This window comes from Salmo salar, chromosome 19, assembly GCF_965601325.2.
Source record: "Salmo salar chromosome 19, fSalSal1, whole genome shotgun sequence".
Taxonomy (NCBI): Eukaryota; Metazoa; Chordata; class Actinopteri; order Salmoniformes; family Salmonidae; genus Salmo; species Salmo salar.
Window position 1 is genome coordinate 15204264 of NC_138309.1, and position 266498 is coordinate 15470761.

The 266498-nt window shown below is 42.2% G+C and overlaps 3 protein-coding genes across 7 annotated transcripts; 2 read left to right on the plus strand and 1 right to left on the minus strand.

Moving 5' to 3' along the window:
• The first annotated feature begins 452 nt into the window (after nucleotides 1-452).
• Nucleotides 453-47291, plus strand: snx7 (sorting nexin 7). Of its 2 annotated transcripts, XM_014157379.3 has the most exons (10): nucleotides 453-684; nucleotides 12334-12522; nucleotides 12669-12779; nucleotides 12889-13053; nucleotides 16275-16473; nucleotides 17064-17263; nucleotides 17569-17655; nucleotides 19012-19113; nucleotides 25875-26027; nucleotides 46730-47291. In XM_014157379.3, the coding sequence occupies exons 1-10, from the start codon at nucleotides 568-570 to the stop codon at nucleotides 46808-46810; spliced, it is 1404 nt and encodes a 467-aa protein (XP_014012854.2). In that variant the 5' UTR covers nucleotides 453-567; the 3' UTR covers nucleotides 46811-47291. The 2 variants fall into 2 exon arrangements, with proteins under 2 accessions (XP_014012854.2, XP_014012855.2); XM_014157380.3 differs by lacking the exon at nucleotides 19012-19113 and having other exon boundaries at nucleotides 454-684.
• A 22413-nt stretch (nucleotides 47292-69704) lies between these two features.
• Nucleotides 69705-187962, minus strand: plppr5b (phospholipid phosphatase related 5b). Of its 4 annotated transcripts, XM_014157383.3 has the most exons (9): nucleotides 187723-187962; nucleotides 181905-182001; nucleotides 147708-147896; nucleotides 130038-130170; nucleotides 109362-109612; nucleotides 86413-86589; nucleotides 76609-76743; nucleotides 73774-73825; nucleotides 69705-72782 (listed from the first exon to the last, which is right to left on the minus strand). In XM_014157383.3, the coding sequence occupies exons 2-9, from the start codon at nucleotides 181971-181973 to the stop codon at nucleotides 72763-72765; spliced, it is 1026 nt and encodes a 341-aa protein (XP_014012858.1). In that variant the 5' UTR covers nucleotides 181974-182001; nucleotides 187723-187962; the 3' UTR covers nucleotides 69705-72762. The 4 variants fall into 4 exon arrangements, with proteins under 4 accessions (XP_014012858.1, XP_045558076.1, XP_014012861.1 ...); XM_045702120.2 differs by lacking the exon at nucleotides 73774-73825; XM_014157386.3 differs by lacking the exons at nucleotides 181905-182001; nucleotides 187723-187962 and having other exon boundaries at nucleotides 147708-148406.
• A 2927-nt stretch (nucleotides 187963-190889) lies between these two features.
• plppr4b (phospholipid phosphatase related 4b) lies at nucleotides 190890-233494 on the plus strand. Its single transcript, XM_014157389.3, has 9 exons — nucleotides 190890-191318; nucleotides 201218-201403; nucleotides 211894-212023; nucleotides 212219-212414; nucleotides 222683-222740; nucleotides 228153-228326; nucleotides 228534-228830; nucleotides 229005-229178; nucleotides 229350-233494. The coding sequence occupies exons 1-9, from the start codon at nucleotides 191241-191243 to the stop codon at nucleotides 230457-230459; spliced, it is 2403 nt and encodes an 800-aa protein (XP_014012864.1). The 5' UTR covers nucleotides 190890-191240; the 3' UTR covers nucleotides 230460-233494.
• The last annotated feature ends 33004 nt before the right edge of the window (nucleotides 233495-266498 follow it).

Here is a 266498-nt window from a genome sequence, read left to right on the forward strand (position 1 = left end):
GAGTTTTGGGGTTATAATTTAAAGTTAGGGTTAGGTATAAGGTTAGCAGTGGGGTTAAGGTTAGGGTTAAAGACACATTTTAAGAAAATACATTATAGAAATAGATGGGGTTCATGACTTTGTGGCTGTGGTAACTAGTCTCGCCCACGAAAAAACCTGCCATGAAAGACTATAGAAGTAAATCCATGGCTATTCAAATGAAGGCTAGTCCTTCATCCTTCACACAGGTCACAGTCATCACATGTAGGCCTACTCTCCTACCATGGACATCAAAGGCTACATATTGTTGCTTCTTCTATTCATAACAGTGACACGTAGCTATGTCCTTTCGCATATAACATTGATGTCATATACTTTTACAGATATAATCTGAGATGTCAGATATCCATATCCTGACCTATCCAATTCAACTCATCCGTGGCCAACCCTTTTCTTTTTCCAGTTGTACTTCCGTTTCTGCGCAGTAAATTGAATTCACTCAAATTGTGAAATTATACTGAGTTTCAGCAGCAGCGACTGCTGATGATATCCCCGTAGCCCACATTGTCGGTGTAAATCTGGGCAGCTATGAGTAGAACTATCGACGCTGTTGTGTCTCCCACCCAAACAAATACAATACCTGCCGACATCTCCGGACAGATGTTAGATCTAGACGAGGACGACGATTTAGAAGTTTTCAGCAAGGTAAAAATAACACTAGCCTACTAATGTGGAACGTACAGGGAAGTTTAGAAACTGAGTTGGCGCAGGGGGTTGAATGCGATATTTCTGTGCTACGTGGATAGCCTACATTTGACACTCAGTGGTGAGTTAATCGTTCAGGGATGGTTGCATTGCTTTTGTAAATCCAATGAAGTTCAGGCAGGAAAGTGCATTGTTAGGTTGCTTTCCACTTGGATAGTCTAAAATGTATCACTTACCAGTTTAAATCACTGTATTTTACGTAGTCTACATCAATGCACCCCGACTGCATCTTAAAAGTATATTTTATATCAGACATTGGCTCTAAACAGTCTTTATGTATCACCCTTTTGAATTCTCTGCTGATGTTAGTTATGTTTTTGTCAGTTTCAAAGGTCACTCGATCAGGCGCTGTCATGCAAACATCATTAGGACTAATGCCGCGTTCAAAAAAACTAAGCACTAAGGAAAAATACGAGGTCAAATCATGACGTGTGATCTTTAGCTCGGAAAGTCGGAGTTCTAGAAAGAGGCCCGAGTTGGATCACCGTTTTCCCAGGCGGAATTTGTTCCCCCCAGTTCCCAGTTGTTTTCAACGCAATGAAGTCGGAAGTCAGATTTCCGAGTTCCAAGCTCCCACTTTTGAACACTGCATACTTTATCTTGTTGCCATATACAGAGGCGTCATGCACATAGGGGGAACGTGCCCCCTTAGATTAGTCCTGCACATTTTTACATATTTTGTTGTTTCTCTGATACTACTAGCCACCTAGCAATTTTATGAAGTTGGCTTTAGCTAGCCCAGATAGGTTCACAATCTCCCAAAGTTGTAACTAGCTACCATTTCAGGCAATCATTGAAGTTAGAGTAGCTAGGTTTTCTATCTTAGATAGCATGCCAATTACTAAATGTTAGTGCTGAACGATTATCTGAAATGTTGGTTATTTACATTTTTTTAAACCACTAATTGACCAAAGTTCAATTATTTAGAATTTCATTTACTTTAGTTTTTTTGTGAACTCAATTTGCACATTGCACTGCAGTTTCTCTATACCTAAATCAGACCTAGCCAAACTGTCCGATCTTGAAGGATGTTGTCGTTTTCAACTGGCCGAAGTTATAATATAGTTTAGAGTAGAGAATCTAGTAATTAACTACAAAGACCATAATCCATGCGCGCCTATTTGTCCTGTCTATTTATTTTACACCTATGTAAAAGACTGAAGAATGCGTGATCAAGAAGTATAGAAAGTGGTTGCTTCGCGAGGTATCGCTACCTGAAAATACATGATTGAAGTGATAAATTGTATTCAGCAGTCCTAAAAGTATGCCTTATTTACTTTGAAGAACTAATAAAATAGTGATTTTTATCAGACAGCATAGGCAGCAGCTCTATAGAGATGAGATGATGACTTGGAATTAAATAATATTCATTTAAAAAAAATAGTAATATACACAACCTGAAATATTTAATTAAAGTAATGTCAATAAATGATGGTTTTAAGTGATACACAGTAATGGGCAGTCACTACCATCATGGGACTTTTGTTAATTGTTTTATTCTGTGTTACAGCATTCAACCGTCATAATGCATAGTGCATTTAATGTTAAAAAAAATGATAAGTTATTATTTTGTAATAATAGAACCGAAACCGAACCAACCTTTTGGGCTCCCGAGTGGCGCAGCGGTCTAAGGCACTGCATCTCTTTGCTAGAGGCGTCACTACAGACCCTGGTTCGATTCCAGGCTGTCTCAAATAAATAATGAAACATGTTCAATTTGGTTTAAGTAATGCAAAAACAAAGTGTTGGAGAAGAAAGTAACAGTGCAATATGTGCCATGTAAAAAAGCTAACGTTTAAGTTCCTTGCTCAGAACATGAGAACATATGAAAGCTGGTGGTTCCTTTTAACATGAGTCTTCAATATTCCCAGGTAAGAAGGTTTAGGTTGTAGTTATTATAGGACTGTTTCTCTCTATACCATTTGTATTTCATATACCTTAGAACATCCAATAGTCAAATAGGTACTTTAGTATTGCCAGCCTAATCTCGGGAGTTGATGGGCTTGAAGTCATAAACAGCGCAATGCTTGAAGCACAGCGAAGAGCTGCTGGCAAATACACGAAAGTGCTGTTGGAATGAATGCTTACGAGCCTGCTGCTGCCTACCACTGCTCAGACTGCTCTATCAAATCATAGACTTAATTATAATAACCCACAGAAATACGAGCCTTAGGTCATTAATATGGTCAAATCCGGAAACTATCATTTTGAAAACAAAACGTTTATTCTTTCAGTGAAATACGGAACCGTTCCGTATTTTATCTAACGGGTGGCATCCTTAAGTCTAAATATTGCTGTTACATTGCACAACCTTCAATGTTATGCCATAATTATGTAAAATTCTGGCAAATTAATTACGGTCTTTGTTAGGAAGAAATGGTCTTCACACAGTTCGCAACGAGCCAGGCGGCCTAAACTGCTGCATATACCCTGACTCTGCTTGCACAGAACGCAAGAAAAGTGACACAATTTCCCTAGTTAAAAGAAATTCATGTTAGCAGGCAATATTAACTAAATATGCAGGTTTAAAAATATATACTTGTGTATTCATTTTAAGAAAGGCATTGATGTTTATGGTTAGGTACACATTGGTGCAACGACAATGCTTTTTTCGCGAATGTGTTTGTTAAATCACCCGTTTGGCGAAGTAGGCTGTGATTCAATAACAGATTAACAGGCACCGCATCGATTATATGCAATGCAGGACAAGCTAGATAAACTAGTAATATCATCAACTATGTGAAGTTTGATTGTTTTTTATAAGATAAGTTTAATGCTAGCTAGCACCTTACCTTGGCTCCTTGCTGCATTCGCATAACAGGTAGTCAGCCTACCACGCAGTCTCCTCGTGGAGCGCAATGTAATCGGCCATAATCGGTGTACAAAAATACCGATTGTTATGAAAACCTGAAATCGGCCCTAATTAATTGGCCATTCCGATTAATCGGTCGACCTCTAGCCTAGACCCCCTCCGGATCACCCCCCCCAGCTATCCTCACTTTTGTGCCCCCTCAGATTGTTGGGGTGCATGATGCCCCTGTTGCCTAATGTAGCAATATTTTTGATACTCTTGTCACATTTTGTTGCCAAATCTGATTGTTGCATGATCATTGCTGGATGAAAGTTATGGCCGCCAAGATCACACAACTAAGTTAACAGGGTTTTTGAAGTTCATCTGTCAGACTAGCAGAAGAATCAGACACATTTTGCAATGAACTTTCTGGCTTTCAGCAAGAAAGCCACTCATGGTGCCAACTAAGAAATTCCATGAGGTGACAGGGAATCAAATGAAGTGCATATTTGATCTAAATCGAATTTTTGCAACATCACAGAGAAAGCAGTTAAGAATTACATCGTTGTTGTTTCAGCTTGTGCTCTCCCCATTGTTTTGCAGTGCGCATCGCAGCCAGGGGAGTAGCCTAGGCAGCAGGCTATGCATTCTGCTGACTACAGTAGCCTCTCAGTTCAGTGTTATTACAGGAAGCGTCATGAAAGGACAATGATAAAAGCGTGTCGTGCTGCTGCCTGTGAACAATGGCACATCAGTTCAAGTACGCTGGAACGTTTGCATGTTGTACATGGCCTGTCCATGATTTGAATATGACAGCGACATTACCACTGGTTGTTGACCTCGGATTGTGGAAAGACAAATCATTGGCAAATGGTGCCATATTTCTTGATAAATTTCAGGGACCATTAAATAAAACTGACAGTTGAAAGTTCCTTATCAGACATCACAAACAAACTCAGTAGGATAGTCTACAGGTAGGTAGGCCTGTTAGCCATTTTATAGGATCTGAGGACATCAGATGATAAATGCATTAAACTTACCTGACCCATCAAATGTGATGAATGCACAAATTGTCACAAATGATGTGTTACCTTGTCCCAGACCTGTTGTTTTGACCCCCTCTCTCTCTCTTCCGCTCTCTGACCTGCTGTCTCGACCTGTGAATTGTCGGCTATGAAAAGCCAACTGACATTTACTCCTGAGGTGCTGACCTGTTGCACCCTCTATAACCACTGTGATTATTATTTGACCCTGCTGGTCATCTATGAATGTTTGAACATCTTGAGGAACGATCTGGCCTAAATGGTCATGTAAGCTTATAATCTCCACCCAGCACAGCCAGAAGAGGACTGGCCACCCCTCAGAGCCTAGCTCCTGTCTAGGTTTCTCCCTAGGTTCCTGCCTTTCTAGGGAGTTTTTCCTAGCCACTGTGCTTCTACATCTGCATTGCTTACTCTTTGGGGTTTTAGGCCGGGTATCTGTATAAGCACTTCGTGACAATATTGATGTGAAAAGGGCTTTATAAAATCCATTGAGAATGGTTGACCAAGCAGGCTATGAGAGAACTGAGTAGGGTGACAAGGGTTTTATTTTCTACTGAGTAAGAGAAATCAAAAAACCATAGTGCATAAAAAGGGTACTTAAAGGTCTATAAATGAATTAAAGTAAACTGTTCGAACACCCCAAATCAAAGTTTATTTGTCACGTGCGCCAAATACAACAGGTGTAGACCTTACAGTGAAATGCTTACTTACAGGCTCTAACCAATAGTGCATAAAAAGGTATTAGGTGAACAATGAGTAAAGAAGTAAAAAAACAGTAGCAAGGCTATATACAGTAGTGAGGCTACATACAGATACCGGTTAGTCAGGCTGACATGTAGATATGGTTAAAGTGACTATGCGTATATGATGAACAGAGGGTAGCAGTAGCGTAAAGAGGGGTTGCGGGACACAATGCAGATAGCCCGGTTAGCCAATGTGTGGGAGCACTGGTTGGTCGGGCCAATTGAGGTAGTCTGTACATATGTACATGAATGTATAGTTAAAGTGACTATGCATATATGATAAACAGAGTAGCAGCTGCGTGTCTTTGACAATTTTTCGGGCCTTCCTCTGACCCCGCCTGGTGTAGAGGTCCTGGATGGCAGGCAGCTTAGCCCCAGTGATGTACTGGGCCGTACGCACTACCCTCTGTAGTGCCTTGCGGTCGGAGGCCGAGCAGTTGCCGTGCCAGGCAGTGATGCAACCAGTCAGAATGGTCTCGATGTTGCAGCTGGATAAAATCATTTATATGTTTAAAGGTAATGATTAAATAATTCTACCCTGAAACCTAACTATTAGTGATATAGTCTATGTATAATGAATAATTGGTGTTAAACAAATGTCTAACAAGGTTGGACTAGGACGAGAGGGTGTGTGTGTGTGTGTAAGTAAACACCAAGAACCGTTAAACTGTGGTTGACCTGACCTAGCTTGAACTCTGATGGTTTAAGATATGAGAGGGAGTACCCCTCAAGGTTTCCCTAATCTCAGAGGAATGAAACTGTCGGCTGGGTAATGATCTACAGTGTTGAGAGTTCTGGGGAAGAAGATAGATACAGTGCCTTGCGAAAGTATTCGGCCCCCTTGAACTTTTCGACCTTTTGCCACATTTCAGGCTTCAAACATAAAGATATAAAACTGTATTTTTTTGTGAAGAATCAACAATAAGTGGGACACAATCATGAAGTGGAACGAAATTTATTGGATATTTCAAACTTTTTTAACAAATAAAAAACTGAAATTGGGCGTGCAAAATTATTCAGCCCCCTTAAGTTAATACTTTGTAGCGCCACCTTTTGCTGCGATTACAGCTGTAAGTCGCTTGGGGTATGTCTCTATCAGTTTTGCACATCGAGAGACTGAAATTTTTGCCCATTCCTCCTTGCAAAACAGCTCGAGCTCAGTGAGGTTGGATGGAGAGCGTTTGTGAACAGCAGTTTTCAGTTCTTTCCACAGATTCTCGATTGGATTCAGGTCTGGACTTTGACTTGGCCATTCTAACGCCTGGATATGTTTATTTGTGAACCATTCCATTGTAGATTTTGCTTTATATTTTGGATCATTGTCTTGTTGGAAGACAAATCTCTGTCCAGTCTCAGGTCTTTTGCAGACTCCATCAGGTTTTCTTCCAGAATGGCCCTGTATTTGGCTCCATCCATCTTCCCATCAATTTTAACCATCTTCCCTGCCCCTGCTGAAGAAAAGCAGGCCCAAACCATGATGCTGCCACCACCATGTTTGACAGTGGGGATGATGTGTTCAGGGTGATGAGCTGTGTTGCTTTTACGCCAAACATAACGTTTTGCATTGTTGCCAAAAAGTTCGATTTTGGTTTCATCTGACCAGAGCACCTTCTTCCACATGTTTGGTGTGTCTCCCAGGTGGCTAGTGGCAAACTTTAAACGACACTTTTTATGGATATCTTTAAGAAATGGCTTTCATCTTGCCACTCTTCCATAAAGGCCAGATTTGTGCAGTATACGACTGATTGTTGTCCTATGGACAGAGTCTCCCACCTCAGCTGTAGATCTCTGCAGTTCATCCAGAGTGATCATGGGCCTCTTGGCTGCATCTCTGATCAGTCTTCTCCTTGTATGAGCTGAAAGTTTAGAGGGACGGCCGGGTCTTCGTAGATTTGCAGTGGTCTGATACTCCTTCCATTTCAATATTATCGCTTGCACAGTGCTACTTTGGATGTTTAAAGTTTGGGAAATCTTTTTGTATCCAAATCCGGCTTTAAACTTCTCCACAACAGTATCTCGGACCTGCCTGGTGTGTTCCTTGCATGCAAGGATCGGACAGTGTGGTTAGATTAACGAGAGTCTTGTCTTTAAAATGGTGTAAAATAGTCATATGTTCGAGAAATTGAAGTAATAGCATTTCTAAGGTATTTGAAAATCGCGCCACGGGATTACACTGGCTGTTGCGTAGGTGGGACGATTTCGTCCCGCCGACCCTAGAGAGGTTAATCTAACCACACTGTCCGATTTCAAAAAGGCTTTACAACGAAAGCAAAACATTAGATTATGTCAGCAGAGTACCCAGCCAGAAATAATCAGACACCCATTTTTCAAGCTAGCATATAATGTCACATAAACCCAAACCAGAGCTAAATGCAGCACTAACCTTTGATCTTCATCAGATGACAACCCTAGGACATTATGTTATACAATACATGCATGTTTTGTTCAATCAAGTTCATATTTATATCAAAAACCAGCTTTTTACATTAGCATGTGACTAGCATTCCCACCGAACACTGCCGGTGAATTTACTAAATTACTCACGATAAACGTTCACAAAAAACATAAATTATTTTAAGAATTATAGATACAGAACTCCTCTATGCACTCTATGTCCGATTTTAAAATAGCTTTTCGGTGAAAGCACATTTTGCAATATTCTAAGTAGATAGCCCGGCATCACAGGGCTAGCTATTTAGACACCCAGCAAGTTTAGCACTCACCAAAGTCAGATTTACTATAAGAAAAATGTTATTACCTTTGCTGTTCTTCGTCAGAATGCACTCCCAGGACTTCTACTTCAATAACAAATGTTGGTTTGGTCCCAAATAATCCATTGTTATATCCAAATAGCGGCGTTTTGTTCGTGCATTCAAGACACTATCCGAAAGGGTGAAGAAGGGTTACGAGCACGGCGCATTTCGTGACAAAAAAATTCTAAATATTCCATTACCGTACTTCGAAGCATGTCAACCGCTGTTTAAAATCAATTTTTATGCCATTTTTCTCGTAAAAAAGCGATAATATTCCGACCGGGAAGTCGTTTTTTATTACAAAGAGAGTGAAAGTAAAAGCATGCTATCCCCTCATGCACGAGCCTCAGTCTAATGGCCCTCTGATAGAGCACTTGCCAAACGCGCTAATGTGTTTCAGCCTGGGGATGGAATTACATCGTTCAGCTTTTTCCCGCCTTCTGAGAGCCCATGGGAGCCGTAGGAAGTGTCACGTCATGCCAGAGATCCCCTGTTTTTATTAGAGATGATCAAGGAGGGCAAGAAATGGTCAGACAGGCCACTTCCTGTAAGGAATCTTCTCAGGTTTTGGCCTGCCAAATGAGTTCTGTTATACACAGACACCATTCAAACAGTTTTAGAAACTTTAGGGTGTTTTCTATCCAAAGCCAATAATTATATGCATATTCTAGTTACTGGGCAGGAGTAGTAACCAGATTAAATCGGGTACGTTTTTTTATCCGGCCGTGCAAATACTGCCCCCTAGCCCCAACAGGTTAACACAGCTGTAGAACCTTTCGAGGATCTCAGGACCCATGCCAAATCTTTTCAGTTTCCTGAGAGGGAATAGGCTTTGTTGTGCCCTCTTTGGACCATTCCAGTTTGATGTGGACACCAAGGAACTTGAAGCTCTCAACCTGCTCCACTACAGCCCCACCGATGAGAATGGGGGCGTGCTCGGTCCTCCTTTTCCTGTAGTCCACAATCATCTCCTTAGTCTTGGTTACATTGAGGGATAGGTTGTTATTCTGGCACCACCCGGCGAGGTCTCTGACCTCCTCCCTATAGGCTGTCTCGTCGTTGGTTGGTGATCAGGCCTATCACTGTTGTGTCGTCTGCAAACTTAATGATGGTGTTGTAGTCATGCCTGGCCATGCAGTCGTGGGTGAACAGGGAGTACAGGAGGGGACTGAGCACGCACCCCTGGGGGGCTCCAGTGTTGACGATCAGCACAGCAGATGTGTTGCTACCTACCCTCACCACCTGGGGGCGGCCCGTCAGGAATTCCAGGATCCAGTTGCAGAGGGAGGTCTTTAGTCCCAGGATCCTTAGCTTAGTGATGAGCTTTGAGGGTACTATGGTGTTGAACGCTGAGCTGTAGTCAATGAATAGCATTATCACATAAGTGTTCCTTTTGTCCAGGTAGGAAAGGGCAGTGTGGAGTGCAATAGAGATTGCATCATCTGTGGATCTGTTTGGGCGGTATGCAAATTGGAGTTGGTCCCAACCCCTTCTGGTTGGGGTATGTACGTACAGTCACTGTGGGGACGACGTCCTCGATGCACTTATTGAGAAAGCCAGTGACTGATGTGGTGTACTCCTCAATGCCATTGGAAGAATCCCGGAACATGTTCCAGTCTGTGATAGCAAAACAGTCCTGTAGTTTAGCATCTGGTTTCTGGGATAATGGTGTTGATGTGAGCCATGACCAGCCTTTCAAAGCACTTCATGGCTACGGACGTGAGTGCTACGGGTCTGTAGTCATTTAGGCAGGTTGCCTTGTTGGTATTACAGACTCAATCAGGGACATGTTGAAAATGTCAGTGAAGACACCTGCCAGTTGGTCAGCACATGCCTGGAGCACACGTCCTGGTAATCCGTCTGGCCCCGCAGCCTTGTGTATGTTGACCTGTTTAAAGGTCTTACTCACGTCGGCTACGGAGAGCGTGATCACACAGTCGTCCGGAACAGCTGATGATCTCATGCATGCCTCAGTGTTGCTTTCCTCGACACGAGCATAGAAGTGATTTAGCTCGTCTGGTAGGCTCGAGTCACTGGGCAGCTCACGGCTGTGCTTCCCTTTTGTAGTCTGTAATAGTTTGCAAACCCTGCCACATAAGATGAGTGTCGGAGCCGGTGTAGTATGATTCAATCTTAGCCCTGTATTGATGCTTTGCCTGTTTGATGGTTCGTCACAGGGCATAGCAGGATTTTTTGTAAGCTTCCGGGTTAGAGTCCCGCACCTGGAATGCGGCAGCTCTACCCTTTAGCTCAGTGCGAATGTTGCCTGTAATCCATGGCTTCTGGTTGGGGTATGTACGTACAGTCACTGTGGGGACGACGTCCTCGATGCACTTATTGAGAAAGCCAGTGACTGATGTGGTGTACTCCTCAATGCCATTGGAAGAATCCCGGAACATGTTCCAGTCTGTGATAGCAAAACAGTCCTGTAGTTTAGCATCTGCTTCATCTGACCATTTTTTTTATTGACAGTCACTGGTGCTTCCTGCTTTAATTTTTGCTTGTAAGCAGGAATCAGGAGGATAGAGTTGTGGTCAGATTTACCAAATGGAGGGCGAGGGAGAGCTTTGTACGCGTCTCTGTGTGTGGAGTACAGGTGATCTAGAATTTTTTTTCCCTCAAGTTGCACATTTAACATGTTGATAGAAATTTGGTAGAACTGATTTAAGTTTCCCTGCATTAAAGTCTCTGGTTACTAGGAGCGCCGCCTCTTGGTGAGTGGTTTCCTGTTTGCTTATTTCCTTATACAGCTGACTGAGTGTGGTCTTAGTGCCAGCATCTGTCTGTGGTGGTAAATAAACAGCCACGAAAAGTATAGCTGAAAACTCTAGGCAAGTAGTGTGGCCTGCAATTTATCACAATATACTCTACTACAGGCGAGCAAAATCTAGAGACTTCCTTAGATTTCGTGCACCAGCTGTTGTTTACAAATATGCACAGACCACCCCCCCTCGTCTTACCGGAGTGTGCTGTTCTATCTTGCTGGTGCAGCGTATATCCCGCTAGCTGAATATCCATGTCGTCATTCAGCCACGATTCCGTGAAACATAGGATATTACAGTTTTTGATGTCCCGTTGGTAGGATATTCGTGATCGTACCTCGTCTAATTTATTGTCCAATGATTGCACGTTGGCGAGTAATATTGACGGTAACGGCAGCTTTCCCACTCGCCTTCTGCGGGTCCTCACGAGGCATGCCGCTCTGTGCCCTCTGTACCTACGTTTCTTTCTCTTGCAAAGGGGATGTTGGCCCTGTCGGGTGTTTGGAGAATGTCCTGTGCTTCTTGCTTGTTGAAGAAAGAAATCTTTGTCTAATCCGAGGTGAGTGATCGCTGTCCTGATATTCAAGCACTTTTTTTGCCATAAGATACGGTTGCAGAAACATTATGTACAAAATAAGTTACAAATAATGCGAAAAAACCCACATAATAGCACAATTGGTTGTGCACAACTGCTGCCATTTCTTCCGGCGCCATTTTATCTCAAACATAGATAAATGTGTAAGTGAGGTCTGCATAGCAGAACAGGGTTAACTCAAGCCATAATGTCAGAGCACAGAATATAAAGGGATGGCCAGTTCCAAATATCTGAAGCAGGTAGGCTACAAAGATGCAAATAAATGATCAAGGATCTGTTCTTAAATGTTTTAGCATAAACATGATTTTAAGCATACTTATTTATTATTATGATACGTTTTAAATATATGCATTTTGAATAGAAAATTCTAGCATAACGTTTTTAACTGGGGAACTCCATTTCCCCTATGCTGGACGGAGGTGGTATCACCTAACACACCCCTCCATTTCAGGATAATAGGACGTGCCAATTAGCGGCATGCTCTCTAACAAGTGCACCTGGCCTCTGTGCGGCAGACAAGGCACCAGAAAAGGGCTGCAAAAACTCAAATGGTAAAACTTAGAAATAATTGTTAGAATTAATATATGCAGCAATTCAATAAAGGTATGTCTTTTGATATTTGAAATGGAAACCACATGTTGGGTCATTATTTGATGGGACACTAAATGTTTGGTGCAAGTTAATGTTAACGTGCAAAGGAAAGGGCTTTTTAGCTGTGAAGCTACATGTGGTATTCGCATCACAAGATGGTGTTGTGTAACAGTCTCTTACACGATGTACTGTATGGTATTTACTGTAGTCTGTTGTGACAAAGTAACTGGCCAGCGCACGTGCGTTTTGGTTCTGGGTTTCTCCTCCAGATTATTTAAATCAGTTCTGCCCTTCATGATTTGTTTTTCTAGGATTCGACTCTTGCAGAGGGGAGTATGTTCAACGCCTCAATGCAGACATCCCCAGGCTCCATGGTCAACCAGTGTAAGTTTGAGGAGGATGAGGAGGGTGACTCTAAAGACATCTTCATTACTGTGGACAACCCAGAGAGTCATGTGACTGCCATTGAGACCTTCATCACCTACAGAGTTCTGACCAAGGTGAGGGGGGGTGTGTAATGTACTGTATGTCCTCTAGAATTTGAATTGCATCAATTGTACAGTATATACTAGACTGTGTATTTGCCAAAAGAATTAAGTTAATCTGGTCTTTACTGTGTTTCTCTCTCTCTCTCTGCCTGCCTCAGACCACACGGAGTGAGTTTGACAACTCTGAGTACGAAGTCCGCAGGCGCTACCAAGACTTCCTCTGGCTCAAAGGGAAACTGGAGGAGGCCCACTCTACTCTCATTGTTCATGTATGTAGTGTCTGACCTGTGAAGGAATTGAGAATTTGGTTCAACTCCATACTATCGATCCACTGTACATATTTCTGAGCTCCGTTTTAATCCTCTTCCCTGTCCTTAGCCTCTGCCGGAGAAGTTTGTGGTGAAGGGGATGGTGGAGAGGTTCAATGGTGATTTCATCGAGACACGGAGGAAAGCTCTCCACAAGTTCCTTAATCGTATCGCTGATCACCCCATTCTGTCCTGCAGCGAAGACTTCAAAGTCTTCCTTAGTGCTCAGGCCTGGGTAAGCAAGCATATACCAAACGCAAAAAATAAACGTACACCAAACACATAATCCATAAAAGCTTTCAGAGTGCACAAAAGACAGATGTTACGCAGTCAGACTACACACACACACACACACCTGCTACGTCAAGCTAGTCTAACTCGCACATGGTATAGTCACGCTGCCCTACCACTAAACCTGATTAGCCTACTAATTTAATGCCTAGACTTTAACTCTGAATGAATGCCTCCCTTGTGTCCCAGTGTCTGTAACATGTTATCAGTTTACGGTTTAGTTTATACATTTTGTTGTACCATTAAAAAAAAAAAAAAACAAGCACACAAAACTTGAAAAAGACATAAATGCACATGAGTAAAACATGAAGGATAACACACAATAAAGTCTGGGACTTACTCCCATTGTTAAATCATGGAGTATAACACACAATAAAGTCTGGGACTTACTCCCATTGTTAAATCATGGAGTATAACACACAATAAAGTCTGGGACTTACTCCCATTGTTAAATCATGGAGTATAACACACAATAAAGTCTGGGACTTACTCCCATTGTTAAATCATGGAGTATAACACACAATAAAGTCTGGGACTTACTCCCATTGTTAAATCATGGAGTATAACACACAATAAAGTCTGGGACTTACTCCCATTGTTAAATCATGGAGTATAACACACAATAAAGTCTGGGACTTACTCCCATTGTTAAATCATGGAGTATAACACACAATAAAGTCTGGGACTTACTCCCATTGTTAAATCATGGAGTATAACACACAATAAAGTCTGGGACTTACTCCCATTGTTAAATCATGGAGTATAACACACAATAAAGTCTGGGACTTACTCCCATTGTTAAATCATGGAGTATAACACACAATAAAGTCTGGGACTTACTCCCATTGTTAAATCATGGACTATAACACACAATAAATTCTGGGACTTACTCCCATTGTTAAATCATGGAGTATAACACACAATAAAGTCTGGGACTTATTTCCATTGTTAAATCATGGAGTATAACACACAATAAAGTCTGGGACTTACTCCCATTGTTAAATCATGGAGTATAACACACAATAAAGTCTGGGACTTACTCCCATTGTTAAATCATGGAGTATAACACACAATAAAGTCTGGGACTTACTCCCATTGTTAAATCATGGAGTATAACACACAATAAAGTCTGGGACTTATTTCCATTGTTAAATCATGGAGTATAACACACAATAAAGTCTGGGACTTACTCCCATTGTTAAATCATGGAGTATAACACACAATAAAGTCTGGGACTTACTCCCATTGTTAAATCATGGAGTATAACACACAATAAAGTCTGGGACTTACTCCCATTGTTAAATCATGGAGTATAACACACAATAAAGTCTGGGACTTATTTCCATTGTTAAATCATGGAGTATAACACACAATAAAGTCTGGGACTTATTTCCATTGTTAAATCATGGAGTATAACACACAATAAAGTCTGGGACTTACTCCCATTGTTAAATCATGGACTATAACACACAATAAAGTCTGGGACTTACTCCCATTGTTAAATCATGGACTATAACACACAATAAAGTCTGGGACTTACTCCATGATTTAACAATGGGAGTATAACACACAATAAAGTCTGGGACTTACTCCATGATTTAACAATGGGAGTATAACACACAATAAAGTCTGGGACTTACTCCATGATTTAACAATGGGAGTATAACACACAATAAAGTCTGGGACTTACTCCCATTGTTAAATCATGGACTATAACACACAATAAATTCTGGGACTTACTCCCATTGTTAAATCATGGACTATAACACACAATAAATTCTGGGACTTACTCCCATTGTTAAATCATGGACTATAACACACAATAAAGTCTGGGACTTACTCCATGATTTAACAATGGGAGTATAACACACAATAAAGTCTGGGACTTACTCCCATTGTTAAATCATGGAGTATAACACACAATAAAGTCTGGGACTTACTCCCATTGTTAAATCATGGAGTATAACACACAATAAAGTCTGGGACTTACTCCCATTGTTAAATCATGGAGTATAACACACAATAAAGTCTGGGACTTATTTCCATTGTTAAATCATGGAGTATAACACACAATAAAGTCTGGGACTTATTTCCATTGTTAAATCATGGAGTATAACACACAATAAAGTCTGGGACTTACTCCCATTGTTAAATCATGGACTATAACACACAATAAAGTCTGGGACTTACTCCCATTGTTAAATCATGGACTATAACACACAATAAATTCTGGGACTTACTCCCATTGTTAAATCATGGACTATAACACACAATAAAGTCTGGGACTTACTCCATGATTTAACAATGGGAGTATAACACACAATAAAGTCTGGGACTTACTGCCATTGTGGTCTTCTTGTAACATGATGGCTAGGCAAGATGGTTGGCTAGGCAACACGGTTGGATCTCATTGCAATAACATCGTAGGATCATTCATATGGGCACAGAAGACATCAAACAGTTTTTTTTCAACTTTATTTTCAAAGCTTCCCAGAGAGGATGTTGTTTTCATGGGCAGAGGCAACTCATTCCACTCCGAGGCTCCAGTATACAAGAAAGTAGCTTTCTAAGCACACCTGATCTGGTGCTGTGATTGTGTGAACCCCTAACACGGGGAAAGTAATCAGTTAGATGTCTGGGCGTTGTTCTTAAGACGATCAAGTTTAGCCAACGCGTATTATAGTCTTGTGTCAGGCCATAATGTTAGGCCTTGGCCTCAATGAGAACAGGGCTACCACCACTGGATTGTAGTTTAGGCTGAAGGGGATTCTTCTCATCTGATCAGGTGCTTGGTGTGGTGTTTGAGTCTGTAGAACATAACATTTCATTCAAGGTCAATGTGACATGAAAGCCATTTCTGTAACTTGATGACAGTGGAATGTTCTAGTCTAGAGCACATTCATTGTTAGAATGAAAGGATAGGATGCAGTATCTGTCTCTGACATTAATTTATGTCTATCAATATTATGTCTCAATATTAATGTAAATCTCACTCCTTCCAATGTAAAGCATAAGTAAAATCAAGGAATATAATTTGCTGCAATCTGCCACACTACAGGATGGGACTTTGTCGTTGATCATTGTTTGTTCTAAAGCCTTTACTTGACCCCTGTTTGTGTTGGTGTGTGCATGCTTGCGCGTCTCTCCATCCGTCTGTCCCTGTAGGAGCTGACAACCTATAAGAAGCAAGGACCGGGGTTCCTGAGCAGGATGGGGGAAACGGTGCGAGCCGTGGCTAACTCAGTCAGAGGGGTGAAGAACCGGCCAGAGGAGTTCAACGCCATCCAGGAGTACGTAGAGGATTTCAGCAACAAGATCAGCTCCCTGGACAAAGTCACCCAGAGGATCGTCAAAGAACAGAAAGGTAAGACCACAGAGTTAAATATTACTCTATAAACATACCAACAAACTAGTTAATACTATTTTGGGTACGCTCACTGAATTACATGTGAATGTAGTCTTTTCAATCAGGCTTGTAAATTGCTCCATTTCAAACATGGAGAATGATAGAGGACTCTTGTTCTTTGTATCTGTCCCATTATGGTGTCTGTGAGCGCACGTGCAGTGACATTGAGGCAACCTCTATTTTGAAGTTGTACATTTTCTTCTACTTCTGTGAGTTGGTAAAAAACTGAAATGGTGCATACTGCCACCTGGAGTGTGTGTGAACAGGTATAAAGCCAAGCTTGGCTATTTACAGCCGCCTCCATTTATGGAATATTTTCTCATGAGGATAATTAATTGACTGATGACCCCGATCAAATTGTCATCCTTCATTAGCCCATAGGAAGTTCCACCCAGTTGACTACTTCAAAATGTTGAAAGTCCTCAATGCCGCTGCCCATGCTAAAACAGAGTCCTCTATCTCTATGGTCTCAAAGGACCTGGAGGAGCTGAAGGGTAGTGCGTTGTGGGCAGGGTAGTTGACAGTACATATCCCTGTTTGTGTCTCAGAGTACCTGGAGGAGCTAAAGGAGTACGGGCCCACCTACACCCTGTGGTCGGGCTCGGAGGAGGAGCTAGCAGAGCAGTTAAAAGGTGTAGCCGGCTGCATAGAGAGGTGCTGTAGAGAGACAGAGGAACAGGTCGGCCATCTCTCAGACACCCTGGTGCCTGTTTTACACGAGTATGTCCTTTGTGCTGAGACACTCAAGGTAAGTCAGCTCCTCTGGCGTAGACAGTAATGGAAGTCGTTTAACCGGCTGTTAAGTGCCGTTTAGATGTCGTTAGTAGGCCAAATGACAGCCCAGCACTGTGCAGTACTTGCTAAACCTGTAATGTTGATGAAACATGAAAGGCTTTGACTTAACTTGCCCCCATCACCCACACACATTTACCTTGCCTACGTACACAAACATACCTACTGTGTACATAATATCAAGTCTAATGCAACTTTTTGTTGGATTTTCAGGAATAAGCAATGATCACCCCTAGATCATTTTATTTTCCTTTTTTCTAGGCAGTATTGAGACGGCGGGATAACATTCAGGCGGAATTTGAGGCCAAGAATGAAGCTCTGGCCACCAAGAAAGTTGACCGAGATACAGTAAGTGCAATATTGACTTTTATAAATGTGAATAATTTAGCGGACGTTCTTATCCAGAGCAACTTTGTTAGTTATCTTAAGATGTCTACACTAAGTGGGACAACCACATCTCAGTCATAGTAAGTCTGTTTTCCCTCACAGTAGCTATTAGCAAATCAGTGCTGGGGGGGGGATTCGAGTGTTAGTTTAGGAAAGGTACGTTTTTATTCTATAATATCTTATATGTACCTTCTATAAGCCATCAGGCGGCCTACTTGATGCTTCAGTGCAATTTCCCAGAGATTAGGAGCAATAAAGCTTTGCAGCATGAACTGCCTCCTCGTCACCTCTCATTTTAAATCAAGCTGTCTTAAGCCAGAGGAGGAGCTTTGGCGATATTGGAAAAGGCCTCCTCTGAGGATTATCTAAATATCTCCGGATAGTTCAGGATGTCCCTCTTGAGCTCCTGGCACACTTCAGGAAACTGGGTGGTAAATATTGTCTAATAAAGCCTTGATAATCGTTGCGTAATGAAAACTCCCACATCTATCGACGTCTTACATCGAAATGCCACTGACTGGTGGTAAGATCTGAGATGGATGGAGAATAAAGAACAGAAAGGTGTAGAGTGGACAGAACTGTTAAGGATTATTGCTGTCCAAATCCTGTGGGTGTCCCTGGTTCCCTCCTAGCTTAGCAGTGACCTTTTTACCCTGAGGTTTTAATTAGAGAGCTGGCTAAGAAATCACCTATGGATTTCCAACAACGCAATGTAATAGTGTGTGTGAAACAATGGGATCTAGAGTTCTAGAACAATGAAGGACTGTGAGGATAAGGTTTACTGTACTTTGTGAATGAGTCAGAATGTCAAACTTACTGTATGCTTTTGTTGCAGGTCCCAGTGTTTCACCTAATAAACACAATAACTGAGTAAGAGCTCTATCATGTAGTTTCACCTGAAAAGGCTATATGAAAAATAAGATTAGGCTACATTCGTGACAGTCTGACGTAGTATGCCACCCATAGTATGTCATATAAACAACTAGGCATATACAACATATGTTGACAACTTGAACATTTTCTGTCATTATGTATAAGATAGTCGTAACTTCTCTGTCAAAATGAGACGGGGTCTATTAGTGTGGTCATCACCTTGTACTATACTGTTCTTATGCCACTGCTTATTAGCAGATCTGGGATCAGCTTCCCCAATCCTAACCTTAACATTTTAGCTGAGAAAATGACAAAACTGATCCAAGATCAGCATCTAAGGGCAACTTCACCATGCGGACATGAGCATTCATTCCTGTTCCTGTTGTTGTGGCTTTTGCCCTCTGACCTCTGTGACATCCTGAACTTCCTGTGATGTGACTGGAGGAGTCTAGTGATCTAGGTTTTGTGTGGGGGAGCCTGCTGGGTAAAAACCCTGAAGAAGCCAGACATCAGAGGCAGGAGAGACTTGATGGGGAGATTGAAGAGGTACAGCGGACTGTAGGGCATGCCAACATGCAACTGTACTACACATTATGAGCTCACCAGCTTCTGCTTAACTTGGCTTTGTGTGGAGCTTTTAGCTTTCCCTTTGCTGAATGGATATGGTTGAGAGTGTTAGCTATTTCAAAATGAGCAAAAATATGATACTAAAGTCAAATAAGCTAATTATTAACACAATTAATTATTAACACAATTTAATTATTACACAACTTAAAATGCTACCAACTATCGACTTGTCCATTCAAGCAAGCAGTGGTTGAGCAAGTCTCACCTTTTTCTAACAGCTTGTTTGTGCTGTACATAGTTCCCTGGACAGTAGTTCTAGGTTATCCTGACCCTAACCTCTAACACTTTGGCTGGGTTCGTTGGATGCTGTTTCTGGCCTAACTCATAGATGGTGCATTTAACACTGACTGGCTGTGGTTTGAAGCAGGATGCCATATTTCCATTTCCCAGCACAACAGGTCTGGAGAGAGGATGTATCGGGCTTTTCTCAAAGCCTTGCCAAGGTGCATGAAACGGGGAAACGGCTGGACATAAAATTGTAATCTATTTGAACCAGTAGATGGCAGTGATGCTTCAGTCAAGAAACAATGAAATGTCTTCTGTCAATTGTTGACTTTCCACCCAACTTTTCATGATTTGAGAAGGGAAATCTGTTGGATTGTAATTATGGAAAAGGTTAACATAAGCGTGTGTGTGTGCGCGACTGTGTGTGTGTGTGTGTGTGTGCGCGACTGTGTGTGTGTGTGTGTGTGTGCGCGACTGTGTGTGTGTGTGTGCGTGACTGTGTGTGCACGACTGTGTGTGCGCGACTGTGTGTGCGCGACTGTGTGTGTGTGTGTGTGCGCGACTGTGTGTGTGTGTGTGTGTGTGCGCGACTGTGTGTGTGTGCGCGACTGTGTGTGCGCGACTGTGTGTGCTATGCGACCCTGTGTGTGTGTGCGACCCTGTGTGTGTGTGCGCGACTGTGTGTGTGTGCGCGACTGTGTGTGTGTGTGCGACTGTGTGTGCGCGACTGTGTGTGTGTGTGTGTGTGTGTGCTATGCGACCCTGTGTGTGTGTGTGCTATGCGACCCTGTGTGTGTGTGTTATGCGACCCTGTGTGTGTGTGTGTGTGTGTGTGTGTGTGTGTGTGTGCTATGCGACCCTGTGTGTGTGTGCTATGCGACCCTGTGTGTGTGTGTGTGTGTGCTATGCGACCCTGTGTGTGTGTGTGTGTGTGCTATGCGACCCTGTGTGTGTGTGTGTGTGCTATGCGACCCTGTGTGTGTGTGTGTGTGCTATGCGACCCTGTGTGTGTGTGTGTGTGTGTGTGTGTGTGTGTGTGTGTGTGTGTGTGTGTGTGTGTGTGTGTGCTATGCGACCCTGTGTGTGTGCTATGCGACCCTGTGTGTGTGCTATGCGACCCTGTGTGTGTGCTATGCGACCCTGTGTGTGTGCTATGCGACCCTGTGTGTGTGCTATGCGACCCTGTGTGTGTGTGTGTGCTATGCGACCCTGTGTGTGTGTGTGTGTGTGTGCTATGCGACCCTGTGTGTGTGTGTGTGTGTGTGTGTGTGTGCTATGCGACCCTGTGTGTGTGTGTGTGTGTGTGTGTGTGTGTGTGTGTGTGTGTGTGTGTGTGTGTGTGTGTGTGTGTGTGTGTGTGTGTGTGTGTGTGTGTGTGTGTGTGTGTGTGTGTGTGTGTGTGTGCTATGCGACCCTGTGTGTGTGTGCTATGCGACCCTGTGTGTGTGTGCTATGCGACCCTGTGTGTGTGTGTGTGCTATGCGACCCTGTGTGTGTGTGTGTGCTATGCGACCCTGTGTGTGTGTGTGTGTGCTATGCGACCCTGTGTGTGTGTGTGTGTGCTATGCGACCCTGTGTGTGTGTGTGCGCTATGCGACCCTGTGTGTGTGTGTGCGCTATGCGACCCTGTGTGTGTGTGTGCGCTATGCGACCCTGTGTGTGTGTGTGCGCTATGCGACCCTGTGTGTGTGTGTGCGCTATGCGACCCTGTGTGTGTGTGCGCTATGCGACCCTGTGTGTGTGTGCGCTATGCGACCCTGTGTGTGTGTGCGCTATGCGACCCTGTGTGTGTGTGCGCTATGCGACCCTGTGTGTGTGTGCGCTATGCGACCCTGTGTGTGTGTGCGCTATGCGACCCTGTGTGTGTGTGCGCTATGCGACCCTGTGTGTGTGTGCGCTATGCGACCCTGTGTGTGTGTGCGCTATGCGACCCTGTGTGTGTGTGCGCTATGCGACCCTGTGTGTGTGTGCGCTATGCGACCCTGTGTGTGTGTGCGCTATGCGACCCTGTGTGTGTGTGCGCTATGCGACCCTGTGTGTGTGTGCGCTATGCGACCCTGTGTGTGTGTGCGCTATGCGACCCTGTGTGTGTGTGCGCTATGCGACCCTGTGTGTGTGTGCGCTATGCGACCCTGTGTGTGTGTGCGCTATGCGACCCTGTGTGTGTGTGCGCTATGCGACCCTGTGTGTGTGTGCGCTATGCGACCCTGTGTGTGTGTGCGCTATGCGACCCTGTGTGTGTGCGCTATGCGACCCTGTGTGTGTGTGCGCTATGCGACCCTGTGTGTGTGTGCGCTATGCGACCCTGTGTGTGTGTGCGCTATGCGACCCTGTGTGTGTGCGCTATGCGACCCTGTGTGTGTGCGCTATGCGACCCTGTGTGTGCGCTATGCGACCGTGTGTGTGCGCGCTATGCGACCGTGTGTGTGCGCGCTATGCGACCGTGTGTGTGCGCGCTATGCGACCGTGTGTGTGCGCGCTATGCGACCGTGTGTGTGCGCGCTATGCGACCGTGTGTGTGCGCGCTATGCGACCGTGTGTGTGCGCGCTATGCGACCGTGTGTGTGCGCGCTATGCGACCGTGTGTGCGCGCTATGCGACCGTGTGTGTGTGCGCTATGCGACCGTGTGTGTGTGCGCTATGCGACCGTGTGTGTGTGCGCTATGCGACCGTGTGTGTGTGCGCTATGCGACCGTGTGTGTGCGCTATGCGACCGTGTGTGTGCGCTATGCGACCGTGTGTGTGCGCTATGCGACCGTGTGTGTGCGCGCTATGCGACCCTGTGTGTGTGCGCGCTATGCGACCGTGTGTGTGCGCGCTATGCGACCGTGTGTGTGCGCGCTATGCGACCGTGTGTGTGCGCGCTATGCGACCGTGTGTGTGCGCGCTATGCGACCGTGTGTGTGCGCGCTATGCGACCGTGTGTGTGCGCGCTATGCGACCCTGTGTGTGTGCGCGCTATGCGACCCTGTGTGTGCGCGCTATGCGACCCTGTGTGTGCGCGCTATGCGACCCTGTGTGTGCGCGCTATGCGACCCTGTGTGTGTGCGCTATGCGACCCTGTGTGTGTGCGCTATGCGACCCTGTGTGTGTGCGCTATGCGACCCTGTGTGTGTGCGCTATGCGACCCTGTGTGTGTGCGCTATGCGACCCTGTGTGTGTGCGCGCTATGCGACCCTGTGTGTGTGCGCGCTATGCGACCCTGTGTGTGTGCGCGCTATGCGACCCTGTGTGTGTGCGCGCTATGCGACCCTGTGTGTGTGCGCGCTATGCGACCCTGTGTGTGTGCGCGCTATGCGACCCTGTGTGTGTGCGCGCTATGCGACCCTGTGTGTGTGCGCGCTATGCGACCCTGTGTGTGTGCGCGCTATGCGACCCTGTGTGTGTGCGCGCTATGCGACCCTGTGTGTGTGCGCGCTATGCGACCCTGTGTGTGTGCGCGCTATGCGACCCTGTGTGTGTGCGCGCTATGCGACCCTGTGTGTGTGCGCGCTATGCGACCCTGTGTGTGTGCGCGCTATGCGACCCTGTGTGTGTGCGCGCTATGCGACCCTGTGTGTGTGCGCGCTATGCGACCCTGTGTGTGTGCGCGCTATGCGACCCTGTGTGTGTGCGCGCTATGCGACCCTGTGCGCGCTATGCGACCCTGTGCGCGCTATGCGACCCTGTGTGTGCTATGCGACCCTGTGTGTGCTATGCGACCCTGTGTGTGTGTGCGCTATGCGACCCTGTGTGTGTGCGCTATGCGACCCTGTGTGTGTGCGCTATGCGACCCTGTGTGTGTGCGCTATGCGACCCTGTGTGTGTGCGCTATGCGACCCTGTGTGTGTGCTATGCGACCCTGTGTGTGTTGCTATGCGACCCTGTGTGTGTGGTGTGTGTGTGTGTGTGTGTGTGTGCGCTATGCGACCCGTGTGTGTGTGTGCGCTATGCGACCCGGTGTGTGTGTGTGCGCTATGCGACCCTGTGTGTGTGTGTGTGTGTGTGTGTGTGTGTGTGTGTGTGTGTGTGTGTGTGTGTGTGTGCTATGCGACCCTGTGTGTGTGCGCTATGCGACCCTGTGTATGTGTGGTGTGTGCGCTGTGCGACCCTGTGTGTGCGCTGTGCGACCCTGTGTGTGCGCTGTGCGACCCTGTGCGCGCTATGCGACCCTGTGTGTGTGACCCTGTTCCTAATGATGTGTCCACATTGCCACTTGGGAGATAAATGCTGGTCCAGACATAGACTGAGACCGGGGTTAAAGGCTTAGCTGCCATCTCCCCATTCTCCCTCGTTACACCTGACAAGCTCTCCTAATCCACACACACACACACACCCCGTCAAGTCTCGCATCGATCCCCTCTTAACAGGAGCAGAGCAGGAGTGCCAACTCCGCACAACCCTTATCAGCTCCACCCGTCAATTAACACCTGGTCTCAAATGGAGCCATGCATATCTCAGCACTGCTAATTTGACACCGAGGTCTTCTCCCTGTGTATCTGATTCATTATTCAATCATTTCCTGTGTGTGTGTTTTCTGATAGACAGTCGTATGTTTCAGGGCTACAGACTGAGACTGTTGTACTCTAGAGGAAGTGCTTGTTTAGAGGAGAGACTGAGGCATTGGGCTGGTTAGGTAGGACCAGGATATAGCTGATGAATCAATAACACTGCAGTAAACAGGAGCATTGAGAGAGCTGGTTCTCCAGAGAGGTGTATGTATCACAAAGTAGCAGGAGCAGCAAAGTTGGCCAGCTAACTTTGATAAACATTTACTTGATCACAAAGCATTATCAGCTAACGTGGATAAAACATTGATGTATAGTCTACTTTTTGATATGTTTTAAATGTCAACTGTCCAAACTGGATTAGTACGTTAGCCAGCAAACTTTTGATAAACATTCGCAAGTTTTGATCATTAGGCTATATCACATGTGCGCACACAACCATAGGATATGCCAAATAATAAACCAATAGCTTAATGGTTTTCGTTTTTTATGTCAATGAAATGACAAGACAAATTTATTATCATTGGAAAGCCTGATTTGGGAGCTATCCAAGGAGGAAATAATCTCAATTAGCCTTGCCTATGAATCAGATTATAACACAATGTTACATTTACTACTACTGCCTCTGCGTGGTGAGACTATTTAATGCTGCCATCAGACCAGAAGCTATTCATCAGCAGTTTTCAGGGGCACGTTGGCTGTGTCCGAATACCCATACTAGCGTACTACATACTTAAACTGCATACTACACTGAAAAATATAAATGCAACATGGAACAATTTCAAAAGATTTGACTGAGTTACAGTTCATGTAAGGAAATCAGGTAATTGAAATAAATTCATTAGGCCCTAGTCTATGGATTTCACGACTGGGAATACAGATATGAATCCCTTGGTCACAGATACCTTAAAGGTAGGGCCTTTGATCAGAAAACCAGTCAGTATCTGGCGTGACCACCATTTGCCTCATGCAGCGCAACACAACTCCTTCGCATAGAGTTGATCAGGTGGGTTTTTTTTTTTCCCTCTCTGGCCTGTGGTGTGTTGTCCTACTCCTCTTCAGTGGCTGTGCGAAGTTGCTGGATATTGGTGGGAACTGGAGCACGCTGTCGTACACGGCGATCCAGAGCATCCCAAACATGCACCTGTGCAATGATCATGGTGTTTATTCAGCTCCGTGATATGCCACACCTATCAGGTGGATGGGTTATCTGGCAAAGGAGAAATCCTCATTAACAGGGATGTAAACAAATTTGTGCACAACATTTGAGAAAAATAACCTTTTTGTTATTTTAAACTATACTGTTCAAAAATATAAACACATTTAATGTGATGGTCCCATGTTTCATGAGCTGAAATAAAAGAAATCGTACATTTTCCATACGCACAAAAAGCTTATTTCTCTCATTTGTTGCACAAATTTGTAGTGAGCATTTCTCCTTTGCCAAGATAATCCATCCACCTGACAGGTGTGGCATATCAAGAAGCGGGATCGTCTCAATGGGGGTGGGGGGGTGTTGAGTACTTCTGTCGGTAATAAAGCCATTTTGTGGGGGGAAAATTATTCCGATTGGCTGGGCCTGGCTTCCCCGAGGGTGGGCCTATGCCCTCCAAGGCCCACCTATGGCTGCACCCCTGCTCATTCATGTGAAATCCAAAGTTTAGTGCCTAATGAATATATTTCAATTGACTGATATCCTTATATGAACTGTTACTCATTAAAAATCTTTTGACATTGTTGCGTTTTTATTTTTGTTCAGTATATTTTGGACGCAGGTATGGCTATTCGGACATGGCCACTGTCTTAAATAAAACTGTCCCTGTCACGTGAGGTCTTTGGGTGAAGGTCTTCTTGCTTTAAGTGTTCTGTATGTCCAGGTTGTTGATGTGGTTGATGTGAAGGGATATTGCACTGTAATATGTGATGTTGGTAGGGAGGATGATGATGATGATTGTGTGTGTGTGTTAGCTGAAGGAGGAGATTGATAAACTGGAGGACCGTGTGGAATGGGCCAACAACGCTCTGAAGGGGGACTGGGGCCGATGGCAGAGGAGCATGAGAGGAGACCTCAAATCAGCCTTCCTCTCCACCGCAGAGAAGAACGTAGACTACTACGAGAAGGTGAGATACAAGATACTCTGACTGGTTAGCGGGAGGGATAGATGGAGGGAGGGAGGGAGGGAAAGTTGGATTGAGACACTACTGATATGGAAGAAAGAGTTGGCTAGATGAGTCGAAATAGAAAGAGAAGTGGGGTTGGGGGTGTGACTGGTAAAAGCAGAGTTGGGGGCGATGGAAGAGAATAAGAAAAAGGTCAATTAGAGAAACAGAAAAGCACTTGGAGAGAATGTGAGAAAGACTAAATCAGTTAACTCCCCTGACTGATTCATTTTGGGGAAATGAGAGACAAATCTACACAACTAAAATTGTTAGTGGTAATTTACAATGTATCTTATAGATATTTTTGGGATGGATGTTTACTGTAAATCATTCAATGCAATTTCAGCAGAAATGTGGTTCTCTGTGCTGTGCATTTCTAGTCAGTCTGGACAGCTGCCAGTAGAGGGTGGTAGTACTTCATTTTTATTCACACTCACAAATTACTGTCAGTTCATAGAGGTTGTCAATGCAGATAATTCCAGAATAAATTGATGCTTCATCTTATGGATATCGTAAATAATATGTGGACATCAGTGGCGGTCAGTGACGTTTAAAATGAGGGAGGACAATCATTTTATTTTATGAGCATGGCCTTATTTCTATTAAAGCATATTGGATGACTAATATTCATATTTCATTCACCCAGCTCTGTAACATTGATAGGTTTAGGCTACTACGTGATACTCAAATTTTCCTTATACCCATCATGAGGTTGCTACAACCTAGCCTATGAATGAAAGTTTACGACGTAGGTGCACAGGTCGAGAGAGATTTGAGTAATCAAGGTGACACATTCAATACCGCCTTGCACAATCTTGCCTGCATCTGGCTGATCTAAGGTGTAATCATTAGTCCTACAGTTGTAAACGTGGACAAATTCAGGAATGTTAATCCCCGTTTCGTTCCATTTGCTTCTGTTTAAAAACGTTTTTCAACAGAATTGGCGGAAAGAATACACCCCTGATCACACAAAAAAAAAAACAGGTCACTTTCATAGCAGCCACATACAAACAGCATGATCCCTTTGATCGTTGGATAATTCCTTCTCGCATCTACGCGCTCTCCTCTCACCGTTTCCCTTCGGTTGTGGACTTCAGTGCACATTACAACAGCTGTCTGTGACAAGGCAATAAAACCTTTCCAAACATATCATAAGCGCTAACCACTACACACAGCCTACATTGTTGTCACCATATTAGCTAACGTCAAGTCAACATAGCTACTAGAATTAACGCGTTAGTAAACCCGCTACAATCATGCAGTACAGTTGACAAGCAGTTTAACAGTTACACAATGGCGGGCCCCGGTGGCAATACATTTATTAAACCAGAAGCTTACCTTGGCATGGAAGAGGTCTAGCGTTGGATAGCCATAACCAGCTGGCTAACATAACATCCCTCTCTGTTTGAGCCAGGTGTTTGAGTAGATTAAACTAGCTAGCTGCATTGGCTAGCTAAGTGAAAAAATATATATAATAATATAGCTAGCTCTCCTTCTCTTGCGTCTCCTTAATTTTTCAGAAATGAATTTGTTCAAAACTGTTCAACTATAGTCTTTCTCTTTGAATCAACTACTCACCACATTTTATGACCTGCAGTGCTAACTAGCTGTAGCTTATGCTTTCAGTACTACATTAATTCACTGATCCTTTGATTGGGTGTACAACATGTCAGTTCATGCTGCAAGAGCTCTGATAGGTTGGAGGACATCCTCCGGAAGTTGTCATAATTACTGTGTAAGTCTATGGAAAGGGGTGAGAACCATGAGCCCTCTCGGTTTTGTATTGAAGTCAATGTACCCAGAGGAGGACGGAAATTAGCTGTCATCCAGCTACACCATGGTGCTACCCTACAGAGTGCTGTTGTAGACCATCATTGCAACAGTGTGGTTTAATCAATTGTTTGGTGATGTGAATATATTTAGTATAGTTTTATCTGAAAAGTATCACTTTTTTAATGTTTCACTATTTTTTTTTAAATGAAATTCACTGAGGAGGATGGTCCTCCACTGGTGGACATTGGTTAGTCGGCAACCCAAGATTTGAACTACCGTAACTTCCGGACTATAAGGCGCAACTTTTTTCCCACGCTTTGAACCTCGCGGCTTAAACAATGACGCGGCTAGTATATGGATTTTTCACGCTTTCAATTTTTTTTTTCCAAAAAAACACATTCTGTGACGTGCTCAGTTTTTTGGCGGCATGAAGCTTTCATTAGACCAATGTAATTTCCGAACGGATTAAGGTCAAACAACTTTTTTGTTTACTGTTTAGATTAAATCGAGCGCTCTCAAACTTCCCATCATTCTGATTACGGTAGTCATTTTGTCACCCTCATCATGGCAAAAACACGGAGAAATGCATATGATGCAGCTTTCAAGTTGAAGGCGATTGATCTGGCTGTTGGAAAAGGAAATAGAGCTGCTGCATGGGAGCTCGGTCTTAATGAGTCGATGATAAGACGTTGGAAACAGCAGCGTGAGGAATTGGCTCAGTGCAAAAAGACAACTAAAGCTTACTGCAAATTTTTTGTTTTGTTACAAGCCGTGTTTCATTAAAGCCTGTGTAAAGTTCATTTGTTTCAATGTACCGGTAGGCACCTGCGGCTTATAGACGTGCGGCTTATTTATGTTAAAAAAAATATATAAAAAATAAATTCAGTGGGTGCGGCTTATATTCAGGTGCGCTCAATAGTCCGGAAATTACGGTATCTAAAACAAAGCTAAATGTCAATGATGGTAAGGTTTAGGAATGTTTATTTGATCTAGCTAAAAGCTGAATTGCCGTATACAAAAAAATATATAATAATTATTTAGAGGAAAATAGTGATGGATGAACAGTTGATTGAAGCAGTTTGGGATGGAGTGGAGGGAGGGAGGGACGTCAATATTATCAGTGGAGGGAGTGTCACGGTAGCAGGCAGGGGATTCAGATGATCAGTCAGACACGGACAAGTCCAGGAGCCTCAGCTACGAATCTCGCAGCCACCGACGTAATGCCTTTCCATGTATAGCCACTTGGCTCAGTTGATATGTAGCTTATCCTCCAATACCTCCGGTGGGTATTCAGTACGGAGTCGCTGCCGTTTCGCTACGACGAGACATCGCAGTCCTCTCATCTCCTCAACCTGGAGCCGTTTTCATGGCAATGTCCCAAACAGTCCCATTCACAGCTAAAACAAACTGGTTTCGCCATCAAGATGATCGGATTGTAATCTAAATGTGGTGTTAAACAGTGGATGAGGGGAAAAAAGTACAATCCTAAAAAAAACTCAATGTTCAACATTTCCCCGAATGATCAGCTTCTGGCTGTCGTTACTGCAACTTTGTGATAAAAACAAAGAGACGTGACGCAAGTAAAATGTGTAACTATCCTTTTTTTAAATCACATTTTATATATGTATTTAAAGCAGAATGTACACCGGGTACATATACAACAGAATGTTCTGTCATTTTAAGGGTCATTTAAATATATTATTAGATTGTTACATGCATACAATAATGTAACATATCTAGTTGGACCACAGTTGGAGCCTATTCAACCACCACTCCACTCCCCTGGGCCTGTTGACCAGTGGACAAACTCCACATAGCCCTGGCCTCTAAAGAAATCAAATGGTAACAAAAACAGCTTAAACCTCTCATTGATAACCAATGCAACTCCATAAGATAGGGGCTTACAGTAGCTATTATAATTACTGTGTGAACACTTTCTCACAGAGTTATTTTGACTACATTGCCTGACTATCTCTTTAATGGGGCTGATGCTGCCTGTGAGATCTCAACACACTTGTCATTCATGTTATTTTGTTCCCCTTAAATCCAATTTGCAGTTCTAAATGGTGTGTTGTCAACACACACCCAGGTTCCCTTGTTTTAATGATGTAAATCCAGACATTCTTCTTAATTCCATCATGGATGAATATCCGTCTTCTCTGCTGTTTATGATTACAAGGTTAGCACCCATTGCTATGCATTCCGCTTGACCAACCCCACCTGTGTTCTTCTTGGAGGAGACATAACAGCTGGTGCCAATCTTCCACCATCTGTCCAGACAGGGATTCTCGCAGAACCTAAGTCTGATCTGTAGCTGGTGTCTCTCCGTAGTCGTGGCATTTAGACTATTCCTGAACTGATCTTTCTCGGTGGTCATCATTTTCTGTAGCTGGTCTTTGTCTTTAGGTTGTTGTAACTGGTCTGTAGCTGGTCTCTGTAGAGTAATGACCAATGACGCCATAGTAGACACATTGGCCTGTGATCCCAACCAGCAGAAGAACACACTGCAGCATCTCCAAATGGTCTCTTCCACCACCGAAATTGTTCTGAATGTTGAGCAACAACTCATTTTCTTGGAATGGGCATGAAGGCTCTTACATTGTCATGCATTTGGCCATGAATGTCTGTATACTTTATTGCAGTAGGTCTTTTCAATCATTCCCTCTGACATCTTTACAAGCTTGTGCTCAACTACAGAAACTTGTACTGTTACTTCAGCTCTACTGTAGGTCTGTACATGAATGTCATCTCCCTGCCATGCTTCTGTGACTTACTGGAAGTGACACTGTTTTAACTTTCAACCACAGGACTGTGGCCACCATGTGACTCCCATTGGCCTTAGCTTCTAATATAAACATGTTTGTTTCCCATAGTGCACATTTATTTTTAAACTATTATGCCGAAACTGAGACTCAGTGATATGATGTTGCCACAAGCAGCGCCGCAGACATTGAGATGAGCGCAATGCAAAACTTTTCTCTCGCATAGTCGCACAAAGTATCTGTGGGATAGCTACGGGACCAAAACAAGTGGAGAAGTTTAGCCTTGCCCTTCAGTGGCAGGGCTCAGACTGCGACCATTAATTTGCGGCCCTTTGACTTGGCTGTGCGAGTAAAAAAAATGTATTGGTCTCATTGGTGCGAGATGCACGTTCATTCACCTCACTCAAAACGTCCTATTTATTAGGAGGCTAAAACCATGATTTGGTCAAACGGTAAAGTACATCTCTCAATTTTGAGCTCAATGGCAGCTAGACTGAGCAAAATGTGCATTGGCCATTGCGAGTGCATAGGTGTGTTTTGAGTTTCCCCTTACTCAGGTGGTGAATTAGCCCCAAGTAAATTGGCAGGCAAATTAACCTTTATTGAATAAATATATACAATAAAGATGATGAAACTAATTTCTTCAATACCATCTCAGCATAATGGCCTATAAAAATAATATTATATTTTTGAATTACTCATCAGCAGAGGAAAATACTCCTCACCACCCCTACCACTCTGAATTTGAGTGGTTACATTTCTCCAGCCCCATCCCTCAGCTTTTTACTGAAAAAGCGGCAGGGAGAACACTTTTTTTGTTTAAACTTCTGATTGCAGCTTTAAGCATTGAAGTGATATTTTAGCAGATAGAACAAAATGGGACCCGGTGAATTTCTACATGCGTCATATTGCAGTTTAGAAGCTAAGCCACTGTGGTTGGCACTGTTGGTATGTTTTGATACCCTCAGCCTTCAAACAGGAGTCACATTTCAACTTCCCCTTTCTGACATGCTGCTGATGGCCATATAGGAGTATAACTCTGTGAAGAGTTATGTACAGGTGTGTGGTAATGTACAATACCAGTCAAAAGTTTGGACAACCTACTCATTTAAGGGTTTTTCTTTATTTTTTTACTATGTTTTACATTGTAGACTAATAGTGAAGACCTCAACACTATGAAAGAACTCATGGAATCATGTAGTAATCAAAAAAACTGTTAAACAAATCAAATATTTTAGATTTTTCAAAGTAGCCTTGCCTCGATGACATCTTTGCACTCTTGAATTAGGTGTCCAAATGTTTGACTGGTACTGCATGTCTGCATTTTTCTCAGAGGTTCTTCACACCATGTGAAACCATCTGGCAACTTTGTGTAAAGGGGAACTTAAGGGGATTTTTGTTGTTGTTGTGAATGCTGGCATGACATGCTTCAGATGGATATGGACACTTTTTAGGTGAAATGGTTTGGTATTGAAAGAAGTTCCGCAGCAGCCCATGTTAGTGTTTGATGCTCATTCATTATGTTAACTATGTAGCACTATGTAGCCTACAATTTAACCTTAAATACATTACACTTATGCACTCTTGTCTGAAACTCATCATATTGTTTGAGTCGCCCCAAGGCTGGGCGCAACAAACACAACCCACTTAAGCATAGGGAGAGGGAGGTGGGGGAGAGGGCAGAGAGATTTGAGAGAAAGTGAGCGAGGGACAGGTGGAGGATGTAAGTGTGTTCTGTCTTAATCAGGCCTGTGAGGTCAACCCTGAGTGTACAGTCAGACTATCTGTTCCAGGTCATTCTGATAGGAAGAGAACACGTGTTCTAATACACCTCAATCCCATGAAAGAAGAAATGATGGGGGAGGAGTGTACTGTATCATGTGATTCACAATGTAGCATCATTTATGAAGGACAATTCTACAAGTATTTTTGTTGTTGATGCGACAACATTTTGGAAACGAAAACAGCCATTACCTTGCTCTCTAACCAAGGTGCATATATTGAGGCGCAACTGAATTGAAGAGGAGACGACGGTCACACTTTATTTAGCTGGTCCGATATAAATGATCTACAGATGGCATGTATTTAACGTCTACTGAACATCTACAAACCGTCTACTTGGGACTATTCAAATAGTCTTACAGAGATGACGATTTGAAAGTAGTTTTTTTCTTGGCGGCACATCAGAAGTTTGCTGGAGGCTGGTGTTGTATTTAGTTTTGTGTACTTGTAGGAATACAAGGCAGCATGCTAATTGATCTAAATCCTCTAGACTGAATATGAGCATGGCTTCAAGTAACTCATCCATTAATACCAGGGGCGCAACTTTGGTTTTAGTGAGGGGGATTATTATAAAAAAATATATAATGATTATCCAGTCGGATAAATACTCCAAACAGCCTACCCGGTCGCTCGGAGATGTCCGCAAGGTCCGTTGCCTTGTTTTGTATCACATTCCAATTATAAAACTGGGGGGGGGGGACAAAAATGCAATTTCAAAATGTGTAGGGTACATGTCCCCAGTGAAAGTTGCACCCCTGATTATTACCCTGCAAGAAAGGAGTCTTGTCTAGGCAAGATCCATATCCGATAAGCCCATCGCTCATATGTTTTCTTGTATGGCCTGAAGGTAGCATCATTTGTTTAATGCAATATAGTGTGGGAAAAACCTCTTCAGTTGTGGGATACTTTGAGACAGAGTCCTCAGCTGCTATGGCTTTGTTGTGTAGCAGAAACAGAGGTCATTTGTCTTGATTGGTTCTTGCTGGCGAATTGGTGCACCAAGTAAAGACTTTGCATCCCAAATTGCCCTCTATTATACTTACAGTGCACTACTTTTGACGAGGATCAATAGGACTCTGATTAAAAGTAATGCCAGTTGGGACACGTCCTTTGTCAGGGATTGAAGTGGTGGGACTTTGAATAAATTTGGAAACAGCATATTCCGAGGCTGCATTCGTTGTAGCTGGGAATTTTAACAAAGGAAATGTAAGGAGAATTCTCCCGAAATTCCACCAACACATCTCTTGCCCAACTCATGGGAGAAATACATTGGCCCATTTGTTATTCTCCATTCTGAGACAGATACAAAGTGGACTGGTTGATTGAAATAGGGTAATGTGTTCCCAAAACGAGTTGCGGTTTTTGGATGTTGTCTATCTATTTGTTTTGCTGAATGTATGAATAACATGTTATTTCCATGTCAAAGTGCCAGTTGGCAACCCATCTCTTATGGGATTAATTGACACATTAACAAACATTACAGTAATTCTCTGTGATAATTTAGCAATTATTCCGGTGTTCTGTGCATTGCACACCGCATAAATCAATGCATAATAGTAAATAAGGTTATCCAAGCAATAATTATAACCCTAGAGCAGTAAAAATACAGACTTGTTTTTGTATTTATCTGACACAAAGAGATGGTTCAAGTGTGAGACAGGCCTACACACAATCTATAAACTGTATAAACGTGCCATTTGCATATTTCTATAAATTAATTATAGGTCTCCCATTCTTTTATTCCAGGCTTTATCGTAGAATTCCGCAAATGGAAATACACAATGCACAAACTATTTCAGTTTCTCCTCATGGCTCAGCCACATAATGCCAGGCTATATCTGTTGGGCTTTCTGGAATAAGAGCAAGCGTATATCGTGGTAGAAAGGGCAATACAGGATAACATTTATTTCATTTTCTATTTCTTCGAGGTCACAATAGTTACATAGTCTTCACCATTATACCAACCTGTTTTGGAGTCAGGCCTAAACTCCCAACATCTGTGCCTGACCTCACTAATGCTCTTGTAGCTGAATAAACAAATCCCCGCAGCAATGTTCCAACTAGAGGTTGGCCGATTTAATTATGGCCGATTTTTCAAGTTTTCATAACAATCAGATTTTTAATCGGTATCGGCTTTTTTTTGGACCACCAATAATCCATATCGGCGTTGGAAAATCATAATCGTTCGACCTCGAGTTCCAACATCTAGTGGAAAGCCTTCCCAGAAGAGTGGAGGCTGTTATAGCAGCAAATGAGGGACCAACTCCATATTAATGCCCATGATTTTGGAATGAAATGTTTGCGCTTTTGGCCATGTAGTGTATCTCTTGCACACATTCACCCTTAATCAAACAAAAGGTTCTCAATTTGGGTTGATGATTAATCTCCAACACCCATTTATTTTCATATTGCATCATCAGTTTTTTTAATGGCACCTATGTCTCCCTTAATTTGGTTTTCGTACAACTGTTCAGTCACTGTTGGAAAAGGTCAGACATTTCAGTGGCCCAGGCTCCCCCAATAAATAGATCCCATTAAAAACTTAGCTGGCTATTCTGGCAATTGGAATATCCAACAGTCTATTTCAAAGTCTCACCATATGCCTTCCATCATGGCTCACAGGGTTCCCGGCCCATGTCCCCAATTATTACCAGTAAAGGTGCAAACTTGTCGATACCTAAAAAATAACAAACTGCTCTGTTTATAGATGTTTTTTTTTTTAGATACCTCTTAGCACCCCACATTCCTGCTGAAAAGTCCAGAACAGGTACATGCATGTCTGCTACAGTTTGGAATACGTGGCATAATCATTGTCTTTTCATGTGTTTTTGTTGTTCCTACAACTCCCCCCCAAGAGCTCTACTTGCTGAGTCGGCCTGCTCACATATAGAAAGGTCATATGTTCAACAAAATAAAGACCTAAATATTTATAATTGCTAGTAAACTCAAGAATTTCTTCACCAAAACCAAACCGAAAAGCACTTATCTTAGTACCTGGGTTTCTAAAATGCAATTTCTGTGTGGCTTTTCTGGTTGATCATAAGCCTCTATCTTTTCAACCAATTGACTGTACATAATTCAGTATTTCTGCAGGTCATGTTCAGTTTCTGCCATCAAAATAATGTAATTAGCATATAAGAGGATACTTAGTATTTCATCATATCTTACTCCAATATTTAACTGTTTAATTTATTTTGCCAAATAATTCATTAGCATAGCAAACAGAGGCGTCTCCTTGTTTTACACCTCAGTGTGGGAAACCAAATCTGTATCTCCTCTAGATGTAATAACTGCCCTCTCTATCTGTTTGAATAGGCAGTCTTTTATCAAACACATGCTGTTTTTCTTAACTCATCATTCCAATGAGACTTGTAAACGTTCCTGGACTTGGGTGTATTCTTTATTCAATTTTTTTTCTCATTTCAGAATATATATGACAATGTTTCATACCACACGTCTAAATCTAATTTTGTTGACATCTTTGCGGAGTTTCAATGTTCTCACAGAGCTCTGCATTTTACAGAACATAAAGTAGTTTGGCGCATACATTTTCTTACATTTAGGCCTATGTGGGGTATGTATCGTTTGCCCCAAGTGATGCACAGTGGCTGAGAAAGTTCATGGCCAACAGAAAAGATCATAAATAAAATGGATTGATCAGGAAGTATTTTTCTCCAATTAAGTCAAAACATCTGCATTCTTCAACCATCTGTGTAGTGGGTAAAACGTTAAATTCAAACAAGTTTCTAGACAGTCGTGGAGGTTAACTACAATATAAACGCAACATGCAACAATTTCATAGAAGGAAATCAGGCAATTGATTTCCTTATATGGAATTGTGTACAGATCGTTGCGACATGGGACCGTGCATTATGCCGAAACATGAGGTAATGGCGGCGGATGAATGGCATTACAATGGGCCTCAGACACGGTATCTCTGTGCGTTCGAATTGCCATCAATAAAATGCCATTGTTTTCGTTGTCCGTAGCTTATTCCTGCCAATACCATAACCCCAATGCCACAATGGGGCACTCTGCTCACAGCTTTGACATCAGCAAACTGCTCGCCCACATGACTCCATACACACTATCTGCCCGGTACAGTTGAAACTGGGATTCATCCTTGAAGTGTACACTTCTCTAGTGTGCCAGTGGCCATCGAAGGTGAGCATTTGCACACTGAAGTCGGTTACGATTCCGAACTGCAGTCAGGTCAAGACCCTGGTGAGGATAACAAGCACGCAGATGAGCTTCCCTGAGATGGTTTCTGACAGATTGTGCAGAAATGTTTTGGCTGTCTGGGTGGCTGGTCTCGGACGATCCCGCAGATGAAGAAGCGGGATGTGTGAGGCCAGTTGGATGTACTGCCAAAAACTCTAAAATGACCATTGGAGGCAGTTTATGGTAGAGAAATTAACATTCAAATCTCTGGCAACAGCTCTGGTGGACATTCCTGCAGTCGGCATGACAATTTAGAGTGGTCTTTTATTGTTCCCAGCACAAGGTGCACCTGTGTAATGATCATGGTGTTTAATGAGCTTCTTGACACGCCACACCTTTCAGGTGGCTGGATTATCTTGGAAAAGGAGAACTGCTCTCTAATGGGTGTAAACAAATTTGAGAGAAATAAGCTTTTTGAGGGGAAGGATCAATTCTGGGATCTTTTATTTCCTCATGAAAAGTAGGACCAACACTTTACATGTTGCGTTTATATTTGTGGTCTCTGTGTGTGTGTGTGTGTGTGTGTGTGTGTGTGTGCGCGCGCGCAGTTGAAGTCGGAAGTTTACATACACCTTAGCCGAATACATTTAAACTGTTTTTTTTCTGAGGTCTTAGCTGATTTATTTTGATTTTCCCAAATGTGTCAAGCAAAGAGGCACTAAGTTTGAAGGTAGGCCTTGAAATGCATCCACAGGTACACCTCCAATTGACTCAAATGATGTCAGTTAGCCTATCAGAAGCTTCTAAAGCCATGACATCATTTTCTGGAATTTTCCAAGCTGTTTAAAGGCACAGTCAACTTAGTGTATGTAAACTTCTGACCCACTGGAATTGTGATACAGTGAATTATAAGTGAAGTCTGTAAACAATTATTGGAAAAATTACTTGTCATGCACAAAGTAGATGTCCTAACCGACTTGCCAAAACTATAGTTTGTTAGCAAGTAATTTGTGGAGTGGTTGAAAAACGAGTTTTAATGACTGACCTTAATGACTGACCTTAGTGTATGTAAACTTTCAACTGTGTGTGTGTGTGTGTGTGTGTGTGTGTGTGTGTGTGTATACACACTCACACACACTACATGGCCAAAAGAATGTGGAGACATGCTCGTCGAACATCTCATTCCAAAATCATGGGCATTAATATGGAGTTGGTCCCCCTTTTGTTGCTATGACAGCCTCCACTCCCCTGGGAAGGCTTTCCACTAGATGTTGGAAAGTTGCTGCGGGGACTTGCTTCCATTCAGCCACACGAGCATTAACTTGTCACTAAGCTCAGGGTCTTGGGTCAGAACCCCAGGTGGTGAGGGTAGGTAACAACACCTCCGTGACGCTGATCCTCAAAACGGTGTTCCCCCTCCTGTACTCCCGTGGCTGCTATTGCGCCTCTACAACCTTAGGCAGCTGAAGAAATTCAGTAAGACCCTCACAAACTATTACACATACACCATTCAGAGAATTCTGTCAGACTGCATCACCGCCTGGTATGGAAACTGCACCTCCCTCAACCGCAGGGCTCTCCAGAGGGTGGTGTGGTCAGCCCAACGTATCATCTGGGGCCCGCTGCTTGCCCTCCAGGACATTTACAGTGCTCTGTGTCAAAAGAAGGCCAAGAAGACCATTAAGGACCTCATTCACCCGAGCCATGGACTGTTTACTTGGCAACCGTCTAGCAGACGGAGTCAGTACAGGTGCATCAGTGCCAAGACCGAGACTAAGAAACAGCTTCTATTACCAGGCCATCAGACTGTTGACCAGCAATCACTAGCAGTCTACCAGGTGACGCACACTCACACAACACACGTACGCACTATCTTACACACACACACCCACATCCTTGCTATGGCACCGATAGACATTGCACCTCTGCTTCTCGCTCCTAAACAATTTTGCAGTTTTTTTTTTTTCTTAGATTATTAGCCCAGAAAGTTTTTTCTGTTATTACATACAGCCGGAAATTACTTTTTACAAGCATTTCGCTACACGCGCAATAACATCTGCTGAATATGTGTATGCGACCAATACAATTAAATTTGATTTAACACCTCAGTCACAAACACACACACTCACAAATACTGCTTTCCCGATGTGGCTCATTGTAATATTTCTATTACTGTAGTTTGTATTTAGTTACACTGTTTCTACACACCGCATATTTATCTACTTGATTCTTGACATAGCTCACTAATATATATATCTACTGCTGTATGTATCATTGTTAGTATGTCTTGTGGAAATTATTTTCGGTGTACATACAGTGCTTTATGGAAGTATTCCCACCCCTTGACTTTTTCTTACTGCCTGAATTGCAAATGGATTAAATTGAGATTACACAATACCCCATAATGTCAAAATGAAATTGTTTATGGAAATGTTTCCAAATTTAAAAATCAAAAGCTGAATATTCTTGAGTCAAGTATTCAACCCCTTTGTTATGACATGCTTAAATCCGTTCAGGAGTAAAAATGTGCTTAACAAGTCACATCAGTTGCATGGACTCACTCTGTGTGCAATAACTGTGTTTAACAGTGATTTTTCAAGCACAGATTCAACAACACAGACCAGGCAGGTTTTCCAATTCCTCACAAAGAAGGGCACCTATTGGTAGATGGGTGGGGGGAAAAAAGCTTAATTACACCCAGTCACTACAAAGATACAGGAGTCTTTCCTAACCGCTCAGGGATTTCACCATGAGGCCAATGGTGGCTTTAAAACAATTTGTCTGTGGTATGAGAATTGAGGATGGATCAACAACATTGTAGTTTCTCCAGAATACTAACCTAAATGACAGGGAACAGAATGAAGCCTGAGAGGTATATGATTGGGCCGTGATTGGGAGTCCCATACGGCGGCGCACAATTGGCCCAACATCGTCCGGGGTAGGCCGTCATTGTAAATAAGAATTTGTTCTTAACTGACTTGCCTAGTTAAATAAAGATTCAATAAAAAAATAACCTGAACCAGGTTTTTTTTTTTTTATCAGTCAACCTATCAGGGTAGTTACAAACAGCACAGGAATGAAATCAACATGTATTGATCACATCTTTACTAATGTTGCAGAAATTAGCTTGAAAGCAGTATCCAGATCCATCGGATGTAGTGATCACAGTATAGTAGCCATATCTAGGAAAACCAAAGGCTGGGCCTAATATAGTGTATGAGGTCATTCAATAAGTTTTGTAGTGATTCCTATGTTATTGATGTAAAGAATATCTGTTGGTCCGTGGTGTGTAATGAGGAGCAAACAGACACTGCACTTGACACATTTATGAAATTGCTTATTCCAGTTGCTAATAAGCATGCACCCATTAAAAAAATTATTATAACTGTTAAATCCCAGTGGATTGATGAGGAATTGAAAAAGTGTGTGGTTGAGAGGGATGAGACACAAGGAATGGCAAATAAGTCTGGCTGCACAGCCGATTGGCAAACTTATTGCAAATTGAGAAATCATGTGACTAAACTGAATAAAAATAAGCAGAAACTACACTATGAAACTAAGATAAATAAAGAATGATAGTAAAAAGCTTTGGAGCACCTTAAATTAAATTCTGGGAAATAAGGCAAACTCGGCTACATCATTCATTGAAACAGATGGCTCACTCATCCCAAAACCAACTGATATTGCCAACTACTTTAATGATTTTTTTTCATTGGCAAGATTAGCAAATTTAGGCATGACATGCCAGCAACAAATGCTGACACTACACATCCAAGTATATCTGACCAAATGGTGAAAGACAAGCATTGTCATTTTAAATTCCCAAAACTTAGTGTGGAAGAGGTGAACAAAAATATTGTCTATCAACAATGACAAGCCACCGGGTTCTGACAACTTGGATGGAAAATTACTGAGGATAATAGTGGAAGATATTACCACTCCTGTTCGCCACCTCTTCAATTTAAGCCTACTAGAAAGTGTGTGCCCTCAGGCTTGGAGGGAAGCAAGTCATTTCGCTACCTAAGAATAGTAAAGCCCCCTTTATTGGATGAAATAGCCGACCAATCAGCCTGTTACCAACCCTTAATAAACTTTGGGAAAAAATTGTTTGACCAGATACAATGCTATTTTACAGTAAACAAACTGACAAACTTTCAGCATGCTTATAGAGAAGGACATTCAACAAGCACAGCACTTACACAAATGACCGGCTGAGAGAAATTGATGATATAAAGATTGGGGGGGCTGTTTTGTTAGACTTCAGTGCGGCCTTTGACATTATCGATCATAGTCTGCTGCTGGCAAAACGTATGTATTATAGCTTTACACCCCCTGCCATATTGTGTATAAAGAGTTACCTGTCTAACAGAACACAGACGGTGTTCTTTAATGGAAGCCTCTCCAACATAATCTAGGTGGAAATAGGAATTCCCCAGGGCAGCTGTCTAGGCCCATTTACTTTACTCAATCTTTACTAATGAATTGCCACTGGCTTTGAGGAAAACCAGAGTGTCTATGTATGCGGATGACTCAACACATGACTGCAAAAGTTAACAAATAGTTGCAGTTAGTTTTAGAGTGGGTGGCAAGGAATAAGGTAGCCCTAAATATTTCTAAAACTAAAAGCATTGTATTTGGGACAAATCATTCACTAAATCCTAAATCTTGTAAAAAATAATGTGGAAATTGTGCAAGTTGAGGTGACTAAACTGCTTGGGGTTATGTTGTATTGTAAATGGTCAAAGCATATTGATACAACAGTAGCTAAGATGGGGAGAAGTATGTTCATAAGGCGCTGCTCTACCTTCTTGACAGCACTGTCAACAAGGCAGGTCCGACAGGCCCTAGTTTGGTTTCACCTGGACTATTGTTCAGTCATGTGGTCAAGTGCCACACATTTCTTTTTAATTGGGGCAGCACAGGTAGCCCTTGGATGTACACAGAGAGCTAATAATAATAATAATAATATGCATGTCAATCTCTCCTGGCTCAAAGTGGAGGAGAGATTGACTTCATCATTGCTTGTATTTCTGAGAGTTATTGACATGTTGAATGCACCGAGCTGTCTGTTTTGAACTACTGGCGCACAGCTCGGACACCCATGCATACCCCACAAGACATGCCACGAGGTCTCTTTACAGTCCCCAAGTCCAGAACAGATTATGGAAGGCACACAGTACTAAATAGAGCCATGACTACATGGAACTCTATTCCACATCAAGTAACTCATGCAAACAGTAAAATTAGATGGAGAAAAACCAGATGAAAAAAAACACACGTTATGGAACAGTGGGGTCTGTGAAGCAACACAAACATAGACACATGCATGCACACACACACAATAGCATACACACGATAGCATACGCACTATACACATGTATACATGGATTGTTGTACTGTGTATATGTGGTAATTGTGGAGTAGGGGCCTGAGGGCACACAGTCTGTGAATGTAATGTTTTTAAAATTGCATAAACTGCCTTAATTTTGCTGGACCCCAGGAAGAGTATGGGGATCCATAATAAATACAAACAAGGCACTAAAGTAAAACTGCAAAACATGTAACAAAAAATGAACTTGATGTCCTGAATACAAAGTGATATGTTTGGGGGCAGATCTAACACAACACATTTCTGTGTACCACTTCATATTTTCAAGCATGGTGGTGGCTGCATCGTTATGGGTATGCTTTTCATCGGCCAGGACTAGGGAGTTTTTGGGGGATAAAAAGAAACTGAATAGAGCTAAGCACAGGCAATATCCTAGAGGAAAACAACCTGGTTGTCTGCTTTCTAATAGACACTGGGAGATATTCACATTTCAGCAGGACAATAACCTAAAACACGAGGCCAAATATACATGAGATGCTTACCAAGAGGACATTAAATGTTCCTGAGTGGCCTAGTTAGTTTTGACTTAAATCTGAGAATCTATGGCAAGACCTTGAAATTGGCTGTCTAGTAATGGTCAACAACCAAATTGACAGAGCTTGAGTAGTTTTTAGAAGAATAACGTGTAAATATTGTACAATCTATGTGTGCAAAGCTCTTAGAGACTTACCCAGAAATATTTACAGCTGTAATCGCTGCCAAAGGTGATTCTAAAATCTATTGACTCAAGGATGTGAATACTTATGTAAATTAGGTTTCTGTATTTAATTTTCAATACATTTCCTAACATTTGTAGAAACATTTTCTCTGTCATTATGGGGTGTTGTGTGTTCAATTAAATTTTGAATTTACGCAAAAACATAATGTGGAAATTCAAGGGGTATGAATACTTTCAAAAGGCACTATGTATAAGTTGCATTTTGATTACTGTTAGTGCCATTTGGGATGAATCCAATTTAACCCAACTTTCTTGATTTCTAGTTGTTTGTTTTTTTTTGTGCTTGTTTTTACTTGTTAATTATTTGTGTACTTGCTTGACTTTTTACTGCATACTTAGGAGCTAGGAACATAAGCATTTCGCTGCACCCGCTATAACATCTGCTAAACTGTGTGCGCGACCAAAAAACTTTGAGTTGATTTTATTCAGGTGTTGAAGGCGGCTGGATGATGAGTGTGCCGTGGGCTTTGTGAATGATTCATGTAAGACCTTTAATAAGAGAAGAGTCTAGGAGGTCCGCACTCGACACAGAATCCGGTATGAGAGGTGGCAGCAGTAAGCCTGGGAGGGAATGCTCTGTGCCCCTCATCTACCTCGCTCCACCACCCTACTGCGTTCTTCACCCTGTGGTACCGCCAATGCAATAACCTGGCCCTACTGGCGAGACGGAAAAGGAGAGGAGGAGAGCAGGGATGGATGCGTGACACAGAGGGGTAGATAAAGGGAGGAGTTAGGAGGAACTGGGGGAAGGAAGAGGGGATGAAAGGAGTAAGATGAATGGAGGTTCGGACTGGGAAAGTTGAAGAGACGGGGGAAAGGGTTGTACTCGGAGGACAGTGAGGTGTTTGCTCTTCCTGAGATGGAATATTAACATCAATTATGGGCTTGGGTAAATCTCAGGGTGCATGCTTGTCTGAATCATCAGTTTGCCTGGGGGTTATAGACCCATTTTCCATACTTTATTCCATACCTGTCACATTCAATCTTCTTATGACTGTAACCATACTGAGATACCCAGAGCTGCAATGCTAGGTCAAACAGAGGTCATAGTTCAGTTCTCTGATTATTACTGTACTGTAATATAGACATATTATTAATAGAATGTGAAAAGCCCCTCAGACCAGAGATTATATTTCTATGACTGTAAGCACCTTGTACCTTTTAGTTCCAAACCAATGCCCGCTCAAATTGTTTGTAAACAGGATTTATTATTTCCTACAGATGTCGTGTCTCTGCATAAACGCTGACGGAGAGTAATATAGGAATATTTTAGATATCCTTCTATTCTAATCGTAATGGTCCTAAGTTGGTGTACTATGAATTCTATTTGCATTAGATTTAGAATCTGCCTTTTCATCACTGTACCCTCTCTGCATACAGCACAGCAACTGTGCATCATTCTGTCAGGTTGCAACATCAGAGGAACGCCATGGTTACTCCATAGCAACTACTGTTTCTTCAATGATATTGTTTCTTCAACTAGACATGGGTTTTACTAACAAGGTGGTGTTCTAGATGTGCAACAATGATCTACCTTGTTGTTGTCACCTCTACCATGGCATTGACAGTCAACTCTTCTGAGTATCTGAATATTGACGTGAAGGAAGTCTATGCTGAGCTCAAGTTCATAACTTTCTTCTCGGCTAGTGCTGCCGCTCTTGTGCATAAAGGTGTGTGTGTGTGTGTGTGTGTGTGTGTGTGTGTGTGTGTGTGTGTGTGTGTGTGTGTGTGTGTGTGCGCGCGTTTGCTTGTGCATGCATTTTTCCATCCACTGGTGTTCATATATAATGCTGCCTGATTATCTCAGTTTACCTGTCTTCCGGCTAAACCACTGGAGCCTAGAGGGAGAAAAGGAGGAAAGCTAATGATGTTAACGAGGCTAGCGGTCTCTTCCCCCCTTAACAATCTCCTTAATTAGCGCGCTAGTCACACTGCTACACAGGACCCATTACCTCAGCTGGAGCTGTCACAGGCCGTGTCAGGAACACAGCACTGATGGAGCTCCTCCACCAGATAAAAACACACACACACACATAGGCACTCCCCTGTCGGCGGCAGAGTGTGTATTGACATTTGCCTCTTTGGTAATGCACCGATAGCCACCCCTGATTGGATGGCGACTTATCACCCCTGTGGAGCTCTGCGTCAGTGCACACGTCAGTCCAGACGTGCTGGGACCAAGGACAGATTATACCCTTCAATTTTGGGTCCAATTATTCACTTCGTTATAGTTCGGGTACATGTTGGTCATGTCATACTAAAGATGCACCGGGCATTATGTGTGAAGGCAGAAGTTATGAAACGAGACACCATAATGAACATCGGTCGTGCACAGGAGGATCACCTGCCGGGTGTCGACGAACAGTGGTCGATTCAACATGATCGCCGACGTTCTGTGGTCAGAGGCGATGGGATGGCCAAGTGCTCATTATGGTGTCTTGTCCTTTACAGTGCTCAGGTGTGAAGTTCCTCTCTCTGCCTCCCACTGTGCTGCCATGGGCTTTTTAGTGTTGCTTCAATCAGACAGTCATCCTCACAGCTCCACTGCAAAGTATGAACTTAAAGGGCTTTGTATCTCCGGGAAGAATGCAGCGTTGGCGCAGGGTTGTAGTTCTCTCCCAGTCGGGTCTTTAAATGGATTTAGCTGTCACCTGATTTCCCCTGAATGTTTTATTCAACAGTCTGTTGTCTTATCTGTATTTGAGGGCTTAAACACTCCGTCTGGAAGGAAGGATAAGTTGCACTAACTATGTATCGCTTTCTTCAACCACAATAATCCTTAAACGCATGTAGTCTTATCTTGATAAGTACTATTCAAACCTGTTGATTGATCCCACAACATACTGTATCATTAAGTATAAACGTTGAAGTTTGGATAAACTCAACTCCAAGGAGTTAGCTGTGGAAGTAAAAAAAAAAACATTTTTTATTTTTTTGTCAGCAAATGTTGTTTCACCTCTTTCCTCTGTGTCTTGGTCTTTCCTGTGATCAGCTCTGTGTGTCTGCTCCCATTTAGTATTCTAGCCAGCTGCTGAGTCAGACAGACAAATCTGCTATTCGCAATGTTTTCCCTCTGCTCGTGTGCTCTGTGTACCTCGTGTAGCTCACACCAGCTCTGTCCCTGTGCTCTGTAAAGCTTGTGGCCCCTGGTCTAGTCTATGGTAACTCTTCCCGCCCCCTTGTTTTTTGCCCCTCTCCCTGTGCTGTACTTAGCACTGCTCTGCTCTCTGTCCTTGTATAACCCATGGCCTCTAGTGTACAGCAACTCTGTCCCGGTTCTCTAGTTAGCTCTGTCCCTGTATAACCTATTGTGTAAACCAGCTTTGTCCACACACTGGTTAGCCCTGCGCTCTGTCCCTGTATAACCTATTGTGTAAAGCAGCTATGTCCAAACTATGGTTAGCTCTGCCTTCTCTGGGCCCTGTCAGTGAGGCTGATGAGTAAAGGTCAGACTGAGTCTGTGTCCTATGGTGAAGGTGTCATCATGATTAAGCACTAGTGACATGGCAGTCAGCTGGCTACCCACGAGAGCCTCCTGCCACTGTCATGTTGGCTAAGTTTGGAAGAGGAGAGAAGGATGGAGAGTGGAGTGAAGGGTTGGGTGGGTGTGGAAGATTGGGATGAGGGAAGAGGAGGCATGGTGAGTGGCGAGCGGGAAGGGGATGTTTAGAGGTTGGCTGGAGGGGGGAGGATGTAGACAGAGGGAATAGGGCTGTTTGGGTGGGTGCTTGGCTCTGTTTGGGTCAGAACATTAATCACAACCTTGTCAAGTGACAAATCGATGAGACAGAAGTCCAGGGAGCAGCCGGAGCCTGTGAATGAAATTGGCTGCTGAATTGAGGCATGCCATGTGTATCTGACTTACGGCGGCCATTAAACAGACAGCTATTACTTTGGAAGTTTAGATGACAGAGCGGAAGGTTTTATTGATGTGTGGAAACATACTGACTGGCTCGAAAGTTCACAGACCTGCCGTTTCAACTGAATGATTGTGTGTGTGTGTGTGTGTGTGTGTGTGTGTGTGTGTCTGTCTTACCGGTCTGTCATAACCTGATGATGTGGGTGTTCTCTCCTCCAGTGTCTGGCAGTGTGGGAGACCTTCCTTCTCTCCCAGAGAACAGAACCCAGCGAGGAGACTGACAGAGACAACACCCCCTAACCCCCACGATGCACTTCTTCTCTATTACACAACCCTCTGCCCACCACCCCCTACCCAGGGGGCACAGCCAAAGACATCTTCCAGCACAACCCGGAGGACTCCTGGAATTGAACCCTAATCATTCCAATGAAGCTTCACTTTAAAGTCACTTTAGCACAGACTGTGATAAATCTGAGAGATCTTTAAATATGCATGATCAGCCAGCCGCTGCCTTAGGGCTTCTGTCTGTACAGCCCTGGATCTGAGGGTAGATATACTGAATACACTATGATGGATCCACCATGATTTTCACAGCAATACGATGACATACTTTACTTGTTTACCTGTTTTACAATGACTCACTATGGTATTTTGATAACAGAAAATAAACTAAAGAGTGACACTTTTTTTTTTTTTTTATACCATACACGTATTTTTCTCTCTGTAAAGCTTTAAATTGGGTTTTTAAGATGTTGGCATAATAAAATGGATTGCTACATTGCGTTTTCTCAGTGCATGGTGTTTTATGGAGCCTAAGCTATTGGCTTGTAGTTAGTCTTAACAGCAAGAAGCAGCAGCCTCTAGGACTTCTCTTTGGACATCAACGTTATCATCATGTAGGTGCTTTTCAAGATATTACGATCTGCGACGCTTATGATGAACACCACCGTCTGAAAAGAAAACCATGCTAAACTCTTCAGAAAAATGCTCTTTTCCATTGATCATAAAATATAATGCATAATACATTTTCACATCAGTGTCTCGTTACATCAAACCAGAATCGCTCTACTATAAACGTCATAGTGCAAATTGTAATCGAAAGTAGTATTTTTTTTTTTTTTTTTTTTTTTTGTGGCATACATTTTGTTTTGCTTTGTCAGTTGGGGGGATTTTCATGCTGTACGTGTGTGAGAACGGACAGTAGAGTGGGTAACCTAGTTAAGCAGGGAACGTGCATCTCTAAAGGCCTAATCACATTAAACATTAAAGAACCCTCAAAATAACAGTGCCCTGAAATTAGGCCCTTTTATCTGCACTTTATTGAATGTGGAACGAGCAACAAGAGGAAAGAAAAACACATGCTTGTTAAACCAAGAGCTGAGCTATAACCAGAGATACTTCCCAAATGGCACCCTATGCACTACTTCTGACAGGGCTCTGGTCAAAAGTCGTGAACTATAAAGGGAATATGGTGCCATTTGGGACACATCAGAACTGGCCTTAATACAGTGTTACAAAGCATCCCGTTAGAATATAATATTAGATTGCATGTGTGTGTTCATCAAGTTTAAACTATGGACCATGTTTGGTTCCTCACGGACTCCTTTACCACCTCCAACAGTTCCAACTGGTTCCTTTTGATCAAGCCGTTCTGAATAACTAATGGTATACCACTGGGGTGAGGAGGACACATCATTTATCACCTCAACAGACAACCTGCACCTGAAATGGCACCCTATTCTGTATTTCGTGCACTACTTTTCACCAGGACCCATAGGGCTCTCGTCAAAAGTAGTGCGCTACATAGGGGATAGGGTGCTATTTAGGACACACTTAAACCAGATTTCTTTCTCTGGCTATGCTGTAGTGAACGCTGGCCCTGCCATGTGGGTATGAATATTCCAGTAGCTCAGATGAACTTCCATGCAATGCGAGGTTGTGAGCAGCCAAGCCAAGCATGGCAGTATGGCAGGGCTTTCCAAGATGCCCGCCTGCCTGTCCCACTGCCGGGTCAAAGAGGAGGGGTGCAGGGGGAGTCTTCCTCCATTCGCCATCTGATTCAACATTAATCAAGATGGAGACACAGGAAGCTGATGAATGAATGGAGAGGTTTAGCTCTTTTAGTATGCATCCGTAATGGCAACCTATTCCTTTTATAGTGCCCTACTTTTTACCAGGGCCCGTAGGGATCTGGTTTCATGTAGGGAACTATAAAGGGAATCTGCTGCCATTTGGGACACAAATGTAGACTGCTAATGACTATCTGAGGGATGGATGTGTTCAAGTTTCTTTGCCATGTTTAATGGATGCATTGAAAATCTTACTCATTCAATGCTCACATAACAACCGTACGAAATATAGGCTATAAATATAACAGTGCAACAACCAGCAATGAAATCAGTAATAAAACCAACTACAATAAAGCTGATATAAATCAAACAATGCATTGACTGGAGGGCTTTCTCACAGAGACGGTGTTCAATAAACAATACTTTATCTTTTTGACATATACGCCTCTCAGAAGACATCATCTGTGTTTTTGTAATACAAACATTGCCATTTTTGCTTTGGGGAGAGCAAAGATGGGCACACGAACACACTGTTTTAGACAGTTGGTGCCCAAAACAGTCACGTATTTACTCCTAGTGAAAACATTTGCATTTGATTTATACAAGAGGGCTATAATGGCAACAGGAGTGCCTATCATCACCAGCATCAGGTGTGCTACAGTGTAGGCTGCTGAGGGGAGGATGGCTCAAACAGTAATAACGCCTGCAATGAAGAGAATGGAACGCATCAAATCATGTGCTTGATGTATTTGATACCATTCCACCTATTGTGCTCCAGCCATTACCATAAGCCCGTCCTCCCAAATGAAGGTGCCACCAACCTGTGGTGTGCACAGTTCCAGAGATGGATAGTTAACACATTTAGAGTGATACAGCCCAGTTGGCGCAGTGTCACTCACACAGTCATTGGAATGTGTGCTTGCCTCTACATCTAGCACTTCAAATAGCTTAGAGCTTTCACTGGTGGTGAGGTAAAAAGAGAGGGAGGTATAGCTTTACCAAACACTACTGAATGGATTTTGAAGCTCTCTATTGCGGTGCTCATGAAAAAAGAGTCTTAGGAGAGTGGGGAAGGCGGTGGGAGGAAAAGAGAGAGAGAAAACAGAGAGAAAAAATTGATAGAGAAGGAACTTGTACTGTTCCATTTCATTTTTTGTCTTATTAAAATACCTGCACCAGCTCCTCTCCTCTCTCTCTCTCTCTGATCCCTCTGGCTCGGAGCGTCAAGCCAACTGTAACTGTGGCTAACTTCCTGGTTTCTGTTGTGTGTTGCGGTAATTAGAGTGGTGGGTGTGAAATTGATGCGTGGCGGTGGCAGGCGCTGGCAGGCATCGTGGTCATGTCAAATCCCTGGAACGCTCCAATGTGCAGACAGCAGGAGAATGTTATGACAGAGAGACAGAGATGGGCTCTGGCAAAGGACAGCCTAAAGGGGGGGAAAGGTAGAAGCTTATATTTTCTTATTATTTATTTGTCTATTTTGGTCTCTGGATGTGATTTTTTCAATATGTCAAAATATGCCTCTGTACAACATGAGGAAGCAATGTAACATTTCACTTCTTGGAACTAAACAGTTAGTAATTTATCTTATCTAGTCATGCTATCGAAATAAATCATAAAATACATTTTGTGTGCTTATCATTCAGTGCTGACGTGGAAAAGTATAGCAGATGTTCTAATGTGATCAGAATATGAAATATTGGTCAGCGTACAGAGTTTGTCCTAAAGGCAGAAGACCAGACTCCGTCTGACGTAATAGGACATAATGAACTGGACCCGCTAGGCACATGATGAAGTCCTTCTGTATTTCCACTGTGATTGGTGTCGCTCTGATCTTCTTCAATGAGCTTCTATTAGACAGCGGCTGCGTCCCAAATGGAACCCTATTCTCTATCGTGACATTTGGGACAAGCCCACTGAGTCTGGGTAACCCTGCCTTCTACAATCTGATATCATCGCAGATTGCCGGGCTTCTCTCACCATTTCGTACAAATAACAACCCCAGGAGAAAACTATTGGTAGGCTGGTTAGCATTATAAACAGCTTTTTGCTGTTTGTAACTAACTTCCTTAGAATGGCAGTCAGCCAGTTAGACAAGGTTTAGACCAGAGAAGCGGTTACCAACACAACAGTACAACCCTACACCCGTGGTAGCCATTGTGAGGACAATGGAGAAAGTTTGGCATGTATCTGCTATACATCTACTGTTCACATTCAAGTTCAAATTCATACAGCCTGTTGAGGAGCTGTATACAATGAATGAGCAAGGACTGACAAGGGATAAAGATAGTATTTTCTCACATTCTGAAAATAAGCTTCTGAGTGTTCTATTTTTGAGGTGTTTCCTGATAGGCATTAGAATGTTTTCATAGCGCTATTTACAACAGCACCATCTTGTGTAAAACCCTATGTTGTTCACGTGACATACTTAAAGACTTAACTGCTGGGATGTTTTGAAACCTAATTGACAAGGATTTTCAGAATGCATTTTGATTGTGACGCCTCCTTATCTTTCTCCATATCCCTCTTCTCAGAAAAGATGAAAAGAGAGAAGGAGAATCCTCTGTGTAGCGCTTGGGAGGGTTCCGAGCCAGATAATGGACCCAGCGGTAAGTAATCAGACTTTTTCACTCAGTCACCATCATTCAGTCTCAGAGCATAACAAACCTCAAAATCCTGATTCCAGCCTTTGCCTTTCCTGGAAGCGAAGCTGAACATTGGCAAAGCTCCATAAAACCAGAATAAAAGGAAAACACATCATCGTGTTCAGTAAATGTAACATGAATGGCTCATAAAGGTAGTCAACAGATGCCGACAGATGTCCCCATGTTTTTTTTGTATCTTGTTTGTGTGTGTGCCCGCGGATGTGTGTGCATGCTCGTGCGTGTTTGCGTGTATGTTTTTTGACTGACTGACGTCCCTATGGCACTCTTATTTAATATGGCTCTGTGTATGAACAGTGGGAGAGAGTGCAATAGCCAATACAGTGTGTGTGTGTGTGTGTGTGTGTGTGTGTGTGTGTGTGTGTGTGTGTGTGTGTGTGTGTGTGTGTGTGTGTGTGTGTGTGTGTGTGTGTGTGTGTGTGTGTGTGTGTGTGTATGTGTGTGTGTGTGTGTGTGTGTGTGTGTGTGTGTGTGTGTGTGTGTGTGTTGGGTGGCTAGGCCCAACTGCAGAGTGACACTGTAACTACAATGTGGGTTGGTTCACCTGCTGGGATAAATGATACTGTGGAACCAGGAAGCAGCTATTATGAACAGAAACACACATATTGCTGTGCCTGTACATGTATCTACGTTCAGAAACACACATATTGCTGTGCCTGTACATGTATCTACATTCAGAAACACACATATTGCTGTGCCTGTACATGTATCTATGTTCAGAAACACACATATTGCTGTGCCTGTACATGTATCAATGTTCAGAAACACACATATTGCTGTGCCTGTACATGTATCAATGTTCAGAAACACACATATTGCTGTGCCTGTACATGTATCTATGTTCAGAAACACACATATTGCTGTGCCTGTACATGTATCAATGTTCAGAAACACACATATTGCTGTGCCTGTACATGTATCTACGTTCAGAAACACACATATTGCTGTGCCTGTACATGTATCTACATTCAGAAACACACATATTGCTGTGCCTGTACATGTATCTACATTCAGAAACACACATATTGCTGTGCCTGTACATGTATCTACGTTCAGAAACACACATATTGCTGTGCCTGTACATGTATCTACATTCAGAAACACACATATTGCTGTGCCTGTACATGTATCTACATTCAGAAACACACATATTGCTGTACATGTATCTATGTTCAGAAACACACATATTGCTGTGCCTGTACATGTATCAATGTTCAGAAACACACATATTGCTGTGCCTGTACATGTATCAATGTTCAGAAACACACATATTGCTGTGCCTGTACATGTATCTACGTTCAGAAACACACATATTGCTGTGCCTGTACATGTATCTATGTTCAGAAACACACATATTGCTGTGCCTGTACATGTATCAATGTTCAGAAACACACATATTGCTGTGCCTGTACATGTATCTACGTTCAGAAACACACATATTGCTGTGCCTGTACATGTATCTACATTCAGAAACACACATATTGCTGTGCCTGTACATGTATCTATGTTCAGAAACACACATATTGCTGTGCCTGTACATGTATCAATGTTCAGAAACACACATATTGCTGTGCCTGTACATGTATCAATGTTCAGAAACACACATATTGCTGTGCCTGTACATGTATCTACGTTCAGAAACACACATATTGCTGTGCCTGTACATGTATCTATGTTCAGAAACACACATATTGCTGTGCCTGTACATGTATCAATGTTCAGAAACACACATATTGCTGTGCCTGTACATGTATCTACGTTCAGAAACACACATATTGCTGTGCCTGTACATGTATCTACATTCAGAAACACACATATTGCTGTGCCTGTACATGTATCTACATTCAGAAACACACATATTGCTGTGCCTGTACATGTATCTACGTTCAGAAACACACATATTGCTGTGCCTGTACATGTATCTACATTCAGAAACACACATATTGCTGTGCCTGTACATGTATCTACATTCAGAAACACACATATTGCTGTACATGTATCTATGTTCAGAAACACACATATTGCTGTGCCTGTACATGTATCAATGTTCAGAAACACACATATTGCTGTGCCTGTACATGTATCAATGTTCAGAAACACACATATTGCTGTGCCTGTACATGTATCTACGTTCAGAAACACACATATTGCTGTGCCTGTACATGTATCTATGTTCAGAAACACACATATTGCTGTGCCTGTACATGTATCAATGTTCAGAAACACACATATTGCTGTGCCTGTACATGTATCTACGTTCAGAAACACACATATTGCTGTGCCTGTACATGTATCTACATTCAGAAACACACATATTGCTGTGCCTGTACATGTATCTACATTCAGAAACACACATATTGCTGTGCCTGTACATGTATCTACGTTCAGAAACACACATATTGCTGTGCCTGTACATGTATCTACATTCAGAAACACACATATTGCTGTGCCTGTACATGTATCTACATTCAGAAACACACATATTGCTGTGCCTGTACATGTATCTATGTTCAGAAACACACATATTGCTGTGCCTGTACATGTATCTATGTTCAGAAACACACATATTGCTGTGCCTGTACATGTATCAATGTTCAGAAACACACATATTGCTGTGCCTGTACATGTATCAATGTTCAGAAACACACATATTGCTGTGCCTGTACATGTATCTACGTTCAGAAACACACATATTGCTGTGCCTGTACATGTATCTATGTTCAGAAACACACATATTGCTGTGCCTGTACATGTATCAATGTTCAGAAACACACATATTGCTGTGCCTGTACATGTATCTACGTTCAGAAACACACATATTGCTGTGCCTGTACATGTATCTATGTTCAGAAACACACATATTGCTGTGCCTGTACATGTAGCAACATTCAGAAACACACATATTGCTGTGCCTGTACATGTAGCAACATTCAGAAATACCAATATAAGAGATGCTGCTTCAGCCACCCTGCAAAACTCATCTTGACCTTCCAGAATAAAACAAACACGTTTTCTACTGCCAAGGAGGTTCAAGACTTCTTCTATAAGCACATCAAGCCCAACAGACAAAGGGAAGAGCCGACAGATCTAGGCTAACCCCAATTTGGCTGGCTCAATATTCAGGTATGCTATCCACACACAATCACCCAGCCTAGCTTATGGCTGTGATGCAGCCCTCAGCATAAGACAATGATGAGGACAACCCCTCAATGGGGTAAAAGGAACACTATTATTATTGTTGTTGCTGAAGATTGTACTTCGTTATTATTATATTGTCTATGTTCCAGGGCATTTAGACAATGATGACTCCACGCCAAATTAATGAACAATGGACAACATATTGAAGTGCCATACAGACTGGGGTTGCTTCCTTGTGGGGCCACAGCACATTGCATCCCTATAGGCTAAACTGTTTAGGATAGATTGTCAGTCCCCTATGGGCTTCCACACTCCTTTATTACATTTTTCTGTTTAACTTAATTTAGACCATATTGCTAATAATAATGAGGATATTTGTGACCCACCACCTGGATTCAGTCCTATGAAGCAAAATTTGAAATTGTGTTTTTTACATTGGATAAAAGTAGAGACACAGGGTTAGAAAATGGTATATCATACACTGCAGTTGAGAAACAATGGGAAAGTTATTCTGCTTTAAAAATGGATAAATCTTGTAACCCCACTTTTGAGAAAATGGCCCATGAATGTTCTGGTACACTTACTGGAGAGCTCTGTGCCTACACGCATTCAGCATCGATCACACCTTCTTAAGCTGTCACGTCCTGGCCAGTATAAGGGTTAATTGGTATTGTAGTTTGGTCAGGACGTGGCAGAGGGTATTTGTTTTATGTGGTTAGGGGCAGTGTTTTTCTAAAAAGGGCATTTGATTTAAGTATTCCGGGGTTTTTGGGCACTGTTCCTTGTTTACGTATTTCTATGTTGAATCTAGTTAGTTGTATGTCTATGTTTGGTTAATTGGGGTGGACTTCCAACTGAAGGCAGCTGTGTGGTGTTGCCTTTGATTGGAAGTCCTATATTAGTTGGGTGTGTTTGTCTGTTTAATTGTGGGAGATTGTTCTGAGTTTAGCCTTGTGCCTTGCCAGACTGTTTTGTTGTTCGTGAGTTCGTTTTTGTTATTTTTGGTGTTCATTTTGGAATTTATTAAAAGTCAAGATGAGCATACATATACCTGCGGCATTTTGGTCCTCCTTAAACAACGACAACCGTGACATAAGCCTTAGCCCCACCCATCTCTTTAAGAATTCACATGTGAGGCCATGTGCTAAACAGAGTGAATACGGTAGTGTAGCAAACAGCCAAAGATTTCAAGACTAAAAATTGTGAAAGTAGTAGCAAAAAGTAGTAGCAAAAAATAACTTTATCTAGTCCTTGGCCTATATCCTAATCTGACTTTGGTGCAGGTCATGTTGTTCTTCACATTACTGTCTCTGGTAAACACACACTACATAAAATAAAATCTACGTTTATTGGTCACATGCACAGGATGCAGAAGGTATAAACGGTATAGTGAAATAGTTACTTGCATAGTGGAGTTTTTAGCTAACAACAACTCATACTACCATGCACCGTGCACGAATCTGCAGATAGCAAAAGCTAACCAACTATACTGAACAAAAGTATAAATACAACATCCAACAATTTCAAAGAGTTTACTGAGTTACAGTTCATATAAAGAAATCAGTCAATCTAAATAAATTCCTTAGGCCCTATTCTTTGGTCACAGATACCTAAAAAACGGTGCGACACATCTCCTTAAGATAGAGTTGATCAGGCTGTTGATTTTGACCTGTGTAATGTTGTCCCAATCCTCTTCAATGGCTGTGTGAAGTTGCTGGATATTGGCTGAAACTGGAACATGCTGTTGTACATGTCGATTCAGAGCATCCCAAACATGCTCAATCGGTGACATGTATGGTGAGTATGCAGGCCATGGAAGAACTGGGATATTTTCAGCTTAAAGGAATTATGTACAGATCCTTGCATGCTGAAACATGAGGTGATGTCGATGATGAATGGCACGACAATGGGCCTCAGGATCTCGTCACGGTATCTCTGTGCATTCAAATTGCAACTGATAAAATGCAATTATGTTTGTTGTCGGTAGTTTATGCCTGCCCATACCATAACCCCACCGCCACCATGGGGCACTGTGTTCACAAAATGACATCAGCATCATTCTGCCATCTGCCCGCTACAGTTGAATCCGGGATTAATCCGTGAAGAGCACACTTCCCCAGCGTGCCAGTGCCCACTCAAATCAGTTACGATGCCAAACTGCAGTCAGGTCAAGACCATGGTGAGGATGACAAGCACACAGATGAGCTTCCCTGAGACGGTTTCTGACAGTTTTGCAGAAATTCTTTGGTTGTGCAAACCCACAGTTTCATCAGCTGTCTGAGTGGTTGGTGTCAGACGATCCCGCAGGTGAAGAAGTCAGATGTGGAGGTCCTGGGTTGGCGTGGTTATACGTTGTCTGCGGTTGTGAGGCCGGTTGGACGTAAACCAATTTATGATGGAGCGAAATGCTAGTGCCTGGAAATACAATTTAAAGTTTGGTACGGATAGTCCTTCTACATCTTTCCCACTTTCTACATTTTATCCGGGATCGTTTACCTTGGCATATACAACCGCATTATGAATTTTATCTCAATAGCCAGAAGGGGGAGTCATGGGAAATATTGAACTATATGAAATTCAGCCATGGCAATATATTCATTTTGACAATAGATATTCTGCCGGTTAAAGCAACTGGGATATTTTTCCATCTACTGAGGTCGGATTGAATTGATTTGAGTGTTCTGCTAAAGTTGCTGGCAATGGTTTTATCTCAAAGGGGAATTATATCTAATTCCAAATATTTAAAATGGGAAACGATTGGGATTCCATAAGTAGAGATGGAGTCCTCCATCGGGGTATTGAGAGGCAGTAGGGCTGATTTGGTAAGATTCATTTTATAACTTGAGATATAGATAAATATATCTCTGAGTTTCAGAGCGATTGAGATACATTGTTTTAAAAATTTTACATTTAGCAGACGCTCTTATCCAGAGCAACTTACAGTAGTGAATGCATACATTTCACTAATGTTTTAATATTTTTTTTTGTACTGGCCCCCCGTGGGAATCGAACCCACAACCCTGGCGTTGCACACACCATGCTGGCTTTGCAAACACCATGCTCTACCAACTGAGCCACAGGGAAGACATTGTCTAGATATATAAAAATATCACTCTGCGTATAATGAGATGAAGTCATCAGTATATTTTTGAGAAATTTGTGTTATTTTCATCGATTGACGAATTGCATGGGCCAGGGGTTCCATGGATAATAAGAATAGCAGAGGCAAAATTGGATCGCCTTGTCTGCTGCTAGTGATTCTGAACGGAGCAGAGCAGATATTGACTGTTGGCTGAGGGATTAGCATATAGTATTTTAATTATATTAATGAAATTGGAGCCAATTCCCATATGTTCCAAGACAGACCAGAAATATGACCAATTTAGGTTTGTCAAAAGCTTTTTCTGTATCGAGAGAGAGCTGTTGTTTCTAATTAACCATCTAATGGAGGTTATATTTATCCGAGGATAAATGCTTTTGAACAAATCTGCTTTGGTCGGTGTGGATCAATTTGGGTAAGTATGTCTCGAGACAGGACGACAACATTTTGGAAAACAGTTGAATATCTATGTTTATCGAAGATAGGGGGCGATTGTGAGAACACTGGGTGGCATACTTACCTATTTTTAATAAAAGAAACATTTGTAATCACATCTTTCCCAAATGAACCTTTGTGGATGGCTGTATTTTTCATTTCGAGCAATAGTGTACCTAATTGATTCCAACAGTTTAAATAGACAGGAGGAATACCGTCCAATCGAGGTGATTTGCCTTTATTCATTCATTCACTGTAACTCAGTAAAATCTTTGAAATATTGCATGTTGCATTTATATTTTTGTTCAGTATATGTAACTGAGAATCAAAATGACATGCCCATACTCCAATACGTCACAATAATGCCTTGTTATCTGAAGGGTGGTCATTTGCATCCCCCCAATGGTCCAAATGTGGAATCTGTACCCTTGCCGATATCATAGACAGTAATGGTTTTAAAACATTCCAAGATGTGATAGATGCATACACATTAGCAGGCAACTATTTTTTTCTATATATTTACAATTTAGGCCAGCTATGCTATGGAGTCCCTTGGGAAACCCAACTACCGAAACATCCAATGATGGGATTTATCAAAAGGACTGATCTCTATAATATATAAACAACTTTTGGAAAGCTCATATTCCGAGCTAGCCATGCAAAAACTATGGTCCATAGATCTAATTGATTCTGAACCACCCTTTAACTGGCACAGAACATGGAAAAATATGACCTTGGCATCCCATAATCTGAACCACCAATTTATACAGTTTACAGACTGTATTTAACACCAAGGCCCCAACTCCCAACTGTTCACTGTGTCCCCTAATCAAGTTGGCACATTCCTTCATATGATGTGGATAAATGCAAGTCATATGCAGTTAAATGCTTCAGAGGCAAAGTTATAAAATTCATTTAGAATTGAATACATTTTAAAGTGGAACAGACAGCGTTTTAACTACTTTGCATATATGAAACAAACATGCAATCATAATATCAGTCAAACAAAATATGCAACAAAAACCAACTTTATAAGAGGTTTTAAAAATAGGTTATATTCGGCACAAAATTCCATGACGTACAGTAAGGCAGAATTGTTGGCAGAATATATGGATGCAGTTCAATGCATGATTAATATAATTCACCAATATATTTCTTGGAACATTAGTTAAAAAAAAAATATTGCTATCAGATTGTAAATCACAGCTGGCCTGGTACATTGTTTGCTGCCTCCACCCATTTGGAATGCACTGTTTTAGTGTCAATGACTCAATATTTTTGATGTAAACGGACAAATGTAACTAAGGCTGGGAATGTCAATACAATCAAACTAACAAGGGCAATGATCCCAAGTCAATCATAATGTGGCTAATAGGCTATCGTATCTATTTATGTAGCTATTTATTTAGCAAGCTAAAAACATGGAGCCTGACGTTAGCTAGCTAGCCAGCTGGGAAGATGTCATGTTACCTTTTCCTCTCATATAATTTTTTGGTGGCTACAGCTAGAAATGCAGGTGTCATTTGTTTAGCTAGCAAGAAATGTGCATCGCTTTGCTAGCTATGCTGAACTTAAATGACTGTTATCCAGTTAGCATATCTCTTGCGTTCATAAATTCACTCTGACTTCAGAGCACACATCTGAGTGTGCCAGAGCGCAATATAACTGATTACAAACACGCAACACCCGCTGAATATGACTGGCAAAAAAAGTTATTAAATTGTTGACAGCAGCACACTTAGTCACTCACGCTCTAGGAACATAAAAACAGCCTAACCAGTTCTGCTATGCCGAGTAAAATGGTCAGAGTAAGCTGTTCTCTCATTTGAGAGTGAGGCGTTCTCTCACTGGAAATAGCTAGCAAGCTATCCAACTTTAGCCAGTTAGCTTGAGTGCTTGACTGCCAACATTGTGAGGAACGCTTGGATCAACCCTACTCCTCGGCCAGAGAGTCCAGTGTCAATAGTGCAGTGTGCACCTGAACGCTCGGAGAGCGGAAAGCTCTGAATTTAAGAACAGACATCTGACAGTTCTCGGAATTAGTAACGACCTATTGCGCACTCTGACACACTTGAACAACTTAATTGTCAATCAAATGTATTTGGCATCGATCAAATGAGTGGGCAGGCAAGCAAGTTCCCATTCATTGACAGCGGAAGTCGTGACAGGTCCTGCACAAGACAGATGTTTTTATTAGGTTTTATTTACTACAGTGTCTATCAGTTGTCCGATCGCACGGTCGCTTTCCCACTCTATATTGCTATAGAATTTTCACAAATGCCTTACTCTATGTGATTCCGAAACAGTCTATGAATTTATGAAAACCAGAAAATCTAAGTGCTCGCTTGTAAGAAAATGACAAAAAGATGTCATATTCTCCCTGGGGATGTATATGAACTGATTTTAATAAGATTTCACGTTGCTGAAACACTGTCAGTTCCACTTTAAATATTCAATGCTTTCCATCTATTTTGTTAACGATGATAGCCCCTTGAATCTCTTAATCAATCAGAGAAGATTACTGCTGGCAGGCAGCACTGCTGCGATAAAAAGCATGGTTTCCGGGTGGGGAGGGAGGATGCGGGTGGGTGGATGGGGACTGAGGGGTTAACTTTGGTTTGGGTTAACTTTGAATGTATTTATTTGATTGGTTCTGTACATGTAACCCCCCTCTGAAAACGAAAAATGACAAAACTGAATAAAAAGTTGTTACTGTCCCAATACCTTTGTACCTAAAAGTACTGTCCCAATATTACACCTTTGTACCTAAAAGTACTGTCCCCATATTACACCGTTGTACCAAAAAGTACTGTCCCTATAGTATCCTAACACTAACACTCACCTGCACTGCAGCAGGTGAGGGGTTAAATGGAGTGTGCCCTTGTCTATAAAACACTCCTAATTTATTATCCTGTGGTGGGATGGGAGCTTTAAGAGATGTCTTGTCCAGAGCCTTCTGTGGTGGACCAACCAGGCTACTGTTCCGGAAGACAGCCTTTGGCTTGAGTAAGTCATCGATCACTGTTTGGGCCTGTGTGGACACAGGACTGTAATTATAGTCAGCGCTCAGTGATTCATCATGACTGCAACAGGACCAGGTTGTCTCAGCCATTCAAATGGGGCTCTCTCAATCTGTAACTGGATCCAGTCAGTGGGGGAGGAAATATGGTTATGGGAAAAGACCCAATGCTCTCTACTGATGAGGATTATAATGGAATAGAATAAAAACGAAGAGAGCAATAATTAGGGGAAATTATTTAGATCAAGGTTGCAAGCCCTTATGGAAAAAACACATGATTTCCCATGTAAAATGTTAATGTTTTGAGATTTTCTTGTGATCATATAACCTTTCATATGTGAAATCATGTGAAACCATGTGGTTTTGGAACACTTCACATGCGATGATATTTCACTTGAAATTTCACATTTGGATTTTTTCACATGAGATTTCACAGGTGATGCCCAGCAAATAAAAAATGAGTCGTTAAGATGTCCCCCGGAACATCACTGAGTCAAATTGTTTTCAAATTACATACACTATACAGTGCCTTTGGAAAGTATTCAAACCCCTTGACTTTTTCCACATTTTGTTACGTTACAGCCTTATTCTAAAATGTATTGAATAAAAAAATCTCAGCAATCTACACACAATACCCCATAATGACAAAGTGAAAACGTTTTTTTTTAAATGTTAGCAAATAGATACTGCTCAAAAAAATAAAGGGAACACTTAAACAACACATCCTAGATCTGAATGAAAGAAATAATCTTATTAAATACTTTTTTCTTTACATAGTTGAATGTGCTGACAACAAAATCACACAAAAATAATCAATGGAAATCCAATTTATCAACCCATGGAGGTCTGGATTTGGAGTCACACTCAAAATTAAAGTGGAAAACCACCCTACAGGCTGATCCAACTTTGATGTAATGTCCTTAAAACAAGTCAAAATGAGGCTTAGTAGTGTGTGTGGCCTCCACGTGCCTGTATGACCTCCCTACAACGCCTGGGCATGCTCCTGATGAGGTGGCGGATGGTCTCCTGAGGGATCTCCTCCCAGACCTGGACTAAAGCATCCACCAACTCCTGGACAGTCTGTGGTGCAACGTGGCGTTGGTGGATGGAGCGAGACATGATGTCCCAGATGTGCTCAATTGGATTCAGGTCTGGGGAACGGGCGGGCCAGTCCATAGCATCAATGCCTTCCTCTTGCAGGAACTGCTGACACACTCCAGCCACATGAGGTCTAGCATTGTCTTGCATTAGGAGGAACCCAGGGCCAACCGCACCAGCATATGGTCTCACAAGGGGTCTGAGGATCTCATCTCGGTACCTAATGGCAGTCAGGCTACCTCTGGCGAGCACATGGAGGGCTGTGCGGCCCCCCAAAGAAATGCCACCCCACACCATGACTGACCCACCGCCAAACCAGTCATGCTGGAGGATGTTGCAGGCAGCAGAACGTTCTCCATGGCGTCTCCAGACTCTGTCACGTCTGTCACGTGCTCAGTGTGAACCTGCACAGGGCGCCAGTGGCGAATTTGCCAATCTTGGTGTTCTCTGGCAAATGCCAAACGTCCTGCACGGTGTTGGGCTGTAAGCACAACCCCCACCTGTGGACATCGGGCCCTCATACCACCCTCATGGAGTCTGTTTCTGACCGTTTGAGCAGACATATGCACATTTGTGGCCTGCTTGAGGTCATTTTGCAGGGCTCTGGCAGTGCTTCTCCTGCTCCTCCTTGCACAAAGGCAGAGGTAGCGGTCCTGCTGCTGGGTTGTTGCCCTCCTACGGCCTCCTCCACGTCTCCTGATGTACTGGCCTGTCTCCTGGTAGCGCCTCCCTGCTCTGGACACTACGCTGACAGACACAGCAAACCTTCTTTCCACAGCTCGCATTGATGTGCCATCCTGGATGAGCTGCACTACCTGAGCCACTTGTGTGGGTTGTAGACTCCGTCTCATGCTACCACTAGAGTGAAAGCACTGCCAGCATTCAAAAGTGACCAAAACATCAGCCAGGAAGCATAGGAACTGAGAAGTGGTCTGTGGTCCCCACCTGCAGAACCACTGCTTTATTGGGGGTGTCTTGCTAATTGCCTATAATTTCCACCTGTTGTCTATTCCATTTGCACAACAGCATGTGAAATGTATTGTCAATCAGTGTTGCTTCCTACGTGGACAGTTTGATTTCACAGAAGTGTGATTGACTTGGAGTTACATTGTGTTGTTTAAGTGTTCCCTTTATTTTTTTGAGCAGTGTATTAAATGTTTCCATTGATCTTCCTTGAGATGTTTCTATAACTTGATTGGAGTCGTACTGTGGTAAATTAAAATGATTGGACATGATTTGGAAAGGCACACATCTGGCTATATAAGGACCCACACTTGACAGTGTATGTCAGATCAAAAACCAAACCATGAGGTCGAAGGAATTGTCCGTAGAGCTCTGAGACAGGATTGAGTCGAGGCACAGATCTGGGGAAGGGTACCAAAACATTTCTGAAGTTCCCCCAAGAACCCAGTGGCCTCCATCATTCTTAAATGGAAGAAGTTTGGGACCACCAAGACTTTCTACAGCTGGCTGCCCGGCCAACCTGAGCAATCGGGGGAGAAGGGCCTTGGTCAGGGAGGTGACCAAGAACCCGATGGTCACTCTGACAGAGCTCTAGAGTTCCTCTGTGGAGATGGGAGAAACTTCCAGAAGGACAACCATCTCTGCAGCACTCCACCAATCAGGCCTTTATGGTAGTGGCCAGACGGAAGCCACTCCTCAGTAAAAGGCACGACAGCCTGCTTGGAGTTTGCCAAAAGGCACCTAAAGACTCCCAGACCATGAGAAACAAGATTCTCTTTGGCCTGAATGCCAAGCGTCACGTCTGGAGGAAACCTGGCACCATCCCTACGGTGAAGCATGGTGGTGGCAGTATCATGTTGTGGGGATGTATTTCAGCGGCAGGGACTGGGAGACTAGTCAGGATCGAGGCAAATACTGTATGAACGGAGCAAAGTACAGAGATCCTTGATGAAAACCTGCTCCAGAGTGCTCAGGATCTCAGACTGTGGCGAAGGTTTACCTTCCAACAGGACAACAACACTGAGCACACAGCCAATACAACACGAGAGGCTTCGGGATAAGTCTCTGAATGTCCTTGAGTGGCCCAGTCAGAGCTCGGACTTGAACCCGATCAAACATCTCAGGAGAGACCTGAAAAAGCTGTGCAGCAACGCTCCCCATCCAACCTGAAGGAGCTTGAGAGGATCTGCAGAGCAGAATGGGAGAAACTCCCCAAATACATGTGTGCCAAGCTTGTAGCGTCATACCCAAGAAGACTCCAGCTGTTTTTTATCATAGTGATAGACAACTATACAGAAAACACTCAAATTGCTGAAATAAGTACATGAAATCAATGATGAGAGAATAGTCAGATTAACTGATTTGTAAAATAGCAGTGGAGATGGCACTCTTTTGCTTAGAGATGAGGTATAGGTAATGAATCTGTAGGTGACTCCTGAGAATGCTACAGAGTTTGTGGCGCAGGAGAAAGATCAGCATACTCTGATTCCAGAGGTTGCGAGTTCAAATCCCAGGTGGGGTCATATTGAAAGGTCAGCACTAAGTGATCATGTCAAATGTAATCATATTGATTAAAGATGTTTACACTATTTTAGCTGAACAGCGTACCACCTACCTTAAACCCCCCATACCATTTTATTATATTTTCATGTTTTCACCTCACGTGAATCTCACATGTGAATTGCAGATTTACATGTGACATTTGCAGTTTCACATTTGAAAAACTTTCACATGTGAAAATGTTCAAATGTTGGTGAAGTTTTGCATCTCCATGTTGTCACATTTATTTCACATGAGATCTTGTTTTCAAATGTAGCTTCATGTTATCACATTAACTTCACATGAGATCACGTGAAATTCATGTGGTTTTTCCGTAAGGGCTTTTGGGTCTGTTTGCTTGAGGGAATTTTTTTTCCCCATGCCATTTTTATGTTATTTTTTTCTAAAGAATGTGTGTGATCTAAACACAGCGAAAAATCTGAGGGTAAACATCACTGACATTGGTGTCAAGGTTCTGTAGTATGGCTGAGAACAAACATGCCTATCCTGTTTTATCATTAAATCCTGAACGATGGCATTTTCTCCATGTAAATTATTCACTTTGTCTTCTATCACTTTTGCATTTGTAATGAACTGATTTCAATGCCTTGGTTCGAGGGCTCGTGCTGTAGTCTAACACACTCCCACAGCTGAGTAGTGTGACAAGATTAGAGCTGTAAACATGAACATTCTCCCGTAATTTCTTTCCCCCCCCAGATGAGAATGAATTTCACGGACGCCAGAGGGTTAGAAGAGAGTTAAATCTGAACTGCAGATGTTTGGATGTGAGGAATATTGTAGTGTCGTCCCATTTGATTACTGGGCCATGGTCCTATGCAGTAGAAGAAGTGGGGGATGGGATGGAGATAGAGGAGAAGCTCACTGCCAATCTTGTTCCTCTCCCAGTGAAATCTCCCAGACAGCTCCAAAACTTCCCCTGCTGGGAGAAATTTAACACGACCAATTCCAACTGTGCTCAGACGCATTCCCAAACGGGCGTTGACGATCCTCCGCCTCAGAAGAATAGAAAAGTTGCTCAAAGAAAAAACTGTTCTTCACCACAATCTGAACAAACAAACATCAAACAACAGAGACTGAAGCAGCGACTGCTGCCACTGACCAGGTCCCATTGGGGCCCAGCCTCTTCATGTGTCTCATTGACCAGGTCCCATTGGGACCCAGCCTCTTCATGTGTCTCATTGACCAGGTCCCATTGGGGCCCAGCCTCTTCATGTGTTTCGTGTGTAGAGCAGTCTGCAGAGGAACTAGCAGTGCCATGGCGGTGTAGGGCGATGGTGACACAGAACCCTGAACCATCTCGGCTCCCTTCCAGAATTCTGCCAAACCTCCAAAACACAATTAGAGCATCTGGCTGTGAGATACTGGAGCTGTGCCGACGTATGTCCTCTAGGATGAACTGTGTGAACCATGTGAGCCCGACCACATCTGGAACTGGAACCAGACCGGTGGGTTGGAGGTTGCTTGGGAAGCCCGTCGGGGACAGGGGAGCACAGGTGTGGGTCGATCAACCAGAACACCACTCCTGGAAAGTGAGAAAGTCCTCTGGGGCATCAGTTGACAGCCACAGTCTCACCAGCCTTCTGCATAATAGTGATTGTGGTTCTGGTGTATCCAGGGTCAGCCAGACCCAGACACATCTTCCAGATACTGGGCTCTCTGGCTGTGCTAAAGACAGAAAAGGAGCCAGCCAACAGCATGGACAGAAGGTCGGCGGCTCCAGGAGGGCCCAGAGAGGTAGAGGTGGGGTTGGAAAAGGGAGACAGATGCCCAGAGAAGAATCCTTGCGGTGGGGTGAAGGATCGACATGGCCTTGGGTGAGTATTTCCACAGCTCTATGGCGACTCTCTCTGTCACTCCACTCAGAGCGTACACATCCTGACAGACTGGCAGGTCAGCTCAGTACTGCCAGTTAAGTGCTGCCACCATCATTTACTAGTTGCATATGCATAACAGAAGCTGCCCATCTGTCAACCACTCATGTATTCTTCACCTCCAAATAAAATTGGAACGCAATTATCGCTGGAACATCTAAATTCTAAATTAAGACCACATTGAAACCTTTTTAATTTCTCTCGTCTATGTAAATGGCTGTGAATGGAAACATAATGACACCCTGCTTTACTGTAATACTACTACTATTCTTCCGGCTTTCTCGTCAAACATTAAATATTCTCAGCAGCACCCTATACAAAACGTTTCAGTCTCAATTGAAACAGGTGCTTTCAGCGCGCAACAAAGATCACAAGGACATTGTTATATTTAGAATTGCTTCAAGTGAACACGATTCAAGACCAGAATATGAATCTCTTTCTTTATGTAGTACATTCTAATAGGTTTGTAATAACTCTATAGGTTCTTTAGAAACGCCAGGATCCATTTGGTCCAATACATCATTAATTTCCATGGCAACACAAAGTGGATCAAGTGGATCAAACGGCACATATGCTTGGAAAGTCTTTGAAGATTTGAAGTTCACATATGGATGAATGTTCGCATCGAGATTGAATGGGTGTGATTTTGTCAATTGAAGACATTGTATTCAGAACGACAGGGACACTTCAAAGTCATGCAGAGAAGTCCTTCAAATTCATTATTCCTCATTCAGAGTGGATATTGTATGGCGACAGTAATAGTAAGTCCGATAGACTCTGTTTTCTTTTCTCTATGAAATGTACTGTATTCGTCACATCATCACATACAGTGGGGGAAAAAAGTATTTGATCCCCTGCTGATTTTGTACGTTTGCCCACTGACAAAGAAAGGATCAGTCTATAATTTTAATGGTAGGTTTATTTGAACAGTGAGAGACAGAATAACAACCAAAAAATCCAGAAAAACGCATGTCAAAAATGTTATACATTGATTTGCATTTTAATGAGGGAAATAAGTATTTGACCCCCTCTCAATCAAAAAGATTTCTGGCTCCCAGGTATATTTTATGCAGGTAACGAGCTGAGATTAGGAGCACACTCTTAAAGGGAGTGCTCCTAACCGCAGCTTGTTACCTGTAAAAAAGACACCTGTCCACAGAAGCAATCAATCAATCAGATTCCAAACTCTCCACCATAGCCAAGACCAAAGAGCTCTCCAAGGATGTCAGGGACAAGATTGTAGACCTACACAAGGCTGGAATGGGCTACAAGGCCATCGCCAAGCAGCTTGGTGAGAAGGTGACAACATTTGGTGCGATTATTCGCAAATGGAAGAAACACAAAAGAACTGTCAATCTCCCTCGGCCTGGGGCTCCATGCAAGATCTCACCTCGTGGAGTTGCAATGATCATGAGAACGGTGAGGAATCAGCCCAGAACTACACGGGAGGATCTTGTCAATGATCTCAAGGCAGCTGGGACCATAGTCACCAAGAAAACAATTGGTAACACACTACACTGTGAAGGACTGAAATCCTGCAGCGCCCGCAAGGTCCCCCTGCTCAAGAATACATATACATGCCCGTCTGAAGTTTGCCAATGAACATCTGAATGACTCAGAGGACAACTGGTGAAAGTGTTGTGGTCAGATGAGACCAAAATGGAGCTCTTTGGCATCATCTCAACTCGCCGTGTTTGGAGGAGGAGGAATGCTGCCTATGACCCCAAGAACACCATCTCCACCGTCAAACATGGAGGTGGAAACATTATGCTTTGGGGGTGTTTTTCTGCTAAGGGGACAGGACAACTTCACCACATCAAAGGAATGATGGACAGGGCCATGTACCGTCAAATCTTGGGTGAGAACCTCCTTCCCTCAGCCAGGGCATTGAAAATGGGTCGTGGATGGGTATTCCAGCATGACAATGACCCAAAACACACGGCCAAGGCAACAAAGGAGTGGCTCAAAAAGAAGCACATTAAGGTCCTGCAGTGGCCTAGCCAGTCTCCAGACCTTAATCCCATAGAAAATCTGTGGAGGGAGCTGAAGGTTCGAGTTGCCAAATGTCAGCCTCGAACCCTTAATGACTTGGAGAAGATCTGCAAAGAGGAGTGGGACAAAATCCCTCCTGAGATGTGTGCAAACCTGGTGGCCAACTACAAGAAACGTCTGACCTCTGTGATTGCCAATAAGGATTTTGCCACCAAGTACTAAGTCATGTTTTTCACAGGGGTCAAATACTTATTTCCCTCATTAAAATGCAAATCAATTTATAACATTTTTGACATGCATTTTTCTGGATTTTTCTGTTGTTTTTCTGTCTTGCACTGTTCAAATAACCCTACCATTAAAATTATAGATTGATCATTTCTTTGTAATTGGGGAAACAAAATCAGCAGGGGATCAAATACATTTTTCCCTCACTGTATCATATATATTTTTTTCTGGTATGTTCCTTCAAATAAGTGCTACTATAGCACTTTAAGTATTTCCGACAGACTAAGTTAGCAAACCAATTCCTTTCCCATGTGTTTTTTTTTAACCAGAGGTGGGAATGCTGTTGTAAGTCACAGAGAGAGAAACCCCCTCATAAGTGGCCTCTGTGCACCTGTAGATGTCGGGCTGTATGTATCAAATGTCTCAGAGTAGGAGTGCTGATCTAGGATCAGATCCCCACGTCTATGTAGTGTTATTAAAAGGTGATCTAACAGGCTAAACTGATCATAAATCAGCACTCCTCTGAGACATTTGATACATCCCACAGGTGACAGATAAGACAGATCAGTGTGCCAGGAGATTCTATAGAATGAGGGAAAACTGTGTCACAAATGTCACCCTATATCCTATATACTTTTGACCAAATCCCCTAAGGGTTTTGGTGCCGTTTGGGAGGCAGACAACAGCTTCAGAAATGCTCTGTTCTACAGCATGTATTTCTACTCTGGTGACTGACTGTTATAAATGGCTCTCTGCCGCTTGTTCCCTCTTGTGATGGATGGTTTGTTTGTTTGTTTTCTTGTCTGTCTTCCGTAGGACCCCGAGAGTCAGTCAAGGAACCAGCGGCAGAACGAGTCCCCAACAGACTGTGATGTCACCCTACTGCACATTGTGCATCTTTTACAGTGTAGGTCAGTCAATCTGTCTCAGGTCAGGGAAGAAGGACACTTTGGAGATGATTTTCAACATATCCTTCACAACACACAAACTTGACTCAAGCAAATAACAAGATATTTAGTATTCAGAGTAGGTTAGTGAATGGATAGGAGGAGCGAGCAATCTTGATATAATTATTTTTTTATTCCAAGACTGTAAATTGAATTTTGTCTACAGTGTAAAAGGTCATGATAAAAAGACAAAGGAATGAAATAGAAGTTTGGTAAAACAACTGGGTGACCAGAATATCAACAACATCCATACAAAATGATTCACTATGCTAAATAATGACAATGTAACAGTCTGACTTCAAACCAGGGAAGAACAAGAAGAAAAACCTGTCATTTAAAAAAAAGATCAGTAGCTAGGTTTCATGAAAGTCTTGTCTATGGACCAAAGGTTTAACAAAAAGGTATGAATGTGTAGATTAACAAAAATGTATGAATGTGTAGTTTAACAAAACGGTATGAGTATGTGGTTTAATCAAATGTATGAGTATGTGGTTTAACCAAATGTATGAGTATGTAGTGTAACCAAATGTATGAGTATGTAGTGTAACCAAATGTATGAATATGTAGTTTAACCAAATGTATGAGTATGTAGTTTAACCAAATGTATGAGTATGTAGTGTAACCAAATGTATAAGTATGTAGTGTAACCAAATGTATGAGTATGTAGTTTAACCAAATGTATGAGTATGTAGTGTAACCAAATGTATGAGTATGTAGTGTAACCAAATGTATAAGTATGTAGTGTAACCAAATGTATGAGTATGTAGTTTAACCAAATGTATGAGTATGTAGTGTAACCAAATGTATAAGTATGTAGTGTAACCAAATGTATGAGTATGTAGTTTAACCAAATGTATGAGTATGTAGTGTAACCAAACGTATGAGTATGTAGTGTAACAAAAAGGTATGAGTATGCAGTAGAGGTTGTAATACAACATACATAGAGGAAATATTAAAGTCAGAGTATAAAAAAATCGGAACATAGTCATGTGTACTTGTATAACATGGTATAGCTATGTTAAAGTAATACTAGTCCATTAACACATGTACTGTACTTTTTGTGAACAAACACACACATACATACAGTGCACAACCATAAGAAAATAGACAGCCATAATGTCTGACAGAAGGATATTGACCTACAGTATGTATACATTTTATACAGTTCACTTTTTCCATCATTTTAATATAATAACACTAACCGTTAGGTCTTGCAATGCACATATTAGCAGATTTTACAAATCCTGAATGTTCTAGACATAATTACGTATATTTTCCAAGCAGCAGCGGTATGGGCGGCCATCTTGCCTGCGTTTTTGAGTCAAGCTTGATTTTAAAGTGCTGCTGTTATCATGTTCCTGTGTTGTTGTGTCCTTTATGATAGTTAAGTGCTTTAGTGATCATTACAAAAATATAGATTTCAGGGGCAACATAATGGGGACATCAATATTATGCTCTGCTCTTCTCTACTCATGGGCAAAACGGTCACAAAATGAATGTTATTGCTCCTCTTAAAGCTATTTTCGCATTGACTGGGGTTGGTCGATCGAATTGCAGCTTGCATCCCAGAGTGCAGTTTTGTTTCTGAATACTCTGAGGTGCCTTAGGTCGAAAGACCCTTTTCAGATTTCACCAGTGACAGATGTGGGATTGTTAAACCTCAGTTACATACATTAATATCTGAGTGAATCATAGTAAGACAATGACATTTGACAATAACACAACAAATCTCAATATTGGCCTGTGAGACAGTGACACAGTTCCGTCACATGCGTTCATATGTATCAACAATAGACTTAAAGTAATTACTAAACGATTAGCGACATTGTGCTCCTTTCACTGTATCCCTTCCACACCAGAGAAAGAGTTGAATAAAGAGAGAGTGAGTGAGATCGAGAGAGAGAGAGAGAGAGAGAGTGTGAGAGAGCGAGAGAGAGAGAGAGAGAGAGAGAGCGAGAGAGAGTGTGTGAGTGAGTGAGTGAGTGAGTGAGTGAGTGAGTGAGTGAGTGAGTGAGTGAGTGAGTGAGTGAGAGAGAGAGAGAGTGTGAGTAAGTGAGTGAGTGAGTGAGTGAGAGAGAGAGCGAGGAGAGAGAGAGTGTGTGAGTGAGTGAGTGAGTGAGTGAGTGAGTGTGAGTGAGAGAGAGAGAGAGTGTGAGAGAGCGAGAGAGAGAGAGAGAGAGAGAGCGAGAGAGAGTGTGTGAGTGAGTGAGTGAGTGAGTGAGAGAGAGAGAGAGTGTGAGTGAGTGAGTGAGTGAGTGAGAGAGAGAGAGAGAGAGAGAGAGAGAGAGAGAGAGAGAGAGAGAGAGAGAGAAAGAGAGAAAGAGGAGACACACGCACACACAAACACGCTGACACACAGATGATAACCAACCCCTTTTCGAGCTCCAAGTGATGGCGTATCAGCTTTAGGAACTGCCACATGAAGCAACATGAATAAAAGTGAAGCAACATGAATAAAAATGAAGCAACATGAATCAAAGTCTAACCAACATCATTGGTTTGCATTTCTCATAATCTGGGGTTTAAATACATGTCCCTGTATGTGGCAACAGGGCCATTTTTGAATCTACAAATCTACAAATTCCACAGAACATACAGTAGGCTACCTTTGAGAAAAATAATGCTCCCTATCTTCCCATTATTTAGGATACTGATAATGTAACAATGCTTAGTGTACACAAAATAGAGTCCAATGATGAAATAGAATTTACATGAAGCGATGGCAGAATGAATAAGAACATATCCGACCAACATTGTGGAAAAATGGATCAGTCACTTCCATGATGAAGTCCTCTCTTCTACAGTATAAAGTGGCATCTGGGTCACAGCGTGTCAGCATTTCTGCTTATAATGACAAGTCGAGTTAATTCAAGTTGAATCAGGTCAATTTTCCTCATTTAGGGATTAAGTCCAAAAATAGATTAAATAAATGCAGTAAACACATGGAGAAACACAGCAAAGAGCTTCCCATCAAGCTATTGAGGAGTTTTTACATGACTGCGGCATAGGATAGGATACAGGGACCGACAAGACAACAACACAGACAGACCTTATACAGTAGCCGTACATAATGAGTTAGCGTTGCACCCCGTCTATTACATTTTTGATTGGACGGTGAAGAGCGTTGATGTCCAATGGGTTTGCAAAACGGCCGATTCAACGTCATGTGACTTCAGCGAAGGTGATGTGATTCTAAAAGGAGGAAAGAAAGAAAACAATTACGTGAGACAAGTTACACAAAAATGATTTATTTATCTCAGAAGAAATGAAAGCTTTTGAAATGAGGCAGGGTTAAGTAAGTCGTTAAGAAGCTGAACGATTCTAGATTCTAGTTGCTCTAGATTCTAGTTGCTCTAGATTCTAGTTGCTCTATTCTAGTTGCTCTAGATTCTAGTTGCTCTAGATTCTAGTTGCTCTATTCTAGTTGCTCTAGATTCTAGTTGCTCTAGATTCTAGTTGCTCTATTCTAGTTGCTCTAGATTCTAGTTGCTCTAGATTCTAGTTGCTCTATTCTAGTTGCTCTAGATTCTAGTTGCTCTAGATTCTAGTTGCTCTATTCTAGTTGCTCTAGATTCTAGTTGCTCTATTCTAGTTGCTCTAGATTCTAGTTGCTCTAGATTCTAGTTGCTCTATTCTAGTTGCTCTATTCTAGTTGCTCTAGATTCTAGTTGCTCTAGATTCTAGTTGCTCTATTCTAGTTGCTCTAGATTCTAGTTGTTCTAGATTGTAGTTGCTCTATTCTAGTACTATCAAGCCCATGTTTTCCCCCATGCGGATATGGGAAACAACATGTCCGTTTATTTCCTGGTTCTTTCATAAAACTTTAATGCATTATGATAGATACTGCGTCTGCTGCTTTCATCAATGAAGACTAGGGATGCTGTACTGTATGCCTATGAGCAGGGAGGGAGTCATCTTCAGGCAGCTTTTCTCAAAACAGCTCTGGCAGGAAAGCAAGGGAGAGGGGGATTCCGAGTGTATTTTAGTGGTCATACAGTACGCTTCCAAAAGTAGCCAAAAGTGGCACTTCAAGATTAATGTGAGAGCCTTAGAACGACCCATAATAACACAAGAGGGTGGGATGGCGGGGAGTGGGGGGGGGGGGGGGGGGGGCATGCAGCAACAGGGGGGGCAGCTGTGGGTGAATAGGGGGGTGCAGGGATGTACTGTAGCTAGGTGCTACCTTGATAATGTGGTTCAACTGCCATATAACCCCTGTCCGCTCCTGCCCAGATCTGAAACCAACCAAACGAGCCGTGTCAGATGCAGTGGTCTCATTTTAAGCAAACTACAACTGGTAGAGGCTTCATATGGCATTCATAAAGTCTTCATAAGCACCTTATAGAAGTTTTATGAAGGGTTCATTATGCCTTAAAAGTTGTGGTTTGTTTAAAATGGGACTGATGCAGTTATTTGTCAGTGTTGCTGGGTAAAGAGATGGTGGAAGAGTTACCCCACCACAGTCTGACTGCTGTAGTTGAACAGGCTGCTAATACGTCACATCACATTATCCATAGCGCTACTCACTAGCTAGTCACTAGAATTTGCAGATGTTATTTTCTTCCAAATAGGTTTCTTTAGCATACATCTGTGCATGCTGAGTTTGTTGTCAGATGTCTTGGGGCTATGTTTAGAACAGGTCATTTTCCTGCTGAAGGTGTCATTGGCAATGATGAAACATTGCTAGCCTTTTTTATGGCATAACAAATTGAAGATGTGGATTCAATCAACACCCATAAACAGTGTTAATGTTGACTTCTGTGTGTTAAGTCTTCAAGTACAATATCCTGCTGATTGAATATACACTACATGGCCAAAAGTATGTGGACAAAACTTCAAATTAGTGGATTCAACTATTTCAGCCACACCCGTTGCTAACAGGTGTTTAAAATTGAGCACACAGCCATGCAATCTCCATAGAGAAACATCGGCAGTAGAATGGCCCATACTTTCAACGTGGCAACGTCATAGGATTCCACCTTTCCAACAAGTCAGTTCGTCAAATTTCTGCCCTGCTAGAGCTGCCTTGGTCAACTGTAAGTGCTGTTATTGTGAAGTGGAAACATCTATGAGAACAACGGCTCCGATGGACGAATCTGGGTTTGGCGGAAGCCAGGAGAACGCAACTTGCCCGAATGAATAGTGCCAACTGTAAAGTTTTGTGGAGGAGAAATATGGGTCTGTTTTTCATGGTTCCGCCTAGGATCCTTAGTTCCAGTGCAGGGAAATCGTAACAGCATACAATAACAAAGCTACAACAATGATATTGTAGACTATTCTGTGCTTCCAACTTTGTGGCAACAGATTGTGGAAGGCACAAAGCAAGGTTCATACAGAAATGATTTGTCGAGATCGGTGTGGAAGAACTTGACTGGCCTATACAGAGCCCTGACCTCAACCCCATCAAACAACTTTGAGATTAATTGGAAAACCGACTGCGAGCCAGGCCTAATCACCCAACAATAGTGCCCGACCTCACTAACACTCTTGTGGCTGAATGGAAGCAAGTTCCCGCAGCAATGTTCCAACATCTAGTGGAAAGCCTTCCCAGAAGAGTGGAGGCTGTTATAGCAGCATTATTTTGGAATGAGATGTTAAATGAGCAGGTCTCCACATACTTTTGGCCGTGTAGTTTATATCAACAGAAACTCATCAGAAAGGAAAAGAGAAAGAAGGAAAAGAAAGCACTTCAACCAGGAGTTGCCAAATACTATGGACACTGAATAGTCAAATTCATCTTGGCCTGATTGGAATCTCCTTTGGCCCATTGGCTGCCTGTCTAACAGGCCCAGTTGGTCAGATGGTCAGGTTGTCTGTCTGTGTAGTGTCTGCGTCCCAAATGGCCAACTATTTTCTACATAGAGCACTACTTTTGAACAGACTTTTGACTAAGTAGTGCACTAGAAAGAGAATAGGGTGCCATTTGGGATGCAGCCAATGTGTTCCAGAGAGTTGGCAGGCAGGCTTGGAGCCCTCACACAAATGGGTGCATACGTTTATTGCCTTGTGTTCTGCAGGTGCTCGAAGTGCCCAAAGCGGCCTCTGATCCAGCGAAAGAACCCCAGAATGCGCTCTTTGAACGATTGAGGAGGCTCATCCTCATCGTCTGTCTCCTACAGGAGTTTAGTGGTATGGATATGCATAGAATGTTTAAGTTACACTGAGTGTACAAAACATTAGGAACACCGCTTTTTCCACGACAGACTGATCAGGTGAAAGCTATGATTCCTTATTAAATCCACTTCAATCAGTGTAGATGAAGGGGAGGAGACAGGTTAAAGAAGGATTTGTAAGCCTTGAGACAATTGAGACATGGATTGTGCATGTGTGCCATGGACAAGACTAAATATTTAAGTGCCTTTGAACGGGGTATGGTCGTCGAGTATTCTTAAAATCCACTCCACACAGCTTAATTGTCAGTAGCCTAATCAATGACATGTTTACATAAACCAGTCTGTTAATAATTCAAATGGACAGCTAGTATGACCCATATCACTGATTTCAAAATGTTATCTAATAATAACCTTGTTAAGAGTTTAATAGTATAGCAATCCTAGAGTATATTCATAGCGTACATAGGGTGAAGGGTAGTGGTACTCAACTCTTACCCTACGAGCCTGCTGGTTGTCTGTTCTACCTGATAACACCCACCCATTGTCCCAGGTCTAAATCAGTCCCTGATTAGAGAGTGAAGAAATGTAGTGGAACTGGCTTCAAGGTCCAGAGTTGAGTTTGAGGGGTGTAGGGGATAGGGTATGCCCACAGAGTGTAGGGCAGGGATGGGCAACTCCAGTCCTCGGTGGCCTGATTGGTGTCACCCTTTTTGCCCCAGCCCCAGCTAACAAACCTTACTCCAATAATCAACACATTTTCGGTTTAGAATGCAATTAGTTTAATCAGCTGTGTTTGCTAAGGATGGGGAAAAGTGTGACACCAATCAGCCCCACGAGGCCTGGAGTTGCCCATCCCTGGTGTAGGGTGTAGTAGGGAATAGTGTATAGGTCATGGGGTTGAGTACCTGCGAGGCGATGTACTTCTCCAGTGGGCTCTCCACTCTGGACATGTTCATCATGGGAGCATTAGGCATGTTGTCCTGCGGGGGGTCTTCACTGAGCAACAGCTTGCCTTTGAAGTTATGCACCACACACACCACCTAGAACACACACAGCAGGGGGAGACAGGGCACGCACGCACGCACACACACACACACACACACACACAGAGAGAGTGGAAGGGAGATACAAAAGTCTCTATCAACATAACCATTCTCACACAGACAGGAGAGGAGACCTACATATAGAATCATATAGGATTCTGCCCTCCATGATTCCTTAATGAGACGTTTCAATCTGCAATGGCTTTAAGCCAGAAGAAATTGCTGTAAAAATGTGTGTGAGCACATGCATGTGCACTCATGCCCAATATGTGTGTATGCGTGTCTGATGTGTGAGAGTTGGCCTCTTTAAGCTTGATATGCATGCCTATCCTGAAGCGAGTTAGCTCTCACAATGGATGGTGTATGACACACTCCAGTAAAGGCCAAAACCAGGCTTTAAGCATCAAAATGAGGTGATCAATCTTACAGTTGGCGTTAACAAAACAGTGTGTGTGTGTGTGTGTGTGTGTGTGTGTGTGTGTGTGTGTGTGTGTGTGTGTGTGTGTGTGTGTGTGTGTGTGTGTGTGTGTGTGTGTGTGTGTGTGTGTGTGTGTGTGTGTGTGTGCCATTCCCTCCCGTTCTCATTCTTCTATACTGGATGCGTTTCGCCCTGCGGTGATAGGGGGAGAATAGAATACATATCTGAGCCCTTTGTTGCTCTAAATTAGTTGCTTTCTTTCCTTTCTCCTCTTTCGTTTCCCCAAGCCAAGCCATTCCTTTATGCAACACACCATTCCAAAGCCTTTCAAAAGCCTAAAGCGTATTGCTCCCAATAAATGATCTAGCTCCTACTGAGCAGGAAGGTGTTGATAATTGGTACAATAAAAAGCACAAAGCAAAGAGTCGGGTAATGTATACTATTTTTTTGGGACCATTTATTCATCAATAACAATTGTTTTTCAGCATTGTTTTTGTTGGATGGCGTTGACTGTGATAGTAGTGGTATTAGAGTGATTGGAGGGATCTAATGTGTTTGGCTCGCACCAAGTTTGATCAATTAGAATCATTTAGGAAAGGTGGTACTTTATAGCATTGAACAGTGAGCACTAATATCGCTCAACAGTCTGGTAGGTTCAGCTTTAATGAAGAGGTCTTTCTTTAGAGTAAACAGCATACTCTCCTAGTGCTAGAGAGAGAGCGAGAGATAGAGAGAGAGCGAGAGATAGAAAGAGAGAGAGAGAGCGAGAGAGGCGGCGAGAAGAGGAGGAGAGGCGGTTTGATCTTATTTCTCTGGATCCCCTATCTCTTTCATCCGCTGACATGCCTTATCTGAGCGGAGCGCTGATTACTGGAACTCTCAAACGCGTCTCACAGTCACATGCATGCAGCACAGACCGTGCACAGAGAGTGTTAGAAACAACACACCTGCACATACAGTGCCTTCGAAAAGTATTCCGAACCCTGGACTTTTTCCTCAATTTCTTACGTTACAGCCTTATTCTAAAATGGATGTTTTTTAAACATCTCAACATTCTACATATAAGGTCCCACAGTTGACAGTGCATGTCAGAGCAAAAACCAAGCTATGAGGTCGAAGGAATTGTCCGTAGAGCTCTGAGACAGCATTGTGTTGAGGCACAGATCAGGGGAAGGGTACCAAAAAAAGTCTGCAGCATTGAAGGTCCCCAAGAACACAGTGGCCTCCATCGTTCTTAAATGGAAGAAGTTTGGAACCACTAAGAATCTTTCTAGAGCTGGCCGCCCGGCCAAACTGAGCAATTAGGAGAGAAGGACCTTGGTCAGGGAGGTGACCAAGAACCCGATGGTCACTCTGACAAAGAACCCGATGGTCACTCTGACAGAGCTCTAGAGTTCCTCTGTGGAGATAGGAGAACCTTCCAGAAGGACAACCATCTCTGAAGCACTCCACCAATCAGGCCTTTATGGTAGAGTGGCCAGACGGAAGCCACTCCTCAGTAAAAGGCACATGACAGCCCGCTTGGAGTTTGCCAAAAGGCACCTAAAGACTCTCAGACCATGAGAAACAAGATTCTCTTTTGTGATGAAACCAAGATTGAATTCTTTGGCCTGAATGCCATGTGTCTCGTCTGGAGGAAACCATTCCTACGGTGAAGCATGGTGGTGGCAGCAGCATCATGCTGTGGGGATGTTTTTCAGCGGCAGGGACTGGGAGGCTAGTCAGGATCGAGGCAAAGATGAACAGAGCAAAGCACAGAGAGATCCTTATATAACACCTGCTCCAGAGCACTAAGGTCTTCAGACTGGGGCAAAGGTTCACTTTCCAACAGGACAAGCATAAAAGCAAATATACTGTTCAAAAAAATAAAGGGAACACTTAATCAACACAATGTAACTCCAAGTCAATCACACTTCTGTGAAATCAAACTGTCCACTTAGGAAGCAACACTGATTGACAATACATTTCACATGCTGTTGTACAAATGGAATAGACAACAGGTGGAAATTATAGGCAATAAGCAAGACACCCCCAATAAAGGAGTGGTTCTGCAGGTGGTGACCACAGACCACTTCTCAGTTCCTATGCTTCCTGGCTGATGTTTTGGTCACTTTTGAATGCTGGCGGTGCTTTCACTCTAGTGGTAGCATGAGACTGAGTCTACAACCCACACAAGTGGCTCAGGTAGTGCAGCTCATCCAGGATGGCACATCAATGCGAGCTGTGGCAAGAAGGTTTGCTGTGTCTGTCAGCGTAGTGTCCAGAGCATGGAGGCGCTACCAGGAGACAGGCCAGTACATCAGGAGACGTGGAGGAGGCCATAGGAGGGCAACAACCCAGCAGCAGGACCGCTACCTCCGCCTTTGTGCAAGGAGGAGCAGGAGGAGCACTGCCAGAGCCCTGCAAAATGGCCTCCAGCAGGCCACAAATGTGCATGTGTCTGCTCAAACGGTCAGAAACAGACTCCATGAGGGTGGTATGAGGGCCCGACGTCCACAGGTGGGGGTTGTGCTTACAGCCCAACACCGTGCAGGACGTTTGGCATTTGCCAGAGAACACCAAGATTGGCAAATTCGCCACTGGCGCCCTGTGCTCTTCACAGATGAAAGCAGGTTCACACTGAGCACATGACAGACGTGACAGAGTCTGGAGACGCCGTGGAGAACGTTCTGCTGCCTGCAACATCCTCCAGCATGACCGGTTTGGCGGTGGGTCAGTGATGGTGTGGGGTGGCATTTCTTTGGGGGGCCGCACAGCCCTCCATGTGCTCGCCAGAGGTAGCCTGACTGCCATTAGGTACCGAGATGAGATCCCCAGACCCCTTGTGAGACCATATGCTGGTGCGGTTGGCCCTGGGTTCCTCCTAATGCAAGACAATGCTAGACCTCATGTGGCTGGAGTGTGTCAGCAGTTCCTGCAAGAGGAAGGCATTGATGCTATGGACTGGCCCGCCCGTTCCCCAGACCTGAATCCAATTGAGCACATCTGGGACATCATGTCTCGCTCCATCCACCAACGCCATGCTGCACCACAGACTGTCCAGGAGTTGGCGGATGCTTTAGTCCAGGTCTGGGAGGAGATCCCTCAGGAGACCATCCGCCACCTCATCAGGAGCATGCCCAGGTGTTGTAGGGAGGTCATACAGGCACGTGGAGGCCACACACACTACTGAGCCTCATTTTGACTTGTTTTAAGGACATTACATCAAAGTTGGATCAGCCTGTAGTGTGGTTTTCCACTTTAATTTTGAGTGTGACTCCAAATCCAGACCTCCATGGGTTGATAAATTGGATTTCCATTGATTATTTTTGTGTGATTTTGTTGTCAGCACATTCAACTATGTAAAGAAAAAAGTATTTAATAAGATTATTTCTTTCATTCAGATTTAGGATGTGTTGTTTAAGTGTTCCCTTTATTTTTTTGAGCAGTGTATAAAACGACATGTACATATAAAAGCATACGAAGAAGATCTAAACTTAAGCAGAATAACAGAGGAATGTTATGACAATGGCAGGATCTTATGGAGTTTAACTTAAAGGAATGGGAGTGATATGGGAATGGTGTGGCTGCTAATATCCACATTATGTTTCTCCTGTTCTGGGTACAGTACAGATATAGATAGTAAGGCCAATGACTGGTCCAGACATCTGGGATCCCTAGGGAGATGTGTTCACACTTCAACCCCAGCCTCATGGGCCTCCATTGGACTACCGAGCCAGAAACAGACCCATGGCCCAGTCACCTCCAGAGTGGACCAGGAGAACTAGGTGAAGGGAAGATTGCGACAAATGTTCAGTGACAGCAGAAGTACAAACACACAACCACTGTCATTACTGTTCACTGTAAAATCCTTTGTGAGTGTTTGTGCATAAGCGTGCACATGCCTACACGCGTGTCTATATCTCAATTGTGCCTCTGCAATCCTTTATCATCCTCGCCACATTTCAATCTGCGTTAAGCCAACTCCTATTTGAAATCATTGCTCCACTTCACTCCATGCTTGGCTTCCCTCTCTGGCCATGATGGATCGCCAGTGCCCAGTGGGGGAACGTTACTATGTGAAAGGGAAAGTCCATTTCTATGTGGAGCAACAGTACAGAGGAACTGCAGTGCAGCACAATGGGCTTTGCAGGGGTTCCAGCTCCAGTGGATCAGGGGAAAGGCTCTTAGACTCCATAGGAGGGCCCTTGGCGAGGAGGGACAGGTGGGAGAGGACCAGAGGAATTAAGTGGGGCAACTGCCAGTTTGCAGGGTTGGTCAAATCAAATGAAATGTTATTGGTCGCATACACATATTTAGCAGATGTTATTGTGGGTGAAGCAAAATGCTTGTGTTTGTAGCTCCAACAGGGCAGTAATATCTAACAATACACAACAATACACACAAATCTAAAAGTAAAAGAATGAGAAATATAGAAATATTAGGACGAGCAATGTCGGAGTATGGAGTATATATATATATATATATATATATATATATATATATATATGTGCTCGCCAGAGGTAGCCTGACTGCCATTAGGTACCGAGATGAGATCTCCTTAGACGATAACCAATGGAAACCTTAGAAGTAGAAGGATATACATACAGTACGAGTCAAAAGTTTCCGTTCACCTACTCGGCGTCTCACAAAAATCTCACATTTTGACTCATCAGACCAAAGGGCAGATTTCCACCAGTCTAATGTCCATTGCTCGTGTTTCAAGCAAGTCTCTTCTTATTATTGGTGTCCTTTAATATCTTCTGTATACCACCCCTCCCTTGTCACAACACAACTGACTGGCTCAAAGGCATTAAGAAAGAAAGAAATTCCACAAATTAACTTTTAACTGTTTAACTGTTAATTGAAATGGATTCCAGGTGACTACCTCATGAAGCTTTTTTATTTATTTGTATTTTATTTCACCTTTATTTAACCAGGTAGGCAAGTTGAGAACAAGTTCTCATTTACAACTGCGACCTGGCCAAGATAAAGCAAAGCAGTTCGACACATAACAACACAGAGTTACACATGGAGTAAAACAAACATACAGTCAATAATACAGTAGAAAAATAAGTCTATATACAATGTGAGCCAATGAGGTGAGATAAGGGAGGTAAAGGCAATAAACAGGCCATGGTGGCGAAGTAAATACAATATAGCAATTAAAACAATGGAATGGTAGATTTGACAGTAGATGAGTGTGCAAAGTAGAAATACTGGGGCGCAAAGGCGCAAAATAAATAAATAAATAAATAAATAAATACAGTAGGGGAAGAGGTAGTTGTTTGGACTATTTATAGATGGGCTATGTACAGGTGCAGTGATCTGTGAGCTGCTCTAACAGCTGGTGCTTAAAGCTAGTGGGGGAGATAAGTGTTTCCAGTTTCAGAGATTTTTGTAGTTCATTCCAGTCATTGGCAGCAGAGAACTGGAAGGAGAGGCGGCCAAAGGAGGAATTGGCTTTGGGGTTGACAAGTGAGATATACCTGCTGGAACGCGTGCTACGGGTGGGTGCAGCTATGGTGACCAGCGAGCAGAGATAAGGCGGGACTTTACCTAGCAGGGTCTTGTAGATGACCTGGAGCCAGTGGGTTTGGCGACGAGTTTGAAGCGAGGGTCAGCCAACGAGAGCGTACAGGTTGCAGTGGTGGGTAGTATATGGGGCTTTGGTGACAAAACGGATGGCACTGTGATAGACTGCATCCAATTTGTTGAGTAGGGTGTTGGAGGCTATTTTGTAAATGAGATCGCCAAAGTCGAGGATTGGTAAGATGGTCAGTTTTACGAGGGTATGTTTGGCAGCATGAGTGAAGGATGCTTTGTTGCGAAATAGGAAGCCAATTCTAGATTTAACTTTGGATTGGAGATGTTTTATGTGAGTCTGGAAGGAGAGTTTACAGTCTAACCAGACACCTAGCTATTGTCCACATATTCTAAGTCAGAACCGTCCAGAGTAGTGATGCTGGACGGGCGGGCAGGTGCATGTAGCGATCGGTTGAAGAGCATGCATTTAGTTTTACTATTTAAGAGCAGTTGGAGGCCACGGAAGGAGAGTTGTATGGCATTGAAGCTCGTCTGGAGGGTTGTTAACACAGTGTCCAAAGAAGGGCCAGAAGTATACAAAATGGTGTCGTCTGCATAGAGGTGGATCAGAGACTCACCAGCAGCAAGAGCGACATCATTGATATATACAGAGAAGAGAGTCGGCCCAAGAATTGAACCCTGTGGCACCCCCATAGAGACTGCCAGAGGCCCGGACAACAGGCCCTCAGATTTGACACACTGAACTCTGTCGGAGAAGTAGCTGGTGAACCAGTGGAGGCAATCATTTGAGAAACCAAGGCTGTTGAGTCTGTCGATGAGGATGTGGTGATTGACAGAGTCAAAAGCCTTGGCCAGGTCAATGAATACGGCTGCACAGTACTGTTTCTTATCGGTGCGGTTAAGATATTGTTTAGGACCTTGAGCGTGGCTGAGGTGCACCCATGACCAGCTCTGAAACCGGATTGCAGAGCAGAGAAGGTACGGTGGGATTCAAAATGGTCGGTGATCTGTTTGTTAACTTGGCTTTCAAAGACCTTAGAAAGGCAGGGTAGGATAGATATAGGTCTGTAGCAGTTTGGGTCAAGAGTGTCCCCCCCTTTGAAGAGGGGGATGACCGCAGCTGCTTTCCAATCTTTTGGAATCTCAGTCGACATGAAAGAGAGGTTGAACAGGCTAGTAATAGGGGTTGCAACAATTTTGGCAGATCATTTTAGAAAGAAAGGGTCCAGATTGTCTAGCCCGGCTGATTTGTGGGGGTCCAGAAATGGGGAAGGCTTGGGTGAGTTGCTGTGGGGGGTGCAATGCTGTTGACCGGGGTAGGGGTGGCCAGGTGGAAAGCATGGCCAGCTGTAGAAAAATGCTTATTGAAATTCTTAATTATAGTGGATTTATCGGTGGTGACAGAGTTTCCTATCCTCAGTGCAGTGGGCAGCTGGGAGGAGGTGCTCTTATTCTCCATGGACTTTACAATGTCCCAGAACTTTTTTGAGTTTGTGTTGCAGGAAGCAAATTTCTGCTTGAAAAAGCTAGCCTTGGCTTTTCTAACTGCCTGTGTATATTGGCTTCTAACTTCCCTAAAAAGTTGCATTTCTCGGGGGCTGTTCAATGCCAATGCAGAACGGCACAGGAGGTTTTTGTGTTGGTTAAGGGTAGTCAGGTCTGGAGAGAACCAAGGGCTATATCTGTTCCTGGTTCTAAATTTCTTGAATGGGGCATGCTTATTTAAGATGGTGAGGAAGGCATTTAAAAAAAATAACAACCAGGCATCCTCTACTGACAGGATGAGGTCGATATCCTTCCAGGATACCCGGGCCAGGTCGATTAGAAAGGCCTGCTCGCTGAAGTGTTTCAGGGAGCGTTTGATAGTGATGAGTGGAGGTCGTTTGACCGCTGACCCATTACGGATGCAGGCAATGAGGCAGTGATCGCTGAGATCTTGGTTGAAAACAGCAGAGGTGTATTTAGAGGGCAAGTTGGTTAGGATGATATCTATGAGGGTGCCCGTGTTTACGGCATTGGGGTTGTACCTGGTAGGTTCATTGATAATTTGTGTGCGATTGAGGGCATCAAGCTTAGATTGTAGGATGGCCGGGGTGTTCAGTATGTCACAGTTTTGGTCACCTAGCAGCACGAGCTCTGAAGATAGATGGGGGGGCAATCAGTTCACATATGGTATCCAGAGCACAGCTGGGGGCAGAGGGTGGTCTATAGCAGGCGACAATGGTGAGAGACTTGTTTTTAGAGAGGTGGATTTTTAAAAGTAGAAGTTCAAATTGTTTGGGTGCAGACCTGGATAGTAGGACAGAAATATGCAGGCTATCTCTGCAGTAGATTGCAACACCGCCCGCTTTGGCTGTTCTATCTTGTCTGAAAATGTTGTAGTTAGGGATGGAGATTTCAGAGTTATTGGTGGTCTTCCTAAGCCAGGATTCAGACACGGCTAAGACATCCGGGTTGGCAGAGTGTGCTAAAGCAGTGAATAAAACAAACTTAGGGAGGAGGCTTCGAATGTTAACATGCATGAAACCAAGGCTTTTACGATTACAGAAGTCATCACAAGAGAGCGCCTGGGGAATAGGAGTGGAGCTAGACACTGCAGGGCCTGGATTCACCTCTACATTGCCAGAGGAACAGAGGAGGAGTAGGATAAGGGTACGGCTAAAAGCCATGAGAATTGGACGTCTAGGACGTCTGGAACAGAGAGTAAAAGGAGCAGGTTTCTGGGGGCGATAAAATAGATTCAAGGTATAGTGTACAGACAAAGGTATGGTAGGATGTGAATACAGTGGAGGTAAACCTAGGCATTGAGTGATGATGAAAGAGATATTGTCTCTAGAAACATAATTGAAACCAGGTGATGTCATCGCATGTGTGGGTGGTGGAACTGAAGGGTTGGATAAGATATAATGAGCAGGGCTAGAGGCTCTACAGTGAAATAAGTCAATAAACACTAACCAGAACAGCAATGGACAAGGCATATTGACATTAAGGAGAGGCATGCTTAGCCGAGTGATCATAAGGGTCCAGTGAGTAGTGAGGTTAGTTGGGGTCACGGCGATTTGTACAGTTAGCCGAGCCATGGGTAGCAAGCTAGCAGAAGATGGAGGTCTGTTTTTAGCCACCCCGTGCGTTTCCGTCGATAGATTAGTGGGTTCTGTGTGGTAGAAGGGACCAATCCAATTGCCAAAATAGTTATAGTTATAGTGGCCCAAGAAGATTGTTCGATAGACCTGTTCAAGATAGCAGCCGATATGCTCAAGACAGCTATCGATTAGCGGGCCGCAGTTAGCAGATGGGCGTTCAGGTTACGTCGCGATGGAGGGGCCAGTTGAATAACTCCCTCGGGCAAGCTGGTTGAGAGAATGCCAATAGTGGGCAAAGCTGTCATCGAGGCAAAGGGTGGATATTTTGAAGAATCTCAAATATAAAATATATTTTAATTTATTTAACACTTTTTTGGTTACTACATGATTCCATATGTGTTATTGCATAGTGTTGATGTCTTCACTATTATTCTGGTATACCATGGTATAAAGTAGTGCACTAGATAGGGAATAGGGTACCATGTGGGACACAACCATACTGATGCTGATCCAGGTTCTACAACCCAGTGGTATGGTGTCGAATTTACTTCTAGTCCCAAGAAGTTGGTGTTGATGCTGTCCTAATATGCACACCAGACATTGTGACAATTTTGATGCTGCTGCAGGACAGGTTCTTACCAGGAAGGTAGCGATGGCCACTCCTATGACGAAGCCAGCGATGACATCAGACCAGTGGTTCCGATACTCAGCCACTCTGTTGAGTCCTGTGAGGAAGGCCAGACACATCAGACCCAGGGACAGCACAGGCTTGGCTAGCCGCGTCCCTTTGGCTTTCACCGTGCACGTGATGTAACTCTGGTGAGAGGGAAGAAGATGGGAATGGTTCAATGAACTTCACTGTTATTCCCTCACATTTTATAGACAACTAGATGCTTTCTACTAGGGAAAAAAGACATCAATAAACATAAAATGTACATATATTTATATTTCTTTACAAAGAAGTAGACATCCTCCCACCCTCACCTGCTGCACATAGCGAAATCAGTGCTTAATCTTCTTTGTACTCAGAAGTAACGGCATTGGTGTCATATCTCAAACAGAGCGAATGGGACCGCATACAACATATAGGAACCATAGATATCTTGAGAATGTCAATACTATATTAATTCAGCAACAACAGAGTGCATCAATGCATGCTACAGTATATATGTGTCCTCAGTGTGAATAGGGCTGTATAGAGCTGGGTCTCTATTCAAGTAAATGGTCTCTCATCTAAAGTACAGTATATCCGAGGTGGGTATAGGGCTGTTGGTGAATGTGTTGTTTCTAACTAACTGTCACCTCTTTGCCCCCCTGCTCTACCTGAGAGGGAAAGACAGATAGACACAGATTGAGAGAGCGTAGTGTAGCGGTGGAAAAAGAGAGAGACAGACAGAAAGAAAGAAAAAGAGGGTGGGGGATGTGGGAGTGACAGACAGACAGACAGACAGACAGACAGACAGACAGACAGACAGACAGACAGACAGACAGACAGACAGACAGACAGACAGACAGACAGACAGACAGACAGACAGACAGACAGACAGACAGACAGACAGACAGACAGACAGACAGACAGACAGACAGACAGACAGAGAGTGAGATACACAGAGTACACAGCTGCCCCTGTCTCAGTGCTAAATTAGGAAGCCTGTGAGTCAAGCAGAGAGAAAGTGCCCAGAGCGGTGCCTCCCTAACCCAGCTGGGACACAGATGATAGAGGGGGACTAAACAGGCCCTGTCACTCCTCTTAATTGTTTTAATCATTCTGATATGACATGGCGTGGTGACAGTGGGTCTCAGAATTGTCGAAAGTAACTTAAAAGTGACTGCAACATTAATTTAAAGATGTTGAAAATTAACTTAAAAGGCAATTGAATGGCCCTTAAAACGCAACTAAACGAACGGAGAGAAAACAAATGCCCATTGTCGTTACATGGCTGGAGAAGTAGAGAGGAAACATGATTAAGAGTTTTGTTTTCCCTTGTTGTAGTCCTCTGAAGTGAAGCCACATGCTTTATAACGAATCCCTCATGTCAGAGCGGCAGATGAGTAATTGTATTTTTCATTAGTGCAAACTCTACGCTCTGAGGGCACATTACACATTGTTATCTCTCTCTCTCTCTATGGACTCAAAGGTTGCATGCACCCTGACCCATTTTCATTCCTTCTCTTCTCTGGGGGATAGAAAGAGATACACAACATTAGATGTTTTTCTCTATCTCGCTCTGCGTTAGTTTATGACATCTGTACATGACATGAGTTGACGTCAAGTAAAAGAAAATGATGCACTGTTCCAAAGGCAGAAAATGCACTATGAAAGTTTGCCATTTTAAATCAGAGCTTTTGTATTGATTTCCGCTGGGTTAATGATAGCAGTGATATAGCATGATGATCATTGTCATGGTTGATGAACCACTGTTTTACGAGACAGTCGTTCCTTCCTGCGGGATAACAAACTATGATGAATACCATCACCACCTCCTTCACCATATCTCCCCATGCAGAAAGAACCTGATTAAAAACAGTTAAACCCAATGATAAGCTCTTCTGTGTGTAAAATGAAATCCCAGTAAATCCCCAAAAAAGGCGATAGTGGTTCAGTCTTACTGCTGATTGACCTTAACATTTGGAATGGTCCGGACCATTATGTGGTGATTCACTATATCCCCAGAGCTTTCATTAAAACAGTGACTGTACTGTGGTCAGGGTAGTGGTGGTGTGTGTGTGAAGGGAAACTTTCTCCCACTCAGGTCAAGGGCATGGCTCACAGTCCTTCCCAGTGGCCATGGGTTGTAAGTTGTTAAAAACTTATACATTTCACACATGACCACACTCTTACTATGTCCCTCCAAAAATGTCCTCCGAGGCAGTAATCCAATCTACCCAATGGGTGAGGTCAACTTGATTTCAACCATCTAATAGCCTTACAGAATGCTTTACACAGGGGTTGAAGCTCCGACCTACATTTTCAATTTAATATCACATATTAAGTGACATTTGTACTGTCACTAATCAAGGCTTGTCAGTTAAATGGGATTGTGACACTATAAATATATTCTGAAGAGATGAAGAAGAGTGACAATGTCCTTTAGTGACAACCTTTCAAAGATCAATCTCTCCCACAGAGTTAGCATGCTGTCATACTCTACTGACTGACTGGATATACTGTCAAACCCATCCTGTATAGAGGTCTTAAGGTTTTAAAACCACAATCTTGCACATAAAGTGTAAGTCAAATTACTTAATTCATTATATTTGGTTGTGCATACCATCAAAGAGTGGACTGCCATTGAATGTCTTTGGACTGCCTTTCAATGGGAACATACCATTCTCAGCCATAAGAAACTAGGTAAGCCTATAATACAGTACAGTATACAATGATCACATTGTCTCATTCAGAATATCCCATACAACAGATTCTAGATGATGTCCACAAGCCAAGCATTTGATCCTGCATTGTTCCACAGTCTTTTCTAATCTCTGCCTCTTATAAAGAAACTGTCTGAGAAATGTGTGACTGTGAAGACAGAACTCTGCAGGGGAGTGTAAGAGTGGAATAACTAGTCAGACATTCCACTATAAATCAACTTGGACATTTACTGCTAAGCTTTTAGATAACACTAAAAGTGTTGTTTATATAGCTCTGTAGGCATGGTTTTTGGTCTCATGAGTAGAAGGTAACTGCCCCTCATCACTGTCAAACGCTCCCTAAAACACTTCTGCGAGCAGGCCTTTCCAATCGACCTGGCTCGGGTATCCTGGAAGGATATTGACCTCATCCCGTCAGTCGAGGATGCCTGGTCATTCTTTAAAAGTAATTTCCTCACCATCTTAGATCAGCATGCCCCGTTCAAAAAATGCAGAACTAAGAACAGATATATATCCCTTGGTTCACTCCAGACCTGACTGCCCTTGACCAGCACAAAAACATCCTGTGGCGGACTGCAATAGCATCAAAAAGTCCCCGTGATATGCAACTGTTCAGGGAAGTCAGGAACCAATACACGCAGTCAGTCAGGAAAGCAAAGGCTAGATTTTTCAAGCAGAAATTTGCATCCTGTAGCTCTAACTCCAAAAAGTTTTGGGACACTGTAAAGTCCATGGAGAACAAGAGCACCTCCTCCCAGCTGCCCACTGCACTGAGGCTAGGTAACACGGTCACCACCGATAAATCCATGATAATCGAAAATTTCAATAAGCATTTCTCAGCGGCTGGCCATGCCTTCCTCCTGGCTACTCCAACCCCGGCCAACAGCTCCGCCCCACCCCCCGCAGCTACTCGCCCAAGCCTTCCCAGCTTCTCCTTCACCCAAATCCAGATAGCAGATGTTCTGAAAGAGCTGCAAAACCTGGACCCGTACAAATCAGCTGGGCTAGACAATCTGGACCCTCTCTTTCTAAAACTATCCGCCGCCATTGTTGCAACACCTATTACCAGCCTGTTCAACCTCTCTTTTGTATCGTCCGAGATCCCTAAAGATCGGAAAGCTTCCGCGGTCATCCCCCCCTCAAAGGGGGTGACACCCTAGACCCAAACTGTTACAGACCTATTTCCATCCTGCCCTGCCTATCTAAAGTCTTCGAAAGCCAAGTTAATAAACAGATCACTGACCATTTCGAATCCCACCGTACCTTCTCCGCTATGCAATCCAGTTTCCGAGCTGGTCACGGGTGCACCTCAGCCACGCTCAAGGTACTAAACAATATCATAACCGCCATCAATAAAAGACAGTACTGTGCAGACGTCTTCATCAACCTGGCCAAGGCTTTCGACTCTGTCAATGACCGTATTCCTATCGGCAGACTCAATAGCCTTGGTTTTTCTAATGACTGCCTCGCCTAGTTCACCAACTACTTTGCAGACAGAGTTCAGATTCCCTGATCCACCTCTACGCAGATGACACCATTCTGTATACTTCTGGCCCTTCCTTGGACACTGTGCTAACAAACCTCCAAACGAGCCTCAATGCCATACAACACTCCAACTGCTCTTAAACACTAGTAAAACCAAATGCATGCTTTTCAACCGTTTGCTGCCCGCACCTGCCCGCCCGGCTAGCATCACCACCCTGGACGGTTCCGACCTAGAATATGTGGACAACTATAAATACCTAGGTGTCTGGTTAGACTGTAAACTCTCCTTCCAGACTCATATTAAACATCTCCAATCCAAAATCAAATCTAGAATCGGATTTCTATTTTGCAACAAAGCCTCCTTCACTCACGCCGCCAAACTTACCCTAGTAAAACTGAATATCCTACCCATCCTCGACTTCGGCGATGTCATCTACAAAATAGCTTCCATTACTCTACTCAGCAAACTGGATGCAGTCTATCACAGTGCCATCCGTTTTGTTACCAAATCACCTTATACCACCCACCACTGCGACCTGGATGCTCTAGTCGGCTGGCCTTCGTTACATATTTGTCGCCAGACCCACTGGCTCCAGGTCATCTATAAGTCTATGCTAGGTAAAGCTCCGCCTTATCTCAGTTCACTGGTCACGATAACAACACCCACCCGTAGCACACAGTCCAGCAGGTATATCTCACTGATCATCCCCAAAGCCAACACCTCACTTGGCCGCCTTTCCTTCCAGTTCTCTGCTGCCAGTGACAGTACCCCCCCCCCCCCCCCGGGCTCCCGACCGCAAACCTGAACCTATAGTGGAGGGTCCGGGTGGGCATCTGTACTTGGCGGTGGCTCTGGTTCGGGGCGTAGCACCCCCACCGCCTGCTGATCCCCCCGCTTCTGTGTGTCCGGAGGAACCAGACCATGGATCATCGCCGGAGGCTTTGGACCGCCAACCGCCGCTGAAGACTCCGGGCTGCGGACCGCCGCTGAAGGCTCCGGGCTGCGGACCGCCGCTGAAGGCTCCGGGCTGCGGACCGTCGCTGGAGGCTCCGGACTGGGGAGCGTCGCTGGAGGCTCCGGACTGGGAAACTTGCTGGAGGCTCCAAACTGAGGAGCGTCGCTGGAGGCTCTGGACTGAGGACTGTCGCGGGAGGCGCCGGACTGAGGAGCGTCGCCGGAGGCTCCGGACTGAGGAGCGTCGCCGGAGGCTCCGGACTGGGGCTCGTCATTATCGGTTCCGGACTAGTGACCGCTGCTGCTGGCTCCATGCCATGGATCATCTCTACAGGTTCCGCGCCATGGATCATCACAGGAGGCTTCATACCATGGATGATCTCTACAGGTGCCGGTCCATGGATTATTCCTACAGGCTTCATGCCAGGATTTATCCCTACAGGCTCCGGACCATGGATTACCTCTCGAGGCTTCGTGCCATGGAACATCCCTACAGGCTCCGGGCCATGGATCATCACTAGAGGCCTTGTGCCATGGATCATATCTATAGGCTTCGGACCATCGCTTATCACTGGAGGCTTAGATCGTGGAGCTGAAACAGGTCTCACCGGACTAGGAAGACGCACTGAGGACCGAGTGCTCAAAGCAGGCACCGGCCGTACTGGGCTATGGAGGCGAACTGGAGGGAGAGTGCGAGGAGCAGGCACAGGACGTACTGGATTATGGAGGCGCACTGGAGGGAGAACGCGTGAGGCAGGCACATGCTCACCACAATAAGCACGGGGAGTTGGCTCAGGTCTCAGTCCTCATTTTTTGGGGGGCTGCCTCTCTTTCTTCCCCGGTAGGCTCCGATACCTCTCTATTACTTGGCCCCAAGTCTAGTTTCTCCTTTCCGTCCACTCCTTGTGTGACCAGGTGTCCATTTCTGCCTGGGCACGCCGCTTTATGCAATCATGGTGGGTAGTTTTGTAACATGGGTCGTATAAAGGGGACCAAGGCGCGGCGTGTAGAGTGCTCATCATTTTCTTTAATAATGACACTAAACAGAAAACAACAAAAACGACAGCCAACAGTTCCGTCAGGGAATACCTACAAAACGGAAAACAACTACCCACAAAACCCCACAGAAAAACCCCAACTTAAATATGATCTCCAATTAAAGACAACGCAAACCAGCTGCCTCTAATTGGAGATCATCCCAAAACTCTAACATAGAACTAGAAAAACAAGAACAAAACATATAAACAAAAAACATAGAATGCCCACCCCTATCACACCCTGACCTAACTAAACAGAGAAAAAACAACTCTCTTAGGTCAGAGCGTGACAAATATAGATACTTTTGTACCTGTTTCCTCCAGCATCTTCACAAGGTCCTTTGCTGTTGTTCTGGGATTGATTTGTACTTTTTGCACCAAAGTATGTTCATCTCTAGGAGACAGAATGCTTCTCCTTCCTGAGAGGTATGACGGCTGCGTGGTGTTTATACGTGCGTACTATTCCTTCCAGTTCTCTGTTTAGTTAGAATACCCACCCCTATCACACCCTGACCTATGTTTTTTGTTTCTATGTTTTGTTCTTGTTTTTCTAGTTCTATGTTAGAGTTTTGGGATGATCTCCAATTAGAGGCAGCTGGTTTGCGTTGTCTCTAATTGGAGATCATATTTAAGTTGGTGTTTTTCCTACCAAATACTAATTGAGTGTATGTAAACTTCTGACCCACTGGGAATGTGATGAAAGAAATAAAAGCTGAAATAAATCATTCTCGCTACTATTATTCTAACATTTCACAATCTTAAAATAAAGTGGTGATTCTAACTTTTTACTAGGATTAAAGGAATTGTGAAAAACTGAGTTTAAATGTATTTGGTTAAGGTGTATGTAAACTTCCGACTTCAACTGTACCTTTAGGCAACTAGTCAGACACTGGAACCAGTAAAAGGGATATTTGCTACGTGGGATATACAGTGCCTTCAGAAAGTATTCACACCGCTTGACTTTTTCCACATTTGTGAACGACCTGCTCGATTCGGTGTTATGTAGCAAAATTTGAAATTGTGTTTTTTACATTGGATAAAAGTAGAGACTTAGAGCTAGAAAATGGTATATCATACACTACATTTGAGGAAGAATGGGAAAATAATTCTGCTTTGAAAGTTGATATACCCGCTTTTGAAAAAATGGCCCTTGAATGTTTTGGTACACCTACTGGAGAGGTTCTCTTTGTCTACCTCCATTCAGCATCGTTTACACACTCTTACGCCTTAGCCCCACCCCTCTCTTCAAGGATTCACATGTGAGGCCATGTGCTACACAGAGTGAGTACGGTAGTGTACTAAACAACCGAAGATTTCAAGAATAAGGCTGGTTTATACTATATATATCAACATGTCTGTAGACAGTTGTCACAGTGACATCATGAACATTCTATTGTTGTCTGAAATTAAACTTTTAGTTTGTTGTTATGAAAAAGTATAAACACAAAAACGACAGGCTGCATGACATCAGCAGCCTTATTTTAACACCAATAAACCCATCCGTTTAAAAATGTATTTAGTATACAGTGGCTAGAAAAAGTATGTGAACCCTTTGGAATTACCTGTATTTCTGCATAAATGTAACATTAAATTTGATCTGATCTTCATCTAAGTCACAACAATAGACAAACAAACTGTGATTAAACTAATAACCCTCAAATTATTGTATTTTTCTTGTCTATATTGAATACATCATTTAAACTTTCACAGTGTAGGCAGGAAAAAGTATGTGAACCCCTAGGCTAATGACTTCTCCAAAAGCTAATTGGAGTCAGGAGTCAACTAACCTGGAGTCGAATCAATGAGACAAGATTGGAGATTTTGGTTAGAGCTGCCCTGTCCCATAAAAAAAACACTCACAAAATTTGAGTTTGCTATTCACAAGAAGCATCGCAACATATTTTCGTCGCCAGACCCACTGGCTCCAGGTCAACTATAAGTCTTTGCTAGGTAAAGCTCCACCTTATCTCAGCTCACTGGTCACCATAACAACACCCACCCGTAGCACGCGCTCCAGCAGGTATATCTCACTGGTCATCCCCAAAGCCAACACCTCCTTTGGCCGCCTTTCCTTCCAGTTCTCTGCGCCAATGACTGGAACGAATTGCAAAAATTACTGAAGTTGGAGACTTATATCGCCCTCACTAACTTTAAGCATTAGCTATCTGAGCAGCTTACCGATCGCTGCAGCTGTATACAGCCCATCTGTAAATAGCCCATCCAATCTACCTACCTCATCCCCATATTTCTTTTATTATTATTTTTTGCTCTTTTGCACACCAGTATTTCTACTTGCACATCATCATCTGTACATCCATCACTCCAGTGTTAATTTGCTGAATTGTAATTACTTTGCTACTAAACACCATTTGCACACACTGTATATAGACTTTTTCTATTGTATTATTGACTGTATGTTTGTTTATTCCATGTGTAACTCTGTGTTGTTGTTTGTGTCGCTTTGCTTCATCTTGGCCAGGTCGCAGTTGTAAATGAGAACTTGTTCTCAACTGGCCTATCTGGTTAAATAAAGGTGAAATAAAAAAAATGTGAACCATGCCTCGAACAAAAGACATAAGATTAAGAAATTGTTGACTTGCATAAAGCTGGAAAGGGTTACAAAAGTATCTCTAAAAGTCAGTCCATGGTAAGACAAATAGTCAATAAATGGAGAAAGTTCAGCACTGTTGCTACTCTCCCTAGGAGTGGCCGTCCTGCAATGATGACTGCAAGAGCATAGCGCAGAATGCTCAATGAGGTTAAGAAGAATCCTAGAGTGTCAGCTAAAGACTTACAGAAACCTCTGCTAACATCTCTGTTGACGAGACCACAATACATAAAACACTAAACAAGAATTGTGTTCATGGGAGGACACCATAGAAGAAGCCACTGCTGTCCAAAAAAAAACATTGCTGCACGTCTGAAGTTCGCAAAAGAGCACATGGATGTTCCACAGCGCTACTGGCAAAATATTCTGTGGACAGATGAAACTAAAGTTGTGTTGTTTGGAAAGAACACACGACACTATGTGTGGAGAAAAAAAGGCATAGCACACCAACATCACAACCTCATCCAAACTGTAAACTATGGTGGAGGGAGCATCATGGTTTGGGGCTGCCTTGCTGCCTCAGGGCCTGGACAGCTTGCTATCATCGACAAGTTTATCAAGACATTTTGCAGGAGAATGTAAGGTTATCTGTCTGCCAATTGAAGCTCAACTTAAGTTAGGTGATGCAACAGCACAACAACCCAAAAGAACAGAATGGCTTGAACAGAAGAAAATACGCCTTCTGGAGTGGCAGAGTCCTGACCTCAACCCGATTGAGATGCTGTGGCATGACCTCAAGAGAACAGTTCACACCAGACATCCCAAGAATATTGTGTAACTGAAACAGTTTCGTAAAGAGGAATGATCCAAAATTCCTCCTGACCGTTGTGCAGGTCTGAACTACAGGAAACATTTGGTTGAGGTTATTGCTGACAATGGAGGGTCAACCTATTATTAAATTCAAGGGTTCACATACTTTTTCCAACCTGCACTGTGAATGTTTATACGGTGTGTTCAATAAAGACATGAACAATTATAATTGTTTGTGTGTTATTAGTTTAAGCAGACTGTGTTTGTCAATTGTTGTGACTTACATGTAGATGAAGATCAGATAACATTTTAGGACCAACTTATGCAGAAATCCAGGTAATTATAAAGGGTTCACATACTTTTTTTTCAATCTAGCAAACCAGGCATCTAAAAGAAACTAAATAATGTTTTGGTTAATTTCTTGTTAGCTAGATAGCCAGTTCAAATAATGACCATATCATATACAGTGAGGGAAAAGGGTATTTGATCCCCTGCTGATTTTGTACGTTTGCCCACTGACAAAGAAATGATCAGTCTATAATTTTAATGGTAGGTTTATTTGAACAGTGAGAGACAGAATAACAATAACAAAAAATCCAGAAAAACGCATGTCAAAAATTTTAGAACTTGATTTGCATTTTAATGGAGGGAAATAACTATTTGACCCCCTCTCAATCAGAAAGATTTCTGGCTCCCAGGTGTATTTTATACAGGTAACAAGCTGAGATTAGGAGCACACTCTTTAAGGGAGTGCTCCTAATCTCAGTTTGTTACCTGTATAAAAGACACCTGTCCACAGAAGCAATCAATCAATCAGATTCCAAACTCTCCACCATGGCCAACACCAAAGAGCTCTCCAAGAATGTCAGGGACAAGATTGTAGACCTACACAAGGCTGGAATGGGCTACAAGACCATCGCCAAACAGATTGGTGAGAAGGTGACAACAGTTGGTGCGATTATTCGCAAATGGAAGAAACACAAAAGAACTGTCAATCTCCCTTGGCCTGGGGCTCCGTGCAAGATCTCACCTCGTGGAGTTGCAATGATCATGAGAATGGTGAGGAATCAGCCCAGAACTACACGGGAGGATCTTGTCAATGATCTCAAGGCAGCTGGGACCATAGTCACCAAGAAAACAATTGGTAACACACTATGCCGTGAAGGACTGAAATCCTGCAGCGCCCGCAAGGTCCCCCTGCTCAAGAAAGCACATATACATGCCCGTCTGAAGTTTGCCAATGAACATCTGAAAGATTCAGAGGAAAACTGGGTGAAAGTGTTGTGGTCAGATGAGACCAAAATGGAGCTCTTTGGCATCATCTCAACTCGCCGTGTTTGGAGGAGGAGGAATGCTGCCTATGACCCCAAGAACACCATCCCCACTGTCAAACATGGAGGTGGAAACATTATGCTTTCTGGGTGTTTTTCTGTTAAGGGGACAGGGCAACTTCACTGCATCAAAGGGACGATGGACGGGGCCATGTACCGTCAAATCTTGGGTGAGAACCTCCTTCCCTCAGCCAGGGCATTGAAAATGGGTCGTGGATGGATATTCCAGCATGACAATGACCCAAAACACACAGCCAAGGCAACAAAGGAGTAGCTCAAGAAGAAGCACATTAAGGTCCTGGAGTGTCCTAGCCAGTCTCCAGACCTTAATCCCATAGAAAATCTGTTGAGGGAGCTGAAGGTTCGAGTTGCCAAACATCAGCCTCGAAACCTTAATGACTTGGAGAAGATCTGCAAAGAGGAGTGGGACAAAATCCCTCCTGAGATGTGTGCAAACCTGGTGGCCAACTACAAGAAACGTCTGACCTCTTTGATTGCCAACAAGGGTTTTGCCACCAAGTACTAAGTCATGTTTTGCAGAGGGGTCAAATACTTATTTCCCTCATTAAAATGCAAATCATTTTATAACATTTTAGACATGCGTTTTTCTGTATTTTTTGTTGTTGTTATTCTGTCTCTCACTGTTGAAATAAACCTACCAATAAAATTATAGACTGATCATTTCTTTGTCAGTGGGCAAACGTACAAAATCAGCAGGGGATCAAATACTTTTTTCCCTCACTGTAGCTGACAACGTCATTATTTACAAGTTAATGGCAAGTTAATTACAGAAAATATCTTATGGTTGTGAGTGTGACAAAATAAAAGCAGGGCATTCTAACTGAGAATTTTGTAACTTGGACACTGTCTCGTTGGCCTGACGTTATATCCTAATTTGACTTTGGTGCAGGTCATGTTGTTCTTCACAATACCGTCTCTGCTAAGCACACGCTAAGCACAATCAACATTTATTTGTCACATGCACAGGATACAGAAGGTGTAAACAGTACAGTGAAATGGTTACTTGCATAGTCTTTTGTTTAGACATATAGCTAGCTAGCTAAACATTATACAATGGGTGGGTCTAATCCTGAATGCTGATTGGTTAAAACTGCATTCCAGCCTGTGTGTATTCCACAAGTTACCACTGGCTAAAGCTATGATGTTGAAATGCATATTTACTCTGTTCCATCTCACTGCCTCATCAGCCCAGCCAGGCAATTTATGAGCTTCATCGCCACTATAAAAAGCATCTATATATTATCTCCCATTTCTTTTAGACTAGCATTTGGTTTTTAATAGCTGAGATTTGTATAAACCTTGCTGTCTGTTTCTTCGACATTTGCAACATTGTTTCAATATTGAAATTCGATCTCCAGCTGTCCCATAGTAATGAACGTGTTGGGAGTCGGGATGAGAGAGACAGGCAGACAGCTTTTCTCAGCCAGTCAAAATCATGAATCAGCTGGCATCATTTTTATGGATCTATACAAGGAAATATCAATGTGTGTTTGCTGTGTTGTTGGCTAGCTCCTCCGAACAACAGTGTCCTGACGAGAGAGCATAATTGCACATCATTAGCTCATTGTTATGGATGTATCCAAATAAAACAGCTTAAACAAACACAAATGCAGCTACTTTGCTGTTATTCTGGCTTCATTGTGACTGTAAGTTAGCCGTAGTTGGCTAGCTAGCAAGGGATAAGATCGTTGCCAGCCAGAACATTTAGAATGAACGACTGGGTCGCGTCCATACATACAGAACAAAAAAACCTAATGACTGGGTTGCGTCTCTGGCAACGGAACCGATAGAACGAACGACCAGCCGGCTTGGGTAGCATCCTTTGATTTGTGTCGGGACTATACATTTACATTTACATTTAAGTCATTTAGCAGACGCTCTTATCCAGAGCGACTTACAAATTTTATAGTTTGTGGAAGGATGAAATAGTATTAATAAATTCATCCAAATAATATTTTTATAAAAATATGACAATCATTATTTGAACATGTTGGTAACCCGTTGTATAAAAGTGAAATTGCCCTCGAAGCTGGTGTTTGGAGGATATATTGGCACGGGTGTTGTTAGGCCTGACATAATCCCAACTCATAATGTTACTACCCTGCATGCATCTGCTGGTAGCTAAAGCTAACCAACTAGCTAGGTTCATTAGGCTATAACTAGCAATGCAAATGGCTGCCGTTAGTTTGAAGATGTAATCCGGAGACAGGTGTTTTATACAACAGCCTTTTTCTGTGTGTTCTTTTTTAGACTCCCTCCGCATTATTTGCAATCAAACGCCAGAATTTTCTCAATTTCCTTTGCTATCATACTCTTCTTCCACCGGGCAGTCCGCTGATTTCAAAACTCGGGTCCTCCAGAAAGTGGAGAGCATTAGCAACACTTATGCAATTCTTCTAAATATCTTTCAAAATAGCCATGGCAGACCAATCCGAACTCATCTCTTGGCATGTCCAGCCCATTCATTATCTCAGCCAATCATGGCTAGCTGGAAAGTTCCTGTCTTTTTCCATGGCTAAACCAACTAGGCTTGTAATTTAACAATTTTATTCATATTTACAAATGGCATACACGTTTGCTATTAAGGCCCATGATAGCTGAATTGTTCCAGAAAGCATTTCTACAAAAAAAGGCATTTTAACAAAAATACACATTTAAAAGTAGTCACAAGTAGTGATGCACACATACGCCTAGTTTTTCCTGAAACAAGTCACATTTTGTTGTTTTACAGCCTGAATTTAAAAATGATTACATGTAGGTTTTTTTTGTCACTGGCCTACACAAAATACCCCAAAACTTGAAAGTGGAATTATGTTTTTATAACTGTTTACAAATTAATATAAAATTAGTCAATACGTTTTCAACCCTTTTTGTTATGGCAAGCCTAAATAAGTTCAGGAGTAAAAATGTGCTTAACAAGTCGCATAATAGGTTGCATTGACTCACTCTGTGTGCAACAAGTGTTTAACATGATTTTTAAATGACTACCCCATCTCTGTAACCGACACATACAATTATCTGCAAGGTCCCTCAGTCGAGCTGTGAAATCCAAGCACTGATTCAACCACAAAGACCAGGGAGGTTTTCAAATGGTTCGCAAAGAAAGGCACCTATTGGTAGATGGCTAAAAAAAGAAGCAGACAAGAATATTCCTTTGAGCATGGTACAGTTATTAATTACACTTTGGATGGTGTATCAATACGCCCAATCACAACAAATATACAGTTGCCCTTCCTAAGTCAGTTTCCGGAGAGGAAGGAAACCGCTCAGGGATTTCCCCAATGATGCCAATAGTGACTTTAAAACAGGTAAAGAGTTTAAGGGGTGTGACAGGAGAACACTGAGGATAGATTAACAATATTGTAGTTAGTCCACAATACTAACATACAGTGGTTCCTCCTTTAAAAGTTGCAGCGTACTGCGGCGCAGCTTGCATAGTGCCGCAGAATTCTATGGCACGTTATTTAAGTTAGTGCTAGTTTGACCACCAGATGGCATCTTTGAGAAGCATTTGTAAGCCTTCAATAATGCCTTTACTAGAGAATGTGGGCACGTGGGAGACCGGGATTCAATTCCCTGACAGGGGGAAGGAGTAGGTTGTCCCTTTAAATAAGAATTTGTTCTTAACTGATTTCATATGTGTTTTTTCATAGTTGGGATGTCTTCACTATTATTCTACAATGTAGAAAATAGTAAAAAATAAAGAACAACCCTGGAATGAGTAGGTGTGTCCAAACTTTTATTGGTACTTGCTTAATTAATTAGATTAATATTATGGTGTTTCTATTCCAAGAAAAACGAAAAACCCTCTGGGTTTCCGTCAGGATGGTACGGAAAATATTGGCGCTGTACAGTACAACGTTACGGTCGGGAGTACAGTACTGGGCTATTTAGCTAAAGAATCCCTGTGTTGTGCGGGCATGTGGGAGACCGGGGTTCAATTCCCCGACAGGGAGGAAGGAGTAGGCTGTCCTTGTAAATAAGAATTTGTTCTTAACTGACTTGCCTAGTTAAATAAAGGTTACATAAGAGTATAGCATTTCTACACCCTACACCTGTCGGAGGTGGAGTTCCAGAGCTCACATGTGTTACTGGCATGGATTGTGACTCCATCTTGTTCCTCACCCTCTTCAACACATCATTCTCCGCCTGACTCTCCACCAATGACGCCTGGCTCTGGACCAATGCATCAGCTGTTGCCTGTATCTCTGCCCTCCAATAATGTTTCTCTTTCTGCTGGTCTGGCTTCAATTACTTGATCTCGGCCTTCAAAGTTTGAATCTGATCCATGTACCGCCTTGAGCCCACATCGATAACTTGGCCTATGATAGAAACGGTAGATCAATTAAGAATTAAAAGTGACTCCAACACACAAATGCTGCGTACACATTTCAAGAATCTAGCAAAACTAACTGCTTTCTTGGCAACCATGTGTTTTTCCAGTGCGGCCCGTTGTCCAGCCCTTTGACCTCTGATCTCCATGGATGGTTGTCGGCATGTTTGTATGCTCTGCAAAAACACATTCATGTTTTTAGCGCACAATATTTTTTATTTAACTAGGCAAGTCATTTAATAACAAATTCTTATTTACAAGGACAGCCTACTCCTTCCTCCCCATCGGGGAATTGAACCCCAGTCTCCCGCATGCCTGCACGACACAGGGATTCTTTAGCTAAATAGCCCAGTACTGTACTCCCGACAGTCACGTTCTACAGCGCCATATTTTCTGTTCCATCCTTACAGAAACCCAGAGGGTTTTTCGTTTTTCTTAGAATAGAAACACTGTAATATTAATCAAATTAAACCCAAACTCTAAAAGTAATTGGAAAGGTAGGTACAAATTATTTGTGACATTGTTATAATAAAGAATGAAAACAAGATGCTGTTTTTATTTACAGTAGTGATGAACAGCAGGTGGCATTTTGAAAACAGGTTTTCAAACACTTGTAGCCTGATTAGCAGGACAAAATACTCTTTATAGCCCGGCTGCTGTAGGTGTGAACATCCTCCAACCTGCAATGTATTCGATGTTTAAGTACTCTGAAGTGTTACATTTCTAAATGGACAGAAAGAATGTTGCAAGGGTTAGGACCACCACGAGAGGAGTTGAAAATGAGCCGGAGCTGAGAGGATCACTAAAACTAAAGGTATTTTGGTTTAAGTGCATTTTCTTTAAAAAATTAATTGTATAGCCTATCAATGTATAGGCATACTGTGTAATACAATCGCTTATTAAATAAAGGTTACACTAAGAGCATAACATTTCTACACCCTCATTTTCTAAATCTAGTCTAACCAATACCCAAACGGAGATTCAGTGAAAAATAAAAAATCTCATTGATTTATCGAGACCAGTTCCCATGCTTGTCTCAGAGCAGCGTAAAACGGTGCTAAAATAGTTGTAGGCTATTGCTTATAACTTCAATATGCTCTTTAAATAAATAAGACCTACACCACTTTTTAACAGCACATTACTCAACACTAGTGAGACTCATGTCGCCTACGGTAGACCTACAGTATATCGAAAAATATGACGTGACTATCCGCCAACAATTACATATAGAGGATTGGAGGATATGTCTGTAAATCAGTGACATTTATTCCCACAATAATTCGTTATGGATCCATAACTAAATAAACATTTAAGGCATTTTGAAATAGTATTTTTATCATTATTTTATTAACGAAAGCATAAAGATGCCATTAAAAAAAAATATATATATATTAGTTAGACTGTTTTAGTTTGAACGTGCAGACTGGCACTAATAACAGAACAGCGTGAATGTTTCCCTTGTCAGCACCATTATTAGTGCAATGCCCCTTAAAGTGTTGCCAGTGTGGCGGGGTGGCTAGGTCAGTCTTCTGTGCGTGGCTCGGCGGCCCATCCCGTGCCCCCTGCCCTCGTGCCTTGAACCTTGCGCTCTTTCAGTGGATACAGCTGGAGAGCTGCAAGGCAATCCCATTGTGCGCCACTCGGGAGCCATGACCAATATGACCAATATATATTGTCCTGCTAATAACAGGGTTAATAATATATCTGTGAGAATATCCAACGGGCTTTTATATCATTCTAAATTAATAATAATAATCACTTTGTTTAAAAAATAACAATATTTTGGAGATGATTTCTTTTTCAAATAACATAAAATGAGCGAGAAAATGACCATTCTTGAACATGGGGTGAGACATTGTTACTAATTTGTAAATAAAGAGGGAGACAAACCAAAAACCTACAATCATCTCATAGGTCTCCCAGTTGAGGCCGGCACGGGTATTGAACCAGGATCTGTAGCAACACAGCATCTTAGACCATTGCGCCACTTAGGCGCTGTATAACGTGACCGGTCGGGAGTGGCCTACACTACTACAGTAAGCCCAAAATAATCCAAACTAAATAAAATAATAAAAACCTTAGTGTAATAACAGTTTAGTAAGTAATACTGAAGTCGTGCACAATTATCAGTTTCTATTTAGGTTTATGTCCCCCATTCATTGTCAGTTAGAGACAGAGCAGGACCCAAAAGCATAATCAGTGCTCTAACTCCCCCTTGCGCTGGTCTGGAGCAATGAAGTGGTACCGTACTGAATCACAAATTACCTCTAAGTCCCACAGTGTAAGCTCGCAACTTTTAAAGGAGGAACCACTGTAAATGACAGAGTGAAAAGAAGGAAACCTGTACAGAATACAAATATTCCAAAACATGCATCCTGTTTCCAATAAGGCACTAAAGTAATACTGCAGAAAATACAAAGCGTTATGTTTGGGGCAAATACAACACATCACTGAGCACCACTTTTCATATTTTCAAGCATGGTGGTGGCTGCATCATGTTATGGGTAAGATTGTCATTGACAAGGACTAAGGAGTTTTTTTAGGATAAAAATAAATGGAATAGAGCTAAGCACAGCACAATCCTAGAGTTCAGTATGCTTTCCGACAGACACTGGGAGACAAATTCACCTTTCAGCAGGACTACCTAAAACACAAGGCCAAACACAAGGCCAAATACACACTGGAGCTTCTTACAAAGACGCCATTGAATGTTCCTCAGTGGCCTAGTTACAGTTTTGACATAAATCGTCTTGATAATCTATGGCAAGACTCAAAAATGGCTGTCTAGCATTGATCAACAACCAACTTGACACATCTTGAAGAATAAAAAAAAAGATAATGATATATGTGTGTTTTATTTTGTATAAAAAAAATATATGTTTGACTTTTTATTCCACTTTGACATTACACAGTATTTTGTGTAATGGATTTCATTTTCATTTTTTTGTCAATGACAAATAAATGAAAATTAAATCAATCCCATTTTGTAACGTTCTGAAGGTACTGTATGCCTTAAGATGATCTAACCCATCACAGATAAGAAAATCTGACAGAGTTTGATCTGGGAAGTGTATTCAAATCAAATCAAATTTATTTTTATATAGCCCTTCGTACATCAGCTGATATTCTCAAAGTGCTGTACAGAAACCCAGCCTAAAACCCCAAACAATATTCCCCTGTAGCTGCAGTCTGCAGTGACGTTAGGGTTCCCTATGAAAGACACTGCCATCAGACTGTGGTCCTCTGAACAGGACTCATATTTACATGTTGTCTCAGGATCAGTTTTCCCTTTAAAGTCCTACTCCAGTCTTTCTCATAGCCAAATAATTCATATCCAAGATTTCTTTTTTTATACATCAATATGTTTGTCATGATCTTCTGTCATGTTATATATATATTAACCATCCCACATTAAATACTACAGTTTACTATAGAATACTACAGTACTTACTATAGTATTCTGTAGTAAACTTTAATATACTGAAGAATACTATACTACACACTGAAGTATTCCTTGATCATGTGTAGTTGTTACTATAGAATGTTGTAGTATACTGTAGAATACTATAGTAAATACTACAGTAATGTCCACAAAAACACTACAGTATGCAAAAACATTACACTTTTTTAGCTATAGTAAATACTACAGTATTTAATGTGCATATACTCTGTCCATTCCCCTATCCCATATCCCAATTTGTGCCACCTATAAGTGAGCAACTTATATGCCATGTATAGACCATATATTGTGTTCCCTACAGGGAATAGATTTGCAGACTGAAGCTGTTTCTGAAAAGGCACCTTATTCCCAATATAGTACACTACTTTTTACCAGGGAATTCCTGTGCTTATTACTGTAATTCACCCTCAAATCATTCAACTAGCAGCACTTTCCAGAGTGAGTAGGGGGAATCAGCAGGATCATCTTTAAATAAAATAACAGGCTTTGTCTGCTAGCATTCAGTGAAGGATATTCTTTTAAGCGGAATTTGATCAACCAGCCAAACAGTGTCCAAATCCGATATTCGTCGCAAAGATTTTTTAAGAAATCCAAGAATCAGTCAACACTGTTTCAGTGTGTTTGTGCATGTTATAGAGTGTGTGTGTGCACGTGTTTGCGTGTGGACGAGTGCTTTCTGCTTTCTGGCTTTTGTGTGTGGGCTTATTGGAGCTGATGAACAGAATCTGTTTCTCTGCAGCATGCTGTGTCTGCCTTCCTGCACATCTGCATTCCAAATGCAGGTAGTCAAGGGTGATGATGTCACTACTACTGCAGGCTAGTCAGGTGAGTATACAGTCACCTCCAAAATGATTGGCACCCTTGATAAAGATTAACAAAAAAGACTGTATAAAATAAATAATACAAATAATTTGCTATATTGTAAGCTCAAAAATATTGAGAAATAATATTATTTTATACTTATACAATTGCTCAGAAAAATATATTTTGTTTAACAAGTAATAAATACAAATCTCAAAAAGATAGGTGTCAAAATTACAATGCTTTGTGGACCCTCCCCTTGCGAGGATAACGGCACTCAGCCTTTTTCTATAACGTTTTATGAGATTGGAGAACACATTGGGAAGGAACTTAGACCATTCCTGATGCTATGTATTGGCCATTGAGAGGCTTTGAAGTCACCGGTCGGCCATTTTGGCACTCTCCAATAGCAGCAGTCCTCTATGGGAATGAATGGAATGTTACAGTATTTCAATTAATTGTTTCAATGACAAAATGACATGTATTCAAGTATTTTGTTATTGTAGTGTGGACAATAACATACGTACTCTCTAAAAACAATATATGGAGAAAACGTTTTTATGCATTTTTTCTTTTTATGTTGCGCTAACGCAATATCATTTTATGTATGTATTAAGGTGTGTGTAATAGAATAAATGTGTCAAAAACGAATATAGACATTAATAAATGCATTTCTATAGCTTCCAAGATCTTTTTTACAATACAGGAGGAAAATAAATACAATCAAATTGTATTTGTCACATGCTTCGTAAACAACAGGTATAGACTAATAGTGAAATGCTTACTTACGGGTCCTTTTTCAACAATGCTGAGTTAAAGATAACTGCCAGGTCACTGAACTCCTCCATATAGGCTGTCTCGTTGTCGGTTGTCGGTGATCAGGCCTACCACCATCATGTCATCAGCAAAGTTGATGATGATGTTAGAGTTGTGCGTGGCCAGTACAGGAGGGGGCTAGCACAAACCCCTGAGGGGTCCCCGTGTTGATGGTCAGCGTGGTGGGTGTGTTGTTGCCTGCCTTCACCGCATGGGGGCGGCCCCATGCGGTGGATCCAAGCCCAGGATCCAGTTGCAAAGGGAGGTCTTCAGTCCCAGGGTTATGAGCTGAGTCGTCGTAATAGTTTCGGACGCTACAGACATTTGTGTGAGAAGACCGATTTTTGGGATGTCTCGTAGTCTGACAAGCACCACTCTAGCTCTGCCACCGTTCACCACAGATGCAGAAGGGCATTATCAGTGGATGCCGTGGATTGAGATGCAGCCCATGCTAAAAAACATATCACTAGTGTAAACAGACAGATTTTGATAAGGATCCTTGTATTATGTTAACTAGATTTCTGTGGGGGTGTGACCATTGTAGGCTATGGGTTAATGGGCCATCAGTAGGACAATAGAATCTCTGAGAGCATGTGAGAAGTCATGATGGTGTGCTAAACGACAGCAGTGCTGACAAAGTTTTATCAAACGTCCTCTTTTTAGTTGATAAAGTAATCCCAAATGTAATCAGCTGTTTTTAAGAATGTCACTGTAATCCCCCGCCCACAAAAAATGGTAATCCAGGCTGATTACAGTTACTTCATTTTTGTAATCGGATCACACCAATCCAAAATCAAATCTAGAATCGGCTTTGTATTTCGCAACAAAGCCTCCTTCACTCACGCCGCCAAACTTACCCTAGTAAAACTGACTATCCTACCGATCCTCGGCTTCCGCGATGTCATCAACCCAATATAGCTTCCAATACTCTACTCAGAAAACCTGATGCAGTCTATCACAGTGCCATCCGTTTTGTTACCAAAGCCCCTTATACCACCCACCACTGCAACCTGTATGCTCTAGTCGGCTGGCCCTCGCTACATATTTGTCGCCAGACCCACTGGCTCCAGGTCAACTATAAGTCTTTGCTAGGTAAAGCTCCGCCTTATCTCAGCTCACTGGTCACGATAACAACACCCACACGTAGCATGCGCTCCAGCAGGTATATCTCACTGGTCATCCCCAAAGCCAACACCTCCTTTGGCTGCCTTTCCTTCCAGTTCTCTGCTGCCAATGACTGGAACGAATTGCAAAAATCGCTGAAGCTGGAGAGTTATATTTCCCTCACTAACTTTAAACATCAGCTATCTGAGCAGCTAACCAATCGCTGCAGCTGTACATAGTCCATCTGTAAACAGCCCACCCAATCTACCTACCTCATCCCCATATTGTTTTTATTTACTTTTCTGCTCTTTTGCACACCAGTATCTCTACTTGCACATCATCATCTGCTCATTTACCACTCCAGTGTTAATCTGCTAAATTGTAATTACTTCGCTACTATGGCCTATTTATTGCCTACCTCCTTACTCCATTTGAACACACCGTATAAAGACAATTTTTTTCTACTGTTTTATTGAGTGTACGCATGTTTATTCCATGTGTAACTCTGTGTTGTTGTTTGTGTCGCACTGCTTTGCTTTATCTTGGCCAGGTCGCAGTTGTAAATGAGAACTTGTTCTCAACTGGCCTACCTGGTTAAATAAAGGTGAAATATATATATATATATTTTTTTTTAAATAAAAAAACATGATCCCTGTTAAATGTAATCCATTACTACCCAACCCTGAGCATATAATATAGCTCGGTATTAGTTTTATTTATTTTATATAGTCTTTTTTGCTCATCTTTATCAAGGGTGGCAATCATTTTGGAGGTGAATGTACATACTCCTCCAGCAGAAAAACTCAGAGACTTGGAGAAATCCATCTATACGCATATCAGCAGCCAGACAAAAAATACAGAACTGTTCAGAGACTTGGAGATGTCAATTTTTATGCAAATCTACCAGCCAGATAAAAAGCAAAGCTTCAGACCAAAACAATATAGAGAAAGTTGATCAACATACTGTGTGGGTGATGGAACAAATTTGATTGAAAAAGGTGAAATATCAAATGTGAAATCTTCAAACAATTGCATCTTACCAGCAGACACTCTTTGACCAATGAAATGCTGCGACACGAAACCAGCGTCCAAAACGAAAACAACATTTTGAGACATGACAGCCTAGGCCAATCTGACAAGAATTGATGAACAGTTTATACAGGTTTAGAGACTACCAGGATATATTTTGCAGTGCTCTTCGCATCTAGTATGACTCATAGCCATCAAAGAACACCAGCCCATCCAAGACCGGCATCTACTGGGCCTACTCACTAAATCCACTTCAATCATTAAGATGTTCAAAAGCCTGTCCCTCACAGAACCTTGGACTTACCCTTTCACGCCTAGATGTCCCAGCAATGTCTGTACAGTTCCGAAAGCCTACTTTGTATTCCTAGTACTACTATATAATCCTAATATGTATTCCATAGTTATTACATTTAATTAGTGAGCAGTTGTAACAGGGACTCACTCACTCTCTCAACATGTATCTTCGGTACAAAGGTTCCTACTCACCGCGAGATAGAGAGCTGCGTAGATGCTGAGAGCAGCCTCTTTGGAGGGGAAGGTTTTACGTGCACGCAGGATATCCTCCTGGTTCCCGGTGCAGGCCTCTTGGTGGCTGATGTAGCGCAGGGCATGCTGGCAGCCCAGGGCCGTGAAGTTGGGCTTACACACTGTCAGGAAGTGGGGGGACAGGTTGCCCGTCACCACCTGGCCCGCGTTTACAAAGATGTCCACAGTGAACAGCCCGAACGTGTACACTCCTGGAGACAGAGCGAGATATACCTGTTAGAGTCTGAACGTGTACACTGCTGGAGAGAGAGAGATACCTGTTAGAGGCTGAAAATGTACACTCTTGGAGAGAGGGAGACACCTGTTAGATGCTTAACGTGTACACTCCTGGAGAGAGGGGGTGATGGATTTGGCCTAGATTCTGGTTATCAGTTATCATACTGTATGGATAGATTGATAAAGTCTGCACAAGAAAGGAGGTCTAAATGGACACTCATCACACATTATTGAAGGCACACTGAAAGGCAGAAAGATATACACTACCCTTCAAAAGTTTGGGGTCACTTAGAAATGTCCTTGTTATTGAAAGAAAAGCACATTTTTTTGTGGAGTTTTAATGGAGTCGCCTCCTCACTGTTGACAATGAGACTAGTGTTGTACGAGATCTTCAGTTTCTTGGCAATTTCTCACATTGAAAAGCCTTCATTTCTCAGAACAAGAATAGACTGGCGAGTTTCAGAAGAAAGTCCTTTGTTTCTGGCCATTTTGAGCCTGTAATCGAACCCACAAATGCTGATGCTCCAGATACTCAACTAGTTTAAAGAAGGCCAGTTTTATTGCGTCTTTAATCAGCACAACAGTTTTCAGCTGTGCTACCATAATTGCAAAAGGTTTTTCTAATGATCAATTATCCTTTTAAAATTATAAACTTGGATTAGCTAACACAACGTGCCATTGGAACACAGGAGTGATGGTTGCTGATAATGGGCCTCTGTATGCCTATGTAGATATTCCATAACAAATCTGCCGTTTCCAGCTACAATAGTCATTTACAACATTAATAATGTTTACACTGTATTTCAGATCAATTTGATGTTATTTTAATGGACAAAACAATGGGCTTTTCTTTCAAGAACAAGGACATTTCTAAGTGACCCCAAACTTTTGAAGGGTAATGTATATATATATATATATATATATATATATATATATATATATATATATATATATATATATATATATATATATATGAGAGAGCGAGAGAGCAATAACAATGGGTAATGTGCCCTCAGAGTGTAGAGTTTGTACTAATGGAAAATACAAGTACTCATCTGAGAGACAGAGACAACAAGAGAGAGACAGAGAGACAGATAGGGCAAGATGTATCTTCAAACAGAGGGGGGGGGGGAGTGAGGAAGAGTGAGAAATAGCTTTCCCCACACTCAATCAGTAATGAAACACTGTTTTACCTGTGGAGAGAGATATTTAAATAAAAGGAGACACAGAGATTGTTATATAACATGCTGTAATGAAAGTGACCTTTCTTATATTTTGAGAATCCCCCTGCATGATTCAAAATGCTGTAAATACCACATTATGTCTGAAAGAAGGAGTAGAAATCACTAGTCTCTTCTCACAGATGCAAATTCCTAGCACGCTAGCAACAACCCTGTGTGCCAAACATAAGCAAAACGACATTCTCCTCACAACAGAGCTTTGTTTCCTAGAATTGTGTGAGGACGCATAAAGCAGTGTGATGCTCAAACACACAGGAGTAATATCAGATCCCTTAATAAAACGATGTCCTCAAAGCACATCTCCCAGCTGGACCTACCAACACACACACACAAACACACAACGGAAATGTGTCACAGAGCCAAAAGACATGTGGAGACACCACTGCCCATGACTATTGCTCTTAAACCAACACAGGCAGAGTCAGTGTGTCATAGGGCTCTCCAAAGGAGAGGAGAGCCTTATAGCTCTGTCTTTCACTCTAAATCTCCACAAACAAGCCCTCGCTAGACACACAGCCAGAGACAAAGCCAGCAGGAGGACGCATTATTTGTTGCAGCAACAATGGGGAGCTTTTGCAATCACTGTCAAGACTCTGTGTTTCTGCATCTTAATGTGTCTTTCAGTTTTGAAACCCACTTAGCTGGAAGAGCAGAGAGGCAAGTCTTCGTTATTGTTGAGAGTGTCATTCTGTTTTTTTCTCTGTCATATTCCAGTCACCGCAGTCTCTTCTTCTTTACTCTTTCTTAAAGGGAACGAGGGAGCTGAGATGAGAGGAGGGGGTGACAGAAGATGCTGACAGACACATTTTTACTTCTGTCAGATGTATTGTTACAACAGTGACTCAATAGATGAGCATTTGGCAGAGGATTTTAGAAGACATTAGCCTGACGTTTCCCACTTAGCAGCAAAATATAAGCAGGGTTGACTGTCCATCGAAATGGCTACGTTTGGAGTTTGGTTTAATGACAGAAATACGTAGCTAGCGAAACTAATTCCTTAGCTGGCACCGTAGACGGGGCGGAAATCGTACTCTTATTAAGCAGATAAATGAAATTCAATTTGCACGGTTCAATAAAAAAGCAAAACCGTCAAAGGCTTTATCTTTTCAGTGTCATTGATCCCATTTCTTGTCATCAGCGTGCGTGTGGTGGGTAAAGGCTGTGTAGCCTTGAAAACTTTCATGCTGATTGAGGTTTCACTGCATCAGACTGCAGCAAAAGGACAGGCTCTGGAATTAGATCAAAGGTGCAGGTGCAATGGCTCACTGACTGTCTCACACGGCGCACGCACGCACGCACGCGCTCACACACACAAACACACACAATTGTTCAAAAGCTTGGGGTCACTTAGAAATATCCTTGTTTTTGAAAGAAAAGCACATTCTTTTCTCCATTAAAATAACATCAAATTGATCTGAAATACAGTGTAGACATTGTTAATGTTGTAAATTACTTTTGTAGCTGGAAACGGCAGATTTTTTATGGTATATCTACATAGGCATACAGAGGCCCATTATCAGTTACCATCACTCCTGTGTTCCAATGGCATGTTGTGTTAGCTAATCCAAGTTTATCATTTTAAAAGGCTAATTGTTCATTAGAAAACCATTTTGCAATTATGTTAGCACAGCTGAAAACTGTTGTACTGATTAAAGAAGCAATAAAACTGGCCAACTTTAGACTAGTTGAGTATTTGGAGCATCAGCATGTGTGGGTTCGATTACACGCTCAAAATGGCCAGAAACAAAGGACTTTCTTCTGAAACTTGTCAGTCTATACTTGTTCTGAGAAATGAAGGCTATTCCATGCGAGAAATTGCCAAGAAACTGAAGATCTCGTACAACACCGTGTACTACTCTCTTCACAGAACAGCGCAAACTGGCTCTAACCAGAATAGAAAGAGTGGGAGGCCCCGGTGCATACCTGAGCAAGAGGACAAGTACATTAGGGGCGGCAGGTAGCCTAGTGGTTAGAGCGTTGGACTAGTAACCGAAAGGTTGCAAGATCGAATCCCTGAGCCGACAAGGTAAAAATCTGTTGTTCTGCCCCTGAACAAGGCAGTTAACCCACTGTTCCTAGGCCGTCATTGAAAATAAGAATTTGTTCTTAACTGACTTGCCTAGTAAAATGGAAAACAAATTACATTTTGTAATTTGAGAAACAGACACCTCACAAGAACTCAACTGGCAGCTTCTTTAAATAGTACACGCAAAACACCAGTCTCAACGTCAACAGTGAAGAGGCGACTCCAGGATGCTGGCCTTCTAGAATGAGTTGCAAAGAAAAAGCCATATCTCAGACTGGCCAATAAAAAGAAAAGATTAAGATGGGCAAAAGAACACAGACACTAGGCAGAGGAACTCCGCCTAAAAGGCCAGCATTCCGGAGTCGCCTCTTCACTGTTGACATTGAGACTGGTGTTTTGCGGGTACTATTTAATGAAGCTGACAGTTGAGGACTTGTTAGGAATTATTCATAGTCTGACTGTTTAAAGATTATTATATAGAGCTCGGCTGTGATATAAACCTGCACAGGCTCTGAAGACCAGTATTGCCTACCCCTGTAGACCATTAGTAGTATAGTAATATTTATTGGGATCCACAAGGCAGCGGCTACTCTCCCTGGGGTCCAAACAGGAAACAAAACAACAAATAAAACACATAATATGCCGTTTTTTTTATCACTTTGGTACTATTTTCACGAGTTTGTGGTAAAATGTCACAACTCTTAATACAAAACTCAAAACAGATCAAAAAGACTGTTTTTCAAAAAAAATTGCACATTTTCAATTGACTAAGTGCAACACACAAAATCACACTTTTTCACTAAACCTATTCAGTATTTCATCTAGAAATAACTTTCATATAAAGTAGTTGCCTTTCACTGATTCTCTTCTCATTAAATACATTTGACCATCACTTAATCCAACTGCGCTTAATGGTTAATCACTTAACCGTTTGGTAAACCTACAGATTTTAAACTGGTTTGTCTACTATATATGGATGATTTTGAGAACTAAAGAAATAAAAGGTGTGCTTTTAAAGTATAAACATCTAAATTACATGTATGATACATGATAACCGTACATAATGAATACTAATTTTTGCTAACTGATTTCACATAGTAGTAACCATAATTGGTCACCATATGGAAGGGGGTGTGTGAACACCTGCCATTTCTTTCAACACAGAGAAGGATAGACAGCAAGGGAGAGGAAGAAATCAAAGAACTCGAGGACAAGGGGCCTGTCACAGAGGTGGGCATGGGCCCTGTCAAAGAGGTGGGCATGGTCCCCGTCAAAGAGGTGGGCATGGTCCCCGTCAAAGAGGTGGGCATGGTCCCCGTCAAAGAGGTGGGCATGGGCCCCGTCAAAGAGGTGGGCATGGGCCCCGTCAAAGAGGTGGGCTTGGGTGCCGTCAAACAGGTGGACATCAGAGAGAGGGAGGCAGATGGCAGGGAACTGTTGTATCTAATGAAGTCTGGGCCATCGTCGTTGACCATGTGGTAAACAGAGGCCTTACCATGGCAGAGGCTGCCAGATCACCCCAATCTGAAAAGATCAACTGTCAATTCGATCATGAGAAAATTTCACCAAGAAATTATCTATTAACGGTATACTCTGTTCTACCCTCAGAATTGACAGAAGACCACATGGTGATGGCCGACCAGCAGGAGTAGGCAGTGGTGCAATGGTGAGGGCCAGGAATGACATATGGCTGTCCAAAATAAAGCAGGCCATTGAGGCCAACGATGACATCTTTGCCAATGTGGCATCCATCAGCCTACCAACAATCGCCCGTCTTTTGAAGAGACACCTGGTGCCTTTTCACTTGCCTCTTCCATTTTTGCGGTAATGCTGCAATTAGTTGGTTGCAATTTTGAGTAGAGCAGACATTTCCATATTTGTATTAGCTGCAAGTGTGACATAACTCCACCAGTCCTATTTATGATATAATTTACAAAAATGTAACTTTTTTTTTTAAATAAATATTTTTTTATGTTTGAGTTTAACCACAATATTTGTTGTATTATTTATTCTGTCTTTTCTGGTGGATTAAACTGAAATTGCAACCAACTTTCTATGGCTTCTTTAAAAATAACAATATTTTGGAGATAATTTAATTTTCGAATAACCGAAAGTGAGCGATTGTAATCTGAATAAAAGGAAAATTCTTGAACATGACATTCTTACTAATTTGCTAGAGAACCAGTTCGGATTTAAGTATAACCTTTGTATGACTGACGCCTTTAATGAGAGGTCTAATGCTTAAATATGTAATAATTTCTGCCATCCAAATTCATATTCATTATATAAATAGGCCCTTTTTATTTTGTCTGGCTTGCCATTCCAAATAAAATGGAATATTTTTTGCTCATGTAATTAAAAAAACAGGTCGCTAGGTATAGGCAAAATCCTAAGCAAATAGGTAAACTGTCATATGACTAAAGAGTTAACCAGAGTGTTTTTTCTACAAATAGAGAGGTATTTACCGTTCCATGTTAGCAAGATCTTATAAATGTTTGCTAACTTTCTATTAAAATGTATTGGAGTGAGATCATTTCTTTCTTTCGGGATATGTATACCGAGTATGTCCACATCCCCGTCAGATCATTTTATTGGTAAACTACATGGTAATGTAAAAGCTGTATTTTTTTGTGATCCAACACATATCTTATCATAATTTGGTTTTAATACAGAGAGGTTAGAAAAAGTATCTAGATCCTCTATGAGGCTGTGGAGGGATTCTAATTGTGGTTTTAAAAGAAAACATCAATCATCAGCGCACAATGACACCTTTGTTTTTAAGCCATGGATTTCTAATCCCTTAATATTATTATTGGATCTGATTTTAACAGCTAACATTTTGATGGCAATAATAAATAGATATGCTGATAGTGGACAACCTTGTTTTACTCCTCTTGACAGTTTAAAACTTTCTGAGATGTAGCCATTATTTACTATTTTACACCTAGGGTTATTATACATAACTTTAACCAGTTTTATAAGAGATTCTCCGAAATGGAAATATTCCAGGCATTTTATATAAACTCCAGTCGTACTTCATCAAAGGCCTTTTCAAAGTCAGATTTGAATACCAGGCCTGGTTTCCCAGAAATGTAGTGTTCTATTGTTTACACTTGTCTTATATTATGTCCAATGTACATTATGTCCATGTAAAAACCTGTCTGATTAGGATGAATAATATCCGACAATAACTTTTTAATTCTATCCGCGAATCATTTAGCTAGACTTTTTGCATCACAACACTGAAGTGTAAGACGCCTCCAATTCTTTTTATGGACTGGATCTTTATATTTACCACTTGGATCCTGTTTCAGTAATAATAAAATCAGATCTTCTTGTTGAGTGTCCGATAATCTACCATTTATATAGGAGTGGTTAAAACATGCTAATAACAGTCCTCTGAGTATATCAAAACAAGTTTGGTATACCTCCACTGGTATGCAATACAGCCCTGGAGTTTTCCCTGACTTAAAGGCTTTAATTGCATCAAGAAGTTCCTCCTGTGTAATTTGGCCTTCACATGTGTCTTTCTGTACAGATGTTAATTTTACATTATTAATAAGGAAAAAATCCATACAATCAGCTACGGTTAGTGGAGATAGAGGAGACTGAAACTAAAACATATGCTTAAAGTACTTTACTTCCTCTTTCAACATATCGTTTTGTGAATCATGGGTGACTTCATGATTTATAACAAGTTTCAGTAAATTATTTTTGGTAGCATTTCTATGTTGAAGATTAAAAAAGAATGTGGTGCATTTTTCCCCATATTCCATCCAGTTCACTTAATTTTTTTTATAATACACGGCTCAAAAAAATAAAGGGAACACTTAAACAACACAATGTAACTTCAAGTCAATCACACTTCTGTGAAATCAAACTGTCCACTTAGGAAGCAACACTGATTGACAATAAATTTCACGTGCTGTTGTGCAAATGGAATAGACAACAGGTGGAAATTATAGGCAATTAGCAAGACACCCCCAATAAAGGAGTGGTTCTGCAGGTGGGGACCACAGATCACTTCTCAGTTCCTATGCTTCCTGGCTGATGTTTTGGTCACTTTTGAATGCTGCCGGTGCTTTCACTCTAGTGGTAGCATGAGACAGAGTCTACAACCCACACAAGTGGCTCAGGTAGTGCAGCTCATCCTGGATGGCACATCAATGCGAGCTGTGGCAAGAAGGTTTACTGTGTCTGTCAGCGTAGTGTCCAGAGCATGGAGGCGCTACCAGGAGACAGGCCAGTACATCAGGAGACGTGGAGGAGGCCGTAGGAGGACAACAACCCAGCAGCAGGACCGCTACCTCCGCCTTTGTGCAAGGAGGAGCAGGAGAAGCACTGCCAGAGCCCTGCAAAATGACCTCCAGCAGGCCACAAATGTGCATGTGTCTGCTCAAACGGTCAGAAACAGACACCATGAGGGTGGTATGAGGGCCCGACGTCCACAGGTGGGGGTTGTGCTTACAGCCCAACACCGTGCAGGACGTTTGGCATTTGCCAGAGAACACCAAGATTGGTAAATTCGCCACTGGCGCCGCGCCCTGTGCTCTTCACAGATGAAAGCAGGTTCACACTGAGCACGTGACAGACGGGACAGAGTCTGGAGACACCGTGGAGAACGTTCTGCTGCCTGCAACATCCTCCAGCATGACCGGTTTGGCGGTGGGTCAGTCAATGTGTGTTGTGGCATTTCTTTGGGGGGGCTGCACAGCCCTCCATGTGCTCGCCAGAGGTAGCCTGACTGCCATTAGGTACCGAGATGAGATCCTCAGACCCCTTGTGAGACCATATGCTGGTGCGGTTGGCCCTGGGTTCCTCCTAATGCAAGACAATGCTAGACCTCATGTGGCTGGAGTGTGTCAGCAGTTCCTGCAAGAGGAAGGCATTGATGCTATGGACTGGCCCGCCCGTTCCCCAGACCTGAATCCAATTGAGCACATCTGGGACATCATGTCTCGCTCCATCCACCAACGCCACGTTGCACCACAGACTGTCCAGGAGTTGGCGGATGCTTTAGTCCAGGTCTGGGAGGAGATCCCTCAGGAGACCATCCGCCACCTCATCAGGAGCATGCCCAGGTGTTGTAGGGAGGTCACAGGCACGTGGAGGCCACACACACTACTGAGCCTCATTTTGACTTGTTTTAAGGACATTACATCAAAGTTGGATCAGCCTGTAGTGTGGTTTTCCACTTTAATTTTGAGTGTGACTCCAAATCCAGACCTCCATGGGTTGATAAATTGGATTTCCATTGATTATTTTTGTGTGATTTTGTTGTCAGCACATCCAACTATGTAAAGAAAAAAGTATTTAATAAGATTATTTATTTCATTCAGATCTAGGATGTGTTGTTTAAGTGTTCCCTTTATTTTTTTGAGCAGTATATATTACACTGGATCTTTCTTGAATAAGTTCCTCCATTTCTTTTAGTTTTTCCTCTTACTTACTCTGAGCCTCTATGGTAGTTTTTATTGCCATCTATCTGTACTGTTAGTCCTTGCATTTCCTTTGTTAATATGGACTCTTTTGACCTAAATTGCTTTTGTTTTATAGATGAGCACTGATTGTATGGCCTCTAAAGGCACATTTAAACATGTGCCATACAATAATGGGATCTGCTGTACCTATGTCATGTCGGAAAAAGTCAGTTATAAATTCTTCTGTCCTAGTTAAAAACAACTTATCATCCAGTAGGCTTTGATTAAATTTCCAATATCCTTGCCCACGTGGAAATTCTGTAAGAGTAATATGTATGCAAATTATGTGACGGTCTGACCGCATTCTGTCCCCTATCAACATTATTTTTAAAACTTTTGGTGCCAGAGAGAATGACATAAGAAAGTAATCAAGCTTGATTGAGCCTCCACAATGTATATCTCACTAGGTCAGGGTATTTAAGCCTCCATATATTAACTAATTCCAATATATCCATGACATTCATGATTCCCTTAAGTGCATGAGGGTGATAGTTTGTTGTGTGATTGCCTTTATGGTCCATAGCGGTATTTAAAACCATATTATAATCTCCCACCATAATATGGTCTTGTATTGCTTGTAGGGTTGATAAATAATTGTATATATTTTCAAAGAAGCATGGATCATCATTATTTGGACCGTATAGGTTAATAAGCCATATCTGTTTATGGTCCAATAATATATTTAAAATCATCTATCTACCTTGAGGATCTGTTTGGACAATTGGCACATTTGGATCAAAATTACTGTTAATTAATATCATCACACTTTTTGAATTTCTGTTCCCATGGGAGAAACATATTTCGCCCCCCAGTTTTCTACACAACTTCATCTAAAATGAGATACCTATAAACAATAGATATTATATTCCTTCTCTTTTAGCCAGGTAAATACTGACCGTCTTTTCTTATTATCTACTAAGCCATTACAATTATAACTGGCTATACCTATTTCACCATAATGAATTACAAGTTTAAAATCCATTTATCATGATAACATGCTATTTGCATTGCTACTAAGTAAACCTCCTCATCCCAGTGACCGGCAGACCACCCCCGACCCCCTGGATCCCATGGACCCCGAGAGACCGGGACCCATCCTTTTGAAAAGAGCACACAGTGCCACCCACAGAACAGAAGCAGATCAGCTTTTCCATCACCCTCACCTCGATTTGTATTTTATAAAGCTATTAATATATATATATATATATATATATATATATATATATATATAAACTGCTTATCTTAACTTCCATAAGTAACAACAAATATTTGTAATAGTGTAATTAGTTTTGTTACCTCTTACCAGTATTGCCATTACAAAAATTACATTTTGGCAAGCAATTATTATTTTAGCAAACAATTATTGTGATTCATCCTATATTATCCTTAACATCTTTACTCCCTAGCAACAGTTATGACACACACACACACACACACACACACACACACACACACACACACACACACACACACACACACACACACACACACACACACACACACACACACACACAATCCCTTTCCCCCACAAACAACCATAAACTCAGATGCTCAACAGTTGTTCTATCCCAGAGCCCAAATCAAGAAAGGCCTTGATTTACGAACGCATACACAGTTGCAGCTGTATGAGAAGGCATGCAAAATTGAGCAAAAATGGGGAGATTTTATTAAAATTGTCAGGTCCCCTGAAACACCCACACGTGATCCCCCATTGTGACCATATTCCCAAGCATCTCTGTGCAGTCAGACCTTTGATGATTTTGTGCCACGAGGGCCACAATAACATGCCCCCTCTCAGAATGTCAGAGTGTGACCCCCTCCCCATGGGTTACTGCAGCAAGTGTTGCCAGCACTGCCTGGGTGGGGGCACCCCACCAGAATCCCCACCGGCTAGGTACAAGGTCGTCAAGGTTCTCATTGGCAGCTTTGAGAATTTCCTTGTATATTACAGTGAGGGAAAAAAGTAGTTGATCCCCTGCTGATAAATACTTATTTCCCTCATTAAAATGCAAATCATTTTATTAACATTTTTGACATGCGTTTTTCATGATTTTTTTGTTGTTATTCTGTCTCTCACTGTTCAAATAAACCTACCATCAAAATTATAGACTGATCATTTCTTTGTCAGTGGGAAAACGTACAAAATCAGCAGGGGATCAAATACTTTTTTCCCTCACTGTATGCTCTCCCATCAGGAGGCTTTGGCTTTGCAGGACCAACCCTGCCAGGCAGGCTCAGAATCTTGATGGGGCGGTGCTGCTTTAGTTGGTCTCTGACCACATTCATCTTTCTCATTTGGCTGCGTATAGGCTACTTAAAGTAGGCCCATAAGACAGATAAGGAATTCTCCTTAGTTTATGGGACTCTCATGTGGGTGTCCAGGGTACTGTATAGGGTTGGGGACCATTCCATCATGATAGGACAGTAAATAAATAGATATTAATAATTTATTTTAAAATGTATATCCCGTATCTGCACAAAACTGAAAGCTCTCTCTCATAACCCCTGCTCACAAACACACATGTAGTCTGGGATTTGCAACCACTATCATTTTTCACTCACTTAACTCCACACTTTTCCAAACACAAAAACACACACACCCCACCTTCCATCACAATACATGCGCACATAGCCACATACTGTGCCTTCTATGTCCTCTGTGTTTTATCTCTTCCATGTTGATTGAGTACTTTTGTGTTCCAGTTCCTTATATTTGAAGATGTATTATTTAGTTAATTATCCTTTCTAGTAATGCTGTCTTATCAATTTATAAAATAGTATAAATGGAAAGTCTAAAACAAATTATTTTCCAACATTCCCTATCTAGAATGGTATAGTGTAGTTGTAGTTTATTTCCTTAAACATTGTTTTATTTTACTGCTTTTCTATATATATTTTTTATTACAATCCCTACCATGGATAGTATTGGGTGTTCATTATTTGACTCCTCCATGGGAACTTTGTAATATTTAGAATAGCCATGGAGTAGTCTTTGTGTCTCTGAACATTTGGTTATCAATATATAGTTTATCGACTACGAGAGCTACACGTTTCCCTTTTAATCTATTTTCCTTGAAGATTGGATACAGAACTTTACGCCGTTCTGCAATTTCCTTCGGGAACTGATCATTCATGCCTATTTTCATGCAAGTCTTTTACCCAGGTTTTTAACCATTATTTTATCTTTAAAGAAAGCAAATTTGCCAACGATTGGGCGTTCATATCTCTGCCCGAAATGGTGTACACGTTCGAGTTTGATTTTGTCGACAGCTTCGCGTGGGATCTGAAGCGCTGTAAGGAGGAACTCCCTAACTACACCCTCAGAAACTTCTCCTTCTTTCTCTTGGATACAAGTAAGTACCAGTTTTTCTCTCATGGATCTAGTCTTTATGTCAAGTAAGGCTTTTCTCAGAAAGATGTTCTCCTTTTTAAGTTCATTAACACCGGTTTCAATCTTATTGACTGTCCCTTTTACTGTAGCTTGTTTGTATCTTTCTCCAATGTCGCAGCTTTTTCATCACTCATCTCGAGGCTTGACTTCAACTCCTTTATATCCTTACTGACTAATTCAAGCATGCCCAGTTTGTCATTTGTCGATTTTAACAGTGTCGAAGAGTTGCGTTTTCTTTTCGGGATTGGTTCTCTTTTTTTAGTCTCCGTCATGTTTGGGTGTTGCTTGTTTTCGTAATATTTGTCGATACGCTTCTCTAGCGTTATGATTTGTTTTGTTATCCAGATTGAAGTTTATAACCCATCAGTTTGTGAAGTGCTAATATTTAGTCTAACTTACCGATATTGAATATTACGTTTTTATCTTGAGGTGATCTACACTGCTGTGTTCAGTCCGCCATCTTTTCCCCCCCAAACATTATTTGCTTCTTCTTGCATTGTTTGCTATTGGATTAACTGGTAGTTAAAACGACTAAATTGAAAATATATAATTATATTGTTTGGTGATTAAACCAATGTTCTCATTACATTTCACAATAAACGTATATTTTGAATCAACGGTTGTGTGGTGAGAGATGTTTACGATCCAAATGAATGCACAATGACAGGTTTTGAAGGAAAGTGTGACCAGTTTGGAGTTCTGTACTAAGAGTTGTGAAAATGTACCACATACTTGTGAAAATAGCACCAAAGAAACAAACTGTAAAATACATAATATACATACTGTAACACTACATAATACTACATCATCTCCTGCCTCTGCCTCATGCTTTTGAAACAGAAGATGGCTCCTACCCTATGAGCTGTTCCTGCTCGCACAAGCCAAGGCTCGTGCAAGGCCACCCACCTACATGATACAACACATAATATAGTGTAAATTACAATACAAAATATATCAAAATGGCTGTCTCTTCACAGTCCCTTTGTGCTGTTAGGTGTTTTTTGAATCAGGTTTTTAGCTTGGGTTACCTGGGGTGGCAGAGAGTTCCATATATTCATGGCTCTATTTAAAACTGTTCTGGACCTGGGGCCTGTGAAGAGACCACTGGCTGCATGTCTTGTGTGGTACCAATGAGTGTCTGCACTGTGTGCCAACTGCTTGAACATCAACACCTCACACAAAGACCAATAGTGACGCAGTGAGAAATTATACGTTGGATTTCTCCAAACAGAAGTGGCTTATTTGTGAAGTTATTATATGCACTACAAAGTCTTCCATTGTATAACAGTATGTCTTAAGGAGTTCTCTAACAAGTGCACATCAACGCTCCGCTTTGAACCTTGAAAACCTGGTGAGACAACAACAGCAGTGTCTCTCCAGGGTGCCTTTCATCTCGCTGGGCATTTATACTCCTAACACCCCTCCATCTAGCTTCCAATAGAGGGGTGCACTCTAAATAGCTTATCCTTTCACAATCAAGGTTCATGAGAGGGTGGAGAAATGCAAAGACTTCAAATCAGGTGGAAAAGTAAGATTAAGAGTTAAGAGCGAGCTTGTTGTCATGACCTTCGGGCATGTTCAAAATGGATTTTCCCACAGAGCATTGCAAAGTGAGTCATTATCATTGGAACTCTAAATAAAACAGAGAGATGGGATGGAAGACGACAGGTCGTGAGATGACTCGCACACACACATACACACACACACACACACCCACACACACACACACACACACACACACCTGTGTTTCTCGCATCTCTATAATATGAACTGACTAAACAAATCATGGACAGGGTAGAGATGAGAAATGAGACAGAATCTAAGAGCAGTCAATCAGAAAGTAATCTTCCACAGCACGATAGCTATAGTACATGAGATAAAACAATGTTATATTTCTGTGATACAAAATACAGATACAGATACCTCTATCTTACATTTGTAAGTACATGCAATCTCTTTGTAAAACATGTACTGGGCTGGAGAAGTGCACCACCATGCTCTGCAGACAGGTGTCTTTGACCTGTGTTGAAATTATCACCTTCCCACTGCAGTCTGTCAGGGAGGCTTAGATAAAAGTAGTATCCCTATCTGATCCCAAATGATAATGTCTTTAAAAAATCTGACACGAATCCCTTGCTCTAGGTACCGCAGTCATCCATACCTCTACAGCAGGTGGCTGTGGTAGCTACTGCTGGCTACTGGGGCAGACATAATGTGCAGAACTAATTGTAACGCCAACATAACACCAATTGGCTACTGTCGGACAGTCTAACAAAAGCAAAGTTGGCCGGTTAGACTGAGTTATCCATTTAACATCCTATATGATATTTACAGTTGAAGTCGGAAGTTTACATACACCTTAGCCAAATACATTCACAATTCCTGACATTTAATCCTAGTAAAAAGCACTGTCTTAGGTCAGTTAGGATCACCACTTTATTTTAAGAATGTGAAATGTCAGAATAATAGTGGAGAGAATGATGTATTTCAGCTTTTATTTCTTTCATCACATTCCCAGTGGGTCAGAAGTTTACATAAACTCAATTAGTATTTGATAGCTTTGCCTATAAATTATTTAACTTGGGTCAAATGTTTTGGGTAGCCTTCCACAAGCTTCCCACAATAAGTTGGGTGAATTTTGGCCCATTCCTCCTGACAGAGCTGGTGTAACTGGTTTGTAGGATTCCTTGCTCGCACATGCTTTTTCAGTTCTGCCCACAAATGTTCTATAGGATTGAGATCAGGGCTTTGTGATGGCCACTCCAGTACCTTGACTTTGTTGTCCTTAAGCAATTTTGCTACAACTTTGGAAGTATGCTTGGAGTCATTGTCCATTTGGAAGACCCATCTGCAACCAAGCTTTAACTTCCTGACTGATGTCTTGAGATGTTACTTCAATATATCCACATAATTTTCCTTCATCGTGATGTCATCTATTTTGTGAAGTGCACCAGTCCCTCCTGCAGCAAAGCACCTCCACAACATGATGCTGCCACCCCCATGCTTCACGGTTGGGATGGTGTTCTTCGGCTTGCAAGCATCCCCCTTTTTCCTCCAAACATAACGATGGTCATTATGGCCAAACAGTTCTATTTTTGTTTCAGCAGACCAGAGGACATTTCTCCAAAAAGTACGATCTTTGTCCCCATGTGCAGTTGCAAACCGTAGTCTGGCTTTTTTTTATGGTGGTTTTGGAGCAGTGGCTTCTTTCAGGCTATGTCGAAATATATAGGACTCGTTTTACTATGGATATATATACTTTGTACAGGTTCCTCCAGCATCTTCACAATGTCCTTTGCTGTTGTTCTGGGATTGATTTGCACTTTTCGCACCAAAGTACGTTCATCTCTAGGGGACAGAACGCATCTCCTTCCTGAGCAGTATGACGGCTGCATGGTCCCATGGTGTTTATACTTGCATACTATTGCTTGTACAGATGAACTTGGTACCTTCAGGCGTTTGGAAATTGCTCCCAAGGATGAATCAGACTTGTGGAGGTCTACAATTTTTTTTCTGAGGTCTTGGCTGATTTATTTTCACTTTCCCATGATGTCAAGGCCTTGAAATACATCCACAGGTACACCTCCAATTGACTTAAATGATGTCAATTAGCCTATCAGAAACTTCTAAAGCCATGACATCATTTTCTGGAATTTCCCAAGCTGTTTAAAGGCACAGTCAACTCAGTGTATGTAAACTTTTGACCCACTGGAATTGTGATACAGTGAATGATAAGCGAAATGATCTGTCTGTAAACAATTGTTGGAAAAATGACTTGTGTCATGCACAAAGTAGATGTCCTAACCAACTTGCCAAAACTATAGTTTGTTAACAAGAAATTTGTGGAGTGGTTGAAAAACGAGTTTTAATGACACCAACCTAATTGTATGTAAACTTCCGACTTCAACTGTAGATGTAATTTAGAGCAACATTAATTCATACATATTGTGTATAGTGAGTAAAGGGAGGTTGAGCTGCGACTGAAAGCTCCTAACATTAAGGAATTGTTACAGTGAGAGAAATTGTGGTGTAAATTGAAGAGTTAACTTCTCTAGGGTAGGGGGCAGTATTTTCACGTCCGGATGAAAAGTGTGCCCGTAGTAAACTGCCTGCTACCCAGACACAGAATGTAGGATATGCATATTATTAGTAGATTTGGATAGAAAACACTCTGAAGTGTATGTCTGTGAGTATAACTGAACTCATATGGCAGGCAAAAACCTGAGAAAAATCCAACCAGGAAGTGGGAAATCTGAGGCTTGTAGTTTTTTCAAGTGATTGCCTATCTAACACACAGTGACTTAGGGTTCATTTTGCACTTCCTACGGCTTCCACTAGATGCCAACAGTCTTTAGAAAGTTGTTTGAGGCTTCTATGGTGAACAGAGAGCGAACAAAGGAAGTTGGAAGTTGTTGACTCAGGAAAGGACATGAGTTCATTGGAGCGCATTCACGTGAGAGGTAGCTGTGTTCCATTACATTTTTCAAGACATTGGAATCGTCCGGTTGGAATATTATTGAAGTTTTATGTTAAAAAGGACCTAAAGATTGATGCTATACATCGTTTGACATGTTTCTATGAACATAAATAGAACTTCTTTTGACTTTTCGTCGTGAAATTTTCGGCGTGCTTCCTACATTTGGAGTAGCTTACTGAACGCGCTAACAACAAGGAGGTATTTGGACATAAATTATGGACTTTATCGAACAAAACAACATTTATTGTGGACCTGGGATTCCTGGGAGTGCATTCTGATGAAGATCATCAAAGGTAAGTGAATATTTATAATGCTATTTATGATTTTAGATGACTCCAAAATGGCGGGTATCTGTATTGCCTGCTGTTGTTTTCTGAGCGCCGTACTCAGATTATTGCAAAGTGTGTGTCACGCCCTGACCAGGTGAACTCGGGTATATTGGGTCAGGGTGTGTCATGTTAGGTATTTTTTCATTGGTTTGTGTTTGGTTTACGTTTTAGCCTTGTGTAGGCTCTAGGTGGGTTATTTCTATGTTGGGTTCTGTCGATTCCCAATCAGAGACAGCTGTCGCTAATTGTCTCTGATTGGGATCACATTTAAGTTGCTGTTTTCCCCACGCTGTTTGTGGGGTGTTGTCTCTTTGTTTGAGCACGTAACGTATCTGCATTTTTCTTGATTTTTGTGTACATGTTTAATTCCAGTGTGTTGAATAAACATGTGTTCGCTCCCAGCTGCGTTTTGGTCCGCTTCCTCGTCACCAGGCGACGAACGTTACAGAACACCCCACCGAACCAGGACACAAGCAGCGGGAGGAAAAGGAGCGCGAGAGATGGGCTCGCGAGGGGAAGGAGTTCTGGACCTGGGAGGAGATAATGTCGGGGAAAGGACCCTGGCGGAAGGATTCCCAGGTCGAGGAGGTAAAGCCAGCCGGTAGACGGAGTCGCAGGCGGCGGTCGAGGAGGCCCGGAAAACACCCCCAAGAACATTTTTTGGGGGGGCTAATGGGGTGGTCCGGAAGGGCAGAGGAAGAGCCCAGACCACTGCTCTCGTGGGGGATGACGGAGGAGGAAGAGACGAAGATGATGAGGCAGTTGATTGAGGACCTGCAGAGGGAAGATCTGGAGGAGGAACCATGGTATGCGGAGTTGCGCGCTGTGTCGCCAGTGCGCCCGCACAGCCCGGTGCGTCCGGTGGACATGCCCAGCACATGCCGTGCTAGGATGGGCATCCAGCCAGGACGAGTGGCTAAACCGGCTCCACGCTTCAGGTCACAAGTACGTGTTCACAGTCCTGTCTGGCCCGTCCTTGCTCCCCGCACCAGGCTAGTGGTGCGTGTCCACAGTCCTGCCCGCACCAAGCCATGGTATGCGGAGTTGCGCGCTGTGTCGCCAGTGCGCCCGCACAGCCCGGTGCGTCCGGTGGACATGCCCAGCACATGCCGTGCTAGGATGGGCATCCAGCCAGGACGAGTGGCTAAACCGGCTCCACGCTTCAGGTCACCAGTACGTGTTCACAGTCCTGTCTGGCCCGTCCCTGCTCCCCGCACCAGGTTGGTGGTGCGTGTCCCCAGTCCTGTCCGGCCCGTCCCTGCTCCCCGCACCAAGTCAGTGGTGCGTGTCCCCAGTCCTGTCCGGCCCGTCCCTGCTCCCCGCACCAGGTTAGTGGTGCGTGTCCCCAGTCCTGTCCGGCCCGTTCCTGCTCCCCGCACCAGGTTAGTGGTGCGTGTCCCCAGTCCTGTCCGGCCCGTCCCTGCTCCCCGCACCAGGTTAGTGGTGCGTGTCCCCAGTCCTGTCCGGCCCGTCCCTGCACCAAGTCAGTGGTGCGTGTCCCCAGACCTGTCCGGCCCGTCCCTGCTCCCCGCACCAGGTTAGTGGTGCGTGTCCCCAGTCCTGTCCGGCCCGTTCCTGCTCCCCGCACCAGGTTAGTGGTGCGTGTCCCCAGTCCTGTCTGGCCCGTCCCTGCTCTCCGCACCAGGTTAGTGGTGCGTGTCCCCAGTCCTGTCCGGCCCGTCCCTGTTCCCCGCACCAGGTTGGTGGTGCGTGTCCCCAGTCCGGCCCGGCCCGTTCCTGCTCCCCGCACCAAGTCAGTGGTGCGTGTCCCCAGTCCTGTCCGGCCCGTCCCTGCTCCCCGCACCAAGTCAGTGGTGGGTGTCCCCTGTCCTGTCCGGCCCGTCCCTACTCCCCGCACCAGGTTAGTGGTGCGTGTCCCCAATCCTGTTCCGGTCGACGGCTCCGCTCCGGAGCCTGAGCATGCCGCTCCACAGTGGTCCAGTCCGGGCCAGAGGGGTAGGGTTAAGGTGAAGGCGGGGGAGAGAACACGCCCGGGGCCAGAGCCTCCACCGAGGGTGAGGCGCCCACCCGGGTCCCCCCCCCCCCTAATAGACTTAAGTTTGGTGCGCCGGGAGTACGCACCGTTGGGGGGGGGGGGGGTTCTGTCACGCCCTGACCAGGTGAACTCGGGTATATTGGGTCAGGGTGTGTCATGTTAGGTATTTTTCATTGGTTTGTGTTTGGTTTACGTTTTAGCCTTGTGTAGGCTCTAGGTGGGTTATTTCTATGTTGGGTTCTGTCGATTCCCAATCAGAGACAGCTGTCGCTAATTGTCTCTGATTGGGATCACATTTAAGTTGCTGTTTTCCCCACGCTGTTTGTGGGGTGTTGTCTCTTTGTTTGAGCACGTAACGTATCTGCATTTTTCTTGATTTTTGTGTTCATGTTTAATTCCAGTGTGTTGAATAAACATGTGTTCGCTCCCAGCTGCGTTTTGGTCCGCTTCCTCGTCACCAGGCGACGAACGTTACAGTGTGCTTTCCCCGTGAAGCTTTTTTGAAATCTGTCACAGCGGAGATGTTAAGGAGATGTTTATCTATAATTCTTTGAATAACAGTTTAATATTTTATCAACGTTTATGATGAATATTTCTATAAATTGATGTGTTCATTCGGAAGTTTTTGAAGGAAAAACATTTCTGAACATTACGGGCCAATGTAAAAATGGGGTTTTTGGAAATAAATATGAACTTTATCGAGCAAAACATACATGTATTGTGTAACATGAAGTCCTATGAGTGCCATCTGATGAAGATCATCAAAGGTTAGTGCTTAATTTTAGCTGTATTTCTGGTTTTTGTGACGCTTCTCCTTGGTTGGAAAATGGCTGTGTGGCTTTTCTTTTTTTAGGCGCTGTCCTAACATAATCTAATGTTTTGCTTTCGCCGTAAAGCCTTTTTGAAATCGGAAAATGTGGTTGGATTAACGAGAGTCTTATCTATAAAATGGTGTATAATACTTGTATGTGTGAGACATTTGAATTATGAGATTTTTGTCGTTTTGAATTTGGCGTCCTGCTATTTCACTGGCTGTTGAATAGTGTGTCCCGCAGCATCCCACATACCCAAGAGAGGTTAACAGGAAAGAGTGAGAGAGGGAGGGAGGAGTATTCCCTCAGGGATCAGGGTGATAATCCTCTTGGTTTCTGTAGTCTTATCTAAAACAGGAACGTTTGCGTGAGAGCATAGGCGAGGAGACTACATACAGTACTGTACCATTCCTTTCCAAAGGATCCCATTCTTTCCCCTCAGGGCACGTGACAGTGTGCGTTTCTGTACGAGGAGACACTGGACATAAGGAGCTAGTTTTCAAGGACAAGACAGAGAGTATTTAATATATGCAATATGTGTCAATAAGCAGAGGCTTTTATCCGAAGTACAACCTTGTCATTGCACAATTGCCAATTGAGCCACAAAGTTGACTAATGTTTCGATAATATTTAGTCTGTATGACGTACCCAGAAAGCGAAAGGTCCTGCGCACCAGAGGGTTGAGGTAGCAGCAGTCTCCTGTCAGCATGGTCTTCTCCTGACTGTCCAGCTCTTTGGACGAGTATTGTATCAAGAACAGGACGGTCTCTGAGATCATGATCTAGAAAAGAAAGGGGAACAGAAAAGACAAATGGATGATAAACAAATGAGTATATTCTTCTAAGTGTTGAATCATGAATCAAATATGGTTTAGTCGGTAAATTCATACATACTGTAACTCCCAACACACACACACACAGACGCACATACAAACACAAAAACACAACAAAACAGCATCATAATCTCTCTGAGAGACTATGTACACTTCTCAATGGCTGACATCTGCAAGGCACCAGCGGTATTAACGGAAAACATATCGAAGGAGAGGAGGGCTCTACTTAAGGCACTTCTCGTTACTGAGAGATGAGAACACACTTGTTTGTGTGCGTCTGTGTATGTGCGTGGGCGTGCATGTGAGTGTGTGTGGTCATTGGGGTTAAAAGGTGAGCAGAAGGTGAATTCCTATTTAAAGCCAGAGCTTGACACAGTACACTTGATTATCAACAGAATTACAACCCAGTGTGTGTTGTCAGTTATACAAAATACCCCTAATTCAACACTGATGATCTAGAGTGGGTGTAATAATATGATTCCAACACTGTTAAAAACAAAAACAAATGATAGCATGTATGTTTCATTGGTGGAATTTACAGTATAGCTTAAAGGCATAAAGATAATTCCTGTCGATGCCTGGTTCTTCAATCCATGGGTTGGGATGAGAGGTTATTCTAAAAAAGTGATATCCTTGAGCTGTTAACATTTACAGAGGAGTAAAACTGTATAATTATAATCACATTTGCAGTTGCCATTGGTGACAGATGGTGAGGAGTGAGAGAGGTAGAGAGCAGAAGAGAGAGAAGAGGAAGAGAGAGTGAGAGAGAGAAGAGGAAGAGAGAGAGAAGAGGAAGAAATAGAGAGAGAAGAGGAAGCCAGAGAGAGCGAGAGAGAGAAGAGGAAGAGAGAGTGAGAGAGGGAGAGAAGAGGAAGCCAGAGAGAGAGAGAGAGAGAGAGAGAGAGGGAAGAGGAAGAGAGAGAAAGAAGGGAGAGAGAAGGGAAGCTAGAGAGAGAGAGAAGAGGAAGCTAGAGAGAGAGAGAAGAGGAAGCTAGAGAGAGAAGAGGAACAGAGAGAAAGAGAGAAGAGGAAGAGAGAAAGAGGGAAGAGGAAGCTAGAGAGAGAGAGAGAGAGAGAGAGAGAGAGAGAGAGAGATCTAAACTCATTAAATACTGTAGATGGTAGGGATATGCATCTTTCCCTTTCAAGATGATTTGATAGGTATCTAAGTGCATGGGCTCCAATAGGATAGAGGAAAGATACGTTTTAGTTTGAAACTATTTGGTGCAATTCGGTTTGATTAGAGAGCAAATCGATACGATTTGGTTCAATGCGATAGGATACTATTTGAGGCATTAACGTTTGTTGCATAAACACATACATTTTTCATTCTAAATTAAAATCTTCTACTGATGGAGCTCATGAGCTGGGTCTCTCTGAGCTGGATCTGATGTATGATGTATGTCTATGGTATAATTAGGCACCTGAGCTGAGCCATAAGAGAAAATGGGCATCTACCACCCCATTATCTGATGTGGGGGGGCAATGCTTGCTTTTTGTCCACCCACTTTTAATCTGAAATCCCCCACTAATACATTTCACATTTTTGCAGATTAAAACTGTTTGAGCTAGTACTCTACCAATATTTGTCAATGACATTGCTAATGAATATCTAGCACAACTTTGGATTTCACCCCAATCTCAAAATTTAGAGTACAGTCGTGGCCAAAATTTTGAGAATGACACAAATATACATTTTCACAAAGTCTGCTGCCTCAGTTTGTATGATGGCAATTTGCATATACTCCAGAATGTTATGAAGAGTGATCGGATGAATTGCAATTAATTGCAAAGTCCCTCTTTGCCATGCAAATGAACTGAATCCCAAAAAATCATTTCCACTGCATTTCAGCCCTGCCACAAAAGGACCAGCAGACATCATGTCAGTTGTTCTCCCGTTAACACAGGTCTGAGTGTTGACGAGGACAAGGCTGGAGAACACTCTGTCATGATGATTGTGTTCGAATAACAGACTGGAAGCTTCAAAATGAGGGTGGTGCTTGGAATCATTGTTCTTCCTTTGTCAACCATGGTTACCTGCAAGGAAACACGTGCCGTCATCATTGCTTTGGACAAAAAGGGCTTCACAGGCAAGGATATTGCTGCCAGTAAGATTGCACCTAAATCAACCATTTATCAGATGATCAAGCATGTCAAGGAGAGAGGTTCAATTGTTGTGAAAAAGGCTTCATGGCACCCAAGAAAGTCCAGCAAGCGCCAGGACCGTCTCCTAAAGTTGATTCAGCTGCGGGATCGGGGCACCACCAGTACAGAGCTTGCTCAGGAATGGCAGCAGGCAGGTGTGAGTGCATCTGCACGCACAGTGAGGTGAAGACTTTTTGGAGGATGGCCTGGTGTCAAGAAGGGCAGCAAAGAAGCCACTTCTCTCCAGGAAAAAACATCAGGGACAGACTGATATTCTGCAAAAGGTACAGGGATTGGACTGCTGAGGACTGGGGTAAAGTCATTTTCTTTGATGAATCCCCTTTCCGATTGTTTGGGGCATCTGGAAAAAGCTTGTCAGGAGAAGACAAGGTGAGCACTACCATCAGTCCTGTGTCATGCCAACAGTAAAGCATCCTGAGATCATTCATGTGTGGGGTTGCTTCTCAGCCAAGGGAGTGGGCTCACTCACAATTTTGTCTAAGAACACAGCCATGAATAAAGAATGGTACCAACACATCCTCCGAGAGCAACTTCTCCCAACCATCCAGGAACAGTTTGGTGACGAACAATGCCTTTTCCAGCATGATGGAGCACCTTGCCATAAGGCAAAAGTGATAACTAAGTGGCTCGGGGAACAAAACATCGATATTTTGGGTCCATGGCCAGGAAACTCCCCAGACCCTAATCCCTTTGAGAATTTGTGGTCAGTCCTCAAGAGGCGGGTGGACAAACAAAAACCCACAAATTCTGACAAACTCCAAGCATTGATTATGCAAGAATGGGCTGCCATCAGTCAGGATGTGGCCCAGAAGTTAATTGATAGCATGCTAGGGCGGATTGCAGCGGTCTTGAAAAAGAAGGGTCAACACTGCAAATATTGACTCTTTGCAAAAGAAATCCTTTGACACTTATGAAATGCTTGTAATTATACTTCAGTATTCCATAGTAACATTTGACAAAAATATCTAAAGACACTGAGGCAGCAAACTTTGTGAAAATTAATATTTGTGTCATTCTCAAAACTTTAGGCCACGACTGTAGATGTTTGGAAGTCTTTAGGAGTGAGCTTCTCTCCTCCACTTCGGCCATGCAGTGCGGGTAGCAAAAGAGATGACTGTTCTTGTTATGAAATTATCACCTTTAGTCTGTATATCTAAAATCTAACGACAGTAAACCCCAATCAGCAGATATAGCCAGATTAGATTTGTGTCTTGCAGGTATCTTTGGCTACTTAAAGCACAATTTTCAACAGTACATCTGATATTCATAACCTAGCAAATTACATTGGTTGTCAATCAACTGCAAGATCAGGTATAGGCCTACCTCTCGTTGGTCAGCGCACAAAGTTGCGCACAGCGTGCAGTTTGAATAAGCTCAGCATGCAAAATGACTTGTAGATCAAAGATTGTCAACACAGTTACATAATATGAGCGAAACATTTTAGTGAACTGGCGATTCGTAACATTTGAATCGATTTTCTGACATATGCATGCTACATTTGGATATATTTTGGGTTCCGCAGACACACAAATCTTAAACATTTGAACAGGGGATAATGCATATCAGTGAACTGATAGATCCCTAGTAGATGGGTTTGCAGTATTTGGTTTGCTATCATTGTAGTCCTATTTAAAATGTATCAATTGGGCACACCACTTTTTAAATAGATATAAATACATTTCCAGTCTGTTTCGGTAGACTTCCAGCCACTGCGCTACTGCTAATTAGCAATGGACCGCAAAACTACACTACCTTCAAACTGCACACAGAGACATAACAATGGTATCCATGAATTCATCTGACTCTAGGTAAGTAGAACAAGTGCTCGATTTCAAAAATCTCGCACTGTCCCTTTAAACCTGCAACCTTGTGGCTTCAAAGACCATACACACGTACGCACGCAGACACGCGCACAGGTTCCCAGGTTGCTGTTTCCGCTTCACTGGCCACACAGATGCAGCAGGACCTGTCAGGGAGTTCAGTACTGAATGGGCCGCCAGGGAGTGAAAGGGTTCAACACCGGAGCTTAGGGTTGTACTGTTTCCCCCCTAGCACAGGTGCTGCTGCCATGAGTGATTTATTTAACACTACTCTGGTGGGGAGAGAGAGAGAGAGAGAGAGAGAGAGAGAGAGAGAGAAGAATGAGTGAGTGAGTGAGTGAGTGAGAGAAGAATGAGAGAGAGAGAGAGAGAGAGAGAGAGAGAGAGAGAGAGAGAGAGAGAGAGAGAGAGAGAGAGAGAGAGAGAGAGAGAGAGAGAGAGAGAGAGAGAAAGAAAGAAAGAAAGAAAGAAAGAAAGAAAGAAAGAAAGAAAGAAAGAAAGAAAGAAAGAAAGAAAGAAAGAAAGAAAGAAAGAAAGAAAGAAAGAAAGAAAGAAAGAAAAAGCTAAGGTCTGCTGTATTAGGTCCCAGTTGAGGATACAGTGATAAAGAGCCTTCATCCTCCTCCTCCTGCTCCTCCTCCTCCTCTCAGGGGAACAGAACAGCCCAGGGCATTACTGAGGCCTAGCACTACCAGAATCGGTTACATCTAGGTTACACACATTGTACTACTCTCGAGGCCAACTACGCCACTTCATCAACATTCTCTATGTGCTTCACTGTCTCAAGTTTCTTTTGTTTACTTCAAAATATCTCTTTAAGGGTATATAGTAAAGAATATGATTAATGAGGATATAAAATACTATGCTACAGCAGCATAGCTATTTCATTGACTATACTACACAGTATTATTACTACACTGTGATCCTTGTGACCTGAACTGGTATCAACCAGACCTGGGTTCAAATACATGTATTTGTTATTTAAATGCTTTTTTTCTGTGTATTTCAGTCTTTTGAAATTCAAGGCCCAAAACAAGTACTTTAACTTGAGTATTTGAATGTTTGTTTTGTAAAAATAAAAAAAATAGTCAACCAAAATTGTATTTCAAATTATTTTTCAAATACTATTTTCAAATACATGGGTTAAATGCATTGGAGTGTATTTGAGTCATTGTATTTGAGTATTTTCAAATACTTTCCAATTTTATTTCCAAATGCATTTTACTATTTAACTACTTGTTTTTTTTTAAATAAAGGTTGTCTGAATACTTGTTTTGAAATGTATTGAAAAGTAATTGCAATACCTGAAATAGTATTTCAACCCTGGTCTGATATTAATCACCTTTGGACAGTGGGATAATTCTATCCAATGGTATTGAATCATTGCTATCTGTTATCTACTTTACAATCTGTCATCATCAAGGCAATAACATCCATTGCCTACAACAGGCATTAAAAGCACACATGAAGTAAAAATTGTCACATCTTTGAAATAATGTAGAGTTTGGTTTGATCCTAGCATTTATTCTATTTATTCAGTCGTGGCCAAAAATATTGGCACCCTTGCACTTTTTTCAAATAATGCAACATTTCTTACAGAAAACTGTTGAAATTAAAACATATTATGGTATCCATGTACGTATGTCTTTGGTTTGCAGTTTAACAAGACAAACAAATCTGAATATTCTACTAAATGTTAGCTTAATCCTTGTTCGAATGGTGGCCACACAGATTCAAGTTGACCTTCAGACGCAAAGTACGACAGTTTCAACTCGCACCGTCTGTCCTCAACTCAATGAAAGGGGGTTATACGGTAGGAGACCCTTGGGGGACTGCAATTTGCAAAAACACACCGGAACATGAGAAAATCCTTCTGGGAGAATGTCCTGTGGACAGACGAGAACAAATTAGAGCTTTTTGGTAAAGCACACTATCTCTATGTTTACAAAAAACTAAATGAAGCCTTCAAAGAAAATGACACCTTCCCTACAGTCAAACATGGAGGAGGTTCAGTGATGTTTTGGGGTTACTTTGCTGCCTCTGACACTGGGTGCCTTGAACGTGTGCATGGCATCATGAAATCAGGAGAATACCAAAGCATTTTGAAGCGCAATGTCAGACCCAGTGTCAGAAATCTGGGTCTCCGTTGAAGGTCATGGGTCTTCCAGCAGGACAATGACCCCAAACAAACTTCAAAAAGCACCCAGGAATGATTCAAGATAAAACGCTGGACTGTTCTGAAGTGGCCAGCAATGAGTCTAGATTTAAATCCCATTGAAAACTTGTGGAGAGATCTGAAAACAGCAGTTGGGAGAAGGCACCCTTCAAATATGGGAGAACTGGAGCAGTTCGCATAAGAAGTGTGGGCCAAACTGCCAGTACAGAGGTGCAGGAAGCTCATCGATGGCTATAGGAAGTGCTTGATTACAGTTATTTTGACAAAAGGCTGCACTACCAAATATTAAGTCTAGGCTGTCAATAATTTTGTGAATGCCATTTCTGTTTATTTTCTGATTAAATGGATATATTATGTTCTGAATTAAAAACAAAGGTTCTGTAATATTAACAGTGAAATAAAGAATTGTGGAGATGAAATACTTTGATCAATTTCAACTTATTTTTGGGGAAAATTGTGAGTTACTTGAAAAAATATTTTTGGCCATGACTGTACTTACTGTCCTGTACTTATGGCTGTTACGGTGACCGTATTACCGCCATGCGGGCGGTCACGAGTCATGACGGCAGGCGAATTCCACGTGATCGTTTAGTCACGGTAAATAGGCTTTTCCATGCTCTGATGCTGCTGATGGTCATTGGTAGCCTACCAAACTTGCTAACTGCCTGGTACTCCGGACTCTACTGTCCCTCTAATCACTCTGACATCACTGCAAATGTAATCGAAAATCTAATCAAACACTTCATGAGAGCCTATGAGCTCATGTTGCGCAACATTTCTATAGGTTATGCAATTGCATGAGAAAACAGAGTGATGGCCTCTATTAAAAAGAGCAGGATCTTATAAGATTTCTATAGGCTAGGCCTACTATATTCATTTCTCAACTTTCCTAATATTAAGCACATTGCTTCTCTTTACAACAGGAGTATAGCCTATCTGTTTGGCATGAAAATGAACCATGTGAAAAGCATCCTCTGTTCACTATTTAAGGGCATAGAAGACATGTATTTTTTTCCGCGGCCCCTGTTTCGAGACAGGTGCATGATAACGGTCAATTCTAAATCAAAACAAATCTCACACATATATTATTTAGTATATGTAAATACAAGATTAAATCAAGAATAGTGTGAGGCGTGAATGATACCCAAATCATAGTCGCACACATCATGTAGCCTAGCCCATAAACCTATATGCTTTGATAAGGTTTGTGAAGAGGCCAAATAACTTCTTAACTCTTAAGGATGCACCCCTTTTTTTAAATGTTTGCCTAAAATGACATACCCAAATCTAACTGCCTGTAGCTCAGGAACTGAAGCAAGGGTATGCATATTATTTATACCAACTGAAAGGAAACACTTTGAAGTTTGTGGAAATGTTACATTAATGTAGGAGAATATAACACATTACATCTGGTAAAAGATAATACTAAGAAAAAACATGTGTTTAAAAAAAATAATTGTACTTTGAAATGCAAGGGAAAGGCCATAATGTATTATTCCAGAACAGTTGCAATTTAGATTCTGGCCACTAGATGGCAGCAGTGTATGTGCAAAGTTGTATACTGATCCAATGAACCATTGCATTTCTGTAAAAATGTTTGTCTCAAGACTGCCAGAATGTGCCTAATTGGTTTATTAATACATTTTCAAGTTCATAACTGTGCACCCACCGACACTGTAGAGGTTAAAATCAAGCACATTAATCTGCTTTACAACGGTCGTAGAGCCTAAGTGGCATACATACACAGCTCGTGAGTTTGAAGTTTGGGGAAGATCATTTTCACCATAACAATGCACCTTTATAATAAAAGCAATACATGCATAATCGCATTTGTGGTCACTTTTGACAATGGTGTTTTCCTGCTAATGGAATATTGTTGCTTATAGCCTACTACCGTGTGCGCATTGGTGTGCTTATAATGGGAAGAAATAGTTCATCAACATTTTAAGCTAAACCTTCTAATCTGTGGTGTCAGGCTCATTGCTTAAAACAGTTTTTTTGATGCTAGTGGTTGAATTAATTTGGGATCTATCGCATCCCACATCTGTCTGAGACAATCTCACACAGAATAGAATAGGTCAACTTTTGTACTATGGGGAATAGTAGATTGACATTGGCTAGTGCTTTTGCTGTTCGGTAGGCCTACTCATCTTGTTGGCTAATGAAAAGTAAATGTGGACAGTTCTTCAATATGCACGTCGGAATTGGATAAGGACACGTGCAGTTTCGTCCCCGATGTGTCTGTCTTCATTTGTAGCCTGTAAAAAAGACCCGCTCACGTGACAGTTAGCCATGTGAGTGAGAGGTGTTTCGGCACGCAGCCGGGAGAAGGGAATTATAATTATTATATTCAGTCAAGGGCACAACGGCCACTGTCCGCTAAAGGCATAGAGTTTTTTAGGAGGCATTACGGCCACACGAAGGGGATGCAGCCGGGAAATTTGAGTCATTATCAAGTCCTTGTCAAATTGTGAATGAGAGACTGATGAAGTGTGTACAGCAGGCGCAAAAAACAAAGCAGAGCTCATGCCTTTCATGCGACTTTTTTCAAATCATTAGTCGCATGAACACAGAAATAGGTTTTTAGAACAGCACATAAATTGAACACAGAAATTAGAAAAGCACAAACATAAAAATTCTCATTACATATCCTTTCTATTTTATTCATATATGTTCAATTGTATTTTTCATACTATAAAATAATGCTGTAGCTGTTTACTTACCCCCACAAACCGATGCTGGCACTAAGACTGCACTCAACGAGCTGTATAGGGCCATAAGCAAACAAGACAATGCTCATCCAGAGGCGGTGCTCCTAGTGGCCGGGGATTTTAATGCAGAAAAACTGAAATCTGTCTTAACTCATTTCTACCAGCATGTCACCTGTGCAACTAGAGGCGAAAAAAAACTCTAGATCACCTTTACTCCACACACAGAGATGCATACAAAACTCAAACAGGAAGTACCAGCGACGCGCTCAATACAGAAGTGGTTCGATGAAGCGAATGCAAAGCTACAGGACTGTTTTGCTGGCACAGACTGGAATATGTTCCAGAATTAATCCGATTGCATTGAGGAGTTTACCACATTAGTCACCGGCATCATTAATAAGTGCATTGACGACGTCATCCCCACAGTGACCGTACGTACATATCCCAACCAGAAGCCATGGATTACAGGCAACATCCGCACTGAGCTAAAGGCTAGATCTGCCAATTTCAAGGAGCGGGACACTAATCCAGAAGCTTATAAGAAACCCCGCTACTCCCTCCGATGGAACATCAAACAGGCAACGCGTCAATACAGGACTAAGATTGAATCCCACAACACCAGCTCTGACGCTCATCTGATGTGGCAGGGCTTGCAAACTATCATGGATTACGAAGGAAAACCCAGCTCTCAGCTGCTCAGTTGATCCTACCAGTCAAGCTAAATGCCTTCTATGCACACTTTGATGCTAGCAACACCGAACCATGCATAAGAGCACCAGCTGTTCTGGACGACTGTGTGATTACGCTCTCCGTAGCCGATGTGAGTAAGACCTTTAAACAGGTTAACATTCACAAGTCCGCAGGGCCAAACAGATAACCAGGACGCATACTCAGTGCATGAGCTGACCAGCTGGCAAGTATCTTCACTGATATTTTCAACCTCTCCCTGACCCAGTCTGTAATACCTACATGCTTCAAGTAGACCACCATAGTCCCTGTGCCCAAGAACGCCAAGGTAACCTGTCTAAAAACATGTCCAAATCTCCCCATAGCATTCACATATGTATGCTTTGAAAGGCTGGTTATGGCTCACATCAACTCCATTATCCCAGACATCCTGGAACAACTCCAATTCACACACCGCCTCAACAGATCCACAGATGACGCAATCTATATTGCACTCCATACTGCCCTTTCCCACCTGGACAAAAGGAACACCTAAGTAAGAATGCTGTTCATTGACTACAGCTCTGCATTCAACACTATAGTACCCACCAAGCTCATCACTAAGCTAAGAACCCTGGGACTGAACACCTCCCTCTGCAACTGGATCCTGGACTTCCTGACTGCACGGCTGCGCATGACTAACACCATCATTAAGTTTGCAGACGACACGACAGTGGTAGGCCTGATCACAGACGACAATGAGACAGCCTATAGGGAGGAGGTCAGAGATCTGGCAGTGTGGTGCGATGACAACAACTTCTCCCTCAACGTCAGCAAGACAAAGGAGCTAATTGTGGACTACAGGAAACTGAGGGCCGAGCACACCCCCATTCACATCAACAGGGCTGTAGTGTAGTGGGTCGAGAGCTTCCCGGTGTCCACATCAGTTCCCCGATGTCTACATCAGTTCCCCGATGTCTACATCAGTCATGAAGAGGGCACGACAACACCTCTTCTTCCTCAGGAAGCTGAAAAGATTTAGCATGGGCCCTCAGATCCTCAAAAAGTTTTACAACTGCACCATTGAGAGCATCTTGACTGGCTGCATCACCGCTTGGTATGGCAACTGTTTGGCACTCGACCATAAGACACTGCAGAGGGTAATGCGTACGGCCCAGCACATCACTAGGGATGAGCGCCCTGCCATCCAGAACCTCTATACCAGGCAGGGTCAGAGGAAGGCCCATTGTCAAAGACTCCAGTCACCCAAGTCATAGACTGTTCTCTCTGCTACTGAAATGGAAAGTGGTACCAAAGGGCCAAGTCTGGGACCAAAAGGCTCCCGAACAGCTTCAACCCCCAAGCCATAATACTGCTTATTAACAGTTAATCAAGTGGCTAGCCTGACTATTTGCATTGACCACCTTTTTACTTGCACTGGCTGTCTTTCACCGGCTCTATGAACACTCACTGGACTCACACTATAACATATACTACACTGACACTCCAACACACACACATACACTACATGCACCGCTCACACACACAAAACACACATGCATATTGACGCCACACACGCACTCACACATAGACACACTTTCACAATCTTTCGCACTCTTCACATACACTGCTGCTACTCTGTTTATTATCTATCCTGATTGCCTAGTCACTTTTACCCCTACCTACATGTATATATTACCTCAATTACCTCAACTACCTCGTACCCCTGCACATTGACTCGGAACTGGTACTCCTTGCATATAATCTCGTTATTGTTATTTTATGGTGTTACTATTTCCTTTAAAAAAATTGCAAATGTTTCTTAATTTTTAACTCTAAATTGTTGTGAAAGGGCTTGTAAGTAAGCATTTCACAGTAAAGTCTACACCTGTTGTATTCGGCGCATGTGACAAATAAAATGTTATTTGACTTGATTTCTTTGCTAAGCATTGGAAGCCTGGCCTGAAAACATCCCTGGTCTTTGTGGGTGAATCTGTGCTTGAAATTCACTGCTCGAAGAAGGGACCTTACAGATAATTGTATGTGTGGTGTACAGAGATCGGGAAGTCATTATAAAATGAATGTGGAAAAAGTCAAGGGGTGTGAATACTTTCTGAAGGCACTGCACATAGCACTTATAACTTATTGGGGACTTAGTATGTAGTACATATACCTGGCTGGTAGAACTGAAACCTGATATTATGTTGTAGAGCAGCTTATCTTCATTTACTGATAATTCTCTGAGTTAAATTGGCTTCATGCTAAGATATGACACAAACTGCATTGCTCACCCTGTCACAATCATAATACCACTTCTTATTCCATAACCACAGTGCCTATAGCTTAAATTACAGTCAAAAGCAATTCCAGTATGTTACAGTCTCTCAGTAATATGAGGACAGCAGTTAAACTAGTTAATGTGGCTGTCTGTGTCTGCTTAGACTGACATTACTAGGCTGTTTTACGGCGTTTTGCTCAGCTGGCGTTCTACGTTTTGCTGATGTGATGTGAATGTAGTTATTTCCTGGTTGGTGTTCGGCCTGGCCCGGCCCTGAATCGATACTGTCTTTAACACTATCAAACTGAAATGTGTGTGTGTGTGTGTGTGTGTGTGTGTGTGTGTGTGTGTGTGTGTGTGTGTGCCACCATTGATGTGGAATCCAATACTAACATTGCCCCATGCTGATGCAGAGGTGTATGTAGTTTAACACACACACACACACACACAGCTGTGAGCTGAGATGCAGATGGGTAACGGTCACTTTGCTACCCAGTAACATCACTAAGCATCGCATAACGTTGACGTGGGAGCGCGACCGCCACGGCCTAACAGGCCACCCACGTCTCCATCCAGACGTCCTTCGCAGCGCTAACACACACACACAAACAAACACACACACACACACACACACACACACACACACATAGAGGAACCGCTAAATGCCAACTACTGTTCCCTTAGCGACTTAGGCCATTTGTCCCAGTTTCCCTGTGACTTCTAAACCCTGTCAGGTCCAGGGTGAAAGGAGAACAAAATGGTGTTTGTTTAACCAGCCCTCTCTCTGATGGCTTAAGTATGACTCAATATGTCTTCATGTAGACCTGAAGTAGTACACCCGGTCTGACCAATTTGTCCATTGTATCCTAATACGTTTGGCACTGAGAGGCTAAGTCACTGGCTGGACGAAGGATATTTGAAGTTGTCCATGCAGTCAGTCAGGCTTCAAGGCAGCCATCAGTCCAATGAGCCAGATCCATCACATTGGAGGTTATTAGTGAGGGTTATTGAAGTGTTTCATATGAGGAAGGATATATATACTCTGAATATTAATCCTTTGAAAGTTAGCTAGCTAGCTGTGGGTGTTGTTGCGCCTTTCTCTTGGGCTAAGTCTCTCTCTCTCTCTCTCTCTCTCTCTCTCTCTCTCTCTCTCTCTCATTACTTTTTAAGCACATCACCACCACACAATGATATCTCATAGCCCTAAGCTAAACTATTGTGTGCCCTGAAATGCTAATCACATGTTCTTCAACGAAGATGGAGATTTGCATATTGGTCATAAATAAAAGATGGCGGTTGAAATTGAGCGTAAGTTTTTTTTTAAACAACAACCAAACCCCAGGGGTTGATAGGACTTGCAGCAGAACAGAATCACTGATCGGTTTGGAAGAAAAATGAGAATGATTTATTTATTTTCAGTAGCCAACAGCCAACCATGATACTCATCAATCCACCATCAAACTGAAATTATGAGCTATGAAGAAGGAGATACCATTGCCCTACATACCAAATATGCTGAATTCAAAGCATTCAATGTGGGCTAAATCAACAACTAGAACAGTAGTACTCTCTTTGAATGAATGACATCATAAAGAAATCGGTGAGAGTTTGAGAAAACTTGTATTTTTCACCCAAAAAGTTCAAACCCATTTAGAAGAAATTGCAGAATGTTTCAATCAGACAATAGGAATAAGCACAAGGCAGACTGCACTGTATCTCTACCTTACATTACTCATGTTGTCTCGTTAAGTGGTGTGTCAAAAGCGAGCACTGTTTTAAAGACATTCACCACCACTCAGCTATGCTCTGCTAAAAAACCTCACTAGAAATTTCACCACTTCTATTCAAGTGGTGAGAAGTTCTGAGTAAACTGTGTCTGAGATCAAACTTTTGCAGTGTAGGGAGAATGCAGTATTTATCAGTGGCTGTGCTGTCGTGTCTGTAGAAATACAGTATCTTACACTGTGTTGCACCTCTGGATAAGTAAGTAGAATAACAAGTACAAGTTGAATTAAAACTTAACTGCAACAGGTCTAGTGTTGCAGACATTTGTTTAATACCATGTGTACTATGCACCATGATGTAGTGTTCCAGGCTAAAGCATGACTGGATTTAAACTTACCCCAGACTTCAATCGCCAATACGCAGTGTTGGCTAAAATGCAATCAATCTCATTTCTCATCAGTTTATCCGCTGAATGTCATTAAATTAGGCACTAACAATGGCAGTGTGTGTGTGTATGTGTGTGTGTGCACATGCATGTGTTGTTTTATTTTGTTTAGAATCGACCACAATGTTCGTGGTCATGTGTTTTTTTGTCTAATTCAAAAGCGCAAACATTCTCTAATCCCATGTAAAGACATTAATCAAACATTAATTATAAACTCTTAATAGTCACATTCCAATATATGATCCACACACCATACTTATAAATACTTATAACCTGATACTTCTAATCTAAACGATAAGAGTATTTACATCTTAATGTGGTTTAAATGTCTGGCGATTATCAAACAAATTGATCATTTTAAAACATTAATATTTCTGGGGGGTTTTGATAATGTCAAATGGCAGTGGACCAATTTCTTAATTCAAAAGATCAATGTAAAGGGATATTGTATGTAGTATTATGCATGGTAGATGTAACAACTATAGGGCACTGCAACTGCCCTGCTCAATCTATGCTGTGTCCCAAAAGGCAACCTAATCCCTTTGTAGTGCACTGTTTTTTATCCCAAATGGTCCCTGGTCAAAACTAGTGCACTGCATAGGGAATAAGGTGGCAAGAAAGTCTGCAGCATATACAGTTTCAGTGTCTACCTGCTGTACATACCAATTACAATATATAGGCAACCCCACGTCTATTAAACTTCAGTACACCTTCTGCCGACCAATCAGAATCCTCTGGTTTTACTTCCACTGTAAATCCAATAAGACATTTCTGAGCAGCACATTTTAAGGAGGCAGTATCTTCTCTGCCAACACTACTTTGTAATAGATCCCCCCCGCACGCACGCACGCACACACGCACACACAATGTGGCAGCAAGAGGTTTTCATCCAGCCTGGGATGGTACTGAATGTGTGATTCTGCTTAGGTCATCATCCGTCTTACAGACACTTTCAGTCAGTTGGCTTAGTGTGTGTGTGTGTGCATCATGTGTACGTGTGTGTACCTGTTACCACAAAATCCCATATTCGGTCAGTGCTATCTCAAATAACGACTAGATTTTCAACATAGAAAATATCAAAGAACGTTTTTAGTATAATACAATTGTATATTTTAGATAACCTCAACATAAGTGAAACTGTAAGCACTTAATGTTGTTCATGAGCATAACAGTTACACTACAACACTGACATAATCATATGTCTCAACACCATCCTACACTTAACAAAGAGTAAAAAAACGTCAGACAAATGGAGAAATGGCGGATGGGATCTGAAATATTTAAATGAAAGCACAATGCATCTGAATGCATTGGAGACTGGAGACGCCCCAAGTCATAACATGAAAGAAGAGTCACTTACAACCACACTCAGTCCAACAGGGAATCCTGACAAGCAGCAACCTCTGAAATATGCCTGTGAGTCTCCAAAGTGATAACCTCTTTCAGGAATAGGGAACAAACACAGCATTGTAGGCTAGAGAGAATGTCCCCTATGAGCATCCTGTCAATCAAATACTTGTCATCTGCAGAGGCATGAATGTCATCATGCATGGAGAACAGTGGCCAGAAACCATATTGGGTTTGGCTTGCAGAAAGAACCATCCTTCTTCATTTTCAACACTTTTCAAATATGAAACTTGACACCCAACACCTTATCATCAAGACTTGAGGCGATGCTCTAAAGCATTATTAAACCTTGTTATTAAATAGATTACAAATTGTGATCATTAGCCTGAGACACAATCCTTCATCAAATATCTGGGGTGGTAAGAGTCAAGCATAGGGTGCCATACTTGGGGTGGCAGGTAGCCTAGTGGTTAGAGTGTTGGGCCAGTAACCGAAAGGTTGCAAGATCGAATCCCTGAGCTGACAAGGCAAGAATCTGTCGTTCCGCCCGTGAACAAGGCAGTTAACCCACTGTTCCTAGGCCGTCATTGTAAATAAGAATTTGTTCTTAACTGACTTGCCTACTTAAATAAAGGTTACACTTAAAAAGAAATAAGTATAGCCTACAGAATTATCATAGTTATACCTGATGTATTAGCCTGCATTCTACAGTGCTTTGAAGGAGAGGGTTTCTGTCATAGAGCCTGCTATATTATCTATGGTTTCTATATTAGGTTCCTGGCTGTTCTGGAAGTGTGTGGGATGCAGCATGTGGGTGTTGTTATTTGTCTATGCAAGAAAAGTCAGGTATAGGTGTCAAAAAAGGAAGAACTCTGTGTACAGTCAGTACCAAGCATGCATATACTGTATAAAAATAACTGGACTATAGCCATAACCTGACCTGTTACTGGAAAATATACCGTCAGTGGTGTTTTTTAAGAAAATCTTTACATTTTACATTTTAGTCATTTAGCAGACACTCTTATCCAGAGCGACTTACATTTCATAAATTTTTTTCCCGTACTGGTCCCCCATGGGAATTGAACCCACAACCCTGGCGTTGCAAACACCATGCTCTACCAACTGAGCCACACGGGACCGGAAGAAGAAAGTATCACTAGAACTACATCACCTATTGACTAGAACACTGAAACTCAACTCTGGACCTAGAAGCCAGTTCCACTGTGTTTTTTCATTGTTCCCCTCTAATCAGGGACTGATTTAGACCTGGGACACCAGATGGTGGCAATTAACTATCAGGTAGAACAGAACCAACAGGCTCCGGCCTTTGTAAGAGTTGAATACTCCTGGACTAGAACACCCTTGCCATAGACCACAGACCTATGCAGGGTCTAAAATGGCACCCTATTCCTGTGCACTACTTTACACTTCAGCCCTCTGGTCAAAACAAAAGCAGTGCACTATATAGGGAATGGGGTGACATTTGGGGCGCACAATACTGTCTGCAAAAGTGCAGAAGCTCCATGTTGACAGCTTGAATGGAATGAGGACATAATCTAGTTAATGAAACCATAAAATAGAGCAGGACATTGCAATAAAGCCTGTCTGGCATCAAAGACGGCATGGCCCCCAAGGTGGTATAATTGAGCCTAGGGAAAATCACATAAATCTGTTTTAAGAGTATTATTGCCCCTATACATGTGGGTTGTGCCACCACTGATGTAAGACTTCTAGCCTTGTGCTGACGTTATAACTAATTTGCATGTTTGATCTAGGCCTTTATGTATCTATGAATTAATTGATCCTGATTTAAAGATACAGAGTACAGTTTCTTGAGGGCCAGTAACATGAAATACCAGTCTGAAGCAACTTGTATAAGCTACAGTAATTGCTTGCTATGGCAACTCGAGACAAGAATCAATTGCTGTCTTCAAGTGTTGTGATTTAAATTCTAAGCACAGTCTATTTTCATCGATTGCATTATGCAAGTTAATAATTTCCAATCGACAAGCAAATTAAACAATTGTAACTGAAATTAGCCAATCGAACGTTAACCTCAGATAAAGAAAATCTGAAAAATGCTAACAGTATAAATCTGGAGCCTATTCAAATATACCCACATCATAGAAATAGTGAATATAGACAAACTCACCACAAGTGTTGGGACCCCTGCCACGAGCGCATATAGTAGAGCGGGAGGGATCGCGCTGGACTCCTCCGGTCCGAGGTACGGCTTCGCGTAGGCATTGTCATAGCAGAAGAACCCTTGGACGTGCACGTTAAACGTGTCTGTGTACTCGAAGTAGTATGCCAGCATGACCGTCCCCGCCATGATCACCAGCTGAAAATAAAGCATGTTCGTCAAAGGAAGAGAAAGGAACATTTAACAATCCACTTCACTGAGGAGAGAAAGCCCCGCCACCTCGGTTTTCATTCCGCCTTCTTCGCCCCTAGCCTAGCGCAGCAGCTTGACCATAGCTCCTGTCAGCCCCACATTTCTCCTACTGCCACTAATGCTCGTTATAAGGCATTGCTGAATGGTGATGTTCACAGAGCCGTGTTCTATCAACCCCGGTTGGTCACTGGAACCGGAATGAACGAGATAGAGATGAAAACGTGTGGATTGGAGGGAGCCTACGCGTGGGTCTGTGTGTTTGTGCGCAGCAGCAGCCGCGCCGCTATTCACCGTGGGCAGCAAATGATGGAAAGAGGAGTGACAACGCACGCACGTTGCTGCTTTTCATCTCTCCTTTCAGCACCCGCAGTGAATGACTCTGAGCAACTTGTTAGAGCTTTAGATTCGCCTCCAAGTCATCTTCACCGCAGTCAGAGTCGTGCGTCAGCATTAGTGCCCTTTGGAGAGATACGCACCATTCCTATTCATTTTCATTATGCGAACGCCCGCATGTGTCCTAAAGACTCCAACAACAGAACACAGTAATCAAAGCTGACGTCAACCACATCAGCCTACTCTACACTCTTGTCCATGCAGTCCAGATATCTATATTATTGTAATTTTGTTGGAGGCATTTGGAGAGATATGCATTTTGTTGGAGGCATTTGGAGAGATATGCATGCATATTCAATTCGATTTTATGCACGTGTTTTCCAAAGACTCCATCAAATGATTAATCAAAGCTGATGTCAACGACTGTTCTGTCGTTGGAGTTTTTAGGTTCGCATAATGAAAATGAATAGGAATTGGCCAGTGTTGATTTTTCATTGTTACAATTCTAGTGTTGATTCAGGAGTTAAATTCACTCTGTAAGATTGAAATTAAGACTCAGTGGTGTAAAAGAACCCCCAGTGTTGGTGTTAATAACCCGATTTATTCCTTTACATTGTGGATCATAAAACAGTCCCATCAAATCCAAGCCAAGTCTCCTTTACCAATCTTGATAGTCATTCTGAATGCGGGTTGCGGGATAATAAAAATGCCAAAGTTTGGATACCCTAACACTATCTGGATTCCAATAGGAATTACACATCACATCACTTTGCAACCCAGCATAAAGTGATATGCAGACCTGATGTGGCCTTTAAACCAAGAGTTTCCTAACACCACTGAGTTAGGATAAAACTAGGACATCAAAGTCCTTATTGTCACGTCCTGACCAGTAAAGGGGTTATTTGTTATATTAGTTTGGTCAGGACGTGGCAGGGGATATTTGTTTAGAGTGTTTCGGGGTTTGTTGGGCTATGTGTTTTGTAGAGGGGTGTTTGTTTAGAGTGTTCTGGGGTTTTGGTTTATGTTCTATGTTAGTATATTTCTATGTTCTAGTCTAGTCTTTCTATTTCTATGTTTAGTTTATTGATTTGGCCTTCAATTGGAGGCAGCTGTTCCTCGATGCCTCTGATTGAAGGTCCTATGTATAGGGGTGTTTTGGTAATGGGAATTGTGGGTAGTTATTTCCTGTTTAGTGTATGTAGCACCTGACGGGACTGTTTAGTGTCGTTCGTTCGTTTTTGTATACGTGTTTCTTTTGGTTTTTCCTTCTTTTATAATAAATAATAAGATGAGTATACATTTTCCCACTGTCATGTCCTGACCAGCAGAGGGTGTTGTTGTGTAGTTTTGGTCAGGACGTGGCAGAGTATGTATGTTCTGGGTGTTGTATTTCTATGTGGGTCTGTGTGGCTCCCGATCAGGGACAGCTGGTGATCGTTGTTCCTGATTGGGAGTCATATAATTAGGAGTATGTTTGTCACTTGGGTTTGTGGGTGGTTGTGCTAACACTGCTAGTTTTGGTATGTACGTAGCATATTAGCCTGTTGTTTTTGTTTATTGTTTTTCCTGTGGATACTTTGCTCTTATACATTAAAAAGATGAGTATCTACATATCACCTGCTGCAGTTTGGTCTCTTCAACACGGCTGCAATTATGACACCCGCTGCACCTTGGTCTACTCAATACGACGGCCGTTACACTTATGATATACAGTATGTAATGTATAGTGTATTGTCATAGTTTAATTTTAATTATAACATTTACCTAGGACCTTTAAAGGAAAGTTTTTAACAACCATATCTGTGCCACTAACAAATACAGCCATGGGTGGTAACGCCACAATTCACAAAAAAAAAGGTATCCTGGGAAATATGCACATTTGGCTTTACTGCATACGCCATTCCATTATATTTCACTCCAGAGTAGAGTGAAATACTAATTTGTTCACTCCAGTGTATTGTGAATTTCACACAGCCAGTGTACAGTTTCTATTCTGTATAGGGTTACAGAAACACTGTCTAAATCTTAACATTTTTGAAAGCGTGAAATTCACTATGTTGAGAGTGGATGCATATACGCACTGCAAAAGTGTTAAAATTAACACTACAGCGAGTTAGTTTAACAGCGAGTTAGTTTAACACTTCCGATTTTCCTGTGTAGTCAAGGCAACATTTTAACTAGTATCGTAATGCCGTGGGATGCCGAGAAATCTATCTCTTCTGTCTATTCTATTCTACAGTCATGGTATATGAGTCAATGAGGACAAACACTTAGACACTCCATCCATGGTTCTAATGGTACCATTCAGTTTTGGTGTAATTACGGAAAGATCTAACTATTAAAAGGTACACAGAGGAGATGGAGAGATGTCAATCTCAGGACTATGACAGATCTGTTCTCTAGCCGTCTGTATTGTCTGGATCAGGGGAGGGAAAGGCTGTGTGCCATGGTGATTATAGTGCCAAGGCTAATTTATATCCTTTACCATTAATGCCAGCCTAACGCAGATTTTACAGTCTCAAAAGAAACAGACATTTCTGAATGTGCTCAAACTTTGAGGCTATTTTATGGCTAAGCCTCATGGGCAAAAAATGTGGGGCCAATCCTTCATTTTTATTTACAATTTTTAAAGGGTTTAGCCTTTCCAATATTCACCCATTATTCCAGATGTACCAATGTGCATTACAGATCAGGGGTATTTTTGTCCGAATCAAACTCTCCACGGGAGGCCAGACAATATGTGCCAGGCGATTCACAGTGGCCCATTACTTGAGCCGCATCATCGCACCGCTGCCACGGATCCAATCATGCGGAAGGATCTACAAATCTGTCCAATTACTGATCGGGACAGCACATGTCAGCTCTGAGGCACTGAGGTGTCGTGTTTACGAAAAGCACCATCTGAGGGCCACAGTCCATCTGTCACTCCAGAGATGTGTGTGAAGTGTTTTTGTTTCAATGTTGATTTCCTGTTAAGTTGGGAGGTCTAAGGTCACAATAAATCCTGTATAATATGGGGTAAAGATAGCGTAAGGACGTTTAGTTGTTAAAAATCCTTAAGACTCTATTGATGCACCCGTGTGTCAATCTAAGTGACAAAATAAAAAAAATCCCCATTAAAAATCCATCAATGTAAGCTAGATATCAGGCTTTTTGCATGACCTGCGTCTCAATCCACCGCATCCGCATCTGCGTAGGAAAGTGACCGAGCTACAGCGATGTTTGTCAGACCATGAGACATCCAGAAAATGGGTCTTCTCATGAAAACATCTGTAGATTCCTAACTATTAGGAACCACTCTATGGAAAAGGGAGACTCTCACGAACACGATGGTGTTCTCCGTTTTGCTCTATGACCCCCACAAGTGTCACAGGACTCATCTGAAGGTAACCCATACAATCAAATGGAAGTATGGAGGTAGTTATGTACGGAAGAGTATTAGGGCCATGTAATGAGTGACGGGTGGTGGTACTTGGCTTATTGGCAAGGAAATGATTTATCTTTTAGCACATAATAATATTTTCAGGAGGAACTGTGGTTACATACATAGGTAGAGATGGCCGGGTTGTGTGTGTATGTGTATGCAGGTGTGTGTGTGGGCAGTAAAAAGTAGGGACAAAACAAACAAATGGACATCAGTCTAATGATCTAATACACTCATTCAAACAAGCTTCACTATTCACTCATGCTTATCAATCTAATTATCTAATAACTCGCACGCACGCGCACACAACAACAACAACCCACCAAGTTTCCCCTTGGTGTGTGTTTCCCCCCTGGCAATTTCAAACTATAGGCATACACTATTTTAACAGCCATGGTGTGTTATGAGCACAAACAAAGGCCACGTAGGCTACGTGAGCACACCCAATAAAACAAATGATCTTGGGATCCTGGCGACCGGGGGCTATGCATGTGTGTGTGTGTCCCATGTCAAGCTGCTCTCCAAATTCGCTACAACACTTCTATTTTGCAACACATTATAAACCTATAGAGGCCCACTAAATTGAGAACCGTATCCTGTAGGCTAATCGTACGTTATAGTGAAAGTAAATTATAGGCCTATTCCATGGCTTATTCAATGGCTGTGGGAGGAATGAACAATGAAGCAGGGGGTTTTACGCAAGTGTCTGTGGGAGGAGAGGCAACTCAAGGGCCACTCCTGCATGCGCAAACTAGCTAATCTGAGGCACTGTTTGAATATATGGTAACACTTTACTTGACACCCAGCGCCATAACACGTTATTACACAGTCATAACCATGTCATAATATAATAATAATATGTCATAACAGCTGACATAACATGTCATAACCTGGCATAATATGGTCATAACACTGTCATGACACATATTTAGACCTGTTGTAACATATACTGCGTTATTTTATGGCTGGTTATGACGCCTACATAAGAGTGTCGAAACCCACAAAACCTACCACACAAGGCAAAAAAATCCATTACACCATAGAATACTTGTCAACAGTATGTTAATGTTTTAAAACATTTTCTGAAATTGACCATGTTAAATTATCATTGTAATTGCGTACACATTGATGTCAGTAATGCACCTACCTGAATGCTTTATTTCTGATGACTGGGATGAATGGAATCAGATTTCAGGAGCAGGACAAGACACCCTCTTTTTGACTGATAGGCCTATCTGGCTTATATGATTATGATGGTCATAATGCTTCTTCAGTGTCATTAAGTGTATTTTCTTAGTCGAAGTGACACAGGATGGTCATAATGCTTTATGACAGTGTCATAAAGTGTATTTTCTACAAGTTATTTCAAATATGATAAAAAACAAACAGGACTTTAAAGAGTGAATTACAACAACATCAAAGGACTTAAGAAACAAACTTTCAAATGAAAGGAAACTTCTTGGCAGGGAAAAAAAACACATTTAAATAAATGTGGGTTTTGACACTCTTATGCAGGTGTCATAACCAGCCATACAATAACGCAATATATGTCACAAGAGGTGTAAATATATAGGTCTTGACAGTGTTATGACCATATTATGACAGTTTATGTCAGCTGTAATGACATACTACGACATGGTTATGACCGTGTCATAATGTGTTATGGCGCTGGGTGTCAAGTAAAGTGTTACCGAATATATTAATGGATGGATTCTCTTTAACTTTATGTAAATATTGGTGAGATATTATTAGATAACTATTAGATAAATGATGATAGTCTATATACAGTTGAAGTAGGAACTTTACATAGACTTAGGTTGGAGTCATTAAAACTTGTTTTTCAACCACTCCACAAATTTTATGTTAACAAACTACAGTTTCGGCAAGTCAGTTAGGACATCTACTTTGTGCATGACACAAGTCATTTTTCCAACAATTGTTTACAGACAGATTATTTCACTTCTAATTCACTATATCACTTCTAACTCACTATATCACAATTCCAGTGGGTCAGAAGTTTACATAAGTTGACTGTGCCTTTAACCAGCTTGGAAAATTCCAGAAAAGGATGTCATGGCTTTAGAAGCTTCTGATAGGCTAATTGACATAATTTGAGTCAATTGGAGGTGTACCTGTGGATGTATTTCAAAGCCTACCTTCAAACTCAGTGCCTCTTTAATTGACATCATGGGAAAATCAAAAGAAATCAGCCAAGACCTCAGAAAAAAAAATCGTAGACCTCCACAAGTCTGGATCATCCCTGGGAGCAATTTCCAAACGCCTGAAGGTACCACGTTCATCTGTACAAACAATAGTACGGAAGTATAAACATCATGGGACCACGCAGCCGTCATACTGCTCAGGAAGGAGACGCGTTCTCTCTCCGAGAGATGAACGTACTTTGGTGTGAAAAGTGCAAATCAAACCCAGAACAACAGCAAAGGACCTTGTGAAGATGCTGGAGGAAACAGGTACAAAAGTATCTATATCCACAGTAAAACGAGTCCTATATCGACATAACCTGAAAGGCCGCTCAGCAAGGAAGAAGCCACTGCTCCAAAACCGCCATAAAAAAAAGCCTGACTACGGTTTGCAACTGCACATTGGGACAAAGATCGTACTTTTTGGAGAAATGTCCTCTGGGCTGATGAAACAAAAATAGAACTGTTTGGTCATAATGACCATCGTTATGTTTGGAGGAAAAAGGGGGATGCTTGCAAGCCGAAGAACACCATCCCAACCGTGAAGCACGGGGGTGGCAGCATCATGTTGTGGGGGTGCTTTGCTGCAGGAGGGACTGGTGCACTTCACAAACAGGTGGCTTCATGAGGAAGGAAGATTATGTGGATATATTGAAGCAACATCTCAAGACATCAGTCAGGAAGTTAAAGCTTGGTCGCAAATGGGTCTTCCAAATGGACAATGACACCAAGCATACTTCCAAAGTTGTGGCAAAATTGCTTAAGGGCAACAAAGTCAAGGTATTGGAGTGGCCATCACAAAGCCCTGACCTCAATTCCATAGAAAATGTGTGGTCAGAACTGAAAAAGAGTGTGCGAACAAGGATGCCTACAAACCTGACTCAGTTACACCAGCTCTGTCAGGAGGAATGGGCCAAAATTCACCCAACTTATTGTGGGAAGCTTGTGGAAGGCTACTGGAAACGTTTGACCCAAGTTAAACAATTTAAAGGCAATGCTACCAAATACTAATTGAGTGTATGTAAACTTCTGACCCACGGGGAATGTGATGAAAGAAATAAAAGCTGAAATAAATCATTCTCTCTACTATTATTCTGACATTTCACATTCTTAAAATCAAGTGTTGATCCTAACTGACCTAAAACAGGGAATTTTTACTAGGATTAAATGTCAGGAATTGTGAAAAACTGAGTTTAAATGTATTTGGCTAAGGTGTATGTAAACTTCCGACTTCAACTGTAGGCTATAAATAAATAATCACTGATCTGGCATGACTTGGTTGGTGGCCTAGCGTAATACTGTATCTCCTTTCACAATCCATCTATTATGATGTCTTCAAGGATAGGAGGAATGAAGGATCCATAGGTTATCCCACAACAGGGGCATCGTCTTCGTCATAGGCAATTTGTCACAGCTACACCGCTAACGTAGGCTACCACTTATTCACCTTATAGAGGCTAGAGGGTAGACCGGTTGACTGTTAGATTATAGTAATGGAAGGTTGCCTCCCGAGTGGCTCAGCAGTCTAAGGCACTGAGGCGCCACTGCAACCTGGGGTTCGATCCCGTGACCGGGAGCCCCATAGGGCGGCGCGCAATTGGCCCAGCGTCGTCCGGGTTAGGGGAGGGTTTGGCCAGGGGGATTTCCTTGGCTCATCGCCCTCTAGCGACTCCTTGTGGCGGTCAGGTCTTCAATTATTTTGTCCCAAAAGAGAAAAGATTTCCTTGTTACTAAAGCCAATTCTAAAGTATAATTTCACCAGGTCATCTAACTGCAGACATTTCAACGATGGTGCGTATAGCGACAGTTAACCAAATCCCCTACTTTAATCTAGAAATATAACTGCCACTTTATTATCAAAATATTTCTACTTTATTCTCCAAATATTGCCACTTTTTAAAGTGCTATCCTGCAAAAAATAATATTCCAAGTACCACAACCCATCGCTGTTACATTTTTTTCCCTTCACTTCTAATCACAGTTTTGTGCCAAGAAAAATAAGGGGTTAAATATATCGTCTGAAAAAACTACAATATTTCCTGAGCTTTCTTATATCTCCTAGATATAGGACAGACACTTCAAAACCTTATTCCTTATGATTGTTTGCCATTTATGAATGTGTTATTCAATGCGTTTCTCTGGGCTATAGTAGTAAAAGCCAAATTCAATACAAATTCAATGGCTAAGACTTTTTGAGGTTTTAAGCCTCATATGATTTAAACACTATTTTCAGATGACATATTACTGTTTGTTAGTTTGTTTGTTTATTTGTTGTAATGTATTCTAATATATTCCACTGTTTGTAAGCAGGAACTAAATCGATAGTGTTCATCTCTCACAGACATCCAGCTGTTGGAATTACATTAACCCTGTAAAACAGCAATTCATTACAGTGTGTGTGTGTGTGTGTGTGTGTGTGTGTGTGTGTTGATCTGACTCATTTGGCTTTCACGGCCATGGCACCTGTCAGCATCCGCTAAGGCTGTGGCAGAACTAATGATAAGTACCACGCAGCTGTCTGTCTGTCGTTTGCATTATTGGGCCTGTCATGCTATACAGTAAGTTTGGGTCTCTGTCTGTTATTCATACTGTGATTCCAAGCAGACACCTGAAGAGAAAGGTATCTGATTCCATAACCTGGGGATAGTCAATTGACATCACTGACTGCTCTCCACAGGAATCTGGTCAAAAGTAGTGCACTATATAGGGTGCCGTTTACGACTCAGAGACCATCCAGATAAGTTCCTTATCACAATGATTTATAACCCTCTGAATGCTGTGTAGCTGTAACTGTGTAACGACTGCCTTTGCAAAAAAAGGTTACTATTATTTTTGTCTGAAGAATCTGATGGACTGTCACTGCATACAACATGATGCAGAATTGGATATCAAAGGAAATGGATCTCTGTTGTGGGCTCCATTCTGTCCCATCTCCCCTACTTGGGGGCTAACTGGGTATCAACTCGTATACGCCAGGGCCAGTTAATAAGCAGTGTGTGTGTGTGTGTTTGTGTTTGTGCGTGCATGCTACAGAAACTTCCCCAATGGTCCAATTGAAACGGGACTAAATTAAAACATGAAAGGGTTGAGATCGTGATTGACAACATTTGGCTGTATCCAGGATGAGACTCCCCTCTGAGTCTCTCTGGTTCCTCTCGAGGTTTCTTCTCAACAAAAAAGAGGAAGAAAAGAAAGCTCATCAAAACACGTTCAACTTTCAATTTTACGACACGACACCATTATTCTATCTGCAAATAATTCACCATAAATAAGAACGACTGAAAATGACTCTGAGATTCTGGTACCTAAACATATTTCATAAATATGGATAATATTTTGTCCATGACACAGGCAAAATACTTACATTATGTTTCTCAGGGATGGGCATCAATTACAAATTACTATTACAAAAATACAACTACAAAATACACTAAAGACCAATGTATCTAACTAAAATAAAACATACTTTTGCAAAGTATTGTATTTAATTAAAATACATGTATTTTGAATTTTAAAATACAAAAATACATTTGCAAGTAGCCGGCCAAACAGCAACAACATTCTCAGTAACGGTTACAGAAACTTCTTACTTGCTATAATTGTAATATGTTGTTGATTATCTACCTTAGTTGAATACACTGTCACTCTGGATAAGAGTGTCTGATAAATGACCAAAATGTTAATGCAAACACTGAGCGTACAACAGTATAAACACCTTAAATCCATTTCAATCAGTGTAGATGAGACAGGTTAGATTTTTAAGCCTTGAGACAATTGAGACATGGATTGTGTATGTGTGCCATTGAGAGGGTCAATTGGCAAGATAAAGGATTTAGGTGCTTTTGAACAGGGTATGGTAGTACTGTAGGTGCCAGCCGCAACGGTTTGAGTGTGTCAAGAACTGCAACGCTGCTGGATTTTTCACACTCAACAGTTTCCCGTGTGTATCAAGAATGGTCCACCTCCCAAACGACATCCAGCCAACTTGACACAACTGTGGGAAGCATTGGAGTCAACATGGGCCAACATTCCTGTGGAACGCTTTCGACACCTTGTAGTCCATGTCCCAACAAATTGAGGCTGTTTTGAGGGCAAAGGGGGTGCATCTCAATATAAGGAACGTGTTCCTAATGTTTTGTACACTCAGTATATGCGAAAGTGAACAACTGCAAAGCACACTGGGTACTGTCATTGGCCTTGTTTTGGGGTGGAGCTCATTTAAGTAAAACTCAGCATGCTTTGCAATTGTTTAGTTTGTTTTGTTAATTTAGTAGACAGTCTTATCAAATACATTTGATTTGATCTTCTATAAAGAATACAACAAATTCAAATAACAACATCATACAAACATCACAGCTGCCCAGACCCACTAGTACACAACCCCATCTCTAGCGCCCGCTTCACTTTCCGCCACATGGCCTGAAACTGAACCATTTTGTTTCTCTTCGTAGCCCACGCACTTTCAATATTTCAATAATAAATCATTAGATTTTTCCATTGTGTTAATGATGGCGGCTTGATTGATTTCCACGTTTTTAGTATATGTTTTTTCAAGATGAGTGATGAGAAGAGAATCGTCCAGCCCATTGGATATCTCACTACACCACCATATACCATTTCTTTAAATATGCAAATAAAATATTTGTCACATGCTTCGTAAAAAGGAGGTGTACAGTCGTGGCCTAAAGTTTTGAGAATGACACAAATATACATTTTCACAAAGTTTGCTGCTTCAGTGTATTTAGATATTTTTGTCAGATGTTACTGTGGAATACTGAAGTATAATTACAAGCATTTCATAAGTGTCAATGGCTTTTATTGACAATTACATGAAGTTGATGCAAAGAGTCAATATTTGCAGTGTTGACCCTTCTTTTTCAAGACATCTGCAATCCGCTCTAGCATGCTGTCAATTAACTTCTGGGCCACATCCTGACTGATGGCAGCCAATTCTTGCATAATCCATGCTTGGAGTTTATCAGAATTTGTGGGTTTTTGTTTGTCCACCTGCCTCTTGAGGATTGACCACAAGCTCTCAATGGGATTAAGGTCTGGGGAGTTTCCTGGCCATAGACCCAAAATATCGATGTTTTGTTCCCCGAGCCACTTTTGCCTTATGGCAAGGTGCTCCATCATGCTGGAAAAGGCATTGTTCGTCACCAAACTGTTCCAGGATGGTTGGGAGAAGTTGCTCTCGGAGGATGTGTTGGTATCATTCTTTATTCATGGCTGTGTTCTTAGGCAAAATTGTGAGTGAGCCCACTCCCTTGGTTGAGAAGCAACCCCACACATGAATGGTCTCAGGATGCTTTACTGTTGGCATGACACAGGACTGATGGTAGCTCTCAACTTGTCTTCTCCGGACAAGTTTTTTTCCAGATGCCCCAAACAATCGGAAAGGGGATTCATCAGAGAAAATTACTTTACCCCACTCCTCAGCAGTCCAATCCCTGTACCTTTTGCAGAATATCAGTCTGTCTCTGATGTTTTTTCTGGAGAGAAGTGGCTTCTTTGCTGTCCTTCTTGACACCAGGCCATCCTCCAAAAGTCTTCGCCTCACTGTGCGTGCAGATGCACTCACACCTGACTGCTGCCATTCCTGAGCAAGCTTTTTACTGGTGGTGCCCCGATCCCGCAGCTGATTCAACTTTAGGAGATGGTCCTGGCGCTTGCCGGACTTTCATGGGTGCCCTGAAGCCTTCTTCACAACAATTGAACCGCTCTCCTTGAAGTTCTTGATGATCCGATAAATGGTTGATTTAGGTGCAATCTTACTGGCAGCAATATCCTTGCCTGTGAAGCCCTTTTTGTGCAAAGCAATGATAACAGCACGTGTTTCCTTCCAGGTAACCATGGTTGACAGATGAAGAACAATGATTCCAAGCACCACCCTCCTTTTGAAGCTTCCAGTCTGTTATTCGAACTCAATCAGCATGACAGAGTGATCTCCAGCCTTATCCTCGTCAACACTCACACCTGTGTTAACAAGAGAATCACTGACATGATGTCAGCTGGTCCTTTTGTGGCAGGGCTGAAATGCAGTTGAAATGTTTTTTTGGAGAATTCAGTTCATTTGCATGGCAATGAGGGACTTTCCAATTAATTGCAATTCATCTGATCACTCTTCATAACATTCTGGAGTATCTGCATATTGCCATCATACAAACTGAGGCAGCAGACTTTGTGAAAATGTATATTTGTGTTATTCTCAACAATGCAGATACAAAAAATATATAAATAATAACACAAGGAATAAATACACAATGGGTAACAATAACTTGGTTATATACACTGGGTACCAGTACCTAGTTGATGTGCTGGGGTACGAGGTAATGGTGGTAGATATGTACATACAGTATACGTAGGGATAAAGTGACTGGGAAACAGGATAGATAATAAAAAGTAACAGAAAAAGAGCTAGAGGAAAAAGGGTCAATGCTGATGGTCCTGGTAGCTATTGGTTAACTATTGAATTAACTATTTAGCAGTCTTATGGCTTGGGGGTATAAGCTGTTCAGGGTCCTGTTGGTTCACACCATAGTGCCACCAGACATTTGATAGCAATACAGGGTGAACGGAGCCGCTACAAAGAAATGGTATAGAAAATACTCAGAAGTAATTAAAATACGTATTTTAAATACATGTAACAGAGATACTTCCCATCTCTACTCTGAAGTACTATGCCCGAAGCTGTACAATTACCATGACATTATTCCTGTATTATACAGAACTTAGAATTCAAGAAGGTCTAAACTAAAGGGTGCATTTTCTTTCAAATGCACATTGACTTCTTCAACAAGATAGCCAACTACAGTGGGGGGAAAAAGTATTTGATCCCCTGCTGATTTTGTACGTTTGCCCACTTACAGAGAAATGATCAGTCTATCATTTTAATAGTAGGTTTATTTGAACAGTGAGAGACAGAATAACAACCAAAAAATCCAGAAAAACGCATGTCAAAAATGTTATAAAATGATTTGCATTTTAATGAGGGAAATAAGTATTTGACCCATCTGCAAAACATGATTTAGTACTTGGTAGCAAAACCCTTGTTGGCAATCACAGCGGTCAGACGTTTCTTGTAGTTGGCCACCAGGTTTGCACACATCTCAGGAGGGATTTTGTCCCACTCCTCTTTGCAGATCTTCTCCAAGTCATTAAGGTTTCGAGGCTGACGTTTGGCAACTCGAACCTTCAGCTCCATCCACAGATTTTCTATGGGATTAAGGTCTGGAGACTGGCTAGGCCACTTCAGGACCTTAATGTGCTTCTTCTTGAGCCACTCCTTTGTTGCCTTGGCCGTGTGTTTTAGGTCATTGTCATGCTGGAATACCCATCCACGACCCATTTTCAATGCCCTGGCTGAGGGAAGGAGATTTTCACCCAAGATTTGACGGTACATGGCCCCGTCCATCGTCCCTTTGATGCGGTGAAGTTGTCCTGTCCCCTTAGCAGAAAAACACCTCTAAAGCATAATGTTTCCACCTCCATGTTTGATGGTGGGGATGGTGTTCTTAGGGTCATAGCAGCATTCCTCCTCCTCCAAACACGGCGAGTTGAGTTGATGCCAAAGAGCTCCATTTTGGTCTCATCTGACCACAACACTTTCACCAGTTGTTCTCTTAGTCATTCAGATGTTCATTGGCAGACTTCAGACGGGCCTGTATATGTATTCTTGAGCAGGGAGACCTTACGGGCGCTGCAGGATTTCAGTCCTTCACGGCGTAGTGTGTTACCAATTGTTTTCTTGGTGACTATGGTCCCAGCTGCCTTGAGATCATTGACAAGATCCTTCCGTGTAGTTCTGGGCTGATTCCTCACCATTCTCATGATCATTGCAACTCCACGAGGTGAGATCTTGCATGGAGCCCCAGGATGAGGGATATTGACAGTTCTTTTGTGTTTCTTCCATTTGCGAATAATCGCACCAAATGTTGTCACCTTCTCACCAAGCTGCTTGGCGATGGTCTTGTAGCTCATTCCAGCCTTGTGTAGGTCTACAATCTTGTCCCTGACATCCTTGGAGAGCTCTTTGGTCTTGGCCATGGTGGAGAATTTGGAATCTGATTGATTGATTGCTTCTGTGGACAGGTGTCTTTTTTACAGGTAACAAGCTGCGGTTAGGAGCACTCCCTTTAAGAGTGTGCTCCTAATCTCAGCTCGTTACCTGTAAAAAAGACACCTGGGATCTAGAAATCTTTCTGATTGAGAGGGGTCAAATACTTATTTCCCTCATTAAAATACAAATCAATTTATAACATTTCTGACATGCGTTTTTCTGGATATTTTTGTTGTTATTCTGTCTCTCACTGTTCAAATAAACCTACTATTAAAATTATAGACTGATAATTTCTTTGTCAGTGGGCAAACATACAAAATCAGCAGGGGATCAAATACTTTTCCCCCCCCACTGTACATACCTCATGTAAGTAAATCAGGAAGGTTAAAAATAGACTGTAGCTAAACACATCTATAACTTCAGATATCCCGAGGCAGTCAGTCTATCCACCATGCCGATTACTGTTCAGCATATATTTGATTTCATCACCGCATCTGAATAAACACCACTTATAAGAAGGCGAGCAACGGAGGACAACTTCAAAGTTGCACGCTTCAAGCAGTTGAGGCTTATCTGCCGTGCCACACTTCAAAAGAAATGCATAACACTGTCTTTAACACAACCTAGTTGATATGAAGGGATCCTGTTACCTATTTTATGAATGTAAATATTAGCGGCAGCCAGGCTGAGGAATAGTGAAACCAAGAAGCATTGGGAGAAATGGAAAAGGTCCATGTTCTCCTGTTGTCACTGTAATGGGAGAGTCAGAGGCAGTTTGACACCTGAATCTGTAATGTGACTGCTGTGAATGAATAAACATGTGGTGGTGCCTCTTTCTGTGATGACTGTTATCATTAGCGTTGCCTGTGAATCTTAATGAGCTAAACTAGGGTAAATCATTTATATACTGTGAAATTTGGCACATATATATTATTAGAAGTACTCTCACAAGTTTATAACAACTGCTTCCTTTATGGCAAATAACCAACATGTCTGTTTGTTGCATTTACAGTTTTCACAGTCAATTTCATGTGATCATGCAACATAGAACGGTATATGTACAGTATAGTGGTTTATACCAATACAGTACTGATTCAATCTGATTGTGTTAGCAAAACTACCACCTACACAGCATATACTGTGTTATTTCATTGAATAAACGGCCATTCATTCTTTACACAATATATTACTTCTGTGACATGGTAAAGGAGAAGAAGGTCAAGTGGCTTGGTTTAGATTGTAAACATACTGTATTAGGTATCTCTCCCCTGGTCTCTATTGCTATTTCTATCTCTATCTCTGTCTTGATAGAGATAGAGTAGACACTGTATCTCTATTCTGTAGTCTACTGTATCTATATTACTATCTCTATCTTGGTGTAGACATCGCTGTTGTAGCAGGGATTTTTTTCTAGTGACTGATAGATACTGTATGAAGATAATTACTAAGTAGATCAAGCTCATCAAGACTCATCCCTGGGGTCATTAACTGTGTAATTAATAATACATGCAAATATGTTGAACGCTCCAAGCTAACTTATTTTCTCTCTGCCTGTTTACGTACACTTTGGCGTCTCCTTCCTTTGTGTAAAGCTTAATTCTGTGAAAACTTAGAACACGGGAGAACTCACATGGAACATCTACAGTTCTAAGAATGTAGAAATTATACCAGACATTCTACTTGTTTTCTCAACAGGAAAGGGTTTCAGATTGTTACAGATTCCAATCATGAGTACAATCTCTACCACTGCGGATCTTGATTCTGTCTGCCTTAAGCTATTATTACCAAGATCAAACAACCTTCCTTTGACAATCACATCCATAATAGGTATTGCAATAGACATGTCCTTTATTGGACACAATTGTGTTTCGGCAGCAGTTCAAATTTGTTCTGCAGAATCTCCAATAATAAACAATTATCGTACATGATAAGATTATGTATTGCCTTTATCTTGGAGGTGCAATATCTTACCCAAAATGATGGGGATTTTGCAAAGCGAAAACTAGTTGTGACCACCATTGTGGTGTAGGACCTTTCTGCTGTTTTCCTCTGCATTAACACCCACCACCAACCACTCCGTGCAGGAAATGTCACCTACAGAGAACATTCATTACCACAAAGATAAAATGTATTATTGGAGAAAGACTGATGCAGTCTTTGTTGGGTGATTCTATAGTCATGTGAATAGGATGGTAAAGTTCCATAAAGTTAAACATGATGAAGTTACATAAGAAAAGCAGTTGTTGCTGAAATATCACATTTACAGAAATATTCAGACCCTTTACTCAGTCCTTTGTTGATGCACCTTTGGCAGTGATTACAGACTCGAGTCTTCTTAGGTATGAGGCCACAAGCTTGGCACACCTGTATTTGGGGAGTTTCTCCCATTCCTCTCTGCAGATCCTCTCAAGCTCTGTCAGGTTGGATGGGGAGCATTGCTGCACAGCTATTTTCAGGTCTCCGCAGAGATGTTAGATTGGGTTAAAGTCTGGGCTCTGGCTGGGCCACTCAAGGACATTCAGAGACATATCCCGAAGCCACTCTTGCGTTGTCTTGACTGTGTGCTTAGGGTCGTTGTCCTATTGGGAGGTGAACCTTCGCCCCAGTCTGAGGTCCTGAGTGCTCCGGAGTAGGTTTTCAAGGATCTCTCTGTACTTTGCTCCGTTCATCCTTGCCTCGTGCCTGACTAGTCTCCCAGTCCCTGCTGCTGAAAAACATTCCCACAGCATGATGCTGCCACCACCACGCTTCACCGTAGGGATGGTGCCAGGTTTCCTCCAGATGTGACGCTTGGCATTCAGGCCAAAGAGTTCAATCTTAGTTTCATCAGACCAGAGAATCATGTTTCTCATGGTTTGATAGTCTAGGTGCTGTTTGGCAAACTCCAAGTGGGCTGTCATGTGCCATTTATTGAGGAGTTGCTTCCGTCTGGCCACTCTACCATAAAGGCCTAATTAGTGGAGTGCTGCAGAGATGGTTGTCATTCTGGAAGTTTCTCCCATCTCCACAGAGGAACTCTGGAGCCCTGTCAGAGTGACCATCATGTTCTTGGTCACCTCCCTGAGTAAGGCCCTTCTCCCCCGATTGCTGAGTTTGGCCGGGTGGCAAGCTCTAGGAAGAGTCTTGGTGGTTCCAAAATTTTTCCATTTAAGAATGATGGAGGTCACTGTGTTCTTGGGGACATTTAATGCTACATAAAATGTTTTGGTACCCTTCTCCAGATCTGTGCCTCAACACAATCATATCTCGGAGCTCTATGGACAATTCATTTGACCTCATGTCTTGGTTTTTGCTCTGACATGCACTGTCAACTGTGGGATGTTATATAGACAAGTGTGTGCTTTTCCAAATCATGTCCAATCAATTGGATTTCCACAGGTGAACTCCAAACAAGTTGTAGAAACATCTCAAGAATGATCAATGGAAACAGGATCTCACACTTACGGAACACAAAATTAAACAAGATATGGAATAACCATTTTGAGAAGATAATGGTAGAATGCTGCTTTCAATATCAAGCCTACATATTATAGACACGGCGACTGGTTGAAGCTCAGTGTTAAATTCTAATCTCCCTGCCATCATAGCTAAGCCAATATGACACCAATCTTGATGACAATGTGCAAATCAACTTGATTGGAGGTCCACAACACACTCCCTGCCTCTCGTCATGAGCCATCGGTCTGTTAACGAGAACCACATACCGGATTTTTAACAGGGTCGTTAGCATTAGGGTCACCAGACAATTTCTTTCTCCCCAGAACTAGCTGAATATTTAGCAGTTGGATAAGAACAAGACTACAGAGTCCATAATGTGACCATTAGACGTGCCACCTTTTGGACTAAATACGTTTGTAGGGGCAACAGTTTTGATTATATTTATAATTTATCGCTCTCACATGCTAATTTTTGTCTGTTAAGAACCAACAATGTGCTACCTTTTTGTATAATTTTTAACAATGCTAAAAAAAAGTTCTAACACTGGGTCGGTTGCTGGGCAACAACACAGCTGCTTGCATAATGCTGGCAGGTATAAGAAGTGTATATATATATATATATATATATATATATATATATATATATATATATATATATATAGTGGTTTTCAAGCTGAGGTTAATCAATAAATGCAAGCACATATTTTAAGCTAGGTTACCTAGCTAACATTAGCTTGCTTGTACAAAGTCCAGCATTTGTTGTCTGTAGCTAGCTAGCACCAGTCAGCTGAAAGCTAGCTAGCTAACGAACAGGCAAATACATTAAAAGGTATCTAGCCAATAAATGTACTTTTGTTTTGATTAGCTAGGTAGCTAAGTAGCTAACTAGTTGGCTCTCATCTGGCTGGTAGAACATTAGCTAATGATGGCTAGGTAGCTAACCAACAAACAAGGAAAGCTAGGCATATCGTCTAGCTAGGCATGTCATCCAAAAAGTTATACTTTTGACTCATCTGTCCATATAACATTCTTCCAAGAGTATTGATGAGCATCATTGCTTTTTTGGCAAACTTGAGTTAACTTTTTGGATGAGATGGGTCCCATTATGTCTGGCAAAAACTAAAACACTGCATTCCAAAGTAAGAACCTCATACCAAAGGTCAAGCATGGTGGTGGTAGTGTGATGGTTTGGGGATACTTTGCTGCCTCAGGACCTGGACGACTTGCCTTAATAGAAGGAACCATGAATTCTGCTCTGTATTAGACAATTCTACAGGAGAATTTCAGGCCATCCGTCTGCGAGCTGAAGCTGAAGCACAGCTGGGTCATGCAGGAAGACAGTGATCCAAACCACATAGTAAAGTCTACATGAAAATTGTTAAAAAGCAACACATTTGAAGTTTTGTAATGGCCTCGTCAATGTCCAGACCTAATCCCAATTGATATGTTATGGCAGGACTTGAAGTGAGCAGTTCATGCTTGAAAACCCACAAATGTTGCTGAGTTAAAGTAGTTCTGCATGGAAGAGTGGGCCAAAATAAGCCCAGTGCTACTGTAACTGGAGTTAGTACTGCAATGAATATTCACTAAATCACACATTTTTCATAATTTGTTTTTGATTGAATCTCCTACTGGTATTTTGTTTATCTCTGTGTGTGACATCAGCACTGTGCGCACTAGCTCGTTCAGAGCTGTTTCAATCTGAACGAGGTAGGCTGTGTTCTCTCCCGCCCTCCCCCTTTTAAGTATAATACTCACTAAATGGACATTGTAACCTCTGAAAACATTGTACTTTACTCGTAACAGTATTGGTCACATATTGTACTGTGTAAACAATGTCTTTGTGTGGTGTCATGATTTCATGTTATAAGTTTGTCTTCCTGAGGTAATAAGACGAAGCTAGCTTGCCAGCTTGCTAGCAGGCTAATGTTAGCACCTCGATAGTGCTAGTTCAGTGTCAGTTGTCGAGCTACCGTTGGTTCAGCTTCGTTTTCATCTTCTGACAGGCGAGGCACAGCCTGTACAACATCCAGCCCTGATGTCCCCTTTCCTTTTCCCCTGTGATCCAGGTATGGAGATTATGTTTGAAATATGTGTGGGCTGGTTTTTGTCTATTCATGAATCAGTTCTGTGTCAGATTCAATAGCTATTTGGCTAATTGGCTCATTCATTGAGCCTAGGTTGCAAGGTTTTTTCATTGAACCTCCTTTTTAGCATAGGATTTTGATATTCTATTGATGGTATTAATTGAGAACATGGTTCATATTTGTTATGCTGTATTATAAACTGGGTGGTTCGAGCCCTGAATGCTGATCAGCTGAAAGCGGTGGCATATCAGACTGTATACCACAGGTATGACAAAATATGTATTTTTACTGCTCTAATTTCATTGGTAACCAGTTTATAATAGCAATAAGGCACATTGAGGGTTTGTGGTATGGCCAATATACCACAGCTAAGGGCTGTATCCAGGCACTCTGCGTTGTGTCGTGCAGAGAACAGCCCTTAGCAGTGGTATATTAGCAATATACCACACCCACTTGTGCCTTATTGCTTAATTATAATGTTTTATAAAAATGCTGCATAATCACCCCTCGGTGTAAAAAACATGGAATGTAAAAACAAAAAACTATGCTGAGCATGAAAACAAATAAAAAAAATTAGGAACACCTTAATAATTCCCTTTGCCCTCAGAACAGCCTCAATTCTTCAGGATATGGACTCTACAAAGTGTTGAAAGCATTCCACAGGGATGATGGCCCATGTTGACTCCAATGCTTCCCACAGTTGTGTCAAGATGGCTGGATGGCCTTTGGGTTGTGGACCATTCTTGATACACACAGGAAACTGTGGAGCATGAAAAAAACCAGCAGCGTTGTAGTTCTTGACACAAAACGGTGTGCCGGGGACCTACTACCATACCCCATTCAAAGGTACTTAAATATTTTGTTATGATTTTTTGTTGTTGTGACATGTATTACTAAAATAAAGGTTTCAGGAAATACATGCATGCACCACATTATTACAAACCAAAACAGCTCAATCAAGCCTGATGGTCTTGTATGTACAAAAACAAAGTTGTTTTCATTTCATACAAAAAGCATGAAAAGGTAACATAATGGGATAATATCTTACTGAAGTTTCTGAAGAATCCAATATTTTCCCTTGTATGTGGTACAAGTCACATTATTGTGGAAGCACCTCCTCTAAGAGTATGAATTTGGCTGTTTGAGAAGGTTTGAATCCTAAGCAACCTGCCAAAACATCGTTTGAAGTACAATACCAATATAGCTACTGTTGTAGGTCAAAGCTGTGTGCTGGAAAACCTTGGTAGAGCATGGGTGGAATAGGCATTGTGGTGCTCGTAAACTTCCTTTCTTTTTCGGCTTCAAACCAATGCCTCTTCTCTCTTAAAACTTCATTTTTTGTTTTGAATTGTCTAATATAGCGATTACATTACATTTGGGACCTTTGCCTAACAAGCTTGAAATCACTTAGTGAGAAGCACGCAGATTAATGAGGTGAATGAGAAAGTACTAAAGTCTTACAAAGTCGAGTGGATAATCAGTTTTCAAGTGCATGAGACAAGTGTGAAATTCCACAACCTCATAAATCGAATCTATGAAAGCGCAAGATCAACGCCACAGTATTTTACTTTTATTCACAACTAGATTATGTTTGATAGATTAAATAAAGAGTTCATTGTGCTGGCCATGTGATACAGTCACATTGAGATGTATGAGGGAAGGTCTTGGTGACTATGCACATAGCTTTAAAGGAGAGTAACAAATGCATTTGTTATATCTTATTTTCTTTAAAGAGGTCGCCACGGTGCAATGCTGGATTATATTGGAGGAAAATGAATTCCAGTCTATAATGTTACATATAATGTATATTATGCATATATACACAATATAACTATATGAATAGCAATGAAACACACCCTGGTTCATTATTGCTGTAATATTTCAGAGGCAAATGAGAGAAATAGAGAACAGCAGTGCAACCTCTAGTGGATTAAGACTGAAATGCAGATACAGTGCCTTCAGAAAGTATTCACACCCCTTTACTTTTTCTACATTTTGTTGTACAGCCTGTATTTAAAATGGATTAAATTGAGATTTTCTGTCACCGGCCTACACACATTATCCCATAATGTCAAAGTGGAATTGTGTTTGTGGAAATGTTTACAAAATAATAAAAAAGTAAATGCTGATATGTCTTGAGTCAACCCCTTTGTTATGGCAAGCCTAAATACGTTAAGGAGTCATGTCACATAATAAGTTGCATGGACTCACTCAGTGTGCAATAATAGTGTTTAACATGATTTTTGAATGACTACTGTACCCCACACCTACTGTACAATTATATGTAAGGTTCCTCAGTCGAGCAGTGAATTTCAAACACAGATTCAACCACCTATTGGTAGATGGGTAAAAAAAGCAGACATTGAATATCCCTTTGGGCATGGTGAAGTTATTCATTACACTTTGGATGGTGTATCAATACACAGAATCACTACAAAGATACAGGTGTCCTTCCTAACTCAGTTGCCAGAGAGGAAGGAAACCACTCTGGGATTTCACCATGACGCCAATGGTAACTTTAAAACAGTTACAGAGTTTAATGGTTGTGATAGGACAAAACTGAGAATGGATCAACAACATTGTAGTTACTCCACAATACTAACCCAACTGACAGAGTGAAAAGAAGGAAGCCTGTACAGAATAAACATATTGTTTGCAACAAGGCACTAAAGTCCCTGTGTCCAAGAACACTAAGGTAACCTGCCTGTATGACTACCGACCTGTAGCACTCACGTCTGTAGCCATGAAGTGCTTTGAAAGGCTGGTCATGGCCCACATCAACACCATTATCCCAGAAACCCTAGAACCACTCAAATTTGCATACCGCCCCAACAGATCCACAGATGATGCAATCTCTATTGCACTCCACACTGCCCTTTCACACCTGGACAAAAGGAACACCTATGTGAGAATGCTATTTATTGACTACAGCTCAAAACTCATCACTAAGCTAAGGACCCTGGGACTAAACACTTCACTCTGCAACTGGATCCTGGGCTTCCTGATGGGCCGCCCCCAGGTGGTAAGGGTAGGTAACAACACATCTGCCACGCTGATCCTCAACATAGGGCCCCTCAGGGGTGCGTGCTCAGTCCCCTCCTGTACTCCCTGTTCACTCATGACTGCATAGCCAGGCACGACTCCAACACCATCATTAAGTTTGCCGATGACACAACAGTGGTAGGCCTGATCACCGACAACAACAAGACAGCCTATAGGGAGGAGGTCAGAGACCTGGCTGTGTGGTGCCAGGACAACAACCTCTCCCTCAACGTGAGCAAGACAAAGGAGATGATTGTGGACTACAGGAAAAGGAGGACCGAGCACACCCCCATTCTCATCAACAGGGCTGTAGTGGAGCAGGTTGAGAGCTTCAAGTTCCTTGGTGTCCACATCACCAACAAACTAACATCATCCAAGCACACCAAGACAGTCGTGAAGAGGGGATGACAAAACCTATTCAGGAGACTGAAAAGATTTGGCATGGGTCCTCAGATCCTCAAAAGGTTCTACAGCTGCACCATCGAGAGCATCCCGACTGGTTTCATCACTGCCTGGCATGGCAACTGCTCGGCCTCCGACTGCAAGGCACTACAGAGGGTAGTGCGAACGGCTCAGTACATCACTGGGGCCAAGCTACCTGCCATCCAGGACCTCTATACCAGGCGGTGTCAGAGGAAGGCCCTAAAAATTGTCAAAACCTCCAGCCACCCTAGTCATAGACTATTCTCTCTGCTACCGCACGGTAAGTGGTACCGGAGCGCCAAGTCTAGGTCCAAGAGGCTTCTAAACAGCTTCTACCCCCAAACCATAAGACTCCTGAGCATCTAATCAAACGGCTACCCAGACTATTTGCATTGCCCCCCCCCCCCCCCCTTTACTCTGCTGCGAATCTCTGTTTATTATCTATGCATAGTTTAATAACTCTACCTACATGTACATATTACGTCAATTACCTCGACTAACTGGTGCCCCCACACATTGACTCTGTACCGGTACCCCCTGTAAGTACCCCCTGTATATAGCCTTGCTATTGTTATTTTACTGCTGCTTTTTAATTATTTGTTACTTTCATTTCTTATTTTTTGTAGGTATTTTTCTTAAAGCTGCATTGTTGGTTAAGGGCTTGTAAGTAAGTATTTCACTGTAAGGTCTACACCTGTTGTATTCAGTGCATGAGACAAATAATGCATTACTGAGTACCACTCTCCACTCTCCATATTTTGAAGCATAGTGGTGGCTGTATCATATTATAGGTATGCTCATTAAGGACGGGAGTTTAAGAAACAGAATGGAGCTAAGCACAGGCAAAATCCTAGAGGAAAACCTGGTTCCGTCTGCTTTCCACCAGACACTGGGAGATGAATTCTCCTTTCAGCAGGACAATAACCTAAAAACACAAGGCCAAATCTACACTGAAGTTGCTTACCAAGAAGACAGTGAATGTTCCTGAGTGGCCGAGTTACAGTTTTGACTTAAATCTGCTAGAACATTTCTGGCAAGACCTGAAAATCATTGTCTAGCAACGATCAACAACCAATTTGACAGAGCTTGAAGAATTTTGAAAAGAATAATGTGGAAATGTTGCACAATCCAGGTGGTGGAAAGTTCCTAGAGACATACAGAGAAAGACTGACAGCTGTAATCGCTGCCATGTATTGACTCAATGGGTTGAATACTTATCTAATCAAGACATATTAGTGTATGATTTATGTTAAAAATGTCTTCCACTTTGACATTACAGAGTATTTTGTGTAACTCGTTGACAAAAAAATGACAATTAAATACATTTTAATCCCACTTTCTCTAACTTAACAAAATGTGGAAAAAGTCAAGGGATGGGAATACTTTCTGAAGGCACATTGATGCCTGACATGAAAAAGGAGGACACATTTACTTGTCACGTAGACACTAAAATAAAGCAAGATCCTCTTTTAAGGTATCACAATAAAATATTCAATTAAATATTCAGCATCTTGTCTTAATTCATTAAGCATACGTGTACATTGAGTTTAGAAGGGAATCACTAGGAATCACTAGGAATCACACCCATCAAAGTAATCACCATCTGAAATTATTTGAACTGAGTTGATAGAGCCTGGCAAAAATAATTTCCATTGAACACATAATTCATCACACTAATCAAACATTCCAGGGGAAGATTCTATGAGTTCATAATGCCCCAGTACTCTGATGTAGCACAATCTGGCCTCCATAATGATGATCACCACATGAAATTGATAGCCATGACGGTTTACAAATATCTACTAGCTATTGTTTCTCTGCTTGTTCTGGGATCGCAAACTGCCATTGTATATTCCAGTAGGCCTTAGTCTGCCACTGCGACACCCAGATTAATGAGAGGGAGAGAGAGCGAGAGAGAGATGGATATACTGTAAATACATAGAGAAAGAGAGAACAAGAGAGAGATGACTAGGCATATCATTAGAAACTGACAACAACAGCATTTCGTATGGCGATCCCAAGTACCATAGAGAGCCTGAGAGAGAGAGAATTGGAGTATACACACAATACAATTAAAAAAATTGTACCAGATAGGGGTTGTTTGACTAGTAACCATAGCAGAATCCTTTTTGGTGCTACATAGAACCCTTTTTGAAGGTTCTATAAAGAACCATGCTCATAAGATTCTAAATGGAACCTGTATGGTGCTATAAAGAACCCTTTCTTAAGATTCTATAATGGTTCTATTATAGTAACAAAAAAAAGGGTTATGTTATTGTTACAACCCTTTTTGTGGCTTTATAGAACCATTTTTTAAAGGTTCTATAAAGAACCATGCTTATAAGGTTCTAAATTGAACATTTATGGTGCTATAAAGAAGCCTTTCCTAATGTTCTATTACCATTACATTTTTTTTTGTATTATAGCACCAAAAAAAGGGTTCTGCTATGGTTACAACCCTTTTTGGGGCTATATAGAACCCTTTTTCATGGTTCTTTATAGAACTTTTATGGAGAATGGTTCTATAAATATTCTTTATCAATCTGATAGGTTCTTTGTAGGTCCTTTTGAAGAACCATACAGGTTTTTTATTCTGGTCAGCCGTATTATATTGTTATAATTCCATAGCTGTTATTATTGTGTTAAATTGAAGTTGAATCTAGTGCACTAACTCTGGAACAGCTGGGGGTCTCTGAGGGAAGAATTGAGAACCACTGACTGATTTAGTCAACCGTTCTCAATTGACTCAAGGCCATATGTAAATCTTTCACAAGACACCATCACTGGCCATAGTCATATATAATATGTAACGGCATAAAACAACACATTCGATAAACTGAAATGACACACTCACTCACGGTTGCACCGAACCCCAAAATATTTGAATATTTTTGTATTTTTGTTTTATAATGTTACCTTTATTTAACTAGGCAAGTCAGTTAAGAACAAAATCTTATTTACAATGACGGCCTAGTGGATTAACAGTGGGTTAACTGTGTTGTTCAGGGGGAGAAGTACAGATTTTTACCTTGTCAGCTCGGGGATTTGATCTAGCAACCTTTTGGTTACTGGCCCAACGCTCTAACCACTAGGCCACCTGAATGAGCTGCTGCCCCTACATTTTAATTATCACTAAAATAGCAAAGAAACATTGAAGAGCTCAAAGGGTTCTTTGAGTCATTATGGTTCCACATAGAACCATTCCCCTTAAGGAACCCTCATTGTTTTGTGTGTAGAGACCAAACTCAACTCACCACCTCTGTCACCAGCTTCATCAATAAGTGCATCGACGATGTCATCCCCACAGTGACCGTACGTACATATCCCAACCAGAAGCCATGTATTACAGGAAATATCTGCACTGAGCTAAAGGCTAGAGCTTCTGCTTTCAATGAGCGGGACACTAACCCTGCTATGCCCTCAGACGAACCATCAAACAGGTAAAGCGTCAATACAGGACTAAGATTGAAACCTACTACACTGGCTCTGATATTTGTCGGATGTGGCAGGGCTTGCAAACTATTACGGATTACAAAGGGAAACCCAGTCACGAGCTGCCCAGTGACACGAGCCTACCAGACGGGCTAAATGCCTTTTATGCTCGCTTCGAGGAAAGCAACATTAAAGCTGCATGAGAGCACCAGCTGTTCCGGACATGTGATCACGCTTTCCGTAGCCGATGTGAGCAAGACAGACCCACAGATGACGCAATCTCAATCGCACTCCACATTGCCCTTTCCCACCTGGACAAAAGTAACACGTATGTGAGAATGCTGTTCATTTACAGCTCAGCGTACAACACCATAGTGCCAACAAAGCTCATCACTAAGCTAAGGACACTGGGACTAAACACCTCCCTCTGCAACTGGATCCTGGGTAGGCAAAAACACATACAGTGGGGGAAAAGAGTATTTGATCCCCTGCTGATTTTGTACGTTTGCCCACTTACAAAGAAATGATCAGTCTATCATTTTAATAGTAGGTTTATTTGAACAGCAAAAAAAAAAAAAAAAAAATCCAGAAAAACGCATGTCAAAAATGTTATGAAATTATTTGCATTTTAATGAGGGAAATAAGTATTTGACCCCTCTGCAAAACATGACTGAGTACTTGGTGGCAAAACCCTTGTTGGCAATCGCAGAGGTCAGACGTTTCTTGTAGTTGGCCACCAGCTTTGCACACATCTCAGGAGGGATTTTGTCCCACTCTTCTTTGCAGATCTTCTCCAAGTCATTAAGGTTTCGAGGCTGACGTTTGGCAACTCGAACCTTCAGCTCCCTCCACAGATTTTCTATGGGATTAAGGTCTGGAGACTGGCTAGGCCACTCTTGGACCTTAATGGGCTTCTTCTTGAGCCACTCCTTTGTTGCCTTGGCCGTGTGTTTTGGGTCATTGTCATGCTGGAATACCCATCCACGACCCATTTTCAATGCCCTGGCTGAGGGAAGGAGGTTCTCACCCAAGATTTGACGGTACATGGCCCCGTCCATCGTCCCTTTGATGCGGTGAAGTTGTCCTGTCCCCTTAGCAGAAAAACACCCCTAAAGCATAATGTTTCCACCTCCATGTTTGACGGTGGAGATGGTGTTCTTGGGGTCATAGGCAGCATACCTCCTCCTCCAAACACGGCGAATTGAGTTGAGGTCAAAGAGCTCCATTTTGGTCTCATCTGACTACAACACTTTCACCAGTTGTCCTCTGAGTCATTGGCAAACTTCAGACGGGCCTGTATATGTATGCTTGAGCAGGAGGACCTTGCGGGCGCTGCAGGATTTCAGTCCTTCACGGCGTAGTGTGTAACCAATTGTTTTCTTGGTGACTTTAGTCCCAGCTGCCTTGAGATCATTGACAAGATCCTCCCGTGTAGTTCTGGGCTGATTCCTCACTGTTCTCATGACCATTGCAACTCCACGAGGTGAGATCCTGCATGGAGCCCCAGGCCGAGGGATATTGACAGTTCTTTTGTGTTTCTTACATTTGCGAATAATCGCACCAAATGTTGTCACCTTCTCACCAAGCTGCTTGGCGATGGTTTTGTAGCCCATTCCAGCCTTGTGTAGGTCTACAATCTTGTCCCTGACATCCTTGGAGAGCTCTTTGGTCTTGGTCATGGTGGAGTGTTTGGAATCTGATTGATTGATTGCTTCTGTGGACAGGTGTCTTTTTTACAGGTAACAAGCTGCGGTTAGGCGCACTCCCTTTAAGAGTGTGCTCCTAATCTCAGCTCGTTACCTGTATAAAAGACACCTGGGAGCCAGAAATCGTTCTGATTGAGAGGGAGTCAAAAACTTATTTCCCTCATTAAAATGCCAATCAATTTATATCATGTTTGACATGCGTTTTTCTGGATTTTTTTGTTGTTATTCGGTCTCTCACTGTTCAAATAAACCTACCATTTAAATGATAGACTGATCATTTCTTTGTCAGTGGGCAAACGTACAAAATCAGCAGGGGATCAAATACATTTTCCCCCCACTGTATGCCACGCTGATCCTCAACACGGTGGCCCCTCAGGCGTGCGTGCTCAGTCCCCTACTGTACTCCCTGTTCACCCACGACTGTGTGGCCAAGCACGATTCCTCCGCCACAATTAAGTTTGCTGACAACACAACAGTGTTAGGCCTGATCATCAACAACGATGAGACAGCCTATAGGGAGGAGGTCAGAGACCTAGCAGTGTGGTGCCAGGACAGCAACCTCTCCATCAACGTGAGCAAGACAAAGAAGCTGATCGTGGACTACAGGAAAAGGAGGGCCGATCACGCCTCCATTCACGTCGATGGGGCTGTAGTGGAGCAGGTCGAGAGTTTCACGTTTCTTGGTGTCCACATCACCAACAAACTGTCATGGTCCAAACCCACCAAGACAGTCATGAAGAGGGCACAATAACGCCCTTTCCCCCCTCGGGAGACTGAAAAGATGTGGCATGGGTCCGCAGATCCGTAAAAAGACCTACAGCTGCACCATCGAGAGCATCCAACCGTAACGCGCTACAGACGCTAGTGCGTACAACCCAGTACATCACTGGGGCCAAGGTTCCTGCCATCCAGGACCTATATACTAGGCAGTGTCAGAGGAAGGCCCAAAAAATTGTCAAAGACTCCAGTCTAGGTCCAAAAGGCTCCTCAACAACTTCTACCCCCAACAGCTTCTACCCCCAATTCATACGACTGCTGAATCATTAATCCCCCCCTTTGTTTTTAAACTGCTGCTACTCGCTGTTTATTCTCTATGCATAGCCACTTTACCCCTACCTACATGTACAAATTACCTCAATTAACCTGTACCCCCGCACATTGCCTCGATACCGGTACCCCCTGTATATAGCCTCGTTATTGTTATTTTATCGTGTTACTTTAAAAAAAAAAAAAAAGTACTTTAGTTTATTTAGTAAATATTTTATTAATTCTATTTTCTTAGAACTGCATTGTTTGTTAAGATGTAAGTAAGCATTTCACCTTTAGTATTCGGCATATGTGACAAATAAAATTTGAGAGCGAGAGAGAGATAGAAAGACTGTTACTGGCGTGGACTCCTGGGCCATCTCTTGTATCCTTCTTCTCTTTTGAAGTGCTTTCTGCCCAAGTGGAGTTAGGCTGCTGACGGAGTGAGTTGGGAGCTAGTGGGAGAGGATTGGCCTCTGTGGTGTCTTTTACAAAAGGAATCGAGGAGGAGAGCTGTGTGGAGCTTTCAGGGAGCCCTTAAGTTGATGGAGGACTGTGATGATCTAGTGTATTAAATAGGCCAAGCTGTGCTACTGAGAGCCCAGAGAGACTTGGTACTATGGTGTCTGGGAGAGGGCCCCTGTGTTCTTCTGTACTGGCAGATTCAACACTTCAAATGTAGGCTGCTAAAGTACATTGGGTGTGAATGCCCTGAATGAACTGTATGCAAGTTCGTCAGAGGCCAGCATTTCTGAATATATACAAATAGTTAATGGAATGTTTAGGTGATAACAATAACCTACAATAAACACAAGGAAAAGCAGAGAAAGCAATATGCTCATCTCCAACATCCAAGCAGCTTTGGAACATGGGTTTTTCTGTTGTTCATTAGAAAAACGACATTCGGGCTTGGAGGTGTGTATTCTAACCGATTCCACGTTTGGTTAATGATGATTGTCCCCCATGAGACACTGTAGAGGCAGTAGCCTATTTCAATGCATCACAATCCCCAGAATGAATCTTAGATAACTCAAGAAATCTGTAAATTATTTTGACGTTTTTGCCGAAGATGTTTTAGTTGCACAATTTGACATCAAACTAAGGTGTTTGGTGCAGTATTCTCAAGTAAAAAAATGTGCAATGTGTTGTCTTATGTAAACTAAGTCGGGCTGCGGTAGGTCTGTCTCATTATGCTATTGGATAGAGAGCAGTCACTGCAGTTGTTCAACACATGTTAATGGGTAAATGGACATCATCAATTCAAAACCCAACCATAATTTACCCATTGTGACGCACAGATGTTCCCATCTCCGTTTTAGACAAGACGTTATGACCAAAATTATTGTATTTACACTTGTTAGTCCATTTTGACACTAGAATAACTGTTTCTGACTCATATCGATGCCACATAGGCCATTTTCAAAGGGATTAGTTTCTTTTAAAGGCAGTCACTCTAAAGAAAATATGTGACTGTCAGACTTCTGCCCCCTCAACCATGTGTTGAGGGGGCAGACTCTCTCTCCAGAGCCAGGACTGTTATGTGTTGTTTCTGTTCTTCCGTCTGGGCTGAGGGAGAGAGGAGAGGAGCAGTGGGACCAGTCAGCCTCTGCTTCAACCTCTTAGGCTCTCTTTTGCTCCCACTCCCACTCCCCCTAACCCCTCAGAGGACCACAGGAGTGACGCCTCAGGGGTAGAATGATGTGCAGCATTTACTGCACCAACAAGGCTTGTGCTTCTGGAAGAGTGGGTCTATCTATGAGTTGACAATGACCTTCAGTTCACTTCTCTCCCACACATCCCCAGCCTAACCCCTCAGAGGAACAACTCAACACCTTCAACAGCCCCTAAACAGGCTCCCTCCTAGCACCAGCCTGGTTGGCCCAGTAGGTATTGCAGCACGTCAGTCTCCTACTCCCAGCATTGGTACGTTGGCAGTCTTTACCCACCGGTCTAAAGTACACTCACATCTCCTCAGACGGCGGAGACATTTCTCATTAATGCTTTCTTTGTCTCCTTATTTCATTAAAATGACATTATACACGTGTGCCATTATATAGTATAGGCAAATTACGAACAGGAACCTTGCATGACATGCACATAATTCATATGTATTGGGGAGTAACTGAAACACGTCCACAGACATATTTATAGATGCCAAGCACAGTTGATGCATGGCAAAGATGCATAGATGAAGTAAGATCCACTGGATTGATAGATACTGGTGAATAACTATGATATCCTTCATTTCAATTTACGGAGAAACTGTGGTGGTTAGTCATCAATGTACACAATAGGACTTTCCTCTCAGTAAACATGATGATATTTAAGTGGGTTTTGTTAGTAAATAACTGTTTGTGTTTGGTCTCAATCATTTGTGAGGATGCCAAAGTGGGCTATTATTGTTCACACTTCTGGCAAATTGAGAGGAGGAGAAGAGAGGAGCAGGCTCATTTCACACCTAATGTGAAACGATTAGGCCGATGATTTTGGTGGAGTTCAATTATGATGATGATGGTGATGATGTTCTTTCAGAGAACATGTGATGCTAATAGAGTCGTGATTAAACAGCCTTACGTATTCTGCAGGTGAAAATCACAGCGTTAATAACCCGCAGAGCCAGCTCAGTTAATTTGCTGTGACATTCTCCCATATCCCGTCTCCTCGTTTTCCCACATAAATGTGTAGAGATGAGTTACATCTCTGAGTAAAACTGAGAAGTTCAAGGCTACATCATTGTGTTTATTGTGTTCAGTGTTTCCTAAGGGTACAGGAAATGAAATGAAGAGGAAATATTTTCAAGATGGAGCTGAAGTTGTTAGGAATGAATTTAGATTCACAATCGCTCCAATTAACAGAAAATAAACTGTATAAACAGTATAACCCTGACAGAAAAACCACACGAATTCACGCGAAAATATTTGTTTTCGGGGACACTTCACGTGACATTTCACATATGAAAACATATTTTTGGAACACTTCACATGTGAATTCATGTGTTTTTGGAACACTTCACATGTGGCAGAAATGAGTCATTATGATACACACAGTGCTTTTAACATACAGTGTTTCATCCTACATATTTGACGTACGTTTATTCATACAGTAATTATTATTCAATGCGTCCTCACCTGGGCTTTGAACTCACAACCTCTTGGTTCACGGCATTCTGATATTTCTGCCAATGGCTGGTTTCACCTGTATTCCTACACCTTAGACTTCTAAGTAAATATCAGCTTGGTTAAAAATACACTCAAGAAAAACTATTGCGATTCAGGAGTATCATTGAAACAGAATAATATGCCTGCCAACATTAAACTATACAGAGAACGGTGACATTTCTGAAATAGGTCAAGGAAATCAATGATGAGAGAATAGTCAGATGAAGTGCTAACTAAAATAGCAGTGCAGATGGCACTCTTTAGCTATGTGCAGAGATGTATTATAGGTAACGGATGTGTAGAGGAATGCTACAGACTGCAGAACAGCAGAAAGATCAGCACACCTTGAATCCAGAGGTTGTGTGTTCAAATTCAGATGAACAGCATACTACTCACTTTAAAACTCAATACCATTTCATTACTTATAATGTTTTGGGACCATCTGAGGCCATCACGTGAGGTCCTGACGACTGGTAAACAAATGTCTTGAGAACATCTTACAAAAATGCTAACATGGTCCTTGCCCTTATGGAAAAACAACATGAATTTCACGTGATCATGTGTTTCACATGTGAATTTAATTTAATTTAATTAATTTAATTTTAATTAAATGTGAACTAATGGGATCTTATGTGAAGTTAATGTGACAACATGTAAAGCAACATGAAACTAAATATGTGAGGGAGGTACACCCTTCTCATATGGAACAGCAATCTGCACTGCTCGGTCATGTCGTGAACAAGGCAGCATGGTGCATCATTCAGAAACATACAACGTCTCTTTTCCATAAAATATATGTTAGAAATTTCAAACTAGTTTTCGTTGAGAAGGAAGATAAAGCGTATTTATCAAAAGCAATCACTTTTGCATGTAAAAACACAGAATTCGACTCGATACTCCATGTGCTTAACCTACGTCACTTTTGTTTTGAGCCGACTTCGCCGTTGGCTTTGAACGGGGAACCTGGCTGACCTGGCTCTTACTGTGATCTTAGCTGTGCTTTTGAATGTGTGCTAATGGATATGCATCTGTGTATGGTGTGTTTTTAGAGTCAACTTTTATGTGATGTGTATGTTTTTAATGATTTTATGGAACCCAAGACTCCCTGGAAAACAATGCAATTGTTTCTGAGTGGAAAATAAATATAAATAAATACAAATTGAGAAAAACATTTCCAGGGAGGCAGCCTGGTTCCAAAATCAATCACTTTTCACCCGGTGCCAACTCCTCCCACCGACAAACCCGTGCCAGATAATCGAATCGCCTCAATATCTCATGTGAAGTGTTCCAAAAACACGTTTGCGGATAATTTCACATGTGAAATTTCACAAGTGTGACGTTTTCTAAACACACATGGTTTCACATGATTCCCAAAATACATTTGAACATGTGAAACGTCACGTGAAATGTTCCAAAAACATGTTTTCACATGATTGTACATGTGAAATGTCACGTGTAGTTTCATGGTGTAACATGTTGACATTTTACATCCCCATGTTGTCACATTTATTTAACATGAGATCATGTTCTCACATGTGCTCACACAAGATCACATGTGTTAACATGCAGAAATCATGTGATTTTTTTTCTGTAAGGGAACAATTCTCCATAATAATACAATCCTACCTCCACAAGCAGGTAAGTGAAGAATTTCCTCTTATCTCTTGGCTCCCATCTTTCTGCGACTGCAGGCATGTTTCCGTACACCAAAATGTGGCATTAACTGTAAAATTGTATACAAAGGGACACTAATTAGAGTTCCATTCGAAAACTGTATGTATGGTGCCTAAAGTTTTATTTACAACTACTACAGCCAACCACTAGATGGAGCCTGTAAACAATCTTTGACACGTTATCACTACCATCATAGAAAACAAAAGGTTTTCCTCCTTTAGAAACCTTGGGCCGTATTCATAAAAACAACTAAGAATAGAAGTCCCGTATTAATTATGATTCAAAAAGTTACAACTTATCCTAGATCAGCACTCCTACTCTGAGACACTTTAAGATTGCAGGCCAAGTACAGGTCATCTCGCTTATTTTCTCACAGATTTCAATTTTTTTTTCAATGTACTCATTCTAAATGTTTGGCATGAGTTTATATGATGTTATATTGATTCTCTATATGAGCTTTTGACAGGATTACACATTATTCTGGTCCTTAGCAGGCTATACATTGCTATCATATTCATTACCACAAGGGGGCATTGGGGAGATAGCTGAAAAGTGTCTGTCATATACAGGGACATGTTTATGATGTACAACATATTTCAGTGAATAACCTTGTGTTCAACTTCTCATGAGAGAAAGAGAGAGAGAGAGAGAAATGTATTTGTTTGGTTTAGTAGCTCAAAGAAACACTGTCTAGAAGAAACACTGTCTTGAAACACTGTCTACACAATCAGGCTACAATTGTTACAGGTATAAAGCACCTTCATATGAGTGATGTGAATTGAATTAACAAATGTTAAATTAAACTTAACAACATAACACTGACCATTTTCAACCAATTAAGGATGGATTTAAGTCCAACAAACTTAGAGTGAATCACTGTGCTTTGCCTCTGGGGCATTACATTTTTAACCTTGGCCCTGTGCTTGAGTGTGCAGCATGCATCTCGATACCCTCTGTGATGTTATGCATATTAACCGAGCAGACAAACACGGTACATCTAAAAGCAGAAACCTGATTCTAATTCCACAGCAGATGAGAAGGAATACATACTCCAGTAACTACCAGCTCAGAATGAGATGGGGGATCATTGTGATTCAGTCTATTCCAGGACCCTTCCATAACTATGCTATTCTTAACAACTGTCTCCTCATTGTTTAAACATTTTCTGCTTCTACTGTATGTGGTGGGCCAAACCTTGCTCTTTAAAGAGGAGGTATTGTTTACTTGTCTTTTATGTCAGAAGGCAAAAGCTAAGTACATCAGACCAGATCATACTAGAAGAGATCAGACCAGACCAGGGCCTGGTTTCCCAAAATAAACCGGGCCCTGACCAGCCCAGAAACAATGTGTGAGCAGATAGTTTTGTTTTGCACTGCACTGCTAATGCAGACAGAGTGGGTGTGTGGTGTACCCCGGTTTCAAATGCTATGTACTTTCGGAACAGTCAAGGTGGGAAAGAGTGTTCTCCTCAGACAAAACTTTTGTCTGGTTCTGAAAGGCCACTTATGCTGAAGGAAGAATTCCATTTTGAGCAATATTATTATTGTATTGTATTTGATCACTGGAGTTTTTGTCATGAGAAGCCTGGGAAAAGGGTTCAATTTGGGACACAAACTCACCTCACCAGGGAGAACTGTACGTTTTAGCCTTGAGTTATTATTGGGTTTCCATCTACCTCGAGCTTCTGTATCTCAGTTCGTGGCAGTCTTTAATCCATTTCCACGGCAACAACAGACTAATAAAGGAACGGGGACACCACAAATGCTCACAAATGCAAAAAAACAAATATGTGTAATGTAAAGCAGTTTGGACTTTTTCAGTGCCAACAAAGAGCTTTTCACCAATGACTAGATTCGAGCTAGATGACCAGACACCTTGGCCATTGTCCATCTAGGGGTGAGTAGTCTGGAGTTTCTTCAAGTGCAGTCACAAAAACCATCAAGCACTATGATGAAACTGGCTCTCATGAGGACAGCCACAGGAAAGGAAGACATAGAGTTACCTCTGCTGCAGAGGATAAGTTCATTAGAGTTACTGTGTGAATCAGGCATTCATAGTCGAATTGCTGCAAAGAAACCACTACTAAAGGACACCAATAAGAAGAAAAGACTTGCTTGAGCCAAGAAACACGAGCAATGGACATTAGACCGGTGGAAATCTGTCCTTTGGTCTGATGAGTCCAAATTTGAGATTTGTGGTCCCAACCACTGTGTCTTTGTGAGATGCAGAGTACGTGAACGGATGATCTCTGCATGTGTGGTTCCCACCGTTAAGCATGGAAGAGGTGGTGTGATGGTGTGGGGGTGCTTTGCTGGTGACACTGTCTGTGATTAATTTTGAATTCAGGGCACACTTAACGAGCATGGCTACCACAGCATTCTGCATTGATACGCCATCCCATCTGGTTTGCGCTTAGTGGGACTATCATTTGTTTTTCAACAGGACAATGACCCAACACACCTCCAAGCTGTGTAAGGGCTATTTGACCAAGAAGGAGAGTGATGGAGTGCTGCATCAGATGACCTGATCCCCACAATCATCTGACCTCAATCCAACTGAGATGGTTTGAGATGAGTTGGACCACAGAGGGAAGGAAAAGCATCCAACAAGTGCTCAGCATATGTGGCAACTCCTTCAAGACATTTGGAAAAGCATTCCAGGTGAAGCTGGTTGAGAGAATGCCAAGAGTGTGCAAAGCTATCATCAAGGCAATCGGTAGCTACTTTGAAGAATCTAAAATATAAAATATATTTTGATTTATTTGACTCTTTTTTGGTTACTACATGATTCCATATTTGTTATTGCATAGTGTTGATGTTTTCACTATTATTCTACAATGTAGAAAATTGTAAAAATAAAGAAAAAACCTTGAATGAGTAGGTGTGTCCAAACTTTTCAATGGTACTGTATATACTGTTTATAGTATTCACACCTCTTAACTTTTTTGTGTTACAACCTGAATAAAAAATGGATTAGATTTTTTGGTCACTGGCCTACACATAATACCCCGTAATGTTCAAGTGGAATTATGTTTTTCTTATTTAAGTTTTTTTTAAATGAATTATACATGAAAAACGTAAATGTCTTGAGTCAATAAGTATTCAACACCTTTGTTATGTCAATCCTAAATAAGTTCAGGAGTAAACATGTGCTTAACAAGTCGCATAACAAGTTGCATGGACTCACTCTGTGTGCAATAATGGTGTTGAACATGATTTTTTAATGACTATCTAATTTCTGTACCTCACACATACAATTATCTGTAAGGCCCCTCAGTCGAGCAGTGAATTTCAAACACAGATTCAACCACAAAGACCAGGGAGGTTTTCCAATGCCTCACAAAGAAGGGCACCTAATGGTAGACGAGTAAAAAGAAAAGCTGATATTTGAACATGGTCACTACAAAGATACAGGTGTCCTTCCTAACTCAGATGCCGGAGAGGAAGGAACCCGCTCAGGGATTTCACCATGAGTCTAATGGTGACTTTAAAACAGTTACAGTGTTTAATGGCTGTGATAGGAGAAAATGGAGGATGGATCAACTACATTGTAGTTATTCCAAAATAATAACCTAATTCAGAGGGGTTGGGTTAAATGCGGAAGACACATTTCAGTTGAATACATTCAGCTGGACAACTGACTAGGTATCCCCCTTTCCCTTTCCCTAATTGACAGAGTGAAAAGAAGGAAGCCTGTACAGAATAAAAATATTCCAAAACTTGCATCCTGTTTACAAGGCACTAAAGTAATACTGTGAAAAAATAGGCAAATCCAATACAACACATTACTAAGTACCACTCTCCATATTTTTAAGAATAGTGGTGGCTGCATCATGTTTTATGGGTATGCTTGTAGTTGTTAAGTATTGGGAGTTTTTCAGGATAAAAAAGAAACGGAATAGAGCAAAACCGAGGCAAAATCCTAGAGGAAAACCTGGTTCAGTCTGCTTTTTACCAGACACTGGGAGATGAATTCGCCTTTCAGCAGGACAATAACCTAAACACAAGGCCAAATCTACACTGGAGTTGCTTACCAAGAAAACAGTGAATGTTCCTGGGTGGCTGAGTCACAGTTTTGACTTAAATCTACTTGAAAATCTAGGGCAAGACCTGAAAATGGTTGTCTACCAATGATCAACAACCAATTTGAGCTTGAAGATTTCTTTTAAGAATAATGGGCAAATGTAGCACAATCCAGGTGTGGAAAGCTCTTAGAGACTTACCAGAAAGACTCACAGCTGTAATCACTGCCAAAGGTGCTTCTGCAAAGTATTGACTCAGGGGTGTGAATACTTAACATAAATGAAATATTTCTGTATTTAATTTTCGATAAAAGTACCAATATTTCAAAAAGTTTGTCTTCACTTTGTCATTATTTGTCATTATTATTTGTCATTTGCCACCATGGCCAATTTATTGCCTTTACCTCCCTTATCTCACCTCATTTGCTCACATTGTATATAGACTTATTTTTCTACTGTATTATTGACTGTATGTTTGTTTTATTCCATGTGTAACTCTGTGTTGTTATATGTGTCAAAGTGCTTTGCTTTATCTTGGCCAGGTCGCAGTTGTAAATGAGAACTTGTTCTCAACTTGCCTACCTGGTTAAAGGTGAAATAAATAAAATAAATAAATGATTGGTTATTGTGTTTAGGCTGTAACACAACAACATGTGGAATAAGTCGAGGGGTATGAATACTGTTTTGATGTCACAAATGTATCATTTGTAGATTTATTTCTTTAAAATGTAGTTATTTGTTACATTTGACTGTGTAAAACCTAGCAGTAGTACTTATTTATCTGAGAGTTTGCCGATTATATAGCATTTAGCAAAAACATGATTATTTGATTATCTGTATTGAAACCCTCAACTGATACATTTTAAACAAATACATGTCTGTCGTTGAACTACCCTATGCCATGATTAGATTGTGGGGGGGAAAAACCACCAATCGCTTTAATAATTTATTTCAACAATGACAGCTAATTTACTAACATTTTGGAAAATTGATATACAGTGATTTGGAACGAAACTCCTCAAATGTAACCACTCTAAAATTCATAGACAGAGCTATAGATGCAAGGACTGGCCATCCATGATATCAAAATTATAGTTTTAATCATTTTTTAAGGTTATATATTGGTTTGCAAACATTGGAGTAAAACAAGCTTATATATTGCGTTCTGATGGGGTATGACAGTTGAACTAAGCTCATGCCATATGTAAGTTATATTCTTCAATAATCAATCGGTACATATTTAATTTAAGTCCAAAAATGGATGTAGCAACAGCTGATTACCCATTTAAGGGTATATTCAAATACGTCTATAAACTGCTACAGATGAATTGCATCATCAATGTTTTACTCTGCACTGTACAGTGTAGGTTGAAGATTGTATCAGGGATCCATGGGTACAGTAGCCTAGCCTACAACACAATAATGATCAGAGCACCTGAAACTGTAGCAAGACAGATCGTAATAACACTATATACACTATTGAGCCTCATTTCAAAATGGCAATACTCTGAAACTCTACCGATATGAATGTTTTGACGTTTTCTTAGCTTTCCTCCTCGATGCATACCACCACACGTCCTTACAAAGCATGGAGCCATAGGCTATCATACGTGGTGCATTGCTGTATTTTCTCATTCTCTGCACGAACGGTAGCCTAACAAAATGCAGAGCAGTTACGACTGAACATCTACCCTGCGACAATTGCGACAGTCTCTGCAGTGCTGACGGGATAACGGGAAAAAGTCCTACCTTGGACTGCTCAAGGAGTTTTAGCGACTCAACAGCTTCAGAAGTCTGAACGTGATAAATAAACAACCAGACGTGATTCATATGTTTGTATCTCTACGGACCTTTCCTTCTTGGATGTACATTTAGTGTTCTACGAATTTCCGAGGTCCCTTCTGGTGAAAATAACTGATTAATTTCAATACTTTCAGTGTCTCCGGTATGTTGTCAATTACCTTGGTGGATACAGCTGATGCGCTAGTGCGCATGCGCAACTCTGGTCAGTCTTTTTGCTGTAATGTCATGGAAGTGAAGGCTAGTTTACACCACTGTTGCTATCGTCCCATCCCCCAACACCTCTAACTCTTTCTCCTAGTAAAAGGTGTCCTACAGTGGCAAAAAAAAAAAGTATGTGAATCCTTTGGAAATACCTGGATTTCTGCATAAATTGGTCATAAAATTTGATCTGATCTTCATCTAAGACACAACCATAGACAAACACACTGTGCTTATACTAATAACACACGAGTTATTGTATTTTTCTTGTCTATATTGGATACATCATTTAAACTTTCACAGTATAGGTTGGAAAAAGTATGTGAACCCCTAGGCTAATGACTTCTCCAAAAGCTAATTGGAGTCAGGAGTCAGCTAACCCTGAGTCAAATCAATGAGACGAGATTGGAGATGTTAGTTAGAGCTGCCCTGCACTATAAAAAAAACTATTCACAAGAAGCCTGATGTGAACCATGCCTTGAATGAAATAGATCTCAAAAGACCTAAGATTAAGAATTGTTGACTTGCATAAAGCTGAAAATGGTTACTTAAGTATCTCTAAAAGCCTTGATGTTCATCAGACCATGGTAAGACAAATTGTAAATAAATGGAGAAAGTTCAGCACTGTTGCTACTCTCCCTAGGTGTGGCCGTCCCGCAAAGATGACTGCAAGAGCACAGCGCAGAATGCTCAATGAGGTTAAGAAGAATCCTAGAGTGTCAGCTAAAGACTTACAGAAATTTCTGGAACATGCTAACATCTCTGTTGACGAGTATACGATATGTAAAAAACTAGACGCGAATGGTGTTCATGGGAAGACTCCATGGAAGAAGCCACTGCTGTCCAAAAAAAACATTACTGCACATCTGAGGTTTGCAAAAGAGCACATGGATGTTCCACAGCGCTACTGGCAAAATATTCTGTGGACAGATGAAACTAAAGTTGAGTTGCTTGGAAGGAACACACAACACTATGTGTGGTGAAAAAAAAAGAGTGTCTTGTTTTCTAAATGTAGGCATATTTTTACAGATTTGGATCATTCTTATCTTCTGACCGTGGGCCCAATTAATAGATATTTGAAAAATGAAAAAAGTAATCAGAGGATGTGAAAAGGGTCTGAAGATTGTTGAAAAGAGGAAGATTTAGTTAATTAATTATGATTGTCCTCTCCTCCCTGAGGAGAGAACAATCATTAATGGGAGTCCATTAATTACACCCACTCTGTATCAATGCCAGTAATAGATAGTCTCATTAAAGATATAGGCTATCAAGTTTTTACACCATTTGTGCTGCACAATATTGCTACACTTGAACCACAGTCACATCAAGCAGCCATCTATCTAGCCATGATCAATAGGCAGGGCCAGCTCCAGGCATAAGCAACATAAGTGATTGCTTAGGGCCCCAGGCCGTTAGGGGGCAATAAACCCAATTTTTATCTTTTGGAACTCAGTCGGGGTCTCAACTTACTGTTGAGAGTTAGAATAGTGGAATTCAGTAGGTACAAGTTAGAAATTTGGTTGGGCTTCAGCTATTATTTGTTTCTTGTTATGTTAGTCACTAACCATGTTTCCATCCACAGTTTTTATGCGAGTAAAGTCATTCCGTATGAATAAACAAAGATGATTGCTGTGATGGAATCAGGAAGTTTCGGTACAATTGTATAAATACCGACAAATAATTTGTCCGTTCGACATGGCGGGATTTTTTTCTGTCCGTAAAATTCATTATTTGAGAAAAAGCGGTGTAAACAACTTTATGTGCAAATATTGATATAATAACCATCATATCGAAGTAAACTTGGAGTCACACGATAATATGGTGTGTGGTCCTCCCACTACGACTCAGGGAACCATTCAGTTTATTAGGCTACCGATGAGAAAACTTATGGTAAACTTCACAGGGGGGTGAAAGTGCACGGTGATCTTGATGCTCCTTTCCAATAAATATTGAGGGTCTGATTCTGGTGACATGATGATCGATGCTTGACTGCCATTTGACAAATAAAAAATATTCTCACTCTTATCCATAATAATCTCATTGTGTAAACTAGCCTATCTGCACTATATCTGTGAGCTGTTGGCTAGAGAGCACGTGCCAAGACCAGAGTAGGCACATTTGCTATTTTATGCAAGTTTTTGTGACAAAACTATAAGTATAGTTGAAAAGGCGATGAAAACCATATTATAGTCACATGGAAATCTAGCGCCAATTGGATGGAAACCTAGTTAGTGACAATCACTCAATTAGCCATGTTGGTTATTTTTTTTTTAGATTGATAAGTTAGTCTAGCAAGCTATCTAAATGTATAGTTATCATGGCCAAATACCAACCAGGCACGCAGGGCACGTGCCCAGTGGCCCTGAACTCCAGCAGGGCTCCATTGATTGTGTTAGTCACTCTCACTCTCACATATCATGGCATAGACATAGCAACATATGCAGAATTGCTGGAAGTTAGCTGTAAAACTGCAAGAAATGTGTCTGCCCCATTGCAAAAAAAAATGTTATTACATGGAATTTGCTATAAAATTGCTAAATGTCTCTCCGCCCTATGGCATAATGTAAAGAATTGCAGAAAATTCACTTTAAAACGTAGTTTATTCTCTCTGAATTTAAAATGGGGGGCAACCAAATCTCGCTTAGGACCCCCAAAAGGCTAGCAATGGCCCTGTTGATAGGTATTGCTAGAAGACATTTGCAGTAGAAATTGATTTATTCAGGTTGTCATTTGGAAGCTACTGGACACATAAGCCTAATAAACAGACAGGCCGAAATCTACTGTATACTGTGACTGTTTTACTGCTGAGCTAATTAAAATGCTGTCAGTTCATGTTTATGAATGCATGCGTTCCGGAGTGCGCCTGCGCCTTTCCCCAAAGCGCCAGAGTGTAAAACAGGAGAGCACTGCTGATGTCATAGCAGCTTTCCAAGGACTTTACTCGGTGACTGCTCGTGCGGCCCAAGTGTATGCCAAGTCTTTATCAAGAGATGCAAATTATGTGCTTTTGATATTAGCAACGAGGATACTTTCTCAAAATCAGGTTAGGAGATTCTGTGTCTTTTTAAGAGAGTCTTGTGAGGTGCATGCCGACTGTGGTTGCAACCCGCACTCTTCATCCACGGTATACTTCGGAATGAAACGAGGGGCAGTCGTGCGCGTATGATATTGGCACCCAGGTGTGACAGCAGTATTGGACATTTGACCATCTTACAGCAGGTTACCGCTATTATTTCATCATTTTATCGAGTACCGGGGGACCAATCATGTCTTCAAGAGAAAGACAAAAAGGAAATATGACGAAAGACAGCGTCAGCTTGCTTCCTTGCTTCTATTTCGTTGAGGTAGGTTGATTCTCTCTTTTTGAAGACTGTCTGGGCTGACTCGGAGAATAAGAGGATAGTTACATTAATCATGACTATGAAAACATGATAAAAAAAAATACACATAATTTCATCCGAAAAAAAAACAAAAAAACAAGAATATTGGATGAATAGGATGGCTGCAACGAAATATCAAAAAACAAGAAACAAATAAATAGGTAAATCAGATGAATAATGATAATAGGCTATTGCAGTCATGGAACAATAAATGCCAGCAGTTCAATTTCAAATTATGTACATGATTTGTATGAATTACATATATTGATTGGTATAGATGTTTGGTTTCAGTACACATGATCGAACACATGTTGTTGATGTTCTCTGGATGCAAGCACCAAACGATTCACTATGCATCAAACGATTCACTATGCACAAGATGATAAAACAGAGATATCACTCACAAGCATGCACATTTAGTGTGTGCATGTGTGTTTGTGTGCGTGTGCGCGCGCGTGTGTTTGTGTGTGCGTGCATTTATGTGTGCGTGTGTGTGTGGAAATCTGGACATCTGTGGTAGGCAGTAAGTAGCATATATGACTCTTATCAGACACTGAACATTCAGGACTCAGAAGTCAGCTCTGCTCTATTTAACCGATTCATGTTTCCTATGAAGAGTGGCTGCCAAATACCATATATTGCTGTAGAGCTAGGATTTTTTAACACAGTCTTTCATCGCAGTTCAGCCAGTTCAGCATCCCTTCTCCACACCAATGGGACATGCACACTTCCTGTGATGTGTCTGGATATTTAAACTACACAACCTACATCACCATGTCAGGGACAGCAAGTAGGCCTTGGACAAGTAACCCTTGTCCGAGCCAGAACGGCCCATAGTCCGTTTTAAGGGAGTAGTTATTTTGTGGAGTGTCTTGTATCTTAACCATGGCTTCACTTTTAAAGAACCTTGCTTATTGATTCTATTAAGATTCTGAGTTATAGTGGCCTTGTAGAGTTTGTCTTGCCTGAGGCTTGTGTCTCTAGTGGAACCAATTTGAGCACACAGTGTAGTGAAAACCCGTTTTAGATTAAACAGGGGAAAACTTTATGTTCAAAGGATGGATCAAACACATGGAGTGTACTGTACTGCACTGTTATGCACTGTACTGCGCTGTTCTGCACTGTTCTGCGCTGTACTGCACTGTACTGCACTGTTCTGTTTTGTACTGTACTGCACTGTACTGCACTGTTCTGCACTGTACTGTATTGCAATGTTCTGTTTTGTACTGCACTGTTATGTTTTGTACTGTATGTACTGTAGTAAAAATCTGTCATCTTTTGGAACCTGTTCTCTGACTGGAAAGCCAGTTTAGTTCTCCCCTTTGGTCTAGCAGGAAACAAGGGCATCACCCCATACAGTGCAGAATGGAGCCAGTGGGGCTTATGCTGGGGAATACATAGCTCTTGAAATATAGAGCATAAGCAGAGCATTAGGCATACCTAGGCAACATGTAGATGTTGCAATGCATACACAGAGGGAGTTGCAAAGAAGTGTCATATTTGTTCATTCTCTTATTCATTTGTTCATCCGTTTGTTAATTCATCAATTCATAAGATCTTATTTTTGGTATATGCCCCTCTCACCTTAAAGCGCATGTGGAAAACCATCCCACTGCTCCTGACAGCTACCTTTACAGCACTACTGGAGAAGGAGAAACCACATGGCTGCACCACTACACACTTCTCAACTGCAGGCAATATTGACCACATCATGTCTCTGATCCACTGGCTTTTTCCAATGTCCACACGAACATACACACCATACCACTCAGCATGAAGTCATGGATTGGATATACATTATGAGTGCTATGCTTATTTGTTTTTTTTGGAACAGAACACTTGTTTCCTCTCAACTGGTTCCTATGGTTTGATTATTATTTTATAATGACAGTCTTATAGGGCTGTAATGACATGCGTATAGGGCTGTAAGACTTAAATGTGTGCGTGCAAGACACCCATGCTTGGTTTAATTACAGTCTTATAGGTCTGTACGTACTGTATGTGTACAGTAAGACACTCTTCAAACCTCCATCATCCTCAGAAGGACACCTTCGCTGCCTTGTGAGATGATACCTTTAGTCAGTGCTGCAACACAGGGTTTGGAACCGGTTCAGGGAACAGAACCAAAAAATTGAAAATAGCGGAATTCTTGAAGGAACAGAATCAGAACCAGGAATGGACATGATCTATATTGTTCCGGAACAGAACCGTTATTTTAAAAGCATGGGAACCAGTTAACAATGTTATTTTATTTTCCAGGAATTTTTTTCAGTGCTCAAAAAATGCAACAAAGCGCCTATGAAGAACCCTCACCCAGTCACTCAGAAAATGATTCCTGTGTCAGCCTGCCAACTGAAAATATTTTTTTCCAGTGTGTGTGTGCGTGTGTGTGCTGCGTCTCCCCCTCCAAAGCATAGGCTACTGTAGCCTACTGAAGTTACAAGCGTGATTCAGAAATTAGGGAGAGATTTTTCATTTCAGAAGAATGGATACACTTTTTCAATGCTAGTTAAGGATACTATAGTTATCACATTGCACAATGGATTAATTAATTACAAAAAGCTAAAACGTTTTTAATTCTGGTGCCGTTCTGCACATACAAGCTTTTTAGCTAGCTAGCTGTGGTCCGACGTTAAGCCAACTCTTGGAAGTTCAAAGACATTCAAAATTCCTCCATAGAAGCAACTCCTCCATAGGTATAATTCTGTGGGCCTAATTCAGTATAATGCATGTCATAACAATATACCCAGCACTTTAAGCCAAGCCTCCTCCTCCACCCTCTCTCGCTCTTTCCCCACCCACAAAATTTGTCGCATCTCGCTCCCTACACTTGTCTGTCCATCACACATGTAAACAACTATAGCTTGCCTGGTGTAGAGCTGCTCTAGCCACACTGATTGGTGAAGTAATTTAATGTCAAGCTAAATGTACAAAAAAATAATTGATTTCAGAGGTTTAAAAGGAACGATATAAATCGGTACTCTTTTTAGTTCGAACCGGTTCAGAACTATATTTTTCAGGTCGGAACAGTGGAACAATAAAATAAATGGTTCTGTTCAGAATGAAATGATTGAAAAATAATTTTGGTTCCAACCCCTGCTGTTACATGCTATAAATAGCCCACACCGACCAACCAGTCCACTTTCCATTTCTAGCCATCCATTATTTAACTTCATCTGTCACTTCCCTGCATTTCATTTCTGTAATCACTGGATCTGAGTTAAAGCAGAGTGAGATTAGAGGTACAGTCTTGTCTGGCAGTGGCAAGATAGGGGACAGAAATAGGACTGTTTGTGTTACCAGCATATTCATGTTCATTAGACTGCATGCACCTGGGGTTTATAAATTGTAAATGTTGCAGTCTAATTATGTATGTTTTTAGAAACACTAATGTACATGAATACATCCCATGTGAGAGTTTGAGGGTTCTCCTTTAGGCCTTACTACTAAAGGTGTACTACGTTGCTGGTTTAGATTAGGGAGAGTGTCACGGCTGTCTGAAGAATGGGACCAAAACGCAGCGTGTGTATCGTTCCACATTTTATTTAAACTGTGAAACTATGCAAGACATACAAATAAACTCATAAACAAAACAACAAACCGTGACGAAGAGGTGCAACATACACTTACTCAAAATAATCTCCCACAAAACCTAGTGGGAAAAACAACAATTTAAATATGATCCCCAATTAGAGACAACGATGACCAGCTGCCTCCAATTGGAGATGATCCCCCAAAAAACCAACATAGAAATACAGAAACTAGAACCCAACATAGAAATACATAAACTAGACAAAACCCCCAACATAGAAAAAAGAAACTAGAACCAACATAGACATAAATAAACATAGAAAATAAAAGCTTTCTATGGTCAGGACGTGACAGAACCCCCCCCCCCCAAAAAAAAACAAACAAACATAGAAACTAGAACCCCACATAGAAATACATAAACTAGACAAAACCCCCAACATAGAAAAAAGAAACTAGAACCAACATAGACATAAATAAACTAGACAAAACCCCCTGTCACGCCCTGACCTACTCTACCATAGAAAATAACGTGACAGGACGTGACAGAGAGGCTCCTAATCCAGGACCAGATCTTTTACTTCTGAAGATCTGAGTCTGCAAATTCTTGCCGTATCTCACAGGAATTTGGGACTTCAGTCATTTTTCTCATGCTAAAACCAGATTAGCCACATAGTGAAATGCAAACAGATGATATTTCCAAGGTCATTAAGCAAAAAACAAACAACCAAAACAGCAATAGCCACTACAATGTAAAAACATGATTTTGTCATGAATTCAGTAGCATTAGCTTGATTTTGCGCATCCACGACTAACTGGTAACGTCATTAAAGCTTGCTAGCATACTAGTCATGCTAGCGACGCTAGTCAGCAACGCTAGATAGCATATGCTTCTACACCAGGGACCCCCTCCCAGGCAAACCGGCAACCCAAAGTATGTTAGCAAGCTTGTCTCATCATCAGGTGAATGATAATGGAAAGGAGAAGTAATCATCATTTTAAAATGAAAATATTTGTTAGATCGTTTTTCATTATTTTGACCTCCCCAGATTATAATTGGAAGAGGAAATGTAGGCCTAAACTCTACATGATAGTCAGCTAGATCTAGTAAAATGGGAACCGATGCAAACCTGGGAACCAATGCAAAGATTCTGGCTAATGTAGCTAGCTAGATGATTAGCTAGATGATAAAGCTTGTGAAATTGTAAATTGGTAAATTTATATTACACACTTTTCTTACAACCTACTTACAGTTGATGTCGGAAGTGTACATACACCTTAGCCAAATACATTTAAACTCAGTTTTTCACAATTCCTGACATTTAATCCTAGCAAAAAATTCCCTGTCTTAGGTCAGTTAGGATCACCACTTGATTTTAAGAATGTAAAATGTCAGAATAATAGTAGAGAGAATTATTTATTTCAGTTTTATTTCTTTCATCACATTCCCAGTGGGTCAGAGGTTTGCATACACTCAATTAGTATTTGGTAGCATTGCCTTTGAATTGTTTAACTTGGGTCAAACATGTTGGGTACCCTTGCACAAGCTTCCCACAGTAAGTTGGGGGAATTTTTGCCCATTCCTCCTGACAGAGCTGGTGTAACTGAGTCAGGTTTGTAGGCCTCCTTGCTCACACACGCTTTTTCAGTTCTGCCCACACATTTTCTATAGGACTGAGGTCAGGGCTTTGTGATGGCCTCTCCAATACCTTGACTTTGTTGTCCTTAAGCCATTTTGCCACAACTTTGTAAGTATGCTTGGGGTCATTGTCCATTTGGAAGACCCATTTGCCACCAAGCTTTAACTTCCTGACTGATGTCTTGAGATGTTGCTTCAATATATCCACATAATTTTCCTGCCTCATGATGCCATCTATTTTGTGAAGTGCACCAGTCCCTCCTGCAGTAAAGCACCCCCACAACATGATGCTGCCACCCCTGTGCTTCACGGTTGGGATGGTGTTCTTCAGCTTGCAAGCGTCCAGACCGTCATTTGGCTTTTTTATGGCGGTTTTGGAGCAGTGGCTTCTTCCTTGCTGAGCGGCCTTTCAAGTTATGTCGATATAGGACTCGTTTTACTGTGGATATAGATACTTTTGTATCTGTTTCCTCCAGCATCTTCACACGGTCCTTTGCTGTTGTTCTGGGATTGATTTGCACTTTTCGCACCAAAGTACCTTCATCTCTAGGAGACAGAACGCGTCTCCTTCCTGAGCGGTATGATGGCTGTGTGGGCCCATGGTGTTTGTACTTGCGTACTATTGTTTGTACAGATGAACGTGGTACCTTCAGGCGTTTGGAAATTGCTCCCAAGGATGAACCAGACTTGTGGAGGTCTACAATTTTTTCTCTGAGGTCTTGGCTGATTTCTTTTGATTTTCCCATGATGTCAAGCAAAGAGGCACTGAGTTTGAAGGTAGGCCTTGAAATACATCCACAGGTACACCTCTAATTGACAAAAATTATGTCAATTAGCCTATCAGAAGCTTTTAAAGCCATGACATCATTTTCTGGAATTTTCCAAGCTGTTTAAATGCACAGTCAACTTAGTGTATGTAAACTTCTGACCTACTGAAATTGTGATACAGTGAATGATAAGTGAAGTAACCTGTCTGTAAACAATTGTTGGAAAAAATACTTGTGTCATGCACAAAGTAGATGTCCTAAACAACTTGCCAAAACGATAGTTTGTTAACAAGACATTTGTGGAGTGGTTGAAAAATGAGTTTTAATGACTCCAACCTAAGTGTATGTGAACTTCCGACTTCAACTGTATGTCCTCTGTGTAAATTTCCTTATGGGCCCTGGTCAAAAGTAGTGTACGTTATAGGGAATACAGTGCCTTCCGGGATGCACCCTAGTACAGTAAATATCAGCCTGGCAATGGATAGAGATGAATTGAAGTGAGCTTCTGCCTGCTGACAAATTCTACGTAGTTTATCTTCTAGAGAGAAAGGTGGCACAGTACCACTGACCTATATTTATCCTAGCTGAACTTGGCAGTGTGTGTGTGTGTGTGTGTGTGTGTGTGTGTGTGTGTGTGTGTGTGTGTGTGTGTGTGTGTGTGTGTGTGTGTGTGTGTGTGTGTGTGAGCGTGTGTGAGCATGTTTGTGTACCTGTGTGAGCATGTGTGTGTGTGTGCGTGTGTGTGCATGCGTGAATGAATGTGTGTTTGGCCAGGGTTGACTATGCTGAGATCATCATACCTCCAGTTCCCTTATTCAAACTCATGTTTTCCAATTAAAATGGTTGAAAGATTTCCTTCCCTATCAATGTTTTGTAATGGGCTAACAAGCTCAGTCATTACATATCCCTAACATAAATATTTAAAGATTGCTGGTCGAGTGAAAAATGCTGTCTGGACAGTTTTTGATGTATGGAAGGCACTGCAGATGTGATATACAGTGCCTTCGGAAAGTATTCAGACCCCTTGACTTTTTTCCACATTTTGTTACGATACAGCCTTATTCTAAACTGGATTAAATAAAACCATTTCCTCAGCAATCTACACACAATAACTCATAATGACAAAGCAAAAACAGGTTTTTAGAAATGTTTGCATATTTATTAAAAATAAAAAACAGACATACCTTATTTACATAAGTATTCAGACCCTTTGCTTTGAGACTCAAAATAGAGCTCAGGTGCATCCTGTTTCCATTGATCATCCTTGAGATGTTCTGCAACTTGATTGGAGTCCACCTGTGGTAAATTCAATTGGTTGGACATGATTTGGAAAGGCACACACTGGTCTGTATAAGGTCCCACAGTTGACCAAAAACCAAGCCATGGGGTCGAAGGAATTGTCCGTAGCGCTCTGAGACAGGATTGTGTCGAGGTACAGATCTGGGGAAGGGTACCAAAACATTTATGCAGCATTGAATGTCCCCAAGAACACTGTGGCCTCCATCATTCCTAAATGGAAGAACCTCCAAGACTCTTCCTACTGCTTGGTTGCCCGGCCAAACTGAGCAATTGGGGAGAAGGGCCTTACTCGGGGAGGTGACCAAGAACCCGATGGTCTCTCTGATAGAGCTCTAGAGTTCCTCTATGGAGATGGGAGAACCTTTCAGAAGGACAACCATCTCTGCAGCACTCCACCAATTAGGCCTTTATGGTAGAGTGACTTCTCAGTAAAAGTCACATGACAGCCCCCTTGGAGTTTGCTAAAAGGCACCTAAAGACACTCAGACCATGAGAAACAGGATTATCTGATCTGATGAAACCAAGATTGAACTCTTTGCCTGAATGCCAAACGTCACGTCTGGAGGAAACCTGGCATCATCCCTACGGTAAAGCATGGTGGTGGCAGAATCATGCTGAGGGGACGTTTTTCAGCGACAGGGACTATGACTAGTCAGGATCGAGGCAAAGATGAACGGAGCAAAGTACAGAGAGATCCTTGATGAAAACCTGCTCAAGAGCACTCAGGACCTCAGACTGGGGTGAAGGTTCACCTTCCAACAGGACAACGACCCTAATCACACAGCCAAGACAACGCAGGAGTGGCTTCAGGACAAGTCTCTGAATGTCCTTCAGTGGCGCAGCCAAAGCCCAGACTTGAACCCGATCGAGCATCTCTGGAGAGACCTGAAAATAGCTGTGCAGCAATGCTCCCCATCCAACCTGACAGAGCTTGAGAGGATCTGCAGAGAAGAATGGGAGAAACTCCCCAAATACAGGTGTGCCAAGCTTGTAGCGTCATACACAAGAAGACTCGAGTCTGTAATTGCTGCCAAAGGTGCTTCAGCAAAGTACTGAGTAAAGGGGCTGAATATTTATGTTAATTTGTATTTCAGTTTTTTATTTATAATAAATTAGCAAAAATCATTGTTATATTGTACTGTGTGTAGATTGATGAGGGAAAAAAACTATAAAAAAAGGTAAAGGGGTCTGAATACTTTCCGAAGGAATTGTATAAGAGGGCATCAATAGGTAGGTAGGTAGGTAGGTATGTAGATTGATAGAGTGGAGTCACTTTAACACTCTGGCATCAGTAAGATGTCCTTCTGTTCCTCTAGCAGTGGAGTACTCTGTCACAGCCTCCTTTTAATGCTGGCTGGCTGTTTAAGAGCTGAATGTGGAATTACTGCATCAGGATGGATGCCCAAGGCCAAACACAGACCGCATGCTGTACAGCACTGCATCCCAGAGAGCTACCAATTATACATTTAATTACACATGTATCTGGCTTCACATGTAACTTATTTACTGGACTGTAAGTCTTACAGACTTTCAATGGTACACATTGACATGTTCAGTAAGCTACAAAACATTGACATTTGCATGCTAAAATTACATCTGTTTTTTTCAGTCATTCATGTCCCACTCTGTATATTAATTGTGTTGGATCCCCAGTGTTTACCCAACATTACACTGCAGTACTACCAACCAGGCATATCAACCTAGCCTGTTCCAAGACCATCCTGACCGCTGCATTCTCATTAGCCAAGCAGAATGTAAGCTTGCAAGATCAGGATGGTTTGTACGAGGCTAATATCAATATCAAAATCTCTGTGGGTACACTATTAAATCCCAATTGGATTTATCATCATAATTTATTTGGCTTTATCAGGTGACCCCTTTTTCCTAATGAGATTTTCTCCTAGTGGGTGGCAAACCTCTTTCCTTTCTGCTTTAGGAGATGGTGTGGAATGTAATATCCTGTAAAAACAAAAACGTGACTTTCCTCTTTGGGAACCCATGCTCCCTGAGCACTTAAGACATAATTACTTGGATGAAGACAAGGGACAGAACTGAACTGTGACAGGTCGATGTGAAATCAGTTCAGTGATGATTCCTATCTTAGCCTGCAAAACAACATCACATAGAAGAGCTAGTTATTTTAATGCATGTTCTACTGGTGCCAATTTTGCTCCAGTAGTTCCTAGAACCAACTAGTCTCTGAAATCCCAGACCATTGGAACATTGTGGGAGGTAACCCATCTGTCTAATACTAGAGACTAAGAACTAACCACAATGAGTTCATTAGAGTAACCTGTTTAATTCCCTACTTTTGTATGTCTTTGACTTGTGGGAGCAATCAATTAGTTGTATTTCCAAATGATGTATTAGCTTTCTAACTAGGATTCGTTAACATGAATGGTGTGTTTTTCGCATTTTCATTGTGTTGGAAGGTGGTGGACATACCATAGTTATGATTTGACAACTTCCCCTTCATCAGGTCACTGAAACTGAGATATTGACTCAGAATACATCGTCTACAGTGGAATCAGAGTAATGAGTGAATCGAACCACACAATGATTCTGACATATCATGTTTGATGTTTTGCCTCTCTGTTTATCTGTTTGTTTGTTTGTTTACCCGTGGGCAGCTCCCCATCCTGGTGTCGTCGGTGGTGAGTCTGTACTTTCTGGAGCTGACAGACGTGTTCAAGCCGGTCCGCTCGGGGTACAGCTGCCACGACCGCAGCCTCAGCCTGCCCTACATAGAGTCCACTCATGAGATTATCCCCCTGCTCATGCTGCTCAGCCTGGCCTTCGCTGGACCTGCCATCACGGTCAGTAACACACACACACACACACAAATGAAGGCAGGCAAGTAAAGGGTACAGTGATCTGACATTCAATTTCATCTGGTGTCACTGTTGATGCCTCTTCCCCACTAGCTAAAAGACTGAGATTACCGTCTGCTAAGGATTTTGAAGATGTTGTCCGAAGTATGACTAATGATGTGTTTGAGAAGTTTGACTTGTCGAAACAAAACTCTAACTCTCATCAAAATATTTTCTCTATCCACCAGAAATCCTTGTTTACTACCAGAATCCTCCTGTATTGATCTGAGGCACTTATAAAAAGAAAAGGCACTTATCACAAATAGCATCTTCAACTACACTATACAGTGCAATCGGAAAGTATTCAGACCCCTTGACTTTTTGAACATTTTGTTACATTATTAATAAAATGTATTACATTTTTTTTTCCCTCATCGATCTACACATAGTAAGTACCCCATAATGACAAAGCAAAAACAGGTTTTTGGAAATTTTTGCAAATGTATAAAAAAATATACTGAAATATTACATTTACATAAGTATTCTGACCCTTTACTCAGTACTTTGTTGACGCACCTTTGACAGCGATTACATCCTCGATTAATTTTGGGTATGACGCTACAAGCTTGACACACCTGTATTTGGGGAGTTTCTCCCATTCCTCTCTGTAGATCCTCTCAAGCTCTGTCAGGTTGGATGGGGAGTGTTGCTGCACAGCTATTTTCAGGTCTCTCCAGAGATTTTTGATCGGGTTCAAGTCCGGGCTCTGGCTGGGCCACTCAAGGACATTCAGAGACTTGTCCCGAAGCCACTCCTGCGTTGTCTTGGCTGTGTGCTTAAGGTCGTTGTCCTGTTGGAAGGTGAACCTTCGCCCCAGTCTGACATCCTGAGTGCTCTGGAGCAGGTTTTCATCAAGGATCGCTCTATACATTGCTCCCTTCATCTTTGCCTCGATCCTGACTAGTCTCCCAGTCCCTGCTGCTGAAAAATATCCCCACATCATGATGCTGCAACCACCATGCTTTGAGGTAGGGATGGTGCCAGGTTTCCTCCAGACGTGACGCTTGGCATTCAGGCCATATAGTTCAATCTTGGTTTCATCAGACCAGAGAATCTTGTTTCTCATGGTCTGAGAGTCTTTTAGGGGTCTTTTGGCAAATTCCAAGAGGGCTGTCATGTGCCTTTTACTGAGGAGTGGCTTCCGTCTGGCAACTCTACCATAAAAGGCCTGATTGGTAGAGTGCTGCAGAGATGGTTGTCCATCTGGAAGGTTTTCCCATCTCCACAGAGAAACTCTAGAGCTCTATTAGAGAGACCATTGAGTTCTTGGTCATCTCCCTGAACAAGGCCCTTCTCCCCCAATTGCTCAGTTTGGCCGGGTGGCCAGCTCTAGGAAGATGAAGGCAACTTGAGTTGTGGACCATCAATGCTGCAGACATTTTTTGGTACCCTTTCACCGATCTGTGCCTCGACACAATCCTGTCTCGGAGCTCAACTGACAATTCCTTCAACCTCATGGCTTTTGCTCTGACATGCACTGTCAACTATGGGATCTTATATAGACCGGTGTATGTCTTTCCAACTAATGTCCAATCAATTTCAAATCAAATCAAATGTATTTATATAGCCCATATTACATCAGCTGATATCTCAAAGTGCTGTACAGAAACCCAGCCTAAAACCCCAAACAGCAAGCAATGCAGGTGTAGAAGCACGGTGGCTAGGAAAAATTCCTAGAAAGGCCAAAACCTAGGAAGAAACCTAGAGAGGAACCAGGCTATGAGGGGTGGCCAGTCCTCTTCTGGCTGTGCCGGGTGGACATTATAACCGAACATGGCCAAGATGTTCAAATGTTCATAAATGATAATAATCCCAGTTGTCGATAGTGCAACAAGTCAGCACCTCAAGAGTAAATGTCAGTTGGCTTTTCATAGCCGATCATTGAGAGTATCTCTACCGCTCCTGCTGTCTCTAGAGAGTAGAAAACAGCAGGTCTGGGACAGGTAGCACGTCCGGTGAACAGGTCAGAGTTCCATAGCCGCAGGCAGAACAGTTGAAACTGGAGCAGCAGCACGGCCAGGTGGACTGGGGACAGCAAGGAGTCATCATGTCAGGTAGTCCTGAGGCATGGTCTAGGGCTCAGGTCCTCCGAGAGAGAGAGAGAGAGAGAAAGAAAGAAAGAAAGAAAGAAAGAAAGAAAGAAAGAAAGAAAGAAAGAAAGAAAGAAAGAAAGAAAGAAAGAAAGAAAGAAAGAAAGAAAGAAAGAAAGAAAGAAATACTCCAGATATAACCTGTTGGGGCTACAGGTTAGCAATGAACCCCGAGCCGGGATTGCTAACAAGGCTGGAAATTCAAAACATCAAAAATCTAATAATTTCAATTTCTCAAACAATCAACTATTATACACAATTTAAATGATAAACATCTCCTTAATCTAACCACATTGTTCGATTTTCAAAGAGGCTTTACGGCAAAAGCATAAAGTTAGATTATGTTAGGACAGTACATAGCCACAAAAGTACAAACATCCATTTTCAATTCAAGGTCAGGCGTCACCAAAAGCAGAAACCAGCTTGAATTATGCACTAACTTTTGTCAATCTCCATCAGATGACACTCCTAGGACATTATGTTATACAATACATGCATTTTTTGTTCCATCAAGTTCATATTTATATCCAAAAACAGCATTTTACAGTAGCGTGAAATTCAGATTTTTTTCTTCTCTGAAATGCTTCCGGTGAACATAACAAAATTACTATTCGAAAACATTGGTAAATTATAATATTGTCATTCAAAGAATAATATATTATCATCTCGTAATTGCTACCGAATGGCCAGATCTCAAAATAACTTTACTGGGAAATCACATTTTGCAATAAACGGGGTGCTATGCTAAGAACAACAGGCTATGCTATACAGTTAGCATCATCTAAAATCGATAATAACATTGTAAATATCCCCTTACCTTTGATTATCTCCATCAGAAGACTGGCATCCCAGGTCCGGAAGGCATCACAGGTCCGGAACAAATGTGGTTTCTTTTGACAAAGTTCATAATTTATGTCCAAATAACACCAAGTACTTAGCGTTCATTATGCTCCCACAAAACGTGGTGGGGGACTGTAAAATCACGCCGAAAAGCTAAAAAAACCTAGTAAATAATCTATTTATGTTCGTTCAAAAATGTCAAATGTTGTTTAGCATTAATCTTTTGGTCCATTTTTAACGTTAAACATCAGTAATATTTTCACACAACCTATCCTATGTCGAGATAAACAATGAAGACAAAACTCATGTTTCTCAGATTTATGCGCAGGCGCAAAAAAATGAAGTGATGACATGTCAACTTCCTTGGATTCTAATTTGCTCTCTGTTTATCATAGACGCTTCAAACAACTTTATAAAGATCGTTGACATCTAGTGGAAGCCGTAGGTGTTGTGAAATGAATCCTTTCTCACTATGGTATCTATAAAACAATGACACTAAATAGTACAGTCACAAAATTCACATTTTTTAAAATCTATTTTTCACAGGTTTTTGCCTGCAATATGAGTTTTGTTATACTTACAGACACCATTCAAACTGTTTTAGAAAATTCAGAGTGTTTTCTATCCGAATGTGTTAATAATATGCATATCCTAGCTTCTGAGTTGGTGTAGGAGGCAGTTAAAAATGGGCACATATTTTTTTCAAAATGTCTCAATACTGCCCCCGAGCCCCAACAGGATAACAGACTGACCCTAGCCCCCCGACACATAAACTACTGCAGCATAAATACTGGAGGCTGAGACAGGAGGGGTCAGGAGACACTGTGGCCCCAACCGACGATACCCCCGGACAGGGCCAAACAGGAAGGATATAACCCCACCCACTTTGCCAAAGCACAGCCCCCACACCACTAGAGGGATATCTTCAACCACCAACTTACCATCCTGAGACAAGGCAGAGTATAGCCCACAAAGATCTCCGCCACGGCACAACCCAAGGGGGGCGCCAACCCAGACAGGAAGACCACGTCAGTGACTCAACCCACTCAAGTGACGCACCCGTCCTAGGGACGGCATGGAAGAACACCAATAAGCCAGTGACTCAGCCCCTGTAATAGGGTTAGAGGCAGAGAATCCCAGTGGAGAGAGGGGAACCGGCCAGGCAGAGACAGCAAGGGCGGTTCGTTGCTCCAGAGCCTTTCCGTTCACCTTCACACTCCTGGGCCAGACTACACTCAATCATAGGACCCACTGAAGAGATGAGTCTTCAGTAAAGACTTAAAGGTTGAGACCGAGTCTGCATCTCTCACATTGGTAGGCAGACCATTCCATAAAAATGGAGCTCTATAGGAGAAAGCCCTGCCTCCAGCTATTTGCTTAGAAATTCTAGGGACAATTAGGAGGCCTGCGTCTTGTGACCGTAGCGTACATGTAGGTATGTACGGCAGGACCAAATCGGAAAGATAGGTAGGAGTAAGCCCATGTAATGCTTTGTAGGTTAGCAGTAAAACCTTGAAATCAGCCCTTGCCTTAACAGAAAGCCAGTGTAGGGAGGCTAGCACTGGAGTAATATGATCAAATGTTTTGGTTCTAGTCAGGATTCTAGCAGCCGTATTTAGCACTAACTAAAAGTAGAGCATTGCAGTAGTCCAACAAAAGCATGGATTAATTTTTCTGCTTCATTTGTGGACAGAAAGTTTCTGATTTTTGCAATGTTACATAGATGGAAAAAAGCTGCCCTTGAAACAGTCGTGATATGTTCTTCAAAAGAGAGATCAGGGTCCAGAGTAACGCCGAGGTTCTTCACAGTTTTATTTGATACGACTGTATAACCATCAAGATTAATTGTCAGATTTAACAGAAGATCTCATTGTTTCTTGGGACCTAGAACAAGCATCTCTGTTTTGTCCGAGTTTAAAAGTAGAAAGTTTGCAGCCATCCACTTCCTTATGTCTGAAACACAGGCTTCTAGCGAGGGCAATTTTGGGGCTTCACCATGTTTCATTTAAATGTACAGCTGTTTAATTTACCACAGGTGGACTCCAATCAATTTGTAGATACATCTCAAAGATGATCAATGGAAACAGGATGCACCTGAGCTGAATTTCAAGTCTTATACCAATGTGTAAATAAGGCCTTTCTGTTTTTTATATATATATAAATTAGCAACAAATTCTAAAAACCTGTTTTTGTCATTATGAGGTATTGTATTATGAGGTATTATGAGGTATTGTGTGTAGATTGCTGAGATTTTGTATTTCTTTAATCCATTTTAGAATAAGGCTGTAACATAACAAATTGAGGAAAAAGTCAAGGGGTCTGAATACTTTCCGAAAGCACTGTATTTACAAAAGTATCTTCAATTTAGTGGATTCGGCTATTTCAGCCACACCCGTTGCTGACAGGTGTATAAAACCGAGCACAGAGCCATGCAATCTCCATAGACAAAAACATTGGCAGTAGAATGGTCTTACTGAAGAGCTCAGTGACTTTCAACGTGGCACCGTCATAGGATGCCACCTTTCCAACAAGTCAGTTCGTCAGATTTCTGCCCTGCTAGAGCTGCCCCGGTCAACTGTAAGTGCTATTATTGTGAAGTGGTAACTTATAGAAACAACAACAGTTTAGCCCCGAAGTGGTAGGCAACACAAGCTCACAGAACGGGACAACCGAGTGCTGAAGCTCGTAGCTCGTAGAAATCATCTGTCCTCAGTTGCAACACTCACTACCGAGTTCCAAACTACTTATGGAAGCAACATTAGCACAAGAACTGTTCGTCGGGAGCGTCATGAAATGAGTTTCCATGGCCAAGCAGCCGCACACAAGTCTAAGATCACCATGCACAATGCCAAGCATTGGCTGGAATGGTGTAAAGCTCACCCCCCATTGGACTCCGGAGCAGTGGAAACGCGTCTTTGGAGTGATGAATCACGCTTCACCATCTGACAGTCCGACGGACGAATCTGGGTTTGGCGGATGCCAGGAGAACGCTAACTGCCCGAATGCATAGTGCCAACTGTAAAGTTTGGTGGAGGATGAGTAATGGTCTCGGGCTGTATTTCATGGTTCAGGCTAGGCCTCTTCTTTTTAATTCATTTAAAAGACAAAATACACATTTTTCTCCCCAATTTCGTGATATCCAATTGGTAGTTACAGTCTTGTTCCATCGCTGCAACTCCCGTACGGATTCGGGAGAGGCGAAGGTCGAGAGCTGTGCGTCCTCCGAAACATAACCCGCCAAGCCGCACGGCTTCTTGACACAATGCTCGCTTAACCCGGAAGCCAGCGACACCAATGTGTCAGAGGAAACACCGTACACCTGGCGACCATGTCAGCGTGCATTGGGACAAGGACAACAGGAGTCGCTAGAGCGCGATGGGACAAGGACAACCCGGCCGGCCAAAACCTCCCCTAACTCGGACGATGCTGAGCCAATTGTGCGCCGCCTCATGGGTCTCCCGGTCGCGGCCGGCTGCCTGGGATCGAACCAGCAGTGAAGGGAATTCTTAACGCTACAGCATACAATGACATTCTATATGATTCTGTGGTTCCAACTTTGTGGTACTGTAACAGTTTGGGGAAGGCCCTTTCCTGTTTCAGCATAGCAATGCCCGTGTGCACAAAGCGAGGTCCATATATAAATGGTTTGTCGAGATCAGTGTGGAATATCTTGACTGGCCTGCACAGAGCCCCGACCTCAAACCCCTCGGACTGAGATTTGTGACGAGCAGGTGTCCACATACATTTGTAATGTATTGTATCTGGCATCAGTGGAATTCTACTGACTTTAGTTGTCTGATGAGACATTACTTTCACAGAGATCTCCTAGCAACGCTCGGTACTGTAGCAAGTAGATCTTGGGTTTCCAGTCCTCTGTCAGACTCTCTCTCAGGTGAATACACTGTGGCTGACTGTTCTCACAGGTACGTAGACTGTGGCTGCTACTGTCAGCCAGCTTTTGACTGCCAGCCACCCCAGAGTAGTCTCTGTAGCTAGCAATCTCTTCAAGACTTATCCTGACTCAGTCAATGTGTTTTTGTCACTGGCTATGGAGTTATCGCTATCTAAAGGTCCCCAGGTGAACTGACAGTTTGAAACTACAGTTTGGGGTCCTCTTTTTTTGTTCTGTGGTTTAAGTGGGTGTTATGAGTGAGTGGGTCTTGCAGTGTTTTGTGTTTTCAAGCAGGCTGCTCATGCAGAAACGCGTTGATTAGTTCACACTCGACTTCCTGGGAGTCCTGGAGGCATGTTGCTGTGTTTGAAAAATGACAAGAAGACTAAACTGTTCTGAAGTGTGAACTATTCTCTCTTCCTCTTTAAAATGTCCCCTCACAATGGTGTTGACTAAGGTGCTTTTCTAAGCATCTTCTCAGACTGACTGTAAGGTGTCCACCCACTCTGCCCAGAGTAGGTGAAAAAGCACTTTGGTGATGACATTTCACTTCCTTATGTTATATATTTTTTTTACCAAGATATAAAATGATTGTTCATGTTCTGAATCGTTCAGTGGGGTCTTTCTTTAACACATCATTAACAAATTAACATTATATCCAAAAAGTCCGATTTCTTAACCAAATACATCCAAAAATAAGCACCGAGCTATGTTGACAGAGCGGGGCAGCTTTCTCACCAAAACTTTTGAGGTTTTTACATTTTGTGGTTGTCGTCTTCCAAGTTGTGGGTCGCAAATAGCAAAATCAGTATGACACAAGCTGAATTAAATGTAAAAGGCTTTGAAAATAAAAAATCTTGTGGTATGCTCAGTGCTCCCTTGACATTTCACAGAGATACGCTTGTTTTTGTGAGAAGTCTTTTAAAAAGAACAGGAACTTCCCATTATTATGAATAGCATATTCTAAAATATGAAAATACTACATGTCATGTCTCAAAATCAATATCTATCTTACCTCCATATTGTTTTATGTCCTCCGGATTTGAGAAGAAAGATGACAAGTTCAATGGTAAGCCTGTCAGGTAACCTTAATTATTTTCCAGATTTTTTTACCACTTTTTTTTTCTCTGGCATCCATTGATTTAGTCACCCTAATTTTGACCATCCTACAATGGTAAAAACTCCAATAAGTTCGGAACGGATTATGATAAAGACATGAGGTTTGGACCATTGGTTTTATTAGAGGATTATCTACACAATTAACATTATTTTATTATTTTAGCCATTGGTTAAAAATATGCGTGTTTGACTGTGACTGCACGTCAGAGCACATACTTAACTACTGTACCCCTCACCCTTTTCTGAAAGGTAAAGATTACTCAATTTCTCCTGTTCATGTTTACTACTGGTCTGGTGCTTTCGGACATGTACATACAGTACCAAATACAATTCCAGTCCATTAGTAGCACTGTTCAAATCAGTTACATTTAGTGAGATGTACTAGCTGATAATAAATACTGATTGGGATTAATAAAAAATAAACATCACGGCACTGAGACATATGGGAGTGTACAGTATGTTTAATGTTCAGAATGCTAACACTGTCAATCCGTCTACATTCCATCTGCAATCCATTCAGATGCCGTTCCCAAACATCAGCTAACGCTGTGAAATATGTGTATGTATAGGTATAGTCCTAGCCTAGCGTACCACACTAACAACATGTGAAATGATAGAACAGTTCAATACCTCATCAAACAACAATTAACCTGTCTTCTGTAAGTACGATAATGCTCCAACATTCTATTAGTTCAGATGGCCTAGCCGTTTTCACAATCTCAAACGGGAGCGCTGTGTATTGGTTTATTATAGAACACATGTATCATTAGAAAGGAAGTACCTGCAGGTAGGGGTCCTGCAGGGTCCTGTGGTTCGGCCAGTTGTCATAGCTCAGTGTTCTCTCTCTCTCTCTCTCTCTCTCTCTCTCTCTCTCTCTCTCTCTCTCTCACACTCTCTCACGCACACACACACACACGCGCGGACGCACACGCACGCACAGACACACACACGCGCGCGCGGATGCGCACACACACACACACACACACACACACACTCTCAACCTGTCAGATGGGCAGAGTGTGCTGCCATGGTGATAGCTGCATGATACCTGGCCCCTCATTCACGTCACAGTGTGACAGCAGACCCTACGCCAAAGGCTTAGTTAGACCATACTCCAGTACCCACAACACCCTGGGGTTTAGCCCTTACTTCTCACAACACCCTGCCTGTGCCAGGCCAGGACAGGGTGTGGATCACTGCTGACATCAAACATACAGCCCCACTGAGATATAAACTCCTCATGCATTCACACTGACAAACAGAAGATGGGTTATTATAGACTAGTAATGACTGTATCATAGCTGTGGGAGAGGATGTGCCATTGGGATTCATGCTTTATTAAAGTTGTCATGGCGTGGGTAGTCTCTTGTGGTAGCTGGCTGGCCCACAATATTTGGTTCTGAGTTCTGAGATTATGGATCAGGTAACAGAGAAAGATTCTGATTGATTGACAGGTGTGGTGATGTGTGTGTGTGTGTGTGTGTGTGTTTATTGTTTCAGCTCCTCTGAACAGAGCAGAGGGTATTGGATTGTGTTTGAAGGTCAGTGTGGAGGGGTTTATTATTCAGACACAGACGACAGCCAGGTGTCCTGTGGTCCTGTTTGTCAAAGTTCCAGACACAAGGGAGAGACTTACAGTCCACCTAGGGGGCTGAAGTTATTCATGTTCTATATTGGAAGTAGGGTTGGGCGTCATACCGTTTCTGTACCATATCAGGGTATATGGTAGTACCGAATGTGCACACAGGGAGCACTAGGAATGTCTCTGCTGTAACGAGAAGGTTGATCTTGACATCTACCCACTTAGCTAGCAAGTTAGCAAACCAAATGCATAGCTGGAGCTCAGAGCTGGATATCATTTATTTGACACATCTTAGATTTCTTATAGTTATACTTAACTTATAGTTATAAGCAGTGGTGTAGTGCTCACCTCCTCAGCCTACGCGAGGGCTAATTATTATTATTATATATTTTTGTACGGTATTGAAAATCATACCGTTGGTATTTCGAAATACCCCGGTAAACGGTATGTCGCTCCAACCCTAGTTGGAAGGTATTGTGATATTGGTCAGTCAGGTGTTTGTGGGTTATAAAATCATGATTACCACAGCTGGTTAGTGCTGAGAGTTGTACATTGGAATGGTAGGCCATAGCACTCCATACTGCAGGGAAGGTGTGCCTTGGCCTTTCCCTAACCTTTCGTCTGGGGCTATGCCAAAGACAGAGAGCTTTACTTTATCCTGAAAACAGAGCGCTGAGAGGAAAGGCAGTCATTTGAAACAGAGGTAGACAGAGTTCATGGGAAAGGTGATCTCTTAATCCTACTGTGTGTGTGTGTGTGTGTGTGTGTGTGTGTGTGTGTGTGTGTGTGTGTGTGTGTGTGTGTGTGTGTGTGTGTGTGTGTGTGTGTGTGTGTGTGTGTGTGTGTGTGTGTGTGTGTGTGTGTGTGCTGTAAGTGTATGTGTCCACAGTGATGACCGTGTCTCTGTCCACAGATAATGATCGGAGAGGGGATCCTGTTCTGCTGTCTGTCCAGAAAAAGGAAGGGTGTCGGGGCAGAGGCAGACATCAATGCAGCAGGCTGTAGCTTTAACTCCTTCATCCGCAGAGCTGTCAGATTTATTGGTAAGTTTAATTTGGTTTACTTGATGAGACTGTCTAAGGCCCTTAAGTATGTATTTTTATGAATAATGAAAAAATGACATGACAAGGCCCAAGTATAAAAATAAATCTATGCTAACTGGGTGTGTGTGCATGTGTGTGTACATGTGTATGTGTGTGCATGTGTCGTGCGTGCATGTGTGTGTCTCTGCCAACCAGGGGTCCATGTGTTTGGCCTGTGTGCCACAGCTCTCATCACGGACATCCTCCAGCTAGCGACGGGCTACCATGCGCCTTACTTTTTGACTGTGTGTAAACCCAACTACACCACGCTCAATACAACCTGCGACGAGAACACCTACATCCTGCAGGATATCTGCTCCGGGTCCGAAACCGCAGCCATCAACCAGGGCAGGTTTGTCACATTCACCTTTCACCTTTGACCTCTAAAGAGCTCTCAATGTGTTTCTGCTCCACCAACCTGATGCTAAGGGGTCAGGATTATGGCAAGGGTTAGGGTTGATCCAGGATGAGGACATGAGCTAGGGTTACGGTTAAGGATAGAGTTGTGGTTGAGGCTAGGTTTAGCGTTGAACCGGGAGGTGGACATGCAGCTTGGGTTAGTGTTGAGGGTTAGGGTTGAGCCGGGGTCTGGACATGAAGTTAGTGTTATGGCTAAGGTTAGTGTTGACCCAGGGTGTGGACATTGTGCTTAGGTTAGAGATAGGGTTGAGGCTAGGGTTAGCTTTGAACCGGGCTATAGACATTAAGCATGAGTGGGTTACTTGGTAGAGTGGCTCACTTGGTAGAGCATGGTGCTTGTAATGCCAGGGTTGTGGGTTTGATTACCATGAGGTACCAGTATGAAAATGTACGTACTAACTACTTTAAGTCGCTCTTGATAAGAGCGTCGACTGAAACATTAGACTTAGTGCTTCATTGTAATCTATGTAAAACAGAGCTAAAGCTCTTTCAGAGGTTTCTGCATTTTTCTGACGATATTATGATCCTAGAGTTAAAGTATTCAAATATCTACACTGTCAATCAAAGCACATTTTGTCTGCAAGTTGTATTGATGTGTGAGTTAATCTAATACCTCCAATTATTCAGTAGCAGCAGACTTGAGTCATTAGCACAGTTCAATGGGTTATTTTTCCGGGGATTACGCGGAGTTTGAGTTGTTCAGTTCTGTTTGGATGTATAAACACAAGGACCCAGACAAGACAAGACAAGCAGCAGTGAAGCTATTTTGGTTTCTAATTATGGTTATCATGGCTGTAGAGTAAAGAGAACCTTTTGATGTTCTCACTAATGAGGTTGGGAAAGGGACTCTTTTGCACATCAGCAAATAGTTTGTGTGGATTCAGGAAAAATAGATGTATGGAGTTTTCATCTGGAGTGAGCGGCTAAGGCAAAGCACATGGTGAGATTTGAATGAAAAGTATTATTAGGATCCCCATTAGCTGACACCGTAATGTCAGCTAATCTTCCTGGGGTCCAACACAGAACTAAAAAGACATTACAAACAATTACAATTTACATTAAGACGTTACAAACTTTTAACAAGTAGGCATTACAGACAATTAAAATACCTGACCGGTAATACATTTAACATTCAGGAGATGCTGTCTGGCATTAGTATCTGTGCAGTCATATGGTTGATCGCATTAGATGTTCTTGTATTGCTTTCTTGAAGGTGGATTTACTTTTTACCTGAGAAATTGGTAAATAATTCCATTCAGTGATGGCTCTGTATATAACTCTTTGTCCTCGGGGGTATCAGATCACCTGAACTTCCTGTCTGGTTTGGTGGTTATGTTTGTTGCTAGTATACACTAGTTGGTCTGAAAAAGACTGTGGTTTGTTGAAAATGTTACATTCCTAATGAAAATCAGAAGACTGTATAGTAATTTGCTTTCAATGGGACGGCATGAGAGATTCTGATACATTCAGTTGACATTCATACAGATAAAACAATGGCAGCCCTGTTTTAGGCAAGTTTGAGCTTTTTTGTTTATTTTTTGCTGCAGATGACCATATGACAGTAATCTAGGTGTGATAGAATCAAAGATTGAATCACCTGATTCAGAGTGCTGGATGTTACATACTCAGAAAATTTTCTTGTTATAGCAATGCTCTTATCTGTTATAATTACAATGTGATCTATATAAATATATATATATATGCCTCTATTTGGTCTAATGTAGCAACATTTGAAATTGTGTTTTTTATATTGGATACAAGTAGAGACTCGGAGCTACAAAATCGTATATCACTGCAGGAACAATAGGAAAGTAATTCTGCTTTGAAAGTTGAAACACTAACCCCGCTTTTGAGAAAATGGCCCTTGAATGTTTTGGTACACCTACTGGAGAGCTCTTCTTTGTCTACACCTATTCAGCATCATTCACACCCTCTTAAGCACCACCCATCTCTTTAAGGATTCACATGTGAGGCCATGTCCTAAACAGAGTGAAAAAGTAGTGGTGTAAACAACCAAAGATTTCAAGACTAAAAGTGGTGAAATTATTAAGAGGATGCTTACCCAGAGACACTTGTCTAAATTGATGGGCCATGTGAAATACATTCTATAACCACCCCCCAGCCACATCTAGCTAAAGTAAGTGGATGTGTCACACGTGTACTAGACATGTACACATGTTCATGAAATACAATAGATGGCCGTAATCACCCTCAGACACACCTGGCTAACTTGTTGGATCATGTAATCATCTGGCGAAGTGGAGTATTTTGTTTAGACATGTAGCTAGCTAGTTTAACAATAAACCATAATCCCAACCCATAGCTACAATACAAACATATTGGCATAGCTAGCAAACATGCATGAAATGCTGGAGTATGAATCTGCAGGTAGCTAAAGCTAACCAACTAGGTTCGGTGTTAGCTAGCTAACAGTAGGCTATAACTAGCAATACAAATGACTTTCTGAGTTGTAAATTATACTACACAGATCATACACATAACGATAGCTAGCGAGCCATCAAGCTAATGCTCGCTAGCTAGCTAACAGTACGCTTTAACTTGATATGAAAATGACTTTGGCAAAATTAGAACGTATAATATCAGAAAATGTAGCTAGACTGTTACCCGTATACATGGATGTATGCTTCATGGCAGCGTGTCTTTTCCATTTGGTTTGTAGTTAGATACAGATTGTTTGGCCGTTGTTGTATCAAGCCACTTCGGTTCACACTGAATGTGTGCAGAAAGTAGTCCATCACAACTTTTTCTCACTGATCTTTGTCAATAGCGTCCGCTAAATTATGGGCAGCAATGTTTTTGAGAGTAGTAGCAACACTTTTGCAGTTCTCCAGGGCTAAAGTTATGTCTTTCAAAAAAGCTGCAGTAGTAAGGATTATCTACACATACTGAGCAGCTCATGTTATAGACAGAAGCGTGCTACATGGCAGACCAATCCGAACACATCTCTCGGCAAGTCCAGCCCATCCATTATCTCAGCCAGGTTCCTGTCTTTTTCTGTGGCTAAACCAACTAGGCTTGTAATGTAAATGTTTTATTTGTATTTACAGATAGAATATAAGTTTGTTATTATGGCACAGAAAAGTTCACATGTTCCATTTCTGCCCCAAAACACATTTAGATTAAAAAAAAATGAAAATAATGTTCAAATGTCTCTCCTGTAAAGTAGTGACATGCGACATACGCCTAACTTCTTGAAAGGGGTCACATATGTTCAGACCAGGATAGAGCTGTGTCCAATGTGATACCAAGTAATTTGGTATTTTTTACTTGTTCTACAGGGAACACATCCATTTACAAGTGTAATTGAAGGTCATGAGGCAAGCATATATATTCGACCAAATACAATGCATTTTATTTAAGAAATGTATTCATGTTAACCCACTCAAACACAGTTCTTAGTTCTTTGCTCAGTACTGTTAGCTCATTATACAGTGTGTTCATGCAGCGCTATACATTATAGAGTCATCAGCATACATAACCACTCTTGCTTTATTCATTACTGAGGGTAAATCAGTCAAGATAGAGTAGAGGAGTGGGCCTAGGCAGGTGTCTTGAGGAACACCACAGTGTAAATCATTACTGTCCAAAAATAAATTAAAGAAAACTTTTTGCTTTCTCCTGGATAGATAGCTCTCCATCCAGAGCGGCAGACGTAAAACCATAACATTTGAGATACTATCATTCAAAAGGGATGTGTTGTGTTCAGTTGTTTCTCGCTACCGTCTCCCCTGAATTGAATTATCGAGGTTTATCTAAAAAGTAATCCCATTCTCCTGAAGAGCTGAAGACAGACAGTGCCATTACCCATGGAAGATTAATATGCGTATCTGTGTCTAATATTGTTGTGCCCCTCATAGTCATTCTAAGACTAATGTATAGCCTTTATGGTCTTATTCATCCTGTGAACAGACAGATGAAACGGACCATTAAATTCAGCCTGCACCATTAAAAGCTCAAAACTGACAGTAGCTCAGGGCATAAACAGTCTCTGTTCCTCTCTATGACATCCTAGCCCACTGTCTAACAGTCTAACTCTAATGAACTATATAAAGACCCCTAGAAGAGATTGGTACAACAGTTCAATGTTTTTCTTCTCTTTAGTATTCATCTGAAGAGCTGAAGATGGCGCCGATAGACATGGCAGCTCTGCTTCTAGCTCCTAAGCAATTTTGCAGTATTTTTTTTAATGTTTGTGTTATTTCTTATATTATTAGCCTAGAACGTTTTACGTGTTATTACATACAGCCGGAAATAACTTTTGGATATCAAAGCAGCGGTAGCTCCGACCAGAAATAAGACTTTCCTGAATTGGATCCTTGAACTTATCAAATACAAACAGTGCAGTTATGCCCTCCGTAAGGCAATCAAACAGGCAAAACATCAGTACAGAGACAAAGTGGAGTCGCAACTCAACGGCTCAGACACAAGACGTATGTGGCAGGGACTCCAAACAATCCCAAATTACAAAGGGGAAAACAGCCACTTCGTAGACACCGACGTCTTGTTCCCGAACAAGCAAAACACCTTCACCCATTTTGAGGATAACACAGTGCCAACAACGCAGGCTCCCGAGGACTGTGGGCTTTCATTCTCTATGGCCAATGTGAGTAAGAAATTTAATTAATTGTGTTAACCCTCGAAAGCCTGCTGGCCCAGATGGCATCCCTAGCCGCTTCCTCACAGCATGTGCAGACCAGCTGTTTACAGACATATTCAATCTCTCCCTATTCCAGTCTGCTGTCCCCACTTGCTTCAAGATGTCCATCATTGATGCTGTACCCAAGAAAGTAAAGGCAACTGAACTAAATGACTATCGCTCCGTAGTACTCACTTCTGTCATCATGAAGTGCTTTGAGAGGCTAGTTAAAGATCATATCACCTCCACCTTACCTGACACCCTCGACCCACTTCAATTTGCATAGTGCCCCAATAGATCCACAGGCGATGCAATCTCCATCGCGCTGCACACTGCCCAATCCCATCTGGACAAGAGGAATAGCTATGTAAGAATGCTGTTTATTGACTACACGTCCTCCTTCAACAGCATAGTACCCTCCAAGCTCATCAATAAACTCGGGGCCCTGGGTCTGAAACCCTCCCTGCGCAACTGGTTCCTGGACATCCTGACGGGCCGCACCTCATGTCGTGAATGTAGGAAACAACACAAGGGTGCCTTCTCAGCCCCCTCCTGTAGTCTCTGTTCGCCTATGATTCTGTGGCCACGCAGACCTCCAACTCAATCATCAAGTTTGCAGACGACACAACAGTAGTTGGCCTGATTACCAACAATGATGGGACAGCCTACAAAGAGGAGGTTAGGGCCCCAAAAATAACCTCTCCCTCAACATCAACAAAATTAAGGAACTTATCATGGACTTCAGGAGACAGCAAAGGGAGCACGCCCCCATCGATGGGGCCTCAGTGGAGAAGGTAAAAAGCTTAAAGTTCCTCGGCGAAAGCATCACTGACAATTTGAAATGATCCACCAACACAGACAGGGTGGTGAAGAAGGTGCAAAAGCTGAAGCTGAAGAAATTTGGCTCGGCCTGTAAAACCCTCACAAACTTATACAGATGCACAATTGAGAGCATCCTATCGGGCTGTATCACCGCCTGGTACCGCAACTGCACTGCCTGCAACCGCAGGGCTTTCTAGATGGTGGTGCGGTCTGCCCAATGCATCACCGGGGGCACACTGCCTGCCCTCCAGGACATCTACAGCACCCGGTGTCACAGGAAGGCCAAGAAGATCATCAAGGACCTCAGCTACCCGAGCCACAGCCTGTTCACCCCGCTATCATTCAGAAGATGAGGTCAGTACAGGTGCATCAAAGCTGGGACCAAGAGACTGAAAAACAGCTTCTATCTCAAGCCCATCAGACTGTTAAATAGCCATCATTAACCGGCCTCCACCCACTACCCTGCCCTGAACTTAGTCACTGTCAATAGCTGGCTACCACCCGATCACTCAAACCTGCACCTTAAAGGATGCTACCCTATGTACATAGACATATACCATATATACTGTATTCTAGTTAATGCCATCCTATTCAGCTATTGCTGTACATATACTATTCTATCCTAAGTATTCTACAGATCAGTGGAGGTTGCTGATGGGAGGAAGGCTCATAATAATGTCTGGAACGGAGTAAATGGAATGGCACCCCGAGCCCGTCTTCCCAATTAAGGTGGCACCAACCTCCTGTGCTACAGATATACTAAATATTCTATCCACATACTGTCCATAATGTCTATACATCCCATCACACACACACACACACACACACACACACACACACACACACACACACACACACATATATATATATATATATATATATATATATATATATATACTGTATATATGTATATATATTCTCCGGACTCCTAATATTTATGTATTTTTTAATTCAATTATTTCTCATTTAGATTTGTCTGTATTGTTGTGAATTGTTAGATATTACTGCACTGTTGGAGCTAGGAATACAAGCATTTCGCTACACCCGCAATAACATCTGCTAAATATGTGTAGGCGACCAATACAATTTGATTTGATTTGATACCCCTTGAGTTATTCCACATTTTGTTCTGTTACAGCCTGAATTAAAAATGGATTAAACATATTTTTTTTCTCACCCATCTACACACAATACCTCATAATGACAAACTGAAAACATGTTTAGATTTTTTTTTGAAAATGTATTTAATATGAAAAATAGAAATATCTAATTTACATAAGTATCCACACCCTTGAGTCAATACTTTGTAGCACTTTTGGCAATGATTACAGCTGTGTCTTTCTGGGTAAGTCTTTAGGAGCTCCGTCAAATGTTCAGGTCTTGCCATAGATTTTCAAGTAGATTTAAGTCAAAACTGTAACTCGGCCACTCAGGAACATTCACTGTCTTCTTGGTAAGCAACTCCAGTGTAGATTTGGCCTTGTGTTTTAGGTTATTGTCCTGCTGAAATGTGAATGCATGTTTTGAAATATTTGAATTCTTTACAGGCTTCCTTATTTTTACTCTCTCAATTAGGCTAGTATTGTTGAGTATCTACAATGTTGTTGATCCATCCTCAGTTTTCTCCTATCACAGCCTTAAACTCTGTAACTGTTTTAAAGTAACCATTGGCCTCATGATGAAATCACTGAGCGGTTGCCTTCCTCTCTGGCAACTGAGTTAGGAAGGATGCCTGTATCTTTGCAGTGAGTGGATGTATTCATTCACCATTCAAAGTGTAATTAATAACTTCACCATGCTCACAGGGATATTCAATGTCTGCTTTTTATTTTTACCCATCTACCAATAGTTGCCCTTCTTTGCGAGGCATTGGAAAATCTCCCTGGTCTTTGTGGTTGAATCTGTGTTTGAAGTTCACTGCTCGACTGAGGGATCTTACAGAGGTCCCTGTGTGGTGGTACCGAGATGAGGTAGTCATTCAAAAATCATGTTAAACACTATTATTGCACACAGAGTGAGTCCATGCAACTTATTATGTGACTTGTTATGCAAATTTTTACTCCTGACCTTATTTAGGCTTGCCATAACAAAAGGGTTGAATACTTATTGACTCAAGACATCTCATATTTTGATTTGTAATTCATTTGTAAAAATGTCTTAAATCATAATTCCACTTTGACATGATGGGGTATTGTGTGTAGGCCAGTGACAATGAATCTCAGTTTAATACATTTTCAATTTAGTCTGTAACACAACAAAATGTGGAAAAAGTCAAGGGGTGTGAATACTTTCTGAAGGCACTGTATACAATGGATTAACCAGTGCTTTTCAATGAGTTACCCCAGTCAAAAAGTGGGTTTTTATGTTGAAAGAAGCTCATGTGCACATATGAAAGTATATGTTTTATAGTTACAGTGAGGGAAAAAAGTATTTGATCCCCTGCTGATTTTGTACGTTTGCCCAGTGACAAAGAAATGATCAGTCTATAATTTTAATTGTAGGTTTATTTGAACAGTGAGAGACAGAATAACAACCGAAAAATCCAGAAAAACGCATGTCAAAAATGTTATAAATTGATTGGCATTTTAATGAGGGAAATAAGTATTTGACCCCCTCTCAATCAGAAAGATTTCTGGCTCCCAGGTGTCTTTTATACAGGTAACGAGCTGAGATTAGGAGCACACTCTTAAAGGGAGTGCTCCTAATCTCAGTTTGTTACCTGTATAAAAGACACCTGTCCACAGAAGCAATCAATCAATCAGATTCCAAACTCTCCACCATGGCCAAGACCAAAGAGCTCTCCAAGGATGTCAGGGACAAGATTGTAGACCTACACAAGGCTGGAATGGGCTACAAAACCATCGCCAAGCAGCTTGGTGAGAAGGTGACAACAGTTGGTGCGATTATTTGCAAATGGAAGAAACACAAAAGTACTGTCAATCTCCCTCGGCCTGGGGCTCCATGCAAGATCTCACCTCGTGGAGTTGCAATGATCATGAGAATGGTGAGGAATCAGCCCAGAACTACATGGGAGGATCTTCTCAATGATCTCAAGGCAGCTGGGACCATAGTCACCAATAAAACAATTGGTAACACACTACGCCGTGAAGGACTGAAATCCTGCAGCGCCCGCAAGGTCCCCCTGCTCAAGAAAGCACATATACATGCCCGTCTGAAGTTTGCCAATGAACATCTGAATGATTCAGAGGACAACTGGGTGAAAGTGTTGTGGTCAGATGAGACCAAAATGGAGCTCTTTGGCATCAACTCAACTCGCTGTGTTTGGAGGAGGAGGAATGCTGCCTATGACCCCAAGAACACCATCCCCACCGTCAAACATGGAGGTGGAAACATTATGCTTTGGGGGTGTTTTTCTGCTAAGGGGACAGGACAACTTCATCGCATCAAAGGGACAATGGACGGGGCCATGTACCGTCAAATCTTGGGTGAGAACCTCCTTCCCTCAGCCAGGGCATTGAAAATGGGTCGTGGATGGGTATTCCAGCATGACAATGACCCAAAACACACGGCCAAGGCAACAAAGGAATGGCTCAAGAAGAAGAACATTAAGGTCCTGGAGTGGCCTAGCCAGTCTCCAGACCTTAATCCCATAGAAAATCTGTGGAGGGAGCTGAAGGTTCCAGTTGCCAAACATCAGCCTCGAAACCTTAATGACTTGGAGAAGATCTGCAAAGAGGAGTGGGACAAAATCCCTCCTGAGATGTGTGCAAACCTGGTGGCCAACTACAAGAAACGTCTGACCTCTGCGATTGCCAACAAGGGTTTTGCCACCAAGTACTAAGTCATGTTTTGCAGAGGGGTCAAATACTTATTTCCCTCATTAAAATGCAAATCAATTTATAACATTTTTGACATGCATTTTTCTGGATTTTTCTGTTGTTTTTCTGTCTTGCACTGTTCAAATAACCCTACCATTAAAATTATAGATTGATCATTTCTTTGTCAGTGGGCAAACGTACAAAATCAGCAAGGGATCAAATACTTTTTTCCCTCACTGTATGTTACTGGATTGTGTTTTCCAAATGGTTAACGGATTGTGCAAGGCTGTCATCAGTGCAAACTTATTTGGTTATTACATGATTCCATATGTTTTATTTCATAGTTTTGATGTCTTCTCTATTATTCTACAGTGTAGAAAAAAGTAAAAATAAAGAAAAACCCTTGAATGAGTAGGTGTGTCCAAACCTTTGACTGGTACTGTGTGTGATGTTCTGCAGCATTTAGGAATGTTTCAGCTCAACAGAATTCTCTCACCTACTGAACAAACATGCCATAAGATATAATATATTTTGGGGATTGTAAATAAAGAAAGTACCATCACGCTCTCCCAGATGTTCGGTTAGTGTGTAAAACCCGTGAATTCAGATAACTAATGAAGTTTGATGGGTCCGCACTCAAAGTTATGTCACATAAAGCTTCATTCATTTTCCATGTATTTTTTTTATTTTTACTGCATCAGGATAGCATACACAGACGTTTCGGCGTAACAGCCTTCTTCAGTGTGTAGGTAAATAAAATTAAATCATGAACAACATTTGTAGAGAACACAGATTGTACCTTCCTATTTAGTGAGTTTGTTTGATGGTCGTGGCATTAACCTGTGTCCTCCACTGATTTGTACAGTCAATGTTGGCTCCAACACTAAACTATCTATTTCTGTCCATCCTCTCCTCTTCCCCTCTTTCCTTGTTCCTTTCCAGAAAGTCTTTTCCGTCTCAGCATGCCACACTGGCTTCCTTTGCCGCCGTCTACATCTCTGTGAGTAACCATCATACTCACACAAACACTCTACAGCAGTGGTTCTCAACTGGTATTGCCTCAGGACCCAAATTTAACCAGGTTGTCTCTGTCCTTGATCCAATATTCATATCGCAATTTTTTAGTTGTTGTCCAAATACAATCTGGAAAACTATGTTTAATGCTATATTGATAGTTAATGTACCAATTATATGACAAGGGAACAACAGTCCCACTTTTTCATTGTCAATAATTACATTTTCAATAAATAAGGTATTTCTGTTTTTTATTTTGAATACATTTGCAAAAATTTCTAAAAAATCAGTTTTTGCTTTGCCATTATGGGGTATTGTGTGTAGATTGATGAGGGTGAAAAACACTTTTTAATCAATTTTAGAATAAAGCTGTAACTTAACAAAATGTAGAAAAAGTCAAGGGGTCTGAATACTTTCCGAATGCACTGTTATATATATTTGAGAGGGGTGGGTTGGGGTCGTGGTGAAGAACCTACATCTGATTTAGGCTTCCAGACATTTTCCATATATACACAAAGCATATTTCTCTCAAATGTTATGCACAAATTTCTTTACATCCCTGTTAGTGAGCATTTCTCCTTTGCCAAGATAATCCATCCACCTGACAGGTGTGGCATATCAAGAAGCTGAATAGACAGCATGATGATCACACAGATGCACCTTGTATTGGGGACAATAAAAGGCCACTCTAAAATATGCAGTTTTGTCGCACAACACAGTGCCACAGATGTCTCAAGTTTTGAGGGATTATGCAATTGGCATGCTGACTGCAGGAATGTCTACCAAAACTTTTGCCAGAGAATTGAATGTTCATTTCTCTACCATAAGCCGCCTCCAACATCGTTTTTGAGAATTTTGCTGTACGTCCAACCTGCCTCACAACCGCAGACCACGTGTAACCACGCCATCCCAGGACCTCCACATTCGGCTTCTTCACTTGCAGGATTGTCTAAGTTCAGTCACCCAGACAGCTGATGAAAATGTGGGTTTGCACAACTGAAGAATTTCTGCACAAACTGTCAGAAACCGTCTCATTGAAGCTCATCTGCGTGCTCATTGTCCTCACCAGGGTCTTGACCTGACTGCAGTTCTGCGTCGTAACCGACTTCAGTGTGCAAATGCTCACCTTCGATGGCTGCTGGCACACTGGAGAAGTGTGCTCTTCACGGATTAATCCCGGTTTCAAATGTACCCGGCAGATGGCAGACTGCGTGTATGGCATCGTGCGGGCGAGCGATTGTCTTATGTCAACGTTGGGAACATGGTGGCGGTGAGGTTATGGTATGGGCAGGCATAAGCTACGGACAACAAACACAATAGCATGTTACCGATGGCAATTTGAATGCACAGTGATACCGTGACGAGATCCTGAGGCCCAATGTCATGCCATTTATCCTCCTGGATTGTTCATTATTTGCCTATTATCCTTTTAAAAATTCTTCAATCTCTGTCAAGTTCATTTTTGATCATCACAAGACAGCCATTTTAAAGGCTTGCCATAGATTTCCAAGCCCAATTTAACTTGACTGTATCTAGGCCACTCAAAAAAATTACATGTCATCTTGGTAAGCAATAAAATCTTGGTAAGCAGTGTATATTTAGTAATTGTCCTGCTGAAAGGTGAATTTATCTCCCAGTGTCTGCTGGAAGGAAGACTGAACCAAGATTTCCTCTTGGAGTTTACCTGTGCTTAGCTCTATTCCATTTATTTGTATCTTAAAAAACTCCCTAGTCCTTGCAGATGACAAGCATATGCATAAAATGATGAGGCCACCCCCATGCTTGAAAATATGAAGAGTGGTACTCAGTGATGTGTTTGATTTGTCCCAAAACATAACACTTTGTTTTCAGGACAAAAAGTAAAATGTTTTGCCACATTTTTTGCAGTATTACTTTATTCTGTGCAAGCTTCCTTCATTTATGTTAGTATTGTGGAGTTACTACAATGTTGTTAATCCATCCTCAGTTATCTCCTATGACAGCCATTAAACTCTGTAACTGTTTTAAAATCACCATTGGCCTCATGGTGAAATCCCTGAGCGGTTTCCTTCCTCTCCGGCAACTGAGTTAGGAAGGGCGCCTGTATCTTTTTAGTGACAGGTTGTATTGATACACCATCCAAAGTGTAATAAGTGCACTATACTCAAAGGGATTCTTTTTTATCCATCTACCAATAGGTGCCCTTCTTTGCAAACCATTGGAAACCTCCCTGGTCTTTGCCGTTGAATCTGTGCCTGAAATTCACTGCCCGACTGAGGGACCTTATATATAATCGTATCTGTGGGGTAGAGATGGGGTAGTCATTGTTAAAAAATCATGTTAAACACTATTATTGCGCACAGAGTGAGTCCATGCAACTTATTGTGTGACTTGTTAAGCACATTCTTACTCCTGAACTTATTTAGGCTTGCCATAACAAAAGGGTTGAATACTTATTGACTCAAGACATTTCAGCTTTGGATTTTTAAAATGTGAGCGACTGGCTCGATTTGGTCTTACGTAGCAAAATTTGAAATTGTGTTTTTTACTTTGGATAAAAGTAGAGACTCAGACCTCGAAAATAGTATATCATACACTACAGTTGAGGAACAATGGGAAAGTAATTCTGCTTTGAAAGTTGTTAAACTTGTAAAATCACTTTTGAGAAAATGGCCCTTAAATGTTTTGGTACACCTACTGGAGAGCTCTTCTTTGTATAGACCCATTCAGCCCCACCCATCTCTTTAAGGATTCACATGTGAGGCCATGTACTAAACAACCAAAGATTTCAAGACTAAAGGCTGGTTTATACTACGGGTGTGTTTGTAAATTTAATCTGGAGTGCAAGAGTGTTTTCTGGGTGTTTGTAAACTCAGAGCGTTGTCAGATTGTCCATTCATAAATTCAGAGCGTTTCACTCTCGGAGCATTCAGAGCGCACACTGGACGCTCTGGCCAAGGAGTAGGGTTGATTCGAGCATTCTGACCTAACAACAGCTGTCAGGCACCCAAGCTAACTGGCTAATGTTGGCTAACTTGCTAGGTACTTCCAGACACAAATGAGAGAACAGGTCACTCTGATTTTTTTTTAAACATTTTAGTCATTTAGCAGACGCTCTTATCCAGAGCAACTTACAGTAGTGAATGCATACATTTCATACATTTTTTCCCCCGTACTGGTCCCCCGTGGGAATCAAACCCACAACCCTGGCGTTGGAAACCCCATGCTCTACCAACTGAGCCACACGGGACTGATCAGATTCAATGTTAGCTAGCTAACATTAGGCTGTAACTAGCAATACAAATGGCTCTGAGAGATTAATAATATTACTACACTGAAAAACGAGTTAGCTAGACTCTCTTACCCATATACATGGAGGGATGCTTCACCCTCTCTGTCACGGATGCAATGGTTGCCCTTAGTTTGAAGATGTAACCCGGTCCTCCAGAAAGTGGAGAGCAACACTTTTGCAGTTTTACTACATGATATCTTTCAAAAATGTTATAGACAAAAGCGTGCTACATGGCAGACCAATCCAAACTCATCTCTTGGCATGTCCAGCCCATTCATTATCTCAGCCAATCATGGCTAGCGGGAAGGTTCCCTCTTTTTCCGTGGCTAAACCAACTAGGCTAATAATTTAACAATTGTATTCATATGTAAGGGGTGTTTAAATGGCGGCAGAGAAGTCAGATGCAGGAGAGAAATAACTGTGTTTCCAACGGCGCAGTTTATTACAAAAAAAAACCACCAGAAAACATAATAATAAAAATCAATGGGTAACATAACCCGGCGCACACCAGTACAGACCTACACAAACACTTACAATAAACAATCTCCGACAAGGACATGATGGGAAACAGAGGGTTAAATACACAACATGTAATTGAACCAGGTGTGAAGGAAAACAAGACAAAACCAATGGAAAATGAAAAATGGATCAGTGATGGCTAGAAGGTCGGTGACGCTGACCGCCGAACACCGCCCAAACAAGGAGAGGGACCGACTTCGGCGGAAGTCGTGACATCATATTTACAGATGGCATAGTTTGATATTAAATCACATGACTGTTCACATGTTCCAGAAGGCATTTCTGCAAAAAAAACGCATTATGATAAATAAATAAAAGTTTACATTAAAATGGCTCTCCTGTGAAGTATTGACGTGCAACATATGCCTAGTTTCCTGAAACGAGTCACAATTAATTTGTAAACATTTCTAAAAACATAATTCCACTTCGACATTACGGGGTATTGTGTGAAAATCAATGACACAAAATCTCAATTTAATCTATTTTAAATTCAGGCTGTAACACAACAAAATGTGGAAAAGTCAAGTGGTGTGAGTACTTTCTGAAGGCACCCTAGGTCCACTATGTAGTCACATACAGCACATCCAATACATCACACTGTCAGACCAAATAACTATAAAAGTCTCCCATAATCCTCAAGGTTAGACTAACATTTTTTTTTCCTGCACCACTATAGTAGATGAGTCTGTAAACGCTGACAGGCACTAAAGAACTCAAAGCCTCAGGTGCCTGAGGGTAGATGATGCATGCCGCTAGGCTGCATTAGCCACGACTCACAGGAGAGACAGTAGCAGACCTGGGTTCAAATAGTATTTGTTGTATTTCGACAACTTTAGTTACACTTGATCAAGCTTACCTGGTGCATTGGAAACCAAAGGAATAGTGCCAAAAGTGCAAAAAAAAACAAAAAACATCTGACACTCCAGGAAGACTATATCAAACGCTGAAAATATTTGAACAAAAATACTATTTGAACCCAGGTCTGAACAGTATCGAGCGCTGGCTGTGTCCACAGTAGGGCCTGGCAGTAATAAATCTGCTGTTATAAAGTCGCTCTGAGGGAGAGGATGCAGGATGCTGACTCACAGCTCTGGAACACAACCATACTATACAAATCTAAAGTATATGTCCCAAATGGCACCATATTCCCCACATAGTGCACTACTTTTGATCAGAGCTCTATGGGCCATGGTCAAACGTAATACACAATTATAGGGAATAGGATCCCATTTGGGACGCACACAGTTCCTTCTCATGGGGGAGAGGACATGCAGCAACATCTAGAGCTAAATGAATGTATTTGTATGGAGCTGTGTTGTTTAATGTGCTTAGTTGAAAGGTTTAAATGGAAAGACATGGCAATGTTATTCATTCATGTAGGCCTAGTTGTGGTTTGGAATCTTGCAGACAATGTGGATTGTTCCATAAGGATTTCAGCCACAAGCTAATGTGGCTGAGTCAATTGCAATTGTTGATGATGATGATGATGATGACGACCTCAACGATGACAACGATGATGCTGATGATGATGATAATGACATGAACGACGATAATGATAATGATGCTATTGATGATGACAATGCCTTTGTGTCCTTGGTCTGTCTGTAGATGTACTTCAACAGCACGCTTACTGAGTCTTCTAAACTACTGAAGCCTCTGCTGGTCTTCTCCTTCATCATCTGTGCCATCATTTGTGGGCTGACCCGGATCATCCAGTACAAGAACCATGCTATTGATGTCTACCTGGGCTTTCTGCTGGGCGGGGGAATAGCTGTCTACTTAGTATGTTCTGCTGATACTTTCTTAGAGATACTACTTATTATTTGTGTTTTTTGGTAGAAAGACTGTTACAGATAACGCTTTTACTGATGAATAATCATCATTTGATGTACAGTTGCTACAGTACTTGTTTGTTTGAAAGGATTGGACTAAAGAGATTGTGTGTATGAGAGATAATATTGTAAAGCTCCGTCTCTCCTCTATCTCCAGGGTCTTTTCGCAGTGGGGAACTTCCAGCCCAGTGAGGATAGCTGCAGCTGTCCTCCTCCCCAGCCCCGCGATCCCTGTCCTTTACCCCACATCAGCCAGGAGGCAATGCGCCATTTACAGGTGAAGAGCTGCAGCGGCAATATGGACGGTCTCTCTACCTCCCACTCCGAGGGCATCCTCCACCATAACCCCCACCACCGAGATCCCTCCTCTGGCTCCCTCACCAACCTGAAGAGGTCCAGTGCTGACGTGGAGGTCATCACCTCGCCCCGCAGCCCCATGGGAAAGGAGAGCATGGTGACTTTGTTCATTTTATTTAATTCATACGCAGATATTCAACATACTTTACTTTACTCTATTGGTCTTTCAGTATTTTTACAGGTTCCTAAAAATAGTTATTAAAAACATTTTGCTGTGACATCATTTAAAAAATGATTTTGAATAAATAAGGTTACAAATTGCTGCCCTCAGGTGACGTTCAGCCACACCCTCCCCCGTGTCCACACGCCAGCGATGGATGATGACACACGCCGCAACGCCACCATCCACCACAGTCACCATGCCTCCATGGACTCCTCCCGCTCCAAACAGCTCCTCTCTCAGTGGAAGAGCAAGAATCAAGAGAGCCGAAAGCACTCCCTGCAGGTTAAACAGTTAATACAATTTACAATTGTTGTAGCCTACTAATGATGTGCTTTTATAATGCTTGTTTCTTCTCATGTTTAAACACATTGAAACGCGTATTTCTGAAATAAAAAAAAGCTATAAAAGAAAATAAATATGTTTTTGTCTTCTTCTTTTTCTTCTTCTTATTAGGTGATGGAGGGTGAGGCGGCGGCCCAGTCACCCCACCACCGGGGGAGCATGGACTCCATGAGGTACAGCTCTGAGCCCTCAGCCGTGGGGATCAACGGGGTCGATCTGCCAACGCAGTATGTGAAGCTAGCCACCGGGGCCAGCACCACACTACCCAGAGACTGCAGCGGCATAACAGGAGGGGCCAGAGTCTCTATGCAGTCCCGACCTGGTTCCTCACAGCTGGTCCATATCCCAGAGGAGACGCATGAGAACTTCAACAACCCCTCGCCCAAGATGGGTGCGGGAGATGTAGGTGGCGGTGATATATGCAATAGTGGAGCTCATGTGAACTGGGTGAAGGCTGCTGAGAAGGCAACTGCCCCATGCAGGACTATGAATGGCAACCAGCAGCCGCGGATCATGCAGGTGATTGCCATGTCCAAACAGCAGGGTCTGCTCCAGACTCACTCCAAGAGTATGGACGAGGGCTGCATGGACGGCTACACCGGAGGGTCCCTCCGCTACAGAGCCCTGAATGAACCAAATCCCATGGGCACGACATGCAGCACGTTGGGCAGCTCCGTGGGCAGCATCTCAGGCAGCACTGGAGCCATCGTGAGGGTGGACGCCCATCCTGAGAACAACAACAACCGCCCCATGGTTCACGCCCCTTCGACGGATATTAGCAGTGGGGGTTCCTGGAAGACCTGGAGGTCCCAGGACCAGTGTGGGGGTGGTGGTATCGGTGGATGCAGCCAGGGCCAGTCATTCGAGCTGAATGACCTGAATAGAGATTCAGAGAGCTGCGAGTCCCTGTCCATGAGGGACGGCTCCATTGGCTCCATAGACAGGAGGAGACATGCAAATCCCACTGCTGCCACCAATACACAGAACGCAGGGGGCGGGGAGCATTCCCTCCATCAACAGCAGGGGATCACCACCATCAGAGTGACCCCAGTAGAGGGGGGTGAGGTCCCCTCAGAGCCCCACTCTGTGGCCTCCAGCCGGGACTCCACACTCCGGAGGAAAGGGAAAGGGAACATCATCCTGATCCCAGAGCGAGGGAACAGCCCGGATAACACCAGGAACGTTTTCTACAAGGGGACTTCATCAACACCCGGTTTGTAGAGGAAGAGCGTTGTCACTTGGCTGTGTCCCAAATGGAACTGTATTCCCTATATAGTACCTGCTTTTGACCAGGACCCATAGGGCTCTGGTCAAAAGTTGTACACTATATAGGAAAGAGGATGCCATTTGGGATACTGCCCTTGTTCACTTGGATGTTCACAGAATTTTCAAGAAAAGAACAGTCAGTGGGAGGGATTGTTGCACTCTTGGGGACGTTGACCTCTTCCACTGCATCTATGATAAGAGCCAATCCATCGCCAAACGTTGTATCCAGATACATTTTATTAGTCACAAAGCAGGCTTTATTCAGCATGATATTTGTAATTGTTCCCACAAAAGCACAACCTTTTTGGTGTTGTAGAGCGGTTTACTATGTTCTTATGTACTCTAATAGAAACATAATAGCACTGGAATTGTGTTCAATTTGAAATATTTTCAAAAGTGGGTTATCAATGTTTTTGTTTTCCTTTTTTTTCCACAAAGTTCAATACTACCCCCTATGTAATGCTTTAGTGGGATATTACAAAGTCGTGTACCATAACGGAGGAAACGATAATCCTTTAATTGTCTGCATCGTAAATCGTTTTGAACTGTGTGCTAAACCACCCACACTATTTAGATCAGGGGTGTCAGAATGATTTTGCCCCGTGGGCCGCATTCGGTCTTCAAAAATGTGTTATATTTCCACGCCATCAAAATTTGCAAGACATACTGTAGTCCTCTATCCATCCATTTTGGAATTTTCCATGCTCCCTGACTGTCTGGCTTTTGGGGATTATTAGCAAGCTGGACACAGTCAAGAAACTGTATTAATGTAGGTCCTTTATCATTTCTACACAGTTTTGATTTAGTTTTAGTAATTTAAAGTATATTGAGTTCTTACTCAAACCACCCGCAGGCCGGATTGGACCCCCTCGTGGGGCCGTATGTTTGACACCCCGGATTTAGATGAAATACTGTGCATAGAGTACAAATAAATACAGAGAAAATTTGGAACTTGATATAGTTAGAGAACTACATGTTGTATTATTTGCTGTATAGATGCCACATTCCCTAGAGAAAACTGTGTTGATGACCATAAGTGCTTAGCATTCCTACTGTAGCTAAATTAAATATGCTGTGAACTGCACAAAAACTGTGTTTCCTACACCTTTATATTCAATGACCAGGTTGTGTTTGTTCTATCACAATAACACTGTTTGGATTTATTCTACCAACATACTGTACATGCTTTTTCATGGTGTCTACATCCCAAATGGCCAACTTAGACTCAGGGGTAGACATAGTACATTCAAATCTGTCTCCCTCCGTTTGGTACAATACTTTACATTTCGTATGGTATGTATTCATTTGTGTATGTCCATCATCCATATGATATGTTACGAATTGCAATTCATACAATATGTTACAAATTTGCAATACGTATGATATGTTACGAATTCCAATTTGTTGTGGCTAACATTAGCTAGTTAGCTGGCTAGGTGGCTAACGTTAGCTAGGCTAGGAGATAGGGTTTAATGTTAGGGTTAAGGTTAGGAGTTAGTGTTAGGTGGAAGGGTTAGCTAACATGCTAAGTAGTTGCAAAGTAGCTAAAAAAATGTAAGTATTTGCAAAGTTGCTAATTAGCGAAAATGCTAAAATTGTCAATATGTGACTTAAACATGCAACCTTTGAGTTGCTAGGCGTTTGCCCTACATGCCGAGCCATCCACCCCAACCAACCTCTGTACATTGGTTTTTGGCTTAAGGAACCTTATCTCTTATGTAACCATACCAAACGTAACATGTACTAATTTGACTGTCACAGGTTTATGTTTACTACAGTATGTTACGTCTAGTGTTTGAGGCTAGGCTGAAATGGCACCCTATTCCTGATATAGTGCACTACTTTTGACCAGGGCCCTAGGGCCCTGGTCAAAAGTAGTGCACTATGTAGGGAATAGGGTGCTATTTGGGACTCAAAAATCTGTGTGTGTGTGTGTGTGTGTGTAAACTGTCAGGCAGTGTTTTGGCCGGTTTAAAATGCTCTTTCTACTTTCTTTACACATCTTTCTTAGTAGCATTTGACTCGTAAGCGTTGGGTATCATGACTGGAACTGTCTCTGTAAAGCACTGTGCTTCTCTGTGATATAAGTTACACTGTAGCAGAGGACAGAGGTATCCTTGTATATTTTACAGTTGAGTAGACACAGTAAAGGTAAAGTGGTGATACTTGTACATGTTATCTATTGATGACAAGAGTGTACTTTTACTACAGGCTTTTTCTTCTGCTTTTGACTTGTGTTTTATCTTGGGTTACAATTCCATTTTATATTTCAGAGAATTTTCCATTGCAAGGACCTTAATACTGTATTAATTATTAAACTGTGCATATCAGTAATATCTAATTGAGGTTTTATTCATAGTTACAATGAGAAGGATTTGACCTAATGTTATGAGACTGTGATCTATGAGGTATTTTTAGACTGCTTTTCTTTCCTTTTATTACTTTTGAATAATGAACTATTTGTGCCAAAGGCTATCTTTAACAGAACGTATTTATACATCAAGCCTATTCTACATGACTCATTTAAGCTCTGTATCCCTCTGCATGGTCATTTTGAGATGCTGTAGAACATAGAGTATTATTGTAAATAATGCCTTTATCCAATTGTTCGTATAAAAAAAGAAGAAGTTGATTGACAATCTTTTTAACGAAATATACAGTATATTATCATATCAGGTCCCTATTTTTCAGGTTGTTTTTTAATTTGATAGGTTGTAACTGAAAATGAGAACTGGTTCTCAATCAATATATGAAATTGTAGGCAATGTTTGGTATCTAAAAAGTGTGCTGTTATTATTACACTGTGGTCAAAGAGAAGATATTTCGATAAAACTGGTGCAAATTGAGAATGAATGATTTCTGCATGCTTTCTGGGATGTCCTTGGCTGGTTTATCGCCACAAATCCTTCTGAACATTCAGTGCACATGTATCAGGGTAGATGGCAATAGTGTGTTGTCTCAATATTGGAATAAATGTTTGCTATAGAGAACCCAGCATTCCTGCTCCTCTGTTTTGAAGTGCAATATTGATGCAAGTTACAACCCAAAGTACATCTTGTGAGTTGCATATCACTGATCTAGTGCTTTCCTGCAGTTATGTTGTCTCATTGTAGAGCATGGAGCTTCTACTGCTAAACATGTCAGATTCTTTAGGTGGCAGCTCTTGATGACAAAACTCTGGCTTCTTCACTGCCTGGAGGAGTTAGTGGTGGTGATGTTTTATCAGAGCATTCAGTGTTATCAAAGACCTGCTTTGTGCCTCCTCCTGAAAGACTCAGGATTACCTAGGTCAGATAACAGACAGATCTCCGTTGTGTCCCAAATGGCACACTCTATTCCCTATATATTGTGCCACTTTTGACCAGAGCCGTATGGGCCCCGGCCAAAAGTAGTGTAGGGAATAGAGTGTCATTTGAGACATAGATCTCCTCTCCTGCTCCTGTATTGGATAGCAGGGGAGACAAACACAAAAGCCATTCAAACCCACAAAACATTTTATTAAACTTCAATTAACGAACATTCATTTCCCACTTATTTGAAGGCAGATCGGCAAAGAAGAAAAATATTATCTTAGCTACTCTCACTCGCGCTCACGGCACGCTATCTCTCTATCGCATGCTCTTTATTTCTCTCTGTCCATCTCTTTCTCTCTCTCTCCTTATCTCTCTCTTTCTCTCTCATACACACGGGAATCTCACAGAGAAGCAGGCCTGGTTAGCATTGCCATGTGTAATTATCATTATTGAGTCCAATGTAGGTCACTGAATTGACCTACATTAAAGGAGAACACTCTCAGGGAAATCTTATCTCGGAGAAGGAAATGGAATGATCTCAAGAAGAAGAGAGGCTTTGTGGAAAAACCTGTATGACTGCAATACAACCACGCACATGTGAACTGGGTTTGGACACACACGCACAGGCACACACACAACCCTTACATGATCTTATGTGATCACGTGAGTTTATGTGAGTTAAAATGATTACATGTGTCAAAATGTAAACAAACTTGTGATAACATAAAACTACATATGTGAAAACATTACAGCACATGTGAAAACATGATCTCATGTGAAATAAATGTGACAACATGGGGATGCAAAATTTCAACATGTGATACAATGAAACTACAGATGTGACAGTATTTGAACCCTTTTCACATGTGAACGTTTTCCACGTGAAAAACTGCAAATTCCGCGTGAATCTGCAATTCACATGTGAGGGGTAAACATGTTATTCTCCTCACATGTGAAAAGGTGGTGTTAACATGTGAACTCTATATTAAATACATGTGAACATACTGTATGGGTTTTAAGGTGATTGGTATGCTGTTCAGCTAAAATAGTGTACAAAAATGTAATCAACTTGGACTTGGTACTGGTACTGGGGTATATAGCCAAGTTATCATTACTCATTGTATATTTGTTATTATTTTTTCTATGATTTTTCTATGTTTCTCTCTGCATTGTGGGGAAGAGCTCGTAAGTAAGCATTTCACTGTTAGTCTACACCTGTTGTTTACGAAGCATGTAACAAATACAATTTGATTTCATTTACCTAGTTAAGCAATTTGAGGGATTTCAGTATAGTTGTCTAATGTTGGAGGCACAAACTATTTAGTTTTAATGTTGCTCATTAATCATTGTGTATTTTTTAACAATGCTGATATTTACTTTACTTCAGTCCAAAGTGTAGGAATACAGGTGAAATCAGTCATTGCTGCAGACATGGTGGCATAGCAGGAAAATCTGAATGCCACGAACCAAGAGGTTGTTAGTTTAAATCCCAGGTGAGGACATGTTGAATAATAGTTACTGCATAAATGGACATACACAATGTAATCAAATATGTACGTTCAAAACACAGAGGCTGTTCTGGGGACATCCGAATGACAGATTTTTGTTTCCCAGGCATGTGTTAAATTTGAAAATTCTAAAACCACATTGTTTTACATGTGAAAATCCACATGTGAATCTAAATGTGAAATATTATCACATGTGAAGTGTTCCAAAACCACATGATTTCATGTTGTTTTTATGTAAGGGACACACACACGCACACCATATTATTTATGTAACCTTAATTTCTAACAATTCAAAATACTATTTTCCCTATCCCCCAACCCTAACCCTTACCCTAACCCCAAAACCTAACCTTAACCCTAAACCTAACTCCTAACCCTAAAACTAACCCTAACCTTAAACCTAATACTAACCCTAACACTATTCTACCGTAATCCTAATCTGCTAGAAGAAGCATTTTACCTTGTTGCGACTGACAAAAATATTTTTGTTTGTTTACTGTTCTTGTGGGGATTTCTGGTCCCCACAAGTATAGTTAAACACATCCACATGCATACATATATACACACACACACACACACACACACACACACACACACACACACACACACACACACACACATACACACACGGTCGTAAATGTGTTATCCAATGCTGAGGATTGTGTCACTAGTTGATTATGTAAAATCAGCCTGCCATGCAATGTCCTCTATACCTTGGGCATGCTGTCATGGTGATTCATGGTAAGTGGAAAGAGGATCCCTGTGTGTTGGGTTAGAATGAAACAGGAGCAGGGTTTCCTCTGAAAGACAACCCTAACCCTTAACCATGCTAGTGCTGTGTAGATGTGTTTGTGGTAGTTCTTTGGTCAGTTTCACAGTCCGTTTTAAAAAGACACAAAGCCTTGGAAATAAGCTATTATTTTTCCTGGCTGTATAACTTTTAGATGTGTATTTGGTTCCTTCCATGCTCTGGTTAATGGTGTGATAGTACCCAGAATGGCAGCTTCTTACAAAGCGCCACACAGCCAAGTTCACCCACCCACTCTCTGGACGCAATATAGGCCAGGAAGTAATGCACTCTTAAATAATTTGGCAAACCCTGCATCTTTATGAATGAGATAGTTGATATTTAGAATGTGTACTTTTAAATTATGAATCGTAGCTCTTTGAATAATTTACTGTTCACTTGCCATCAAGATAAGTCGAGTTTGGAAAGCTGTCTGATGTCTTATTCAAATATGTATATTTCTGAGGAACTATTCAATAAAATATATTTTAACTACTTTGATAGAATTAAGTATTAGGACATTGCTTTTATCAGGCTAGACTTGGACGGCAGGTTTTGGCTCTGCTAAACCATCTTACAGACTTATGCAGACATAAAGAACATGTTTCACGCAACCTCTTCTGAAGGTACTAGGAATGATAGAATCTCTTCGGTTCGGAATTATTTAATACACCCCCTAATTTACTGCCGTAACAACGCAACACAAGTACATTTGCTGAAAGGATTTACATCAACCTTATCAAATGACCTTACTGAGCCATTAAATAGATGCATCTGATTACACTTTCGCCATCTCTGTATAATGTCATACTACTTACAACTCATCTTATTTTGGACTCAATATTTTACCACAAAACTGCCTATGGCTGCTGTCAGCGGTTAAAGGTTAAAGCACAATTTGCATCCCAAGAACATCTAGAGTCTCTGCGCTAAATGGACCGGTCAACAGTGGAGGAGTCAAGGAAAATGGTGTGCCAATGATGGTGGAATGTAATTGGGTGTCCTATGCTCCACCAGTGAAGCCAATTTGTCATGCTCCAAGGGTACCAGGTCAGTCCCACAGTGCTGCAGTCACAGATGGCTTCTTCACAGTGTGTTGGACTGAAGGTCTCTCTCTGGAGTCCTAGGCACTGACGGTAGCCTAGCCTGTCTTACGTACACATCAGTGCAGGCTAATTTCACAAAAGCGCAAATGTTTTCAGAGAGGATATACTCTACACGTAATTTATATCATCACACTTCTGGCCATTGTATTGAGAGGCTTTGTGGCACAGAAGCAGCAGTGCTGAGGCATTTGAAGAGTCTTTGAGTGTGTCCAGTGAACTGTATGTTTGTTGCAATGATACTCTGTGGACTTAGCCTATTTAACAATTTCCCCCATCGTTAGAATTGTCTGCTTACATGCTCTGAATCTAAAACAGATTTCTCCAAGGCTAAACAGATGCAAAGGATGACGTAGAAGAGAAGCACAAGCACAGACATGCCACAATGTTTGGCCTTGAGGGACAGTGATTATATAATAGACATAGATAATCATGGAGGGTTCCTGCAGGCCCACTGGGGTGGCTAGGATCAGCCTGATTAGAATGGACAGAGAGCAAAGCACGGGGGCCCAGGTAGATTACCTACTGTTTTATTATAGTAGCTTTGTGTTTTCTGGTCAACATATATGCTTATGGGTGTTTGTTCTACAGATTCAAGTTTTCAGGCAAATTGTCAATGTTGTTTTTATAAGACAATGAAAAGCTTTATAAGCCAGAGCCTCTCTTTGATTCAAATAGGATAGTGGAAACACAAGTGTTCCAATCTAGAACACAATAAAAATCATTGTGTTCTTTTTTAATCATTACCATTATCTTCTCACAAAAACATTTTAAAAGTCCAGTGATGCACTGTAACTATAGAAACTGGGGAGCTGCCACAACTCTGTGAAGAAACTGTCTACAGAAGCTTTGAGGATTTCTGGGCTGGATCACAGATTATACTCATCTTCCTGGCCAACTTTCTGGATCGCTGGGCTGGATCGCAGATTATATTCAGCTCCCTGACCAACTTTCTGGATCGCTGGGCTGGATCGCAGATTATATTCAGCTCCCTGACCAACTTTATGGATCGCTGGGCTGGATCGCAGATTATACTCAGCTCCCTGACCAACCTTATGGATCGCTGGGCTGGATCGCAGATTATATTCAGCTCCCTGACCAACCTTATGGATCGCTGGGCTGGATCGCAGATTATATTCAGCTCCCTGACCAACCTTATGGATCGCTGGGCTGGATCGCAGATTATATTCAGCTCCCTGACGAACTTTATGGATCGCTGGGCTGGATCGCAGATTATATTCAGCTCCCTGACCAACCTTATGGATCGCTGGGCTGGATCGCAGATTATATTCAGCTCCCTGACCAACCTTGTGGATCGCTGGGCTGGATCGCAGATTATATTCAGCTCCCTGACCTTGGGAAATGTGACAATGACACGGAACATTTGAAGAAATTGTCTTCAGAGTTTTAATATAAAGCTGACCTCAATATTACAATTAGTACAGCGTAGAAACTATTTTAAGTTAAGGCTTTTATTGTATCTCAACTCATATACAGTGCTTTCAGAAAGTATTCAGACCGCTTCCCTTTTTCCACATTTTGTTACATTACAACCTTATTCTAAAATGGATTAAATACATTTTCCTTATCAATTTACACACAATACCCCATAATGAGAAAGCAAACAGGTTTTTTGAAAATGTTGCACATTCATTTAAAAAAACAACCCAGAAATTCAGAAATTGAGACCATTTGCTATGGGGGTGGCAGGTTACCCTAGCAGTTAGAGCGTAAGCAAAAGGTTGCAAGATCGATTCCCCGAGCTGACAAAGTAAAAATCTGTTGTTCTGCCCCTGAAAAAGGCAGTTAACCCACTGTTCCTAGGCTGTCATTGAAAATAAGAATTTGTTCTTAACTGACTTGCCTAGTTAAATAAAGGTAAAAAATTAATAAAAAATGACTCGAAATTGAGCTCAGGTGCATCCTGTTTCCATTGATCATCATTTAAATGTTTATACAACTTGATTTGAGTTGATTTGGAAAGATACACACCTGTCTATATAAGGCCCCAGTACATGTCAGTGCAAAAAATAAGCCATCAGGTCAAAGGAATTGTCCGTAGAGCTCTGAGACAGGACTGTGTCGAGGCACAGGGGAAGGGTCCCCAAGAACACAGTGGCCTCCACCATTCTGAAATAGAAGAAGTTTGGAACCACCAAGATCTTCCTAGAGCTGGCCACCTGGCCAAACTGAGCAGTTGGGGGAGAAGGGCCTTGGTCAGGGAGGTGACCAAGAAACCAATGGTCACTCTGACAGAGCTCCAGAGTCCCTCTGTGGAAATGGAAGAACCTTCCAGAAGGACAAGCATCTCTACAGCACTCCATCAATCAGGCCTTTTATGGTAGAGTGACCAGACAGAAGCCACTCCTCAGTAAAAGGCATATGACAGCCCCCTTGGAGTTTGCCAACAGACACCCAAAGGACTCTCAGACCATGAAGATTCTCTGGTCTGATGAAACCAAGATTGAACTCTTTGGCCTGAATGCCAAGCGTCAATTCTGGAGGAAACCTGGCACCATCCCTATGGGGAAGCATGGAGGTGGCAGCATCATGATGTGGGGATGTTTTTCAGTGACAGGGACTGGGAGACTAGTCAGAATCGAGGCAAAGATGAACGGCCAAAGTACAGAGTGATCCTTGATGAAAACCTGCTCCAGAGCGCTCCGGACCTCAGACTGGGCCGAAGGTTCACCTTCCAACAGGACAAAGACCCTAAGCACACAGCCAAGACAATGCAGTAGTGGCTTCGGGACAAGTCTCTGAGTGGCCCAGCCAGAGCCAGAACTTGAACCCGATCGAGCATTTCTGGAGAGACCTAAAAATAGCTGTGCTGCAAAGCTCCCCATCCAACCTGACAGAGCTTGAGAGGATCTGCAGAGAAGAATAGGAGAAACTCCCAAATACAGGTGTGCCAAGCTTGTAGCGTCATACCCAAGAAGACTCGAGGCTGTAATCACTGCCAAAGGTGCTTCAATAAAGTACAGAGTAAATGGTCTGAATACTTATGTAAATGTAATATTTCAGGTCTGTATCTTTTATAAATCAGCAAAAAAATTTAAAAACCTGTTTTTGCTTTGTCATTATGGGGTATTGTGTGTAGATTGTTGGGGGGGACGATTTAATCCCTTTTAGAATAAGGCTGTAAAGTAAAACATTTCCGAATGCGCTGTAGTTTATACTGAATAGGCATCTACCCTTGAGGATAGGCCTATTTAGAGCTGTCCTTATAATAGACATGAACCCAAAAATGTGATTTAGTTTAATGAACCAAAGCAACTGCAGAATCTCTTTCTTCCTCACTCCTCTGGGCGATACAGTAGCTAAATGTGTCTTACTTTTGTGACCAACACCTTCAAAGGCAAATACACGCTGCTAGAGGATAAGCCCACTTAGAAGAGAAGAGAGGGAGAGATTGTGCTAATTGCAAACCGTCAGTCATGCTGGAGGATATCTCTTTCAGTTAACTACCCCCCAACACCCCCTCAGCTACTGTACTGAAGGCTATACTGCATGGCTACATGCTGACAATCCACCATGTTTTTTTATTTAACTAGGCAAGTCAGTTAAGAACAAATTCTTATTTACAATGACAGCCAAGGAACAATTAGTTAAAATCCTTGTTCACGGGCAGAATATCAGATTTTTACCTTGGCAACTCAGGGATTCAATCTAGCAACCTTTCGGTTACTGGTCCAACACTCTAACCACTAGGCTACCTGCCACCATACAAACATATTCTCCCATGGTCTTCTGGGGAACAACAGGATAATACAATAAAATAATCTAAACATCATTAAAACTATAGAAGAATCATGCAATCGCCTATTTAAATTATTTCTGTGGGTGAGACGAAACTCTGTGATAAACCTGAAAACTATGATAATCATGAGCAATTAATAAAAAAAATCAGGGTCAACCCTGTTACGTGAACTGAACTCTCGATTTAATATGGTGAAAGTATTCCTTTCAAAACATTTGTCAAATTCTGGTGTTTTGGGGTGGGAAACTTTAGCAATACACGTCAACCCTGTTACCCATAAATAGACAGGTTAGACATATTTTTACAATTAAACTTTTTTGTGAACCTTGCCACTCCCTGTTGCACACAACAAGCGTCCAGATTTATGGCTGATTTAAGATGAAATCGTCAACTCTGTTACATTCAACCATGTTACAGTCAACCCTGGTAGTTTATTTAGTATTAAATAGGCACTTACTATTATTATTTTTTTAAACCGCTTGATATAGGAAAACGTGTTTTAAAAAAAATAATTTATACAGAATGACAGAATGCTAAAATCAGGTGAAAGTATAATTTTTTTTTTACCAAGTTACCCTTCTCAAAAGGCACTGAATTGGTGGAATGACCCTCATGCCACACTCTCCTTGACTTAGGGTTAAAGCTAACATGTGTGCTTTTAACACAAAGAAACTACAAAAACATCAGTTCCAGAATGCCCATGCCACGTCTCTGGCAGTCCAACCTGAGCTGAATTGTTCAAGAATGATCCTTGTGTGCCCTGTAAAGCTTCAGAAAGCCGTAAAGGTCGTGGACTTGTGTTAATGAAAACTGTGCCATGTTCATGTGGCTGAAAGAAATCCAAATCCGCTGCGGCTCCACAAGTCAATCAGTTCCCTAAAAACTAGGTCAGCCAATGGGAGAGCAGTATGAGGATGAGTTTATTATGAATGAGTGGAATATACACACGTCACCCCGGGGACCACTAGTGCCTCAGGTTGCATCTCAATCCCGTTTTCACTGGCAACCAGCATTGCAACCAAAAGAACCAGTTTCTCAACATACACAATAGTGTACAAACGTCATAGTGTATTTTATATATTCAGCACCTGACTTCTGTATTCACATGTAAAGTATGGTTGCCCATTGCTTAACTCATGTATTCTAATGACTAATCCCGATTTCTAGACATACATGAATATGTCATGAATAAGTGGGTTTGTTCAAGGTTAGGGTGTGTGTGACGTCATGTTAGATTAGATCCCACACACATCACAGCCACCTAAAATAGTCTGTAACCACAGGCTATATAGAGATGAAGATGTGCTTATATCATGGGAAGGACCTCCAGGTCACCATAGGCCACAGTTGTTGATGCCTCAGGACAAGTTTCCACATTATTCTAAATCCTAATAGCTTAAAACATCAGGGCCCGTATTCTTAAAGCATCTTAAAGTAGGTTTACAGATCTCGGATCAGGGCCATCTGTCCATGTGATTTTATTCTTCATGATCTAAAAGGATAAACTGATCCTAAATTAGAAATTCTACTCATAAACGTAATATCATTGTGGATCCTCTGTCACCGTAGCTAATATATGGAACGTTAGCATACCTGCTGTTGGCCAAAAAAATAGAACCAGTCCCTCAGAAACAGATGCCTCGGAACAAGGGCTACGTCTCAAATGGCACCCTATTCCACATTTGGTATACTACTTTTGACCAGGACCCATCGGGATCTGGTTAAAAGTAGTGCACTACATATGAAATAGGGTACCATTTGGAATACAAATCAGGCCTTCAGAAACAGATGCCTCAGCTAACTTCTTTTCCCTAGGGACAGCCTCGCAGGAATGATGTCTAAGCATTTTGGAGAATCACACCCAGAATTAATGTTTATAGGTGGAAGGAGAGCGATGGAAGAGGTTTTTATGGAGAGAGGGCCAAGAGGAGGACATATGCATATTTACTGTAGTGGTGGGTTGACCCCACCACACAATTGTGCTATATGTTATCTAACTTGACATATTACAATATTTGAGATTGGTTGTATCAAATACATTTTTTATTAGATATAGAAGAGGGGTGGATTGAACTGCGTCTACAGAGAAATTTGATTGGCTGAATAGACCAGAGAGATTCCTCGTCGTTGAAGTCACAGTTGAGTGAACTTCCAGACCTGTCAGATCACATCATGGCTCTAGATGTTTCCACATTAGGGACCGTGGAACTCACAGTCAATGCCAATGAAACCACACAGGCAGGCAACAGAATAGACATGCAGGCACAGACACGCTATCTCACTTGAGTACTGCGGGTCTCATGCACACACAATCTCAGAGATGAGTTCTCACAAACAATTGCTAGTTACCTTACTCACACTGTGAGCACACACGCAGGAACATACACGGACACACACACACACGCCCACACACACTGTACATACAGACAAACTATACTCACACACACACTATGTGGTGGAAGAGGTATGCTGTTCTATCCTCTATGACAGGTGATCCATGGTGACCTTTCCTGCCTGGTCTCACTTCATGTTTTACTCTGGCCATAACCAAGGAAGATCAGTCAGGACACACATCTCATCACTGCTGTGATGGTCACTCTAGTCATGCAGGGAGGCACTGGACGTGTCCTAAATGGCACCCTATTCCCTCTAAAGTGTGTTACCTTTGCCCAGACCTACATTATAGAGCTCTAGTCAAAAGTAGTGCACTATTTAGGAATAGGGTGCCGTTTGGGACACAGACACAATGACATTTATAACAGTCGATAGAGGCGTTTATGTTCTTCCTGTCAATAAATTAGCATGGAGTGACATTTAAATCAACCCAGAAGGAGAGAGAAAGAGAGAGAGAAAAAGAGAGCGAGAGAGAGAGAGACAGAGAGAGACAGAGGGAGAGAGAGAGAGAGACAGAGAGAGAGAGACAGACAGAGAGAGAGACAGACAGAGAGAGACAGACAGAGAGAGAGACAGAGAGAGAGAGAGACAGAGAGAGACAGAGACAGAGAGAGGAAGAGAGACAGAGAGACAGAGACAGAGAGAGACAGACAGAGAGATAGAGAGAGAGAGGTCATAACATAACAATGTACATATTGCCAAAACTTACTTTGGATTACTTACTTTGGATATTTACTTACTTTGGATATTTACAATATTAAGATAATAAGAATCAAAATTGTCAATGGGACAACAGTAACAACAATAACCAAGAGTCAAAATAATCATACATTGAACAATAACAATAAGCATACAATAGAGGACATGTGCAGGTTGATTGGTCTGTCAGACACTGTCCCTCATCTTATGGCAGGCAGCAATGTAGTGCGCTGCCAACCCACAGCTCCCTGCGTACTCCCCCAACAGGACGGGTAGCCTATTCTCATCAAGCAATGTAGTTTTGTTTTGATTGTGTTGTAATTTGTTTTATTCTGATTGATTGGATGTTCTGGTCCTGAGGCTTCAGTGTGTTAGTAGAACAGGTTTGTGAACTCAGCCCCAGGACCAGCTGGATGAGGGGACTCTTTTCTTTGCTCAGCTCTTGGCATTGCAGGGCTTGGTAATGATATGAGAGGGGGTCACTCTATTTTACATTTTTTGAGTTTTTATTATTAGTGGATTAGGCAGAGCAGATTTAGGCAGAGCTGCCTAATTCTGCCCTGCATGCATTGTTTGTAGTTTTCCTCTGGACATGTAGGAGAATCTTACAGAACTCTGCATGCAGGGTTTCAGTGGGGTGTTTGTCCCATTTTGGTGAAATCTTGTTTTGCAAGTGGACCCCACACCTCGCTGGCATAAAGTGCAATTGGTTCAATGATACATTCAACTAGTTTTAGCCAAATTTTAGTAGGTATTTCAATTTGAATTTGTTTTTTAATGGTGTAGAATGTCCTGTGTGCTTTCTCTCTCAGTTCATTCACTGCATCATTAAGGTATCCAGTTGAGTTTATGTTTAAACCTCAGTAATTGTAGTGTGTGCAGTACTCTATATATTTTGTACCAATTGAGAACTTTGGTCTATTTCCTTGAGATCTGGATCTTCTCTGGAAAATCATTATTTTAGTCTTTTTGGGGTTTACTGCCAGGGCCCAGGTCTGGCAGTACTGCTCTAGCAGGTCCAGGCTCTGCTGTAGGCCATGTGCTGTGGGTGACAGCAGGCATAGGTCATCTGCGAAGAGTAGGCATTTAACCTCTGAATTGTGGAGACTAACACCAGGGGCTGAGGATTTTTCTAGAATAGTGGCCAATTTGTTGATGTAAATATTGAAGAGTGCAGGGCTCAGATTGCAACCCTGGCGAAGCCCTCGCCCCTGGTTAAAAAATTCTGTTCTTTTCTTGCCAATTTTAATGCTGCACGTATTGCCAGTATACATTGATTTAATTATGTCATATGTTTTACCCCCTACACCACTTTCAATAACTTTGTAGAACAGTCCTGTATGCCAAATAGAATCAAATGCTTTTTGGGAGTCGATAAAGCAAGCGTATATTTTGGTATCATTTTGGTAGACATGTTTATCTATCAGGGTGTGTAGGGTGCAAATATGATCAGTCGTGCAATGTTTTGGTATAAATCCAATTTGGCTTTTACTCAAGACATTGTGCTTATTAAGGAAGTTTAGAACTCTTACATTTGTAATACTACGTAAAACCTTCCCCAGGTTACTGTTCACACAAATGCCTCTGTAATTGTTAGGGTCAAATTTGTCTCCGTTCTTAAAGATTGGGGTTATTAGCTTGACACTGAATGAGCTGAGAGAGAAAGGGTCAATGTCTGTAATCATATAGTCTACTGTGCTGTGACCAAGAGGTGAGCGATAGGTGAATCTCCCCAAAGAGTCCCCCTGTAACTTCCATTGACAAAGTACAGACCCAGGCTTCTACAGAGCTGCAACAGATCCCTTCCGTTTTTGTTGATGGTGCTGTCACTGTTGTTTCTATGGGGGAGATTAAGGCAGTTAGAAACAGTATGGCCTGTAATAAAGCTGTCCCCTCGTGTGGTCGTCAGATCAGGTAGTGTTCCTGTGCGCACATTTGTGTCCCCGCAGATGAGCACATTGCCCTGGGCCTGGAAAAGGCACGTCTCTTCCTCAAGGGTGGGGAAGATCTCCTCTGAGTAATATGAGGATTCTGAGGGAGGGATATATATTGTGCAAAGGAACACATCTTTTCTGTCAGTACAAGTTCTTTTTTCAATTTTAAATATATTTACTGATTTTGGGGGGGATTAATTCGATTTTGTAGTTCGGATTTGTACCAAATGATCAGTCCTCCAGAGTCTCTGCCTCTATTGACAGAGCTGTGTTTCTGTGATGGCACAATTATATCTCTGTAGCCTGTGGGACAGTGAGTGACAGTATCTGCCTTACACCATGTCTCCTGCAGAATGATGACGTCAACATCTTTAAGATTTTTGTTGGACTCCAGTGCTAAACTCTTCAGTCCAAAGGTTGATGAGTTTAGGCCCTGAATGTTCCACATGCTAACTGATAGTGATTTCATGTTGCAAAAAGAAAGAATAGCAGTCAGAAATACAGTAATTACTAACTATTAAGTTGTTAAGAGTGAGATAAACAGGATAACTGCTAACATTTTTTCTGTTATATATATTCCTATTCATTGAACATGTAAACTTTTAGTACAATAGGTGTGTGTGTGTGTGTGTGTGTGTGTGTGTGTGTGTGTGTGTGTGTGTGTGTGTGTGTGTGTGTGTGTGTGTGTGTGTGTGTGTGTGTGTGCGTGCGTGCGTGCATGCGACCGTGTGAATTGAGAGAGAGGAGTGATAGAGCCAGGGGCGAAAATCTGATATCCACTTTGGAGGGGACAATTACATGACATTTTCTCAAGAGCAATTCCTGAGGGGGACACCAAAAGTAGTGCTGTGACACATAGCCTACATTGTAATATGGTACATGTATATTGAGGAACCAAAGAAATAAGGTGTTTGCCGTACTCCTAACTACCGGTACCCAAAACTACACAACTAATCACAACAGCAATACCATTGCCTTTAACAAATCTTAGTTCAGTGACCAGTTTAAGTTGAGAGTGGGGGTATCCATGGCATTTTCCAATTATGTTCCTATTTTACAAGTCAAAAAAATTGAGAACCTTTCATAATGTTGCCAAACAAAGACTCAACAAACTTACCTGAGACTCCCTGTCTCTGCCAGTCTGTCCCTGCATATCTGTCCCCAACTCTGCTGTCTGTGTGCCATCTGTTGCCTGCTCTGCCTAATGACATCATTGTGAAACATTTCCATTAGAATTTCATTTCTTTCTTATGAACATTTTATCAACTAGTCTTTGAGATATTAGGCTACTAGGGTTCTTACTATGCGTTTTGGTGTATTGAAAAATACTCTGATGTCTGTCTTTTATTTTTCTGCCATTTTTCTACCTGGCTGGCTACACACACAGTGTGTAGGTTATTTACAGTAGGAGATGGGCTTCTATCATCTTCAATCATTCTATATGGGCTTCGATCTAAAAGGTAGCTAGCAAATGTGAAACGGATTAAAATGACAAGAGTTGACAGCTGTATGAGTTCACCATTTACACAACATATGCTGCAACCTTTTGTAATTTTAATAGTTTGTTTCATATTGGCTGGCTTCCAACAATAGCTGAATTTGCAAAGCTAGCGAGCACCAATTCAGTTTCAGTGGTGTTTGCTATAATCTTTGCTACCCGGGTTAAATAAAGGTGAAATTAAATAAATAAATGTTCCCTTGCGACAATTTAGCTTTTGCAACGAGACCATTAAATATATTTAAGACAATGGTAGATGAGAGTGTAGTTCTGTTCAGTTTGGACTTCAGTTTATCGCTAACCTTATCACAGGGACTTTGAAGCACTAACTTACATCATCTGCATGCTGATTCCATCTTTGACGACGCCACATAAATGGAATAGGTACTAGCTAGCTTAATAGTTAATATTTGCGCGCTAGCTCTGGCATATTCAGCTAGTGTGTGTGTGCGTGATTGACTGGATGAACCTCACGGCAGTTACGTAGCAAGCTAAGGAACTGGCAGTGGATCAAACCATTGTGAGACAAAGGGCAGGGGGGTCGCAATCTTTTGAAACTTAAAAACGCGCTATTAAGTGTCTATAATCAGCACAATTGCTTTCATTGCGTATTATTAATATTATTTAAATTACATAGTTATGTTTCAGTGATGTATTGGGGGGGACAAATCATATTTTTCCCAGGATGGGGGGGGTCGTGTGTCCCCCCGTCCCCCCCGGGATTTCCGCCCCTGGATAGAGCGAGTAATGTTTATTGCTTATTTCAATTTTGTTTATTATCTATTTCACTTGCTTTGGCAATGTTAACATATGTTTGAGAAAGAGAGACAGACAGAGAAAGAGAGAGAGAGAGAGAGGGACAGAGACAGAAAAACGCCATAAGATATGCTAAGTGCAACTGTCAGCTCTGCTTTAGCTACAACCTGCTCCTCCTACAGCCAAACACACACACAAGCATCCTGACACACACACACACACACACAAGTACACGCGCACATGCACACAACCACACACACACACAGACAAGCACACACATGCACACAGACATGCACACACACACCACACACAAACATACACATGCACACAACCACACACACGCACACACACACACACACACACATACACACACACCCTCACAACCAAACACACTCATGCACACACACACACGCCACACACACCATACATACACACCCTCACAACCAAACACACTCATGCACGCACACATACACACGCCACACACACCATACATACACACTTACAGTACCAGTAAAAAGTTTGGACACACCTACTTATTCAAGGTTTTTTGTTTATTTTTACTATTTTCTACATTGTAAAATAATAGTGAAGACATCAAAACTACAAAATAACACATATGGAATCATGTAGTAAGCATAAAAGCGTTGAACAAATCAAAATATATTTTAGATTTTAGATTCTTCAAAGTATCCACCCTTTGCCTTGATGACAGCTTTGCAGACGCTTGGCATTCTCTCAACCAACTCGATGATTGAGTTGGAGGCATGCGTGGCCACGCAGTCATGGGTGAAAAGGGAGTACAGGAGGGGGCTGAGCACGTACCCTTGTAGGGCACCAGTGTTGTGGATCAGCAAAGTGGAGGTGTTGTTTCCTACCTTCACCACCTGGGGGTGGCCCGCCAGGAAGTCCAGGACCCAGTTGCACAGGGCGGGGTTGAATCGCAGGGTCTTGAGCTTAATGATGAGCTTGGAGGGTACTATGGTGTTGAATGCTGAGCTGTAGTCAATGAACAGTATTCGTACAAAGGTTTTCCTCTTGTCCAGATGGGATAGGGCAGTGTGCAGTGCGATGGCGACGGCATCGTCTGTGGTTCTATTGGAGCGGTAAGCAAATTGAAGTGGGTCTAGAGTGTCAGGTAGGGTGGAGGTGATATGATCCTTGACTAGTCTCTCAAAGCACTTCATGATGACAGAAGTGAGTGCAATGGGGCGATAGTCATTTATTTCAGTTACCTTAGCTTTCTTGGGAACAGGAACAATGGTGGTCATCCTGAAGCATGTAGGGACAGCAGACTGGGATAGGGAGAGATTGAATATGTCCGTAAACACACCAGCCAGCTGGTCTGAGCATGCTCTGAGGACGCGGGTAGGGACGCCTTGTAAGGGTTAACATGCTTAAATGTAGTGGGCTGCGGTGGAGGCACTGTTTTATCCTCAAAGCAGGTGAAGAAGGTGTTTAGCTTGTCCGGAAGCAAGACGTCAGTGTCTGTGACGTGACTGGGTTTCCTTTTGTAGTCCGTGATTGTCTATAGACCCTGTAACATGTCTCGTGTCTGAACCGTTGAATTGCGACTCCACTTTGTCTCTGTACTGACACTTTGCCTGTTTGATTGTCTTACGGTGGGAATAACTACACTGTTTGTACTCAGCCATATTCCCAGTCACCTTGCCATGATTAAATGCGGTGGTTCGCGCTTTCAGTTTTGCGCAAATGCTGCCATCTATCCACAGTTTCTGTTTAGGGTAGGTTTTAATAGTCACAGAGGGTACAACATCTCCTATACACTTCCTGATAAACTCATTCACCGTATCAGTATATTCGTCACTGTTATTCTCGGAGCCTACCCGGAACATTTCCCAGTCCGCGTGATCAAAACAATCTTGAAGCGTGGATTCTGATTGGTCAGACCAGCGTTGAATAGCCTTTAGCACGGGTACTTCCTGTTTGAGTTTCTGCCTACAGGAAGGGAGTCACCTTGCCATGATTACTTCCAGCACCGACAGAGATGGCCGCCTCGCTTCGCGTTCCTAGGAAACTATGCAGTATTTTATTTTTTTATGTATTATTTCTTACATTGTTACCCCAGGTAATCTTAGGTTTTATTACATACAGTCGGGAGGAACTATTGGATATAAGAGCAACGTCAACTCACCAACATTACGACCAGGAATACAACTTTCCCGATGCGGATCCTCTGTTTGGCCCACCACCCACGACAATGGATCGGATCCCAGCCGGCGACCCAAAACAACGACGCCGAAGAAGAAGGGGCAGACGGAGCGTTCTTCTGGTCAGGCTACGTAGACGGGCACATCGCGCACCGCTCCCGAGCATACTACTCGCCAATGTCCAGTCTCTTGACAACAAGGTAGACGAAATCCGAGCAAGGGTAGCATTCCAGAGAGACATCCGAGACTGTAACGTTCTTTGTTTCACAGAAACATGGCTCACTCGAGACACGCTATCTGAGTCGGTACAGCCACCTGGTTTCTTCACGCATCGCGCCGACAGAAACAAGCATCTCTCTGGTAAGAAGAAGGGCGGGGGTGTATGCCTTATGATTAACGAGACGTGGGGTGATCGTAACAATATACAGCAACTCAAGTCCTTTTGTTCACCTGACTTAGAATTCCTCACTATCAAATGCCGACCGCATTATCTACCAAGAGAATTCTCTTCGATTATAATCACAGTCGTGTATATCCCCCCCTCAAGCAGACACATCGACAGCCCTGAAGGAACTTCATTTGACTCTATGTAAACTGGAATCCACATATCCTGAGGCTGCATTTATTGTAGCCGGAGATTTTGACAAGGCTAATCTGAAAACAAGGCTCCCCAAATTCTATCAGCATATTGATTGTGCTCCCAGGGGTAGCAAAACCCTGGATCATTATTATTCTAACTTCCGCGATGCATATAAGGCCCTCCCCCGCCCTCCCTTTGGAAAAGCTGACCATGACTCCATTTTGTTGCTCCCAGCCTATAGACAGAAACTAAAAAAGGAAGCTCCCGCCCTCAGGTCTGTTCAACGCTGGTCCGACCAATCGGATTCCACGCTTCAAGATTGCTTCGATCACGTGGACTGGGATATGTTCCGCATTGCTGCGAACAACAACATTGACGAATACGCTGATTCGGTGTGCGAGTTCATTAACAAGTGCATCGGTGATGTTGTACCCACAGCGTCTATTAAAACATTCCCCAACCAGAAACCGTGGATTGATGGCAGCATTCGCGCAAAACTGAACGTGCGAACTACTGCTTTTAATCAGGGCAAGGTGACCGGAAACATGACTATACATAGCTATTCCCTCCGCAAGGCAATCAAATAAACTAAGCGTCAGTATAGAGACAAAGTGGAGTCGCAATTCAACGGCTCAGACACGAGAGGTATGTGGTAGGGTCTACAGTCTATCACGGACTACAAAAGAAAAACCAGCCCCGTCGCGGATGACAATGCCTTGCTCCCAGACAGACTAAACAACTTTTTTGCTCGCTTTGAGGACAATACAGTGCCACTGACATGGCCCGCTACCAAAACCTGCGGGCTCTCCTTCACTGTAGCCAACGTGAGTAAAACATTTAAACGTGTTAACCCTCACAAGGCAGCAGGCCCAGACGGCATCCCTGGCCGCGTCCTCAGAGCATGCGCAGACCAGCTGGCTGGTGAGTTTACAGACATATTCAATCAATCCTTATCCCAGTCTGCTAGTCAAGGACCATATCACCTCCACCCTACCTGACACCCTAGACCCACTCCAATTTGCTTACCGCCACAATAGGTCCACAGATGACGCAATCGCCATCACACTGCACACTGCCCTAACCCATCTGGAAAGAGGAATACCTATTTAAGAATGCTGTTCATCGATTACAGCTCAGCATTTAACACCATAGTACCCTCCAAACTCGTCATTAAGCTCGAGACCCTGGGTCTCGACCCCGCCCTGTGCAACTGAGTCCTGGACTTCCTGATGGGCTGCCCCCAGGAGGTGAGGGTAGGTAACAACATCTCCACCCCGCTGATCCTCAACACTGCGTCCCCACAAGGGTGCGTTCTCAGCCCTCTACTGTACTCCCTGTTCACCCACGACTGCGTGGCCATGCACACCTCCAACTCAATCATCAAGTTTGCAGACGACACTACAGTGGTAGGCTTGATTACCAACAACGGCGAGAAGGCCTACAGGGAGGAGGTGAGGGCCCTCGGAGTGTGGTATCAGGGAAATAACCTCACACTCAATGTCAACAAAACAAAGGAGATGTTCGTGGAAACAGCAGAGGGAGCAGCCCCCTATCTACATTGACGGGACAGTAGTGGAGAGGGTGGAGAGTTTTAAGTTCCTCGGCGTACACATCACGGACAAACTGAAATGGTCCACCCACACAGACAGCGTGGTGAGGAAGGCGCAGCAGCGCCTCTTCAACCTCAGGAGGCTGAAGAAATTCGGCTTGTCACCAAAAACACTCACAAACCTTTACAGATGCACAATCGAGAGCATCCTGTCAGGCTGTATCACCACCTGGTACGGCAGCTGCTCCGCCCATAACCCGGAAGGCTCTCCAGAGGGTAGTGAGGTCTGCACAACGCATCACCGGGTGCAAACTACCTGCCCTCCAGGACACCTACACCATCCGATGTCACAGGAAGGCCAAAAAGATCATCAAGGACAACAACCACCCGAGCCACTGCCTGTTCACCCCGCTATCATCCAGAAGGCGAGGTCAGCACCGGTGCATCAAAGCGGGGACCGAGAGACTGAAAAACAGCTTCTATCTCAAGGCCATCAGACTGTTAAACAGCCATCACTAACATTGAGTGGCTGCTGCCAACATACTGACTCAACTCCACCCACTTTAATAATGGTAAAATTGATGTAATCCATTTATCACTGTCCACTTTATATTATATAATGTTTACTTACCCTACATTACTCATCTCTTATGTATATACTGTACGCTATACCGTCTACTGCATCTTGCCATCTGATGTAATTAAATGTATCACTAGCCACTTTAAACAATACCACTTTATATAATGTTCTCATACTCTACATTGCTCAACTCATATGTATATACTGTACTCTATACCATCTACTGCATCTTGCCTATGCCGTTCGGCCATCACTCATTTATATCTTTTTATGTACATATTCGTATTCATTCCTTTACACTTGTGTGTATAAGGTAGTTGTTGTGAAATTGTTAGGTTATATTACTTGCTAGATATTACTGCATGGTCGGAACTAGAAGCACAAGCATTTCGCTACACTTGCATTAACACCTGCTAACCATGTGTATGTGACAAATACATTTGATTTGATTTGAAAATTGAGTCATGATCAGATTTGCCGAAGGGAAGGCGCAGGAGGGCCTTGTAGGCATCCCGGAAGTTGGAATGGCAGTGGTCGAGTGTTTTAGCAGCGCGAGTTCTACAGCTAATATGTTGATAGAACTTCGGTAGCGTTTTCCTCAAATTTGTTTTGAATATGAACACTCACGCACGAGCAGACAAACTAACACACACAAACAGACACACAGGTCCCTAATTAATTGTGTTGGCTGTAGCAGGGAGACTGTGCCAGAGCTCTCTATCTGACTCAGCACCAACAGGCTGGAGATGAGATGGCATGAGATGGGATTGGATGAGAGGACAGGACAGAAGGCGGGAGGACAGGAGGGGAGTGGATTCCAAATCTGACTGGACCTGTCCCACTTCAGTGAGCCTGACCCCATTCAGCCTCTCTCTTTCTCTCTCTCACCCCTGACTTTGTCTCTGTCTCTCCCTCCATCTCCCATTCCCTCTCCCTTTCCCTCTCTGCCTCTCTCTCCATTCCCTCTCTCCCTTTCTCTCTCTGCCTCTCTCTCTCCCATTTCCTCTCTCCCTTTCTCTCTCACATTCCCTTTCTCCCTTTCTCTCTATGCCTCTCTCTCTCCCATTTCCTCTCTCTCTTTCTCTCTCTGCCTCTCTCTCTCCATTCCCTCTCTCTGCCTCTCTCTCTCCCATTTCCTCTCTCCCTTTCTCTCTCGCATTCCCTCTCTCCCTTTCTCTCTATGCCCCTCTCTCTTCCATTTCCTCTCTCTCTTTCTCTCTCTGCCTCTCTCTCTCCCATTCCCTCTCTTCCTTTCTCTCTCTGCCTCTCTCTCTCCCATTTCCTCTCTCCCTTTCCCTCTCTCCCATTTCCTCTCTTTCTCATATTATTCTACCTCATCCTTCCAGTTCTCTATCCACTTCTTCCACTCAGTCTCTCTCTCTCTCTCCCTCTCTCTCTCTCTCTCTCTCTGTCTCTCTGCCTTTGTCTCTTGCTCTGTTTCTCTCTCTCTCTCTCTCTCTCTCTCTCTCTCTTCACAGTAGTATGTCACCTGAAATGTATTCTGCACTAAACAAACCCACTCTGTTGCAGCAGTGTGCACCTGACATTTCTTCTGTAGAGCAAACCCTTCTCCAATTAGCACACAACACAACACAACAGCCCTTTTGTTTGTGTGAGATGGCTGAAACAAATGCATTTCTGCTGCCACTGACAAAGCCTGTCAAGTCTCCTGACTACACCTATCTAGCAGACTGTTCAGGGTAAAATTGCTTTGACACGAGTTTGACCTCACTCGTTGTTCTGACACTGTCTGTCTTTTGGGGTTTAGTCTGTGAGAGGTGCGTGAGACAAGAACGCAGAGGTGGGAGATAGATGAGGAGAGAGCTGGGAGAGAGGAGAGAGGTGGGAGAGAGGAGAGGTGGCAGAGAAGAGAGATGAAAGGAGAGAGTTGGGAGAGTTGAGAGGAGAGAGGTGGAAGAGAGGAGAGGAGAGAGGTGGAAGAGAGAGATGGTAGAGAGAATAGGAGAGAGGAGAGGTGAGAGGAGATGAGAGAGGTGGGAGAGAGGAGAGGATAGAGGACAGGAGAGAAGTGGAAGAGATGAGAGAGGAGATGAAGTCATCAGTGTGTGAAAAACTGCAGCCTCCATACTGTAGCTCTCCTCCCTGCTCCGCTCCTCTCCTTTCCTTTCCTTACCTCTCCTCCCCTTACCTCTCCTCTCCTCCCCCACTCCCGTCTCCTCACCCTTCTCTACTCTACTCTACTCTCCTCTTCTCCCCTTACCTCTCCTGTCCTCCCCTCCCCTCCTGTCTCCTCTCCTCTCTTCTCCTCGTATCTCCTCTCCTCCCCTTCCCTCCCCTCTTCTCCGCTCCTCCCCTCTTCTCTCCTTTCCTCCCTCACTGTAAACTGTGTTTACATCAGATCAGAGGCTCTGACTGTATCCTTTTGGATATACTGCCATCTGTTGGTTATATTGTATCAGTCCTGAAATGATGCACTGCTGATGTTTTAGCCGGTTCTAGGAAACAAGCCCCATCCATGTATTCTGACCCCAATCAATTTCTTATCAGTGGTTGGAACGGTTTTAGGAATATTCAAGTCAACGTGAAGTTGATTACGTTTTTGAGATTTCTATTTTAATTACTTTTATTGAGCTTATGCACATTAACAGCTTTATACTAACATTGCCGATATCCACAATCAACGTTATGTAATTTTAAGTGCAAACAGAAGCCACGATTCGCAAGACTTTCTTTCAAAGTAAAGGAATGCAGACCACATATCAGGCCCAAAGAATCCTTTAGTGGGATTGCCAGATTGGGTAGGTTGCCAGGTAATTTCCCCCCTGTGGTCACTCATTCACTCACTGCCAGCGCACATCACAATTAGTCTGTAATGCAACTAGCGTTGGAATCCTGTCTCCATGCCTCTCTAAAGCCCCCCCCCCCCTCCCCCCCCTCTCCCAGGCTGCTGAGGGGAGAACGGCTCATAATAATGGCTGGAACGGAGGGAATGGAATGGCATCAAATCATGTTAATGATGTATTTAATACCATTCCACTGATTCCACTCCAGTCATTACCACGAGCCCGTCCTCCCCAAATAAGATGCCCCCAACCTCCTGTGCCTCACACACACCCCTCCCTCCTCTCCCCAAAGCCCATTGCAGACAGACATGGAGTTAAATAAAGCCCCTGTGATTAAAGAGGGCTCAAAGAGAAGATTACATTTTTATTGAATGATATGATGATGATATAGATACATTCCAATATCTAAGTCACCTAATAGTCTGATAGTTTAGATTTTCCACAAGTGTATTGAATTTCCAAGATGTAATAAAAGGTTTTCTTCTTCCCTTTTTTTCTTTTTTCATAACAGGGTTGTGGGTATAAATTAAGATTTCATTCTTATTATCAGAGAAGAACATATTATTTTACATGATAAATATTTGGCTTCAGCACACGAAAAAAATGTAGTAGATAAAGAAATCGAATGGCACCCTATCCCTACAGAGTGCACCACTTTTGACCAGATTCCCATACTAAAGTAGTGCACTTTAAAGGTAATAGGGTGCTATTTGGGACACAGACGCAGAGTGGCGCCACAGAAACCCATCAGACAAATCTAGGAAAGAATGTCCGACAGAGGAAAAGGAGAAAGGAAACCCTCCCCTTCTATTCACACTCTCCCATTATATGGTGGTTTACCTCGGGTGCCATGGCAACAGCATGGTACTTTTTAGCATAGCACCTTTGATGACTTGATCCAGCTTTAGTATTGGTCAACATAAACACTGAAATAGCCATTATAACGCCTTATAAAGCAGGATAAAGTATTTAACCTCTCCTGGGTCTATTGCTCTGATTAATAGACTATTCCCTGTGATCCAAACCCAGTACAGGGCCCGCTAATGCATCACTCACAGAGAGTGCGGTCTGTCTGTCCGGCTGTCCATCAACCGTCCGCCCGGCAACCGTTCGTTCATCCGTCCATCCGTCTGTCTGTCTAACTACCGTTCGTCTGTCCTTCTGTCCGTCTGTCTGTCTGTCCATTTGACAATCTGTCCGTCCATCAACTGTCCTTCTGTCCGTTTGTCTGTCCGTCCGTCAGTCTGTCTGTCCGTCTTTCGGTCCGTCTGTCGGCGAGATGGGGCTTCATTCACATTTCTCTCATATCACTGGTGATGAACAGTAGGCTAGATAATAATGGCATCCCCAAACAATACCCCAGGACTAGAATGTGGAATGCCTCTGTACTCAAAAAAAGAGATGGATGGCCTGATTCTGTCACTATATTCCGTTGCTGACCTCAGAGGGATGACAAGAGTCTCAGACAGCATATCAAGTACAAGACATTGTTGTACATATTGTACATATCTTGTCAGTACATTGCTGTTCAAGGACACTAGTCAACCAGGTAAGTGTGACAATGAAGATAATGTGAAAATGCTATATTTTTTATGTATTGAGTTATTGCCTCTTATTGAATATGCAGAAGAACCTTTTTGTAAGCCTGCAAGGAGACTCAAGCATTGACTCTAGCAGAGACAGATCCCCTGATAGCACATGTGAGCGCAGCGGTCAGTCTGCTTGACCAGACTATTGTGACCCTGGATCCAGGACTATAATTGACCAGACTATTGTGACTGGATCCAGGACTATAATTGACCAGACTATTGTGACCCTGGATCCAGGACTATAATTTACCAGACTATTGTGACTGGATCCAGGACTATAATTGACTGGACTATTGTGACTCTGGATCCAGGACTATAATTGACTGGACTATTGTGACTCTGAATCCAGGACTATAATTGACCAGACTATTGTGACTCTGGATCCAGGACTATAATTGACCAGACTAATGTGACTCTGGATCCAGGACTATAATTGACTGGACTATTGTGACTCTGAATCCAGGACTATAATTGACCAGACTATTGTGACTATGAATCCAGGACTATAATTGACTGGACTATTGTGACTCTGGATCCAGGACTATAATTGACCAGACTAATGTGACTCTGGATCAAGGTCTATAATTGACTGGACTATTGTGACTCTGAATCCAGGACTATAATTGACCAGACTATTGTGACTCTGGATCCAGGACTATAATTGACCAGACTAATGTGACTCTGGATCCAGGACTATAATTGACCGGACTATTGTGACTCTGAATCCAGGACTATAATTGACTGGACTATTGTGACTCTGGATCCAGGACTATAATTGACCGGACTATTGTGACTGGATCCAGGACTATAATTGACCAGACTATTGTGACTCTGGATCCAGGACTATAATTGACCAGACTATTGTGACTCTGGATCCAGGACTATAATTGACCAGACTATTGTGACTGGATCCAGGACTATAATTGACCAGACTATTGTGACTCTGGATCCAGGACTATAATTGACCAGACTATTGTGACTGGATCCAGGACTATAATTGACCAGACTATTGTGACTCTGGATCCATAACTATTGACAACAGCCCATAGTGGGCACTGTTGATCTGTCTATTCCCCTAGGTCGCGCTCTCTGTGGCACCAGGGCGCTTTGACGTGTCTTTGTCTCTGAGATGCTGGAAAACAAACCAGCAGTAGGGGCTGGAGAGCTCTGGAGTGCACTCACCCATCCCCCATTCCTCTCTCTTGCACATCAACTGAGAAAGTACTATTCCGCTGTAAGTGTGTGGAGTTGGGGGTGTATGTGGGCGAGCACGACTGGGAAGGTTTGTGTGAGTGGCTGAGTGCTTTCGTGTTTAGGGGATGGGAAAGAAAGAGGTTGAGCTTTTAAAATACGGTAATACACCAGAAACGGTAATACAGAAGAACCGATGTACATGTGAATTCATATCTGTTAATATTCAGCCATCAGTTTTTATCCACACTCGAACACATCATTGATAGTAAAAGAGAGGGATGAAGAGGTGAAGAGGTGAAGGAGAGAAAGAAAATGAGAGAGTGATATATCTAGTGACAGTAGCTACATGACTCAGGCTGGTTCCCAGAGTAGCCCTCTACATGATCGTCGCCAGACTCTTCATAAACCATCTCAACGACCACCTTCCTCTGATCAAGCCATGAATCTTCTCTCTCCATCTTTGGAGGATGCATGCACTCAAAGACTTGACCTCTATTGGTTGACCTTTACTATAGCTAGGATACTCATGATGATGTATTGGTTGTTTCTTTTCTGCTTTTGAAGCGCTTTGTGATTGCTATGAAATGCGCTACAGGAATTGTATAACGTATTATTATTATTAATTATATCTGGTCCCCTGGCTGTCTCTCCACTGAGACTTGGCTGTATGTGATGTGGTTGGTTGTAAAAGAGAGGGACGTAGAGAGGAAAGAGGGAAAGAGAAGGATAGAGTGACATTAGTTCCCCTGGCTTTCTCGCCAGTGTGACTTGGCTGTGTGTGGTGTGGTTGTCAGTGTTCAGCTGTCCTGCTTTCCTCCCATGTGAGACGTCTTTCTCCCGAGGGAGCAGCAGACAACAGAACAGATGACCAGCGTGCTCTCCTTCCGCCCATCTCGCTCTCTTTGTATGTCTCTCTCACTGCCTAGCATTTGTTCTGCTTTATCTTTTTGTCTGTCTGTATTTCAGTTTATTGCAGTCTCTGTTGATCTCTCTCCCTCCCTCTCTCTTTTTGTCAGCCATGAAAGTCTCTAAGAGTCTTATGTATTTTTCCATTTTACTAGCCACATGCACCTGCGCATTGACAGGCCAAAGGGCTTGGCAGCGAACTCATTATTCTCTTTATAGCAAGAAGGTATTTGCAGAGACTGAATGCATTACATGACAGTTATTTATATCAGCTGATGCTTACTCGCTATCAATGTCATTGAAGGCAGTGCAAAATGCTCATTGAGAAGCTGTCCAAACTACAGCAAGGCAAAAGGATGATGTGGGTAAGGCCTGTAACAGGTGGAAGGCAAACAACCACGTAACAAAACACTGGCAATGTATTAGAACACAGCTGCGTGACATTTCTACTTTTCGTTCCCTAACAAGACTTTTCCATTTGTGTTTTGTTTTCCATCTTCAAACAGGAAACAATGTCAGTTCCTCCTTCGAACACAACTGATTGGTTGAGTTGTATCCAGGGTGAATTCATTTATTTCATGGCTCCCCACGACAGACTGTGTGTGGGAGACCCAAATGTGCTGCTGGTGATCCGTCCATGGAAAAGACTCTAGTCAGACCCCGACCACAGATTGTGCATGTATTTCCATTCATTAGAGAGTGAATGGGGAATATGTCATGTTGACGAGGGTGGCGTGTTCGGAGGCTAATGTAGTGGTGTAATGTCTCACACTTTCCCCCTTTCTGGTTGTCTGTCTGCCTGTCTGCCTGTCTGCTTCCCTCTCTGCCTGCCGGTCTCCATCTGCCCGCCTGTCTCTCTACCTGTTGTTACACTTACTACCTGTCTCTCTGCCTTCCTGAATGTCTGCCCTTTCTCCCTACCTTGCTGTCTATTTGACTGTCTCTCTTCCTGCCTGCCTCTCTTCCTGCCTGCCTTTCTCTCTCCCTGACTGCCTGTCTGCCCTCAGCAATGTGTCCTCTCCCTCATCTGTGTTTGTGTGGGTGGTGGTGACCAGCCTGCAACCTGTTAGTGCATTCTGTCCCTCTTAGCTAAGGCCCTCAGGCATGTGTGGCTCTGGTGAGAGCTAGATCAGCAACGACCTCCTCCTAGAGTGTGACATCATCAGAGAGTATGGGGACACTGTCATCCATCCTTAGTCAACAACTTGTCTTGAACCCACACACTGACTTGTTGAAACTTTTGTGTTCAATTTTTGAAGATTTTGTATTGGATACAAACTACACTTCTGGGTCTCTCACCTAAGGACACGAAATGCTTACTATTACACAATAATATATTGCTTACTTATTGTAACACACCATCAAGAGTAAATCCAATAAGCATTTCTCCATGTCAAAATAAGTGGATGATTTACTAGGATAATTTCTTCTCTGTAGTGTTAGCTTGTGAGAGGAGCTAGCTATGTGCAGGACCTATCTTTAGATTTGAGCTAGAAGAGTGAGTTGGAGAGGGTTCAGCTGGTTGCCATGGATACATTTTATATCTGCCTGAGGCTCCCAGAGCTGTAGTTAGTGTGAACGATGTGTGGATGTGGTGTTGAGTACTGCACTCTGTGAACAAGAGTTTATATGTAAAATTGCTCAACTGGTATAACAAGATTATTGGTGAAGGCAGATCAGTTAACAGTTAACAGTTTGTGTTAACAATGACTGTAGGTGTAGTTGTGGGCGGCGTGTCCAACATTTATTGGCCGATTCAAAAACATTTTACCCTTACGGAAAACCCACATAATTTCACATGTGGAAAATCACATGATTTCACGTGTGAAATTACCACATGTTTTGCACATGCAAAATTTCACGTGAGATCATGTGAAACTATGTGTTTTTGGAACACTTCACATGATAATATTTTATATGAAGTTTCACATGTGGATTTTCACTTGTAATCACATAACCTTTCACATCGGCCCCACCTACATGTACAGATTACCTCAACTAGCTTGTACCCCCGCACACTGACTCGGTACCGATTTGATTTGACATGTGAAATCATGTCAAACCATGTGGTTTTGGAACACTTCAAATGTGATGATATCAAGTGTATGTTTTTCACATGAGATTTCACAGGTGATGCCCTGCAAACAAAAATCAGTCATTAGGATGTCCTTGAAACATCACACAGTTTTCAACTTACATATTTGGTTACATTGAGTATGTTCATTTTTACAGTATTTATTATTCAATATGTGAAGAGGTTAAAATGGGATTTGAACTCTCAACCTCTTGGTTGACAGCATTCCAATCTTCCTGCTACGCCACCATTTCTGTGTCAATAACTGATTTCACATGCATTCCTACACTTTGGACTTCAAAGTAATTCTCGGATAAAACATGCTAATATTCTCCACCATTTGACAATTATACAGAAAACCCTCAAATTGCTGAAATAAGTAAATTAAATCAATGATGAGAGAATTGTCAGATTAGTCAGATTAACTGATAACTAAAATAGCAGTGCAGATGTCACTCTTGCTAAGTGCAGAGATGTATTATAGGTAATGAATGTGGAGAGAACTTCTGAGAATGCTATTGACTTTGTGATGCAGCAGGAAGATCAGCGTATCCCAAATCCAGCGGTTGTGAGGTGAAATCCCACGGGGAGTTATAAATTACAAATTCAGCACTAAGTGATCATGTCAAATTGGTTAAAGATTTGTACACTTTTTTTTAAAGCTAAACAGCGTATCACTTACCTTAAAATATTGTGGGGAATATTGTATAATGGTGCCGGAGGGGATGGCTGCCGTTTTATGTGTGTGTTTTGTGCTATTTTGTTAGTTTTTTCGCGTTGTTTGTAACTTATTTTGAACTTATTTTGTACATAATGTTAATGCTACCGTCTCTTAATACCGAAATTAACTTCTGGACATCAGAACAGCGATTACTCACCTCAAACTGGACTAAGATTTTTTTATTTAATGAGTCCGCCGCGAAGGCTCTACTGCTTTCACAAGGAACCGGCCCAATCCCCGTAATTTGTGTGAAGAAAAGATGGAGAAAGACGAGGGGCGGGGGTGTGTGTCTAATATTATTATTAATAATGTATAATATTAAAGAAGTCTCGAGGTATTGCTCGCCTGAGGTAGAGTACCTTATGAAAAGCTGTAGACCCCACTATCTACCAAGAGCGTTCTCATCTATATTATTCGTAGCCGTCTATTTACCACCACAAACCAATGCTGGCAGTAAGACCGCACTCAACTAGCTGTATAAGACCATAAGCAAACAAGAAAATGCTCATCCAGAAGTGGTGCTCCAAGTGGCCGGGGACTTTAATGCAGGCAAACTTAAATCCGTTTTACCTCATTTCTAGATGCAACCAGAGGAAAAAAAACTCTAGTCCATCTTTTCTCCACACAACAGAGACACATACAAAGCTCTCACTTGCCCTTCATTTGGCAAATCTGACCATAATTATATCCTCATGATTGCTCTTGATTTTGCTAGCACAGACTGGAAGATGTTCCCGGGATTCATCCAATGGCATTGAGGAGTATACCACCTCAGTCATAGGCTTCACCAATAAGTGCGTCGACGACGTCGTCCCTACAGTGACAATACGTACATATCCCAGCCAGAAGCCATGGATTACAGGCAACATCTGCATTGAACTAAAGGCTAGAGCTACCGCTTTCAAGAAGCAGGACACTAATCCGGACGCTTACAAGAAATCCCGCTACGCCCCCCTCAGATGAACCATCAAACAGGCAAAGCGTCAATACAGGATTAAGATTGAATCCTACTACGCCGGCTCTGACACTCGTCGAATGTAGCAGGGCTTGAAAACTATTACGGACTACAAAGGGAAACCCAGCTGCGAGCTGCCTTTTATGCTCACAGATAATATTCAAATTTTTGGTGACTTTAATATTCACATGGAAAAGTCCACAGACCCACTCCAAAAGGCTTTTGGAGCCATCATCGACTCAGTGGGTTTTGTCCAACATGTCTCTGGACCTACTCACTGCCACAGTCGTACTCTGGACCTAGTTTTGTCCCATGGAATAAATGTTGTGGATCTTAATGTTTTTCCTCATAATCCTGGACTATCGGACCACCATTTTATTACGTTCGCAATCGCAACAAATAATCTGCTCAGACCCCAACCAAGAAGCATTAAAAGTCGTGCTATAAATTCTCAGACAACCCAAAGATTCCTTGATGCCCTTCCAGACTCCCTCTGCCTACCCAAGGACATCAGAGGACAAAAATCAGTTAACCACCTAACCGAGGAACTCAATTTAACCTTGCGCAATACCCTAGATGTAGTTGCACCCCTAAAAATGAAAAACATATGTCATAAGAAACTAGCTCCCTGGTATACAGAAAATACACGAGCTCTGAAGCAAGCATCCAGAAAATTGGAACGGAAATGGCGCCACACCAAACTGGAAGTCTTCCGACTAGCTTGGAAAGACAGTACCGTGCAGTATCGAAGAGCCCTCACTGCTGCTCGATCATCCTATTTTTCCAACTTAATTGAGGAAAATAAGAACAATCCGAAATTTCTTTTTGATACTGTCGCAAAGTTAACTAAAAAGCAGCATTCCCCAGGAGAGGATGGCTCTCACTTCAGCAGTGATGAATTCATTAACTTCTTTGAGGAAAAGATCATGATCATTAGAAAGCAAATTACGGACTCCTCTTTAAATCTGCGTATTCCTCCAAAGCTCCGTTGTCCTGAGTCTGCACAACCCTGCCAGGACCTAGGATCAAGGGAGACACTAAAGTGTTTTAGTACTATATCTCTTGACACAATGATGAAAATAATCATGGCCTCTAAACCTTCAAGCTGCATACTGGACCCTATTCCAACTAAACTACTGAAAGAGCTGCTTCCTGTGCTTGGCCCTCCTATGTTGAACATAATAAACGGCTCTCTATCCCCCGGATGTGTACCAAACTCACTAAAAGTGGCAGTAATAAAGCCTCTCTTGAAAAAGCCAAATCTTGACCCAGAAATTATAAAAAACTATAGGCCTATATCGAATCTTCCATTCCTCTCAAAAATTTTTGAAAAAGCTGTTGCGCAGCAACTCACTGCCTTCCTGAAGACAAACAATGTATACGGAATGCTTCGGTCTGGTTTTAGACCCCATCATAGCACTGAGACTGCACTTGTGAAGGTGGTAAATTACCTTTTAATGACGTCAGACCGAGGTTCTGCGTCTGTCCTCGTGCTCCTAGATCTTAGTGCTGCTTTTGATACCATCGATCACCACATTCTTTTGGAGAGATTGGAAACCCAAATTGGTCTACATGGACAAGTTCTGGCCTGGTTTAGGTCTTATCTGTCGGAAAGATATCAGTTCGTCTCTGTGAATGGTTTGTCCTCTGACAAATCAACTAAATTTTGTTGTTCCTCAAGGTTCCGTTTTAGGACCACTATTGTTTTCACTATATATTTTACCTCTTGGGGATGTCATTCGAAAACATAATGTTAAATTTCACTGCTATGCGGATGACACACAGCTGTACATTTCAATGAAACATGGTGAAGCCCCAAAATTGCCCTCGCTAGAAGCCTGTATCTCAGACATAAGGAAGTGGATGGCTGCAAACTTTCTACTCTTAAACTTGGACAAAACAGAGATGCTTGTTCTAGGTCCCAAGAAACAAAGAGATCTTCTGTTGAATCTGACAATTAATCTGGATGGTTGTACAGTCGTCTCAAATAAAACTGTGAAGGACCTCGGCGTTACTCTGGACCCTGATCTCTCTTTTGAAGAACATATCAAGACTGTTTCAAGGACAGCTTTTTTCCATCTACATAACATTGCAAAATTCAGAAACTTTCTGTCCAAAAATGACGCAGAAAAATTAATCCATGCCTTTGTTACTTCTAGGTTGGACTACTGCAATGCTCTACTTTCCGGCTACCCGGATAAAGCACTAAATAAACTTCAGTTAGTGCTAAATACGGCTGCTAGAATCCTGACTAGAACCAAAAAATGTGATCATATTACTCCAGTGCTAGCCTCCCTACACTGGCTTCCTGTTAAGGCAAGGGCTGATTTCAAGGTTTTCCTGCTAACCTACAAAGCATTACATGGGCTTGCTCCTACCTATCTTTCTGATTTGGTCCTGCCGTACATACCTACACGTATGCTACAGTCACAAGACGCGGGCCTCCTAATTGTTCCTAGAATTTCTAAGCAAACAGCTGGAGGCAGGGCTTTCTCCTATAGAGCTCCATTTTTTATGGAATAGTCTGCCTACCCATGTGAGAGACGCAGACTCAGTCTCAACCTTTAAGTCTTTACTGAAGACATATCTCTTCAATAGGTCCTATGATTAAGTGTAGTCTGGCCCAGGGGTGTGAAGGTGAATGGAAAGGCTGGAGCAACAAACCACCCTTGCTGTCTCTGCCTGGCCGGTTTCCCCTCTTTCCACTGGGATTCTCTGCCTCTACCCCTATTACGGGGGCTGAGTCACTGGCTTACTGGTGTTCTTCCATGCCGTCCCTGGGAGGGGTGCGTCACTTGAGTGGGTTGAGTCACTGACGTGGTCTTCCTGTCTAGGTTGGCGCCCCCCCTTGGGCTGTGCCGTGGCGGAGATCTTTGTGGGCTATACTCGGCCTTGTCCCGGGATGGTATGTTGGTGGTTGGAGATATCTGCAGTAGTTTATGTGTCGGGGGGCTAGGGTCAGTCTGTCACATCTGGAGTATTTCTCTTGTCTTTTCCGGTGTTCTGTGTGAATTTAAATATGCTCTCTCTAATTCTCTCTTTCTCTTTCTTTCTCTCTCTCGGAGGACCTGAGCACTAGGACCATGCCTCAGGACTACCTGGCTTGATGACTCCTTGATGTCCCCAGTTCAACTGGCCGTGC

Coding starts and splice junctions, on each gene's coding strand:
- snx7 (XM_014157379.3), top strand. CDS start 568: ATGAGTAGAACTATCGACGCTGTTGTGTCTCCCACCCAAACAAATACA. Junction 12,780..12,888: donor ACTCTACTCTCATTGTTCAT/GTATGTAGTGTC, acceptor CCCTGTCCTTAG/CCTCTGCCGGAGAAGTTTGT. Junction 26,028..46,729: donor ACGTAGACTACTACGAGAAG/GTGAGATACAAG, acceptor TCTCTCCTCCAG/TGTCTGGCAGTGTGGGAGAC.
- plppr5b (XM_014157383.3), bottom strand. CDS start 181,973: ATGCCTGCAGTCGCAGAAAGATGGGAGCCAAGAGATAAGAGGAAATTC. Junction 109,613..130,037: donor CAGGACCTTTCGCTTTCTGG/GTACGTCATACA, acceptor CTCTGTCTCCAG/GAGTGTACACGTTCGGGCTG. Junction 76,744..86,412: donor TGGCCATCGCTACCTTCCTG/GTAAGAACCTGT, acceptor TGTGTGTTCTAG/GTGGTGTGTGTGGTGCATAA.
- plppr4b (XM_014157389.3), top strand. CDS start 191,241: ATGTCTTCAAGAGAAAGACAAAAAGGAAATATGACGAAAGACAGCGTC. Junction 212,024..212,218: donor CAGAGCTGTCAGATTTATTG/GTAAGTTTAATT, acceptor TCTGCCAACCAG/GGGTCCATGTGTTTGGCCTG. Junction 212,415..222,682: donor GCAGCCATCAACCAGGGCAG/GTTTGTCACATT, acceptor GTTCCTTTCCAG/AAAGTCTTTTCCGTCTCAGC.